At 40.5% G+C, this 229,868-nt stretch overlaps 1 protein-coding gene across 3 annotated transcripts; it reads right to left on the bottom strand.

Annotated features, from left to right (window-relative positions):
- Window positions 1–44,318: 44,318 nt before the first annotated feature.
- Window positions 44,319–178,302, bottom strand: ADGRF1 (adhesion G protein-coupled receptor F1). 3 transcript variants are annotated; one of them, XR_005367801.1, is made up of 24 exons: window positions 178,108–178,302; window positions 135,010–135,167; window positions 106,468–106,555; window positions 100,418–100,549; window positions 98,565–98,709; window positions 96,109–96,308; window positions 95,898–95,981; window positions 95,720–95,804; window positions 83,706–83,784; window positions 81,746–81,838; window positions 80,365–80,422; window positions 78,021–78,170; window positions 76,604–76,777; window positions 74,846–74,946; window positions 73,939–73,997; window positions 69,868–70,028; window positions 68,581–68,744; window positions 66,743–66,931; window positions 63,651–65,024; window positions 61,929–61,970; window positions 60,872–60,931; window positions 57,135–57,201; window positions 46,123–46,498; window positions 44,319–44,801 (listed from the first exon to the last, which is right to left on the bottom strand). XR_005367801.1 is itself a non-coding variant. In XM_038554261.1 (24 exons), the coding sequence occupies exons 9-24, from the start codon at window positions 83,733–83,735 to the stop codon at window positions 44,791–44,793; spliced, it is 2,811 nt and encodes a 936-aa protein (XP_038410189.1). In that variant the 5' UTR covers window positions 83,736–83,784; window positions 95,720–95,804; window positions 95,898–95,981; window positions 96,109–96,308; window positions 98,565–98,709; window positions 100,418–100,549; window positions 106,468–106,555; window positions 135,010–135,167; window positions 139,758–139,874; the 3' UTR covers window positions 44,321–44,790. The 3 variants fall into 3 exon arrangements, 1 of the variants encoding a protein (XP_038410189.1); XM_038554261.1 differs by lacking the exon at window positions 178,108–178,302 and adding an exon at window positions 139,758–139,874 and having other exon boundaries at window positions 44,321–44,801; window positions 46,421–46,498; XR_005367802.1 differs by lacking the exons at window positions 98,565–98,709; window positions 100,418–100,549; window positions 106,468–106,555; window positions 135,010–135,167; window positions 178,108–178,302 and having other exon boundaries at window positions 96,109–96,954.
- Between the last annotated feature and the right edge of the window lie 51,566 nt (window positions 178,303–229,868).

Below are 229,868 nucleotides of genomic sequence, written 5' to 3' on the forward strand. Positions count from 1 at the left end.
TAAAAAATAATATTAAAATTAAAGCTTACTAATACATCCATTGCAAAACAATGCAGATGTCATCCAAGTTCAGGGATTGGTTTACCAAAATGTCGGTGAAAGGGTGCTTTTGCATTTCCAATTCCTTACAAAACATTTATTGAAAACCTGCTGTGCCAGGTACCACACCAGGGGCTAGGAATAAAAATATGAATAAGATGGCATCCCTGCTGCCTGGGAAAACGTGCACATGAACAATGGCTGTGAATACAAACTTGTATGTATGTATGTCAACTCTAAGAGGCTTGGGAAATTGCTGAGAAGAGCTAGAAGAGAGGTGAGTTCTGCACATGGATGGGGGGCCCTCAAAAGGAAGTTGCTGGGGGGCATTGAAAATGGGCTCTGGGGGACACCTGGGTGGCTCAGCGATTGAGCTTTTGCCTTTGGCCCAGGGTATGATCCCGGAGTACTGGGATCGAGTTCCACATCAGGCTGCCTGCATGGAGCCTGCTTCTCTCTCTGCTTGTGTCTCTGCCTCTCTCTCTGTGTTTGAATAAATAAATAAAATCTTTTTTAAAAAGAAAGAAAATGAGCTCTGGAAGACACGATCGTTTACTTGACAGAGAAAGGAAGAAAGAGGACTCTAGACAAAGGAATGGAGTACAGTGGGGAGGTGGTGCAGATGGAGAGAAGGTGGTCCAGATCACAGCCACCGGGAAGGTGAGGGCACAGCAGATGGAAAGGACCTACAAAGAAAACTGGGAAAGCTCAGTGAGAAAAACACAAGGGAGACTGTGGGTCCCAGCAGGCGGGGACCAGACTGGGGTGGCAGTCATCAGCAACAGGTGCTGTGGGCAGTGAAATGAGATAGAGGTTCAGGGACAGTAGAGGTCAGAGATAATCTGGGCAAGAGCAATCGCCAGCGTGTATGGGGGAGGGCAGATGGGAAGACAGAGCACAGTGGTTAGCAGGGTGAGTGGTTGGTGATACCTCGAAGACAGGCACAACCAAAATGCTTCAAAAATTTATTTGGCAAGAGAAAAAGGAAGATGGAGGAACAATATGGGGTTGGGGAAGATTTGCTGTTCCTACTGTTTTGAAATGAGAAAGACCTGAGTGGAATTCAATGATAATCAGATAGAGCCAATCAGAGAGGAAAGTAGTGAGGCCTTGGGGGGGTGGGGTGGAGGGGGAGAGGGAGGAAGGGAGAGCTGAGCTCTGGATGCAGGGAAAGGTCATCTCTGGAGACAGGAAGGGAGGAGGAAGAAATGGTGTTGAAGCTGATCCTTGCATGGAGTTGGTGGTGAGAAAGCAAGGGAGTCACTTCCTCTGCGAAGGCAATGCTGTCTCCTGGGAGTGGTGTTTGTGTGTGTGTATGTGTGTGTGTGTATGTGTGTGTGTGTCTATGCACATATATATATATATATATATCTGTGTGCACTCATGCACTTGCCCATGCTAGTGCTTGGAGATTTGTGGACAGTGGAAACACTGTGAAAATGTCTCTGGGGATACTTAGAGTCCCCAGCTGGGTAAGGGTTTGCGTATCTCTTTGGATTGTCCCAGACTTAGACTACACAGTTATCCTCACTTGTATCCTCACTTATAACTCATGAGTGTGTGTGTCTGTATATATGTGTACACGTCATTACTCTTGATGTTTCTTGTAGGCAAAACTTCTGCTTTCCCCTGGGGCCTGGTAGAGTTTCGGTATGCAGCATAGGGGCAGTAAACTACTTGGTTGACTGGAAAATCTTCAACTCATGGTGTCCCATGTTAGGCAATAAGAGGGTCCTAAATGAGAACAGCAACTGTCATTCTCGGAGGGTTCCGTCCTGGGGACAGGGAACCGAAACTGGGTCAACATTTTTCATAGGAAAGCATATAAGGTAAAGAAAGTAGAGATTTTACCTGGTCTAAGTTGTGATTGGGTGCCTGGTATGATACTGAATGAAAACTTTTAAAATGAAATGTTTTACACACACACACACACACACACACGTTAACCTGTAGGTGCACACACACAACCCGAAATCTTTCTGCACCTCAGCAAGCTGGAAGCATGATTTTTCTGTGATGTGAGGACACAGGAGTGGTGGACAGGAGAAAGGGTTAAGTCAGGATCTCTAGTAATGCTTCCACTTGTTCTCCGAGGGCTAACAAAGAGAGGAAGCACAGCCTTTGTAGAAGGAAATTCCCAGGCCCTACTTCGGACATTCGCAACCTGCCCTGTGAACCCCTGAGGGTGTCTGATAATAAACACTTGCAAACAAAACAATCCATAAAGGCATTTTTTAACAACATTCTTGCATTTTCACCAAAGGGTTAGAACACCTTTTCCTGCATCTGCAGACCTGGAGGGGGCCTGGACATCCACCTACTGGCAGGGTCCCACAATCCCGGCTCAGAGCTGCCATTTGTATATGTGGTCCCCTTGCCCTTCGGGCCTTTGATCGTGCAGGGGCCCCATCCCCAGACAAGGTGCTGGAATGCAGGTCACAGACCCCACACAGAGTAGGTACTGGCTGCCATGTGCAGACCTGAGACGTACCCCTTCGTCTTCCCTAGTGACCCCTAGATACAACCCTGAGCGTTGCAACCTTATGTACTAATGCAGTGACCTTCCCCAGAGTTAGGGACAGCTTGACAAAGACCTGAAAACTCTACTAGCAAAGCGTGCCAATTAGGTAACAGATTAGGCTTCTTTTTCTGTAGTGGCAAAACAAAACAAAACAATAAAAGATCAAACAAACAAAACCAAAAGAGCAACCCCCAAAGCAGCAACAACCAAAATCCCCGGAGACTTGATGGTAAATATTTTTACAGTAATTTCTTGTCAGGAGCTCAAAGTGTACTAGGCCCAAAATGGAAACCCGTTAGCAAAAGTCTAGTTTGAGTCAGTTTATTTGTAATATTGTATCTTATTCCTCCCAAAACTAATAGGACATGAGGTTTGTTGCACCCATTTTGTGGATAGATAAATCAAAGAACAGAAAGTGGCTTGGGATAATAGCAAAGATCCGAGTGATTCAGATAAATGTGTGATATCTGCTCTCCGTATGTGCGTGTGGCTACATGTGTGTGCATGGATGCTTTTTTACTACAACATGCTTGACAAGCCCTTTATTAATTGTGGTCAAATGCAGGATCTTTGAATGACATCCCTATTTCTGGGCTAGAGGAGAATCCACTTCACGGCACGGGTGCGGATTAGATCTTTGGCTGCCAACAGAAAGCTGAGCCTTTATTTTTAAAATGCCATCACAGGTCTCTGGGATATTTTTAGATGAAATAATCATACATGTCTACTCATTTGCATCTGCCCAGAGCTGGCGGGCGACCTCCATATTGACCCCAGCACTCAGGACCATGTAGACTGAGGGAATGACAGGTTCCAGATCTCTCTTTGGGCGGGGTTACCATGAACCTTCCACTCGGGCCTCCTGCCCTTTGTACTGTAACAATGCACGGAAACACAGCCTCGTTAGAGGAAATTCCCAGGGCCATAGTTTGGACATTAGACAGTTGCTTTGCTATGTTGGCCAGGCTGATGTGCATCTAAAAATAAACACACCGGTCTGCATGGGTTTCTATGATTTTGCCATGCACAGTTGATTATATTTCAAAGGGATTTTTTTTTTTTAACTTTGTTTTTGAGAGAGCAAGCCTAGGTAACCCAGGAGATTAAAATATATCATGGTTTCGGTTTGCTTTGACAAAATGTAGCGTTTGCCGATACCCATTTCTGTGGAAAGGACCTCTGCTCTCTCGCTCTAGGATTCCAGAACAAGACTAAAGAGAGAGCACAGCATACTGAGTTGCTGTCCAACTGACTGCAGAGGATGTGAGGGTTCAAAAACATGATCAGCCAGTTCTTCTGAGTTTAGGAAGAATAAAGCATTAGCAGGGAAGCCTGCGGCAGCCAGCAAGATGACCCACGTAGGACCCTCCTGAGCTAAATTCTCCCCTACTCTAAGTCTCCAGGTCCTTAGCAGGCAGAGAGGCTGCTACAAACACGGCCTATTTAGCAGAAAAGGAGATGGGTGGGAGCCATGGCTCAAGATCTCAACTCCGAGTGGGCAGACAGCCCCAGGCAGCTGTCCTCTCTCCATGAGAGTCCTCTATCCCGCTCATGGTCCCTGCAATTCACAGGAGAGTAGACTTCTGAACAGCTAAGAATACGTATCCATAGAGTAGCGTTTCTGTTTTATGGATAAAGCAGGGATTAGAGACAAAGCTCCAAGTCCTGCTGTTCCTTGCCTCAACCTAGTTTGGGAGAAAATGTACCAAAACATGGCAATTTTCCATCAAATAAGAATGTGTTTGCAGCACCAGAAGTAACCCACAATCTAGTTAAAAAGTAACCCAAGAAGAGTGGTTTGGGGTGAACTTTTCCCACCTCATTGTTCTCATTTCTTTTTCGCTTTTCCTGGAAGTCCATTGTAGCTCTATTGTTGTGGCAAAGACCCTTTATAGAAATGACCGCTGCAGATAGGTCGGGCTAGCTAGTCAGAATGCAGCTGCTATCACTCTACAGCCTGTTGGTTTTTTTTTTTTTTTATTTTTTTTGCAACGCTCCTTTGGTGGTTTGGGTTGGGAACCTGACATCACAAGACTCCTGGTAGCTTTGAGCGGGAAGGACCTAGAGGTCATCACCCGGACTCCACCCAGTGCGGGCATCCCTTCGGGAACACCCCAGCCATGGGCTTCCAGGGTGCTGGCACACTGCCTGGGACAGGGCGTTCACCACACCACAAAGCAGCTCACCCGGTTTTAGGCAGTCCTGACGGTGGGTAAATCCTTCCACCTTTGAACTAAAACCTGTTACCCTATAATTTCTTCTCATCAATCTTCTGTTGACTTCTTTTCCCACATAGAGTGATCTTTAAATATTTGAAGGCAACCTTCACATGTTACAAGACCAATCTTTTACTTTGAATATCTTCTGGTTCCTTCTACTAATCTGCAAATGACAATTTTCTCATTTTCTTTTTCAAGATTTTATTTATTCATGAGAGACACGGAGACAGAGGCAGAGACACAGGCAGAGGGAGAAGCAGGCTCCATGCAGGGAGCCCGATGTGGGACTCGATCCCCAGACCCGAGATCATTCCCTGAGCTTAAGGCAGATGCTCAACCGCTGAGCCACGCAGGTGTCCCCAGTTTTCTCATTTTCACCATCTTGGCCAGCCTCCTCTTTTAAGATCTGATGTAGGGGGCACCTGGGTGGCTCAGATCTGATGTAGGGGGCACCTGCCCTTGGCTCAGGTCGTGATCCCAGGGTCCTGGGATTGAGTCCTACATCAGACTTCTTGCTGGGAACCTCTGCCTATGTCTCTGCCTCTCTCTGTGTCTCTCATAAACAAATAAATAAGATCTGATGTATTGGGGATCCCTGGGTGGCTCAGCAGTTTGGCACCTGCCTTCAGCCCAGGGCGTGATCCTGGAGTCCCGGGATCGAGTCCCACATCGGGCTCCCTGCATGGAGCCTGCTTCTCCCTCTGCCTGTGTCTCTGCCTCTGTGTGTGTGTGTGTCTCTCATGAGTAGATAAATAAAATCTTTTTTAAAAAATCTGATGTATTTCTTGAGGCAACACATTAGGTACTGAAGCTAATTAATCTCTACAACCTTTTGTACTGAAAATTATCTGTATTTCTAGAAATGAAACCAAGACTTAGCAAGATATAGCTACCTATGAAAGGAAATGGCAGAAGGGAGATTCAAAACCACGTCTGCCTCTTTCTAATCCACCACATGACTCTGATTTAAAAAGAAATGTTGCCAGGTACAGCCAAGGTTGATCCCAGGTACATTGTGAGATTGATGGGAGGTCATTAGAAATTTCATATGCAGGCTGACCTTTCTTTTGTTGCTACAACTTGAGCTTCCTAATAGGGATTAATGTTAACTTGAAAGGTTAGGAACCGACCAGCAGAAAACACTTTGGCTGCTGAAAGGCGACTGTAGACAAGGCAGGTGTGTAGGAAGTACAGAGGCAAAAAGATGCAGGAGTAATAGGAAGCAAGAAGGAATCCAGGAGGTCCAGGAGGCATTTCCTTTGGAAGCTCCAGATGATGCAGGAGGGCTTGAAGATGGAAAGAGTCATTCTTTGAGATTGCCCAAGCAACTTGCTTCAGACTGAGCTGGTGGTTGTTTCTAGAGAACAAAAAAGAAGGTATTTGTTCCCCCCCAGCTGTCCAAGCGCCCCATGGGAGTGCCAAGCATGGAGACAAAGAATACTATGCCCTGCCCAACATTGGATTCTAGGCAACATCTGGTTAGGACACAAATCTTTGGGTGGAAAAATAAGAAGGAAATCCTTGTAGCTGTGCCACAGTGAGGGTCAGGGATGGGCTATACGTCTTGAAGCTTTTAGATGTGTCCTTGTACTACTTGGTAGAGCTACATTCTTCCCTTCTTCTGGCTGCTTTCCAAAACAGAGATTGCCTGAGGATGACACGGTTTTTTTCCTTAGCTGCCCTGCTTCAACCAGTTTTATACCCAACAATTAATGTCAAGTGGATTTCCTCAAGCTGCAGGTCACCGCTCCCTTTGAACCACTGCTACACCATGCTTGCCGGCTGAGCGTATGGCTGAGTAATACAATGACTCCCTTAAGATCTCTTCTTGCCAGCTTGACTCAGAGTACAGAGCATCGCCTTTCAAATAATCATCCAGCATGAGAGGAGGTGAGTGCAAAGCACTCTGGACATCATCCAGAGACATCATCTTCTCTATGTGCTCATGAAGGCAAGAGCATCCCTTCCTTATATAGCTCTGTATCTTGCTCACCATTAAAGAAAAATCAAAGTTCAGAGAATGAAGGTGGCCCCACCCTAATTCACATGGCAAGTGAGTTTCAGGGGCAGGACTAAATCAGGGCCCTAAAGCACGGCCCAGCTTGCTTTCTGCTAAATTACACTGCCTTCTAGTGCCCAATGCCTTTACCTGGATATGCCAATATTTATTAGAGATCAGACTTTCAGTTTTCATGTTTTTTAAAAGATTTTATTTATTTGCTCATGAGAGACACACAGAGAGAGAGGCAGAGATACAGGCAGAGGAAGGAGGCTCCATTCAGGGAACCTGATGTGGGACTCGATCCCAGGACCTCCAGGATCATGCCCTAAGCCAAAGGCAGACGCTCAACTGCTGAGCCACCCAGGCATCCCTAGACTTTCAGTTTTCCTTAACGCCTTTTAGGGAGAAGCAGGATAGAGGATGATAAAGGATGTGTCCTCTGTAAGGAATGGAGGCAATGCTCACATCTGTGTCATTTGCTATCATATCCCAAGGACACAGTGCAGTGCCTGGTATGTAGTGGGTACTCGGTACATAGTTGCTGAAAAATGAGTAAGTCTCTGACTTAGAGTGGTAGACAGGAGGGGCACTGGTAGAGAAACACCTAATGGAAGAGGCTATCCATAGAGACATAAAGAAATAGATTCTGTGCCTAGTGGCTCAGTCAGTTAAACATCCAACTCTTGATTTTAGCTCAGGTTATGATCTCAGGATTGTGAGATCAAGCACTACATTGGGCTCCATGCTGAGTATGAGCCTACATAAGATTCTCTCTCTCCCCCTCTCCCTCTGCCCCCTCCACCCCAGTTTATGGGCTCTCTCTTTCTCTATCCCTCAAAAAAAAAAATAAATAAAAGATTCTGAAAGGTATGGCACATAGTGGATATTCAAAATACTCGGTGAAAAAATGAATCCAGTGAAGTCTCATAAAAGACAGCATGGGAAATATTATGGAGATTGGCAATCTCCTTGGAAAACTTCAAATTATAGCTCTCAATCTGGTAATAAATTTGGGCTCTTCAGTCAATATATCCATTCATTTATTCACTCATTTCTTCATGGATTCAATAAACATTGATTGAGCATATGCTATGCACCTAGCATTGCGCCAAGAGTTATAGATTCCAAAGTAAAAGCCTAATAACTCCCACAGATGAAAATAAGTAAAGCAGTCATGATATAATGTGCTAAAGACTATGAAAAAAGCATTTCACCGAGTGCCATAGAGACTTGATAGATATTTGGTCTGAGGTGGACTAGACTAGGTGGACTAGATGAGGAGAAGGAGGGTTTACTAATCAGGCTGCAATGGTGGTTGGGTAGAGAAGATGAGTGGTGGCTTCCTGGACAGGGAAAACGGCACAGAGAGATGTAGGTAGGCATTAGAATTGTCATGTCTTGGGGAAACAGAAAGTGCTCAGTACAGCTGGAAAGATAGGTGGTGAGAGGTGGGATGAAAAGGACCAAATTTAGAAGATCTTGTCTGCCTTCCTTAAGTTGGGGCTTCTCAAACTTCAATGTGCATATGAATCACCCATGGACCTGGTTAAAATACAGATTCACGGAGTCTAGGAAGAGAATTTGCATCTCTAACAAGCTCCCGAGCGATGTGTGATGCAACTGACCCAGAACAGACTACCCTGTAGGTAGCAAGGAGGTAAGCAATGGGGTGCAGAGGAAATATCTCACTGAGGGGAGTGACATTATCACAACTGCATGTTCCCAAGAACCTGTAGCAGGATATGGAGGATGGAACGGAAAGAGACTGTGCTAAGGTAGAATGTTTAAGTGGCAAGAAATCACAAGCATCTGAACTAAATAGGCTTGGAAAGAATAGTCAGTGTTCAATACATGGATGTAAATTGGCTGATATTCTGTAAAGTCACCATAAAATATTTCCTCCAGAGGAAGGGTTAGTCGTGAAGACAAAAACAAAATAATGAAAACACAAAAGGCAAAAAAAAAAAAAAAATTCTAGAGATATATGTAGTGTTATTTGAATAAAACTTGACCCCTCTCCAAGTCTCAGATGACACATCACCTTGATTCTCAATAGCAACCAAAAGAAGTCACCAGCGAAGGGGTGAGCACCATCCTGGCAGCCAATTATCACAGCAGGATAAATAAAATCAGCCTCTTGGCCATTACTTCATAGACATTGTCACTACTTGCATCTAATATCAGGAATCTGCAGAGAGAGCAATTGTTTCATATTTTCAAATGTGGAATATAACATGGAAGTCCACCAGAACCTAAACAGAATCTCTGTTCGTTTACTTATAACTTATAGGTACTCTAAATTAGGAACATTAGGAACACTTATTTCTATTTCTGTGACAAAATCCTCTGTGATCTCTGGTACATTTTTAACTCAAAAAAAAAAAAATACAACCCTACCTCAGAAAGAAATTTTAAAAAATCATGGTAGGTGTCTATGTTTTGAAAAGAAAAGTCAGGCAGTAAGCTTTTCCCTCTTTTGCAGAAGTCAAAAAAAATGCAACTTCTAATATGATATGCCCTCCAAGGAAAATAAGAATCAGCTCCATGTTTTATGTACCATGCCAGTTGGCATTCTTTTTCCAAAGAGGTTCAAAATCAAAAAAGCCCAAATGTCATCTCTCTGGTCACAAGTTTTTCTCACAGTCCAGTAATCAGTAAATCTCAACAAGACACACATGTTGAAAAGACGCAGCCAGCCAGAGAAGCCATATATACACATATACTTCAGAGCAGCTTGATTTCCACCAAGACAGAACAAAGTAATACAGGGACCTACCTTGCTCTTCTGGGATTTGCAGCCTCCTAAAATTTGACCCTGTACTGGAGATCTTCCCCTGAACCTCCTAGGTGAGGTGAAATTCAAAGGCCTCCCATTCAATCACACGACCACAGGAGGGAGGCGTTTTTACCAGACCAGTTTCAGATCCTCAGGGCTCAAACAGACCTCAGGGAGCAGAGGTGAACTGCCTTCTGTTCTCTGCCGCAGGAAAAAGCTGGAAGACACAGTGTGGCTGGAGGTGGAGGCGGAGGCTGGGGGAGGGGAAGTAATATGGGAACCCGTAATAAATAAAAGATCCTCTCCACATGATTTCCTGTATTTGGTGCCTGTTGCCTCTCTCCAGGCTCCCTAGAGGAAATAAGAAATTTAAACTTGTCTTTTGGCCACTGGAAAGAGGAGAATAAACATGCTAAGGCCCATGAAAATATGAATGAGCTGAGCAGCGGGCAGGGGCTGGTGGGTCAGCTAGCTTTACCTTTTACCAAGTGCTTTCTTCCTGAAATTTCTCCAAGTGTTTAACTCCGCACAAGTCAAGAATGCCCTCATCCTCTCCCACTGAGCCAAAGCATTCTCTGGCCATGGTCCAGATGTGTTACAGAGCCCCCGAAGAGAGGCAGGTCAGAGCAGGCCTGGAAGAGTCTGCTGGCCATCTAGGGAAAGACTCCCTCCTTCCTGCCTCTGGAAATGCTGGCAATGTTCTGCGCCTGATCTTGGGACAACTGTGGAAGTCCTCAGCTGTTTGGCCTGAGGGTTTCAAGAATTATCTGAAGGCTACCGTCGGTTCGTTGCCGGAAGCAGAACCCCCTACATAATTTGCAGGGCTCCGTGCAAAAAAATGAAAATGCAAAGCCACTCCTCCAAAAATTAAGGATTTCAAGATGGTGACGTAGAACATTAAACCAAGTATGAAGACCCTTTCGATACAGGCTGCACGCAACTGTACGGCTTGCACACCCATGAAGCCGGTACTGGCTATAGGAAGGGGCTTGGAATTATGGGTGTGTGTGGTTTCAACCAGCTGAGTTAGCAGGAGGCTGGGGCTGTCGGTATTTTGTCCGGAAGAGTGACAGTCAACCCTCGAATGCGGTGCACCCAGAAGCTGGTGCAAGGCGGGGAGGGGTGCGGGGGGGCGGGCAACAGAACGTGCTGGATTGGGGTGTGAACAAGCATGGACCACAAACGTATCACGCCCGTGGTCTTCTTGCAGATCTTTGGCTCCCCTCTAATCTGTCCTCCCCTCTGCCATCAGAACAATTTCTCTCAAATACAGTCCCCGTGATACGATTCACACGCTGAAAATCTCTGTAGCCTAGGATCAAAGGCCAAACACCTGCGCAGGGCTTCCAGCCCCTTCAGCACCGGGCACTGGCCGACGTCTCCCACCTCACCTCAAGGCCCACCACCACCCTCGCCCCCTTCTCATTTCCTCCGGCCCCACTGCTGGGAATCATTCTATGAAGAGTGCCCTCCCTTGACCCCCAATCCTTCAAATCTCACATCCTCCAGCTAACATTTTTTTCTAATTCCCAGGCCCCCTTGCTTTCCTCCCTCTGCAAACCAGGCTTCTCTCAGAGGGCCGAAGCCCTGGCCCTGATCTGTAAACTCTGCGAAGTCACGGGCTGTGTGTCTTTCAGCCTGGAGCTCCGGCCCAGGAGGATGGGATTTGCGTAAGTTCAGTCTTGGCAGGAGACAGCTGTCCCCCTTTAGGCAAAGGGAAAACTCAGAGGAAAACATAAGATCGTCGTTGAGGTTTTGTAGTTGAAACTCAGGCAGAGGGATCAATTCCGCAGGTGATATTGCAGTGCTCTTGTTCAATATCCATTACCATACCAGTTTGTCGTGTGCTGTCCCTCCCTGTTCTCACAGGGCAATCTCGTGGGTAGGAAATGACCTCTAGTCCGAAAAATGAAACGTTAGACAGGCCGGCCAGGGGAGCAAAGCTAGTAAGGGCGATGGAAAATGGGAAGGTGCTGGAGGTGAGGAGAGAGAGGGAGAGGGGATGACGTGGGTGGGAGGAGGGAAAGAGGGGACAGGAGGGGAGCGTGGGAGCAAGAAAGGGAGGCGGGTAAAGAAGAGGGTGACAAGAAACATGGGGATCCAGCAGAGGCTGGAAAACAGTGGGGTGGAGAGGACAACAGGAAGATGACAGGCTGGGCCAGCATTTAATCCAGAAGGGGAGAACCCAAGGCAAGCACCCTCCTCCCACACAGTGTTGCTACTAGAGTGGCTGAGCATATATTCTGGTTGCTTCTCATGGTTCCCCTGAGCTACCAAGTCACTTCGTGCAGGTGTAAGGGCTGCATTTGTCTAAGAACCCCCGGTTGAGGTTGTCTGATTAGACTACAAGCTACAGTAACAGATCCATAATCTAATGTCTATAAAAGTAATCTAAATATTCGAGATTCTGAATATCTAATTTGAGGCAATTAATAGTAATTTAATATACACATATATCTATAATAAAGCAAAGATTTATTAAACCAAGAGTTTGAATTTTCTTCATAGTGCCTCAATTTTGTTTCTAATTAGGGGGTATTACGTGCATTAAAAAAAGAATTGTCAGGGTACCTGGTGAGTCAGTCAGGCTCAACCCTTGGTTTGGCTCTGGTCATGATCTCAGGATTGTGAGATCCATGTTGGGCTCCATGTTTGGTGGGGAGTCTGCTTGGGATTCGCTCTCTCCCTCTTCCTCTGTCCCACCGTAGCCCCACCTGTGCACACACTTTCTCACATAAACAAACAAACAAACAAACAAACAAACAAATAAAATCTTTGAAAAAAACAGAAGCATCAAGAAAAATAGTGAGAGACTTCATTTAAAGTGGGAAAAGATGGGGCGCCTGGGTGGCCCAGTGGTTGAGCCTCTACCTTTGGCTCAGGTCCTGATCCCAGGGTCCTGGGATCAAATCCTGCATCAAGCTCCCCACGGGGAGCCTGCTTCTCCCTCTGTCTATGCCTCTGCCTCTCTCTCTGTGTGTCTCTCATGAATAAACTAAATAAAAATCTTTAAAAATAAATCAATAAAAATAAAGTGGGAAAAGGTGACTGAGTGTCTGTCACAGAATATCAAGTACTGTCTAGCAGACCCTTTGTGAGGAACTGAATCTATAAGAGTCTATACCTTTGATTATCTTTGTCCAGCTATTTTATAATTCTGAAGGATACAGAAACATAGTAATGCAAATGATTCTTGTTCGCAGAAATACACATTAATTTTCTCTAATAAAGACTGTTGATTTCCACCTGATAGAAATGATTATCCCAAGCATTACATTTAGAGCTCTATAGGGTATTAGTTTTGTATTTATTAGCAAATTCAGTTTAATATTCCTGACGGCCTGTGTAGTAATATATCTACTTTTGAGATTTTTCTTTGACCCGCTTTTAACATCTTACCATCCCTTCATTAATTGAGTTAAATAAAATCTTTGTCACACGTTCATTTTATATTTGTAGGAGAGTGAAGATTTCACCTTTTGGGAAATGATCTTTTAATAGGAATCAGGTGACAATTGATGAATACAGTTAAGTAGTATTGGGTATTTGCAATGTCAGAGTTCTGTTTTCTTCAATATTTTGCTTAGTTGTGTACATTCCCTGAGTATATAAAATATAAACAGGGAACAAATGAAGCATGTTGACTGTTGAAATAACAGAACTGCCTCAGCTGAAGAATTAGGAGAATACAGCATCTCAGTGAGGGCAGATGTATAGGAAAAGCCCCAAATGTACGAAGCCATAACTGAACACGAGTTCACCAGGTGGAGTAAAAGTGCCAAGGTTTGGACTCATTGGAAATTAGTATCTTGGAGGCAAGAAGATCTTAATAAGCAAAAAGCACATATTTCAGGTATTTGATAGTTCTTTAAAACAGTATTTTTAGGGTGTGCCTGGGTGGCTCAGTCAGTTTCGCACCTGCCTTCAGCTCAGCTCATGATCCCAGAGTCCTGGGATCGAGCCCCACATCAGGCTCCCTGCTCAGTGGGGAGTCTGCTTCTCCCTCTCCCTTTACCTCTCCCCCTGCTCATGCTCTCTCTCTGTCTCTCTCAAAAAAATAAATAAAATCTTTTCAAAAACGGCGTTGCTATCCTTGGTTCAAGGTGAGATTTGCTCACTTCTCCGTGTGAAATGAAACCTTATCTCCTTAGGGCCCCCTTCAGGGTATATTCCAGGGTCCTGCATGAGGAACTGACAGGTCAGCATCCTCTTCCATATAAGAGCTATGCATGCTCTTCCATAAAGGAGAACCTGTGGCGCCACAACGAATATATCTAAAAACTTTCCCTAGCTTTAAAAATGTGTGTATCTTAGGAAGTTTGAAAAAGAAATTACTTTTTGGGATGATGTCAAGTAGACTTTGTTTTAAAAAATTAAACGTAGGCATTCTGCATCTGACTATAAATCCTGTTGGGTTTGGTTGGTTGGTTTGGTTGGTGGGATTTTAGCAACAAACCATCTGAGTTGAGAATATGCGGAGGACTTTTTTTTTCTAGTTATAGAGGGGAAAGCTATGGCTTTGTGGAAGTGTCCTAAGTTTCTCTAACTTCTGTCCTGTTAGTTAAGGGATGGTCCTTGTTTCAGAATCACTCCCAGCCTTGCATTCAACATCTCAGATGGAAAAAGTGAATAAACAAACAAAGATCATGTCTCTTTCAAGATGTGACTGAGGAAAATCACCTGGTAGCTGGGAGACTTTACTGTGATGATGTCACAGCCCCTGGTGCTGGGGGCCTTCCTGGATCTCCACACCAAGGCTAGCTTCCCCTGAGGCATTCTGTGACCCAGCAGGCACAGCTCGGGCTTGTATTAAAGGCCTGCTCCTTCTTAAGAGCCTTTGCCTCCAGATCCCTTTCTTATCTCTCTGGATGCCATCCTGATCACCATGCCTGCCCCCCAGGCACAGATCCTCGCTTCTCCCTGTTATCCCTTCATTCTTGCCACACTCATCCATCACTCCTTGCTCTTCCACTATTCTTTGAAGGCTGGCACTTGGTTCATACTCTTCTCTCTGCAATCCTTCTCTGTGATTTCTGCAGGCTCCCTTTATTTTTTTTAAGATTTTATTTATTTATTTATTTATGAGAGAGAGAGAGAGAGGCAGAGACACAGGCAGAGGGAGAAGCAGGCTCCATGCAGGGAGCCCGATGTGGGACTCGGGATTCCAGGATCATGCCCCCAAGCGGAAGGCAGACATTCAACCGCTGAGCCACCCAGGCGTCCCTGCAGGCCCACTTTCAAGACCTCAGCCTCTCATTTCCTTGAGTTCCTCCAGGCCAACAACTCTCATGCCCCTTTAGCAAACTACCCTGTGTTTCCACGAAGGCCACCACCCTGTGTTGTTTACATCTGGAACTACTCTAATTACAAAACAGATGATTCTAAGTTTGAATTGTGGGGGGAACAGACACATCCTTCTAACTCCTCTTCCTCACTTCCACTGGGTGTCTACCTTGGATCTTCTATACCACCTTTCTTAGCCTCTACCCATTTCAAGTTACTCTTACTTTCCTATCAAACTTAGATGCTGTGGATCACTATTTATTTTGTTATGAGGGGGTCAGGCAGAGGGAGAAGGAGAATCTTAAGCAGGCTCCATGCCGAGCTTGGAGCCCAATGCAGGGCTTGATCTCATGACCCTGAGATCATCATCTTGAGCCTAAAGCAAGAGTCTGACGCTGACTGAGCCACCCAAGCATCCCTTTTTTCTTAGATTTTATTTTACTCTTCTTCTTTTGAAGGAGAGAGAGGGAGAGAAAGAGAGAGGCCAAGGATAGCAATTTAAATACTTTCTTTGCCAATTTTCCATCATATTTTTCTTTCATGACATTTCAGTGCCACTTGCAACTTCTGCTCCTGGGGGACTTACCAATCCATCTTCTCTGCCCTCTCAGTGACTGATGCGGAAGGCCATAGGACGTTACTGAAGAGGTATTCCCACTGCGGGCCACAGCTGGATCCTCAGAGCTGCTTGACAAGGATTTGCAGGGCTCACCCTACTTATGTTCTTGAGATCTGGCCCCTCATGTCCTCTTCCAATGTGTGTGGTCCTTCACTTTGTAGTCACTCCTTAATCCTTTGGCCTGAAAGCATGTCCATTTTCTTATTCCACAAACACTTCAGTAACAAACTTTACCTTAGCTCTGCCTACCCTTGAATTACCATCCTATCTTTCCTCTTCCACTTTCACCCAAGCTTATCAAAAAACCAATTGATAATCACCCAGCCTCTTCCTCTCTGCAAAGCTCTACAAAACTCTCTCTGTCTCTCTAAATCACCCTCTTTAAAGTCATCAGTGTCTTAAGGCTAATGAGGGCTTTTCTCAGGTCTCATCTTTTTCATCTTGAAACTTTCCACGTGTCGATCAATACTTTCTTGAAACTTCTCTCCCTTCTCCCCTTGCCTCTGTACCACCCAGGGGCTCTACCCTCAGACTTTCCAGCCCCCCCACCCCCACCCCACCTCACCTCCTGGTCTGGCTTTTCCTGATTCCTCTTTGAGTAAGAATCTTTCCCAAAGGACTTCACACCCTTTGTCCTGTCCATGCCACCATTCTTCCAGACGTTTAGATTCAAATCTGGGGTGTGACTTCTACCTTCTTCTTAGCTTCCATCCTTTCCCTGAACCCACATCAGCTTTCAGAACCTGCTGATTATTATTTTGACACATCTTTCCCATATGCTGTTTTCTTTGCATGCCCACTGTTATCTCTGTATGCTTGTATTTATCTTTTCCAGCCTGAACTACTGAAAAATTATCCTGTTTCTCCTTCCCTGGACTCCTTCCTCCCAGCCATTGGCACTCTGCTGTCAGGTTCATTCCCTTAAAGCTATGATTTTGATACTTGGTTCTTCCCAGGATACCTGTGCTGCATGCAGCGTACACACACTGCCTACCAAGAGGCTTTGCTCTTTAGATTGCCATTTCAAACCCTCCCAGTCTATGCCCATTGTGCCTTCCCAGTGTAACTTCTGCTTTTCTGTACTTAGTATTGATTCCAGACCCAAATGAACCTCCCTCCCTCCCATGAACCTTTTCCTTTCTGCAGAGAGCTGGGCTTCTAGCTGAAGCCAGCTGAAATCATCCATTAGTCTCAAACAAGCCCACATGCCCAGCATGATGTCCAACTCCTTCACAAACCTTTCTCTGAGAAGTGTGGCCAGAAGTAATCACTCCTGTCCCTGAAATCCTGGAACACATATTTCCTGTCATTTAGTAGCCTTTCCTTGTCTTATATATTATCCATTTACGATTTCATAATGCAGCTGTTCAAATAATAGAAATAATAATATCAATACCTAATTGAGTGCTTACTATATGCCAAGTGAACATACTAACATACTGACAGATTAACCCATTGCATTCTCCCAAGAAACAAGTCTGTGGAGTGATTTCAGCCTTTTCCATATGATACCTAAAGAATGGCTGGAGTTTCCTTCCCATGTTCTGTGGGAAATCCCTAAAGCCAGCCCTCACACCTCCCATTCCTTTGGGATCTTCAAGGAAGATGTGTGGGAGGGAGAGTTGAGTTATTCTGCTCCATCTTTGCTGGAGGCTGTACTGGAACCAACACCAAATGATTTGCTGCCAAGACATAGCTCTGGGTTCCTGCTTTTGAACCCCACATCTTTCATTTCCCAAAAGTCCTATTAGCATAAGGCTTTTGGGTCACTCAGATTTTCTGAAGGTCTGAGAAAAGGCAGAGGGTAATTACACCAAAGCCTAGAAAACAGCTTACATCGATTACTGGAGGCATGGTCCGTAAGTCCCTCTGTCACCACTCCACAGGGAATTTTTCTAGTCAATGTTTTCCTGAAGCCTCCATCTACATCATGTGTTCAGACTCTTCTTCCTTTTCAGAGCCTCCTGGCAGCTCCCTCTTCTCTTTCCCCTGGGTCCCCTCCTCTCACTGCTGTGTAAATTTCTAATTCTTCACACTCCATGTTGCAGAGCAGTCATCTCTCTTAGTTTTGTACCCACTCATCCAAATGCCCAGGGGGATTCAGCCTTCATCTCCAAACTGAGGTATCTTCTAAAATAGCATCCATCTTGGGGGCACCTGGATGGCAGAGTGGGTTAAGCATCAGACTCTCGGTTTCTACTCAGATCCTGATCTCGGGGTCTTGAGATTGAGCCCCACATCAGGCTCCTCCCTCAGTCCCTCTACCTCTCACCCCAACCAAATAAATAAATAAATCTTAAAATAAATAAATAAATCTTTAAAAAAGTAAAATAGCATCCATCTTTATGCTATTCCCTTAGAAGGCTACAGTGCTTTAGTTAATTTAAATAGCCACATTTTCTTGCTTTCCTCACCTGTGTCTAGCTTATCTTCCTGGCATATGCATGGCTTATCTTTCGTATTATATTTTGAGCATCTTGACTGTATCTTTTACCAGCTTTGTATCCCTCTTGGTGCCACAGACTTGTTAAATAAATAAATAATACAGAATGATAGAAGGCATGAGGACAGAGGACCTTTGAGGATGGATAAAGAGAAGGAAGGATTGACTTCCATCAATGATTACAAAAACTTAAAGGCCTCTTTTTCATGGTTGCAGATAGCCCAAAGCTGGAAAATAGAATAGTGCACAAAAGTGAAATTCACCAAGGTCTTGAAAGTTCTATGTGATTTACAGAATGTACTGCCTCTTTACTTGGCCTAGATTACAAAATGTGTTAAGTACTGAATGACTTAGGAAATGACATGAGATATTCTCCTTCAGACTCGCCCTCCTTTTTTCTGGAATGAGAAATGTAGGAAAAATAAGCTGCCATCAAGGTCCCCCTGGACTGAACCCTCACTTCAGGGTGTGGGTAGCAGTTGGTTGAAACCACTTCCTTTGGTTTATCATTGTTGACATGGCGCTAAAGCTAATGTTTCAGTTCATTCCCAGGGGATGACTCCCATTCTCTCTGCCTCAATAAGCTGTCATTTCTTCTCACAGAAACAATAATTCCCCAGCTATTAATTCTTCAAATCAACTGAAATTTATAAAAAATGTGTTCTTTATTCATCTCTGAGAATCACAAAGAATATTCATTAACATGCATTGTTCCTAATCATCCCCAGCCACTGTCGGGAGAAAAAAGTCTGTCAACACCATCAAGATTTGACAATCCTATTCCAGTCTCCTTGTCAAATTTTGTTCCCAACACTAGCAACTCAAGCAGCTCACAGTAAAAGCAATTATATAATTTCATAACTATTTAAGTTTAGAAACACCTAAGCTTCAGAACATTGACTTCATTGAGAGTTTGAATACAACTTTAAGGTACTCTAGAAAGAATTGCTATCTACTATTATCTCAATTGTCCTTCCCAGATTTCCATATCTGATGAAAATAGGATAAAAATGTGCATAAGACAGTTTAGAAATCACAAAAATGTTCTATTCCAAAACACATTCATTTATTTGAATATGTAGAATGTATTTTTTAACAAAAAAAATTTCTAGAATAATGACAATAGTAATTGCCATCAATTATTGAGTATTTATCACATACCAAAGGCTATGTTAAGTTGAATGTTTCACTTAATTCCAGTAACAACTCTGAAAGGTGGATACAACGACTTCCATCTTTGTTAGGAAACTAAAGCTCATGGAGGTTGTGTAACTGACTCATAGTCACTCAGCTGCACTTTAAAAATGTACGTATTTTTTGACTTTCATGATAAATATCGAATAAATAAAGGAAAGAATGACTCAGTATATGAACCAGTGGCTTCCTGAAATGACCTATACTGCCTATGTAATTGTTCTTATGCAAAGAAAAATAAGCACAAAAATAATTACAATATTAATAATAATAATATGCAGAAAATCAGTAATTTGGGATAAAACAGATTTTTACATTGAATCTGATGTTTGAGTGGAGCTGGTCCAAATAGAGTGGGGAGATGAACCCTTTTGGGAGATAATTCTAGTCACTTTAAATTTTACTTGCAAAAAAAAAAATTTTTACTTGCAAAATTTGGCTCCACTTTGCTCTGTGAGAGAGGTACTACTAGAATTATTCGTTTTAAAGTGTCTTAAAGAAATATTTAGATTGGGAAATGACCATGAACATTACAAGTATTTGCAAATATTATAATATAATAACATGTAATAAGTTAGCATTGTCATAGAAAATACTGTAAGATAGTGTTATTATATAAATTTTACTATATCATATATTGCAAAAATTTTAACCATATCACCAACCCAAATTTAGATCCATATATTTTTATACTTCGTTTTCTTTCAAGTTTTTCAAAGCTGACATAGTGCAAAGAAAATTACAAATAGCACTACATTTCTACATTTGTTTAAATCTCTCTTCAGTAGGGAGCATACTTTGATCCATAAAAAAAATCATCCTGGCGCACCTGTGTGGCTCAGTGGTTGAGCGTCTGCCTTTGGCTCAGGTCATGATCTCGGGGTCCCGGGATTAAGTTCCACATTAGGCTCCCCACAGGGAGGCTGCTTCTCCTTCTGCCTATCTCTCTCTCTCTTTCTGTGTCTTTATTAAAATAATAAAATCTTTAAAAAAAAAGAAAATCATCCTTATAGGACTTTCTTTTTGAATTATTTGTACATAAATCTTTATATTCACATACATATTTTTGTTTTCTTGCTTAATTATATTTCATTGGAATGTCACTTTGCTATACAGGTTTCATGCATTTTCTTTTGATTCACAAAAATACTTTTTCTTTAAAATCTTTAAAAAACATTTGTGATTCTTTTGTAAGTGAAATGGCCAAACTCTGATGTTTACATGAGTAAGCAGAGTTCATTCCAAATAACAAAATAACGAGTTCAGCTCATGTTCAAAACTACCTGAATTTCTGATGAAGCCCACAGTTTGCTGTTTATTTGAAGCTCTTTTGTTATTTCACTGAATTCCCCTATCCATTTGATTTTTTTGTCTAAATTAAATCTTACTGCTTAAAAGCATTCTGTAAGCATTGCCATGACATGTCTAAGGATGGTTGCATGGCCAAATTTGACATTAGTTTTTTCCATTTTCCATCTTTTGGAAATAGATACAAACAATAATGCATATAAATTTTCTGTTGTTCCGTAGAACTCCATTGTTGTCCACAAGCTAATGCTTTGTCTCCTGGCAACAAACCCAAGCTACGTTGAATACTAGATGATGTGTTTTTTCTTCACCTGAATATAATTCTCAACAAACTTTTTTTTAGAGAGAGATAAAAGAAGGGCAGAGGAAGAGGAAGAGAGAGAATCTCAAGCAGGTTCCAGGCCCAGCATGGAGCCAGACCGAGGGCCGGATCCGATAACCATGAGATTATGATCTGAGCCAAAATCAAGAGTCGGGGGCTCAACCTACTGAACCACCCAGACACCCACGAACAAACTTTTAAATCAATGCCTAAAATTGAAATTTGTTTTTTCAGCTTTTCGTCAAAGCCAGAACTCTCACTTATTACAAAAGATCTAAAAACCAGCAAAACACTTATAAATTTTGACTTCTTTATTTCTTCATCCAGTGGTCTTTCATAATTTGTATGATAAATGTAGGTGTACGAGAAGATTTTTATCATTATATAATCTAGTTGATCTAAGGTATGCATACTTTAAAATCTTATGAATTAAATATTTCTATCTTATTACTCATAATTAGTAATCCCTTTAAAATTTTTCCATTCTAGATAGAGATCATTTGTTTAATTATTTTTATCTGTGTTTTTTATCTGTTTGTCCCATTTAGCATCAAATTTCAAAATAATTTCTGCTTAACCTAAAAATTTTCCAGTGTTTTCTGTAAATATTGTTCTATTATTACCACAAAAAATCATCAGTATGCTTGGATGAATATTGGACACAACATTATTCTTTTAATAATAACATCCAATGCCCAATGGCCTATTTCAGTGATTAGATGTTAGCAATTGTTTTCCATTTATTCAGTCTTTTTTTTTTTTTTTTAATTCTGATAATTGCTGCTTGCTTCAGGGGAGGTTGCATTATTTATGTTCTTTATTTGTTTTTGAGAGTTTAAGAATTTCAAGTCACAAATATCTTCATTGGCCAAAGCTGACCTTGAAAATGGATTGTACAACATGTACCAGTAGTATCAAAATACCCTGTTTTTGAACTTACGTTATAAAAGCCAATTAGAGGGGCACCAGGCTTAGTCAGTTAAGCATCTGACTCTTGATGTCAACTCAGGTCATGACCTCAGGGTCGTGAGATCAAGCCCTGAGTTGGGCTCCATGCTCAGTTCAACTTTTGTCCCTTTTGTCCCTCTCTCAACTCCCCTCATGTCCCTCCCCACCCCGTGTGTTCTCTCTCAAATAAATAAATAAGTAAAATCTTTAAAGAAAAAAAAAAACAAATAAAATCCAATTAGATAGGTAGAAGGCAGAAGTCTTACTGGTTTTGTTAAAATAGTCAAACTTTCATGCAGATACCTATAAATTAAAATTTATTTATTTTATTCATTTTATTTTATTTATTATTTTTATAAATTAAAATTTAAAGGACATCTCTCATTGAGTGCATTAGCATCCATTCCAATATTTATATCCATATACAAATATGTTTAGAGGACAGAAGCCATTTTATCATACCACTTAAATTATCAAGAAGGACTAAGGCAAAAGTTATAAGCTTTTGCAGAGGTAGTCTTATTTATTTGCAGAGACCAAACGTCCTCCTTTAAAATTATTTTGCCTGCAAAGTTAACATTTCAGCCTATTCCAAATGTGCTAATGAAGCTACTTCCTCTGAGGTTAGCCCTTCTGCTAATAGCATGACTGTTCCTCCAGTCCTTGGGCTGGACACGTGGGACTGTCTTTAACTCACTCTTCTCCTTCACCTCATGATGGATGTTAGTTACCAAGTCCTGGGAGACTTATCTCAGCAGTGTCCTTCCTATCTGTCCTCTGCCTTTTGATCTTTACCAACACTTCCCTAGTTTGGGCCATCATTACTTCATGCCTGGACATCTAAATAGGTTCTCAAATTGGGTATCCTTTACCCAGGCTCTCTCCTGTTCAAGTCAAACCATGCAGTGGTACCACATTCATTCTTCAAAATAATCTGATTTTCACTTGTGGATATCCTATATAGTCTTAAAATTAAGTTCAATTGTTTCTTCTTCCATGAAGCTTTAGCTAATCCTTTCAGCTAGAGGATACCTCCCTCTTGAATCTCCTGGTCTCCTCTGGGAAGGACATTCTTCTTATTTTGTTGTGTCTGATTACTTCTCTTACTCCCTTTACTAAACTATGAGATTCTTGTGGTCAAAGTCTTGGTCTTTCCATTCTTTATCCTTCCTGTATTCTTAACATGATACTATATATACAAACAGCATCATTAAAAATTTGCCAAATTAAATGAAATAGAGATTTATAAAAGCTTTCTCTTCTAAATAAGCCAATTTTAATATCTATTCAGATCAAATATTTTTATGAAAAAAATTATTTGTCTTGAATATCCAGAAATTTATGGCTCTAATAGAACTTCTTCTGGAAATTAAAGGCAATATTTCTTTAGAGCTCCCCATTGTATGAGTAATACTTCAAATTCCAAATCTGTGAATAAACTCTTTTTAGCCTAATGTATTAGGGTAGTTGTAAGGGTTTGTTTTTTAAAGATTTTATTTATTTATTCATGAGAGACACAGAGAGACAGAGATATGGGCAGAGGGAGAAGCAAACTTCCCGTGGGGAGCCTGATGAAGGATTCAATCCCAGGATCCCAGGGTCATGACCAGAGCCAAAGGCAGACTCTCAACCACTGAGCCACCCAGGCATCCCGGGTAGTTGTAAGTTGTAAGCAGAAATGACCTGGAGCTGTCTTTTCTTCAGCATTACAAAAAGGGAAGAGAAGAAATATTACTGATTTACCTTAACAGAATTCCTCAGTCCTCCAAATCTGAGGGCAAGATAACAGTAATACCTTATAATTCTACCTCAGTTTAGAGATCCCAATATTTGCAAATAACATATTGGATAAAGGTTAGGATCCAAAATATATAAAGAACTTGTAAATCTCAACACCCAAAAACCAAATAATCCATTTTTAAAATAGGCAGAAGACATGAACAGGCATTTCTCCAAAGAAGACATCCAGATGGCCGACAGACACATGAAAAGATGCTCATAATCACTCATCATCAGGGAAATGCAAATCAAAACTACAATGAGTTATCACCTCACACCTGTCAGAATGGCTAAAATCAACAACATGAGAAACAACAGGTGTTGGTGAAGATGTGGAGAAAAAGGAACCCTCATGCACTGTTGGTGAGAATGCCAACTGTTGCAGCCACTGTGGAAAACAACATAGAGTTTCCTCAAAAAATTAAAAATAGAACAACCCTACAATCCAGCAATCACACTACTGGATATTTACCCAAAGAATACAAAAACACTAATTCAAAGGGATACATGCATCCCCATGTTTATAGCAGCATTATTTACAATAGCCAAGATATGGAAGCAGCCCAAGTGTCCACTGATAGACGAATGGATAAGAAAAATATATATATATATATATATAATATTATTCAGCACTAAAAAAGAATGAAGTCTTGTCATTTCCAAAGACATGGATAGAACTAGGAAGTATAATGCTAAGTGAAATAAATCAGAGAAAGACAGATACCATTTGACTTCATTCATATGTAGAAGTTAAGAAACAAATGAACAACGGAAATCGAGAGAAACCAAGAAACAGACTTTTAACTCAGAGAACAAACTGAGGGTTATTGGATTTGGGGGAAACTGGGCGATGGATAAAATAGGTAATGGGGATTAAGGAGTGCACTTGTGATGAGCCAAGGGTGATGAATGGAAGTGTTGAATCACTATATCGTATACTTGAAACTAATACAATACAGTATGTTACTAACTAGAATTAAAATAAAAACATTAAAAAAGAGATCCCAAAATATTTCCATATAGAGATAATGCTCAGAGCATTTGTAAGTTATTCAAGTCAGATATTACTAAGCTAATTTCCAGAGAGCAAAATAGAGTCATAAAAGGAAAGTGAGAATTCCATCCATCCACCCACTACTAGCATGTTTTAATTTCCTGCACTCTATAGAATATTCCTTAAATTTAAACAATACACTTAAATTTCCATAGAATATGCTAAAATTTTTCCAAAGACTTATTTTGCTAACAGAAGAAAATAGGATCCTGGATTGAAAAAGCCATTAGATAATATTCAGGCTTGAAATAATAAATGGGTCACATCTTGAGCATACCAAATCTACCTAATTACTCAATTGGTAGCAGTTGCCTATAGCATTTAATTGAGAAGAATTATACTACAAAGTCAAGGCTAAGTAGTTTGTAAAGAGATCAGTGATGGATTAGCTGTGTCTGCCAAGGATATAGGAGGAGGCATGTGTGCCGTATATTTGATGGGCTTAATCTAGTTCAACTCTCCTGTTGTATAGGGGGGAAGACGGGACCTCAGAAAGTTGGAACGACTGGTTTTAAGAGACATTGTCCTATAAGGAAAGAAACTGGACGAGAATCCAGAATTTTGAATGTAGAGGAAAGTTTCATGTGTACTCCCACTCCATGTCTATATTTGCATACACTGCTATGCCTGTTACCACTGATTACTAGCATCTTCTGTTTAGGGAAACCAGTGACTCCTAAAGAACACACACAAGGGTAATAATCTAATTTCTAATCGAGGAAAAGGTCTCAGTTTTCATGGGCATGAAAACACCTTCAGAAAAAGGAATGACTATTGCTTTTCAGAGGTAGGAGATTGCAGAGTATATTTGTTTTCAAAACTTCTGCTTGAAAAATCTCAACCGGAACTCCAACATCACCAGAGAAAACCTCCCTAAGGATGTTTGTTCCTGTTTGTTTAAATGAGAATATTCTAAGATATTTTGACTACCTGGTCTGCTTGTTCCATGCTGAGGGACATTCTGTCCTCTAGAAAGAGAAAAGAAAGAACAAATCATAAGCCTGGGAAAAGTGGAAGTAATCTTTTTCCCTAAAGCTAATTGTCTTGCAAAGCCATAAATATGACATGTTGTTAATGGAGGATAATTAATTCATTCCTCATAAATATCATTCTTGTTCCACCAATGTGGCTATTTTCTCCAATGTTCTTATTTGTTCCAAAAGTGCAGACACCTCCTGATAAGATGTGAATCACCTGACAAAACTGAGAAGTCCCTGCCTCAAGAAAGCAAACATTTTGAGATTTACTAGGGCAATTCACATAGAAGGCAAGTGATACATTTATTTCAACACTTTGCTCCTACCCCTCTGAAACATTAAGGCAAATATTTACCTAGGCCATCAGGAAATATGGCTGTGACCGACACAAAATTGATTTTCCACGTACAGATCAGTCTCAGGAAAGTAAGTTATGAAAGAGTAAAATCACAGATACATTGAGGACTTTGTAAAAATTTGGAAAGCAAGGCTATTTTTTTCTTACACAACATCTTTAGTTTGCGCGAGGGGGCTCTGAGACAGCATGACCTGTAATTTTAAATATAAAACAAAAAATCTTAAATGTCTACAGTCAATTATTACCTTGTGTGACTTACACATGACTCCATCACACAGTTCTGACATAATACAAAATATTTGCAGAAACAACAGTATAACACACCTGTAAAGGACAATGGAATAAAGTGAAAACATTACAACCTTGAACTGTCCTTCAATCCTTGACCATTTTGGGGACTGCCAGTAAGCCCCAGAACTCACTTTAAGAGTTTGGAGCTAAAACCATGCCAGGCTTTGTATATTCATCTCCAGGGCCCTTCTCTGAACTGGTGGTTGCAGCAGATAAAGAAGAATGGGAAGATGTGAGAAATATTTAGGAGGTAAGAAGGATTTGCTAGTAGATTGGTGGGAAGAGAGCTTGGTAAAGAAGAGGAAGGATCTGAAAACCAGGCCCAAGATGGCTAGAGGGATTGAGGATACCTGTGAGGGAAACATTTCCTGAAAGAGGGAATACAAAAGAAGGATCCTGTTTGGTGTCTGAGATCAGAAAAGAATCATGGATTACTCCATAGGATATGATGGTAGAAGTCATTCACTTAGAGTCTGGATATAATGAGAGACCTCCGTGGGTTCACCAGATGGGCAGCCCTCTTCCTACTGTCTACACAATTCAGTCCACGGTCTTGGTTTTACATTGCTCCCAAGAACCTGAGATTCCCTATACTTGAGACTCTACCTGTACCACTTCTTGTGTCCTCAGCCCAGTCTGATGGGGGTCCGTAGCACATCTAAGTGTTAAAGTTACTCTGATTCAATCACACACCATCAGCAGAGATGGAGCCCCCAGGATCCCGCAGATTTGAGCAGGAGTGGCCTCCTCCAATTCATGTTCCTGGCCCCTCTTGCTCCACAAGGGATCTCACACATACAGGTATGAAAATCCAGGTTAGCACATCTAGACTCTAACCACACACTCTTGGTCACACAATTGGGGTTAGGAATCTGCTCACCAGTGGTACAATCCATTTGGGGGGCCAAAGCTTACATAGACCCAGAAAACCAGACTGAGGTCTTCAGCAGGGAGCTCCAGGGTCCTGGATCACTGTAGTGAAGACTAGAGAGTATGGCTCATGGGCTTTGGATGGGTTTGTCCCTTTGGCCCTATGAGGAGAGGTGTGGCTAGAGGATGACCTCTCTCTTCACTGCCGTACTCTGGCACAAAACTTCAAGGAATCTGAAAAATTCCTGGTGTGAACCTATCCATGCAGGTCTTCTTTATTTATTTATTTATTTATTTATTTATTTATTTATTTATTTATTTTTATTTACAGAGAAAGAGAGACAGACAGAGAGTGTGTGAGCAGAGTGGGGGAGAGTCAGAGGGAGATGAAGAGAAATAATTCCAAGCAGGCTCCATGCCCAGCTTGGAGCCCAATGTGGGGCTTGATCTCAAGACCCTGAGATCATGACCTGAATTAAAATCAAGAGTCAAGAGTCAGATGCTTAACTGACTGAACCACCCATGTATGCACCCTCCGAGGTCATTATTATGAATGTCTCTTGGTCAAGGAAGAAAGATGAAATACATTTTATTTAACAGTTTGTTTGCTTGATTTATAACTTCAAAATATAAAAATATATGTTCTGTGGGCCTTTATTTATATTCTCATCCCAGTTTTCACAAATAGCAAGGATAGGGTCTGGAGAAGGAAGATTTGAGTCACTTACTTGCTCTTGTTCACTGTCCACATTCTCTCACACTGAGTGTGACTCTTGCCATACCACATGTGTTTTTAGGATTAAGAGATACATATTTACTCATGTCACATAGCCCCTAAAATGCAAGTCAGCTACTGCACCTTATACCAGCTAAGACACAGCCATCATTTCTAACCCTGAGAAATCACTGGCAGTGTTGGACTCACTGTGACAGTGTGTCATGTTTGTCCCAGTCTGACCTGGCAATATGGGCATTTACATAGTGTCTATGTCTCATGAAGGTTTTTTCAAGGTTAATTTTGATTGTCTTTAAATTTTACTCTATTCACATGTATATGCTGATTGGATGACTATCAGGCATCCTAGTGAAGGTAGTAGCCCTTATGCTAGTCATTAGAGTCTGAAGGGACAAAAATGTAAGCAAGATGAATTGGGGATGGTTCCAACTGGAAGAAAAATAAAAAGTGTGGGATAATTTAGATGTTTTATTCTTTTGCCAGCCCAAAGACAAATGAGAATGACCAAGGCAACCAACATCAACCCTCTCACTTACCTGCTTCAAAACTGATGAATTGATGGAGCAGACAAGCAAGTGCTTTGTAAGTAGGAGGAATAATTCTATTTATAAAGAGGGGGAAGAAAATATAATAAAAGGTCGAGTTCTAAAATCCCAGTCTGAGGATTGGATCCTCTGCTATTCAATAAAAAGTCACAAGAGAACCTTCACACTCAGCCTTAAACCCTGTACTACAGCCCCTGTGCCTTGAATTCATCCAGAGAAGGCCATGCCACCTTCTGATGAAATTGGTTCATCCTGATACTATGAAGCAAGTCTCCTGGGAACAAGCTGTTGGAGAAAAAGATAGTGTTACTGAATCTGCAGGGGCTAATTTTCAAGGACTTGAAAAAGCAACATTGCATTAAGAAGGGCAACACTGCCAATAACTGAGTTCTTCTAAAGGAGATTTGAAAAGATAGGATAGTAAACACTCAAAGAGAACTAGGCTTTCAAAGAATTGGCGCCCATGGGTGAAAACATAAGGGCTGGTTTTTTTTTTTTTTTTTTTTTGGTTTTTTTTTTTTTTTTTCTGTTTTAAAGATGGTTCAGATAATTTTATTTCAGAAGAAATGTCAGCTATTATTTGGGAGATGTTGATTATCTGGTTCAATGGGTATAGAGAATCTAAAGTTAGCAGGAAGTGAAACCACAAAAATATTTAAAAGAGAGGAATGTGTGACACATTGGTGAGCAAAATTCAGAGATAGCATAGAGTGGGGCTGTGAGAAATATATGGACAAGGTATGAGGGAAAAGTTTAAAGATTCCCAGGTTTAGGTTTGATAATTGCTTATTAAGGCTACTAAACATATTTCCTTGAAAATCAGATTTTTTTTTCCTAAATTAAAGTCTGAATATAACATCAGGATAGAGTCAATTTACTCAAGAACAGATATTATGTATGGAACCTTCAATTTTGCAAGAGGTAAGAGACCTATAAGGCATGGGTCTTGACCTCAGAGAGTTTGTTGTTGTTGTTGTTGTTTTTTACCTAGGAGTGCAAAACCAAGACCATGGACTGAATTGTGTAAATAGTAGCAAGAGAGCTGCCCATTGAGGGAACCCACCTCTGCCATTTACTGCACACATGACATCTAAGCCACTCTGTGCCTCAGCTTCCTCATCCATAAAGTGGGAATAAGGACTGTAAATCTCTCTATGGAATTGTGAAGATTAAATGAGTTATCATATGTAAAAGGGCTTACACCAGTTTCTAGCACATAGTAGGTGCTCAATACTTTTGACTGTAATTATCATTATAGTTATTACTTACTTTTTAAATAGACTTAGACACATAATACTTGATTTTTGTGAAACATACCAAGGACAGGTTTCCTGCCATGCAAAATAGCATGTTTTTGGATATAAAACAAAGAACCATGCTTTTTGTATTCTTTTAATATAAATTATTACAATTATAATGGTTATAATATATTATGAACCATACACTGATAAGCACTTCATGTATAACGTATTTTCTTACATAATGCTCATTACTACTTTTCAAGTTGGGTGTAGATATGTACATTTTATTTTATTATTTAAATGAATGAATTTATTTATCTTTAAATTCAATTTGCCTACATTTAGTATAACACCCAGTGCTCATCACATCACGTGCCCCCCTTAGTGCCTGTCACTCAGTTACTCCATCCACCCTCCCACCTCCCTTTCTGCAACCTTTTGTTTGTTTCCCAGTGTTAGGAGTCTCTTATGGTTTGTCTACCTCTTTAATTTTTCCCACTCAGTTCCCCTCCTTTCCCTTATAGTCTGTGTCTCTATTTCTTATATTCCACATATGAGTGAAACCATATGATGATCTTCCTTCTCCGATTGACTTATTTTACTCAGCATTATACCCTCCAGTTCCATCCACATTGAAGCATCGTGGATATTTGTCTCTTCTTATGGCTAAGTACTATTGTATATATAGACCACATCTTCTTTATCCATTCATCTGTTGAAGGACATCATGGCTCCTTCTACAGTTTAGTTATTGTGAACATTGTGACTGTGAACATAGGGGTGCAGGAGCCCTGCTGTTTCACTACATCAGTATTTTTGGGCTAAATACCCAGTAGTGCAATTGCTGGGTCATAGGGTAGCTGTACTAGTTTGCATTCCCACCAACAGTGCTAGAGGGTTACTTTCTCCACATCCTCTCCAACATTTGTTGTTTCCTATCTTGTTAATTTTAGCCATTCTCACTGGTGTGAGGTGGTATCTATTGTGGTTTTGATTTGTATTTCCCTGATGGCAAGTGATGCGGAGCATTTTCTCATGTGCTTGTTGGCCATGTATAGGTCTTCTTTGGAGAAATGTCTGTTCATGTCTTCTGTCCATTTCATGACTGGATTTTTTGTTTCTTGGGTCCATTGAGTTTGATAAGTTATTTATAGATCTTGGATACTAGCCCTTTATCTGATATGTCATTTGCAAGTATCTTCTCCCATTCTGTAGGTTGTTGACTTTTTCTTTTGCTGTGCAGAAGCTTTTTATCTTGATGAAGTCCCAATAGTTCTTTTTTTTTTTTTTTTTTTTTTTGCTTTTTTTTTTGCTTTTGCTTTTGTTTCCCTTGCCTTCCGAGATGTATCTTGAAGAAGTTGGCTGTGGCCAAGTTAAGAAATGTTGTTGCCTGTGTTCTCCTCTAGTATTTTTATGGATTCTTGTCTCACATTAGATCTTTCAACCATTTTGAGTTTATTTCTGTGTACAGTGTAAGAGAATGGTCCAGTTTCATTCTTCTATGTATGGCTGTCTAATTTTCCCAACACCATTTATTGAAGAGGCTATCCTTTTTAGGGATATTCTTTCCTGATTTGTCAAATAGTAGTTGACTATAAAATTGAGGGTCCATTTCTGGGTTCTCTATTCTGTTCATTGATCTATGTGTCTGCTTCTGCGCCAGTACCACACTGTCTTGATGATCACAGCTTTGTAATACAGCTTGAAATCAGGCATTGTGATGCCCCCAGCTTTGGTTTTCTTTTTCAATATTCCTTTGACTATTCAGGGTCTTTTCTGATTCCATATATATCTTAAGATTATTTGTTCCAACTCTGTGAAGAAAGTCCATAGTATTTTTAATAAGGATTGCATTTAACATGTAAATTGCCCTGGGTAGCATAGACATTTTCACAATATTTATTCTTCCAATCCCTGAGCATGGAATGTTTTTGCGTCTCTTTATGTCTTCAATTTCTTTCATAAGTGTCTGTGGTTTTTAGGGTATAGACCTCTTTGGTTAGGTTTATTCCTAGGTATCTTATGCTTTTGGGTGCAATTGTAAATGGGATTGACTCCTTAATTTCTCTTTTTCAGACTCATTGTTAGTGTATGATTAGTGTATGTTAGTGCCACTGATTTCTGTGCATTGATTTTGTATCCTGACACATTGCTGAATTGCTGTATGAGTTCTAGCAATCTTGGGGTGGAGTTTTACATAATGGATCACACCAGTAAGAGAAAAAAAAAAGAACTATATGATCCTCTCAATAGATGCAGAAAAAGCATTTGACAAAATATAGCATCCATTCCTGATCAAAACTCTTCAAAGTATAGGGATAGAGGGAACATTCCTCAATACCATAAAAACCATTTATGAAAAAACCCACAGCAAATATCATTATCAATGGGGAAACACTGGGAGCCTTTCCCCTAAGATCAGGAACACGACAAGGATGTCCACTCTCACCGCTGCTATTCAACATAGTACCAGAAGTCCTAGTCTCAGCAATCAGACAACAAAAAGAAATAAAGGCATTCAAATTGGCAAAGAAGAAGTCAAGCTCTTCCTCTTCACAGATGACATGATGTTGTATAGAAAAACTCCACCCTTAGATTTGACATTTTAATTGAGTCTCTAAAAAGTTAAACACTTGCCCAAAGTCAGGCTCACAGTTAGTGACACAGCTGGCATTTGAACCATGCCATCACTCCTATGCAAATTGGGAAACTCAAGGCTGTATCACTTTCTTATACAAAGCAGTTGTATTCTGCACTCAGCCCTCATAGCCATCACTTCTCAAACCCTTTGAAATATATTCAAAAAGCAAGAGAGGGTTGAGCTTGAAAACAAGAGGAGACACAGTTTTCCCTTGAGACCAAGGTCTAGGGCTACGGAACTCACATGCCTGAGAAGAGAATTTTCTCCCTGGCTACTTAGGAGCACAAAGTAGGAGCACTTTAACTTGACCTGGGTTCCAAATATGGTGCTGGCTATCTCTTCCTGGATCTCAGGGTTGCACCTCCCAGGGAGAGTAGAGTCTGCTGATGACATTTTTATTCTCTAACCCATCAAGTGAGGAAGTATTTAATAAGTTACTCATCTGGAAAGCTCAATTGAATGAGTCCCCCCCACACACAATAATGGTAACAGTGAAAAAAAAAAAAAAAAAAGGTCTATCAGTCCAAATGAATCATTGTGATAAAATACATTTTCTCCTAGTAAGTTTTGCTAGAAGTATTTCTTTTGTTGAAATATCTTTTGCTTTCCACACTTGTCTCAGGAACCCTTAACATTAAAACATTTATGATCTCATATTCTTAATGTTTATCAATATTAGCCATATTAGGAATTAAATCAGAAATGTAAAAAATATATTTGTTAATTTATTTTGTTTTATTTTATTTCATTTTATTTTATATTTTATTTTTTTAATTCCAGTATAATTAATGTGCAGTATTTTATTAGTTTCAAGTGTAGTGTATAATATAGTGATTCAACAATTCTATACATTACTCAGTGCTCATCATGATACGTATGTTCTTATTCCCCTTCACCTATTTCACTCATCCCTCTACCCACCTCCCCTCTGGTAACCACCAGTTTGTTCTCTGTATTTAAGAGTCCAGTTTTTTGGTCCCTTTTTTTGGTTCATTTGTTTTGTTTGTTAAATTCCACATTTGAGTGAAATTTTATGGTATTTGTCTTTCTCTGACTGACTTACTTCACTTAACATTATACCCTCTAGATCCATCCACATTGCAAATGGCAAGATTTCATTCTCTTTTATGATTGAGTAATATTCCATTGTATATACATGCCACATCTTTACCCATTCATCTACTGATAGACACTTGGGCTGCTTCCATAATTTGGTTGTAGTAAATAATGCTACAATAAACATAGGGGTGAATGTATCTTTTTGAATGAACGAATATCCAGTAGTAGAATTACTGAATCATATGGTAATTTCTATTTTTAATTTCTTGAGGAACCTCCATACTGTTCTCCACAGTAGCTTCCCTGGTGTGCATGAGGATTCCTTTTCTCCTCATCCTTGCCAACACCGGTTTCACAGGTGTGAGGTGTTATCTCACTGTGGTTTTGATTTGTACTTCCCTGAAGAAGAGTGATGTTGAGCATCTTTTCATGTGTCTGTCTGTAGGTCATCTGTACGTCTCCTTTGGAAAAATACTTGTTCATGTCTTCTGCCCATTTTTTTTTAAATTTTATTTATTTATTTATTTATTATAGTCACAGAGAGAGAGAGAGGCAGAGACATAGGCAGAGGGAGAAGCAGGCTCCATGCACCGGGAGCCTGACATGGGATTCGATCCCGGGTCTCCAGGATCGCGCCCTGGGCCAGAGGCAGGCGCTAAACCGCTGCACCACCCAGGGATCCCTTTCTGCCCATTTTTAATTAGATTATTTTTTGGTATTGAGTTATGTAAGTTCTTTATATATTTTGGATACTAATCCCTTATTGGATGTGTCATTTGCAAATATCTCTTCCCATTCAATGGGTTGTTTTCTGGTTTTGTTTATTGTTTTCTTTGCTGTGAAGAAGCTTTCTATTTTGATATAGTCCCAAGGGTTTATTTTTGCTTTTACTTCCCTTGCCTGGGGAGATATAACTAGAAAAATTTTGCTACATCCAAGGTCAAAGAAATTACTGCCTGTGCTCTCTTCTAGGATTTTTATGGCTTCAGGTAGTACATTTAGGTATTTAATCTATTTTGAGTTTACTTTTCTGTATGGTGGTCCAGTTTCATTCTTTTGCATGTAGCTATCCAGTTTTTCCCAACATCATTTGTTGAAGAGCCTGCCTTTTCCACTGTGTATTCTTGCCTCATTTGTTGTACATTAGTTGACCATATAATCATGGGTTTATTTCTGGACTTTCCATTCTATTCCAATGATCTATGTGTCTATTTTTGTATCAGTACCATACTGTTTTGATTACTACAGCTTTGTAGTATACTTAAAATCTGGGATTGTGATACCTCTAGTTTTGTCTTTCAATTGTTTTAAAGATTTCGTCCATTTATCTGAGATAGAGAGAACACGTGAGAGAGAGCATGTAAAAGCAGGAGAGAAGAGCAGAAGGAGAGGGAGAAGCAGACTCCCGCTGAGTAGGGAGTCTGACATGGGACTGGATCCCTAGACCCCAGGATCATGACCTGAGCCGAAGGCAGACGCTTAACTGACTGAGCCACCTAGGCACCCTTGTTCTTCATTTTTGGTAAATCATTTAAAGTGGCAATAATCAACCCCTCACATGTCTTTTTGAATATTTTATTTATTTATTCATAGGAGACACAGAGAGAGGCAGAGACATAGGCAGAGGGAGAAGAAGGCTCCCCACAAGGAGCCCGATGTGGGACTCGATTCCAGATCCCGGGATCAGGACCTGAGCCAAAGGTAGACGCTCAACCACTGAGCCACCCAGGCATCCCAACCCCTCATATGTTATCAAAAATAACACTTTTATGAAAAATAATTATGCTTTCCAAAACAAAAACAAATTGAGTGATAAGGTGGTATTTGTTTACATTTGTGCAAACGTCTTTTAGTTTAATAGAAGATGGCTGGACTCTCATATTTACTTGTGTATTCAACCCATGCTATTATATCATATGTCATGCAGCCTTTGGAAAGACTCATTGTACAAATAAGACAAAATGAGAGGGGGAAAAAAGGCAAATTATATTTTAACACTATGCTGAAAATAAGTTGGATCTCATGGACTTTTCAGAGACTCTAATCACTAGACCATGCTTTAAAAACCTCTGCCTTAAGGATTAAAAAGACAGGAGAATGCAAACTAGAGAAACACAAAATGAAAAATCATTCAGAGATTAAGAGATAAGACAGGGAGAACACTGAAAATCTTTAGTAAGTTTTGAAATGTTAGTGTGAGTAAAGAAAACTCCTTGGTTAAAACCCTATTTCTTTCTTTAGGTGGTTACACCAACTTTGAAATGCTTATTAGCAATTAGCCACTGTTGACAGTTTTTCAGTTGCTCTTTGGGAAATCACCTCTCAACAGAAGCCAGGACCTGGTGCATCATTTGCATAGCCCAGTGCAAAATGCAAACATGGGCTCCTTGTTCAAAGAACTTCAAGACAATTATAGCAGAACATTAATCCATTCATGGGCCCTTCAAAATGTAGGACCCTGTGCAACTCACAGTTCACACACCAGGGAAGCTGGTCCTGATGGGAGTACTTGGAAAGAATTGTTTCCTGGGCTACACTGGTAGTGAATAGGGAATTATCATCCTTGGACATGAATGAAATCACAGGAAAGCCACACATCTTTTTCCATCCCTTTTTCCATACCTTTCTAGGCCCACTGAGCACTTTCTCTCAAATATAATAATTTCCATCAATCTTCTCAAGTTATCTAGAAAAGAATCTTTGGAAATCTCACAGAATTTGAATGCTATGTTTTTGGAAGGTGGATATGTCTTCCCTGATACTAGGCTTAGAGTTTGGGTAATAGCTTCCATCCATTCAACCATCCATCCATTTATCCATCCGTCTGTCCATCCATTTATTTTTTGACATAACACTTATTAGTTACCTGCTATGTGCAAGAGTTTATCCTAAGATCTGGGGAGCTCATTGAAAGCTTCAATTACGAGTGTTAATACAGGGTGCGTGGGTAATTCAGTTGATTAAGCACCTGACTCTTGATTTTGGCTCAGATCATGATCCTAGGGTTGTGAGATTGAGCCCTGTGCCGAGCTCCATGCTCAGTGGAGTCTGTTTGAAGTTATCTTAATAAGGCTCTGGGACACCTGGGTGGCTCAGTCAGTTGAGCATCCAATTCTTGATTTTGGCTCAGATCATGATGTCAGTGTTATGGGATCAAGTCCTGTGTCAAGTTGATGCTCAGTGAGGAGTCTGCTTGAGATTCTCTCCCTCTCCCTCTGCTCTCCCACACCCCAATTTGCTCTCATGTGTGCTCTCTCTCTCTAAAGTAAACAAATAAATAAAATGTTTTTTTAAAAAAGAAGGCGGCTCTGAGCCTAGCTTCTGCCCATGTGACATATAGTCTGCTTGTTATCAATTTCCTCTGGATGCTCTGTAATAATCAACCTTTAAACTTAAACTTTTATAGGGGTTTCACCTTCTTCAAAACCTTTGTGCAGTGAGGTTCCTTAGCAGCTAGCATCTTGGAGGGCCCATCATAATGGGAGTAACCTCCTTAATCTTTTTCCTCAAATACTCAACAGTACAAGCTTTCATTTGTGCAGCCCGGATCATTCCTTTACTGACCTCCAAAAGAATCTTATGCCTCACTGCCTCCACACATTTGCCTTTTCTCCTTGGTCCACATGGAAGGCCTTCCCCCCTCCTCCATCTCCTGCCACACATCCAAATGCTTCTACTTTTTCAAATTTGATGCCCAGGCATTTTACCTCATTAATCCTACTTTTATGAATCTAAGGAAAGGAAATGATGAAAGATACAGACATGCGTACTATATATTAGTATATTATTTACATTACAAAAATTGAAACGAATTGCCTCATTTTCCTAATTCTAAGAGCTGTACTTTAACACATTTCACCTCTCTAATGCATATTACAAATGATGTATTCCTAATGTAATTTTTCCTTTATCTTACAAAATGCTATTTTAAAACCATGTTTCATTTAAAAATCATTGACAACTTAAAATAAAGGAAAGTATTAATGTTCCTGTGAAATTAGGGAGTAGAGTCCACAAAATCACCCTCACTTCTGATGCCAAGTTGGAGTTTGGGGATTCTTAAGGCCACCTTCAGTTTTAATAATCCACAAAGGTTCACAGAATTCACCAAAAACTATTATACTTGGGGTAATGGTTTATTGTAGTGAAAGAATACAGGTGAAAATCAGCCAAAGTAAGACATGCATAAGGCAGAGTTCCAGAAAATTCCAAATGTGGAGCTTCTATTTGTGTTCTTCCAGTAGAATCATGGTCAGCATGAAATCCCCTGGCAACAATGTGTGACAATATGACAAAGTATTGCCAACCAGAGAAGGCCTCCTGATTCTTGGATGTCTGGAGTTTTTATTGGAGCTCAATCACATATATACAGTTGACTGCCTGTGTGACTGTCAATCCCTGTGTTACCAACCCCTCTGGAGGTAAAGCAGAGGCCACATGACTTTAAAGCCTCCGTCATAAATCACATTGTTTTGTGCACAGTGTGGCACAAAAACCCTAAAGTAAACAAAGACACTCTTATCAGGCAGGACATTCCAAAGGCCAAGAGAATATCTCCCAGTAGCCAAAGTAAAGGCCAAACCTCTCTTTGGGTAAGATTAATTCTTTACTACAGAGCTCTGCAAATGAAGGATTGGTTGAATTATTAAATACAGTACAACATCATGATGAAAGAGCATGCACCTCATTAAAATCATGTTTTGAAACTTATTTATGACATGGGAAAATTTTCTGAGCAAATTTGTCTTGCATACACCTTCTAAATTGTGTATGTGTGTGTGTATGTATGATGTCTTTTAGCTAACCTGTGATACATTTACATTCTTCTGCATTAATGATTTTTTCAGTTGCCCACATTCAGTTCCCGTGAAATATATTTTTTATTCTCCCATTCAAGTTTTGCATTTCCTTACAGGATAACAGAGACTTCTCCTTCCTTCCTATTTCTTTATCCCCATACCAGGCCTTGTGTCAATGTTTAAAACCAAAGAATGGAAAATTACCTTGGAAAGCCAATTGTACAGAGAAAGTTTCTTGGTAAGAATTCTCTGTTTCTCTATTAAATTTAATCTTTCATTCCTTCATTCACTGAGCAAACCTTATACAATTTGTGTTAGGACCAGGAGCTATACAGGTGAGTGAGCCATACATACAATCTTATATCCAAAGGGATGAGAATCTCGTGATAGAAAGAGACATATAAAGGATAAGCTACCACGTAATGACAAAGCTATCTTCTCACCTAATGAAAACCCAAGTGCTTCAGCATATTCTAATCTAGAAACTTAGAAAATCAATGAGAAATTACTGTAGCTGAGCCATAGAGATAGAGCATATATAGTAGAACTGTCATTCTTCCATGGATCCTATATTATACCTTCCAGACCACAACCAGATCCAGGATATAATATTAGGACAGGGACTCAAGCCTCTGTCATCTTATGGACACAGAATCTGAATTCTATTTTTATTCTATTTACTTTGGAATTTGACCATCTCCTCCCCTTTCAATTCTCATGTTCAAAAGGCACATTACATTATCCAAGACATTAGACTGGCAGGACAGACATCTACAGGAGACACCTTAAGTGATTCCAGGGTTTCCACATTTAATCTTTGGTAATTTTGCAGTACTTTACCTGGCACCATTTCTGGCTTTGGCATTTGTTTTGGAGCAAAACAAGCAAAACAAAATGATAAAATAGAACAACAACAAAAAAAACCCACATATTTCTTTTTCATCAACATAAGTGATTGATTGAATGGAGGAATAAATTATAAATATCCTTTAATATATATAAGTATAACACACAGGACATTAAGTGGAAAATACCATAATGTCAGGAAAAAAGCTTGTAGAAAATCAGCATATCCTAGTTGAAGAAATAAAATATCACTCCCTACACCCTCATACACAGAATCGGCCTTAAGCCCCAATATTATTTGGTTCTAGGACCCATAAAAATTGTCTTTTGGCACTGTTTCTAATGACCGTCAAGCTGCTATGAATGACATCTAAGTTATCTGTTTTCATGCAGTGTTAGGTGTTTTCTTAAGCACTCCCTAAGTCAGCATTGTTATTGCTAAGTTAAAAAATAAGCTCCTCCTTCCTGCTCCATTCAAAGCCCAGGTGTGTGGGGGAAATCTCTACCTACCAGCCAGGCAGCGCACACACGAGCACATGCAGATACGGGTCCACAGACCAAACAGCCACCAAGAAGGAAATACTTTTCATTTTGGTTTGTCCAGAAGGGCTTGGCAAACAATGGAGAGAATTGAGATGGGAAAATACCAAAGAGCTGCTTGAAACATTCATCTATGTTTAAAAAAAAAAAAAAAAAAAAAAACGGGGAGGTGGGGGCGGGGCGTAACTAGGTGACCGGCACTAAGGAGGGCAAATGATGAGATGAGCACTGGGTGTTATACTATATGCTGGCAGATTGAATTTAAATTAAACACACACACACACACACACACAGGGAGGTGTGAGTGGCTTTGGATCACGGTGTTGAGGCGGATATATAGTCACATTAAATGAAAAGGGCCTCAGGGCAGCCCAGGTGGCTCAGTGGTTTAGCACTGCCTTCAACCCAGGGTGTGATGCTGGAGACCTCGGATCGAGTCCCACGTCGGGTTTCCTGCATGGAGCCTGCTTCTCCCTCTGCCTTTTTTTCTCTCTCCCTCTCTGTGCCTCTCATGAATAAAATCTTAAAAATAAAAAAATGAAAAGGACCTCACTTTCCTCACCTCCTTGGCCATGTTTTTTTTTCTGCCACTCCCAGAGCTACTTTTTTCCTACAGCAGATTTATAAATAAATAATAGAAAAAGCAAAATTGCTTTGATCAGAATGGTGCCCATTTTTCAAGTTGCATGAAGAGTGAAATATCTGTGAACAACCAATTACTTAGTCCACAGATTAATTGGTTAGGGTTGAGAAAATACAGGTCAATCTTCTAGTGGATTCTTTTTTACATTTTCAACATCTAATGATCAACTGAATCATTTTTAGCCTTTATCCAATCACTAGTTTTCCTGTAGACAATTTTGACATAATATAAAAGTTGTATAAAATGAGGTAAAGCCAGCCTTTCCTCTTGTCAATCAAGGGTAATACACACCCCACACACTCATGAAGGCACACTTACACACACACACACACACACACACACACAACTTCTCGTAAGTAAAACCAAGAATTACGACATGGAGTTATTTTTAATTTCAAAATTGTTGAATCGTTCCTTGGCCTTTCTTGACTCATTTTGGAAAATATGAATTCCTCAAGGGCATACATTGTGTTGTCAATTTCCTTTCTATCCCCCACAGTACCACATCATTTTGGACATAATAGGAACTCACAATATGTTAAATGGATATATACGTGAATGATTCAGAACATAACTCAATTATTAAAAGATTTTAATTAGCAAATGAAAAGGTATGTTTCAAGTATACACAATTCATATTCGAATCTAACACAATGAGCTAGCTATACCATCAAAGAATAAAACACAGTAGTTGCTGCGAAGGAGTGAGTAATCTAGCAGCTGAAAAAAGATAAAGGAGACAAAGACCAGCAAATGATAGGAAAGGTATGCAATAAGTACTTACCTGTAAAATCTTGGTGGCCACATGAATATTACAAGATTAAGAGGAGAGAGGAGCTGACCAGAGGCAGGAGCAGCAGAAATGTCTTTTTTTTTTTTTTTTTTCAGAAATGTCTTCACATAAGATATGGGTGCCTCCTACACCATGAAGAGCCAGGAAGATTTATGAAGGTGGAAGAGAGTAGGTGGGCTTTATAGATGAGTGAAACTACATGGTGAGTGGTTATGACATTTACTAGTGGGGCCTACATATTCCAAATCCATAAAAATAACACCTTGCAAGATGGCAGAGGTTAGGCAAGAACAAGAAACTGACCAGGCAAGCTGAGAAGCTGTAGGCCTGCGATGGGCTGGTATTCATGTGGAAATGCAGGTTAGGTGAGCAACACAAAGGTTCCATAGGGACGGAAACCTCACCTGCCTTGTTCATCTTGCTCACTACTATATCCCTAACTCTCTAATACTGACAACAGTGTTTAGCGCATGATAGGAGCCCCCCAGATTTTTGTTGAGTAGATGAATGAATCTTGGAAAAGGCTCAAAGTGAGTCTCAGGTTTGTATACTTCCAAGCAGAAACATTTTAGAGACCTGCAGAGTGAGTGCTATGTTTGTTTTCCTGAATGGACTGGTCTCCAGTGGTGTTTACTAAAAACACAGCCCATTTCTCCATTAGAGTAAAAGTTAAGGGGAAAAAAAACCCTCAAAGAATGTTCTTTCTCTTTCCTTCAGAAGTGCATGCAGGTAAATGTCCTTTTCTAAGCTGACCTACTCTATGCCCAGGCCCAGAAGAATGAAGTTTGATTGCTCATTCCAAAGTTTTCATGACTACCAATGTTAATACAGGTCACAAAAGTGTTCATCCCTTTACATAAAGCCAGTTATTTATTTTGCCTATGTCATCTGTGCACTCCAAGGATTGAGTACGTATGGTAGAGTTTATTGTGCATAATGGCTTCAAGTCTAGTCAAATCCCCAGATTTAGCTTTAACTAAATATAAAGAAAGGATCTGTCCCAAGATTTATGGGATGTATTTAGGAAGAAGAAATTCCCCAACTAAGAAAACATGGAGTGAGTTGTTATATCAATTCATAAGAGGAGTATAAAAGGGAGACCATGTTTTTTTATTCCTTATCCTAAAACTAAGGGTAACTGATATTTCGGTATTTTCTGAAAATGACACTGTCCTCTCGTGCTCTCCACTTCTTCCACCCAGACCTTCTACTTCTGACAAATAGAAGGAAGTAAAGATATTCTCCTCAGTACATAAATATAAGTATTTATATAAATCATTGTTCTCTCCCTCTTTTTACTTTTTTATCCCTCTTATGCCTTCATGCTTTCCAACTCCCAATAAAGGATCCCTACTTATGTGTTTGTTTTTCCTTTGTTTGCTGGCAGGTCTTACTTGTGCCCATGATCCACACATATGTAGAAATCCTTTATTGGGGAAGTAAGATTGGAGCCTGCGATGTCTGGAGGATGGCTGTGAAGGATGTATGTAGACTCAGCAAAAGACTGCCAACTATGAACTCCATGGCCAGTGTTTTAGTGACCAGTGTTTTATATGATGGCATTTCTTGCTAGGGCTAAGTCAACAGTTGATAGAAAAAGATTAACCAGAGTAGAATAATGTGATAGATACCAGAAAGTATCTCAGTAACCTCTCTCTTACCAGCGTTTCAGCGATTCTTGGATCTTAAGTAGTTTTAGAGCAGAAAGAACATGGGTTTTGGAGTGAGAGAGTTTCTGAGTTTAAATCTCACTTTTATTACTTTTTGCTACTTGTTTCTACAGAAACTTGGTCTCTTGTTTCCTCCTCTATAGAACTGAGAGGATAATTATAAGGAGTATTAAGTGGCATTCTCTGTGTAAAGAATCTGATGTCATATAAATGGGACACAAGATTTTTAAGAGAAGGCTTATTGAGTCTAACTGGTGCTGATGTTTAGTAAGTCGACTTGACTGGACTCTTTCTGGACAAGGTGAAGATGATAACCATGAGCATTCAGCTGGCATTGGCACAAGGAAAATATACCTATACCTAGGCACATGTCCAACCAGGAGGCAGAACCAGGTCTTAAAGCGAGGTGTGTGTGTGTGGGGGCTGAGTGTGTGTGAGCATACCTTATCCTAGACTCCCTGCCACCACTCCTCCTGGAAACATTGTAAGATAACTGAACACACATATACTGTACTGTAGTTTATCCAGAAGAAATATTTGCAAAGAAAAAGCTGGAATTCGGTAATGAAGTCTCACCTCTTGGAAGTAGAAGTTGCGTCCCTACCAAGGTGCCGATGATCTCAGATCTTGAACAAAGTTGCTTATTGCCACATCTATGTCTGCTCTGTAATTTTGCACATGAAACTGTTTTATCAGCTGTGCTGGAGGAGGAATCCCAGAGTTAACACGTTGATTGGAACTTCATAACACTACCAGGCCTGGCATGGAGGTGGGAGGAGGAAGGGTGTGTGTGTGTGTGTGTGGAGTTAACGCTTCTCTTGGAGTTATCTTCAGGGTCAGCATCACGATTTTCTGCATATCTACTATGATGACCAAATCAGCAGATTTGAGAGGGGTGTGAAATTTTTGTGAAAATGAAATTCATCCAGACCATTTTTATGCATATAAGTAACCATATAAAACAGTGATTTTTATTTTGAAAATTAGATATAATTCTAAGGCGCTAAAGTTATAAGATCTATACCCTCTGTATTTCATACCTAGTTCAGTCTCATAGAACATTTCCAAATTTCCTTTACGTGAATTTTTGAAATAAACACCAAATATAAGCTTGCAATGTATACAGTGGGCCCCATTTGTGGGCAGAGATAGTCATAACAGATGTATTTCAAATGTTTGACAATGATTATTTCTTGGAGAGCTGGGGGGGGGGCAAAAGTATAATAAGGAAAGGATTTTTACTTTCTATCTTATATACATTTTATATTTGTAATAAAATCAAAGCTGAAAGTAAGAATAGCTAACATATACTAAACACATATTATGTTCCAGAAATTTTGCTACACATGCACTATTTTATTCAATTCTCTTAACAACCCTGTGGGCAGGTCCCATCACTGCCTCAATTTTACCACTGAGGAAACTGAGGCCTTGGGAGAGCTAAATCACTTCCCAGGGACACATGGCTGAGTAGGAGAGCTATAAAGCAAATGTGGTATTCAGATTCTGTACTTCTGGTCACCATACTAAACTTCCTCAACTGAATAAATAAATAAAACATAAAATTCCATTTTGGGAAACAAAGAGTCAATCTCATTACCCCATAGTCACACCTCCAATACATCTTATGCTTATAACTTGGAATGAAAAGTTTGGTTCATGTAAACACTCAATCAAATGTATATAACTGGGCTGCATAACCCTTCCCAGCTCCTGCCATGCCAGGGTGAGGACAATGCACACATGTTGGTGGCAGGGTGAGAGGGGTGGGGCAGGGTGGGGGTGGGTAGAAAACAAGAAAGCCCAGAGAACGATATCTGAGGCTGCAGGCTGGCCTTCCTTAAAGAAAAACACAAAAGCAGAGGGAGAGACAAGCTAGAAAAATCTTGTAATTTGGAAAACTGAGAGCATCGCACATTAGAAGTCCTAACTAGAAGTTACAGTAATGCTTTTTGATAACTTTGAAGTCTGTTTTACATTAACAAAGTAGAATAATTAGTACTTTCTTCTGGTTTGAACTCTTCAGTATTCTTCTTTTCAAAAGCTCTTTTTGGTTTTTTTTTCTTCTGACAAATCAAGGGTCATTAAATTTTTCTATAGGATAATGAGCAAGAAAAAAATATGCATAATGGGTTCCTCTCTTTCATGGTCTTCCTGGTTTCCGCCTCTTTTAAACAAGTGTTTTCTAAGCCATCCACATAGAATGTCCCAGTATGAATATTTTGTTTGATTAAATCCCTATGCACTGACCTTCATACTCTTAAAAGTTGGAGTTTATTTTCCCACTGAAAAAGAGAAAGGAAAAAGAAAATTTAATACCTGTAGTGTACAGACACTAAACAAACTGTTCTATGGACTTTATTTAAGCCTTCCAGTGACCCTGCAAGAAAATTGTGATCTTTCCTATTTTACAAATAAAGAGATAAGAAGATAGCCTGTCCTAGGTGGCCAGTAGCAGAACTGAGATTTGAAGCTTTGTCTATGGTGTATCTTTTCTCTCAGTGCACTGCTTTGATGCAGTAACAATGTTATATGGAATCCATGCTTCATTATGAACATTAGCATTATTAATGTCACTAATAGCCACCATTTGTTGGTTGCTTAGCAAATACCAGGCAATATGCTAAAAGCTTTCAGTTTCTCTGGGCACCTGAGTGGCTCAATCCGTTGAGCATCTGATTTTTGTTTTCAGCTCAGGTCATGAGCTCATGTGTTGTGGGATCAGGTCCCTCCTCTGACTCTGTGCTCAGGGAGGAGTCTGCTTGAAAGTCTCTCCCTCTGCCCTTCCCCCTACTTGTGTGTGCATGTGCAATCTCTCAGATAAATAAATCTTTAAAAAAAAACAATAAAACAAAAAACTTTCAGCTTCTCTCACGTGCTCCCAGCTTTACATAGAGTTATTACTTTTGCTTATGGATTAAATAACGAAGGCTTGGGAATGTAACAAGTTAACACATTTAGTAAGTGTTAAAGCCAGGCCTCAAACTCTTTCTTAACAGTTATTTCACATTACCCAGAATCCCGCCATCCAGCATTAAACACTTCTCTGCTCAGAAGTGTTGGCAATAGAAAATAAAATTGAAAAAAAATCCTCACTCTCATGACCTATACACGAGGGGAGGTTCCAGAGACTGGTAATGCTTATCTTCAGCCTCAGTCTGGATCATTCCCTCCCTGAGTTCTCTAAGTCAGTGGTTCCCAAATCTGAGTGTGCGTCAGAGTCACCTGGGTGTCTTGTTAAAATATAAATCCTTAGGCCCCACTCCAGTGCTTCTGCTTTAGGTGGTCTGGGGTGGGTTCAACAATTGGCATTTCTAACAAGTTTCTGGTCGTGCTGATGCCACTGGTTGGGGATAGGCTTGAGGAATCATGGTTTTGGTCTGAGAGAAAGTAGGGCATGGGCAATTCATGTCATGGCAGACTTTAACAAGTAAGCAATTGTCAACCTAAATTCTGGAAACGATTCCGTAAATGTCACTTTGTTTTTATTCCTTTTTTTTAAATTGATGGGGAGGGAGGCTGTATAACATTCCCCACAATCTGGTGAAGCACAGGACAGGTAGGACTGGCTCCCTGGCCCAGCCAACTTCAGTAAAACAAACTCACATTATCACCAGGGCCCGGCAAAGCTTTCATGCCTCAAAGAGTTGTCCTTGGCAGTGCCCAGCAGAACATTGTCATGGAATTCACAACTGCCTTGCTCATGCCCTGTTTGGGGACATGGCTGACATCTAAGAACCAGGAAACCTTATCCATAAAAGCAATGTATCCCTTGGCAGCACATCACACTGGGGTACTCCTCTGCTCTGGTTTCAAGCATCAGGTCAGAATTCCAAAGGGGTGTTGCCTCCCATCTGGTTGGCATAAATGTAGCTGTTGGCAATGCTTTATCTCTGATTCCTACCCAGCAAGATAAGGTCCTGCCAAACCCACTTGGGCTGGTCCTCTTTGGTGATAAATTTCTCTTCTCTCAGCATGTTACCTATGAAGAGACACAAAATCAGAGAAGGGCAGGACTGGCAGGATTCTCTAAGCTTATCTCATGAATGCAGATCTGTGGTTTTACTGATGGGAAACTGCAACTCCGAGAGATGCCTGAGGCGACTGGCAGTGAGGCGTCCCAAGGACTCCTTCCCAGAGACAACCCTCCATGTCCGCGCCAGGAGGCCATTAAGGAAATATAACTAGCACACTTGGTTGGGATCGAACCAGGTGAAAGGTAGACCCATTCTGGGAAAAATTCGTTGTCATCTGTGAACAGGGGACTCTTCTCCCATCACTTATGGTTTACTTGTTCCTTAAGTCCCAACTCTTCCTCCAACCTCACTCGAGTGACTGAGAGAGTCTGAAGTAAAAGTATTTGGTAAAATTATGTCATGGTATCTTGGTACCATGGTATCCTTTTTTTTTTTTTTTTGGTTTATTTATTTTTAAACATTTTATTTATTTATTTATTCATGAGAGACACAGAGAGAAAGAGAGGCAGAGACATAGGCAGGGGGAGAAGTAGGCTCCCTGCGGGGAGCCTGATGCAAGACTATCCCAGGACCCCAGGATCACTACCTGAGCTGAAGGCAGATGCTCAACCACTGAGCCTAGGTATCCCCCATGGTAATCTTTTAAAAGACAGCCTTGGGAACCCAATATTTATCCCAGAGGGGTACATCTCTGTTCATAAAATATCAGGCACTGTGCTACTTGTGTAGGCGGAGCCCGGGGGGCTTTCTGAACAAGGGAAGTGAGGCCAGGTGGGGTAGAGCAGATTCTCCTCCCTCCGTATTTGTTCTCACCACAGGCAGGTTACCCAAACCCTGAGCCACCACTTCCTTCTCTAGAGGGGGAAAGGATATAGACCTTAGAGTGTTGTTTCGAGGATCAAAGATAATCTAGGCTGAGTCTAGCACAGAAACTGGAGTATCAAAGGCTCCATAGTCTCTATTCCTTCTCCCACCTTTTCTTCATATCACGCTAAGTGCTAAAGCAAGGCTGGCGGTGAGGTGAGGGCTGAGGAGCACCCTGCAAGCTTTCTGGTCCTTCCTGAGGAAGCTTTGAGTGCCTAGTAAGTCCCTGCTCAACATCCAGCCAGTTTTTGTTTATGTTATTTTGCCCCCTCTACCCCTAGGATGTTGGGTACAATATGTAATTTGTAAAGAGTTTGAATTAGCTCAGTCATGGAGTGTGTGGCTCTTTTCTGAAAAAAAAAAAAAAAAAAACTATAAGATTTGCTATACTACTTCCTCCGAAAAGAAGAGAAGAATACAAAAAGCTCAGAATATTCCCAACCTATTTTGTACCACGTGCTTGAATTAACTCTGAATTTGCCCAAAGCACCCAAGGATATCCCATTGATGCAGCCCAAATTCAAATAAAACACTGCCTTTCTGGCAGGTGGAAATCTCGAGCCAATCGTGGCTAATTCCTGCTTTGGCTTAGAAGCAGGCAGCCTCCCCCCTTCACCAGCACCCTTGAGCATAAACCCAGGAAATAGAGGCATTGTTTGCCATCTTGAAACAGAGCTATTATGTTCTTAGCTCCCTAAGCGCTTTTACTGTACAAAACACACTAGGTACACTGTAAACTGTTCCTAATTAGAGTAGTTGGATTAAAATGCCTTTTATTTCCCCCTGATTCCTGAGTGCATCTCAGGTGTACTTAAGCTTTGAATAATCTGTCCAGGATTTATTTCTTGGTCAGAGTCTGCCCCCTCAAGTTTGATAAAGGCAAGTACAGCACAGCCCCGCTGGCCGTCTTAACAAAAGACAAATGCTTTCCACTAAGAATCATTTGTAGGGACACAGATTTGGGACTCTTGCCAAAATCTGCATCAGTCTGAGAAACCTGCTAGGTGCTACAGAATAACTCTTCACAGCTCTTTCCTAAAATTGCTAGTTCCAGATCTAGAAGAGCTTATCCAATATAAGGCCAGGCAAAGTCTAAATTTGATTCCATTCTGTATGTTCAGTGTGAAACTTTCCCACAGTGGAATTTCTTATTCTGCATATCTATTATATTATTTTATCTTGGTAGAAGATGGGAATGAGCAAGTCAGGGTCTTTATCTACCTTGGCTCTTGTATCCTTGAAATCTCTCTTGAAATGCTTTTCTTAGCTTCCGAGGTGCTACGTTCTCCTGGTCTCCCTCCTACTTCACGGGTTGCTCCTTCTCATTCCCCTCTCTGGATCTTCCTCCTCTCCCTGTATATAGATGATGGGGTTCTCAGGTTCAGTCCTTGGACCTCCTCACTTTTGCCCTGTACTCACTGAATGATTTCATAGGGTCCCATAGGTTTAAGTACCATCTTTAGCTCAGTAGACTAGCATATCCAGTGGCCTACTTGACATCTCCAGTTGGAGGGCTCATAGGCATCTCAAAGACCCAAAGGAGCTGGCCAAAGCCACATAAGCTTGGAGAGTCCTGGGGCCTTTGAGTTCAAGGAAATGAATCAAGGGGACTTCCAACTTTTAAGATATCCCTTGCCCTCTCCAATATGCAAGAGTGCATACACACACACCCCACATTTATTTATATTTAACCACAGTTACATGGATATGATTTCAAGACTCAAAAAACTACAATTTGCTGCTTCTCGGGGAAAATCTCTGTTAACTGTTTTAGCTTCTTCTTTTGATAGTTACTTCCATTTTTTTAAATATCATGATTATAGTGTTGCATCTTGGTGTCTCAGTTTTATTGATTTCCAAACACAAAGAAAGAAGATGTAGGTCTCTTCTGGCATCCCTCAATATAGACCTCCTATCCTGTATCTTCCCAAACACTTTTATTGTTAGTATCTTGGTTATATCAAAATCACTTTTGCATTATTGGTACCCTGTCTACTATATTCACAGGTGAGCTAGGTAGTATGTTTAATTACTTTTTCTTTTCCACATATTTTGTTTCTGTTCGATGTAACATTTGCTTTTTTTTTTTTTTCACTTGCTTGGATTTCTGTGTTCTCATCAAAAATTCATCCCAACCCATCCCCAGCTATGTAAATTTCTTCTAAATAACTCTCAGATCTATTAGGTATCCTATTATTTTCATCTTCTCAAGCAATCTCTCTGCAGATCCAGCCTGTATCTGCCCCGGGCTCCACTTATTCCCACCCTGGAGGCTCCCTTGGCTCTCTCTTCCAATGCATCTTTCATTTTTGGGGACCCAAGTCTTTTTCTCTCTGGGTTTATTGCCACATTTGGGATAGTCTATTTCCCAATAGCTTTTGGGAAAAGAAGAATTGCAGGAAAATTTATGGAGAATTTCTGGTCTGAAGAGATCTTTATTTTTCCTCACACTTAATTGCTTTTGGGTTGCAATACTCTTTTCTCAATATTTTGAAACCATCCTCCGTTGTTATCTAGATGATGATGTAGCTGTGAAAAGTTTGATAATATTCTGATTTTGACCTTTTACATAAAACCTTTTTTTTCCTCCTCTGAAAATGTTTGGATCTTCTTTTTTTTCTTCTATGACCTGAAATTTCACACTGATGTTGTCTTAGTTGGTTCAGGCTGCTATAACCAAATACTGTAGACTGAGTGCCTTATAAACAACATTTATTTCTCATAGTTATGAAGGCTGTAAGTCCAAGATCAGGATGTCAGTATTGTCAGGTTCTGGCAATGGCCCTCTTCTGAAATGTAGACTGCCAACTTTGGGCTTTGTCCACACTTAATGGAAGGGGTTAGAGAGCTCTGTGGAGTCTTTTATAAGAGCATTAATCCTGGGGCACCTGAGTGGCTCAGTTGGTTAAGCATTGCCTTTGGCTTGTTCAGCTCATGATCTCAGGGTACTGGAGTCGAGCCCTGTGTCCAGCTCCCTATTCAGTGGGGAGTCTGCTTCTCTGCTCCTCCCCTCACTCATGCTCTCTCTCAAATAAATAAAATTTAAAAAAAAAAAGAACACTAATCCAATTTCAAAGATCCCACCCTCATGACCCAAACACTTCCCAAAGGCCCCACTTCATACTATTATCACTTGGAAGGTTAGGTATTAACATATGAATTTGGAGGGACACAAACCTAACTGCGGATCTCTTTTTGCCTATCATCTCCTTGAGTGTGGCCAGGACTTGTGACTTACTTCCAGCAATAAAATATGGTAAAAGTTATATGATGTCACTCCCTTGATTACGGTATGTTATATATCTCCTATCTTAAGAGCAGACTGGAGTAAGAGACTCTTCCTGAAGGCTTAAGGGCATAAGTGACCATGTTGGAGAAGCCCATGTGGCAGGAAGTATAGATGGCTTCTAGGATCTCAGGGTAGCCTCTAGCTAATAGTCAGCAAAAATTCAAGATTCTCATTCCCACAACTACAAGGAAATGAATTCTATCAACAACTTGAAAGGGTTGGAATTCCCTAGTCAAGCCTCCAGTTGAAAATGCAGCCCTTGTTTACAGTCTTTCAAGAACCTGAGCAGAGGACCCAGTTAGCTGCACCCGGACTTCTGGTCTGTAGAAGCTGTGAGATTATGAACGTGACTTTTTTTTGGTTGCTGTTGTTTTTAAAGATTTTATTTATTTATTTATTTATTTATTTATTTATTTATTTATGAGAGACATACAGAGAGAGGCAGAGACATAGGCAGGGGGAGAAGCAGGCTCCCTGCAGGGAACCCAATGTGACTCAATCCCGAATCCCAGGATCATGACCTGAGCCAAAGGCAGATGCTCAACCACTGAGCCATCCAGGTGTCCCTGGCTTGTTTTAAGCTCCTAAAAAAATTGTGGCAATTTAAAAAAATATTTTATTTATTTATTCATGGAAGTCACAGAGAGAGAGGCAAAGACACAGGCAGAGGGAGAAGCAGGCTCCATGCAGGGAGCCCGATGTGGGACTCGATCCCAGGTCTCCAGGATCTCGCCCTGGGCTGAAGGCAGTGCTAAACCACTGAGCCACGAGGGCTCCCCCTGTGGCAATTTTTAAATTCAGCAATAGCAGCTATTGCAATGTCTTACTCTTTTTCCTATTCTTTTATTGTTTTTAGTAACGTTTTGGGAAGGAGCAGAGGTGACTGTTGTATGTAATCAGTGGGTTAGACAAACATGGCATAGGATATGGGATCAAACATGCTTTCTTTTGTCTCTCATCATCATTGTAAAATTTATTCAGTGGGAAAAGCTTTTCCCTCCCACTGCATATGTTCCAGATATTACTCCAACATCTCCAGCATTGTGGTCACTTTCAATAGCAAACACACTCATTTTGGTGATTAGGATGTCCTGTCTCATGTAATAGTAATAAACACAAATAATTTGGCATTAAATTTCTCTTTTCCCCCAGTGGAGTCCTGCTTTGAGTTGGCTGCTTGCCCTGCCATATCTCTCTTGATGGACTTTTTTGTCTACCTTTTCTTATTCTCCTTCTACCCCACCTCGGGCTTTGAGGTTTCTGACCTCCTTTCCCTCAACTCCAGGGAAGAGAGTTTTGTAGCATAAGATGGGGTTGCCTTCATATAGTGCCAGGTCTCTCTCGATAATAAGGGAAGGTGCATGCAGGAACTCTTCAGAAATCCCATATCCCTGACTTCTCTCACATGTAACTCCTTTAACTCACACAAATTCCTCTGTATTCCAGGCGCTCACCTGTGACACCTTTCTCATCCTCTAATCTGGCTTCATCACCAGCTTCTTGCTGTTCTGCTTCCACCACTTTGGGGGGCCTGATAACACAGTATCCAAGACAAACCCATATTGTCTCTCTTTTCTTGCTTATCTCACCATGCACCATGTGTGGAAAGCACATAGACTTGCTTCACCCTGACAAATCCTAGGTATGTAGGCTGGTCTCAATTCAGAAACCATTCAGGGCCCCACTAGCGGAGCTGTGGCCACAGTTTCATGCGAGAATCAGAACTCCCATTCCCCCCTCCCAGTCAGCCCTGTGATCTAATAGAAGACTGAGAAATCTTTCATTAGGTTTGAGGTCAGAGGAAAAGCATCTCTTCTTCTCTCACCTTTTAGAGTAGATGAGGAGGTTTATGGAGTAGCTTTCACCAAGGAAATTCTCAAAAACTTCTCTTTTGATTTGTATATATCTCTGTGGAGTATGAAACCATCTACTGATCCTGCATCATTTCCTTTGAGCATCTCACTATAGCTCTTCACCTGTGCTATGTCTTGGTGCCATGTGGAACCTTGCGTTTTCATTTATTGTATGTATGCCTATTTAATCCACCACCACTAACTAGAAGCGCCCCTTGCTCTCTTTATGTGAATATTATGAAGCTTATTCATGTCGGGAGGCTAACACATATCTTAAGATTGTGCAATTCTCAAAATAGCCCATTCAGAAATCTGTTCTATGTCCTACTTGCACCTGCCTATTGAGTGCTCAATGTGTCCATGGGACTGAATTCAGATGCACTGCCCTGAAGAGGACATGTTGTGGTAGAGAGCCTGGCCTGAGTACCAAATGGTTGACATAAATTTACATGCTCTGATGCCTTCCTCCATCAATAACTCCAAACTGGCATCATGAAAAGGCATCCACGTCTCCTCTCCTGTCAGTAGGAGAACAGTGAAAGAATGTAGGGTAGGGACTGTCCAGCCTAGAGTTTGACCTTTCTGGGCTTGCTTTTCACTAAGCGCTGGCACTCACATCTGACCTCTCTAGCCTGAAAGATAGAACTGATATATTCTGGGTATATCCAGGCAAAGTGAGTCAGAGAATAAGAGGAGGTTACTCTGAACCATTTTGACACCATGAGTAACAGGAACCTTAGAGACATCTAGGATTGGATCTTGGTATGGGCATTGACAATGTCTATGAAAGAGAGGTGTAGGAGTGAGGCTTCACCAAAGAGACTCTGTAAACAGCAACTGTGAATGTGTGAGAGGCCAAAAAAGAAAGGGAGGCCAAGGTGGGTGGACCTAGTCAGGGTGACCACAAATGTCTGCAGATTATGGCCCAGACCACTTTAGGTAGCACCATTAATAGCACAGGGATAAGAATGGCACCCTCTTTAGTACACAGCCTATGAAGCCATATGCAGTGACCTTGTGAGACTGGCCTTCATTATCCCCATGGGGACTTCAAGAAATAACTGGGAGGACATGTTGGAAGACCCTAACTTCAATTAAACAGCCAATAATAATTATAGCTACTTGTTATGGACAGAGTTGTGTCTCTACAAAGTTCATATGTTGAAGCCCTAACCTCCAATGTGACTGTATTTGGAGATGGGGCCACTTAGGAGGAAATTAGGGTTCAATGAAGTGATCAGGGTGGGACCCCTATCTGATAGGATTGATGTTCTTAAAAGAGACACCAGACACCTCTATTTACATACACACAGAGAAGATGCCATGGGGGGCCAAACAAGAAGGTGGTGGTCTATGAGACAAGAAGAGTGGTTCCATCAGAAAATAACCCTAAAGACAGTTTGATCTTGGATATCCTAGCCACTAGAACTATTAAACTATTAAAAAGTGAATTTCTGTTGTTTAAACTACCCACTTGGTAGTATTTTCTTAAGACAGTCTGAATTAATATACTACTATAAAAAGCCATGATAAATGAACTTGACTTTATCTCATAATCACAGGGTGCTGAGATTCAGGACATCATGGTTATGCGTAAAATAATAACTAGATCATGCAAGACTACTAGAGGATTCTACAGACCAAAAGGTGTAAGATTATAATTACAATTACATAAACAATGCCATTTTCTTATAGTCTAATTTATTTTATTTTTTTAAGATTTTATTTATTTATTCATAGAGACACAGAGGGAGAGAGAGGCAGAGAGAGAAGCAGTCTCCATGCAGGGACCCTGACGCAGGACTCGATCCCGGGTCTCCAGGATCACACCCCAGGCTGCAGGTGGCACTAAACTGCTGCGCCATGGGGGCTGCCCTTATAGTCTAATTTATATAACCCCTTACCTATTATAATTCAACATCCACAACTACGATCTTGGCACTGCCATTCACCATCCATGTTGCCCTCCTCACATTATTTAGCCTCTTTGTGCCTTTCTTTCTGCAGCTGTAAAACGGGACAGTAATATTCCCTATTCACAAGCTTATTATAAATATTAAATGAGTTAATATAGGCAAGGCATCAAGAATAGTGGACACTTGCTTTAAACACTACCTGTACAGATTTCAAGGATTTCTAAGATTTCTGGAAGCAAGGATAAATCAGAGGGCTAAGTCCTGAGCCCAGTAGTCAAAGTTGAAATTCAGGTGAGCCCAAAAGGTCAAAGTATGGGAAGGAAATACTGCTTTATGTGGTGTCTATCCACCTGCTGTTCTGTATATCATCTAAAAGTGGCCCTGGCTATACATGCAAAGAATTCCAAAAGTACTTACAGTGATTATCAAGGAAAACCAGGATGTGTTAGGGTATCTTCTTGAAAGGTGACAACCAAAATCTCTTTCAATTTGCCTCCTACATAGAGAGAATTCTGGGAGTAATGAATCTCATATCTGACCTTATAAATGTTGTTAGGGTCACAGATGATTTCCAAAGGCTGTTATAGGCTGTAGAACTGGACTAGGAATCCAAAGTCCTAAAAGTCCTTAGTACCCCTTTCCTGGCTTCCCAATCTCCACAAGTCACTCCACCTCTCTGAACATCTGTTACCTCATCTCTGCTCTAGATCAGCCTGGACACCTCACTTCACTGGCCTGGGGACCAGATGAAAGCATCCCGTAGACTGAAAAAGACTGCATTACCTACGAAATCATTTATTATACTTCCCAACTAATGGCTACAAAACTGTCTGTAATGGAATATTTCATTTTATTTCTGATTAAATTTCAAAATTAAGTGACTGAACCTAAAAAGAAAAAATAAACATATAATTCAAGTGAAAAAATTCAGGGAAAAAAAAAGAAAAAATTTGGGAAGCAAATACCTTTTCCCTAGGAAATTTGCACCGATGATTTTTTTATAGAAAGCATGCATGGTCCATCAATTTATCTAAGGTGATTTCATGAAGTTTTCTTACTCCAATTCAGATAACTGGAAATGCCATGGGAATAATGTTATTTGATGAGAAAGGAAATCATAGTTCACGGCAATGAAAAGCTGGTACCACTGACGCAATTTCCAATAAAACCCACTTTTCTACATTTATGAAGCAACTTCTTTGAATCAAACCACATGGAAATAAATGGTTCCATTTAACTGAAGATACAATGAGCCGTGATGAAGCTGCTGAAACCTTTTTATTTTATTCCAAGACTTCTAAATCAGAAAATTCCATTTAAGATTAAGCTAATTTTTTCACTGACATTTAGCTCTAAATGTCAAGTTGCACCAAAAAAATTTTCCTTGATTTTATGGTTCGCAGCCTTATTCAGTTGATAAAAACTGAGTTAGCATGATGTCATTTGAGGATTCACCAGTATGAGAAAGTACATAAATGCCTAAGAGAGGAAAGAGAGGATAAGAGTTATTGTTGCTATGTCAGAATCAAGCATGAGACCAAAATGAAAAGAAGCCTATGTAATCCCTTACACTCTGGCCAGGTCCGGGAAGATGGTAGGGAAAGATGCAGAATGCAATTGTTTGACTGACAGCATTTCATTAATGCCAGAGACTTGTATTTGTCAGACCTCTCTCATTCGAGAAAAGAAGCACCACATCTCTCAGATAGGGCTGGGAAATGACGTAAAGTAGGTTTGAGATCATAAAATGTTGTTGCTAGAAGAAAACTTTGTGATCTCTTCATTTTTCATTTTACTGATGAGGGACAAATGTCCAAAAAGGTTAAGAGATTTGTCAAAAGCACTCAGGCTGGCCGGTGACAGTGACATGGGGACCCAAGGCTTCTGGGTGAGCATGTTGAAAATTTTGGGAGGGAAGTACCTTTGTGAGTTCAGACACTTGAATTTATTTTGGAAGTCAAATAATGTTGCTTGGAACCTAAAATGAGCAGCCTATTTCCCTGCTTTCATAAAGATAGTAACATAATTTAACATGAAATGGAACTCAGGCACCTAAAGATGACTTCAGGTTAACTTGCAATGCAATGTCTCTTCCTCAGCCCCCCCAGTTCCACTCTTCTCCTCCAGGCATACGGCGATTATTTGCAATGCTTACATAGCAGTCCTCTAGGCACTGAATATCACTGATTTTAGCAACAGCTAATAATGAGCATAAAAACAATGCATGTCACAGGTGGAGGGGACAGTGCTTCCTCACCCACAGCAAATGGTGGCTTCTCCCTCTGTGGGAATATTTTAGGTATTTTAGGAAGGAGGGTATGTCTAATGGGGCACAAATACGTGGCCCACGCCTACTGCTCAGTAGCTGGAACAAAGTTGATTCGAACTTCAGGAAGGATACAACTGGTGTTTGTCTAATCACATTTTGTACCCCGTGACCACAATGATCAATATCACCATTTATAGAATGTCTAAGTGAGGAAATGGCTGTGATTTGTGATGAAATTAAAAGGGACACTAGTGGTCTCCATGAGCATCAACTCCCTGACAATGTTCTATCAGCCATGTGTACCATCCTGATGAACCCCAGACACAGGACCAGCAGATACTCCCCTATTTCTCATGAGGTTTTTAAAAGTAGCCCTTCAATTTTCCTCATATGATATATTCACATTCTTTCATCTACCTTTTGTTAACCTTTGACTTACTGTTAACTCACCTTTGTTCTGCAATGGGTTGAAAGGCTTTGGGAATTTGGGTTTGGCAGATACATCTGATGAGTCTTGCTGCACAGAGAAAAACAAGTCATTCTGACATCAATAGTATTATTTTAGTCATGCTCTGTATTTCTTGACATCTTAATGTCATTAGCAATCCTTTTATTAGTACTCCACTGATGTGGGGCACCATTCTTTTTTCAAGAAATTAGAGTACTCCTTTCTTTCTCTTTCTCCTTTAGGACACTTTTCTCCTTTAAAATGCTTAAGAATGTATTTCTAACTGAATCTTGTGTTCCTGCTTATTCTCACAACTTTTAACAGCAAACTAGAAAGCAATTTTAAGGAAGATGTTATCTTTTTGATGTCCATGCTTATATTTCTTTGGTTCACACACTTACCTCTAAAAGGGGAAACCATGGAGATAAAACAATAGTTTTATAAAAATGGTCTCAAATAAATACTTTGCCTTATTCTCACTCATCTTAGTATTCAAATCTCTTTGTGAATAATCTTTTAGTAACTGGAACAGAGGCTAAACAGTTCAAAATTTTGAAAACTGAATTATCTAAAGGAAATAAAATATTTAAATAAGAAGCATGTACTTATGGGGAAAGGTAAAAGTATTAAGATACATTGTGTCTTTGTCCACCCATGAATTTATTCACTAATTTAATACCTCCTGTTGAGTACTACTGTGTGCTAGACACCAGGAATATTGCAAAAACAAACAAACAAACAAACAAACAAACAAACAAAAAGCTTCCATTTCCTGCCACAGTCCACGTCATGAGGAAGCTAAATCAAGATGTGAGAAACAGGTTCTTGTTATATGCAGTGGACAGCTCAATGATAGCTCCTGATTTTCACTGAAATATGTAAATGGCTATCCCACATTGAGCTCTGGAAAAAAATTATCATAGAGAGAGAAATGAGATATGTAAAAAAAAAATCCAAAGCAAAATTGATTTTCTAGAATTCAGGACTGAGTAAACATATAATACTGTAACCCTTAAAGAAAAATTCTATAGTCGTTATCACTGCATTTAAAATTGCATCCTACCCCATTTGGAGAAATGATTCTTAGATTATATAACACATTCAGGACTCTACACAATCTGGGGGAAAGCAGCCTCTTCAGACATGAAGCTAAGTTGTTGATCAAATAACAGGGCCTGGGTCACTGGAACCATTAATAAATAAATCTCTTCTCCCTGGAGGGAGAATCTGTAGGGGTCCCCAGTATCTGTCTCTCAGTGAAGGGTGACAATGGAAGAGCCAAGAAGGAGCCTTGAGACCCCAGCAGGGAGAGGATTTTGAGAAAAACCACACTGTGGGGCCGTCCACACAGTGTGATGGTGTCTTGAGGGATGGTCCTTGCTGAGAACATTGTTGGCTTCTTTCATTCCATTCAGCTAACAACCCAAATTTTCATTGCTCTTTTAAGACTCCTATGTTACCATCCATTTCCCGAACATCTCTTAGTGGATAGCCTTTTCTCCTACTTTAAAAATAAAACAACACAAAAAGGTATCCAGGTCTGAATTCTTTCACACGGTGACCCCATCTGTACCCATCGTCCATCTGCATCAAACTGATGCTTCCTGTGTCCAGGGAAGAGGCTGATCCCTGCGTATTCAGACTAGACACTCCATCCGCCTTCCCCCAGGAATCCTCTTCCCTCAGTCATTCCCCTCCACTCCCCATCTGTCTTCAGCCTCGCTTTGCTGGCTCATCCCTCCCAGCATATGGACTTGCTTATACCCTCGTGACTCAGCTCTACCACCACGGCTGGTCCTGAGTCTGCATCTGGTCTCCACCCTCACTCTCTTTTCTCTCACAACGAGTTTCTTGACAGGAACATTCCCACTGAGGTAACTTGTCCTCGCCTTCTCTGTTCTCAATTGCTGTAATCTGGGTTCCTGTTTTACATCTAAACTCCCTCAGAAAATTACAAACACCCATCTTCTCCTCTGCCAACTATGCATTTATTTTCAAGCAAATGAGCCACCTAACCTGAAAACAAAATCCCATTTTTTTTTGTCATCTGATTTAAAAATGACGTTGGAAAGGGAGTACAAAGACTGAATGCTCCTTAAGACCTCGATGACCACTGCTGCGTTCTGCAAAGCGTCAACACTTTACATTAGAAACAGGGAGAGAAAACACTGTCAGGCATCCTTACTTTTGTTCTTGTTTTAATTTACTTTGGGGTGTGTTTCTCTCTTTGGTTTTCAAATGAGAAAAATTCTGACTTTTTACTTGGCGGTATGGGGCTGTCCTCTCTCACTCTATTGACAGGTTTTTCTATACTGCAGCCACATGGGCTGTATCTCCTTTTCTTAAGCATAGTTAGTGATTTATTCATTTCACATTCTCTGGTTCAAGAGATTTTAATTCTTCAAGACATAAACTCAAAATCACGGAAAGTCAGAACTTTTGCTTTGAGTAACTAGTCCAACAGTTAATGTCAACAGTTGAAAAAAGTTAAAACCGAACAGTACCATGTGATTTTCCTAAAATCACTCAGCCAATTGATTACGGAGTCAGAAATACAAGGCAGATCTGCTGGCTATTGGACCACTGCTCCCTAATTCACAGCAGTGCCGGAGGAAATGCAGACCCAGAGAAAACGTTTAAGGTTAGAGGTTAATTTCCTCACTTTTTAAAAATTATTATTTCAAAAGATTATATTGCCCCTTGTAAAAATCTCTAACACCTGTGTAGGTTTTCAGGCACTTAAGTTAGCTGACTTCTATCAGACACAGAAATCCCTACCTTAGACCTCTTTCCGAAAGGCCTTCAGTGTTTTGCTGAAGAGCAAAAGTCTAAATTAACTTCAAAAATACAAAACATGAACATGAGTGCTTTTGTTGTTAACTATACTCTTCTCCTAGGGACTGCACTTTCCTGGCAAAGAAACAGGAATCCTTTGTTTCCATACAAATGTCTCAGTTTGTAGATTTAAGAGCTCAAGTTGCAAGGGTCAGAGTCAGTTATACCAACTTAAGTGAGAAAACTCAAAGAACAGTTCACATAAAGAAGATAATCAAGATTTCACCCTTTACATTATGCTGAGTGAAATAAGTCAATTGGAAAAAGACAATTATCATATGGTTTCACTCATACGTGGCATATAAGAAATAGTGAAAGGGACCGTAGGGAAAGGAGGGAAACTGAGTGGGGAAAAATTAGAGAGAAACACAAACTATGAGAGACTCCTAATTTTGGGAAACAAGCAAAGGGTTGCAGAAGGGGAGGTGGGTGGAGGGATGGGGTAACTGGGTGGCAGGCACTAAGGAGGGTGCTTGATGGAATGAGCACTGGGTATTATACTAAATGTTGGCAAATTGAAGTATATATATAAAAAAAAAGATTTTGCCCTTCCTTTCATGAAGCCAAAATGATCTACAGGAGGTGCAGAAAGTCAGGTAGAGAAAAGGGTCTCATGGACTCTAGATATTGGAAGGCAAGTCAGATTAAGCAAATGGCACCATTCAAAAGTATTTGCCCATTTTGTAACTTTCCATGACTTCTCATTCAGCCGTTCCCTTGTTCATTTTCTCACTCAACTTTGTGAGTAGCGACTCTATGTTGAGCACCAGGCCAAATAGCAGAAATAAAATGGTGACAGAAACTCCAGAGCTTTTGCAAAAGTGGGTTTGCTGTGGGACTGCACACAGAGAGAAGTAAAACAGGAATTGCACACATTGGACCTACAGCAGCAGGAGATAATTACCTTTGATGCTTGCTTCCAAGAGCTGAAAGGAGATAATTTGTTGAACAGCAATTGTCGCAGCTATAGGGCAACAGAGAAATATTGAACAGAGACACATATACAATCATAATACATAAATCCAGAAGAAAACTATAGATTAGAATTGCTATTTGACAGAGGTATTTCCTGGAAGCGCTTAATAGACCATAAGTATGGCTCCTGATGAAAAGATTTCTTTTATTTGTTTGCTTTACTTATAAATAAATCTAGGATTAAACAAAGAACAACAGTACCAAAAGCCAGAATAATTCAGATCCTAGACAATAGTAATTGGCAATAATTGCTGAATTGAAATTTATCTTTGAAGTAAAGGGTTTCCTAACCTGTGAATGGTGCCATCAAGAGAATTACTGAGTCCAATCAAGGACAGAAAATTGCTTCTTTATAAACAGGGATTTTGTGCATGTTCTACAATTGTACTAATTATAAAATATTCTTATCTTCTTAAAAACAGTCTATATCACTTAAGTTACTGTCTTGCCTCTCTCAACAGAATTGCTCAATGGGTGGGAAAAATGATAACACAAGTTTACATATATCTTTTCTATTATCTTTTACTTATACTGATCATCCTTCATTAGAGATTTTATTTAATGTTAAAGGTTATTTAATATTTACCATATAAAACTCTAGAAATGTAGAAGTAGATGCATCTTTCAGCATATCCTATGTAAATGCATACATTTAATAAAGGAGCAAAAGGGAATTCACCCCTCTAGAAAGTACTTCTGCTCTTTAATGATTGCCAAACCATTGATTAAAGTAACAAAATGAAAAGTAAAAATAGTTTCCCTTTTTTTCCTATAATGTTTATATTATATTCTGTGATTCGTTCTATATGGTTTTCTTATCAGCAGTGTTTTCACTGAGTTTGCCTTTTATAAAATTATAGAATTTGATTACAAGAGTATGCATGGTCTCATCTCTTATAAGTGAATAAGAGCCCAGAATTGAAGGAGAAGAGTTAGATCCCTGGATTAGAAGAAGAAAGAGATGAAGAGAGAAATGAGCACAATACCTTACTGTCCAAGAGCATTCCAAAACATAAGATGAAAAAACCCTTTAAAAAAGAAAAAGAAATAAATCACATGCATGGGCTTTTCTCCAGAAAAGAAAGCATTGCTGTGTAATACTATTCCATCACCCAACATTGTTTTCTTACCTGCCTCCCTACTAGACTGTGCGCTCCTTGAAAGCAAGAACACAGGCTGCCTCCACAAAACCTGGCACAACACAAAGCACTCAGAAAAATGTTTCAGTTGAATGTATAAGTAAATAAATGAGTGCATAAGATTTTAAATGCATGGGGAGCTTTCTTTTCCCTTTGAGTCATCCTAAACCCCAAATAATTTCCATATGCTTCTATATCTTAGTCTTTCTTTAGAACAGCATTAAATAAACATTTACTGAGTGCACATAAATCTATGACAGCAGTGGACACTGAGGTCCAACCCTAAGCATAGGGTTGTTCTATCTGCATCAAATCCAGCCCTCAGGGAACCCTTGGCAGAGGCTGTATTGAAGCTTGAGGTCCTCTTCATAGTCAGACCACCCTCAGTTGGTGTCTGTTCACACAGCATATCACCATGGGCTTGCCCTCCACAAAGGCTCCCTAAATCTGCCTCCATTAGGTCCATGCTCCCTGGGTTTGCCTTCTGGTACCACTGAAACGTTCACTGGTGCACTGATATAGGTGGAGAACTGGTTGCTTTTAGAAAACATATTAGCATTTCCTACATTCCCGGCAATGTACTAAGAGCTAAATGATGTCATTTAATCCTCACATTTACTTTATGATCTAGGTAATTATATTATCCCTCTCTAACCGATGACAGAATTGAGAGATTAAGTAATTTTTTTAGAGGTCACAGTTGATAACATGACATATTTGAGCCCAGACCTATTTAACTCCAGAGCTCAAATGTTTAATCACCACTTCCCTGATTCATTGTGCAAAGGTGACCAGAAAACTTTCATCCAACCAGGGTTAAAGGCTCCCTTCCACACTCAATGAAACCTAAAGATTATTTCGTCCACAAGTCTCTGAACATTCTTTGATTGTGGAATATAAAACCCATGCTTTGCAGGAGATGTAAGCAAACTTTCTCTGTAAAGAGCCAGATAGGACATGTTTTAGGCTTTGCAAGTCATACAGTTGCAACTACTCAATGTTGCCAGTGTAAAGAAAGCAGCCGCAGACTATATCTATAAAAATGGGCATGGCTGTGTTCCAGTAAAACTTTATTTACAAAAACAGAGCTGGCTACAGTTTGCCAGCTCCTCTTCTGTCATGCTCTAGAGACTGGGCACCATTCAGAGTCAACAAGCACTCATGATTTCTTTCCCTTCCCCTGTGTGCTTTTGCAGATGTCTGCCCAAGAGAAAGAGGACTGAGTTGGCAGCAAGAGGGATTAATATTAGCTCTATGAACTCAAATGTTTAAAATCCTGGGATGGATTCCTGAAGAAGTCTAATATTCTGCTTTAGTGTGAGAATAACTATTAGAAAATATGGATCCTGTTGCTTATGTGTTTATTTTCTATTCACTGTTGCCAGGCAGTGTTGGTTACACACTGGAGGCAGAGAGATGAGATAGCCTCCAGAGTGGTATTACAAACCTCAGTTCTCTATAATTATTCCAGTCACCTGATGATATAAGAAGTTACGAAAGAAAAAGAAAGAAAGAAAGAAAGAAAGAAAGAAAGAAAGAAAGAAAGAAAGAAAGAGTTATTGTTCTCACCTGGAATGCATTGAGTAATGCAAAAATAACATGCCAAGCCAGATTCTGGTTGTCCACTATTGTTCCTATGCCAAAGCCCCAGGTGAGCCCCAGCAGAGGGGTCAGGATGAGGAGGCTCTTCCCCATGCGGACAATAGTGGCCTTGTTTTCCTGACCCGGTCTTTCTCCAACAGTGGGCCTCCAGAGCTTCGTGAGAACTACTAGCACCACAGCCAAATTCACAGCCACAATAGTCAGTGCGGGAACAGCAAAGGCCAGTAAGGGTTTGCTCCTATCAGACCAGTTAAGCCAACACGCATCTTTCCTTTTGTAGGCATTGCTAGGCTGGGTGACTGCAATCGTGATGACAGATATAATGAGAGGGCACCCATACCCCAGGCAGAACCCGACAGCCATCATCAAAGGCATGGCCATGTGATGGAACACAAGGAGGATCCGATAAGCCAGGAGGATGCCAAGCATGAGCATCCAAAAGAACAAAGAGAGGTAGAAAAAGTGCATAAAGAACACTGCAGCTATGCAGACTCCAGAAAGGTTTACGGTGGAACCTTCAGTGGCAGCAACAATAAACCAAACATCAGCAATCAGGAGGCACAGGGCTACATTCACCATGCAAACGTGACGTGTGTAGGAGGTTTGGTTTTTCTTGACCTGCTTCCAAAATAGAGCTTCAATGATTAGGCATAAGGTGAGACTTCCAATGGAGATGCCCAGTCCCACAAAGGTGATCCATTTCACCACGGGGATGATGGCAGGAGGGACAAAGGGTGACATCAGTATGGAGAAGGAGGTCAGGTGAGTACATCGGCACATCACCGTGTCTGCTGTTTCGTTCACTAGGTGGCAGCCCGCATTGTTCCACTGCAAACGACTGAAATCCCAAAACACACAATGAGGTTGGCTCAGATTTGACTCTATCTTGGAAAAAGTCAGGAAAATCTCATTTATGGAATAATTTTGGATAACCGTGGATATCATGGGCCCATTGACCTGAGCATTTCCATTTTGAGTAGTAGATAGAATATTCCCCAGGGTCAACGAGGCCATGCTGATAATTGTTTCTGGAAGAGACCACCGGAATTGGTCTGACCCAATCAACACATGGCCTTTGACAGGAATGGAGGCATTTGTGGGGAACAGTTCCGTCTGATAGTTGTAACCCATCTTAAGTTGGCTTGCAGACACCGGAATCCCTTTCCAGTCAATAAATTCCCGAGAAAAATTCAGAGGCAGAGCTGTTGGAGGTACGAGGCTACTGATGTTTTCTAGTGTCTTCAGAAACCTCGAGCTGGCTTGCTGTTCTTCCTGCAGTAACACGGTCCAGTTGGTTACTGATGCTGAACTGAGGATGTGGTCAGCTATACTGATGACATCCTGAAATACAAGGATGAAAGTCAGTTTGTATTTTGAATAAGCAGGTCAGAGGACTAGGAGGGGATAGTCGTCAGGATTAAGTATCACTATTGCCCAGAGAGTTAGCCCAGTTGACCACATCCAAACTCAGCGAAAATGAGTTTAGTGGCTCTGCACAGTGGAAACTTTGGGTAAAGAAACTTGGGTCAGTGGAATTGTGAAAGCTCCAGAGTGATCTCCCCAGAGCGTTTGTATGCACACTGGGATGCCAGCATGGCTGAGAAAGAATCCTGTGATGTGGGCTGCATCAGGGCCCATTTCCTTCCTCAGAGGTGACAAATACGGCCGCCTTCCTGCTCAGGCTGAGGCTGAAAGAGCAACACATTGGACATTGTTTTAAACTGCTTTCCAATGTTACATTTGTTTTGCTGACATCAGAAGTTCTAAATTCATGTCGTCCACATTCAAGTTTTAATTTGTGTGCATATGATAATTAATAGGAGAGACTATAAAGCAAAAGAAGAGAATATAAAGCAAAAATCCTTAAACACTGGACAAGTGACCTGGAAGCATGAAACCCTTGTGGGTTTTAAGGGTCCGTCTTAGTTTAAAAGCTTCCTTTACCAAACAAGTCCTTGAAAGGTGCTGCTTTCTCCAACAGGACCCTGTCTCTGGCCGATGGCTCTGGTTTGCAGGCATTCTGTCCCAGTCATCGTCACTCTGAGTCTGACTCTAAATGAGCCCTCTGTGGCTTCTGGCCCCAAGTCCCATAGCATGCTTCTTTTACTGCCCCTTGGAACCTCTGCCTTCTTATGGTTTCTGTTTGCCTGCCCTGTTTGTGCCCTTCATATTTTTTTTTTTTTAGACTTTCTGTGTCATTTTGTTTTAGTTGGTTTCTTGTAAACAACACATAGTCAGGCTTTAAAAAAAATTGAGTATTTTTTCTTTGATTCACGGAGTTTTAACTTACTTATATTTAATGTCTTCTCTGATATAATGTCACCTTATGTAGTTAAAGTATCATGGTGTGATCATGAATGCTATAATTCTACAATCCAATTTTGTAAAATATTATATACTTTACCATATAAAATGCATACATCCAAAATGTTTGGAAGGACATTTATTTAACAAATCTTTATTGAGTTCCTGTTTGTGCTACTTTTCATTTTCTAGGCACTGAGATGATACCTAAAATGCAAGCAGTGGCTATTCTAGGGTGACCAGATTACATATCATTTTTTTTTTTTGCCTATTTGCAATTCTTAGTAAGCAAGTTTTATATGAATAAAATTTAAGCTAATTTTTAAATATCCCGACTAAATCATGAATTTCCCCATTTAAAAGAGGGATTTCTTAAAATATGCACTACTGAAGTCCGAGCTCTCAGCCACAGGAACGACAGGTGGAAAGACATTAAACAGCGGGCACCTGTCTCACGCAGTGTTATACTGTGTCATACAGCATGACATAGTGTCATACAGTGTCATACTGTGTCATACAGTGCAGATGCTCACCCCTTCCTCTAAGCATGCCTAGACATAGGCCCCTCTTGCTTTGAATTCATATAATTGATCCCATGAGTTTTTTTGTACATTGTGGAGAATGCAATAAGGCTCACACAATGACTGTTCCGTGATTCTGTTCTTTTTCATTAGTGCACCTTCAACTCAGGTTTTTGTCATTCCTCCTGAGACTGAGCCTCTAAAGTGAGTCCTATAAGCACAGGTAGACTTTACCTCCATTGTTGAATTGGACACCTTGAAATGGCTTGCCAGTGATAGGGACAAGACGCTGTCCAGAATTGACACTACTGAAGCCAAATTGCCAGCTGTGGTTGATGGGTTTTGCCGAATGACGACGGAAAGATTTCGCACCAAGGATGACACAGCTGTCTCGGTGGCATGGCCTGCCATCACACTGAGATTCTAGGAATAAAAATGGTTAAGTTTTATAGAACAATGAAAGGCTTGTGTTTCATATAAACTATGACCCTAATTATACAGAAACTGATATTCAGTGAGATTCAGTGACTTTTCAAACAGTACCCAGCTAGGAAGCGGAAAGGTAGGGTCTACTGGTACTAAATTCTGTTATGCTCTCTATACTATGCTGAGAAATCCTTGAAGATAGAGGGACATATGTGAAGATCTGACTACACTTTGTCTTGGGTTTGGAGTTTTGCTTCTTTCTTGAGGTTCCTCTCTACTTCCACTATACTGAGCTATCCTGGAAGGCAGCCACAAAAGGATATTCCTTTCCCTTAAAAACAAGTCAACCCAGGAACAAGATCCCATCTGTTTTCCTTTTTGAGAGACAGAAAGAATGTGAGCATGAGTTGAGGGGGGGGGGGCACTGGGCAGAGAGAGAGGGAGAAAGAGAATTTTAAGCAGGCTCCACGCTCAGTGCAGAGCATGCTGGGGGCTTGATCTCAAGACCTTGAGATCATGGCCTGAGCTGAAATCAAGAGTTGGACACTTAACCAACTGTGCCATTCAGGCATCCCCTCACCATCTGTTTTCCTTTTTGCTTTTCTCAGCTGATAGTAGTATTATCTGCTCAAAGCAGAGAATTTGTACTCAAATACAAAGTAGTATTCTGTGCTCAAAGCACCTGGGATCTGCCTGCCCTCACACCCTGGATTGGACTAGTCCCAGCTATGGTCCATGTCCAGACTGAGGCAAAGAAAGCAAGAGCAAGGATAGACTCCAGAAGCCATCGAGTCTGACCTCTCCCCACCCAGTTTACAGATGAAAAACCTCAGAAAGGAAGCAGTAACCTTCTATAGTCCCTTGAGAAATACCATTCTGACTTCATCTGCAATAGTAGGGTCTCTAGCTGGAAGAGAAGTTCTGCTTAATATGGACATCTATTTGCAAAACAATATCTGTGAACTGGTCTTGGAGTACTTCTTTTCCATGACTTGAGTTCTAATTCCTCATCATTTGCTTCCATCTTTCTATTTACCTTTCCTTAAGAACTTGAACCCTCCTAAAAAAACATCATGTGGAGGTCACAGTCCTGGACTGGAAATCAAGTGACCATGTTTTTAATTTAACACTTTTGCTACCAGAGGGATCATTAACTGGTTAGTCTTTCACTTCTATAATAATAGGTTGATAAGCCAGATGACCCTTAAGATCCACTGTCATTCTATCATTGCATATGGTTCATCTCTGGATGCCCAGATTTCTAACATGTGTATATTTTTACTTGTACTGAGTTTGCAGCTTCTGACTCACACCTTTAGTTGCATCTTTGTTTCCCAGGCTTTCTGAACTTCTAAGACCAGCTTAGTTGCTGTTTTACCATCTATCATAGACCATTTTAACATTGATTCATTACTCTGTAGCACCCTCCCAACTAGGACTATCACCTCTGACTTTTTCTAACTCTCTTGGCTTCCACCTAGACCCTGCCAATCATGCCAACACTGCCTATATTTACCAGGGTCTGATAACACCCCGACTTCTGTGCACTGACCAATGGAACAAATTAACATATTAACCTTCACCTAGCCATGCTCACTGAGGGATACCCACTGTGAAACTCAGCATGCAAGACAGAGATGCTTTACCTTCTTCAATTCTTCCAGCTGAGAGTGCACACACATCTCCCTGAGGACCTGCCACCCAGAGGGCTGGCATCTGACCGTAATGTTTCCAGTATAGCCACTGCTACAGGGAAGAGTAAACTCATCATTCCTGGACCCAAATCCAAAGACAATGCTGTTACACTGGGCTGGGAAAAAAATGGAAACCAAAAGGAAAGAGGTGTAAATAGCCTGGCACTCTATACAAAGCATATATCAGTGCATTCGAAGTCATACATTCAGAGACAAAACCCAGACAAAATTCAGGAGTAGAAATTTGTCCTTGATGCCCAGCTTCATCCTTATCAGTACTCTTTCTACTTTCTGATGCCCTCCCCATGGCCAGCCTCTTTCCCTCTAGGTGTTTGACCTGTGCCAAAAATCTTGCTTTTAATGGGCTATAAACTAGTAAACATCAGGTGAAAATAAGACAGGGATGATCACTCTCAGAAAAGAGTTTCATTCCATAAGGATGTGTTGGAAAATCAGAAAATCTTCAAGAAGCTATGGAACAAAGCAGTAATGATATGGTTATAAGATGGGTGGTTGCCATTTTAGGATGACACATTCTGCTTTTTACCCTTTTTAAAAGCTTTTCACATTGTGGCGAGCCACTAGTTATTCTTGCAGCTGGCCCTTAATAGTATATTCTTACCGTGATTGGGACCAGGAGAAGGAAACCCTGAATGGACGATCCTCCAGGGCTCTGATGTGTACTTGTTTTTCCCAGTACTGTGTCTTAAGTGCCTAGACACTTTGGCACTTAGTAAATATTGTTGAATAAATGTTGAAAGTGGCACATATGCAGGTATAAGAGGTTTAAGACTGAATGTAAAAAAGGAAAAGGAAAAAAATCTGAAGAAAAGTAGTGGGGTGTCATGTGTGAGTATGTATGTGTGCATGTTAAAGATCTAGATACATGCATTTTTTCTTTGGTTCTTTGAATTATGGTTTAGGAATATGTCACCCCCAGGGCTCTTTCAACATGTGTACTGGTGAACTATTGCTGAGTCATGTCCATTAGAGCCTAAAGAGAGGTAGTCTTCCCTTGGTGAGCTGGAGATCAGATCTCTGGTCAGCAAGGATCTGAAATAGGTGGCTGGATTTGAGTTTCATCATGGTGGGGGGAAGACAGCTGCCTGTGTCTACTAAAAGTCAGTCCTAGAACAATTCTGTATCAGAAACCTTTCCAGTCTACTTCCTGAAGAGACAAATGAGTTGCTACTTAGAGGACTCTCATAACCTAAGCCAGGGATGGGAATTCAGTATTACCTTTTGCAAATACTCTGAAGGAGCTGTCTTCTAGTGGGAACAGCTTGTGAAGGCCTTCCTTCACCTTCTTAGCCACCTGTTTAATGGCTGACAGCAGCTCAGATGTGCTGCTGGAACTCACAACTTCAAACCCAGCAAAGATTCTTCCATCTCTGTAAGGACTATGTGGAAAGAAAAATGAGATTCATTTAGTCAGTCACTCAGGGCCTGCTGCATGTATGCACATCACTGGATCCATAGGAACACATCAAATAGATTTGGTCCCTGCCTTCATAGAGCTTACATTCTAGTAGAGAAGATAATACAAACAAGAAGCAAGTAACCACCATATATAAGTAATTATGCAATTGTATATAATATATATATAAATTTAGTTAAATGTTATGAGAGATAAATGCAGTGATAAGAATAGTAGGTGGAGATGAGTCCCACTTTATTTCTTTAAAATTTTTTAAAATATTTATTTATTTCTTTGAGAGAGAGCATGTCTGCATGACTGAGAGGAAGGGCAGAGGGAGAGAATCTCCAGCAGACTCCTTTCTGACACAGAGCCCAATGCGTGGCTCAATCTCACCACCATGAGATCATGACACATGAGATCAAAACCTGAGCTGAAACCAAGGTCTGTTTAACCTACTGTGCCACACGGGTGCCTCAATGAGGCTCACATTAAAATAAAGCTGGCCAAAAAAGGCTTTTCTATGCAGAGGGTCTCTGAAGTTGAGGCCCAAACAATGAGAAGAAAAGTCCAGTGTTACAAAAAACATTGATGTAGGGTGCCAGCTTGTGTGAAGGTCCTGAGGCAGGAAAATGCTATGAGTTAGACAATTAGACAAATAGAAAGACTATCTGCCAGCTCAAGAACTGGAGTTGTTTCTCAATGCAGAAAGGCTTCAGTGTGGGTTTCAATTATCCTAGGGGGAATAAACTGAGTTCAATAAAACAAGTTATAAGACAAAATTGATTGATTAATTAATTTTAGCATAGCTAAGTTTCAATGAGCAAGAGAGAAATGGTAGGAGATGACTTTAGGTAAGTAGCCAGAAGCCAGATTGGGTAGGGCCTTAGAGTTTGAATCTTATTTTTATTAAAAGGTTTCATTCTTTAGTAAAAGTCAGTGCCATGCTCAGAATGAGCCGCTGCATAGAATGAGCTGAAGGGAGGCAAGCAGGGAAACAGGAGGATCTATCAGGGGGCCAGTGTGTGTGGGGAGAAGTGGTCAGGTTGCACATGAAAACTGAGCCATGGGAATCACGAAGGATACTAGGAATGGAGAAAGGATCCTGTCAAGAATGACTGTAAGGGATGGAAAAACAAATTGCAGTGTATTCATACAATGGAATAGCACTGGGAAATAAAAAGGAAGAAACCCTCCTCAAGGGCACTTGGGTGGCTCAGTCAGTAAGGTGTCAACTCTTGGTTTCAGCTCAGGTCAAAATCTCAGAGTTGTGAGATTGAGCCCCAAGACATACTCCATGCTCAGCATGCAGTCTGCTTAAGACTCTCTCTCCCTCTCTCTCTAAAATAAATAAATAGATCTTAAAAAAAAAAAAAAAGGAAGGACCCCTTGGCACTCAGAAAAACAAGGATGACTCTCAAAGACATTATGCTGACGGAAAGAAGCCAGACACACACAAAAACTACACATTGGGTGATTCCTTTTATATGAAGATCTGGAATAGACAAAACTAACCTACAATGATAGAAATAAGAGCAGTGGTGATTTCTGGTGGGAGGTAGGGGTGGGCATGGAATTGTCTGGAGGTACAAGGTAAATTCAGGGGGTGATGAAAATGTTCTGTCTCCTTAAAAGGTGGCTGGTACAAGCATTTGTCAATGCTTACGAAACTGTATACATAAGGCTTGAGCTCTCACTATGTAAATTATACCTCAATAAAAAATGATTACAACTTGAAGGATGACTTCAAGTTTGGGTGTGTACAACTGGAAGACTTGCGTCACTGTAACTGGGATGAACACAGCAGTGGGAGAAGTAGCTTAAAGGTTTTGAGGAGAAAAGTTGGAGGATCCCTGTTTTGGACACATTATGTTTGACATGACTACTAGAAAGTCCAATGGAGATGTTAATTGGCAGTTGGATATTTGGGTTTGGACTTCATGGGAAAGGCTAAGCTCAAGTAATACATTTAGAAACCATCAGCATAATGCATTGTGTTTTGAGGTCATGAAAACAAGTGAGATCATATATATTAAATCCTGCAATAATGCCATAAAGTAAACATTATATTGTCCCCCATTTTGTAGGTAAGGGAGCTAGAGTCCCAAAGAGAAGTTGGGTCAGGTAATGATTAATTATTAACTGATGGATTAGAATCTCTCATGCTCCAAATATCAAATTCTTAATCACTACATTGAACTACACTCACAATGTTTGAATAAATCCAAACACTCTTTTATGTAGTGAGAGTCACAGTGTCTTTGCGTTGATACGGCTCTCCTATCAACAAAACATTGTTTACAAAATATTTTCCTGCCTATGATTTCATTTGATTTAATCAAGTTAAATCATATTCCACAAGCTTTAACAGTCCCATTCACCAGAGAAGTAAACTGAGACATTAAGAGATTAAGATTTACTTTAAATCATATACATAGACAATAAGACCTAAATAATTGTATTTTATTGACTTATGCCTACTTTATGATTTTATCTACAAATTACAGGAGATAGCTTATAAAATATATGGAATGGAATATGTGTTAGAAATATAAATGGAAGGGCACCTGGGTGGCCCAGTGGTTGAGTGTCTGCCTTTGGCTCAGGTCATCATCCTGGGGTCCTGGGATCAAGTCCTGCATCACACTCCCCAGAGGTAGCCTGCTTCTCCCTCTGCCTATGTCTCTGCCTTTCTCTGTGTCTCTCATTAATAAATAAATTTTATAAAAAAGAAATAAATATAAATGGGAAACTAGGACCAAGGTAAAGAAAAATATGAATATTGAATACAAAAATTACTGTGATTGTTTCAAGTTTTTCTATGCATTCAGTAACTGCAGTCAGAAAAGAAAATATAATTTATTATATAGAACTTGGTATTAGAAAAAAGAAGCAGTATCTTTCCTAACATTGAATTTTAAAGAAAATTATACATATAGGCCTTTAGGTAACAACATAAGAGAATTGGAAGGATAATATCTAGGACAGTATATTTAAAGCAATGCTGTTGAAAATTTCCTATAGCTATTCTTTAACTGTGAAAAATATATATTTTCAGAGTCAAGCTCTCTGACCTCTAAGCCCCTTCCTCTATCAAGTAGACTATTAGTAGTAATCAATGTACACATGGCTAACTAACCAGTTGATTTTTGGAATGAAAGCATAAACAAAAGGACAATTTACTAAATATCTCTTTATTTGCTGTAGACAATACCTAGTCAGTTTTGAGCTATGCATAGGTGATATCTACACAAAAATGGTTTACCCAAGTCTCCTCGCATGGCTCCCAATTATATAACTGTATCATACCCCTCTGTGCTTGTGAACAGAGAGAAATCATCCTTCTGCAACCTAAACCCTCATCTTTACCCCTCATCCTTCCCATACTTGCATACCATGATTTCCTGTTTCATCCCAAGTTCTGCAACAATGGGTTTGCAGTTCCAGTTCCTGAGCTACAGCTTGGAGAATGCCATTCAGTATTTAAGTTTCCTCTTCTGACTTTTAGAAGCATCACAGACTTTTGTCCGGTTTTAGTGAGAATCCTACTAGAAAGGCCGGCTCTTCCCTGTTTTCTGTCTAGATCATTTGGGAATGGCACTAGGCATTCTGCAGGATGGGTGCACAATTCTGGGGATGTCCGTTTTTAAAGATTTATCTATTTATTTTAGAGAGAGAGAAATATAGAGAGAGCATGTGAAAGGAGAAGGGCAGAGGGAGAGAGAGAGAATCTCAAGCAGGCTCCCTGCTGAGCTCAGATTCCCAACACAGGGCTCCATCTTATGACCCTGAGATCATGACCTGAACTGAAAACAAGAGGTGGGAGTTCAGCGAACTGAGCTACCCAGGCACCCCTCTGGGGATGTCCTTCTAAGGCCATTGTGAGTACTTACCGAAATTGGGTGACACGAACTGACTCAAAATCTTGAATTCTTTTGAATGCCTCCTTAAGCTTACAAAGAGAAAAAAGGGCAATATGTTGATCTTTGACCCCATACAAGAAAGATATTTAAGAAAAAAAACTCACGCAGATAATAAGTAAACCAATAGAACCATTGAGCAAAGGAAAGAGATACTACAGGAGGCAGTTGCATATTATACAAATAGAGTTCAAATGACAGTTGAGAATTGTACACACACACACACATCCACACACACTCACACATCATTTATTTTTGAGTTTGCTAGTAAAGATTGGAGAACCAATTGCTTAGAAAATAGGGGATTGGGTGCTAGATGATACAAATTTACCCACAATCTGTTTTCTCCTTCACAAAAATAAGCCATAAATCTCCATATGCATTTAAACTGACTCTATCTGGCAAGTAATTGTGTATGTCTTCAGTGAAAATGACATCTGAACCATCATCCTAAGCAGACAGACACTGATTCACTTTTTGGTGACTTCATTACATAGTCCAGAATTTTGCTCAGTAATTCTGTTTAGAAGCGAGGCTTCTTTATGGAATGAATCCCAAATGCTGACAATTGAGCCTGGAGCATGAAATTTTCTTTTGACAAATATAAAACAGAAAATAATCAAGAAGACTTGGTAGACTATGACTCACATAAATGAGCAAAAATGAACACAAGAGAAATGGAAAGAAGTCAATTGTTAAAAATCTCCCAGAAAGAAAACGTTCAACATACGTCAGTTGTGGGCAAAGCGATTAACTGCTCTGTAATAACTCATTGAACATGAATAATTAAGAATATGTATTAAATAAACACGCTGAATTGAAAACATCTGAACTTATGTTTAGCCAACAATTTCTTATGTAGTAAGTAGAAAGCGCTTACTTGAATTTCAATTCCAGTCGCATATTTGGAGTATGAAGGAGAAGATGAATTCAAAAGGTCTTTGGTAAATCTTTCATTAATTTTGAAAGTGCCCCAAACCTCTATGGGAAATAAAAAGAGGTTTATAGATATAAAAATCACTCAGTGGAATTTATTGCAGCATAAAATTACAGAAGTACATTTGAAGCCCATCTACTCAACAGCAGCATTTCAATTTCTTCTTGTAATGTAATGAATGTTCACCTAAAATAATATGGGAAGCAGACACAAAACTAGACTTTTCAGTTGTGGATTTGAAATATAATGAGAAGGTGCTGGTGATCAAGATAACCTTACAAATACGTAAATGTGTGGCCACTCATGTGTGGTTACAAAAGGCAGTCAGTTAACACTAAAATGTGTGTCCATCTAGGCATTGAGCTGAAACATTCTGCCTATGAAAAATTTTTTAAGAAGAAAAAACTATAAGACACTACTTGCTGACTCTCCCATTGCTTTTCTGTGCTGGGGCAGGTTGTTGTTCATTTTCATATGGACAAACTCTGTTTATCCTTCACTTAGGACCTAGTCAAATGTACCTCCTCTGCAAGGCCTCCCCAGATCCCCCAAACGCAAATTCTTTCGCTCCTCTAAACTCCTACAGTACTTTGTTCATACTCCCTTTACAACCTCTTGTACCAACATATCTGTGAGCATTTCTCACGTTTATATAAACACACTCCACTTTGGAAAGAGCCTTGTGAGTATAATCCCTGTCTGATCCATCTCTGTATCTCTTCAAGATGCATCAGACATAGACCACCTTTCAAAAAGTAGGCTTTCATTCAAATTTATTGAAGAAATTACATTGTCTTCTTTCTTGGATTACAGCCTCACCTCCCCAACTGGGCTGCTAATTCATAGAGAGAGAGAAATGTTTCATTGTATCCTCCCAGAATTCACCTCAGATCTGGGTATAAATATGGCGTTTCATAAATATGTGTGGCCATCATGAATTGGCATGGTCCTGGGAAGGGGAGCCAAGAATGCCCAGGAATGCTAGGTTTTTTTGGGTTCTCCCTCTCTTTGCACAGCTCTACCAAAATCCAGAGCTTCAGGAGAACTGGAGTAGTCTCTGAGGAGACTTTCCAAAGTCCTTCAAGCCCTGGAGGCCACATCATTTGGCTCACTTCATCATCTACTGAACATAACCCTTAGGCAACAAAGGTCCCCCAGCTTCCACTGGTTTCCTAGGCTAGACTTTTAACTTCTGTTTTGTTTTGGTAATGCATTCAATACATATATTTGTTGGCCACCTAGAACATATATTTCAGTATAACCACTATGTGTTCTTCCCTACTCTCACACCTCTAGACTTCCCTTTTCTGGAAATTGATGTTGGCAAAAGAAATGAAAAGAAGGCAGGAAAAAAATTTTGTGTACTCAAGCAGTTCTCCTACTTGGGATTCCTGTGAATTCCCCTCAATCTCAATAAAATCATTGAAATGCAGAGCTGAGCTGGATGACCATGAGGTTAAAGTGATGCCCAAACATCAACTCTCATTTCCCTTTTTTCTACACTTATAAAGCTCTCTCTCTGTCCAGCTAAGCCTAGTGGGTTATGTTGTCATGGCCCTTTGACAATCCTGCAAACCATAGCTCTGCTCATGGAGACTAAGAGTTAACACATGGGCAAGAAACTAGAGTTCCCTCTCTGTGCAGGTTGGGTGGGAGGGGCCCCAGCCCAGAACTCTCCTCCTGGCACCCTTATGTGCTTACTTGTTCTCTCACAGAAATTGGTGCTCTGACTGAGGTTGTTGACATGACAGTGACAGCTCTGGAGTGCTCCAGCTGTGTGAAGGTAGCATTTCTGGGGATCAAGGCATGAGGGAGGAAACCAGGTGTAGCCGTCCTCACAGGCACACTGCAAACTCCCATTCTGGTTGCCACAGTCTGCACAAAAAACAGAGCTTGGTTGCATGAGATCTGGTTTATAAACTGACCAGTCCTGAGCTCTCACCCTTAGACTTAGAATCTGAACCAAGTGTTTCCCACCAAGAGCTAGAAGGGTGAAAGTAGGATGGTAATATGTTTAAGGTAAATATATGTCCAATTCAATAGATTCTCAGCCTGATAACAGACACCTAACAAAAACACAAAATCAAGTGGCTGGGCCTGACATCCAAAAGAAGGATGGATGCCCACGGATGCCCTGAAGATAGCCCTTAGAATGGGAAAGAGAAGCAGAAGAGAGGGTGTCAACCTGACAGCTATTTAAGAATTCTAAAAAGTTCTTTACCACCATTTTGCTGGAGGTTCCTCCTACCCACCCAGCACCATTCTCAGGTGATGCTAAACATCAAGAGAGTTTTTTCTTCTTGAGAGTCATGGTGAAAAATTCCATCAGCCAATTCTGTGTGCTCATTCCCTACTGACTGACCTAAAACACCTATCAACAGGTATTCCTTTATAATTGGCCAAAAAATTGGGACAAAGTCACCAGACATTTTTGGGGAAATATGCATTATGATATTTGATATGGAATGATTCTCAAACTTTGTGATATTATGATAGGGAATGATTCCCAGACTTTGTCATGTGTCAGAATCACCTAGAGAGTCTCATTCCAAAGTTTCTGATTCAGTAAGTCTGGGACAGGGCCAAGGATTTACATTTTCATTAAGCTCTCTGATACTGGTTCCGCTGCTAATCTGGGCACCACACTTTGAGAACTACTGCTTTAGGCAAATCATTTAATGTCTCTGAGACCCAGCATTGTGATCATTAGTGCTATCAATTACTTCTTGCTCTTTTCCAGGCACATAGTAGGATTACATATCCTGGCCCCCTGAGGTTGAATGGGGCCACAAGACCAGTATTTGCCAATAAGTTGTAAGCAGAATTAATATGTGTCACTTCTGAGTTAGAGGATTCAACTGCCAATGAGTGTTCTTTTTGGCTCCAACTGAGTACATCTGAGATAGTGTCTGATTCATTAGCCTGAATTCCCAAGTGACCACACAAACACAACCCTGCTGCCAGCCTGCAATAAAGAGGTAGCATGAAGAGGAAATAAAATGTCTTCTTTCAAACCACAGATAATGTGGGGTTGATTGTCTCCATAGCATAACCTAACCTGACCCGACTGCTACCCACCTTCCCCCTTCCATTCCCAGTCCCAAGAGGGCAGATTTACGTGTAGTGGCTTTTGCTCTAATAATCTTCACTGGAGCATGTAACCATAATGATGGAGGCTTCAAAAGCTTCAGAAAATTCTTCAGGTCTCTTTTCTCCTTGGAATCTCTATAGGACACCTGAAGCAGTAGCTCATACTCCCGGACTGGGCCTAAAGAGAGGAAGATAGTCAGGAGCTTTCTTTTTCAATCTGAGAGAGAAATATTGCCAAGGAAGCCACCAGAAAGCAATTGTCACATGTAGCCTGGAGGTCATAGGCTATGTCACGCTGCTTGTTACTGACTTCTACTCATCCAGACACTAAATAAAAATGAGCATCCAGAGGAAACACTTGCAGACAGCTCCACATGTGCTTGATCTATGTTTATCCCCATTTCTGCCAAGCCAGCTCTCCACTCTCCCTGACCCATCCTGGTATCACCCTCCTGACTTTACATGGTTCATCAGGATGCATTCAAGGTCAAGTTTCAGGCACCAAGACCCAAGAAAGAAGAGGTGAGAAAAATCCTAGTTATTCTTCCCTCTTGCTCTCCCGGCTCCAGTCTCCTTGGAGCATGTCCAGTATAAAACCCCCAGTCTTGGGCAGCCCAGGTGGCTCAGCGGTTTAGCCACTTTCAGCCCGGGGCCTGATCCTGGAGTCCCAGGATCGAGTCCCCTGTCAGGCTTCTGCATTGAGTCTGCTTCTCCCTCTGCCTGTGTCTCTGCCTCTCTCTTATGAATAAATAAATAAAATCTTTAAAAAAAGAAAAAAACCCCAGTCTCACACTTCCCTCTCCAAAGAGCCCTTTTTGATCCTCTGAGAAGGTTTCAGTAATTAGCCAACTTTGAGTACCTTATATGAAATGCAAAAGCAAAACCAAACCAAACCAGACCTTACTTGAGCCTTTATGTACCCTCATCTCTGTCTTATCACTCCTGAGCAGCACCTTTTGTTTTCCTAAGGAGAGGCTGTTACATGTTCTGGACTCAGGAGACTATGAATCCTAGGAGGATCCTCCTACCCGGAACTCATTTAGGCACATTCACATGAAGCATAGTGTGGGATTTCATGAGGTTTCAAGATTGTCCTAAGCTCATTTACACACCTAGATTAGGAATATAAGGACCCTAAAGAGAGAGAAGGAAAGGGTGAACATCCTTCTGTTGTGGGTCTCCTCTGACTGCCACGGGCACTGAAATTTCCTAGAATTCTCAGATTTCTCGTGACAGCCATGCTTTCTGCGGGGATGGAGGAGATGGGGAGCTTCTCTGAAACTGGCCCATTTGTTAGGAGCCTGGGGCACCAGGCAGGAGGGAAATTTATAGAGAAGGAAATCAGCAGATCAACCTCTAGACTTTTCAGAAGGCATTCAAGAGGGTAGCAGGAAGCCAGCTGAGGCTGACATGCCCCAGAACATGTACAAGAATTTCCTGCTACCATTGCTTCCACCATCTCCCTGCATAGAGCTTCAGCCCAGCCTCTTACTCTCTCCTCTCCTCTTCCTTGTAGGCTGGAACCTCTGTCCCAGGTCTTGGGAGCTACACCAAGTAGGCGAAGGTAAGTGGACTTCTGCTCCCACTGCCCAAGCAGGTAAGAAGTGGGAGGAGGCTCATGGCACTGGTTCTAGAGCCAGAGTGTTTAGATTTGAATCATTCCTCCTCCCCCTAGCTCTGTATCTTAATTTTATTGTCTATAAAATAAAGATGACCATTCCGCCTAAATCAGAGGGCCAGTGTAAGGATTTAATTCATCTGATGCACTTAACATAGCGTCTGGCACCTAGTAACACCTCACTAAATATTGTCTTTTCACCGTCAGAGAAAATGTTTTCATAGCATTCCAAGTTGAATTTTTATTTCATTCTCTGAAGAAGTGTAGCCTTGCAGAGTGGTTAGTACAATGACACTATTTGCATACTTTTTATGACAGATCACTTCCCTGGACCAAAGCTTTTGTGGACTGACCCAGGAACATAACAACCATCTGTGTGCACCGTGGTTTCCACCAAGAAATATATTCAATGTCTGGAACATCAGAACAACAGATTAAATTTCAGAATGCAACCTATTCCTAGGCTGAGGGTTGGGCCCACTAATTACATTGTTAGGACTGAGATAAGGAAGGAAAGGAAGAATATGAAACAGCTACTTGCCCAATATGATGCAGGTTACTGCGCCTTTATGTATTATTTAATTCTCACAAATGTGTTGCATTTGTCCAGTAAGGATGGCTATTATTCTGGTTTTCCAGATTTGAGGTGTTTAATTGTATGTCAAAGACCTCCAGTCAGTCAGAAGACCTACTGAGGTAGGAACCCTAGTTCCTTGTCTACTGCACCACACTCCCTAAGGTAGGCTCAGCTCACCTGGATGCTTTTTCTTATTCAAAATGAGTCCTCTTTTTGTTTTGATGCCTTCAGTTCTCTGTTTAAAAGAAAATGAGAATTATTAAGGCAGAGCTTTGTAATGATTGTACTTCATAAGGCCTTATTGGATCTCCCAGATGAATTGAAATTATGGATCTAAAATCCAAGTCAGAGATAGTGGAGAGGTGGCCAGAGAAGGCTTCTCTGAGACAACTTTTGAGCACAAACCTGAAGGAGGTAGTGGAGTAAGGATCCCTGGAGAAAGAACTTTCCTGGCAAAGGGAACTGCACATGCAATGGCCTTGGGGTAAGAATATGTCTGGCATGTGAGGAGAGAGTGAGGAGGCCAGAGTAGCACAATGGAGTGGGGAAGGGGAGATGGTAGCACTTGAACTCAGAAAGTATCTCCAAGGAGGTGAGCTGTTGGATCTTTATAGGGCAACAGCTTAATTTTTACTTGAGTGGGATGGGAACCCACTGGAGAGTTCTCAAAAGAGGTGAGAGTGCTCTACTTTACTTTTTAGAAGGCTTAATCCTGCAGCCATGTTGGGAACAGACAGGCAGAGAAGCAATGAGAGCGTCTCAGGAGTTATTGAAATAACACAGGCAAGAGATACTAAAGGTGTGGATCAAGGTGGAAGCCACAGAGGTAGTGAGAAATGTTTGAATTCTGGGTGTATTTCAAAGATAAAGCAAAACAAAACAAAACAGGAGCCAATGGTTTAAATATGGATTATGGGAAGAGTCAAACGTGAAAATAAGTTTTTTTGCCCAAGCATCTGGAGAGACAATGATGCCACTTGTTGAGATGGGAAAGGAGAAGCAGGTTTGGTGAGAAAAAAAATCAGGAATTTAATTTTGGACATATTAAGTTAAGGGGTCTATTGGACACCCAGCTGGAGACACCCACGTAGGTAGTAGACAGACATATAGCTGTAGAGTTCAGGGGAGAAGGTCGAGATGCAGATGTATATTTGGGAGTCATCAGGGTGTAAAGAATACTAAAACCATGATCCTAGATGAAAGCATTGAGAGAGCGAGTGTAGTTGGGGGTGAGAGTCCAATGATTGCCTATGCCAATCTTTACGCCTTTCCTCAGTCAAAGAAATCATAAGAAGGAATGTGCTGAGCTAAACATGATCTCCAAAATGGTTTAGTCTGAGTTCCTTATTTTGCAGTTAGCTCATCTAAATTCCAAGAGATAAAACTGTCTAAGGCTATGCAGCTAATGTTGGTAACGTGGAGACAAGAACCCAAGATTTTTCATTCCAAGTCTATTAAATTATGCAGTTCCAGTTGCCAAGAGAATGATGGGTTTTCAAAGGGCAGAGGGAGAGAAGAGAGGTGGTAGAGAGGGAAAATAGGGCATATGCCAACTCACCCCCGGGAAGCCTTCCCAACCCTCAATGAGTGTGAAGAAAGAGATGAGCCAGAGCACGCGGACTTGCATCTTCAGTTGGCCTCCCTCCTTATCCTGGATTCAACGTAAACAACCAGAGTCACAGTCTGTGGCTAGACAATGGATATATCATGCAAGGCTGAGGCACAAAAACAAGTCATTCAAGCCAGAATTTAAAAATGCACACAGCGGTGGAGACTAACGAGCGGGTCAGAATCCCTGAGTGGTTGATTATTTTTCCACCTCACATGTGTAGCCTGAGATGCCATTATTTCCACTCTGGTAGCAGGAGTAGTAAGCTTCTATCTTTACAAACTGCCTAGAAAATTGCTCGAGAGCTCTCCTCTCAGTGATGAAATTTGACCAAACATAGGCTATTTTAAAATCATGCCTCGCTTAACTTTGCAAACAAATGCATTTAACATCCAGTTTTTTTTATTTTTCATGGTTTCCTTTTCATCTCCATAAAAACAAACATTAAAATAACCGAAGATCTGGGGCACCTAGGTGGCTCAGTGGTTGAGACTTTGGCTCAGGTCATCATCCTGCGGTTCTGAGATTGAGTCTCAAAACAGGCTCTTCTCCCTCTGCTTGTGTCTCTGCCTCTGTGTGTGTCTTTCATGAATAAATAAATAACATCTTTTAAAAACAAACAAACATATAAATAAATAAATAACTGAAGATCCTTAGAACCATGAATATAAGGACAGAATCAGAGTATGTAAGCATAGAAATAATAATGAACAAATCAAAAAAATTTATTTCCTTATAGTTGATGTAATTATCAACAAATTATCCTTGACTTTATGCTTATGTCAGAATAATTTAGACAAAAATCAACACATAGTCATGGTCACAAAAATCAACACAAAGTCATGGTCACATTAGCCATGTGTACCCAGGATTTTCATGTCAACAACAACAACAACAAAATCATGGTAAGTTAGAACTGTTCTGTCCAATATGGTAGCCACTGGAGCTATGTGGAAATCTAAATTTTAGTTTTAATTACAATAGAATGAAATGAAAATTTCAATTTCTCTGTCACACTAGCCACATTTCAAGTGCTCAACAACCACATGTAGCTAGTGGCTACCAATGTTAGGCAGTGTAGATGCAGAACACTTTGATTATTTTTTTGAAGATTTATTTATTACTTAGAAAGAGAGAAAGAGTGCACAGGGGGAAGGCACAGAGAAAGGAAGAGAGGAGAGGTAATCTCAAGCTGAGTGGGAATTCAGACTTGGGGCTCAATCCCACAACCCTGAGATCATGACCTGGGCCGAAATCAAGAGCCAGACACTCAACTGACTGAGCCACCCAGTTGCCCCAGAACACTCCCATTATTGCCAAAAGTTATATTAGGCACGAAATAGTATTCAGCCTTAAAATAGAAGGAAATCCTGTCACATGATAAGACATGGATAAACCTCAAGGGCATTATATTTTTTAAAAAGAAGCCAATGGGGAAAAGATCTTGTATGATTCCACTTCTATGAAGTATCTAAAGAAGTCAAGCTCACAGAAATAGAAAATAGAATGATGGTCACCAAGGGCTTGGAGAAGGGAAAACAGACACTTGTTATTTAGTAATAACAATAATAATAATAAAAAGTTTCAGTTTTGCTAGAACAGAAAGTTCCAGAGAACTGATGTACAACAATGTGAATATACTTTACATTATTGAAACTGCACACTTAAAAATGGTTAAGGCAGTACATTTTATGTTATGTGGGTTTTTTTTTTACCACAATTTCTGAAAAGTTGTATTGAATATATTGATAGAAATGAAGGTATACTTCCCTCTGGCCTCTCAACATTATTCCACATGGGAAAAGATGAAAAACTCTAATTCCCAAACTCAGTAACCCACCACTAGAATAAGTGTCCTTGGTTAGCTGCACAGAAAACACAGAGTTGGGCCCTTCCTTCCACCCCTTACCTTGTTTCCCAGATGCACTTTAACCCTCATACAAACCCTGCCATGGCTGACAGCGCTGCCTCACACTTTGCTCTAGGATCTACAAAAAAAGAAAAAAGGTGCTAGAGACAAGATAAAAATTACTACAGCCATGACCTACATGTCAGCAGAGACCCTTTCCAGGGCTTTCTAAGGAAGCATGAAAAATAAGCAAGGAAACATATACAACTTGTGTGTTTACCTTTTCCCCTCCTGGTCCTCTCCTGTCCCTACATTCCCACTTGCCAAAACTCCTTCAAAATCTACTGATTTAGCTTTGAGCAGAAGCCTGTGCTCCAGATTGTTCTTCTAGATCTTGCTTTTCAAAACTCATCTCCTCTGGGTCCTATTTCCTCTGGCCAGCTCTGTGCTGGACATTTATCCATAGAGCAGTGTTTTTCAAACATTCTGATAAGGACCCATAAAAAAGATATATATTTTATAATGTGCATATATACATACACATATAATAAAATGTATGAGTGTGTACATCTAAATAACGGAATAGTTAAATAACAGAACAATTCTATGAAACAGAGCTTAATTATTTCTGAGATGTGCCCTTGGATATTTCCATTTTTTATTAACTTTTTATTGAAATTCCACTTAGTTAATATTAGTTTCAGGTGTACAATATAGTGATTCAGCACTTGTATGCAACACCCTGTGCTCATCACAGCAAGTGCCCTCCTTAATCCCTGTCAACTATTTCCCTCATCCCCCCCACATCCCCTCTGGTAACCATCAGTTTCTTCTCTATAGTAAAGAGTCTGTTTCTTGGTTTGTCTCTCTCTTTTTCCCCTCTGCTCATTTGTTTTATTTTTTAAATTCCACATAAGAGGGAAATCATAGGGTATTTGTGGTATTTGTCTTTCCCTGACTGACTTATTTCAGTTTAACATAATTCTTTTTATCTCCATCTATGCCTTGCAAATGGCAAGATTTCATTCTTTTATATGGCTGAGTAATATTCTGTTGTATATATATATTATATATATATTATATATACATATATATATATATATATCACATCTTCCTTATCCATTCATCAGTCAATGGACACTAGGGCTGGTTCCATAACTTGGCTATTGTACATAATGTTGGTATAAACACTGGGACGTATGTATCCCTTTGAATTAGTAGTTTTGTATTCTTTGGATAAACACCTAGTACTGTAATTTCTGGATTGTAGGTTATTTTTTTTTAAGATTTTATTTATTTATTTTGTTTGAGAGAGAGAGAATGAACAGGTGGAGGGGTAGAGAGAGGGGAAGAGAATCTCAAGCAGACTCTGCACTGAGTGCAAAGCCTTTTGAAGGGCTTGATCTCACAACCCTGAGAACATGACCTGAGCTGAAACCAAGAGTTGGATGTTTACATGACTGAGTCACCCAGGAGTCCCAGGGTAGCTGTAGCTTTACCTTTTTGAGGAACCTCGTACTGTTTTCCACAGTGGCTGCACCAGTTTGCATTCCCACCAACAGTGTAAGAAAATTCCCTTTCTCCACATCCTCATCAACATCTGTTATTTCCTGTGTTGTTGATTTTAGCAGGAAAACAGAGGAACACACCTCACACATTCTAACAGGTGTGAGGTGATATTATAGTTTTGATTCATTTTTCTCTGATGGTATATGATGTTGGATATTTTCTCATGTGTGTGTGTTGGCCATCTTTTGGCCATGTCTTTTTCTTTTTTTCAGATTTTATTTATTTATTCTTTTTTCTTGTATGTCTGTACGTCTTTTTCTTTTTCTTTTTTTTTTTTTTAGATTTTATTTATTTATTCATGAGAGACAGAGAGAGAGGTAGAGACAGAGGTAGGCTCCCTGCAGGGAGCCTGACTCAGGACCTGATCCCAGGACTCCCGGATTACAACCTGAGCCAAAAGCAGGTGCTCAACCACTGAGCCACCCAGGCAACCCCTATCCGTATGTTTTATTTGGAAAAATGTCTATTCGACTCTTTTATTTTTTAATTGGATTCTTCATTTTGGGGGTGTTGAGTTTTGTAAGTTCTTTATATTTTTTGGATACCAACCCTTTATCAAATATATCATTTGCAAATAACTTCTTCCATTCCATAAGTTGCCTTTGAGTTTTGTTGATTGTTTCCTTCACTGTGCAGAACTTTTTTATTTTGATGAAGTCCCAATAGTTCATTTTTGCTTTTATTTCCCTTACTGAAGAGACATATCTAGAAAGAAGTTGCCGTGGGTATCGTCAAAGAGGTTACTACACGTATTCTTCTCTAGGATTTTTATGGTTTCCTGTCTCACAATTAGGGTTTGAATCCATTTTGGATTTATTTTCATGTATGGTGTAAGAAAGTGGTCCACTTTCATCGCTTTGCATGTTTTACACTTTTCCCAACACCATTTGTTGAAGAGACTTTTTCCCATTGAATATTCTTTCCTGCTTTGTCAAAGATTAATTAACCATATGGTTGTGGGTTCATTTCTGGGTTTTCTGTTCTGTTCCATTGATCTATGTATCTATTTTTGTGCCAGTACCATACTGTTTTTACCACTATAGCTTTGAGATATAACTATTTGTTTTTATTTTATTGGGTTGTGGTTTTTTTTCTGGTTTTATTTTTTTGGTAAACTGTCACATCCTACTAAATTGATTTACCAACACCTTCTTCGAGTACAGCCACATCGTAGAGGAAGCTTGTGCTCTTTCCAACCCCATTCTCACTTTTTCTCTACTTCCAGGGAAAACTTTTTAATGTCAGTTCCTGACATTGAGCACTTTTTGCACCATAGTCTGTAGTGCTGAAGCTTTCAAAGAGGGCAATAGTCACTGTGCATGTGGGTATAATCTATCCTCTCCTTGTGCCAGAGCCTGCTTCCAAATGGGAGGCCTGGCTCTTATGTAGCTCTTTCTCTCAATCATTTCTCTCTGAAATATCTTTTTTCTCCATCATATTGCCCAAGCTTGAGCTTGCAAACCCAACTCTAAAAGTCCCTAATGACAGCGTGGGCATTATGAGGAAATTCTCTCATACTCTTGGCCTCTTTATCCCCTCTTCCTCCCATGTGGAGGGTGTATTCTGGGCTGTCTCCTTGGACTTGCTAGAAATGGTAAATTGTCACTTACAGTCAGAGTTTCAGACCAGTGATTCCTGCTCTGTAGGCCAATCATGAATAGCTGGACTATTAAAAGGAAGGAGGAGGAGAGGGTAGGGAAGGAAGAACAGAGGAAGAAAAGAAAATATTTGGAAGCTCATTAGAAAACATAGATGCCCTTATCCCCCTTAAACCCTACTCAATCCTAGGCCAAACCCAGCCATGTGCATAATTAAATCAACCAAAGGATGCTGACCTCTATGCAGGTTTAAGAGTTGTTATTCTAGCCTGGTTCTGGGATAGGGAACAGGAGTGCAGCACTGAAGCCAAGCCTGTGATTTGAGTTCTACTTTGGGGTTTGAGACCATAGCTCAAACTAACCAAAGGGTTTTCTGTGCTTCCTTGGTGTATACTTCTGGGATAAGGTTGGAAGACTGAATTTCAAATAAATAATGACTAATATTTTTAGTGTTCAGTATGAGACACACAATATTTGATACACTATTGATCATCCAGAATTATTCTGATGATCAGAACAACATCAGAATTTCAGTTGTTTTTCTGAAATTCAAATTTAACCGGGCATCCTCTATTTGACAGCTAGTCAAAGGTGGGAAAATAGAATTTCAAGGTGCACAGGACCCAAGCACTGTGGCTAGATTGCCCAGGGCTTGGGTACCAGCTTTGACTTGATAAATGTCAAACTGAGGCTTTCATACCTCAGTTTACTGATCTATCATGTGGAGGAAATCGTATTAATTCAGAGATTCTTAGGAGATTTGAATGCATTATTGCATGTAAAGCACATCAAACAGTGCTTGGCAGGTGGTAAGCCTCAATTATGGTCAGCAATTAATATTAGCATTACTAATATTTTAATTTCATCACCTGTGTTTATAGTTACTTGTTGAATTGTGTCAGAATTTGACTTCAATTGTGAGTCAGATTAACTTACCAAGTAAAAGGTGCTCCCAAGTCAATGGCCACCACTATGTAAAGAGAAGGATGGATCCCAGCCTCAAAATGATAAAAAATATTTTTTTACAGTAACTGAATTATCTGACTCAAAAGAGAGTCCTCGACAGTGTGCGTGTCAGAAATACTGTGTCTGTGTGTGTGTGTCTGTCTGTGTGTCTTGGGTAATCTGAAATCCCACTTAACTTTGCTTTTACTAAATGTGACCCCCATGGTATTTTCAGCACTTCCTTTCCAAGCTGAAAGGGTCCTGATTATTTTTTTTTAAGATTGTATTTATTTATTCATGAAGGACACAGAGAAAGAGCCAGAGACATTACAGAAGGAGAAGCAGACTCCTCAAGGGGAACCCAATGAGGGACTAGATCCCAGGACCCTGGGATCATGTCCTGAGTCAAAGGCAGATGCTCAACCACTGAGCCACCCAGGTGTCCCCAAAGTCCTGATTATTAAAAAATTCTCAGAATCTGTGTACTCCTGCCACAGACAAGGAGCTGTTGTTGACATCAAAGTACGTGTGTTTACATCACTCGCTGGGCAGCAGCTGGGGACTGCTGATGCCTGACCCACAGCTGTGTTGGCACCAGCTGCAGTGGGAAGGCTTGACCACATGGTAGAACCTCCCTCACTTCCTTGAATTCATTCAAGTGAATTCATTCCTGATAATCCTTGTCCTTCAATCTGCAGAGAACAATCATTAGGTTTCACTACTACGCCTCTGGAGAATGTTGTCCATTGTCTCTCCATTCTTCCAGTTATGTCTTTATGGGTCCCAAATATTATTTATTTATGTCAACACTTGTCACCTTATCAACAGTGGTGCTGAGTTGGAACTGCTCATACCTACACTTCCCAGCGTTTTTAGCAATATTCTAATCTTAGGCACTGTTGAACACTTGGGTTGCTCTCCTGGCACCAATATTTATGGGATTGTTTCTTCCTCTATAAATAGAAGAATTCCCAGTAGAGATGTCCCCCTCTTCTCTGTCCTGGACTCACATGGGCACACGTGCATACCACACACACACACACACACACACACACGTGCATGCACACACTAATTGAAACAGCAGATCTCCAGCTAACATCTGAAGGACATCATAACTCAAATAGAACTGATTGTTTTATAGGCAGAAGACCTGTAAAACCTTGGTTTTATTTCATCTTTCATTTTATAGCTTTTTGGTAACATTTTCATTGTGATATGTCTTTGTGGAGGAAGCCTTAGGCCTTTTGCCTTTGAGATGGGTTTCTTTGTACTCCTTTAAGTAGGCAGTTATAGTAGAAGTCAGGTAAAAAAGGTAGGTAGGGACAAAGAAGACAACCAATTCACATCTGGAAAAGTGTTGAGAAATTTGGTGAATCTTGAGCTAGACAAATTTCTTCTGGAAGCACTACAATTTAAAGTTATTGAAAATCTCAGTGAGCATCTGCATAGATATGTGTGCACAGTACAATTTTAAGCACATATTTTACATTTTAGCATATTTTTAGTATGCTTCTGTTGTATAAACATAATGGAAAAGAGCTAGATGAACAGAATCTAACCCCAGGTTTGTCTCTGATCTGTCAGAACCTGTGGAAGCTAAAGAAAAAAAAAAACAGAACATGCTGGAACTGTTTCTTCCTCTATAAAATAAGCAATAGGGGAGTATGAGCCCAGAGCCATTCACATTCAAAGTCTATTGTTATATGCCCATTTGTCAGTTTCTCTTTGGACATTATTTATTTAATTATTCTCTCCTATAGTGTCTGTCAATCATCAAGCTAAGTGGGGAAAGATTAAAATTTTTTACTGGGCTTTATACTTGTTTTCTCCTCCAACCGGTTATTAAAATTCTGGAATATGTGTTGAGATAGGCTGGGAACCTACTAAGAATGAAGTCCTTGGGTTGAGAACAAAGGTGTGATTTTTGAGAATTCTAGAATTATAAAGCTGAGAGAGACAAAAGGAACGACTTAGCTCAGTCATTCCTTCCCCAGGATGCTTTACCCATCTGCTAAACTCTAATTTGTTCAACCACTGGATATTGAGAGCCTCCAATTTTCTGGGCACTGTACCAGACACCAGCGGTTCACAGCATAGCTGGGCAAGGCATTCATACACTCTAGCTCCCGTAGTTTTGGGAAACTCCAAAAGCAGTGATCCAGCCCTACTTTTGAAAACAACTGCTGGGTGGCTGGGGTCTCTTTGTTTCTTGTTTAAATCCTGCACCGTTTCCTTGAATGGATCTCCCTTCAGAGCCCAGTTCATGACCCTACCTCCTTGTGGGATCCTTTTAGACCCCAAAATCAAGAAATCTATTTTTTACAAGTGTGGGTGTCCTCTCCCACTCGTGGGAACTTTGGCTACAGAGCATTTCTCATATTGCTGGTGCTGTCAGCCTAGCATGGCTGCGTGCTCCCCACTAACAAAGATCTGGACTTTTTAAAGCTTTTCTGTCTGTACTTTGTATCTCAACAAAGACACAGGATGATCTGTTGTTCTTAGCTCATCACCCAATACTTCTTCCGATGTCCTAGTAGAGTACATTTCCCACAGACAAGTCCAGCTCAATCCCGTTGCAAGAGCCTGATGGCCAGCCTCGGGAGTTGGCTCTCTTCCAACCCCTTGTAACTAAAGATTTTCTCCTGTCATTCATGGGTCAGTAGAGCCAATATTAGCACCAAGCCCTTAGAGGACGATTAATGGCATTCCAGAGAAGGTGCCAAGCTGTTTCTTCCAGCCAAGCCTTCAGCTCAGCGATAGGGACCCAGCCTTCCTGGAATCCCCAGGTCAGATTTATTTCCCATCTTCCTCACAATACTCTGCTTACTTAGCGGGTAAAACCCATGGAATTTAAACTTCCTCTTAGATTGTTCCATTGAAAAAGTACTTGAACAGCACTTAAGGGAGGTGATGGTTACATAATAAGAAATAAGTATAATTCTTTGTCATTTACTAAATGCTTTTGTATGTATAGATTTGGTTATTTTGGCAATCTTACAAGTAAAGTGGGGATTATTTTCATTACATACTTGCAGAAAATGAGAAGGATAGGCCTATATTCTAAATAAAAATAATTTATCAACCTTTTCTCTAAATTTCTCTCCCCAAAGAATTTAATATTTCTCTTGGACTCTGAGCCAATGCATGTTATTGTTTGGGATATGATTTTAATAAGGTCCTGATTGTTAATTTGATCTCCATCTGAGTTTCTTACAAATAAGCTTGCTTTGTTCAGAAAAAAGAAGAATATACTTTTCAAAGCTATCCTCCTAGCAATGTGAGTGTCATCAGTGTCCAAGGATGAAAACACACTTTAGTAGGCCCATTGGAAAGAACCAGAAAACAGGCTTTGTGGCATCTTCTTATGTGAATGATCAGATTAAAGATGCTACAAGCTCTTCTTGGATACCTTTGTAAAGAAATGTAAAATGAATATCCAACTTTCATTCAGAGCTTAAACTGATAAATCTTAACTATTTCAAGTATACTAAAAACATTCTTTCTTTGTTTCCCTATGCCTATTAACCGTATTTTCATAATAATCTCCTAATGAGTAAAAGCAAGTTCCAAAAACATTCCCCAAATGATTCTTCTAGAAATAGAACCAGTTTCCTGGCATTCCACCTATCCTATAAATATTATGTTAGTCCATACTCAAAAACCTCCCAGGCCCCATACTAGATTCAGATAAAAAGTACACACACTATTGTGGCAGATTCGTCATCTGGACTCCTACAATCTGCCCTCAAACATTCCTTCTATCAAGCTTTGTCTTGTGCATCCTTAATTCTGGACAAACTGAGATTTTTTTCCAGGTTCAAGTGCTGCTTCAAAAGGTCTATGCATTTTGAACTTCAATCAAAGTAACCAAATGCCCTCTCCATTTGTCCCCATCTACACACCCCAGCGAGGTGTAGGAATGCTAATTTCATCACCATGTTCCCAGCATCTTTTTTAAAATGTTTGCCAAATTGATAGGCAAAATTTTTGTCTAATTGTTTTATCTTCCATGTCTTTGGTTTTTTATCATTAAGACTAAGCCTTATTTTTGTCAGATGTTTATTAGCCATTTGTTTTGTTTGTTTTTCTGGCTTGACTTTTTAAGTCATTGTTCAAAGTTTTTCTGTTGGGTTGTTTACTTTTTCTTAAGAACTGCTTCTTTGGAACTTTTGTATAACATGAATATTAGCTCTTTGTCACTTCTGTTACAAATATTTGTTCATTTGTCTTTGGTTTTTTAACTTTTCATGTTCTGCACAAGAGCTCAAAGTGTTCATGAAATCACATCTGTCATTCTTTTTCCAGTATGTATTTTAAACTAGGAGTCATGCATAAAAAATTTTTTTATAAAAAAAATATTTTTATACAGACACCTGGGTGGTTCCCCAGTTGAACATCTGCCTTGGGCCCAGTGTATGATCATGGGGACCCAGGATCGAGTCCCATGTTGGGCTCCCTCTGCCTGTGTCTCGGCCTCTCTGTGTGTGTGTGTCTTTCATGAATAAATAAGTAAAATCTTTTTAAAATTTTTTTTAATAAAATGACTGTAAAAATATTCTTTTTTTTTTTTTTTTTTTTTATGATAGGCACACAGTGAGAGAGAGAGAGGCAGAGACACAGGCAGAGGGAGAAGCAGGCTCCATGCACCGGGAGCCCGATGTGGGATTCGATCCCGGGTCTCCAGGATCGCACTCTGGGCCAAAGGCAGGCGCCAAACCGCTGCGCCACCCAGGGATCCCTGTAAAAATATTCTTATATATTTTCTTCTAAACCTTCTTTAATTTTAATTTTACATTTAAACTTTTAATCCTTTTGGAGTTACTTTAGATTTTGGTATGAAACCAGTGTTTACTTTCATTTTCCTCCAAATGAACAGTTATCCCAACTACATATCTTGACCAAACCATTCTTTAGCAAGATAGCTCAGTAATTCTTTATCAGTTTTAAAGGCCACCTTCGTCATATAATAAAATTCTGACTTAAATATTTGCAAATTTTACTGCTGTGTCTTTTCTTCCACTGCTTAGTGGTTAATTAGTATTTTGGTCAATAACATGGTAGAGTGTTATATGCCCAAGAAATATATCATTAAGTTTCTTATGAGAAACAATTAGCCTAATTTTCTAAGGGATTAAGCATAGGGAAGTCTTCAAGCAAAATTGTGCTAAACTACAAACACAAGTGTGCAGGGTTTTCATGGAAAATATAATCTGCTTATACAAAGTCTCTTTACCCAAAACTTCGCAGGTGTGAATCTGTTCCATTGTGACAAGCTACCTAATACCACAAATTTATAGTAAATGCCTGCTTATCCCTAAACAATAAAGGAACTTTTACAATCAGTTTTTTTATGTTATCTTACAATAAAAAAGCAAATAAGGAAATTCTCTTAGACTTTATATTAAAAGACTTTATTTAAAACAAAATGAAAATCTAGAGTTTCCAAAGTCTGTGGACCTCAGAAATTAAAAATGGACATTTGCACTGAGGACCCAGAGGGGGGCCCAATAACCCCCCATCAACAAGATTTAACTACCGTTTGCACAGTTTGAGGGCTACATGCCTCACTGCTGTTCTCCTCTTTACATATTATTTATTCAACTGACTGCCTGCAGGGAATTTATGACAACTCTCTGAAATACCAGGGCACTTTCACACTTATTAATTCTTACGGATTTTCATTCTCGACATCTTAGAATTCCAGGTTTCCACCTGCCATTGAACAGGAGCCTCTGAGATTTTCAGTGGCTTTCAGAGGAGGGGTATGGTAGGAAGGCCTCCATTCTCCAAGGGTTTGTTCCTACAGTTGTGGATTTCCTCAAGGCTGGAACCAGCTGGGCATGTGAGAGGATATATGCCAGGCCATGTAGACCTTTTGCACCATCCCTCCAAATTTCTAGATTATTTTCACAGCTATGAAGACTGGGTATCTATTCCCTCTTGAACTGTGGAGACCCTGACATCCTGTGATCACTTCCTTGCCTACACACAACTCAAACTCCTCGATGTGTTTGGGAACTGTGTTTCCCCTTTTCTGTAACTATGGGTATTTCCTGCCTAAGAACTTAGAGAGAGAACAAGGTAGAATATTGTTAACGTTGCAAATACATGTTTGGATTGGGTGGAACATGGTTTTGTAAGCAAAACTGAGAATTCAGTGACACTGCCCCAGGAATACTACTTCTCCACCTTCTGCATTCTTCACCTTCATAACATCCCTACCACTGGTGACACCTTTTAATACCCAGGACCCTCTTGCTGCTTCCAGCTTGCCCTGGCTCTGAATCAAAGTGCTAACATCAGTCACTTACACCCCAGTTTAAATGAACGAGTTCATTTATTTTTTTCTAGGAGAATATTTGCATTCCTTAAATTGTGGAATGAATGACATCAAAGTGCATATGGATGCAAAGTATCTTCAGCACAACAAGAGATAAATCCTGTAATGGGAACCCTATCCCTACTTGAAAAAACAATTAAAGAAATTTACTCTCTTTTTAGAGAAGTAGGACATGCATACCTATGAGGCATGTCAGCAACAGTTTCCATCAATTTGTGGCCGTGCACAAAATAGAAGGATTTGCAAGTCAACCTGAGAAGCCTCAACATGCCTACATTTATTTTAAATCTTAATTTAAATCTTATTTTAAATCTTGACGCTGGTCCCTACCATTCTGCAAATTAAGTAACCAGAGCATGAAAAGCTAAATAATGTGCTCAAAGTTACAATAATTGCTAATAGTTGAATAAAGTAGTATGCTTGTGGCCGTTTTTGTGAGACTGTTTTGAATTTTGGTTATGGTTTGATAATTAGCAGTGGCTCTATTACAGAAAAAAAGAACATAAAAGGCTGTATTAATCTTCAAATAAATTATAGAACATATGTTTATCTATTTTTATTATTGTTTTTCTATCTGTAATTTTTCACCTATGTGTATTACTATCAGGATTAGGAAAAGCCACAGACATCATTTCTCCACACCTCTGCATTCTGACCTTCTTTCTATACTTTCTTCAGTAATTTCCCATCATCTAGTATATCAGGTTTACATAAATAAATTTATCTTAAAAAAAAAGAGGGGGGGGATCCCTGGGTGGCGCAGCGGTTTGGCGCTTGCCTTTGGCCCAGGGCGCGATCCTGGAGACCCAGGATCGAAGCCCACATCGGGCTCCCGGTGCATGGAGCCTGCTTCTCCCTCTGCCTATGTCTCTGCCTCTCTCTCTCTCTCTCTCTGTGACTATCATAAATAAATAAATAAAAATTTAAAAAAAATATTTAAAAAAAAGACCAATTTAAAAAAAAAAAAGAGGGGGGATCCCTGGGTGGCGCAGCAGTTTAGCGCCTGCCTTTGGCCCAGGGCGTGATCCTAGAGACCCGGGATGGAATCCCACGTCGGGCTCCCGGTGCATGGAGCCTGCTTCTCCCTCTGCCTATGTCTCTGCCTCTCTCTCTCTCTCTCTCTCTATCATAAATAAATTGAAATTAAAAAAAAAAAGAGGGGCACCTGGGTGGTTCAGTGGTTGAGTGTCTGCCTTTGGCTCAGGTCATGATCCTGGGGTACTGGGATCGAGTCCCTCATCAGGCTCTTTGCAGGGAGCCTGCTTCTCCCTCTGCCAATGTCTGCATTTTTCTCTGTGTCTCTCATGAATAAATAAATAAAATGTTTTTTAAACAAGAAGAAAGAAAAGAAAAAGAAAAATTGCTGATTTTCAAGGCCTGTCAGTCAGAAAATACAGTGTATGGCTTTATATTTATTAAGGGAAAGGAGCAGGAGAATGATAATATGGATGAATTTTTGGATTTTTCCTAGTTCAAGGAAGGAACTAAGTTGGGAAGTACTTTCCAGATTTATGCTGGTTCAGGCAAAGCTTATTATGAATTCATCTTAAAGTGAAAATACACTTAATCTGCTCAAGCATCTTTTTATTTTAAGAGATGGCTCAAGTTAATGTATTACTGACCAGGGGAAGTCATGAAACTGATATTTTTAACAAGTATCCATGGTGGCGCCTTCTTTATTCCAGTCCATCTACTTCCCAGGCACACCTGAAAAATAATGGATACTGTGTTCTAATCTCTTGTAGAGAGAAGTGTGTGTACAGTGTCAGAAAACCTGGAGTCTGTGAATCAGCAACTCACCTCAATTTACACAGTCACCAAGAAGATGAACTCTCTTGTCTCCGCTCATTGCTTTTTCCATCCTCTATTCATTTATTTAGCCTTCTTCAGGAAATGGGATTTTGAAATCAGAGTTTTCCCCACAGTGGAAGGGAGAATATCTCAGATGAACCAACCGTACTGGTGATACTAGACACATTCTAAGGAATCAAATGACAGCCATTGGGCTTACCTGGTGATTCCTCTCTTTCACAGCCTTTGGGAGCTTTCCTCCAGTGTATTTGTGGTTCAGTCACTTCTTAATGCTCTTCGGAAAGACATCGTTCATATCTGAACAGCAGCTCACCGGCATTCACATGGGCCCACTGATACATAAGGAACTCCAGGTGCCTGTTGCTGCCCTTGTATGCAGACAAGCCCAAGACACACCCCCTTCAAGAAGGAAAAAAGAAATACTTTTCTGCTGACTCCCTCCCACTTGGAGTGAATACCAGGCCTGGTAAGAGGAAGGAGCTCTGAGACCAAGACCTAATGATTTTGCAGCAAACACAGACAGATTTCTGAAACCACAAAAGGAAAATGGAAGAAAAATGCTCTAGGGGAATGCGGAACACTTCTGTCCTAGATCAGTCTGCTAGCAAATGCCACTCTATCAAGCTTTCATGTCCAGCCTCAGGACAACCCGGGTCATACCCCATAAAGCAAAAGGAATGCAATCCTTCATGTATCATTCCAATTGGGGCAGGTGGGTAATTCCAATGGAGTGAAGGTAGGAGTCCATGTTATTTTTCCATTGCTGACTTTCTCACTCAAAGCCGAAGAACCAACTTAGCTCTTTCCCAGACAAAGGAACCGCAGACCTGCTGGTGGGATAATATGGAATGGAGGCTGGTGAAACAGAACAACAGTGTACATGCTGAAGGTGAATGCTTTCTGTATATTCTTTGCTCTTAGAAAACCTAGAACTAAATCTGATTTTTAACTTTTTAAATAAATGTTTCTTTCCTTCCTAAGGATCCAACAGATTTGAAAACTAGCATTATCTTTATTACAAATGACTTTGAGGTGGCCTTAAGCCACTCCCTATTTTGCAAATGACTTGAAGTGGCTCATAAGGCTAGTGCATCAAAAAAAAAATGATATTAAAATAGAAATAGAAATAAGGGAGCACAAACTATGAAATTTCTATATAAACTACACAAACTATAAAAAGGGAAGTTATAAAAGTAGAGTGGCAATTAAGAAAAAGAATGCAAACAAAAACCTATGCAGCGTCCACATGATTTTATAAATCTGAAACTTCATTTTAGGAGCAGAGCTTCCTAGCATTCAAAAAAAAAGGGGGGGAAGCTAATCGGGTATATTGTTCTTATCACAAAAGAGGAAGCATTCAAGTTCTGAGGAAGGAGAAAATGGTCTTCAGAGCACTAAATTCTGATAGAAATATATTTTTTTAGAAAGAACAATATCCCTAAGACTTTTAGGGCCAAGAAGACCCAAACACAATGTGACCCTCTCATTTCCAACACCAGGTGAACCACATGGTCTGTAGCACAATTCTACATGGTCAAGTCTCAATCTGGTCCAGTAGAAAAGTTGTCCAAAGGACAAAGCCTGCTTGACAATCCCTAATTGCTCAAAGGCATCAACCATTCCTCTTTGTCTCCCATGAGCCCAGGAAGAATAGAACTGATCTCATAATTCAATCAAATCAATTTCATTCTCCTCTGTGCCCTTTTGCCTGTTTTCCTGATCCACCAACCAAATACAGAGAGTCAAGAGCTTCCAGAAGGACTTCATTCAGTTGATCTAGTCCTGAAGTACTAGGACTAGATGCTCTCTTTTCAGTTTGGTGCTGCCCTTTTCCTGTTATCTCTATTAAAATGCAAGTGCCTGTAGGAGCATAAAAGTCACTAATTCCTTAGTGGGAATATGTTCATAAAATGGAACCAATAATCTGCCAATCACTTAGGGAGAAAAGTGGCTGTGGAATTGGAACGGGAAAAAGGGAACGAGTAAGGCAGACAAAATGGCTAATCAATGTGGAGCTTAATGTGGGGGGGTCTTGAAGCTCACAAAGAAGCTCTGTTACTGACATCCAGCTCATTGTGTTGCAAAGCCTAGCAACCTCCCAGGGGCTGGCATATGGCCCTAGGACCCAAAGAGATTCCTATAGTTTCTTATTAGACCAAAAACATTTTAGCAGATAGTAGTAAATTAGGCAACCAATAGACATTAATAATTTCTTGAGCATATTGGTTTGAGGGAAAAATCTGAATCCAAACAAATGAATATATGTAAGAGTTTGTTCATTCCATATTTAATGGAAGGAGATCATAGTATGCCCAATATTTCGTTGTTTCACCAACAGGGTGTGCTTTTGAATTACTGATGACTCACTGGTAAGCCACTTACTCAGCCCTTCTATTTTCCTCCTAATGATCTACCAAGACATGAGACTCTGAACTCCTCAATACTTCCTGGTTAGGTTATGGAGCTCCTCAGTCCCTGCAGAAGATGGGAAGCAAAAGAAAACAGCATGGGTTTTGAGCCCTGTGGTGGCATTGTGACATAGCATTGTCCTGAGCCCAGGAAGAGCTATGTGTGAAGGCAGAGTTGATGAAGGCCTTGCTCCTCTGGTATACAATTGTAATTCTCCTGCTACTACAAAACCTCACAAATGCTCACCTGTGGAGCAGAAGCAAGGTGCTCACCTGAGCACACAAAGGCAGCTAAACAAATGTGTTTTGGTCCATCTCGGTCTACTTTACATCTCTTCTCTGGTAATCATAACCACAGAGCTTCCTTGACTAGGTAGGCTGGGCCCAGCATCCTAGAGAGAACAAGGAGGAAGATCAGAGGCTGAGGAAGCACTTGCAGACCTGTTGTGTCACTTGTTTGCTTGTGCTGGTTTTCTGAATGGTCTGATGGCTTTGGTTTCTCAGCAAGAGTAGAGTCACAGGAATAAACAGCAACAAACCTGAGGCCCTGGAGAAAGGCACTAGCAAACAGAATCACTCATTTGGTTGGAACTTGTTTTCTAAATCTTACCTCATCTTATCACTGGGTGGGTGGAGATATCTGAATGAGGTCAGCAGGTGAACCTGGAGAAGACTCTGGAGGACAGTGTGTATCCATCAGGGATGCTAGGCATTCTTTGCCCTTGGTCTTAGAGAAACTAATCCACAGGCTGCAAACACAATTGGTTGCCTTGAATGATATGGTGACTCTGTGAGATTGGTCCTGAGCTGTTTCAGGTGGCTTCATTCCATATTGTGAAATGACTCAATGCAGTAAGAAATATTTCATGGGTGCCTGGGTAGCTCAGTCAGTTGAGTGTCCAATTCTTGATTTCAGCTCAGGTCATGATCTTGGAGTCAAGGGACTGAGCCCCACATCAGGCTCTGTACTCAGCATAGTCTGCTTGTCTCTCTCCCTCTGCTCTTCCACCTGCCCCCACTCACACTCACTCATTCTCTCTCAAATATATAATTAAATAAATAAAATCTAAAAAAAATTATTTCAAGCGTGTGTGCCTGGGTGGCTCAGGTCATCATCCCAGGCTCCTGGGATGGAGGCCCACATCAGGCTCCCTGCTCGGCAGGGAGCTTCTCTTTCTCCCACTGCTCCCCACCCCGGGTCATGCTCTTTCTCTCTTGCTCTCGTTCTCAAATAAATAAATAAAATCTTTACAAAAAAATAATTCACATTATGGGGCACCTGGATGGCTCAGTCAATTAAGCATCCAACTCTGATTTCAGCTCAGGTCATGATCTCAGGGTCGTGAGAGCAAGCCTTGCGTTAGGCTCCACACCCAGTATGGAGACTCTTAAGCAGTCTCTCACTCTCTCCCTCTGCTCACTTGCTCTCTTTCTCTCTCTCTCCCCCCAAAAAAAGAAAAAAGAAAAAGAAATATTTCAGGTATATTTCAGGTCCCTGAAAGGAACAGTAGACAGAAAGGTTGAGTGTAAAATGTAAATTATAGGGCAGCCTATAGCTCAGTGGTTTAATGCTGCCTTGGACCCAAGGCATGATCCTGGAGACCCAGGATCGAGTCCCATGTTGGGCTTCCCTGCATGGAACCTGCTTCTCCCTCTGCCTGTGTCTCTGTCTCTCTCTCTGTCTCTCATGAGTAAATAAATAAAATCTTTTAAAAAAATGTAAATTATAGTGAGGAAGTTTTCCTAACTAATACGATAAGATTTTATCAAAACAGATATAGTCTCTTAACACACTCAGAACTAGGACTTAAAGAGAAGTGGGCAGGGAATTATTAAGCGAATTGAGGATAAAGCTTGGTTGAAGGGACTTATCAGAAACTCTTGGGGGTGGCATTTAATAATTATTGTAATGCTAATGAGCCTTAAAATAAAGTACATTCAAATAAACAGAAAGTTCACAAAACAGTAGGAAATCTTTTCCCATTGGTATCAGAGACAAGTGTAACAATCTACACACATGAACTCTGGCCCAGGGAGAAAACCAGAGAAGCTATCAGTGATCAAGCACATAGTAACAGCTCACATTTCCTAAGTACTTACTATGTTCCAAGTACTGTTCTGAGTGGTGTCCATGAGCTTTATGTTCCCAGCAGCCTGTGAGGCATTACCACTATCATCCCCACTTCACAGGTGAGGAAATGGAGGTACGCTCCGAGGTATACTCCGCTACTTCTAAAGACAGATGAGAAATGCAATTATTATAGATATATAATATATATCGCATATGTCTATAGATATCTATAAGAAGAGTATTCAATTCTTCCAAAATAACCAAAGAAAAGTGAAAGGCAACATGATGTCTCAGCTGTTAATGAGGCATAGCATTCTTACCATCCAGACCTTTCACAGTAAACTGAAGAGGCACCAAAGCCCTTCAGAATCCACATTTCCATTTCATTCAGGGAGGAAGCTTCAAGTTTTCACTAAAATCCAAGGCTCTGGGCAAGTTTAGCAGGGCCAGACAAAATTCCCCCATTGGCTTTCGGCAGTTCAGAGTGTACAGTATTTGAAGGCCAGAGCTAACACCGAGAAAGAAAGCTATGGACTATAAAAGCAGTAAACTTTGTTTTTTTTCACTCTGCATTAAGAGAATTATACAGCATCAAGCATCCTCCTCTCTAAGCTTCCAGGGGTGGCAGGGAAAGCACACATCTCCCTGCACTCACAGGATGTGGAAAAACATGCAGGTCAGGGCAGCCTCAGTGAAGCTCAATCTGATACAGTTTACAAGAATCCTGCTTTTACTCTGCAGGTTCTGGAATCCCAGACCCTTAACAGTAAGATGCATTTCCCCATTGTCCTATAACAGCAGAAAAAAGAAACACAAACAAGGCTCCAGTACACTCAAGGGTCTGCTGGATTAGAGGCTAAAACCCGAAGGACTGTCACTTAGTCCCCCAGAGAAAAATTCCTGTGGGTGAGAAGCTCTCCCAGGACAAAATAAATCTGATTCTGTGCCTGGACATTTTTGCTTTGACGTTGTGGCTGTACTCAACTTCCTCATGAGGACAAACATCTGAAGATGTGGCCTGAGATTAAGACATTCTTTTTTGCGCAAGTGTTGTTTCTGTTTAGCAAACCGCCAATTGACCCCAGGGCTTCAGAATGTCCTTTAAGCAAAGGGAGACACCTAGTGGCCAAGACTCACCCCATAGCAGAGGCCACCTGTTTACCAAATCCCTGTAGGGTACAGAGGTTTAGATGCCATGAGGGTGAACTGGGACACTTGGTGAGAAGGGAGGAAAAAGAAGAAATGATCTGAATCAGGTAACCTCCGAGATCCTGAGCTACCTGGTCCAGATGCTTGGCAGGGATTCCACTCTCTGTGAAGTTCATTCACTCATCCATTTATTCATTCAACAAACAATTGTGTTAAATATCGACTTAGCTACAAGACACTCTGAGGCCATGGGGACCTCATAATTTATATACACTGCCTTCAAGGACCTTGTAGCTTAACAGAGAGACAAGGCTAGCAACAATCAATTAAAATATACTGTGATAAGGCCAGACCACACTATGTTGTAGTAGTCCATAGAAAAGGCACTCAAACAAATCTCCAAGGGTAAGAATACATGTCTAAACCACAGGTCTCAAACTGGCACCCTGAGAGCCCCATCTGGCCTGCAGATGTGTTTTGTTTGGCCCAAGCAGTATTTTTAAAACTCCGAATTAGTCGCTAACATGTAAACATCAAGGGATTTCACATGAAAATCCAGACTTCAGCTTTTTTTGAAAACTGAGAAGATCTGACAACATTATTTCCATATTCCTGTAGAATGATATTTAACAGGAGCTGGGCAGGGGCTGCTTACTTTCCTGTTCCTTTTTTAAATAACAACAAAGAATTTACTTATTTCAATGAAATTTTGGTAGATTTCATATGAATGGGATGCAAAAGTCAAAATTACAAGAATATATTCATTGAAAATTAGTCTCCTACTATGCCTTATTCCAAGCCAACAAATCATCACCTACAAAGGCACTCAAATAGTGAGTTAGACATTGAATGTATTCCTACCTCATCCCCACACCAAAACTAGTTGCATTTGTATTATTGATTTTAAAACAAAATATGAAACTACAAATACTAGAAGAAAACAAAAAAAATTGTTTCCATTTTATTCTTTAAATAATATATTCATTTATGGAAAAGACCTTTTGTAAAGAAAGACCGTAACTCAGGCATCACACACAAGTTGATATTTGACCACTTAAAAAGGGAGGGGCGGGATTCTTCCTACCAAAAAATATAATGAACAGCAACCAAATACAAATAAGCAACTGGAAAAATATTTTTGATTTACGTCATAAATGACTCCTTTCTTGAATATGTAATTCTTGTTAATCAATAAGAGGCACAACCAAAGAGACATGTGGGCAAATAGGAATAAACAAAAAAAAAGGATACAAATACTTTTGAGATAAATGAAAATGATGAAAAATTATTTTTCACCTCGCAGATGGGAAAAAAAATCAAAAGAAATGATAATATTTTTGTAGGTAGGAGGAAAGAGGCAGTCTCATATACCACTAGTAGGTTTATAAACTAGTAATTCTGTATCAAATTATAAAATGCACATATCCTTTGGACTAGCAATTCTTTTATTGCACTTCCTCTTATTGCACACATCCTTTTATTGCACTTCACTTTGTTGTGCTCCACACATAATGCATTTTTTTACAAACTGAAGGTTTATAGCAGCTCTGAATCAAGCAAATCTATCAGCCTCATTTTTCCAGCAGCATTTGCTGGAAAACAGAGACATGAGTCTCTGTGTCACATTTTGATAATTCTCATAAAATTACAAACTTCTTCATTATTATTGAATTTGTTATGGTGCCGTGTGATCAGTGATTACAACTGGCTGAAAACTCAGATGATGCTTAGCAATTTTTAGCCTAAAAGTACTTTTTAAGTAAGGTACCACACTGTTTTTTTAGAGATAATGCTCTTGCACACTTAGTAGGCTACAGTATAGTGTAAACATAACTTTTATGTGCAGTGGGAAACCAAACTTTTCATTTGACTTGCTTTATTGCTCTATTCACTTTATTGCAGTGGTAAGGAACCAAACTCGCAGTATCTCTAAAGTATGCCTGTATTTCTAGAAATATAACCTACAAATATGCTTGCTTGTGTGCAAAATTATACAAATATATCATTCAAATGCATACCTATACAAATATATCCAGTGCAGAATTATTTTGTAATATGTGAAAATTAGAAGCAGTATAAAAGTCCATCAATAGATGTGGTGGATTGTATTTAAAACGTATTATATGTTCAGAACATATTTTTTTTTGTTTTAAGCAATTGAAATTCTGAAATTGTTACTATAGTGTAAATTAGCTTAAATTAATACAGACATTGGTACCAAGAGTGGGACACAAGCTTTCATAAGAGAAATATGAAAAGTATGTGGCATTTGCTTCCAGTCTGGCAGATGGGAAGCAAGGAAATTTATTGGAAAAGAATAGAGAGAGGTGTTATATGTAATGCAATGAAACATTTGAGTGAAGCTGGATGGCAGATAATGTGCTAACCAAACTTGTGGCTTTAGGCAAAGAAGTTAGAATCCTTTTTAGTATAACAGTGGCTTTCCTTACAGTGCAACTCTCTTAAAAACATAGTTGGTTTTTTAACTATTTTATTCCAATTAGCTCTATGGCCTGTGATATTGTGACTAATAATAAGAAACATGTGTTTGGTCTCTGTCCCTGTTTCTGGCACAGAGCTCCTAAGTTTTATTAAAACCATTGGAATTTCCTAAGTGATGGATGCAGTAAAATTGTCTTATGTTAAAGAGATGATTTTTGTTTAGCATCTAAGGATGCAGGAGCTGGTTGCCAGGAGAACTGAGTGATTGAAGGATTAGAATTTATGGCCCCACCCTCCTAGGGAAGGGACCGGTGTTGAGGGCTGAATCAAACACCAATGACCAATGATTTTATCAATCCTGTCTGTGTAATGAAACCTACATAAAAATCCAAAAGGACAGGGGTACCTGGGTGGCTCAGTGGTTGAACATCTGCCTTTGGCTCAGGTCGTGATCCTGGGGTCCTGGAATTGAGTCCCACATTGGGCTCCCCACAGGGAGTCTGCTTCTCCCTCTGCCTATATTTCTGCCTCTCTCTGTATGTCTCTCATGAATAAATTTAAAAAAAAAATAAAAAATCCAAAAGGACAGGTTTCTGAGAGCTTCCAGGTTGGTAAACATGTGGCAATTTGGGGACAGTGGCACACTGGGAGAGGGAGGGAGCTTTATGCATCTGTTCCATCTGGCAGTTCCTGAGTAATATCCTTTTATAATAAATTGGTAATCTAGTAAGTAAAATGTTTCTCTGAGTTCTATGAGCCACTCTAGCAAATTGAACAAACCAAAGGAGGGAGTCATGGGAACCTCTGATTTATAGCCAGTTATTCAGAAGTATAGGTAACAACCTGGAGTTGCAATTGACATCTGAAGTAGGGGATGTGGGAGGCAGGCTTGTGGGACTTTAACCTACGGAGTCTGATGCTATCTTGACTGACAGTGTCAAAATTGAGTTAAAAGGTAGGATGCCCCACTGGTGTCCAAGTCTTGCTTGGATATGTGGGGGAAACCCGTCCTCTCTCCCACATGCATTGGAAATGGATGCAGAAATTTCAGTGCCAATAGCTATGCTCCCCCACCCCCCATCCTTTGGGAGACCTTTAGGGAATCAGGCCACACCTTTGGTCTCTTTTCCCGGAGCAATTTTTTCCAAATGAAAGGATTTACTTAGAAGCATCTTAATCCAATTGTTTCAGCAACAGATTTGATGGTCATACCCTGACTTGTTCCTTGTCAGGAGGCTTACTTGTAATTGGTCCTACTCACTGAAGTCCACCTCAGTTTTATATTTTACTAGTTAGAGGTAGGAATTAGTTGCATCTTCTGCCTGGAAATTTTGCTTTTTTTAAATTTTCTTCTCTTTTTATTCCTGCTTGAGAACCAGTCATTGTTTTCTTGGAATAAGTAGTGTAAGTGGGCCAGGAGCAGCTAAATGATGCTAATAACTGTTTTTTCAGTTACCTCACTATTTGTTCCAACACCATTTATTGAAAAATCCACCTTTTCCTCATTGTTTTGAGATGTCACTTTCATTAAATATGAAATTCCTGTGTGTCTTGGGGTCTATTTGTGGACTTTGTTGTCCTTTTCATTCATCTGTGTTTACTCAAGGACAAACAACACTATTTGCTGTAGCCTCACTATACATCTTCATATCCAATATAATAATTCTTCCTTATCATTTTCCTTTTTCAAATTTTTCTTTCTACTGTTTAATAATTTTTTGTATAAACTTTAGGAGAATTTTTCCATATAGACTTTAAAATCAGCTTGTGGTCCCTCTCTCCAACAAACACTACCTCCTTCAAAATCTATTTTTTAAAGACTTTATTTATTTATTTAAGAGAGAGAGAGAGAGCAACTGCGCATGAGCAAGGAGAGTGGTAGAGGGAAAGGGAGAAGCAGACTCTCCACTCAGCAGAGAGCCAGATGCAATGCGGGGCTCAATCCCAGGACCCTGAGATCATGATCTGAGCTGAAGGCAGACATTTAACCCACTAAGCCACCCAGGCGCCCTCAAAATCTATTAATATATTTATTGAGATTGTGTTGAATGTAAGGCAAACATAAGGATAATTAATAGCTTTTGAATGTTGGGTTCCCATAATTAAGAATATGGCTTGATTTTCCATTTGCTCGAATAAAATACTGAGGAATGTTTCTAACAAATATACAAGATCCATAATGAAGAAACCTTCCAAATTTACTAAAGAACACAAAAGAGAATTTTTTTTTAGTTACATCCCAGGCTTGTGAGATATATGTGCATGCTCACATGTGTCATTAAAATATAAAACAAAATTAACCTGATATTGAGAAATATTCCACTCAGGATGATGTTCCATTGCAAGTTTACCATGAAATTGCAAAGAGGAGCTTCTGGGATAAATGGGGAATAAAAGATACACCTTTAAAAAGAAATACATTTATTTCCTAAAGAAAGAGTGGCAGGGGAGGGGAAAGAAGCCAGGGAGACAGAAAAAATATACTCACTTTTGCTGCTCTGGCTATTTATATTTGTTACTGCTCCTGCTTTATGGCCCTGGGATATGATGTGGGTTTGCAGACAGCTCCTATTTTCCTGCACACCGATGAAATTTAAACAAGGTCAGAGCATGCTTAATTATCCATCTATATTTGTTACCCACCCCACCTTTTTGTCCCTTTCCTTTCCTCCTCTTGCTCACCTTGGCAGTTCCTCTGCCTTGCAAGGGCATGGTGGAGGAGGGTACTGCAAATCATGAAGAATAAATCCCAAAGCTCTCTATTGCAGTATGTGTTCGGTGCTCTGGCAAGCGTTGGTACTGATTAGTAGCAACCTCTCTTAAAAGACCTCTTTTAACTTGACTTAACTCTAATTTTCAGACCTCAAAGCAGACTCTTATGTGGAGTATTCTCAAATTTAATGCTTCTTTCACAGATTCTGTAAGCCTTTATTCATAAACTTGATCAAACACATCCTCACACTTAATGACTCTGCCAGCTAGAGACCTAATTTATAATTTGTCATATAAAAAACTTTTTCACAAAAAGTTTTAAACAAAAATCCACATCAATCCACATAGAGAATTTTAGGAGCTGGTGTCAATTTATCTTTATAAACCCATATTCTTTTTTCTAGTTCCCTCTCATGACAGCAACTCACAGTTAGGCAGCAGGCCAGACTTTGGGGTGCAGTTGTTTAAAGTGGGAAGGCAAACTTAAATGGTTCATCAAATGCCTGAACAGAATAAACAAAAACACAAGCACGCTTAATTTACCAATTGTGTTATTAGTCAGGGTCCTCCACAAAAATAGGACCAATAGGCTGTACGTAGATAGAAAGAGATGGATTATAAGGGATTGGCTCATGTGAATGCAGAGGCTCAGAAGTCCAAGATTGGCCATGGGCAGACTGGAAACCCAAGTAAGATGATGTGCAGCTCCAGTTCAGAACTGAAGCCCTAAGAACCAGGAGAGCCAATGGTGTGGGTTCCAGTGTGAAAGCTGACAAATTCAAGATCCAAGATCCCAGAAGAGTCTAAATCTGAGGGCCAGGAAAGACCTGTCCCTGCTCAATCAATCAGGTGACAATATTCTCTCTATTCACAGGGAGATCAGTTTTCTTGTTCTGTTTAGGCCTTCAACTGATTGGTTGAGGGCTACTCACATTATGAAGGGCAATTTGCCCTATGCAGTCTATCAATTCAAATATGAATCTCATCCAAAAACACCCTCACCCTCGTTACAAGTTAACTGCCATAAATGGTCCAACCCATATGGTTCTGGATTTTTCATGCTGCTCTTATTGGCCTCCACATGATTTCTATCCCACTCTTCAAAAATTATAATGTTGTACTTTTTTGTTGAGACTCATCTATTTAACCAACCAAAAATAGATGAAAATCAATGAGATATTGGGTATTGCACAAAAGCCATCAGTACATCAAGAGCTACCATCTTTTGTCCATGGTATGGAAAATTTCTGGCACTTCATCTGGATCACCTTAGCCATCTGATCCCATAGATAACTCCTCTTACCTTGGTAGGTGTCAGGTAACTGGACACACAATACATGAAGAGGCCTATATTCAATCCAACTGACCCTAACAACTGACTAGCTAGAACAATCTGGACCCTTCAGGTTCACTTAACAAGCATCAAATCTGTGTTTACCATGACCCAACATTTCAAGAGGTCTCCAAGGGCAACATCTTTTCAGGGTGAATACTTGGGAATGGGGAATACACTGAGAATTACTAATATCAGTGCTTACCTACATTAAGGCACTTTAAAGTATTGGTTTGCCTACTAGATACAAGAAATAAAATCTAAGAGAAAGAAAAGAAGCTTTTTTTTTTTTTTTTTTTCCTGAGAGTAGACTATTTCAGGTCTTCAGAAAAAAAGGTGTAATGATTCACAGAATAGGTTTCTATACTAAGAAACAAGGAAAACCTCCAATCAAAGAAAATGTGAGGATCCACCTTTCTCTGTGGTGTGGATAGGGAGAGTAGTGAATTTCATCTGGGCACAATACCTATGCAATTCCCCCACTGAGTCATGGAACCTGTTGAAGTTGCTTCTCCCTGTGGTTGTCCCACAACAAATGGACCACAGTGCTTCCTCCAACCACCCACCCCCGGTGCCACTTACTCTTTCCTAGGACACAAATAGCCTTTGAATAGAAATAACCAAGACAATTCCACTTATTTCTCACCTCCTAATTTCACGTTTAGGAACACAGTAGTTCCAGAAAATGTTCTGCATGTATTTACTTAATTAAATTTCACAACAACCATCTCTGAAGTGTTCTATTTGTTTCTTCCATGTTATAATGATGAAAAAGGCTTTGAAAGGTTAGCCAGCTCATTGAAGGTCACAGAATCAGCAGAAAAGCTGACTCTGAAAATTAGGTCTGTCCACCTTGGGTTTCTGAGCTTTTCCTTATTTATCCTTAAATCATGACTTAATGCTTCTATGTCCAAATTTAGAAATCATGAGACTTTAAGTATATGGTTTTAAGGAAACTTTACCAGTCGTAGGATACTTCAAAGGATGAAATTCCCCCATCTGTGCAATGAATAAAAGTTTCTGGACCTATATTGGTTAAAAGAAATTCCACTTCAGAGATTTTTTTTTGGGGGGGGTCTCAAAACATAATTTAAATTACTGCTTTAAATTCTTAAAAGCAGTTTGACCATTTGAGGAGACAATGGGAGCCCTGACTCTAGCTGTTTCATAACTTTACTCAAAATCATATGGCTGAAAATTTTTCTTTTTTCTTTTCTCCAGCTTTATTGAGATATAATTGGCCTATATCATTGTGTAACTTTAAAGTGTACAATGTGATGATTTGATATATGTGTATATTGTGAAATGATCACAATAAAATAATTTGATTTAACTAACTCAAGCTTGAGAGGACTGAGGGAACTGAAGAGAGTTTCTTTAATTACTGAGGGACTTCTCTGAGCTAAATACTAGCAATCCCTACCCTCAGGGGACATACAATTAATAAAGGACATGGACAAACAAACAATAATAGTGTAACCACCCCACTCATCATAATGGGAATTGGAGTCTAATAGAGCTGGTGATGAGCAGACTCATCCAGGTCATTTCATCAACCTCACAATGAGCTGACACTACATCAAATGAAACTGAATTTGGGAGATCTTACTTATGTTGCTACAGCTGACTTTTCTATAACATTAATATTATAGCTAAGTGTTAGATCAGCAGATGCCCAAAGAAATACTGAGCACCTAACCCATGTCTGAGTACAGAAAATATATATAAATTACACCCATTCTGCCAATCAAATCCACTGCACATTTCTTCCCAGAACTCCCTCTTGCCTCTCCTATTGCACCATGAAAAACAGATAGTGCAAGGGTTAAGAATAGGGGCTCGAGGTACAACTGCTGGTTTTGAAGTCAATTCTACTTTCTTGGCTGATGACGCTAAATAAGGCATCTTAACTCCTAAACTTATCCATAAACCTACCTCAATTCATGCCTATCTCAGAGGGTTGCTGTGCAGATTAAATGAGACAACGTATGTAGAGTGCTTTTCTAACAACTAGCATAGAAAAATGCTTTTAAAAATGTGGCTTCCTCAAACAATAGCCATTTCCTTCTTCTCCATCTCATCAAGTCCTACAGTGAATTAAAAGCCTGCGTTGAGTTCTCTTTTCCATGGCTATTTTCTCCCTTGCTATTCTGGCTTTTAATAGGATGACTTCCCTTAAATAATCAACACCACACATGTAAGCCTTGGATAATAGGCTTATTAGATTCTGACAACTCCTACAAAGGAAGTTGGTTGGGATGGGTAAGGGGCAAACGGGCAAGCACTATTTCCATAATGTTGCTCATGCTGGTCCAGGCTGGCCAGGTTGCTGGAGTGTTCCAGAGGGGACCAGTGGAGATCAAAGACCACACTTCTATCTTCCCCTCCTTCCCCTTCAATCTACTTTCTAGCTGTATAACTCAAGGTAAGGACAGGTTTGGTTGCTTTACCTATAAAATGGGCAGGATCCCATTTCTCCTAGCTGAAGTCAGGAAGCTGAACCATATCCTAGTTGAAAGGCCTCCTTCACCTCTGATCTGAGATTCTCCTGGCACATGTGTGCTGGGTGTGAGAGGGTGCCTCACCCCAAAGCCAGGTGGCCAGTACATCTGGCCTCCCCAGAGGCATCCATACCCTCTGAGTGAACAGGACATGCTGTTCTTACTTCCCTCTACTCCCTCCAAAATCTGGAATATCTCTCCAGTCAGGCCATGAGCCAACAGCTACTAGAACCCAGGCTGCCAGCAGGGCAGTACCCAGGGCTCACTGATGTAAATACTGATGAGGAATGATTGAAGTTTGGCTCTGTCTGTCCCTTTATGTGCTATCTTCAGCCAAAGGCCTGCAGGCTTTCATCTGCTGAGCTGGGCATCATTAAACAACATTATTCTTCCTTCCTGCCTCAATGGCCACCCCTCCTTCTGGCTGCTGTCTCAAAGGAAATAACCAGCAAAAAACAGACAGCCCCTGCCATTTAGACCTCTTTTAAATGCGGGGGGATTCTGGAGTTTTCTCCAGCATCTCTAATTCTTTACTTTCTTTCCTGGTGACTAACCTCAAAGAGGAATGACAGACAGACAGAAGAGGGGACTCGAGACTTCTTTTGGCCGGAGAAAGAAATGATTTATGACTGAAGAGTTCTGATTCCGTCTGTAACCAGGCAAGGCCCATCTGCCTCCAGGTCTTCCTTAGACAATGCAGGATAAGGTCCCTGGTGAGAGTAACCCACAGCCCAATGCCAATGCTGTACCTCACACACACACTGTGGGCACACAGCTGTCTGTGAAGACCATCAGGGCATTGCATTCAACTGTGTAGGTTGTGTTTTCCCAAGGGCACCTGGCACAGTCAGGGCTGAAACTCAACTTGGTCTCCACTTGCCAAATCATGTGTCACATCTGTCCAGCCTGCTGCCTTTTCTGGTTTTTACAAAGTCCCTGTAAAGGCTAGCGTGGGCACTCAGTGGGTCTGTGTCTCTTGTCAGCCATGCTGGATAGATGTCCAAATAGAAGATCCATAGCATCCTATCAGCTGGCTGTTCTCTCACCTCCATACCTCCCTATGCTATGACTTCCTCCTCCTCCTTCCTCATCTTTCCTTCTTCCATTCCCTCCCTCTTCTCTAGTCATTCTCTTTTTCCTCTCCTCCTTTCCCATTCCTTCCCTTTCCCCCTACTCCTTGTTTCCAATATATTTTCACATACTGAATGGCTAGATCTTTTCCAAATACTCAGAAACAGTCTGGAAGGAAGGGGGGCAGGTAGGAGTGGGAATGAGTCTTTGTATTCAGATCACAACCTTTGTTTCTTTCTAAATTGTGGCCTTGGGATTAATCACAGGCTATTCTGGGAGATGGCAGAAAACACCAGGAGGGTAGATTTAAGAAACTTTGGGAAGAATTTAAGGAGGTTATTTAGCTCTGCCCTATAGAAATTGGTAGGCACAAATGGTGACAGTATACCTAAGTGCTATTTTCCTTTCTAGTTGACTGCTGTAATAGGCAGAACAATGTCCCTCTTTCATCCTGGAGATGTCCATGCCCTAGTCTCCAGAATCTGTGAATATAATACCCTACATGACCAAGGAAACTCTGCAAGATAACTAAATTTACAGTTGACCTTAAAATAAGGAAATCATCCTGGATTATGAGGGTGGGCTCAATCAAATCACAGAAACCCTTAAAGCCGAGAGCTTTCCCCAGCTAGAAGCAGAAGAGATATGTAGTAAGGAAGAAAGCAAGAGAAATGCAGCAGATGGTGGAGTGGGAGAGATATGAAGTATGAGAGGGACTGACACATCACTGCTGATTCTGAGATGCAAGGACTATAGAGGGGCCTCCAGGAAATGGTGGAAAGCAAGAGAAGTGATTAGGCAGCCATTAGGAGCAAAGACCATCCCCTGTCTGACAGCCAGGAAAGAAATGTAAACCTCAGTCCCACAACCACAAGGAATTCCATTCTGCCAACAACCTAAAAAGGTTTGGAAGTGAATTATTGCCCCAAGCTCCCATTAAGGAATACAGCCTTGTCAACCCCTTGAATTTAAGCCAGTAAGACCCACTTCAGACTTCTAACCTACAGAATAATGAAATAATAAATGAGTAAGTCACTAGACTTGTGGTAATTTGTTAGAATAGCAATAGAAAACAATTGTCAAAGACCTCTGAGAAGGTAAAATAATTTCCTTTTCTTCAATTTTTCCTTTTATAAATAATGTTCTGGTTATTATTTATGTTCATCTAATTACCCCAAAACTTAGAGGTATAAAAAATAAGCAATTGTTTTACTCCTGTGTTTATGAACAATGATTTCAGAAATGGTGCAGCTAAGTAATTCTGAGTAATTTTCTCAGCCATTTGCAATTAGATATTATCTAAGACTGCAAATATCAGAAGGCTTGCCTGGGCTGGACAGCCAAGAAAACTTACTTCCAAAGCTAGCACTGGATACTGGCTGTTGGCTGAGAGCTCAGCTGTGATGGTTGACGGGAGTGTTTACTTGTGGCTTCCAGTATGGTGGACTCAAAGTAGATGGAGCAAGCATACAAAGATCCCCAGACAGAAGATGCATAGCTTTTTCTGATCTAGCCTCAAAAGTCATGCGTCTTAGTCAGTTTGGGCTTCTATAACAAAAGTACCATAGACTTGATGGCTTAAACACAGAAGTTTATTTCTTAGAGATTGAGAATCTGGGAAGTCCAAGATCAAAGTGTTGGCCAATTTGGTTTCTGATGAGAACACTCTTCCTCAGTAGCAGATGGGCACTTTTTTTTTTAACACTATCCTCCCATGGTAGAGAGAGGAAGCAAGCTCTCTTATGAATCTTTTCATATAAGGGCACTAATCCCATCATGAAGACTTTATCCTCATGACCTAATTACCTTTAAAGACTCCATCTTCAAATACCATTGCATTTGGGGATTATGTTTTAACACATGAATGGGGAGGGATGCAAACATTCAGTCCATAGTATTATAGAGCTAAAAGTCCTGGATAATACACATAAAACAAACATAAGAAGGCCCTGAAAAGTGAAGAGAAGAAGACAAAACCACTAAGGATCTCTGAACACAAAAAATGACATGTTGGTGAGTCCCTTGTGTTTTCTTTTTTTTTTTCTTTTCTTTCTTTTTTTTTTTTTCATATCATCCAGACATGGAGCTAAAGAAGCTGGCAATCCAGGAATGTTAACAGGTATAATCACAAAAAACCCCAAGGAATACCACAGGAAAAGGGCAAATTAGCAAAGCAGAAAACCTTTAAACAATAATCATTCTATTGCAGGCAAATACAATAGAAAAACTGTGGCCCTACCTCAAACCCATGCCAGAAAAAGCAAAATGGGGAGCCTAGGATTCCACTGTCACCAGGCTGTAATGAGGCACCCAAGGTCTCCTGCAAAGGTGGTATCAGAGAAAGTGGAGTAGGGACCTGGGACACCATTCCTACCAGATATATAAGTCCTGTTCCCTGTCCCTCTGGCTTCAGTAGAGACACATGCATAGTCTAGACTTCTATTCCCACTTGGCAGTGGCAGTAATGAGGCACAGCTTACCTTCTTTTGTAGGGGGGTGTCAGAGGAAGTATAGCATAGAGTCAGGACTTTCACCAGTGCCCAGATATAATAAGATCACCTCATCTCCAGTGTCAGTAGAAACAGAAACAAGGCAATCCTACCCTTCTCAGCCAGGAAGGTATCAGTGAAAGCTTAATGGGGAGCCAGATCTCTCACCCTTACTCAGTAGTAATGAGAAGCCCCTCATTTGAGTTTCAACAAAAGCCAAGTGAGAACCTGGACTTCTCCTACAGCACAGTAATGAGGGATTCCTCTTTTCCGCTAGAACAGTGTCAGAAAAAGACAGCTAAAACCGAAGGTTTCAATAAGTTCTATTGTCTCATAATATAATGCTCAAAATGTCCAGCTTTCAGTAGTGAATCATTTGTCATATCAGGAACTGGGAAGATCATGGAGTGAATAAAAAGAAACAATCAAGAGATGCCAATACTGAGATGACAGAGATGATAAAATTGCCTGCTAAATATTTTTAAAAGATTTTATTTATTTATTAGAGAGCCAGAGCAGGCACTAGTGAGGTGGAGGGGAAAGGTAGATGGAGCAGTTGACTCCCCACTGAGCAGGGAGCCTGATGCAGGACTCCATCCTAGGACCCTGAGATCACGTTCTGAGCTAAAGGCAGCTGCCCAACTGACTCAGCTACCCAGGCACCCCTCTAACAAATATTTTAATGCAGCTATAATGATAATGTTTCAATGAGCAGTTATAAATATGCTTGAAACTAATGAAACAGTAAAAAGTCTTAGCAAAGAAACAGAGGACACAAAGAAGCAAATGGAAATCTTAGAATGGAGAAGTGAAAAAAAAAACAAAATAAAAACCCAATGTATAAGATAAATAAGTATTAGGGATGTAATGTACTACATGTGGACTAGAGCTAACACTGCTATACACTAATATACAGGAAAGTTGTTAAGAGAATAAATCCTAAGAGCTCTCATTACAAAGACATTTTTTTTTCCTTTTTCTCTTTTCTCTTTTTATTGTACCTATACGAGAGAATGGATGCTAGCTGAATTTTTTGAGGTAATTATTTCACAATACACATAAATCAAACTATCATACTGTATGCTTTACACTTATACAGTGACATATATGTCCAATAGTTTTCAATAAGACTGAGGTAGAAACTCAATGTTGAGTTCAACAATAAAATAGTGGGCACAGGGGAAAGAATTAATGAATTTGAAAAGATAACAATAGAAATTACCCAATCTGAACAACAGAGAGAAAATAGACTGGAAAAAAGTGAACAGAGCCTTGGGACCTGTGGGATTATAACAAAAGATTTACCATTCATTAAAGTCATTGGCTTTCCAGAAGGAGAGGAGAAAGCAGGCAGGGCTGAAAAGGACTAAAAATAATAGCGACAGAAATCTTTAAAAATTTGACAAATGACATAAATTTACAGATTAAAGAAGCTGAACAAAGTTTAAATAGGATAAACCCAGATAAATCCACACCAAGGCACATCAAATTCAAACATCCGAAAATTAAGACATAGAAAAAAAACTTAAAAGTAGTTAGAATTGATATTTTACTTATAGTAAGAAACAATTAAATGACAGTTTATTTCTCATCAGAGACTATGAGACAGGAGACATTTTTTGAATATTGAAAGAAAAGAATTCTATATTTAAAAAAATCTTTCAAGAATGAAGAGCAAAGTGAGACATTTTCAGACAAAAGAAAACTAAGAAAATTTATCAATAGCAGTGCTACCCTAAAAGAATGGCTAAAAGAAATTCTCTAAATAGAAAGAAAACAATCAAAGAAGGAAATTTGGCATATCAAAAAGGAAGAAAGAACTTGGTAAGTAAAAATATGCATAGATACAATAGACTTTTCTTCTTTTGAGTTTTCTAAATTATATTTTAATGTTGAAATAAGAAACCATATTGTTATTTAATATGGTTCTAAATCTGTATGGGGGAAATACTTGAAACAATTATAAATGGTAGAGGGTAAAGAGACATAAAAGGAGGCAGAGATTCCACACTGATATGCCATGACCAAGTGAAGCTTATTCCAAGAATGAAAGACCAGTTCAATATTGAAAAATCAATGTAAACTACTATATTAACAAGTGAAAGAAGAAAAATCAAATGATCATATCAATGGATGCAGAAAAACATGTTACAATTCAACATCTATTCATGATTTTTAAAAAAACTCTTAGAAAACTAGAAATAAAGAGGATTTTTCTCAATTTGATAAAGAACATCTACAAAATGCCTAGTTTACCTTTCGCTTAATAGGAAAAAAAAACAGTACTTTCATCCTAAGATCAGAAACAAGGCAAGGATATCTATTCTCATCACTCTTGCTAGTATGACACTGAAAGTTCTAGGCAATGCAAAAAGGCAATAAAGGAAATAAAAGTTGTACAGACCAGAAATTAAGAAATAAATCTGTCCTGATTTATAGATAACATGATTACCTACCAGAAAATCCCAAGGAGAACTAAAATACACACACACACACACACACACACACACACACACACACACCACAACTCTTTGAATAATATATGCATTTAGCAAATTCGCAGAATCCCCATGTAAAATCAATTGTACTTCTGTACACTAGCAGTTGCATTCCCAGGCATTTGTGCAAATGTATGTTCACACAAAAAGTTGTACATGAAGATTCAGAGCAGCTTTATTCATAAGAGCCCCAAAATGGAAATATCTCATATGCCCTTCAACAGCTGAATGCTCAAACTGTGTTGCATCCTACCATGAAATACTTCTCAGCAATGAAAAGAAACAAACTATTGATACCTGCAACATGCTCTGAGTGAATTCCCAGAGAATTACGCTGAGTGAAAAAAGCCAATCCCAAAAGATTATATGCCATATGATTCTATTTATATAACATCCTTGAAATGTCACAATTATAGAAATGGAGAAAGATTAGTGGTTTTCAGGGCTTAAGAAGAGGGTATGGATGGGAAGGAAATGGATGTGACTATAAAAGGCAACATTAGTGATCCTTGTAATAGAAATGTCCTATATCTTCCTGACTGTATCAATGTCAGTATCTGAATGAACTGCAATACTGAACTGTAGTTTTACACTATATTTAGTTGCCATTAGAGTTAATAGTATACTGGAACTCTCTGTTTTCTGCAACCCTTTGTGATTCTACAGTTATATCAAAATAAAAAGGCTAATTAAAAAAATCAAATGAGCACATCATGCAGCAATTCAAGGTAAATTCACTAAGTTTTTAAGAAAGCAAACAACAAATAAAAGACATGCAACTGACTTCCACTCAGTTCTGTGGGTTCCAAACAAGTCATAACACCATTCTACATTCAAGCAGAGGGGAATTAGACTTCACCTATTGATGAAGGCATAACAAGCTCACTTTATAGAAAGGCATGTGGAATGGGAGATGTTGTGGCCATCTTTGGAAAACACAATCCAAGAGTGTGATTTACCACTATTCTCTCTCTCTCTCTCTCTCTTTCTTTTTCCCTTCTGGAAAAGAGCTGGAGAATAAATGAGTGAATCCTTTTGCCCTATATCATATCCCTTCTCTTTCAAAACTATTCTGTAGCTTCCTTTATTTAGGTCTCTGCCTTCTTGGACTATTTTTCAAAAAGTCGTTGATGTTGAGATAGTTGCCGGGAGTTTTCTGAATGTTAATTCTGGGATGAAAGAACAGAAAAATGCTGTACTAATGGTAGGTCTAAGTCTGCTTTAAAAAAAAAAATGTGTTTCTGCAAAGGTTGATTGTGTTTTGTAAATAAAGTTATCTCTTAAAAGTCCTTTAGGAGACTATATTATTGGGGCACCTGGGTGGCTCAGTGGTTGAGCGTTTGCCTTTGGCTCAGGTCATGATCCCGGGGTCCTGGAATGAAGTCCTATATCAGGCTCTCCACAGGGAGCTTGCTTCTTTCTCTGCTTAGGTCTCTGTGTCTCTCATGAATAAATAAATAAAATCTTTTTTTTAAAAAAAAAGGAGATGGTATTATTGAAAAGATTTTATAACCAACTTTAATAAGAGCTTTCACATGTCATCCCTGAATTTATGTGTCAAATTGTCCTGAATTCATCAATTTTACAAAAAATAAGGGATATTCTTTATGTATTTGGCAAAAAATTTGTCAAGTATTTCCTTTAGGGTAAGGGACATGTGATTCCTGTCTCCAACTCTAAAAGTCCCTCCATCTTTGTGTTCACCATAATAATATGAACTGTTATTCCAGTAGCAATGAAGAATTTGGGCAAATCCATCCCAAGTTCTTGGTTGAGTTCTTTCTGCTGGACTTACCATAATCTGGGGGTAGTGACCTTTTTATAATCCATCAGCTGTTGAATAAATAGATAAGAAGCCTAGATAAAGTGAAAGAAGAAAGTTTGCTCTGCTTAAGTCATGATATTTGTTCAATCTATAAGACAAACTGAAGACCTAAAAGTGATTTTTTTTTTTTTTTGCTTAAAATAAGATATAGCTGAATCTCTATCATTGGTTTCATGGATGAGAAGTTTCCTGTCTCTTCAATACCTATAATTAGAGATAAGTTTTTAATTGCAATTATCCTTGGGAGAGAAGCTCACTAGCTTGAATTCACACTAATAAATGACTACTCATACATTATTTTCTGAGGTATTTTGGGGCTGAGCTCTAATCTGTGGATGGCGTAGGGAGTGATTAAGTGATAGACCAGTTGAAGGGCTCTTTTCTCTCCCAAAAGAGAAAGCGTATCACATGGAGGGTTAAGAACTATAGCAAGAAGAAGCTACTTAGACAGAAACATTACAATTTTTCCTTTCAATTGGTTCTAAATCCTCTAACATGTGGACAGAAATACATGACTTATCAATTTACGTGGCCTATTTCTTCCCTTGAAGTTTTTCACTTCTACTATATACACAGTCTTTAAGTTGGCAGCTAAATATTTGGAGTCATAGAACATTTGAACTGGAAAGCACTTAAGAGATAATCATGTTCTATGTCCTCTGACTCTGGAAATCCTCTACTTCATACAGAGAGCAGTTGAAAACATTAGGGAAGCCTTCTGAAAGAACAAGATCAGGGGTCACATTGGTCTTCTTAAGTTAGTTGAAAGGTTCTTCTGTGAAAGAGTATTAGGTTTGTTCTCTCTAAACTTGGGGGATCAGCATTCAAAAACTTGCTAGAGGTCAGAGCATCCCAATGTCGGGAAGCAGTTCTGTTACTAATGTGCTCACCCATGGGCAGTGCAGCCACTTAAGTCTCCATGGGTTTCATCCCTCAAAGAGATGTGGGATTTGATAACTTTGAGTTTTCTTTCTACCCTGGGATTCTAGAGCTGCATTACCCAATAGGGTAGCCTTTAGCTATAAAGCACTTAAAATGTGGCTAGTCCAGCATGTAAAATACACAGAAGATTTCAAAGTATGTTATTAAAATTAAGTTCACCTGTTTCTTTTTAATTTTTAGCTCCTAGAAAGTTTTATATTATGTATGTAACTATGGGACTAGCATATTTCTATTGAAGAACACTGTACTAGCTAATTTGAGGATTTTTCCCAACTCAAGGTCTCCTACTTTCCAAAAATTAAATTATCTTTGAGCCAGCTGTGACATGACCCTTTCCCACTTCATGCCATGAAATGTACCTAAGACTCATCTTTTGGGTAAACAACATTGGCACAGTATGACATGGTTTCAAGAACACACTTATATGAGTTTTCAAAATGAATGGGAAATTTAGAGATTCTCTAACCCTCCTCCAATTACTTATTAATATAGATTAGTTTATAAGATTGGAAGATTAGTATCTGATATTGAAAACAGTATCTGGCTCAAATTGAATTTCAGAGGTGTTGAATTTGAGAGAATGAAACAAACTGACACTTAGGTAGTCAGGGAGCATGAAAACTAGTGATGAAACAATCACAGCAGAACGATGCAACCAGGTCTTTATACTAGGTAGTTGTAGAAGGTTGAAAATTCCAGGGTAGAGCAAGACCCGAGATGATTGCAGGTACTAGAGGCCAGTGATTGACAGGGATTCACAAGCAAGCACCTATGCCTCCTTACCCTATTCTGTACAATGATGTCACCAAAACCCATTGATAAAGATCCACTGCTGGGCAGGAATCCTTCCACTGAATGGCATATGTAGAGTCTCAATTTCTTCTTTTATAAATGAACCCCTGCATCCAGAGGTTGTTGTAAAGTCAAATGATAGATAGAAGGTGCTGAGTACAGAGTAAATGCTCAGTAAATTATAGCAGGTATGACGTGTCTTTCCTCTGCTACCTGTAGGCAAATATTCTCTATAGGTAGACCTAAGGATGTGTTCCTCACAACTACCAGTGAGTGAACTTGTGCTTATAAAAAGTAAAACAGTACAGTCCGTATTCAAATTAATTGTGTTGCTAGTACAGAAAAGTAAAATACAAATCCATTTGCAAGAGTTTGAAATTCAAATTGCAAAAGTGTTCTCTAACCAAAAAACTCATTTTATTTTTAAAATATTAAAGAACCGTAAAAGCACTTACCTTGACAGAGCTGTTTTAATTTTGACTAACAGCAGGGTATGTTTTTGTGCTTCCTAACACTCTGTAAACACTTCAGAAATGCTAAATAAGAGAAAATCCACATTCTTGATTATTAAAAATATTGGGTAAGCCAAATGGCCTTATTTCCCTTCTCATAGCAGATTTGTCCTCTGGGAAAAAAACTCCTTGGTTGTTAATACTTGAGATTTGTAGGTGACACTTGTCCAATTAGAAATGGTAAGAATTTATGCAATCACTTAGAGAAACATTTATTTGGTTTTGGCACTGTAATAAGTGCTGAAGCAGAAATGAACAATGTTGGTAATAAAGGGCTAGAGATTCCATGGATGAAGAATGTAGAAAGATTCAAAGGAAGAACTGTTGTTCCTGGAATTGGAGATGGGTATTAGTCAAGAAAAGCCTCCCAGTATTCAGAGATGGAATAACCCTGGAATCAGGTCTTAAAACAGATATGTAGATAATGTGGCTTTGAAGTGGGTTGAAGGAGAGGAAATGGACAAGTAAAGAAATGAGGAAGGAGAGCAGAGAATAAAGAGCATCCTTCTGAAAAGGTGAAAAATGTGTATGTAGAGCATGTGTCTGTGTGGTGAGTGGAATACAAGAGGTACTGGTGAAAGGCAAATCTGCAGAAACATCTGGCTTTAGGGGCCCACTAAAGGTGACATGACTTTAGGGTGACATGACATCCGGCTCCATTGGGCCCACTAAGGAGTACAGCTCTCATCCTGCAAGCAATAGGGAGCTACTGAAGGAAATTCACTTCAGCTGCTTTGTGGGAGATGGGTACAGAGGGAAAAACTGAAAGCAAGAGCATTTTAATAATCCAGGGAAGCCAGGAGCTGGGGAAAAAAGAGAGCAACAGATAAATATCACAGATGCTGAGGAGGTCCAGTCTATAAGACCGGCAACTGGTTGGCTATAGGAGTGAAGGAAAGAGAAGAAGCTATAATGATCTCTCCCACACACAGGATTCTGACTTGAATGAATAGATGGATGATGGGGGAAGAGAAAGAAGAACTGGCTTTATAGGAAAGATAAGTGCAATTTTGAGTATGCTGAGTCTGAGCCCCCTACATGTGACATCTAGGGGAAAAGATCTTGAAGGAAGCAGTTGGAACTTAGGGGAAAGGTCTGAAGGTGGGGATATAAATATGGGGGTACTCAGTACACAGGCAGAAGGTGGAACCATGGACATGAAATAAACGACCAGAAAAGAGTAAGAAGGGGCAAAACCCAAGGACCATAAGGGACATCAGCATTTGAGGGTGGGAGTAGAGAAGAATAGTCAGAGAGAGAGAGACAGACAGACAGAAGAATTAGTAGGTCCTGGTATCATGGAAACCAAGAGCAGAATCTCAAGAAGAAAAAAAGGGGAAAAAAGGGATTAATGGAGACAAGTGTTATATAAATGTCAAACAAGGTGAGACTAAAAGGAGTCCTTTGCTTCTAGCAATTAGACAGTATCGAGTGCTCTATACCAGACCATTTTATTGGAATTGTGGGCTGGGCCTGGGAAAGTTGTCATAGGGGAGGTTGAGAGTCTAAAGTGGAAACCACAGTCATGAAAAATGTAGTAGCTAGGTGTAGTTAGAAGTACAAATGTCAAATAGAAAGGATTCTTTGTAGGATCTTATCTGGAAAGGGAAGGGAAGAGAAAGGAAAGCACTGGGAGAAGAAGGGGAGAAAGACAGGTTAAGAGAGGATGTTTGTAAAAGATAAGAGAGACCTGAGCATTTTCATAGAAGATGGGAATGGACCAGTTCATAGAGAAAAGGATATGACAATACAAAGCAGAAATAACTTGAAACAAGCTCCTGGACAAGACTCTTTGGATGAAGAGCACAAGAGGAGGGACCAGCAAGACACTGGGAAAAGGCTGCCTTTGTCTGAAACTGGAGGAAGAGAGGGAGGCTTGTGGTGGGAGACAGCCTCAACCTTCTCTCACAGGTCAGTGGCCAGCAGGTCTGCTGGCAAAGGCTTGAGGGGAGTAAGGAAAGTTCAGAAGGGCAGATGTAGAAGTGACAAATGACCACTGTCATGATGATTGGAATTAAACCCTCTATATGGACAAGAACATTCTGTGAGACATGAAAAAGGAATTTGTTTAGGCCCACCTGGGGGTGGTTTTCCTCTAAAGAGAAAACCAACTTATTTCAATTTCTCTGCCCTTTATTTTTCACACTTCTATGTTCATTTTAATTAAATTGGCCTTTGTTCTTGCAAATAATCAAGGAATATTCTGGGATAAAGCATGTCACAGCATGCAAAAAGTTACACTCATTTCTCCCTGTGGATTGAGTTAGCAACCACCAAGGGCTCATCATCACTCTGGCTATTCAAGTGACACAACCATTCTTATGGTGGAGAATTATAGTTAAGTCTGATCTGGCAATCCTCAGCGGTTGTTAAAGATCCTTGTGAAAAAAAGCGAGCCACCTGGTACTGAGGGGAACAGGTCTGCTCTGTGTAACGGTATTGTGGTGGAAAAGCTCTGACAAAACAGGGCATAACATCTCCTTTGGAGACCAGATCAAGGAGCCAAGCAAGATGCTATCTGGGCTTGTCAGGCTCAGAAAAAAGATTGTCTTGGAACAATTTGGGCAGGAAGACAATAGAATTCTTTATTTCTTGGCACAAGAATGAATGAATCTTTATCCCAAATGCAAAGCAGGCTTTAATCCAAGGACAATAAATGGTGAGACCAGCATTCCAGGAACAATCACGGGCTTTCTCTGTGTGCTCACAGTGAAAACAGTCCCACAGGGCTTCAAAGAGACATGTGGACTTCTTTTTCTCTTCTTAAGTAAACAAAATTAACAGAGAACAAGCACTTCCTACAGCTGTGGATGCCCAGAATTTCTCCCTACCCTATCCCAATCCTGACCCCAACCCAAAGAGCCCTCATCTTTTCTGGCTTAAAGTAATGTGTACAGATAATGACCTTGAGGTTGAACATGAACCTATCTGAGCGCCCCATTTGAAGAGCAAGGTTGAAATATTCTCCAAAGTATAATGAACCTTCCTAAACCCCCTGTACCTCGCTATCTTTTTCCTATTCTTTGAAAATAAATATATATTTCTGTGAACAAACCCCAATATTGATCATGTATGCTTATAAAATAAACTTGGGGAGGGTCAGATAGTTCTTGATGATAAAGTGTGCATTGAGATATGTTGAAATGTAAGTTCTTTGATGCATTTTAAAATTTAGTTTTTATTCATAGAAATAAGCAAATTCAGTCTTCCAGTACAAAGGGACATTCCAGTATTCCTTTAGCTCAGCTTTCAACTCCTGAAGGAGATTTTGTTTCATTTTATGCTAAAAACTAGCCTGTAAAAACCTGGTGCTGGTCCGGATAGGACCTGGAGTCAGCTGCCCCTTTGTTTTCTATTTCCTGTCAGGCTGGCAGAGTGCCATCCCCATATAAAGTCTTGTCTTTGTAGAGGCCGGCAAGGCTCTCTGTAGAGTCACCTCTTGCCACTTCTCAGAAATCACTCCTGAGTCAGGGAATTGCAAATAAAGATTATTCCACATCACATGATCCCCTACTCCCACAAACATCTCTCTTTGAATCTCATGGTTTATATATTCCCAGAAGGTTAAGTCAAGGACATTTGGTCACACGGAGAGTTATGGAAACATAGGGTTGGCCATGCAACAAATTTAGAAATTAAAAATTTCTCTAATTCCATGTAGGATGTTACATGGGACTGCTTCCCTATGACAGAGAGCTGTCCTTTTCTCAGAGTAAGACCAAAGTGTGACCAATCCTTTAGGGCAGACAATTCCAATTTAGTTTCATGGACTTTCTGCCCTGAACCTACAATTTGTTAAACATGAAGTCACAAAAGAAATTGAAAAAGCAGGTCTGGGCCTGAGAAATCTTACAATCTAGACAAAAAAACAGGAAACACACACACCCATGAAATAGTTTGTTGATTCATTTAACCAACCAACAGATTTTTATTAAGAATCTACTTTGTGCCAAGCACTGTATAAGATACTAGAGAAATAACAAATAAGTTTGATCTTGTCTTTAAGAGACTTGCAGTCTAGGGGTGCCTGGGTGGCTCAGGTGGTTAGGCATCCAACTCTTGACTTCAGCTCAGGTCCTGATCTCAGGGTCATAAGATCGAGCCACATGTTGGGTTCTCAGTCTGCTTGAGATTCTCTCCCTCTCCCTCTGCTCCTCCTCCCCTTCTCTCTCTCTAATAAATATGTCTAAAAAATGAAAAAAAGGAAAACAAGCTTGTAGTCTAGCTAATGAAAACAGGTCCATCTGTAAACATAACCTCTATTAAAAGGCAATGTATCTGGGCCAGTGGTGGCTGAAAATTGTTAGGGACCAAAATGACTTAGACATCCAGCAAATGCTGTAACAGGTCTTTAAAGAAGAGATGAGCAAATACAATAGAAATCAGGGCAAACTCATGGAAAGATGAGATTTGATGTAATTCTTAAAGGATGGTGGCCATTCCAGGAAGAAAGGCCATCTGAGATTATGAGGAGGGCAGTTCCCAGGATGGGGTGGAGATAGTCACAGGTGGAGTGAATTACTATGCACACTTGCAATTCTTTAACACAGCAAAACATCCAGTCCCACATTGAAGCAATTGGCCACAAAGAGGTTATCAGTGAAATAATGACTAAAATATAATGCAGATACGTATAACTCATCCAGCTCTGCCACTTCTTTGCTGCACATCCTTGGATCAGTTACTTAAACTCTCCAAAGCTCAGTGGCTTCTTTTGAAATCATAGTAATCACCAGATAGGATTCCTATGAGGACTACTTGAGTTATACATGAAATATGTTAGAACAGTGCCTGACACATGGTATGTGCTTAATAAATAGATATGATATTAAATACAGATACAGCACTAGAGGAATACAACAATGGCTAGCATTTATTGAGTGTTATTTGCCAAGGGAATGTACTACATACTCTTCAAGGTATTAGATAATTTCATGCACACAAAAAAATAATAATAAAGGTATCTCTGGGCAGTGGAGGCACCAAGAAATGGCTTAGAAAGATTTCTCCACAACACTTCTTAAAACTTCCATTAGTGCCTATTTCAAGTCAAGCACTTTGATGCAGAGCTTGAGACAAGGATTACAGCACATGTGATACATTGAGGAAGCTCTTAGGAGAAAGAGACAGAAGAGAACTGGGCAGGAAAAGGAGCTAGACTAGGATGTGGCCTCACTGGGGAACTAGCTTTAGCCTCATCCCCCAGGAAGCACTGGATTGGGAATTGCACCATAGAGTCAATTCTGCTTTGAGGCAAAGGGACCACTTTTTTCTTACCAATTAGTCATTGGCTGGAGGCTGGCCTTAGGGTGAGGGCGCTGGACATAACCTCCCTTGTAACTCCAGCCAGAAAAGGACAGTTCTCTGGAGAAGGGAGCATCTGTAAACTGTTAGCAGTCCACACTCACAGCAGCTGGAGGATGGATACACCGGATGGATAAAAGGGATCTGGGATCTGTGTAGCAAACCACCCCAAACTCAGTAACTGAAAACAACAGCAATCATTTACTTTTTTAAAAATCTACAATTTGAGCAAGGTTTTTCTGGGACAGTTTATCTCTGTTCTCCATGCTATCAGCTGGGATAGCTTAAAGACTGGGGGTGATTTGCCTGAGGGTGGAACCCTCTGAGAAGACTCACTATGACTCATTTAAAGAAAATGTTTCAAAAATTAAAAAAATTAAAAAATTTTAAAAAGGAAATGTCACAAATGAAACTTTAACACGCCTCTTTAGTTGTCAACTTCCAACCAATTCACTGTCTTTAAGCTCTTCCAACACAAAAATTCTGAAGCTGCTACTATTCTGAGTGATGGAATTATGATGTGCTATTGGTTTTTAATAATAATAAATATGCATTCTTATGGATCAATGTTATGTTATATAAAATGCATAGATTTAAAGAAAGTTATAAAAATTATGCACTGATGGAATGTGGCCTTGGTGAAGTATAAGTAAACTTTCCAGTAGAATCAGAACTGTAGCAAATTAAAAGATTGCTCTACCCACTGTGTGTCAGGAATAAAGTTTCCTATGTTGGGAGGTGGTTGTCTTTAATTTTTTTATTTTTTTATTTGATTAGAGACTAACACATGCTATGTTGGTCAATATTGATTGCCATATAAAATTCTCCATCTTCTCTTTTTAGCATACCTTTTTTTGAAAATACTTTTAAGTTGGGGCTACATTCAAAAAAATTAAAAATCATATATATAAATATAAAAATATAAAATATTTTATAAATATAAAATATGTGTGATGAAAAGTCTTTCCACTCCTGTCATCAGCCCAGTTCCCACCACTTTTCTTAGCATATCTTTCCAGATTTTGTTGCGTATCAAGCAAATAATATAAACACAAGTTTTCCTTTTTGTCTTCCTTTACACAAAAGGTAGGTTATTTTTCACACTCTAACATACACGGCTTATTTAGTTACTTATATCTTGAAGATCTTTCCATATGAGTTCACAGGCATGGCTATGTCTGTAATACATATAAACGTACTAGATTGTTCAAAGATTGTTCAAAGACAAAGAAACGTACAAGATTCTTCAAAGATATTTGCCAACAGAACATATTTTCAAACTTGTACTTTTACAGATTGATTGGTGAAAATGATATCTTTCTGTAGCTTGAATTTATATTTTTCTTACTCAGATAAGCATTATTTTACATTTTTAAGAGTCCTTTGCATTTTCTATTTCCCGAATTCTTCATTCTTCTCCTTCACTCATAATTCTATTGGATTGTTGGTTATTATTCTTTTTGTTAATTTCTAGGAGCCCTTTACATGTTAATGAAATTAGCACTTTGTCAAGGATGCAAATCCTATTCTGCTTCTAAACCTCAGTTTTGTTTAGATACTAGACTATTTCAAGCATCCTTCACCTATAGAAAACTTGGAACATAGAAAAAGAAAAAATAATCAGCATAATCCCACACAAGAGATCTCAGAGTTGAATAAAACATAAAACTTTTCTTGACCTATTTCTTTAAGGAGATGACAGTTGCAGGGGGGAAAAAAAGGAAAGGAACATTTACTGAGCACCTGCTAAAACCTACTAATAGCATTTTATTCATGTAATCCCATTTATAGTGCTCACAACAGCCCTATTTGGCACTTTATTTCCATTGTATAGCTAAGAAATTTGAAGCTCAGACAAGTTGAAAAAAAAAAAACAGACCAAGAGCATACAACTAGTAAGAGGTAGAACTGGGGTTCCAACTTGGACCTGTCAGACCCTAGGGTTCCTTCCCTTTCTATATAGTTCCTGTTGCTTCCTTGCTACCTGTGTTTTAAGAGTAGGCTGTTATGTCCTTGAAGATCTGTAACAATGGAATAACAGCCAACGTAATTAAGAGGATAACAATCTTAAGAAAGATGACAAAGACCCTGTTGTTGTTTTGAATACCACTAGAATTCATTCACTCTCAGTTCTGGAACATTTGGAGGTCTGGAACTGTCACATTCATCAGGAAGTAAGGCCCAGCTGGCTGCTGCTGGCTCCTGGCCATGTGTAGACAACCCCTGGTCATTTGTCAATGTTCCCAGGGGTGCCTGCTTCATGTTAAAATCCTGGCAGTGTGCCTCACTCCACTGTATAATTGTCCTGGCCATAGCAAGGCTGACTAAATCCCCTTGATGCTTCTGCTAATTCCATGGGCCCAGCAGGCTAGAGGAGCCCAGAAACAGAACAGGGCACACCCAAAGTGCAATCCAAAGGCTGGAGGCTCCTCTGGTTGCTTAACATGAGTAAACATTTCACTGTCAAATTGTCACCATGCAAATACAGGCAGAGCTTTCTTCTGGGCAAGAATTGAATGTTAGAACTAGAATTGACATCAATGTTTCCCTCATACAGTGTTCCAAACTATGCTCAAAAGGCTCTGAGATGGTGGAGGAGGTTTCCATAAAGGTCCCTGTGGGGAATCAGGAAAAGCTGAACAGGTGAGGGTCTTGGTTTCACACCCCAAGTTCAACCAGATCAGGTCTACTTTTGCCTGTAGCCACCCTATAAGATTTATCTGGAAAGGGACTCCCAGCTGAAACAAGCGTGAGAAGCTCTTCATTGTACTGGTTTACAAGCTGAGGCTCAGGAAAGGTTTGATGCAGCGTATCACACAGGAAGTCAGTGGCAGGACTAGGCTTAGTGGTGGACTCCTCAGCCAGAGCTCTTCTACCGTCTGGGCTCTATTATCACACGGAATTCTGTTTCCTTTGTGCTGGGTCCTCAATCTTATGAATTTGCAGTCAACTAACTATTCCCCAGACCCTCAGTTATAAATCAACTCGTCCTGAATTCTCAAAAGCCCCTCCACGAAGCAAGCTTTCAGTAAAAATTTCTTGGTTATTCCCTGGTCTGTGGCATCCTGCACTATGGTATGCCAGGCTGAGCCGCTGGAACCGGAGGCAGAGGAGAGACATGCACACCTATGTACATTTACCGAAACACCCTCCCAGATTTTGAGCCAAAGTGGAAACATTGGTGAAAGCTCTACAATTAAAAAAGACAATCTCTATATAAGACTGTGTGATGCCCAATTTGTTTGCTCACCATTATCAACCATCAGATATCTGCTGTGGGAAAGCAACAGCATACAGCTCCAGGAACCCAGAGCTGATGAAAAACAATGTCCTTATGGCAGAGTAACTCGGGATTGTAAAATAGGCAAAGAGCAATAGCTTGTTTCTGTGTAAAATTTTGAGATTTTGTTCATTGTGGATTTTTTCATGAAATTTGATTAAGTATTGTGTTAAAATTTGTATTTTTGATTAAAATAATTCTTAGTTATTTGAGTCTCGATTCTTGAGGGTTTTTTTTTTTTTTTGGCACTCCCTCAAATTTTGTGCCTCATTCAGCTGACCTTACCCTAGGGCTCCTGCTCACTTGCACAGTCTCAACAGCATCTCTCACTTAGGGCTTCTACACACAGTCTAGTCCTTAAGAGAACCCAACAATACAATAGCCCATGTAGCCAGCCAGTATTTTATCTCTTGTGTCTCCTTGAAAATCCGAAGGCCCAAGTTTTTATTTTTTTAGTAGAAACTTCCAGAAGAGTGTTTTTATTTTTTTTTACACTGAAGTATAGTTGACATAATATTATATTAGTTTCCAGAGTACAACATAAGAATTCAATTATATACATTAAAAAATGTTTACCATGATCAATTTAGTCACCACCTGTCACTCTACGTTATTATAATATCATTGATTACAGTCCCTTACATTTTGCGTTTCATCGTTGTGACTTATTTATTTCATAACTGGAAGTTTGTACTCTTAATTCCCTTCCCCTGTTTCCCTCATCCCTCCACCACTTTGGCAACCACCACCTTGTTCCCTATCCACATTCTTATTTTACTATTTATATCAGCCCTCTCTACCTACTCCCACATGCTCCAATAAGGAGTTCTCTCTCAAATCATAACTCTTCTTTAAAGATTTGTTCATTTATTTTGGAGAGAGAGGGAAAGTACAAGCAGGTGGAGAGGGAGAGGGAGAGAATATCAAGGAGACTCTCCACTGAGCATGGAGGCTGCTGTGGGACTTGATCTCAAGACCCTAAGACCATGACCTGAGCTGAAACCAAGAGTCAGACACTCAACCGACTGAGCCACCCAGGCACCCTCAAATCATAATTCTTTTGTAAAGGGTTATGTTCTCACTCTGCCTAGCAATACTTCCTCCTATGGGTGCTGAATTAGAATCAGAGCAAGACTTAATTACCTTTAGGACTGAGTCAGAAATATACACTCTAGAAAACTATATGAAGGAGATTCCAATATGTTAATACATGGTTTGAAGTTACCAGTTTAACTTGTATCCCCCAAACTTTTTCAGGCATTAAGACAACTTGTTTAGACAAAAATAATGTGGAATTTGGGGCTGGCTTAGTATGGGCTTCTCAGGCACCTTCATTCCCTCACAGCTATTAATTTTGAAACAACCAGTGCTGACTTGGAAATTGCATACTAATTGAGTATGTGGTCTGAGAATAAACTGAGGGATTGGTGGCAAGTAGGTTGTGCAACTTCCTCTGCTTTGCAACACACCAACACAGGTGCAAAAACAACAGATTGGAGAGAGCCAAAAAATGTTGTTTTGCTCTTTTCCTTCTTTCAGCAATATCTTAGAAATGTAGTTAGCAACATGCTTAGCCATTTGTTTACCCAAATTAATCCAAAATGCTGGTTGTGGTTGGCTGTTACTGGCACTCACCTCTCAAAGCCTGACCAATCTTCTCTCAGTCCTAGGGCAACCAGCTGCAGGAATCAGGCTTAAAGCACCAGCACCCTGAGTTTCTTACACATTTCCCAACTTCCTTTCCAGTGACTCTGCCCATTTTTGTTTACATGTCTCCAGCTTTTTGTTCACATCTTTAAATCTGGGATGTGCCTTCTGATTTTTATTTCTTTCTTTCTTGTTCTCATTAAGGCCAGATGGAATCAGGTCTCTGGGAAACTGTTTTGGATGTTCACATCTGGATTTTGCTACCCTTTTGTTCTGTGACTATAATCTGAGACTGCTGTTGAATGGGTCTGAACATTTGCAGTGGGATTCATATTTGAACCAAATGAAGATAATTTGGAATTCTACTTTATTTTTTGACTTTTAAGTCATACTTATTTCACTGTTTTTAGTGTTTGCTGCAGAGATTACAATATACGTTCTTAATTTGTGAAAGCCAACTTCAAGTTCATATTGCACTACTTCATGTAAAATACAGAAATCCACATTACTTATGCTATAGTTCTAATATGTGTTACATCAACATACATTATAAGTTCCATATTAGAGAATGTTATGATTTGGGGGGTTATATATAGATGATGTTTTCTGTTTCTTCATACATCAATTAATTGTGGATCATATCCCAGACATTATGAAAATATGTTATAGAGAATCTGGATTCTGTTATGTTCCTCTGAAGAGTATTAATGTTTTTTTTTTTTTTTCTTTTCAAGTCTATTCCTTGTACATGCATGATTCAGAGTTTAGAATCTAGAATCTGGGGCTTTCCCTCTCTGATCCTTTCCTTTTCAGGATTTACTTTTCCCAGCCAGTAAGGTATCATTTTCCACTTGCTCTATTTATCCCCACAAGCCACAGACTGGGGTCTGCCCTCAGATTGGCAGCTATTAGAAAAAGGAGCAGGAGGAGACTATACCCAGTGCCCTCCACTTTGTCCATGAATCGACTCACTTCCAGTATCTGTTTGCTTATATTCACTCTCTAGTGCCTTCAGGTAATTGGATTTTTTTCAATATCTTTCATCTTGAGTTCACAGTTTTTATCTTTATGAAAGTTGGTTCAATAGGAACTACTTAACCAAATCAGAAACAGAACTCCCTCAAATGATACTGGGTTGATAATTCTAATGTGAAAATGGCATAGGGCAGATGGAGAGCTATGAAGTTTGATTAACAACCTGTGGATATTTTCAGCTTCATAAATATTTTTGGAGCACCTTCTAAGTTCCAGGCACTGTTACAGTTATGGAAAATACATAAATAAAGCCCACCGGCCCAGCCTTTGAGGCAGGTTACACTTTTATTCCAGTTAAGAGAGAAGTATAATATTTCTCACTGTAAAATGTGAGCTATTTATTGCCTTTGCTGGGAAAAGAAGGAGTTAAATTCATGACCACAACTGACAGAAGTGGTAGAAAGAAACACACTTCTATACCAGACAAGGTGAATGCTTGACTGTGCTATTTCACTTTCCCCCAAACCAACCCAATGACATCACTGATGCTTTGTTCTTTACCCTTCTGCTACAGATGAAAAAGATGCTCTGAAATGTTCGGTGTAACTTGTTTGTAGTCACATCACTATTAAAGGGAGGGATTGGCTCTAACTTCATTTCCACTCTCATTAACCAAACTTGAAGATATCTGGTCTCTACCTCACTCTATCTGACTCTGAGCATATCAGGAAACTTCATTTCCTCTCTGTAAGATAAAACTTATCTGTACCCTTGGTACCTACCCCCACCATTCCAAGATAAACTAGTTTATCTAAGAATAAAAGAACCTTTCAAATACTTTAGGTGTACACTTCAAATACCATGAGGGTGAATTGTCTCCAAGGTCCTTCACTTTAGGAATCTTTGAGTTTTAGACAATATGTGAACATTACCATGGTGGGTCTTTCTCTGAACCCTTATGGCTCTTCGTGTTCTACCCTTTACTCAACACTCCTTGCACCTCATCTTACAGGGGGTACTGTCTTTTGGTCTTCTTTCTGCAGGGATTGCAGCATCATAGATGCATAGTAGATTTTAATAATAATAGAGAACAACACCTTATACCTAAAGCATGTCTTTTATTTTTCAAGTTCCTCTTGTAGATATTCTTTCATTTGATCTGCACACCACTTTGAGGTAGCCTGTCTTATATTTTCTCCTTCTCTAAATGAAATACTAATTACATTTCTTAAATGTCTTTTTTTTTCTAGTGAGAACATTATTTCTATTTTAGGAAGGTAAGTTTTATGTGCCAAAGAACATAAGATCCTTAAGAGAGTCTCAGTCTCTCAATGCCAGGGTTTATTTCCTGTTTTCTTTGTATCCAAATCACCTAGCCTGTATTTATAACATAATCGGTGAGACCTTGACAAAAATAGTACTAATAAACCTAGTACTGATTAAGTTTTAATATGATATTTCATTTTATAAATGATGTGTAAAGGAATGTCAAAAAAATCCAGGCTCCAATTCCAACTCTGCCACTCACTAGTGTTATGGTTTTGGCTAAATTACTCAACCTTTCTGAGATCCTGGATCCTTACATGTAAACTCTGAGCAACAGCCCAGGGTTGTGAGATGAAAGGTTACATTTCAGGAAAACCAAGTACAGTGTCTGGTATAGTGCGCTCTCCAAAATACCAATTCTCTGGTTTTTAAGTGAGGAGAATGGCATTTCCCCCACTTTTAAAGATATTAAAAACAAAGGCCCAGTCAGGTTGACTTGTCCAAGGAACACGAAAGCGGTTAGGAAGATTTCCCCCAGCTTTCTCTCACTTTCCATTAGACTGTGGTTACCCTAATCCTGACCTACACAGTATGTACTTGACAATACTACTACTAATAATTAATGCTATTCACTGCAATGTGTGAAGACCCTGCCATCTTCTGGGCACTGTCAGTTTCTATATTCACATTCTTCAAACAGTAACAACAGTTCTGCAAGATAATTGTTACTTGTGCCTGATTTACAGATGAAACAAAAAAGGAGATTTTGAAAAGTTAGCCACCTCACTCAAGGATGCAAAGACTATAAATGGCAGATGTGGGATTTGAACCCACATTCCAAAACTCATGAGCTCTTTCCATTGATTCTCCTCCCTTTATACTACCTTTCTAAAGGGAAAAAAAAAACATGGAAATGTGATAAGTTATTGGGAAAATTTAAATTTAAACTCTGCAATCACTTGATGCCTCATGATCCAGGGACAAAAAAAAAAAAAATCCCTCATTTATTTTCTGCCTAATTGGTGCAATTCTCAAGTAGTTGATTAGGCAGTCTGTTTTTGTCTACTTCTAAGGTGCAGAGCAGAGGGAGAACTTAGAAAGGAAATTCATGCCACCAGTGAAGGGCAAGGTGAGTCCAGTGCAACAAATCCACCAAGTGAGTACAAAAGGCTCACGGGCTCCAGCACTATTCCAGGAGGAACATGCTGAACTGCATTGTTTGAGTATAAACATGTGTTTTTTCTCAAAAGAAAGACTTCCCCAGCAAGCTGTTTCAGAGATAGAAGCTGGACCAAGATCTGCTCATGAGGGTCGGCTCCCAGCTGATGTATTTGGTTGTTCTTGGTTCTACGAGCGAACGGCCATAAGGGAATGATTGCTACAGCTTCCACAACTTGGCAACCAAAGCTCCTGGGGGTTCACTGGGTGTTTTCAATCCTGGCAGCTACTTGCAGCTCTCGGGAGAGAGCAGGCAGAGAGGCAAAGAAGAAAGCCAGGTGTGGGCAAAGAAGAAAACCGTGGTGAAGCAGAAGATGAATAAGGAATCGTCAAATGACCCTGAAAAGACACACAGAGGACAAATGATCTATTCTCAACTTCCATAGGGCTTAATGCCTGCACTGATTCAATGTTTTGCTCCAAGGTGTAGACGGAACCTCTTCCCACAAAGAAGCCCAGATAGAGATGGTTGAGTAGCCATGTGTAACTACTTTCGAGCTCTGTGCCTACGTGCCATGTTTTTAACAGAGGTGGAATGGGCACCGGTGTGGAATGTAACAATGCTGAGTTCTACCCCAGGTGCATTTACGGACCCATGAACCAACTGAGAGGCAAATGGGCCACAGTGGGAAAAGCAAGAGGACGGTTTCGAACCTAAATGTTACCTTTGTATTAGTGGAGCAACACCCTTAGCTTGTCCATGGCAACAGAATCCAGTCTGAATAACTAAATTCCAGAAGACTTGGGTTCTAGTGGGGGCTCCTCCATTATCCAGCTTTGCAACTCTGTGGCCTCAGATTCCTAAAATCTGGGCTTTGGGCTCCTGTTACAGAAAACCAAAAGGCAGCACATGATAAAAAGTACACCAACTTGGAACACAAAAGGCCAAAAACAAAAAACAAAAAACAACAAAAAACAAAAAACAAAACAAAACAAAAAAAAACAAAAGGCCTCGCAGAATGTCATTTAACCTCTCCTAGCTGACTCAATGCAAAAGCTATTTTTCAGCAATTATTTATGGAGCATTTACTAAGCTCTGGGAATGTGGCAAAGAGCAAAACAGACCAAACCCCTGTTCTCATGGACCTTATATCTTTAGATAGGCAAAGAGATAATCAGAAAATAAACAAATACATGGACAGGGGATGACATGCCAGACGGTCATAAGCTCTATGAAAAAATAAATAAAGCAGGAGAGGAAAAGAGGGAGGGCTTGCCATTCTAGTTAGAGTGGCCAGGGGCAAATGATATCACCCTGAGAACGTTATTGTGGAAAAGCTAACAGGGAATGTATTTTACCAGATTACAGCATGAAGCAAACATACCATAGCGCTGAACGTTTCAATGGCTCACAGGACTACTTCCCATAAGATAAGGTGGGGCTTTCAGGCTGTGTCCATGATTGAGAAATAAAGCTCAGCATTGCCTGCTCCTGCCATTGCCCTTTCCCTGGGTCCTTTCAGTGTTGCCTCTTTAAGTGTGGGGGCTTTTTGTTTTTGTTTTGTTTTTCCCCATTCCTGCAGGGGGAACTTGATCTCTGGTAACAGGAAGTTAATGAATGTAAAACCTTCTTGGAGGAGAGGCATTTGATACCACTGACGATGTGTCCACAGTTTGTCTCTGTTGGTCTCCAGGGTTCAGGCCTCAGCACAGGGCTCAAGGTTCAGAGGTGTGAGGCCTGTTAGTTTTGGAGAGATCCGTCCACCAGGTGGTAGAAACTTCCCGTTCAGGAAATGAGCCCTGAAGCAATCAGGCCAGTGGATTCCATCTGCCCAGAGCACAACAAAGGGCTCAACTGTGTAGCCACATCCTGGCCCAGAACACGCCTGCAGGTAGCAATACCCAGACCATGCCTAGCCTGACTCTTGCACTCAAGGCTCTGACTTAGATCTCTGGGAACTCATGGATTTTAGGGTTTTAAAAGGAAGGCAGTCATCCGAGAACTGGCTCTTCTTCGTCAAAAGCAAAACTCTCTGTTGTGCTCAAGTGTGACTCAATACATACATGTCTAGGGTTTTCCACCTCCATGTTAAGGCAAAGCTTTCCTATGGGCCGTAGAATGGCTGACAAATAGGTCACAGATCATTATCCATTGTCATAGATAACATTATGAGAAATTATAAAATAAGTAAAACATTTTAAATGTTTCCGGCTATCCTGTCAACAGGCACTTTCCAATGTAATTTGGATCTGTTGTTCCATTTGTTTGTCACTCAAAACATTGTGTCAAATGAACTTTACCCTATAAATCCATGGTAACCAGCTTCCAAGGTGGCTCCTAGAGACCCTCATATCCTGCTGTCTATACCCCTCTATAGTCTTCCTCCCCACTGAATCCTTACTGGTTTGTGTGGTCAACAGAATAGAATAGAAATGACAGTATGTGCTTTCAGGGGCTAGATCAGAAAAGGCACTGCGGTTCCCACCTTGGCCTCTTAGATTACTCACTCTGGGGTCAGGAAGCCACCATGCCATAAGAACACTCAACTAGCTGAGCATCCCAGAGAGGCTCACATGAACAACAGCTGGAGCATCTCACCTATAGGGTGGCATGTAAATGAGCAGCCTTGGAAGTGGATCCTTAACCCCAATCAAGCCTTCCAATGGATGCGGCCCTGGCCAACATCTGACTAAAACCTAACGAGAGATCCTGATCCACCACCCAGAGGAACCACTCCTGAGTTCCTGACCCACACCAACTGTGAGAGACAATAAATGATTATTGTTTTAAGCCACTAAGTTTGGGGTAATTTGTTACACAGCAAATGATAACTAATATAAAAACTATTGAGTTACCAGGATTGAATGGAAGAAATTACAGTCTGTTAAACCCACCAAAATTAGATTCTAATTAATGCTATACTGTTCTGCCCAACACCACAGCAGCAATTTTCAGAAAACTATTATCTAGAGTTGGCATTGGATTTGCAGTACTAGTAAAGGCCCAATCTTTGCCTTTACAACACTTGTGGGCACACCAAAGGAATAAACCTTCTAAGCATTGCCTCTGAGCATGATCTTACAGAGGTACTGGGTTTCACATTATCTTTACATTCTGTAGATGAATTGGAGTTCCTACAGTTATTGGTTGAAGATTACCAGGGAGGTGGACATCAGCTCCCCAGCACTTCTGGCTTGCTAAGCACATGGCCAGAGTGGGTTCCTTCTTCTAGAGAAAGCCAGCAGGCAAGTGGACACAGGTGCTAGTGGTTGCAAATTGAACCACTGAATTCCGAAATGGCATGGGTTGGGGGGCACATGGGTGGGGAGGCCAATTGTCCACTTCAGTTACCACATAAAGGCTTTAGTCACAGGAAAAAAGCACAGATCTGAAACTGAGGGGCATAATCAAAGCCCAGCTATCCAAATGGGGGTTCAAGTCAGGGCCAGACTAGTAGCAAAAGCATCCTAGACCTGATGGTAAGTCTGACCTCCCAATTCACTCTGGCTGGGAAGAAAAAGCAGGAGGCTTAGAGACTGGGAATCCCCCTCATGCCCCTCCGCCCTAACCACTGGCATAAGATTCACCAGGCTCACCCTGTTGGGACTGTGCTACCATTTTATTTTCTCGCTGTACACTCTCACCTGAAGCAGCTCTTCCTTACTATGGGCTGTCCTATTTAAAGGACAAATTGGTCATTTGGAAATAAATTCAACCCAGGGCTTTAAAAGAGCCAAAAGATGGCACTCTTCTTCTTAAGGAAGTCAGTGAGTTAACGTAGGGCTTGGCACACAGTAGGTACTCATAAATGTTTTTTTTTTATCATAGTAAATTATTTTTTTTTAACTTTTATTTATTTATGATAGTCACACACACAGAGAGAGAGAGAGAGAGAGAGAGAGGCAGAGACACAGGCAGAGGGAGAAGCAGGCTCCATACACCGGGAGCCCGACGTGGGATTCGATCCCGGGTCTCCAGGATAGCGCCCTGGGCCAAAGGCAGGCGCCAAACCGCTGCACCACCCAGGGATCCCGGTACTCATAAATGTTAAGCTGGTTTCCCTCCAGCCTCTGCCACCACTGCCTTGGGACTGCCAGGCAGGAACAGAGTCAGAGAGCTAGCTAATCTCTATCTGATCTCCAGGCCTGTTTCTTACCAAAGAAAACACTCAACGCTAGTACTGAGTCCTCCATGTGTAGTGGTACTGCTTTTTCACTGGGAATCCACCTTGGTGGAGCGTTACTCCCGAGGCCTCATTAGCTTGACACAGGCACATAGGGTAGAGCATGTGGGAAGTTCCAGCAGCGAGAACAAACTAGCACCTGGAGCTCAGATTTGAGGAACCACCTGATTTCCTCAGTGGTTCCATGGTATTTCACACTTGGGTTCCACTAGAAAATAATGTCCCTCCAAAGTCCTCTAGCCTTTGTTCTAATTCACTTGGAGGCAGGGACTTAGATAAAGAGCAGAGGCAGAAAACTTTTGAGTATCCTTTTTTCTCTCTTGCAAATATTTGCTTCTCTGACTTCAACCTCCAGAGGGCACTGATCCTCAAAAGACTAAACCCAAATACTAAGGCTGGGCCCTACAGAATGTCAGCTGTTGGCCATCCAAGGTGAGGACATCCTCACCAGTTGTTAATTCTCTGTAAATAATTAATGCTGGTGAAATTGAACCAGAGACATCATTAGCACTTATAAATGGGATATCTTCCCCCTGATAATATAAGGAAGCCCCAAGCCCATGGTTTCTGCTGCTCTTGACATCCTTTTACAGAGCTTCCCTCACCTCCCCACTATTAGCTCCATGTATCTAGTAGGCTTTTTCTGGAAAAACTCACATTTCTTGGTCATGCTTACTGTGAGGAACATCTGAAATTGAAAGAAACCTGGTAGCCCAGGAAGCCAGTCCAGAGATTCTCAGAAGGCAGCTGTGATGCTTCAGAACTATGTGTTAACAAATGAAGATGGAGGTTTTAAAGTTTAATAGACCTGGTTTCAGACCCTAACTCTGCCTCTTGCTGGCTATATGACTTTGGATAAGCTATACAACCATGGGGCACCTGGGTGGCTCAGTGGTTGAGCAACTGCCTTTAGCTCAGGGCATGATCCTAGGGTCTCAGGATCAAGTCCCACATCAAGCTCCCCACAGAGAGCCTGCTTCTCCCTCTGCCTATGTCTCTGCCTCTCTCTTTGTCTCTAATGAATAAATAAAATCTTGTTTTTTTTTAAAAAAAAAAAAGCTATACAACCACATCTCAGCCTTACTTGTAAATAGAAATGATAATTAATCTCATAATAGTTTGGCATGGAACAAATTCATTTGGACATATGCAACACTAACACTGTACCTGGCATGAAATAAGTACTTTGTATTAGTTCCTTCTTTGCCATCCTTTTCTCTACCTTTGATAACACCACACAGGATCAGCAGATTCCTGCAAGTTTTCCTACAGAAGCTTCAGTCACTTACTTGAACCCAATCTTTGCCCCGTTTTTCATGAGCCTGGCATCCCCCAAACAAGGAAGGGTGAAGTCCATGTGAGAGTCAGAAAGCCAGCTAAATCTGGAGGCCCTGGGGCTGTCTTCATTTTTGTACCCTGATTCTTCTGGAGTTGGGTACACACGCAGTCCGGCATTGGCGGAGTCCTCAGGACATATCTTCAGTGAATGATATTGAAAATTTATTTAGCAGAAAATTCTCCTATAATGTGAGGCGCCCTACTCCTTCATCCCCACCTCAAGTGCCTTATATATTTCAAAGGTGATACCAAAGTCAAATTCTGTGATGAGTAGAGAAAGTACAGAAACAAATCTTGAGTAAATATACCTCCCTTGTGTCCTGGATATTACCCAACGAGTCACTGGGCTGCTGCCATGGAACAGGCCCAGTTTAAATCCTGAGATGGCTGGGCCCTCATCCTCAATGATCTTTGTCTACCAAGGGAGACAAGTAATAAACAAGCAATGACAACATCATGTAATAAGCTCTGCATTTGGAGCCAAGTACCACATGTCTAGGCCTGATGTGGCAAGAGATGGGGATCTGGGCTGTATCGAGGACGATCCACATCCTTCACCACTTGCCATCCCATCTTTGGTCACCAAGATGACCTGTCTGGGCTGCACTTTCTTTGAGCTCTCAGTTCCTATCCTATCATGGGACTTCTTTGCCTCAGCTTATTTGTCTTGAATAAGGACCAGGAATTAGAATACTGTAGGGATGGCTCTAACCAGGGCCTAAACAGAGGGGAAATGTGAAGAAAATTAGATTTTTAATATGTTTTTAAATGCTTTTAGAATTTATCATGAGGCTCTCAATTACGAAACTGAGCTATCCTAAAAACAAAGAGGGGTGCACCTCTGGGTAGCTCAGTCAGTTAAGCATCTGCCTTTGGCTCAGGTGATGATCCCGGGGTCCTGGGATTGAGCCCTGCATGAGACTCCCTGCTCAGTGGGGAGTCTGCTTCTCTCTCTCCCTCTGCCTCTCCTGCCTGCTCCTGTGCTCCTTCTCTCTCTCTCTCTCTTTCTTTCTCTCCCTCTCTCAAGTAAATAAATAAAATCTCCAAACAAACAAAACACTGGCATTTAATAACCATCCTGGTTTTTCTGAGACTGTCCCAGTTCTCGCACTGAAAGTTCCATGTCCTAGGAAACCCTTCAATCAGGACATGAGGGAGCAGCTGGTCACAGCTCCTGTCCAGAGTCCCTCTCTACCCAGCTCTCTCGGCCTCCAGATTTGTGCTTCCCTGCTCTTCCCACTCCTTCAAGGCTTGGAGATGTTAATGGTTACCCCCTTGACCACTCTCAGGGCTCTATGCCATCATTTGGAATTTCCCAAAAGCTTGACCACACATTTGTACATTGTACACACACTGAATATGTTTTTGTTTACTGCTAGAATGCTGACAAATATAAACATCAGGAGAACAACTAGCTCAGTGATTTCTAAACACAAGTTTGGGCACAGTTCTGTACTGGCCACATCAGCATCACTTAGGAAGCTTTAGAGAGTATAGATTCCTGGACCTCACACCTGGACTACTAATTCAGAGGACCCTGGGTGAGGCCTCACTCTGTATTTCTAGTAGCTTCCCTGCCAATCCTGCCACTGTAGCCAGATCTGGGAAGAGTTCACTTCCGAGGCCCTGATATAGCTGGACCCTTTCTCTTCATCAGTATTTTGTTGTCGTTGTTGTTGTTGTTGTTCTGGCTTCACATTTCACTCTCTTTGATTTCATTTTGGTTAGAAACAAAAGAATACAGCACATACAGAAACTATGCTTGTCCTCCAGAAAGGTGATCTCCTGTTAGGGTGGGAATTTTGGTCCACTTCTTTCAGGTCTAGAACCTGCCTGGCACATAGTTGGCACTTAATCAGTATTTGTTACATAAAGGTTAAATGAATAATTAATTGCGCACATTTGCAGAACTTCCCAGGGCTTAGATTAGTTCAAGTTGACAACCTCAAGAGGGATATGACCTAAGCTCCATATTTGAGAAAGATCCAAATGAACAAAAAGTGATCTTGAGAAAGATGAACTTGACAACAAAGCTGAGTAAGTCACTAATATAGGTATAATTTCAAACTAGCCACTTTCCTAGAACTTTACCCCATCTGTCCTTGGAAGCCTGTACATTCCACTAGATAGGATGACTTATGTTAAAAGACAGGTAGCTACTATGTATTTGGGAAGGTACTTTTGAGGTGAAACCCCAATTTTACTTTCTCCTACTCTACACTATTATACATATTTGGAGGACTCATAGCACCATGTTTAACACAGAAATTGCCATATGATCTCAATTTGAGTATTCAAAATAGTTCCTGAGCAGAATAAAAACCCAGAGCCAGGCACATCCTTTCCACTCCTTACCAGTCCTCTACCTATTTCTAATGACCCAAGGAGACTTGGCCTTCCTCTTCCCCCTTGCCCCACTTTCCCTATCTTTTTGTACTGCTAAGAGAAAAAAAAAATCTCTTGGCTTACATTTTTCTAACAGGATATATCAGCAAATTGCTAGCTAACTGACCTCTTTTCATGCCAAGACTAAATGTGCTTGAATAAACTTGGTTGGAAAGCATTCTAGAATAAGAAACACACTTCTCCAACTCTTTAAATGGATTATACTGCTCATATTCTTTTTTGAGGATCATCTTTTCTAAATGACCCATGGTCCTCATGATGAAAATCAATTATTGATTTTAAGGTATTTAAAACCCATTGGCTGCCCAGGAGCCAAAAAGTGGTATAGAGCTCCTTGATCTTTTTATAACTGGCCTCAGCCTGATGCATTGGCTCAGTCTGTTGTTTGCTTTTAACAGCTTCTCTGTCATCTCCATTGCTGATTATGGCTTGCTGTTGTCAGGATGCTTGCTCCTAAGGTGAAGCTCTAAAAAAGAGCTCTCCGGGCAGGTGAGGGGTCACTCAGGGCTTTTAGACAAACGTGTATTTCTGCTCTGAGTTATGTAGGAGCTGATCTGAGAGGCATCTTCACAATCTGAGAGATGTTGTGAAACGAGAAAAGCTCTAGGAGTTAGCAATAAACTGACAATTCATCAGACTTCTAAAAATATTTTTAAAGACTTGAAGCAAAGATTAAGAAATTTGTGCTATTTAACTTAGAAAATAAGTCTGATGAATGATTAGATCTTGCTTTTCAAATGTTTGTTACTTTTTGGAGCATATGCAATGCTAATTAGAGAAAAGGAGGCAGAATGGAGAAAAAGAAAGAAAGAAAGAAAGAAAGAAAGAAAGAAAGAAAGAAAGAAAGAAAGAAAGAAAATAATCAAGCATCGCAGATACCACTCACAGCCCCTCACCTACCTACCTCCATCACCAACCACTCCCCCCCCGAAAGCCGCAAGACTAATAAATCCCAGAAGAAGAATAGACACGCAAAGACCCACATGACTGTGAAGGGTGCTGGAAATGTCTTTCTAAAGGGAGTTACCAAACCAGTTGGCCTTGCAGTCCCTACACCAAGCATGGCTTCCCTAAATCTATGTGAACCCCCGACCAAGGAACAATGTGGGGCAGGGGGAGGGAGGCAGAAAAGGAGGGGGATGGACACTATGGGTTCTCCAATTTCCTTCTAACCTCAGAATTCAGAAAGATCATTTCTCCATGGTTCTCCTATGACATTATACATTTTTAAGGTATATTGTCTATGGGTTTAAAACTATGCCTAATCTCCTTAATAGCTTGGTTTTTGTTGGAGAATTGCAGAAAATAAGATAAAATAAATCCCTTCAACAACAACAAAGAAAAAAAAAAGAAAGAAAGAAAAGAAAAGAAAAAGAGAAGTAAACAGGAGAAATGGAACTCAGAATTTTTAAAATATGGTATTATTTCTGATCTTTGGAAGTACATGTGCCCCAAAACATCCTAATTCACCCCAGTGCCAGTCTTTAGCAGCATCTGAGACACTCCTCTGCATTACTTTCTGGAGCAGTCTGAAGTACTAGGTCAGGGACCATGTGGAAAAGCAGAGGTTAGCCTATACCCAGTATCTTAAGATACCAAATGCATATATTTGCATATGAAGAAGCATCAGTGTTGTACTTCCCCCTTTGCAACATGGGTCTGTTATTCTCCAATTTCATGTTTAGGTCTCAAGAACCAAAATTTGAGCAGTGGAGCATGGAATGCCTGTCCCTTGGCCACCTGGAATTAGTCAAGGAAGGCATTTGCTGTTCAAGAAAAAATATCCTCCCATAATTACCAGAAGGCCTTGCTTACCCTGTAAGGCCCTCCCTGAACTTAGTCACCACGCTACCAAGTTCTAGAGGAAGAGTCATCAAACAAATGATTCAAAACATTTTCATTCAAAAATAATAATAAGACTGACAATGCCTTCCTTTCATGCCACAGCAGGAAAACTTCCATGACCAGGGAAAAAGCCTGCCTGTTACCTGCATGAATTGGCAAATGGGGCCCACTGCCACAGAAGAAGTTTGTCTGTGGTGCCTCAGTGGCTGAGAAAGGGCAAATATATTCTTAGAGCAACTGTTTGATTTAATTGCCCAGAAGTCAATCTAGCCAAAACTGCTCACATTCAGCAATTTTTGTTGATTATAGTTCTCCGAGTAAACATCAGGTGACAGAGGAAAACGGGGAAGGAAACCAATTTTGAGGCCAAAGAGGGCAAAACAGCATGAAGAGAATCAGTTCACCTGTCCATTCTCACAAATCTACCCGTTTCAGACTGACCTGCCCATTTGGTGTGAGCTTCAGTTAGAACATATAAATCGTGGAACTTTGGCACTTCAAGGAGTTTTAGAGACCATATAATCTACCTTCTCACTCTAGAGATGAAATAGACTCATGGTCTATTTCTTCTCAGTGTCTGCAAAGTGATTTGCTGAGTGTCTTAGAAATTGAGCACAGTGGGGGAAGGGAGGCTCAATCGGTTTAACATGCGACTCTCATTTTTGGCTCAGGTCATGTTCTCAGGGTCGTGATCTCCTGATCTCAGGATCAGCCTCACATGAGGCTCTGTGCTCAGCCCAGAGTCTGCTTAAACTCTCTCTCTCCCTCTGCCCCCCTTCAAATAAAATAAATCTTTAAAAAAGAAGAAAGAAAGAAAGAAAGAAAGAAAGAAAGAAAGAAAGAAAGAAAGAAAGAAGGAAGGAAGGAAGGAAGGAAAGAAAAAGAGAAGAAAGAAGAAACAGAAAGAATCCAAGAACTCACCAAGCAACATCCGCCCCCACTCATACCTCCCGCACCTCCTACCGCCCTCCTCCCGCCTCCCACCTCACCTCCCGCCAGCCCTCCCGCCCTCCTCCTTCCGGCACGCCTTCCCCCACCACCCCCCCTCCCCCCCCCCTCCACCCCTCCCGCCCGCCCTCCCCCCTCCCTCACCTCCATCTCCTCCCTCCCTCCCAAGAAAGAAAAGAAAGAAAGAAAGAAAAAGAAAGAAACTGAGTACTCTGGTCTCCTGTTAATCCAGTACTTTTTCCATGTATCATTCAAGGAGCTTTCCTGGCCTAGTGGTCCAAATAGTGGAGCACAGGCTTTAGGTGAGATCTGCTTCTGGAAAGGAAGGGAGCACAATGGAAAGGCAGCCTTTATACAGAGCTCCCAAGGAGACTCATAGTCATTCTTTTCTCATGGAAGTCCCCAGTACCTCTAGAGACCACATTTTTCTCCTCAGCAGAATGTTGAAATATATGTTAGGGGAAACTAAATGACCATCCTTTTGATGGCAGCTCAGATTTCCAGTCCTCCAAGGACAACACACCTGCCAGCCCTTGAGATACTGGTCCCCAACACTTTGACACAGCCCATGGCAGCCTTTGAAAGAGCCAGCACCTTAGGGGTCATGGCCATCCTAGCTGGGGCAGGAGCAGAAGCCAAGACACCGTTGATCTTTGGCCTCCAGAAGCACCCCTATGTACTGGGGGAATAGGAGCAGATTAGTGTACAACGACAGTGAAACAGGAGCTGCCTGTTGCCCCTTTTGTTAGTGTTGCTGTTGTCTCTGGGCCATGAACAGCTCAGGGTTTCAACCCACTGTTCCCCATGATGGGCTTCCTCTCCAGGTCTCCAGCTACAGTTCTGTGTCTCAAGGGCTCTGCTGAAGGTCTCCACTGGAGGTCCTCTATCACCTCATTCCCACCAAACCTGACAGGGAACTCACTCTTCCCCTGCTCCCTTCCCTTTCTGAAGAAGAACCTCTCCATTTCTGTATTTTTTTTTAACATTTTATTTTTTTTATGTTTTTTTTTTTTTTTATTGGAGTTCAATTTGCCAACATATAGCATAACACCCAGTGCTCCGTTTCTGTTATAAAACACCACCTGGGGGCACCTGGGTGACTCCATCCGTTAAGCATCTACCTTTGGCTCTGGTCTAGATCCCAGGGTTCTTCGATCCAGCCCCACATTGGACTCCCTGCTCAGCGGGGAGCCTGCTTCTCCCTCTACCTCTGCCTGCTGCTCCTCCTGCTTGTGCTCTCTCTCCCTCTTTTTTTTCTCTCCCTCTTTCTGTCAAATAAATAAATAAATAAAATCTAATAAATAAATAAATAAATAAATAAATAAATAAATAAAACACCATCCTCCCAGCTACACCCCTGAGTTACTTTTTAATCCAGTCGCCCTTTCCCACTCATTCCCACCTGGCATATCAAGTAGTCCCCAAGTCTTAGCAAGACTCCTGTGTATGTGTAAAGCCTTTCTTGTATTGCCCTATCATTTGGTCCACAGCTCTTGAAGAACAAATCACTACCTCCACATGCTCCACACCGCGTGCTCATTGCACGAGAGACAATAAATCTCTGTTCATTGAAGCCACCCAGTCTGTAGTATTTGTTATGGCAGCCTGGGCAAAGTCATCCACCGCCTGTCCCTCCCCACACAGCTCCAGGGTGTACTTTGGCATTTCAGGCCTCGGGGCCTTGGCACTGACTGAGTTTTTTGCACCCCACCCTCTTCTTCGTCTGATTTGGTAAACCCTTAATCGTTCCAGATTTAGCTTAATTGTTCCTTCTTCCGTGACTCGTTCATAAAGCCATCTCATCCCAGGCCCAAACTAATCTCTTCCTCCTCGATCCTGGCCAACCAGGACTCACACGTTCCTCTCATAGCTTACAGCACGTGGAGCTGCAACCACCTGCCAGCTTCACATTTGCTTTTAGACTGTCGTTCTCAAACTTTGCTATATGGTAGAGTCATTTCGAGTGATTTTTTAAAATACTGGTCAGAGAAAGATAAATACTGTAGGATTTCACCTATATGTGGATATTAAGAAACAAAACCAATGAGCAAAGGGAAGAGAGTGACAAGCCAAGAAACAGACTCTTAACTATAGAGAATAAACTGATGGCTACCAGAGGGGAGATGGGTGGGGGGATTGGGGAAACAGGTGATGGGGCTGAAGGAGTGCACTTGCTGTGATGAGCACCAGGTGATGTATAAAGTATTGAAACTAATAAAACACTGTATGTTAACTATACTCAAATTAAGATTAAAAATTTAGTAAAAAAAAATAATACTGATGCTCAGACTCTACCCCGGAGATTCTGATCAAGTGGTCTGGGGAGTAGCTCTGGCATCAGTGTTTTTCAAAAGGCCCGGGTGATTCTAACCTGCTGCTAGGATGTTACATGCTATATTAAACCATGCATCTGATGGATTGGGTTTCCGCCTTCTTCTTTGATCTGCTGTTACCTTAAACAGTGGCTAGTTTCAAGTGAGCACTTCCTAAATGTTCCTTGAATTGGGTGAAGGAGCCCAGACCCTCTGGCAATCCTCTCCTTTTCTCATTTCTCTTCATTTAACATCTTCGCCTCATCTCAAGAAAACACACAAAAAACACAAAACAACCCATATGTGAAACAGATCCTCTATAAAATATCAATTTGAGATTTAGAGAATGAGATCATCTGAAATCAGCAGAGGCTGGGGGTGGTGGGGATGTCATACAAGTATGATAATAGTAATTTAAAATAAGCAGCTCCTGTTCAATATCCATTTCCCCGCCGTCTAATATTTAAAGCAACCTTTTTTCTCATTCTGAACACAGAACGTGGGAAACTATCTCATCACCCCAGCACTTGTACTCCCACTCCATGCCTTTTCCCTTGAGGGATTTCAGAAAGGAAATGCAATGCTATATTTATGCTTTTCTAATGCCCTTAACCAATCATCCCTTAGTGACCATGGACTATGGAAAGATCTGGAACCCCTGGTTTCCCTGTTAGATCAGTTAGATCTCAGATCTCATATATTCCCTGTCCTCACAAATCTTTCTCCCTTCCTTCTCCCTCTAAAACTCTAAGAGGAAAGTGACTGATAAAGAGCCATTTGCTTTCATTTCTTCTAAAGATAAAATCAATACATATTCCATATACAAAGTTTAGAATATACCAAAAAAAAAAAAGACCATACATAGCTATGTAAGGAAAATGTTTCCATAAATGCATATACAATGTCTCATGAGTAGGTGGGTATGAGAAAGAGAAAGAGAGATAGGACGGGGTGAGGGGAGAAGGAAGGAGGGTGAGATGGAGAGAGCAAGGGAAGAAAGAGGGAGGGAGGGAAAGAGAGAGAGAATATATATTGACTGTCTCATGGTGAAGAGATCTGTTCACACTGTACTAACTTGTTTCTTTATATACTCAGAATACTGAGACTCAATTCGACAATGCATTAGGCTGAGGATGTTCCTGAAGATTCCAAAGAGAGGATGGAAGAGAATCCTCATCTTGCTCGCCCACAGCTCTCACCATCTTTATGCGTATCTCCTCCCTCTCAACACCCTGCCCAACTTCATGTCCCTTGGCACCAGCCTCCCCACACCCAGATCTTTCTCCCAGTCTCTATGTTTCCTTCTTTAGGGAGAGCAGTTTAGCAATATAGCTTAATTTTCATTCATTCTGAGGGGATAGGCAGGCTTAGCTCAGAATCTGAGACTTTGGGCCTGTTAGGGCAGAGTCTGTAGGAGGACGGAACAGGTTCTGTAGAATCAGAGCAGGAATCAACTTCCCCCAACAACACCCCACCCTACACACCCATAACCATAGAAACACCCCTTATCGGCCTTCTAGAAGGATCAAAAGGGCTTAAATTATCCTAGTGCTAACTGAAGAACATTCAAAAGAGACAGCAAAAGGAAGTTTTGCAAATCACAAAGCTTTCCACGAGGGATTTGTTGTTGGAAAATACTGTAGTATGGTAGTCAAATGCCTTGTCTTTGGAACCAGACAGGCATGGGATTGAGTTCTACTAGCTGAGTGACCAGGGGCAAGTTACTCTGTCTCTTGAAACCTCAGCTATCATCTGAAAAATAGGAAGAATAATAGTAGCCTCCTCAGAGCATTGTGATGAGAAGTAGATTAGATAATATATGAAAAATACTTAGCACAATATCCAATGTATGAGCAGTGCTCAAGAAATGTTGTTATGAAGACTGTCCTCTGGCTGACTCATGCACTGGGAGTGTTGTTATTGTAATTTCCTGAAAAGTTTTTTTAAGCATCATTATTAACAGCCCTGGAAATTTTTAGGCATTTAATAAATGATAGCAGCAAAGATCTAGTTTGGGGATTACTTTGGCTCATAGAGCATCTTTGAAACTTGTCTGATTGAACCTATGAGAAGAAATTTTATAAGGAAATGCATCATATACACCTGTGCATGTGCATGTATGTTTACAACTAAAGAAAAAGAAAGTCCATAAAGTAATACTCAACCTTCTGATGTGACATTTGATATTTTCTACTGTGTTTTTAAAATGGTGGACATAATCAACTTAATTAAATTTTGCAACCCACTAAAAAGTTGAGACCTACAGTTTGAAACCCATGCTTCATGGGACCATCAAATGAAATGTCCTGAGGCATAGGTGTCTCTTATCTCCAATAGAATGATTCTTTACAATTTTGAGCTCTGTAATATCTTCCATTATTATTTGTTCTATGTTTCTATGTCTTGCTCCCTTAGTATATCTTTTGAAGTTAAAATAAAGTTGTAGGCTTTTTTAGAATCTTGCACAATCTTCTATTACAGTCATGGAAACAAAAGACCTCTCAGAAATTGTCTTTTAGGCGTAATTGAATTTATATTTGCAGAAAATTCAAGAAACCGATCTCTCTTTCATAGGAAATTTCTTAACACAAATTATAGAAGATAATCAGGTGCCAAAATTGTCTATCTAAAAAGGCTACACCAGGATGTAAAGGAAAGACACTGAGGAAAGTATATAAGAAAAAGCCAGCCGGTCCTCCTAGTTTCTATCTCTCCATCTACCCCCACACCATGTTAATGACAATTATTAAAGGGCTGGATCTACTTCTCATCAAGTAGGTTATGGTGTTCTCTCCTATCTTAACTCTTCTCCTTCTAACTGTACCCTTTCAGACCTTCTAAATTGTGATTCCCTCTGTCACTGACGGAAACACGACCAGTATCCACTGGTTTTGCCTCGGTGACGGGATCAGACCTGTCAGACTGAGAAGATCCCAGGCAGACACTTCAAGACCGATGCACCCTCTGGCTCCTGGACTCCACCTGCATTCCAGAACCATGCATGTGCTTTCAGCACCTTTGACTGCCCACAGTCCCAAGCCAGAGGAGACCAGCTTGCAGAATTTTGAATTCCAGGACCTCATTTTCTTTCTATTTCACACACATGTTCTAATCATAATCCCATAACCTATTGACCTTTGCCCCCATTGGAATGTCTAAACCAGCTATCCATGCTCAGCCAGGTTAGAATAGCTGTTTGAATCTCAAGTAAAGTTTTAAGTTTTTACATTTTTACTTGAGTCTTTATGCTTCAAACATTATACCTTAGGTAAATACTACAGAAAAAAAAAATCACTAAAAAGTAGTATGGTGTTGACTCCCTGCATCTCTTTCTTTCTTTTTACATTTTTCTTTCTTTCTTTCTTCCTTTCTTTTCGTTTCTTCCTTTCTTTTTGTTTCTTTCTTTTCATTTCTTTCTTTCTTTTTCTTTCTTTCTTTTTCTTTCTTTCTTTCTTTCTTTCTTTCTTCTTTCTTCTTTCTTTCTTTCTTTCTTTCTTTCTTTCTTTCTTTTCTTTCTTCTTTCTTTCTTGTAATTTGCTGAATTTCTTCCCTTTTCTTCAATGTATTTTGAGGTGAGGGATATAAAAAAAATTACTTAAGAAAAAATTATACTATTATCCCCCTTAAAATGTCCATGATCTTGTGCAGGAGAATTCATCATAGTCGGTGTGTTCATAGCTCAGTGTCAAAGGCAAGGTCAGGAAAACAGGACAATATTATGTAAAGTAATTACTAAAGGGAAGACGATCTGGGTTCAGGTCTTCTTCCCTTTGTTAATCTGTGGCTGTGTGGCTCTAGAAAGGTGCCTTGCCCTACCTAAGCCTCAGCTTTTCTATCAGGAAAATGAAGCTAATAAAAGTATGTAACACTCACTGGATCCAGGCAAGTACACAATAAATAGTAGTAGTAGTGGTAATGTTGTTGTTATTATTGTTGCCATAAAATTTCTCCTCCACCAGAGCCCTTACAGAAAAAAAATGTTTGGAGGTGATGAAAATGCTTTTTATCTTGATTGTGGTGATGGTTTCATAGGTGTATGTGTGTGTTGAAACCCATAAAACTGTATACATTGAATATGTGTAGTTTTTAAAGTGTCAATTATATTTCAATAAAACTGCTAAAAAAAAAAGTTGGACTGGCATGCATGGGAATATGGAGGAGGCACCAATAGTATCTGCCTCCATTAGAAACTAAACAATCCTATTAATAAATGTTTAAAAAGAATTTCTAACTAAACAGTAGAAACAGAAAAAAAAAACCCACACAAACAAACAAACAAACAAACAAAAAAAACAAGCAAACAAAAAACTTATAAAAGCCAAAGGCCATAATCTTGGATAAAAATAGGATTTCAGCAGCATAACAGAGGCAAAATTTCATTTCTAGTCCTATCAAGAATTTCCCACCAATGAGCAAATAGCCGTGCGGCCAGAAGCTATGGGAAAGACCTCCAAGACGATATGACCAAGTGAATGTTCCCTAATGGATCTTCCAAACCTTCAGATGTGACTGGCCTCCTACTCCATAGAGACTCCTCAGGGCCAAAGGGTCCTAGGAGTTCACCGGCTCTTCCTGACAGTCTCTGAAAAGCACATTGTCAGTGATGGAGTGAGGCTGAGCGGGAGAGCTTTCCTGAAGATTCTGCACGTCAATTTGGGAGAAGTTCCCACAACATGGTTATCAGAAGCAGATAATCTGAGGCAAGATGAGGACAGGCTACAGCTTGTATTTCATAACATTACCCAGATTTCCCCAGACTCCACAACTTTGACCTATGTCCTAGAACCACAAGCTGAGAGAACAAGGGGTCACATGTGTCCCCAGCTTCCAGAGTTTCCTGCCAAGCTTCCTAGTGGCTGGGAACTCTTTGCAGACCCTTAAGGAGGTGTGAAAGCTGACCCCAAGTTCACGGGGTCTATTAAAAAAACAACTTTCTGGCTGGGATGTTCAAAATAGAGCACCTATAATGGGGAGGAAGAGACCTCTGGATGTCCCTGAGGCCAGTTCCCTACTCTTCTAAATGCTCTGCACTGTAGCTCAGCCTTTAAAGGGAGCAATGAAGTAAAAGTTGACCTCTAGCTACTCCCTCAACCCACATGATTAGTCCAGGAAAATTTTTCACAATATAGATGTTAGAAACTGATTGTCTAAGCCTTGATCTGAAGAAATGAACCTGCAGACTCATGTCATAAATTCTTCTGCATTTCTTAATCTCCAACATTTAACCCTGAGCCCTGGAGACCCAGGAAGCTAAGAACAGCAAAACAAGACATTTTGCCTCTTGCTGAATTCCCATCTCCTACAATTTCCTGTCAGATCTGTAACTTTCTCTATGTCATGGCTTCACAAGGCACACAGCCACATCTCTTAGGCTCAGAAGGACTCTAGGGATGATCTGCTGCCTCTTAGGAGCTATACTCAAGTCATGAGATACACTTATGGCTTTATGATTTTGACTTCCCTTAAACACCTTCCATATATAACAGGGTTGGACATACTGATGCAGTCAGAAAGTGGGAGCTGCTTCCCAATTTTTCCCCAGCCTCAGTCCCAATGTGCAGAAGCTCTGATTCATACTTAACGAAGCCTTTGATAACACATATACCATTGCCTCGGGTTTCTGGTCAATGTCCCTGGGCTCGGCCAGGCCATTGTGTGATGGACAAAATCTGGCTGCATCTCAGGACTCGGGAGCTTCATGAGATCTAAGAGATGAAGAAGAAGATGAGTTAAAGGTGACTCTGTGGTTTGAAGCCTGGTCTCTGATAGAATAAGCAAGTTAACAAGTCCAAGAACATTGAGGTTGTGGGGACAACAAAAGAGCAGATTTATGGGTTCCTCTGGCATGGAGTCATTTTAGAGGGCATTTTGACTTCCACTCTGAATCCAGAAAGGATGAATCTCATTATATAAAAAAAACTATTTCTGAAGGCTTAAGGTGGCAGGGATTACTCTGCCATGGAAGCGACTGTTTGTCACAGGAAGTAGCTAGAATCAGAAGGAGATATTATAAGACAACTTTCAAACTTACTTGACATTTATACATAAAATAATAACCTTTCATTTCCAGTACAATATCCCAAGAAAAGGAAGATTGTAGGAGAGATTATAGGGGAGCTAATGATGCCCCCATCCCAAAGTCAACCCTGAATTCTCAGCTAATCTTAGTATTCAATGGTTCTTATCTCCCAAAAAAAGCCTGTTTTATTTTTTTAGAAGAACAGCCCCAGCTCCATCAAATATTCTCCATACATGATTGTTTCTAGAACACTCAACACTCATTCACCTCTGAATACATTTTAGTTTGTCAATGTGCCTCTGAAAATTACAGCATCTAGAATTTTAATAAGACCTCTAAATGCAATATGATCTAGAAAAATTAAGAGATCTACCCGTTGTGTACTCATCAGTTTCCCTTAACACAACCTAATGTCACACTGGAGTTTTAGCAGTCATGTGGTTTGTTTTGTTTTGTTTTTGTCTAACTAAAGGTAAAAATCTACTCCTGTTAAATTATATAGATTTTAGATACTTGCCAATTTAACTCTGGATTCGGAGTTCTCATTAACTATCTTCCCCTACTTTATGTCATTCTCAAACTAATAATCAGGCCACTTAAGATTTCTCTCAAATATTTGATAAAAATGTTGAATTGGGAGAGAGGGAAACCAAAATCACTGTGGCTTTTGATACCATTTTCCTCCTTTTCAACTGTTTTCTTTGGGATCATATTATGTTTTTTAAATATTTTATTTATTTATTTGAGAAAGAGAGAGAGCAGAGGAAGAGGGAGAAGCCCAATGAAGGGCTTGATCCCAAGGCCCCAGGATCATGACCCTAGCTGAAGGCAGTTGCTCAACCAACTGAGCTACCCAGGTGCCCCTTCAGGATCATATTACTAATGTATTCTTCACTTACTTACAAAATAAACCATTACATTATATAAGTAATTGAAAATTTTATAAGCTATTTTTATACTGCCTGTTTGAGGAACTTCATTGGCTTAAGGGAATAAATAGCTGTTTCATTATAAGAAAAAAATATGTTGTTAAATTGGAATACAGAAAATATTCAACTTGAGGCTCTCATCTGAGTTCATGATATAATAACGTTCTAGCTCTAGATCAAAGATTGAGGCTAAAGAGCATTGATAATCCATAACATGGATGTTGACAATGGCTGGAAGAGGTCACTACTCAAACCTCAGCAGAGTGGTGAAAATCACTCTGGATAATCACTAAATGACATTCCTGGATGTTTTATGGTTTTATAGGCACATTAATCACCCTAGGGATTGACATAAATAGAGTAATAAAAAGAAGCCATTTGAAATATCATTTCCCTCTCAAAATGATGTTCCTCATTGAGCTCAAGTCAAAGAATTTGAGTAGCTATGGGACATATTTTGGTATGATTATAAAGGGGGCAGAGGGAAATTTTTGTAAGTTGAGATTAACCTAATAAAGGTTTCTGAGTGAATTAAGTTGAGTTTCTTTCCAACTATGGATTCCTGAAGGATCATCACAGCTCCTCAGTGCAACAATCTCCAGTCTAACCCATACTCTTACCTCCTCTAGTCTTCCTAGACAAAAACATGCTTGTCTGCAATCACAAGATTTGAGTTGCTAAGTGTATTACAGCCCTGCTATGGCTTTTCCAGGCCAGTGGCCTTACAAGAAGGTCCTCTCACTGCCAGGGCATCAGAAGCCATCTGCCCTGAAAATATCAGCAAGAAGGCTGGAAACAGGCACAGAAAGATGGCAGAGGGCTGGATGGGGAGCCCATTGCAAGGCATTGACTCTCTCCTCCCTTCTGGCTCCTCTGGCCTGAGTGTGGCAGGAATGCTTCAGATCCATGCACAGAAGCCTCTCACTAGGGGAACCAAACTACCCAATTTGCCAGGGACTAAGAAGTCGCCCAGGACATGAAACTAAAACTGGGGACATCCAGGCAAACAGGATGAGTTGGTCACTCTACCTCATATGTACAACTGACAGTAAGACTATAAAAGCTCATTAAAGTCACAAAATCCCTTCTCTTAATTCCCCCTGAAATCCCAACTATTATGGAAAATAAAAAAAAGAAAGATCTGTGCTTAATGTTGTCAAAGCCCACCGCTGTGAATTTCACGCCTCCTGGTGGAGTCCTGAGGGTGTGCAGGCTGGGTGGTTTATTGTGGGCTCTTATCTACTGTGTTATTCATATAACACAGTGGGTGGGAACATAGACTCTTGCCTCAGGCTGCATGAGTCCAAATACCATGGAGAATTTTTCCTCTCCTGTCCATTTTTTTTTTTTAGTCTTTTTATTTATAAAAGGTAACAGTGACCAAATCCTAATCTATCCAATCAAGTGTCTCCATGGTCTACTTGTTTCATGACTGTATCACATTTCATAGTAGGTTGAGGTCTTAAGGGGAGCCCCTGAAGAATACTGCAAATTACGTGTACGTTTCAAAAGAAAATGCAAGTTGAACCCAAGTGGGGTCAATTCTCAGCCACCTTAGAAGTAACACAGAAGTACACTCTGCATCAGGTGACCCAGTCCACCACTCTTAGCTGATGGGCTCAGAGGAGCACTGGGCTCAAGGGCAACGGATGCATACTGTCTCCAGTGAATATGCCATGAACAGCACAAAAATATGAACAAGTAGGGCTCTTATATATGTGAGCTTGAAAACATCAAGAGAATGTACAGTTACCCATAGGAGCTTAAGCTAAAATGCCTTGATATTGAGAGGGAGGCAAGAGAAGGCATGAGTAAATGAAATTGAGGGAGCAGGAGCATGAGAAAGGAGAGAAAAGAATAACGAAGGGCAGGTGCTATGGGAAAGAGAATATGTAGTTCGTGAAAGTGAGCCAGGGAGAATTACACAGGTCAAGTTCAGGGCACTGTAGGTACAAAATAAAGCTGCCTTTTCTGAGATAACCTGAGGAATCTTTATTCTCTGCAACCACAGAGCCGAAAGGGGCAAAGAGAGAGTGGGGGGAGGGAGGTGGGAGGAGATGGGGTAACTGGGGGATGGGCATTAAGGAGGGCACTTGATGGAATGAGCACTGGGTGTTATATGCAACTGATGAATCACTAAATTCTATTCCTGAAACTAATATATACCATGTGTTAACTAACTTGCATATAAATTTTTAAAAAGAGAGAAAGTGGGAGGTGGAATTACTTACCTTGATCAATGGTTCTCACAGTGTGTTCTGGAAATCCCTAGAGTCTGAAGACCTTTTTGGAATGTCTTTGGGGTCGAAACTACTTTAAGGAGAGAGGGTAAAGATGAGGAAGAAGAAGAGGAAGAAAAGGAACATGAAGGGGAAAAAGAGGAGGAAGAGGAGGAGAAAGCATCCTTTTCTCTTTCCACTTGCATTCTCACACATGTGTACAGAGTATGAAAAGCTTACTGATACCGTTTAAAATTTCACATTGCAGCTCATCTTTAAGAATCAGACACCTGTCAAATTTTGCTATATTATTAAAAAAGAATATCCATAATTGCCTGAAAGGCTGTTAAAATACTCCCCTTCTCTAACCAATATATGTGTAACAAGCTAGATTCTCAACAAAACGATCCATGACAACAGACTGAGTAAGAAATCCAGCCATTTACTAAAACACCAAACATTTGCAAAAATGTTAAACAATAGCTTTCTTCTTAATATTTTTTTGTTTTGGAAAATGTAAGTATTATTCATTAGAAAGGATGTTATGCTATCAAGACAGATTTTTATTAATTTGAAATGAATTAATACACACATAATGAATACATACATACATTTAAGTGTTTCTAGCTTCAGCCCATGTAAACAAAAGCTTCATGAGGTCCCCAATCATTTTTTCAGAGTGTATAAGGGTCCTGAAACTTAAAAGTTTAAAAATCACTGTTCTAGTGATTTTAATGCCCCTTTATCATTTTGCTTTTCATCCAATCTGCTGCACACACTGGCCACAAACCCCCAGGATACTGCTATAAGCCACCACTGTAAGCCACTGCACTCTCAAGTCACACTAAGAAGATGGGAAGCAAAAGCTAGTATGCCTGGCACACTGTGAGGCCTCTCTGCACCACCTAACCTGCAGGCACTGTTTTTAATTCACCCTTTAATTATAGCCTTAAGTTATCACTCCCCAGCTGTTTTCATTTAGCAGGAGCTTGTTGACAAATTCAAATGAACTCACTTCATAAGTATTATTCACGGAGATTGCTTCATATTGAAATATCCTCCCTCCTGTTAAATTATTTATTTGGCTTCAAAGTTATGCTGACTTCAATTTTCGCCCTCTGTGGGGACACAAAAATGCTAGGTAGCCTTGATTGACTCCTGCCATGGCCAGGCACAGTTTTAAGGGCTCTATATGCATGGCTTAATTGACTTATATGAGTAAGCCTCTTGGGGTCGTTATGGAAATGAAGTACGCCAAAAGTGTTCAATAAGCAGGACCTGCTTAAGAAATGCTGCTTGTTGTTAAAGCCTCTGAACTGCCTTAACTCTGTTTTTTTCACACCCAATCTACAAATGACAAAACCGACATGAAGCAACTCCTCCAAGGCCATCCAACGGCATAACCAGACTTCAGAGCCCATGCACTTAACCTCTATACTTATGACTTTTATTTGCTAGAAATTTATTGAAGTTTCAGGTTAAGACAGGCTGTTTTCAAAATTTTATTTCAGATTTTTCATGGTGTCGAAAATGGGAAAAATAATCTTCTGCCATTTAAATTGCTTTGTACAGTTTTTCAGAAACGATTATAGATAAATTTATAATTACTTAATGCTGTCCTTATCAATATTGTAAACAAAGGAGTAATGAGTTGACCATAACCCATCCAATGTTGGGGGGTGATAAATGGGTAATTTGCCCATACCTCTTCTTTCAAATGGTGAAATTTCTCTACGGGTAAAATTTTCTGTCTCTCCCTTTCTCTCTCTCCTTCTCTCTTTATTTTTTTGGCCCTAGCTCTCCAGATCATGAATAACTCCCTTATTTTGGGTTCTGGACGAGAATCCTACAGGTTGTAAAAGAAGATCGATTGATATGGCTGAATTCACACATGTTAATGGCAAGACCAGGATTCCAGTTAGATTCTACAGGGCTCTCTCCGCCTGAGTGTGCATTTCGTTGATGCTCAGAAAAACTACAGCACCAGTTATTACAAGCAAAAGTTTGAAGACTGGCTAGGGAAAAGCTATGTATAGTCCTGTTGGCAATATACATTTCCATTATTATTCATCATAGTAACCATAGTGATACTTTCACTTTTTCCGGCCCTCTGTTCGGAGGATCATAATTCATGTCACAATTCACATCTATATTCTGCAGACTCACTGAATAAGGGACATTTCCCCTCTTCCTCCCTGGGGTACAGAAAAGATTACCTCTGGAGGTAAGGTCAAAAACAGTAAGTTGAGGGATGCCTGGGTGGTTCAGTCAGTTAAGCATCCAATTCTTGATTTGGGCTCAGGTCCTCATTTCACGGTCATGGGATTGAGCCCCAGGTCAGGCTCATGCTCAGCAGAGAGTCGTCTTCTCATCGTCTCCATCTGCCTCTGCCCTTCCCCCCACTTGCACGTATGCTCTTGCTCTCTTTCTCTCTATTTCTTTTCTCCAATCAATAAAGAAATAAATCTTTAAAACAACAACAACAACAGTAAATTGGAGGAAGCAGGGGGATGCATGGCCTAAGAGCTGTTTCAGTAACAGCTGGATGACTTAATGAGTAGACACCGGAGTCAAAGACATAATGCACAGTCTATGTGTGGATAAACCAAGGCAGTGTGAAAGGGTAGCTGCATTCTCACACCAATGCCCTCTTTAGGAACAAGAGTCGAATTTTATCTTAGCACAGGGAAAATATGCGTGAATTACAACGGATGGGAGAAGGAACCAGCCCTTTGGTTTCTCTTATTGTTTCCAATTAACCAGAGAAATAAATAAAGACAGAAGTAATGTATCAGAAGAGAGCTGAGGGAAGAAATCAGGAGTCTTGTCACAGTTCAGAGAATTTAGGGAAATGTTGCTTTTAGGGATTCAGCAGCAATTGATTTTGTGCACGATGAAAGGGGGAAAAAAAGACAAAAGGGAAACCTGCTGGTGGCTAGAAGGTTCCTAGACAATGAAGGGTGAGCAAAGCCAATGTGCTCTGTAAATTCAAGTCTGGGGACACGCAGCTTGGAGGACCACCAAAATGGCATTCTCAGACCCAGAGACTGGAGCATCTATTGAAAAGGCACACCGACATTAACAGAAGTCGTTTACAATCCTAGATGGAAGTGTCTTAACTCCACACACACAGCTTCTACTACGTGAGAAAAGGATAGGATGGCACATACCTATGTGCCAAAGGGGATGTCACGCGCAAGTCCTCAGCAGAGACAGAACAATGACATCGACAGGGTGGTGCCTGGGAGGTTTTGGCAAATTTGATGGAGACCAGGCAACACCTAACCGGGGAGGTAGGGACTGTCCCCTGGCTGTGATGTGCCTCTCATGCCCTAAAGAATCTCAGGATCGTGGGGAAATGGGTCGAACGCTTCCTTCACATTTACCTCCAGCAGAGTAAACAGGACAGAATAAAATCTGATACAAAAAATGCAGAACACCAAGCTCCAGATCTAGAAGACAACGACCTTCACACTCTAGAAGTGCTGTCGGGAGACACAGGTGAAGGCAAGTCCTCAGCAAAAATGTCCATGTTCTCCTCTCCAAGGCCACATGGTGAGGAGAGGCAGGTTTCTCTGTATGGATGGCAGATATTTTGAAGCACATTGGAAATACTTTTATGCAGGATGTGGACAACACCCTGCTCTCCCCCACACTCACACACACCATGGAATAGGATAAACAGAGGTTCCACAACTCCTTGCACTGTAGAAAGCATTCCTTCCTTTCACTGCAATGATAATTCCGTGAACCAGGCAGGAATGTTTCTGGAAGACAGTCACAGGACAAAGCTAGGGCTGTCTCCTCTGATTGTCATCTTGGTTTCATCAGACTTGCAATAAAGGAGACAGAGAAAAGGAAAAATAAGGAAGAAGTTTCAAGGGGAAACACTGGTAACCATCTTCCTTCCCAACCCCCCACCGCCAACCCAATCTCTTGACTGAGAGGCTGAGTGCATCACACGTCATTTTTCCCCTGTGTTAATGACACCAGATATTAAGAAGAAACTGTGCAACCACAGGCACAAAGCACTCAAATTACTTGAGGGGTTCCTTCAGAGACCCCCGTGCCACCATAGACAGCAAAAGCATTCAAGATGATGTCTTCTCTTTGTGTTTAATATACGTCAGGCCAAAGGGTACGCATCTATCCCTGCTGTACCAAGCAACTTTGGCAGGTGGTGAATAAAATGACTCGGACAGCCTGCTCTGTGGGCACCACCAGTATGTAAACACAGGTAAAGGCACGTCAAAGGAGCATCAGAGATGAATCTTTTTACAAAGAAGTCACTGATTTTTTGTTTCATGCCACAGAAAGCAATGGTGTGATTTCCAGTAGGCCAATCAAATGTACAACTATAAGGCCAAAACTCTCCTCCCCAACCATCCTTGCCAGCCCTCCAGCTACTATTATTAACAGTTTGGCATATATTCTATCTACCATGTGCCAGTATAACCAAGCAAGTATACATGTGCCTATTGTACGGAGATTTTTAAGTCCACATGCAACCCATCAGAAAAATCTTTTAGCAGTACATCCAGAATCTGACCATTCACTCCCTCCACCATGACCACCCAGGTCTGAGAAGCCTCATCCTTGGCCTGGACTCTTTAGTACCCTCTAAATGGTCTTTTTATTCTCTTTAAGATATTAAAAAAAAATGCAGGTTCCTTCTCTGCCTGAGTCCTCTAAACAGTCCCATTTCCCTCATAGTCAAAGTACTTATCCCACTCCACAAGCCTTGCCCCATTGCCTCATCTGAGCCCCCACCTGCTACCCTTTTTCCAGTGCATTCTGTGAGCTACCCTGAGCCCCAACCCCCTGCTCCAAACCCACCAGCCACACAGTCCAAACCAAGGGCCTTTGCCAAAGCAGACCTGCTCTGTTTGGAATGCCCTTCCCCAGATTTCAAAATGACTATGTCCCTCATTTTCTTCAACCTTTTGGTAAATGTCACCTTCTCAGTGTGGCACACCCTACAAACCAATTTTAAAATTAAGACCACCATGCCTCACTTTCCCTCGCCCTCACCTCCATGTTATTTTGTTCACAGCACTTGTGACCATCTCACATAGTATGTTACTTTCTTTCTTTTTAATAATTGTACATTTATTTATTTATTTTTTACTTTTTTTTAATTTAAATTCAATTTGCCAACATTTAGTATAACTCCCAGTGCTCATCCCATCAAGTGCCCTCCTTAGTGCCCAGCACCCAGTTACCCCATCCCACCACCCACCTCCCCTTCTGCAACCCTTTGTTTGTTTCCCAGTTAGGAGTCTCTCATAATTTGTCTCCCTTTCTAATTCTTCCCACTCAGTTCCCCTCCTTTTCCTTTATAATATCTTTCACAATTTATTATATTCCATGTAAGAGTGAAACCATATGATGATTGTCCTTCCCCGATTGACCTATTTCACTCAGCATAATACCCCCCAGTTCCATCCACGGTGAAGCAAATGGTGGGTATTTGTCTCTTCTGATGGCTGAGTAATATTCCATTGTGTATATAGACCACATCTGCTTTATCTATTCATCTGTCAAAGGACATCATGGCTCCTTCCACTGTTTGGCTATTGCAGACATTGCTGCTATGAACATTGGGGTACAAGTGTCCCGGCATTTCACTACATCAGTATCTTTGGGGTAAATACCCAGTAGAGCAATTGCTGGGTCATAGGGTAGCTCTATTTTTAACTTCTTGAGGAACCTCCACACTATTTTCCAGAGTAGCTGTACCAGTTTGCATTCCCACCAACAATGCAAATGAGAATGTTGAAAATTGACAAGACAGGAAACAATAAATGTTGGAGACGATATGGAGAAAAGGAATCCCTCTTGCATTGTTGGTGGGAAATTATGTCACTTTCTTAATCTATAGTGTTCAATGGTGACTGTTTCTCCCCCCAACAAGAATATATGCAAAGGTTTTCATCTGTTTGTTCTGTATTTCAGAGGCTTAAATCAGTGCCTAGAACACAAACCATGCACAGTAAATGTTGAACAATGAAAACAAATTATTTTTGCACCACTTGAAAATTACTGCACGACATCACAGGGGTGTGTGTTCCATAATTTACTCACTCCTTTTTTTTTTCTTTTTAATTTACTCACTCCTGATTGGGTACTAAACAACAACAACAAAAGAAGGATCTTGACCAGGAAATAAAGTATGCCACATGGAGTGGAAGGAGGAAATTGTAGAAAGCAGGACCAGATGCCTCAACACCATCATATGTTAAGACAGACCATTTAAAACACCTATACAGCACTTCCATGTGTGATATCACAGCACACCAGTGGTATCACTGGTATCAGTGGAATATGGGAAACAGATAAAAATAACAACAAAAATGCTAAGTATCTAAAAATAATCATGGTCAAACTTGATGATTTAGGAAAAATGACTCCTCACACTTTGCTTTTCTTTGAGTTATCCTTTTTTTGTTGTTGTTTTAAGACGTTCTTTTATTTCTTTGGGGCGACAGTAGAGAGGCAAATGGAAAGGGAGAGAGAATCTCAAACAGACTCCCTGCTGAGCACAGAGCCATTTCATGGCCCTAAGATCACGATCTGAGACAAAATCAAGAGTCCCAGGCTTAACCTCCTAAGCCACTCAGGTGACCCTGAGCTATTTCTTCCTAAAAATTGAAACTTACCAATGCTCAAATGTCTACCTGGTGCAGATATGAGAACTAACATAGCCAAGAGTATTAGGAGAGAAAGAGATGAGAAATAAACACGAGAGAGAGAGAGAGAAAAGAAAGAAAAGAAACCTTGTAAGATCAAAATGGATGCTTTATAATTTAAGTTTTACTTTCAATCTACTTAAAACAAGGCTCAATTATTGTTGCCTTATGTTTAGGGTAGCTAAAGGGAAGTAAACTATAACCTAAAGCCCATTTTTTAAAAAAGATTTTATTTATTTACAAGAGACACAGAGAGAGGCAGAGACACAGGCAGAGGGAGAAACAGACCCCCTGCGGGAAGCCTGATGCGGGACTCGATCCCAGGACCCCAGGATCACAACCTGAACCGAAGGCAGATGCCCAGCCACAGAGCCACCCAGGTTCCCCAGGGGCCCATTTTTTTTTAAACAATAAACTTTCTAACTGCCTGCTTCCAAACGTAGGCAGCCCATGTAACACAATGTAAAGATAGATAACTGCTTCTCCATATGAAAGCTCTCTGATGTACAAGTCACATGATACTTGCCTAAGTTGTTTTCCAGGAGCTAAGAGGCCACTGCCATCCAGTTCAGATGGGTCAAGACCTTCTTACTTGGGCCTCCACAAATGCCCACAGGTGACTTTTGACATGGAGGAGCCTCAAATCTCCACACCCTGATCATGTCAATACCCCATCTTTGAACAGGCAACCTATGAGGAACCATGATGATGGACTGCACCATCACAGAACAACAATTCCCTGATCTTTAGTCACCTTTTCTAGCTTCCAATCCCATTCACTCATGCTTTCTCTAAAATCCTATAAATTCTCGAGACCACTTTTTATGAGAAGGGGAATTTGAGATCTTGGCCTAGAGATCTTTCTCCCTCTCCTCATTCACTTGGCTGCCTGGTGATTTAAACTTCCTTCCTTACTGCAAACTCACAGTGCTGGGCTTTGTAGTGTTTCGGGCATAGGAGCTCTCCTTGGCTTGAAACATCAAGTCCCTCCACCTTCTACTGTGCCCTTTCTGCCAGCCATACACCTCTGCTGTAATTCATTTTGTTTGCTGTGGCCTCCCCATCCTGCTTCCCCAAGCTGTCAGGTTGCTAGGGAAACAATAAAGTGCTGGGTGAAGAAGGGTTTAGAATATCCACGCTGCTGGGTGAAGTTGATTTGGACTATGAGAGGGTGAGATTTACCTCCAGGAATTATTGTGATTGTCTCATGTCTCTAATGGTCTGTAAATATACATGCCAAAGGTTCAACCCTCTCTACTTGTTGTTCAAGGGCCTCAAAAGTCTGGCTGGGGGGAGAAAAATAACCTCGCAGGCATTTCAACTGACACCTATGAAATTCAACTCAGTTGTTGAATACATAGCTGGTCATTGAAATCTCCTGCCATCCAAATATATTTCTCTTTCTCCTGATTCTCCCTTTCCCTCCAAAAAATGGAAGATCCCTTTGATCTACACAAGATTATGGAGCAAATGCCACAGTACTGACCCCACTGAGCCAGTCAGATTGGCGGCTAGATCTTCTCTTTCATCATGTGGCTCAATACCAGCCCCCTGGCTCAAATACTTTCAGACCTAGACTTTGCCTCTTTCTCAGGGTTGTGGCCCAGAGGCAAGTATGGGATTGCAGAATCACAATGGCAGGGGATCCAATCTGGCCATTGCCATGGCAACTTGCTGTTGAGTAAAACCCCTGTGTGAATGACTGGGTGATACTCATAATGTAGCATATTTTACATTCATTTCAAGCCATGAGTACTTGTCAAACACCTAATACGTACAGAGACTGCCATCACAAGGACACTATTTTTATGTCCATTGAAAGTTGTCATTGAACCATATTGGATCCATAGACATAAATTTTGTCCTTAATGATCATCTATCTTTATAAGAGAAGTGGAGTACTTATGTGTATAACTACAACACAATCGTAAAAGTTAATCATTATAGGAGAAACGTCATCTGATAAAGTGGTGTCAGGAAATCCAAAGAACCAAGGCTTAAGGCATCAATAATAGTTATGCTGCACCTGAAAAAAATGAAAAAAATTTTTTAACACTAGAAGGGAAGCATTGGGGGAGGGACAAAGAAGAGAAAGTGATATGGGTTTTCAGATCTATGGGAAAGCTGCTGGAACTAAGATCAGTTCATGGAAACTTCAAAAAGGACACGACGTTCGATCCCAATGGCATGCTCACTGCACTTCAGTGTTTCCTGCACACCCAGGCCCAATCGGACTCCACCTTCATGTCCTTTGCTTTTCTAAAACTGGCAAGGCTGTGATCCCCATCTCTTAGTATGCCTTCACTGACTCCCCCTCATCCTTTCAAGGTCAGATCATCTACTTTCAGGAAATGACTCATACAAGGTATACATTACCAGCACTGACACAGCACTGACCCCTAAGGGGATCATGCACTTTAACAAGAGATAAGCAGCCTCTAGACTGATAAATGATGTTGGACCTCAGATTGCAGGGTACTTGAAGGAGCTGGGAATGGCTGTTGCTAGGAGTGGCTTCCCCAGAAATACACACCTCACTTGGAAGTGGGGTCACCCCACCTTCTTTATGTGTTTATTTTGGATCTTCCCTCCACTGAAATGCAAGCAGCTCTTTAAGAACAGCTTTGTCCCTCTCATTTACCTCTACATCCAGTGCCTAGAACACAGCCTAGCCTACAGTGGATACTAAGAAAACTCTTGTTAACTGAGGACTTAGTGAATGACGTCTACGGCATAGACCTGAAGAACTAAGGAAGATATGGGGCAGCAACAAAGCCTGGATCTTGTAAAAACATGTTCAATATTGAGGAAAGAATTTAAAACAGATAAGCAAAAACAAGAAAATTAAAAGCACTCATAATTTTCTATTGTTACCATAGTAAGGTAAACCAATCCAGATTTACACATGCACACACACTTTAGCCAAAAAACATCACATCGTCCTTAATATTTTGTAGCTTGCCTTTTAAAATACAATAAATTGCAAACATCTCACCATGTAGTAACATATTTTATAGTCTTTTAAATGACTGTCTAATAGTACAGCACCTAGATGTACCTACCAGCAGGCTCTCTTCAACCAATTCCCTATTTCTGGACCTTAGGTTGTTCCCAATTTCTCACTATTATTTATAAAAACACAGCTGAGAATGTCCTTATTGCCAAAACTTTGTGCCTATTATTTCCTCATACAAGTGAAATATTACCATCATTAAACATTGGTAATGTTTATTGAATGCCTGCTATGTGCCAGGGTACTTACTTCTATTACTTTGGGTGATCCTGCCCCAAACCCTATTATTCACAGATGAAGAAACTGACTTTGAAGATACTGAGTAATATGCCTGAAGTTACTATTAGTCATGTCTTTTAGTGTTTGGGATATATACTGTCTTCTGGAAACAAGCTTTGGAATGTTTCATGGAGTAAGTGGGAACTGTTGCTTCAGGTAAACTCTCTATTAAGGGAGAGATTACACAATCTCCCTTAGTGAACAGTTCCCATGTTTTATTGACCTGTCAACATTTATTTTCCCCTTATGTTTATCTAAAATCTTTGTGGTGGTTTAATCACCCTGTACTAGCTGGCAGGTAGATATCTTTTGACGTACCCTCTGATCAGACCGTTTTCCAGGGAAGCAGTATGGTCCTGGACTCAGAGTCCTAAAACATAGGCTTGAACCCTGATTTCATCTCCTTTCCTGGATTGAGTCCTTAGGTACATCAGTTAACTTACCCAAGACTTAATTTCCATACAAGATGGCAAAAATTGTATTCATCTCCCAGGGTTGGAGTGATGGGATAAGAAAATGAAATCAAAAGAGATGTGCGTGCCGGAAAAAACAACAGCAAGGCAAGGTATTGTTGCCATTATCAACACCATCATCTTCATTATGACCATTAAGTCAGTTACCTTGCTGTTGATGCGGCCTTTGCCTGAATAACATATTGGTACTTTTAATAAGTAATCAGAGAGAAAGAAAATTGAAGACAGGAGAAAAAGGAAGATCGAAGAAAACAGAGGACAGGAAAGAATGAACTGTGCTATTGGGAGGCACTTGAGAGAACTCCCTATAAGAAGGAGCAACTGATCAAAATTCAGAACAGGGATCCCTGGGTGGCTCAGCTGTTAAGCATCTGCCTTCCAGCTCAGGGAGTGATCCGAGTCCTGGAATCCAGTCCCACATCGGGCTCCCTGCATGGAGCCTGCTTCTCCCTCTGCCTATGTCTCTGCCTCTCTCTGTGTGTGTCTCTCGTGAATAAATAAATAAAAAATTTTTTTGAAAATTCAGAATAGGCTGAATGTAGACCAGATCTACACCAGTGCAAGGATTCAGAAGACGTTGTCTTAGAGAAAGTATCTCTCACAGGGAAACCTAAGCAGACCTGTAGATACATCCAGGCTTCACCAATAATTACCTTTGCATCTCATTTTCCTAATCTTTAAAATAAAGGAGTTAAATTCTATATGTGGTCACTTCCAGTCTTGAAGTTGACAACTATCTGAAGTATTTCTTATCAAATTCCTTTGCCCTCGGGACTTTACAAATTTCTCTTCCTCCTTCCAAGACCCTATCCTGTGAGAACTTGGAAATCTCACCCCACAGGGTCAGAAGACTAGGTTTATAGCACCTGGTATCTGTGATTCAAGATGTGGTCCCAAATGCATTTTGTCTTTCTCTCAGCCACAGTACAGAATGAAGTAAAGGTTTTCCAGAAGATCCCATTCGTATTGCCGGCAAAGTCTAGTGGGCTGGAAAAAATCCACTGTACAGAGAAATCTCATTTTTAAATTTAATTTCTGCTTGCTAATCAGTCATCCCCAAATGAAAGGAAAAATAAGGTTAATCAAATACAGGCCTTGAAATAAAGCAGATTACTGTTAGCTTCTCAGGAAAAATTCTGGGGATGGCACAAAGAGAAAGGAAAGTGGATAACTGATATTAAGCACATCATCTCAGAAAGTTGAATGATTTCTAAAGGGAGCTACTCTTGCCCATAATTTCTTAAAGAAATACCTCTCCTCCCTAAGGATGGATGTAAGAGGAATGGTTTTCCTTCTCCCTTATTTAAATCAGAGGACTGAATGACATATTTCTACCAAATGATTCTAACATTGTTACTTGGCTTTTAAAAGGCAAAACGGGATTTTTCTATGAATGGTTTGAGAGTGTAAAAATGCAAATGACTCTAATTTACGAAGCCATTGGGGAGGGGAGCTGAGGTTCAATCACTAATTTTCCAGTTCTGTGGGAGCCAAAAAAAAAAAAGCTTTGCGATGCAGGTATCTCAAATTCCTTGTAGAGAAACCTGGAAGCTGTTCGCCTAAAGCCCATCATGTTAGATGGGAGAGTTTTGTCTTAAATCGTGTCTACACGAAGTTGGGCAATGACTCCTATGAGGAAATTCAATTCCTGGAACCAAATGGATGGAAAATTTTTTTTTACACTGATAGGCAGCTGCGTGTCTTATAAGTGGTATTTTGGAAAGAATTTTATTGGAAATGATGGGAACATAATGAAAGCTAATGAAGTGGCTTATCTCAGTAACAGAAGCTGCCCTGGGTTTTACGGGGTTACCCTGAAGATTTCTGTTGTGGGAAAATACCCAGGAAGTGACTGAGCCAAGCCAGTCATTATTGGAGGCACGTAGAGGACAAGGCAGGATTGGTTACAAATGTCCTCTTCTGGGAACACCCTGGAAAGGGGTAAGGAGGTCGCTGGGATCAGGGCAGCCCCATATGGACTCCATTTGCAGAGATAGAGAGAGACAAGGGTTGGAGGTAAGAGGAGCAGAGTGGTACTGAGGGGAGTGGTACAAAGGGGAGGAGAAGAGTACGAAGTGTGGTGGCATCAGTTGTTGACAACCCTGCTGTGTCCAGGATTGTGCAGGGTGGTCCTTGCCAGCCTCCCCAACAAGGACAGTGGACACAACTCTGGATAAGATAATTAGTTCTCCCTTCAGTCTGCTCTGAAATCCCCACATATTTCCATAACACCAAACATGCAGACCCCTGTGGAAAAGCTAATCAGCTGTTCTTAGGAATATTGGAATAAATGAAGCCCAGATTACTCATTCATGTCTTAGAAAAATTTAATTTACCAGAAGTTACCCTTTTGCAGGAATTCTGATGAAATAGGTATAGTTACTTTCATATTAACAGGGAAAGAAGAATATAGGGAAATGCTTGCATCAGCTTTCATTCATGAAGTGTTTAACAACTGCTTATTGGGCATCTACTCTGCAAAGTCCTATAATTGAAGGAAAGACTTTCAGAAAGGCCTAAGACAACATCCCTGCCCTCGGGTTTTTATGCTCTAGTTTGGGATCTAAGGCATGAACTGTAGGAAAGGTGACATTTAACATAAAGTGTACATAAATGCCCAATGAAAAGTCAAGTGCCACAAGAGGTGGAAGGGGAGAGAAGACCTTTGAGGACATTCAGAGCTACCCCGAGAGAGGGGCCTGAGTAGCATGTTGCAAATTCACAGACAATGCTAAAGGGGGAAGGTGGGAGTGGAGCCAAGAAAGATCTCAGAAGGTAGTTAGCTAGAGAATGAAGATGTATGACACTGGAAAACAAAACTTGGTACAGCGAGGAGAGCTCCAGAAGAGGATCACAGCTGGGCACAAGACTCACACAAGACCAACCACCCCACCTCTGGCAAGACAGTTTGATATGGCAGGAAGAGAATTTGTAATCAGGACAACCCTGAAGATGACTGGCTGTTTTGTGTTGGGCACAGTGCCTTGGTGTTCTCATTTATAAAATCAGGATAAAAATCCCTATATCACAGGATAAGATACATGCCAATGAGCCTCATGCATGGTGAGACCTTCACACAACTTCAATCCCTTCCCCGACCTCCAAATTCTTACACACACACACACACACACACACACACACACACACCAATAAGCTAGTGGGGAGAAAAGGACATTCAACATATGCCTTTGTTTAACTTGATCCATAAATCATTTCCATAAACTGTCTTTAGGAGAGGGAAGAGTGGAGCTATAACAGGACTCTGAATCCATAGAACAGAACATCTTCTAGGTTGGGTCCTTTAAGAGAAACCGTTATTGGCAGTAATAGAGAAAACAAGCATTTTATATGTGCCTGGAAAGGAGGACATTCTCCATTGTCAAAGACAGCAATCTACCAATAAGACTGTTGTTACCAGTTAAGTTTTGCAGAGCTGTGGTCACTCTCCTTCCTTACCCCCGTATTTTACTTATTGGTTCTGGTCATTTCTTAGATGTGAGTCACAACAACTCCTCCTCTAAGTCTTACAACAACTTTCCCCATTCTTGATCATTACTACTCAAAAATAGTGATGTATTTAGAAGGCCATCCTCTTCCTGAGAGTTAGGATTCTCCACCAACTCTGCATTCATATTTGTCTCCATAGACAGAAACTAGAGGCCAGCTGAAAGGAAGACTGTGGTAAAAGAAGAAAATTCCAAGGTCAAAGTCAAATACTTGGCTACATACCCATCCTAAATATACTAAGTATAGTACTGAGATTTTGTGCCTCACACCAGATTTGTGGACTAAGAACTTTGCACCCTGAACTCTCTCTGGCACTTGTCTTCTCTCTCTCTCTTTTTTAAGATTTTATTTATTTATTCATGAGACACACCGAGAGAAGCAGAGACACAGGCAGAGGGAGAAACAGGCATCCTGTGGGGAGTCCGATGAGGAACTCGATCCCAGGACCGTGGGATCACGACCTGAGCCAAAGGCTCAACCACTGAGCCACCTAGGTGCCCGTCTTCTCCCTTCTGTTATTATCCTAACTATTGCCACTTAGATACCCTGGAAAACATGGGTGTCAATATGAACTAAAATGTTTGACCTTAAGGTTCTAGAAGATGCCTTTAGAATATGCAATATGGATTTCGGCTCATAAACTGTGGAAGGAGCCTCGGTGTCCATTGAAAGATGAATGGATAAAGAAGATGTGGTTTATGTATACAATGGAATATTACTCAGCCATTAGAAGTGACAAATACGGGCAGCCCCGGTGCCGCAGCGGTTTAGCGCCGCCTGCAGCCCAGGGCGTGATCCAGGAGAACCCTGAATCGAGTCCCACGTCAGGCTGTCTGCATGGAGCCTGCTTCTCCCTCTGCCTGTGTCTCTGCCCCTCTCTCTCTCTACATCTCTATGAATAAATAAATAAAATATTAAAAAAAAAACACCATTTGCTTCAACGTGGATGGAACTGGAGGGTATTATGCTGAGTGAAATGAGTCAATCGGAGAAGGACAAACATCATATGGTTTCATTCATTTGGGAAATATAAATAATAGTGAAAGGGAATAGAAGGGAAGGGAGAAGAAACGGGTAGGAAATACCAGAAAGGGAGACAGAACATGAAGACTCCTAACTCTGGGAAATGAACTGGGGGTGGTGGAAGGGGAGGAGGGCGGGGGTGGGGGTGAATGGGTGACCGGCACTGAGGGGGCCACTTGACGGGATGAACACTGGGTGTTATTCTGTATGTTGGCAAATTGAACACCAATAAAAAATAAATTTATTATTAAAAAAAAAAGGATTTCGGCTCAGGGTCATGAGATCGAGTCCCACGTCAGGCTCTGCACCCAACACAGAGTCTACATGAGATTCTCTCTCTCCCTCTGACCTTCCCCCAGCTCACACTCTCTCTTTAAAGAAATAAATAAAATCTGGCAAAAAAGCAATATGCAATAAGGATTAACTACAACAGGCTTCCTGTCATAAGGGCATAGGAATGTTAAAGTGTATCTCAAAAATTTGTCCCTTGTGGAGCTCTGCCTGCAGTTTAGATAAAATGCTCTAAAATTTACTAGCACAACTCTGGTCAATTATGCAAATACTATATATCCCTTTAATTTTGCTAATACCACAAATACTTTCCTTCACTATACTTTTTTTCCCACTATACTTTAAATAAAAACAGAATTTAAAATTTACATATTGTGCCAGAAGGAATGTAAAAAACTTTGAAACAGGCAAAAAAAAATTAGTGGAATATTAGACATTATCCAGTGGACCTTCCAGAATTGTCTGATTCTATTGTATCTATGCCTTTCACATAGAATAGCCTTTGAGCTATTCTATAACTTTAGAAATTGTAGAAAACTGATAGTATTGCCAATGAACATTGTCCGCAAAGATGGAAATGAATTGTGTCCGGTGGAAATTCAGCTGACTTCTCCCTAGCAGAAGACAGTTTTTGTGTTTATTAGGAAATCTACTCCAGTGTTACTTATTGTCTCCTCATAGGTCTGTCCTGTGGATTGTCCTTTGAACTGATTGTAACATCTTACTGGTTTCCTCTGTAATTCATGGCTTCAATGAAATCTTGGACATGTGTTTACTTCATATTTGTGTGAGAGTCATAATGTAACCATTTTGAAAAATTTCCTTCCACATTGGAAAAGCACAGTTGATTCTTGAATGACACAGATATAAGCTGTGCAGGAGCACTTATGCGTGAATAACTGTAAGCTGGTTTTCACAACACCGCACTGTAAATGTATTTTCTCTTCCTTAATGATTTCCCTAATAACACTTTCTTTTTTCCAGCTTACATGATCGAGATAATACAGTATATAACACATATAGCATATAAAATAGTATGTTAAAAAAATAATAATAAAATAAAATAAAATAGTATGTTAATTGACTGTTTCATGCTATTGGTAAGACTTCCAGTCAACTGTAGGCAATTCATAGTGAAGTTTTAGTGGAGTCAAAAAATATGCACAGATCTTCAACTTTGCAAGGTACCTCTAGCCCCTGCACTGTTCAAGAGTCAGCTGAATAATAATTATTGATAATTAATTCTGTGTTCACAAGAAAGAAAAGAAATAGAGCAAGACTTACATAACACATTTAAGTGGATAAATTTACTGATGATAATTCCTATCAAGCCCTCCAAAAGAATTATAAAATGCCTCTGAGCTCTTTCCACGTGGTCACTTCCCTCAGAGAATCTATCAATTCAATTCTTTTTTCCCCAAAGAAATCCCACCTGAGCCATCCTTCCTTTTCCTCCACTGAGAATAGCTTGCTCCATTGCCAGTATGGGACTCCCTTCCATCTCTATTCTGATCCCATGCTTCCTTCTGGTCATTTAATTCCTCATTCTTGAAATGAGCATTCTACAGTAGCATTTGAAAAAGAGTTTACAAGAAAGAAATTTTTTGAGACACTGCCAGTGTTAACATGTATTTTTATTCTACTCTTGCCCTTGTTTTGCTGGTTTGGCTGGTATATAATTCAGCTCCTCCTCCACACAAAATAATAGTAATGATGATGATAATTTCCTTGGAATTACAAATATGTTTCTTCATTGTCTTTTTTCCTTCCCATTTACATTGAGAAGACAATGTCATTCTTTTTCTTGTGCTATGAATGGTCTATTTTTCCCTCCTGGAAACTTTGAGGATTTTTCTCTTTATTCTCAGTTTATGGTTACTTCATGATGAAGCTCATTGGTATGAGTCTTTTTCCGTTCATTGTACAAGGTCCTGGGTGGATTCTTTCTATCAGAAAACTCAATTTCTGGTGTTGTAAGATGTTTACTTGTGTTATTTTTTCCCTCTCTCCCCTTCAAACTTGTATCATTTTAGTACTTTTCTCCTTCCTTTCAGTTTTTGTTTGTTTGTTTCTATTTCTGGAACCTTATTATCTACTAGATCGATTCTCTAAGTTTCTTTTTTTTTTCCTCTATTTTTCAGGGTTGTTGGGGGATTTTTTTGGTCTTTTTCCCCCCCATATCCAAGAAGATTTCTCCAACTTTATCCTCCAATCTCCCTTCATTTTCCTTCTCTCATATTTTAAACTTCCAAGAATTCTTTCCTGTCTTTGAATGGAAATGTTGGCCTTATTCCCCTAGAATGTTGACCTCATTCTATGGATACAGAAACTTCTGTTAACTCTTTGAAGATTTTAATTACACATTTGTAAAGTTTTCTTCTATTCCTTGAATTATTTCTGTTTGCAGAAACAATCTCAACTCAGGCAGTCAGCTAAGCTCTCCCTGGTTCCCTTTCCTCCATCATAACCTGGAACTCTCTAATGGCAGAAACTGGAGCAATCATAGGACTCATAATATTTGTTTTCTGTCTCTCTCAGGAATCAATGTCCTTTGTTACCTGATGTCCACTGTTTCAAAGCTGTTGTTTCCTATATTGCATGCATCAGTGTTTGGTTATATCAGTTGGGATGGTAAATTCAGTCCCTCCTATTGCACTTTAGGAAGAAACAGAAGTTCTGTGTGTGTGTGTGTGTGTGTGTGTGTGTGTGTGACCTTATTACTTCTATAAAAGCATTAATTTTTGAGATCTCTTGTTTTAATAGTCTTTTAATTTATTCTCTTTGTTTTATTAATGTAATATTTATATCTCTTATTCATATTCTTATCTAACAATAATAGACTGTGCACAACAAACAGTGCCTCACAACGGTGTGAGAGTGCAAAGCCAAGGCTTTTAAAGTTTCTAGTGTTTTCACTCTAAACCTGATGCTGACTAGAGTTTGAAATATCTTTTTTATCATTTGGTAAAGAAAGTATCCATCTATTGTAGTTTTCTTATGTGTTTTGAGTTGTTCATCTATGTTCTAAAATCAGAACTAATTATTGGGGCGCCTGGGTGACTCAGTCGGTTAAATGTCTGACTCTTGATTTGGGCTTAGGTCATGATCTCAGGGTCCTGTGATCAAACTCTGTGTTGGGCTCCGACCTAAGTGGGGAGTCTGCTTGAGAGTCTCTCTCTCTCCCTCTTCCGTTGCCCCTCCTCCCATACCCCTCCTCTAAAATAAATAAATAGATCTTGAAAAAAACTAATTATTGAAATTCATTAAAGGCCTTTTTTTGGCCATTAACTGAGATGAACATCATTTTCCCTTTGATCTACATTAGGATAGTGTATGATCATAATATACATCAAGTACTAAGCTATCTTTACTCTTCAAAAATGAATTCTGCTTGCTGTATTTTATTCTTTTGCTGAATTATGTATTTTTAATAATTAATTTAAGGATTTGTCATCCTTATTCTTAAGTAAGATTGAATGCTACATTTCTTTTTTAGTGCTATTTTGTAAGGTCTTGGTACAATGTTACTTTGGCTTTCTAAAAAAAAAAAAAAACGTGAAAGCTTTGTATGAAAGCTCTGGAATGGTTTAAATAGCAGGGAATTATCAGTTACTTAAGAAATTGAAACAATTCACCCATGAAGCAATCTAGGCCTAAAAAATATTTTAAGCAGTGGCCAGCAGGTGTAGGAGTCAGGGAAGTGGGTGGGAACAATCATCTTTTCAGTTTCTTTTGTGGTGGTTGTTGTTTTGTGTCTTTATGACTTCTAAGGTTAATTTTGTTACTTAGAAAAATATCCATTCACCCAAGTCTCCAGTTACACTTCCAAATCATCTTGCAAGATGCTGCTTAATAATGTTTTAAATATGTTCAGAGTGTGTAGTTGTTTCTAATTTCTCATTTATGATTATATACATAATTGGTGATTATTTTTTTTTCTTTTGTCTTCTTGATTAAGCCAGGCAGGATTAGCATATGGTTAAGATGTAATGGGATCTGAGGTAAAAATACCCAGATTCAAATCCTGTCTCGATATCTTTTGATCTTAGTGTCTTCATCTGTAAATGAGTGTATCCGTTAGAGGACAGACTAGGTTACGCCATGGAAACAAACACCACCAACATCTCCATGGCTTGCAGTTCCAATATGTTGTACGTTTACTGCAGGTCAGATTCATCTGGCTCTATGTCAGATTCTTTCCAGGACCCCAGCTAACAAAGCAGCCTCTTTTTGGAGTATTGCCTGACTCTTAGCAGAGAGGGAGAGGAAAAGGAGACAGAGGATCACATGCTGGCTCTTAAAGCTTCTGTTCAGAAGCAATACACATCACTTCTGCTCAGATTTCACTGGCCAAAGCAAGACATGGCTAAGCCTATATCAATGAAGCAGATAAATTTAATCCTCCCAAGGAGTGACAGCAAATATCTTAAGAGATTATGCATTATACATAAGTAGTGATATTAATAAGTTTGTGAGGATAAACCCACATAACTTCCTATGGGCATAATGCTTAATCATAGTAAAGACTTACTAAATTATCCCACTCAACAAATATCACAGAATACCTGCCATATGCTGTGTACTATGCTAAGCACCAGAGAGGTATAGTGTAATTGATTGCATAGATTCTTAGTTACAAACCCATTCTATCCAGTTTAGTCAGAAGTGTTGAACTATTAATGTGTTTTAGCTATCTCCCAGAATGTGGAGGGCCAGAGAATTTGGTTTGGAGGCTACTGCCCTGTGAACAATTCCTGGTCCAACCACAGGCCAACTCCAGGCAGACCCCACTGCCCCACAATGGGCATAAGCACAACAGGTTGTCCCAGTATTGCTGGCCATCTGGTGCCAGAAGCTTCATCACTGCTATCCTCTGAAAGCCTAATACCCTGAGAGCATCCTGGCCAATGATGGATGCCTCCTCTACTTGGCTCTTCACCTAGTGCTTCATGATCAATCTCACATAGGTTAGTGTGACTGGGAGAACCTGGGTAACCTGCCTGGACTCTAGTTGTAAGGGAAGACATAAGTTCTGGATTCTTTCTTAAAGAAACTCATAATGAAGAAAACTGGCCAAATTTAAGAAGGTGGTCCAAAAATACTGGATGGCCATAATGCATGATAAATCTCTACCATACAGATATTAGGAAAAAATAGGCATGAACTTTACCCTCACATAGCAGTATAGTGCAATAGAGACACTGCTATTACTCAAAATTTAATAAAAAAGCTGTACACAGTTCTAAGAGAGCTTTTGCTATTCAGGCATAGTCTAAAAGTCAGACATCCCTGAGGAAACAGCAACAGAGTTGAAATCTGAGGATAGTGCAAAGTAGGAGCTTGTTGGACGGAAGGTAAGGAAAGAGCCTAAGAGGCAGAGGGAATGATGTGTGCAAAGACCCATCATGAAAGTGCTAGAAACCCCTTGAGAGGCTAAAAGAAAAGTCACTAAGTCCAGTGGGTGGAAATCCTGTGGTAAGACAGGGGAAAGCAGGCAAGGCTGTGCCTTGCCTCCCCTTCCCCCACAGAGCTCTGAGAATGCCCAGTGGCACGGGCGCATGCCCACAGGTTGGTGAATACTGAGACTAGATCATGTATCAAGTTCAACTTCCCCAGGGCACTAGCTTGTCACTCCCTACCCCTTGAAAGCCGAGCAGGCCCCAGTCTGAGGTGTACGGGGGTAGGGCAGGTAGAGGCCAACTTCCTGCCTCCTGCCTACTGTTTCCAGCTCTATGGTTGGCCTGGTTGGGGTGAGTGCCCTCCAGTCCAGCATCAGTCTTGCCCTTAGCATGACTTCTCAACTGTATTAGTAAGGCAGTAAGAGAAAAGGAGGGTTTGGTGAGGAAGAACAGTATTTTGTAAACACCTACCGATTGCCAAGCCCTGTGCAGAGGGGCTTTGTATAAATGACCTCATAGGTTGGTGTATTCACATGAATGAGGAAACTAATTCCCAACAAGTTTCAAAAACTTGCTCAAGGTCATACAGGCAAGAAGGAATAGGAACAAGCTTTGAATAATGCCTCTATGGTTCCAAACCCCACAGTGGTTCCATAACACTTTGTAGCCACCAGCAGGTTGAGGGAACAATGTACCAGGCCAGTGGTTCTAAGTGTGGTCCTCAAACCAGAAAACATCAGCTGGTTTAACAGGAGTTTGTTAGAAATGCAAATTCTTAGACCCCACCCAAGACCTAGTGAATCAGAAATTTGGCCTAATGAGGCCCAGGGCACAATCTATGTCAGAACAAGCCATCCATCCAGCTGAGTGTGGTACTCTCCAAAGTTTGAGAAGCAGCACTCGATGCCAGAGGTTCTCAAGGGGACTGATGAAAGGCCTCTATACCTACCTTTACCATTGCCTCGGCCTCTCTTCTCCTTCAACCATGAACGTAGTCCTAGAAGCCGCTTCTTGGACAGGAACCCATGTCACTACCATGGATCTGCGGTCAACAGCAGCTACTGCTCTGTTCACGGATGTTATTGTCCTAACTTAAAAATAGTCCAACAGAACCTTGCCCCAAGGGCCCATGAGTAACAGCATGTGCTTTCTCTGCTCCCCTGGAGAATAGAAGACAGAAGGAGTATAAAGAGAGACTTCCTGTCTCTTTGTACTTATAAGAATGTCAAAGAACTGGGGGAGGCTCTCACCATCCTCAATAAAGGAAATCCCACAAGAGGGGCCCTACCAAGGCAGAGTTTTACCCCAGGGGAGCATGAATCAATCACTTTTTATGTGTTTTTTAACAATTAGCAGCCAAAACTGTGTTTCAAAGAGTGTGGTAGGAGCATGGTAGTCAGGGAAGAGATAATCAGGAAAATCAGGGAAGAAAGATGCACTCTATGGGGTACCTGGGAGAAATAGGAGGTGGTGCTGCCAGCCAGCATGTTTGGGTCTGTCTGACTGAGGGGTGTGGATGTTTGTCACAGGCCTGTAACATGCTGCTTTTTTTCACATACCCGATAGAGCTTCCTCCTCTCTATCCCTTTCCCCAATTTCAGCCATTACCCTCACCTGCCAGGGCCCCAAACAAATTCAAGGTGCCCTCAAAGCATCAAACTCAGGAAGAGTGACCCAGTTCTCTGTACCCTGAGAGCCCAGCATCTGGGAATTGCAGTGTTGGGTCACACTGCTTCTTTGTCACTTGCTCTAGACATGTGTCAAATGCCAGCTTCGTGCCAAGACAGAGTCCAGATCTGAAGGTATGGTGGCAACACCGACCACACAAACTGTACTTTGGATCTAAATCCTAAAGCAAAATTATGCTGACCCATGAATTTTCGAACAAGGCACTGGGACTGAATCTGAATTGAAATTTCAGAGAGTTGGTAGAGGAAAAGTAGAGGTTAAGTAGGAACCAAAGCCATTGATTGTCTCAGTCAACAGTGATGAGAAAAAAAAATAAACAAACAAAAAAAACCTCATTCAGATATGCCCATGGGAGTTGGGCTTGTCTCTCTGCTTGCTTCAAAGCCAGGCCAACTTGTGAAATCTTAGTAGCCTCTTTATTTATATGGTAATGAAAGAAAGAGGGAGAAGAAAACTATCTATATTTGCTTTCACCGAGAAGGTGCCACAAGTTGGTGTTGGGCCTTTCATTCTCTATTTCTTTTCTTTCTTTCTTCTGGAAACCAGGTGCTGGTGACAAGGGAAGGATCTGGATTCCAAATGAGCATTTTTCTATAACCAGGCTTGTATGCCATAGCACCACTTAGGGATTATACTGCAGTATTCTCAGAAAGAAGAAAAAGTGGGAACTAGGCTGATTCTAAAAGACAAGCTGAATTATTTAGCAGACTTAATCACAGGGCTGCCTCTGCTTACCCTTGAGAGCTCATTCACTAGCCTCTCACTGGAGAAGAAAAGTAACACTGAGGTTAAACACATCCCACCAACATGAATCAAACTCAACACTCCTAATTAGTGGGTCCCACGTTTAGTGAGTTAGTGGAAATCATGATTGAGGCCCCTTCATCCTCTTCTACTTTCCCCACTGTCAAGGTGAAGATCTTCCTCTCAAGTAAGTATAAGCTGCAGATTTACACATATGTAGTAGCTGTGTTGTTGTTCAATCTCTCAGCATTTTCAACATGCTTTCTTGTGATTGGGAAATTCCTCACTGTAGACACCAGAGCTTCTTTCAAAGACTAGGGACTGGCATGTGATCAAGCTGTTGCCATGAGAACCACCTGTGTCAGACTTTTGCTAGAAGCCAGTGATCTAAGGGCACCTGGGTGGCTTAGTTAGTTAAGTGTCTGCCTTTGGCTCAGGTCATAATCCTGGGATCCTGGGATGGAGTCCCATGTCAGGCTTCCTGCTCTGTGGAGAACCTGCTTCTCCCTCTCCCTCTGCTGCTCCCCCTGTTTGTGCATGCTTGTTTTCATTGTCAAATAAATAAATAAAAATCTCTTTTAAAAAGAAAGGAAAGAAAGAAACTAAAACCAAGAATTTAAAAAAGAAGAAGAAGCCAGTGGTCTAAAGGAACAGACACCATCAGATTTCATCTTGGTGAGAATGGTGGTGGCCAGGTCCAGTCTCCCAAGGCAGCAGCAATGGGAGATTTCAGCAGTAGCTTCCAGGGCCCCTGCCCTTAGAGAGGGGCCATTCCAGTAGCCTCTAGCCCAGATCTTCTATCCAATATTAGGCATCTCTGACTGTGCAGCCTCTAAGCCCAATTTTATAGCCCTAATGGAGATTCTGTAGGTTACCCATTCTCCAGTAGGTTCTTTTTCAGCCTAAATTGGTCCCAAGTAGATTCTGTTGCCTGCACCCAAGAATCCTAACTTGTACATGTTTTCTCTCATTGGGTCCGCAGAACAACCAGGTCGAGGACAGTTAACTTCATTTCACAGATGGAAAAATAGAGAATTCTAGTAGTTTACTAAGCCTAATAAATGGGAAAGCTGAGTTAGCATATCTCTTTTCCCTTCCATGGCCTTTCAAACATATCATACTATTTATCTCAAGGTGAACTTAGAATTGGAATTTCTTTGATTTTTCTGCCTCCAGCCTTCTATCCTTAACTTGTACATCATTATTTTCCATTGAACTAGCTACTTCCATCTTATTGCTTAGCATGACCTTCCAGATGCTAGGACCCTATTGAATGCCTACATTACATCATTGCTAGTTTCCTCCCCCCCCAATTCTTATCATGTTTATACAACTAAAGTCTGATAGATATGAAAACAATATCATGCTTCAGTATGTACATCTCAAAATCACTGTGTAGCCTGTGAAAATCTGTAAGAGGAAGGAGATTATTGTTGTCAGGTACCCCAACTCCATCTTGCCTGCTGGGAAGGCGCTTAAAAGCATTGGATCTCCTCAAGTGCTTGTGGCTTGCAGCCGTCTCCTCCACTCCTTTCTGCACACATGCGGGCAGCTTCCCTGAGTCATTCAAGTCTTCTCGCTTCCAAAGCCCAAAACCTTGTCATCTCAAAAACTCTTCCTCAGTCTGTTTCCTTTAAGCCTCTCTTCCTGTGAGCCATGGGGTAATCAACCTCATGACAGATGAGGACCAAGGCCGCCACCACAAGTCCCATGAAGCCCTGGTGTGGAGGTGCAGACAAGACCCACTTATCCAAGTATTCCAAGAGGAGTTGGCAACAGTTGCCAATTCCCTGACATGAGGACTGTGTTCTAGTTGTAGAGGCACCAGCCACAGGCACTGGGACGCCCACCTTTGCAGGAAATGAGGCTGTTTATCATGTGGTGGGTGCACTAGACTTTTTCTCTCCCATCTCCACCCCTTGTCTAGAGAAACTTGGGGATTCGTGCTCCTCAGAGTCTGACAATCTCTCAGGGTCTTTGAGGTTTAGTATTCTGTCTCTGGAATCTTTCCTACCAGTGAGCACAAGGCAGGCAGCTGGGAATGGCAGAAAGATGTAGTATTCTAAATCACTATCACTTAGATGTTATGGACTGAATGTATCCCTCAAAATTTATATCTTGAAGCCCTAACCCCTAGTATGATGGTATTTAGAGGTGAGGTCTTTGCGAGATAATAAGGTTTAGGTGAGGGTCAAGAGAGTGGGACCCCATAATGAGATTAATGTCCTGTAGAAGAGGTAGCGAGACCAGAACACCCCTTCTCTCTCTCTCTCTCTCTCTCTCTCTCTCTCTCTCTCAATTTCTCTCTGCCACATAAGGATGCAGCAAGAAACCAGGAAGGGGGTTCTTGCCATGAACTGAATCTGCTGGCACTTTGACCTTGGACTTCCCAGCCTCCAGAACTGTGAAAAATAAAGATCTGTTGTTTAAGCCACTCAGTCTATGCTATTTGTCATAGCAGGTGAAGCTGACTAAGATAGCTGTCATCCCATCACCACTATTGCTGATTCATTCTTCATAGCATCCATAAAAAGAGGGGTAGAAAATAAGCAGCTCACATTTCCCAACCGCCCATTCTGTGCCATGCTCTGCGCTGGACAATTTCAGTTCTTTGCTTAATTTTTACAACAGCCTTACAATATCATCTCTTTTGTTTTGGTTTCATAAATTAGAACACTGAGCCAATAGGAGAACATACCACCAGAGTTATATAGGTAGTATCTAGCAGAAGTTTGACTTGAGGCCATAATAATTTTTTATCTCAAAGTTTCTACCACAGCAAAATGAGATTTAAGAACAATGCCTGCCTTCTCAGGGGTACATAGCAAAAGAAAATGTAGATAAAGACCTTATCTTTTAAAATCCAGGGTCCAGGTTTGTTCCTGCCCTGGGAATTTAGAGAAATGTAGATGCTAATTGTTTCTTCCTTAAACTAATTTATTTCATTTAATCATTCATATATATTATTTCCTTAGCTGATAAGCCTAGAGATTTAGGCACAGCCATATCTCATTCATTTTCATATATCTTACAGTGGCACCTACCAGTAAAACGTAACAGGAAAATGACATTTGGCCCAGGATGGCCTTAAAATATGAAACAAAATGAAGAAAGCATAATCCTCACATTGTCAGACCATTGTCTTTGATGCAAGTTTTAAATGGACTATAAATGAAAAACCTGCCTCAGAAAACACAGGGAATTCCAGAGTTTTCCCCTAAAATTTCCTGTTATCCCTATTTGCCTATACCTGGGATATTTACCACCACCACCAAATATTATGCATTGGATCAATTTCAAAAACCTGGGTAGCAAATAGAGGAGGCAGTCTTTCTTACTTTTTTTTTTCTTTCATTTGCACATGTTCTTCCAAGATCTACTGATTCCAGGAATATGGAAGACAGTTCAGCTAACTAAACAAACAAACAAACAAAAACATGAATGTTAATTCACTCCAGGTCTAGAACAGAAACAAAGAAATCTACTACTCCTTGTGGTGAAACTCAGAGGCATCTGGAAACTAAGAAAAGCATGCCCACCTGAGAATCATAGTGTTGTGTTTTCCCCCCTTCATCTGTGGCACCTTCCTCCCCCAGTGCTCCCTATGTGACAGATACTCAGCAAATTAAAGTGAAACCCACTTTGCTGCGACACCTGGAAATTAGGGAATAAAATCTCTGCTCACTATCTGGATTAGAGGTCAGCTGATTGGTAAATACACAACTTCTGTGTTCTCCGTGCCATGTCAGACACCGTCAGATATAGAAAGGTTTCAAAATTTGGCCTTATACTGAAAGAGGTGATATGCTTGTATGGACAAAGATGATCACAAATGAAATAAGAGTGAGCAAAATAAAATATTAAATTATTACACTTTATGATATGTACTGCAAGAGCTGTAAGGTTTCGAAGGGGTGGGCAATTGATCTGAAGGCTGTTGGCGGGCAGAATCAGGCTCATAACCTCCTTAGCCTCAACCTATCCTTCCCCAAGGGCAGCTCAAGCCCATTTGGCACTTTACTTTGCTATTAACCTTAAAGCCTTCAGAAACTCATGCCTTACTTGCTTCCAGTTCAAATAAACAGAAATGTATTAATAAACTACCATGTGCAAAGTACTTCTCATGTTTTGAGGATGCAGCAATCACTGAGAAACCAGTATTCTTCAACGACACTACCCTTCAGTCTTTGGATGTGGACAGCTGCAGAAAGGAGGCATGTGGCCTTGGGAAAGGCAACTACCTGGAGCCAAGGCAAATATTATAAAGGCCTGACAGTGGAGGGTATCTACCCACAGCACTCTTAGCAGGTGGAGGAATGAAGCCCTTCAGTGCTGAAAGTGGATCTAGGCAACACACCACAGTCTACACTAGTCTTTCCTTCATCCCGCTTGGGTTCACTACTTTAAGTTCCGGAAGCATCTCTCCTAGTGTTCGGGGGGTCAGTTTGGTGGGAGGAAAGATTCTCTCAAGGGAAACTTAGAAAGGAAGGTTAGCCCTGGGCACTGTGGCTGGTTTCAAGGTAAGTGCTAACACCCATTATCTCCTTCCTCTTCAGCCATTGTAGATGCTCCCCACTCTAGCCTAGCATTTGGAGTCTTGCTGGCTCACCTCATGTATTACCCATATCATCATTCCCCAAGGAATCTCTCCTGGTCATCCTGCCTTTATGTGGTTGCTTCATTCATTTCCCATTGGACAAGAGATTATCAAGAGGAACCCAAGTGAGTTACTTGGGTAAAAATGTGGTTCTCCTTGCATCTGTTGTGTAACAGAAGCCATACTTCCTCTTGATAATCAAGGTTACTTACCCCTGCTAGAATTGTGACTTAAACTTGAATATATAGCCACCCCATCCTAGAATCTAACTCAGGGTTTTTCCCCATACACCAGCTGGTTGTTAGGGATCTATGGTCATATGTGTGAACTGGGAGAGAGATTCTATTGCAACAGTGATGGATGACATGAGAGTCTGGGCTACTTGCTTACATAAGTTGTTTGTGCCCTCTGGCCCTGCTCATGCTTAGTTCTTCATGTACTACTTCCATTTTGCAATAGATGCTTGCTGGATCTGTCCAACCACATGACTTGGTAGGTCTGATAGAACCCTGCTCATGATGGACAGTTGTGACTCCATGGTCATCAGCTTCCACTGATCCCAATCACTCCAGCTCTCCCATGGCTCAGAATTTCATAGCATGCCAGAAGCAATTTTTCAAAAGGTATATAATTGTTAGAGTTGATGTGGTCTTACTCCAGAATCCTATAGTCTGTGTTGTGATTCATCTTTGGGGCTTAGTATTATCCCTACAGTAAGTCTTTTCCCACTACTGGGGATATTTCTAATATCATAGGTCTGCTAGGTCATTAAGCCAAATTCCACAGTCAAATAATGCACACAAGCCTTGATCCACTGCAGAGCCCTTTCCTGCACCAGGCCCTAATCAATACTGGGAACATTCTGTGTCCCTAGGTATTTGGGCTGCAACAATATTCCTAAATGTGGAATGTGCAGCCTCCAGAACTTCAAGAGGTCCACCGGGTGTTGAATTTCCTTTGTGCTGAGAAGCACAAGATGAAATAATTTGCCCTTTTCTGCAGAGATGATCTGACCTACCCCAGACTACTAAACACCCAAAATTTTTACTAATATGGGGCCCTCAAATTTTTTTCTAGTTTTTTTTCTATATCCTGAAGTATATGGGGCTCCAATGAACTAGCCACTAGTTTTTCATCTAGTCCAATTTGCATGATTCCATTGATAGAGTAAACTAGTGGATGTTCTATAGAATGTCCAGGTCTCTGAGAATTAACACAGCCTTATACCAAGATTGTAAATGTTTTCTGTCTCAAAGGAATTTGAAGTCTTCCAGATACCTTTTTCTGATAGAGATAACAGAAGATTGGATTGCCCGGGTCAGGGACTACATGTTATGAATCTGAGGCTATGGTAATCTGCTGTAAAAGGAATATTGAAAAGCCAGCAGCCGCAATTGACACCAGTTTGAGCTTGAAATATCTATAGTCATCCTACAGGATCCATCTGGCTTTTTTAGGGCTCATACTGAACAATGAAAAGGAGATAGGATGGGAAAGAATTTCAAGGATGGTACTAATTTCTTTCATTCCTCCAGGATGTAATATTCTTTTTGACTTACTACATTGACAAGAGAGCAGAGGTGCAATTTCGGTGGCTTCCATCCAGTCTTCTCCACTCCAATAACACATACCTCACCAGCCAAGAAGCCAATGTCAAGATTGTGCCCATTACCAAATATATCTTCTCCACTCTGTAATCCAGACAGAGGCCTGAGCTCCATTTATCACCAGATGTAATATGCCCAACTCTCTAATAGAGGGCCCATGTAGATGCTTCAAATCTCTGTACATCAGTTATCAATTCAGACCCAGTGTCCAATATCCTCAAATGTTGAGTATTCACTTTTCCCTAACATATGGTTCCCTGAGTAAATGTTTATAGATTCATTTGGAGAAGTACTGGAGGAATCATTATCTGTTGACTTATTGTGGTGTCATAGAATCTTTCCTCCTGGGTATACCATCTCATTCAGTCAGTGGGCTCTGGGTTTGAAAATTGGCTCATATCTGGAGCTGGGTGAGAAGCCATGACTTTATATTGCGGCAACTGCCCTTCAGCACCCTAATCATACATCTTTGATAGCTTTTTTTTAAAAGATTTTATTTATTTATTCATGAGAGACACAGAGAGAGGCAGAGACACCGGCAGAAGCAGGTTCCATGCAGGGAGCCTGATGTGGGACTCGATTCCGGGTCTCTAGGATCATGCCCTGGGCTGAAGGAAGGTGCTAAGCCATTGAGCCACCCACGCTGTCCTGATAGCTTTTGATCATATAAATTGACTAGACTCCTTGTTGTCTGCCCATTTACTTCACTCCCAGTGATACAAAATTGTGTTAACTAATTCTATCATTCTCTGTGGTTCAGTATCCTGGCTTCTCCTCTGTCCTTGCTTTTCATTATGATAAATTCTATCCAGCTGGCTTCTGAGGGTTAAATAAAATCACCTGCATCTATTGTTCTGGGATCCTATTATCCCCATTGCTGTCAAGGAGCCCAGCTCTAATGGTATGTCTTATAATCAGCCCTACCCTACACACCATAGCCACTAGTAAACTTCTTAATAATGCTGGGGCGCCTCTTATCGGCACCTCTCTTAATGCTACCAAGAAATCCCTTTGACTGGCAAACGTAGCCTTTAATTGCCAATTAATCCCTCACAGTCTTTCATTATCTAGTTCACAAATGTCCATTATGCTTAACAACAGCTACTCTGTTCTACTATTCTTAGAGTTACTTTCCCCCTATTTCTTATATCCACTAAAAAATTATCTTCCATAAGAATACCTTTCCAGTTTACCTCTGGTGTAAGTGTCAATAAGTGCATGGCTATCTCATGCCAGGTGCTATCAAGTGGTTGGTGGAAGTCCTCATTGCCAGCTGAGCAGCAAGTGATCCAGCTCCAAAGTCTCATCTCAGCACCTGGTTTCTCAAACCATTCCTGGCACCAACTGTCATGGACTGAGTTCCCAGTAAGCAGGCTCTGAGACAGAAAAAATCATGCAGGAACTGCATTACAGATAGTGCTTGAGATTAATACCCATGTGAGAAGAGGGAAAGCTTTAAGGCAGTCTTGACAACTTGACAACAGTCAACAACTTGGGCAGCTCTGAATCTGAGATAACCTATAGAATTGTGCAGTTTGGGGGTGAGGGGCCAGGTACTGTATCTCCACATTAACTAGGTATTGGATGCAGGCTGACTCAGGAAAGAAGTCTTCAATTTGATTAAGATGACCCTTTTTAAATAATTCAGAAGAGGATGGACAGCTGAAGGCTCTGGGGAAAGAGAATTCTTTGTTATCGTGGGACCAAGGTAACACACTGCAGCACTCACCACAACTGCTATCTTTTTAGTCTAAGAAGATGGGATGACTGGGGCACCTGGGTGGCTCAGTTGGTTAAGCAGCTGATTCATAGTTTCAGCTCAGATCATGATCTCAGGGTCTTGGTATTGAGCCCCATCTTAGGCTCCTCACTCAGCAGAGTCTCCTGGAGATTCCCTCTCCCTCTGCCCCTCCTCCTACTCAGGCATGCTCTCTCTCTTTCTCTCTCTCTCTCTCTCTCTCTCTCAAATAAGTAAGTAAAATCTTTAGGAGAAGAAGAAGATGAAGACGAAGAAGAAGAAGAGGGTGGAGGAGGTGGAGGAGGTGGAGGAGGAGAAATGGTTCTCATTTGAGAACCATTTGTGAACTAGATAATGAGGGGGAGGAGGGGGAAGAGGGAGGAGAGGAGGAGGGGAGAAGGAGAAGGAAGAGGAAGCTAAGAAGCATTGCAGGAAAAAAAAAAAAGCAGCATTGCAGGACCAACTTTGGCTGGCTCACACTAGAAGGACATGTGCCCAGAAAAGGACTGTTCAGTTCAGAAAAATTATGTGGACTAAATCAAGGATAGGCAGCTGGGTCAGGAAGACATGGAGGTAAGCTGTGGGAAAGGTACTACATGGAGATTCAGGACACAAGCATTTTGGCCTTTCCTTCCTCAGCTACTAAATGACTGGGAAAGTCATTTAACTCTCTGCCCCTCAGTTTCATCATCTGAAAATGGAAGAGGTAGCTAGAAGATAACATAGGGGAAAAACTGGATGACCCAGCACTTGGGGATGACTTTTTAGAACAACAGAAGGCATGATTCATGAAAGAAATCATTGATGAGAGGGACCTCATTAAAATTAAAAGCTTTTCCTCTGTGAAAGACAATATCAAGGGAATGATAAGACAAGCCACAGACTGGGAAAAAATGTTTGCAAAAATTACATCTGATAAAGGACTGCTATCCCAAATATACAAAGACTTCTTAAAACTCACCAGTAAGAAAACAATCTAATTAAAAAGTAGGCCAAAGATCCTAACAGACATCTCACCAAAGAAGATATACAGATACTATATATATATATATAATGAAAGAGTTCTCCCAGGGCACCTGGGTGGCTCAGTGGTTGAGTGTCTGCCTTTGGCTCAGGTTATTGTCCCAGGGTCCTGGGATCAAGTCTTGTATTGGGCTCCCCATAGGGAGCCTGCTTCTCCCTCTGCCTACGTCTCTGCCTCTCTGTGTCTATCATGAATAAATAAATAAAATCTTAAAAAAAAAAAGAAGAAGGGTGCTCCCCATCATAGTCACCAGGGAAAAATGCAGATTAAAAACTACAATAAGATACCATTACACACCTACTAGAATGGTACAAGTTCAGAACACTGACAACACCAAGTGCTGGTTTGGAGGATGTGGAGCAATAGGAATTTTCATTCATTGCTGGCAGAAATGCACAGTGGTATAGCCGTTTTTGTTTTTGTTTTTTAAGATTTTATTATTCATGAGAGATGCAGAGAGAGAGGGGCAGAGACACAGGCAGAGGGAGAAGCAGGCTCCATGCAGGGAGCCTGATGTGGGACTCGATCCCCAGACTCCAGGGCTGAAGGCGGCACCAAACCACTGGGTCACGGGGGCTGCCCCTATTGCCACTTTGGAAAACAGTTAGGCAGTTTCTAATAAATCTAAACATACTCCTGCCATAAGATCCAGCAATTGTGCTTCTTGTTGATTTACCAAGATGAAACCAAATAAGAACAGGAATTGCCTATGGGGCAGAGAAGGACATAGTTGCAAGAGGAGGAAATAAATTGGAGCCTTAAGAATGAAGGGCTGAGCAGGCGTAATGTGCAAGGGGCCTCAAATAAGGCCAGAGAGGTAGACAGAAGCTAGATCATGCCAGGCTTCCAAGGCTATCATAAGGACTTTAGGCTTTAGTTCAAGAGCAGTGGGAAGACATAAAAGGGTCTTAAGAAGAGTGAAAGGTGATTGCAGCTGCATGAGAAATATAAGGTATTTTTAAAACTTTGTGATTACAGTAGCAATTCAGCACTGGAATAGATTACCAACAGGGTTTGGGTGAGCATTCTCCCTAAATAGATTGAGTTGACTATTAAGGAAGATAAATAACTTCACATGGGAAAGTTGCAGAAGAGTACTCCAGGGGTTTGCAAATTAGGTCAGGGTAGGGGAGCTGGACAGACCAAAGATGTCAGGCTCTTGTCCCTGAGATGGGAGCCTGTGAAATGGGAAAGGAATGGTAGATATTTTGCTCCTCTCGTCACAAGCTGAAAGTCTTGTTTAGGAGCATTTTTCCTTTTGCATCTTAGACCCACTAATTTGCAGGATGATAGAATGATATTTCAAAAGAGAAGGAAGGATTATGACAGCCAGGAAAACCACTCTCTCAAACCTTCTGTGAAAACTTTTATAGAGACTTTTCTATCCACATCAGTGGATGATTATTTTTTCTGGAACACCACCTGCCCATAATAGGTAGAAACTTGCGAGGAAGAGGGATTGGAAAGGCAATGATCTTAATTTTCAACAAATTCTCATAGGACTTTTTCCTTTTCCTACCCATTCTCCTCAACTCCAGACTGAACTCTGTGTGACTCTTTTTGTTTTATTACACAATTTCTGCCACTTAGGATAAGTGGTTACAATACTGGAGTGGGCAAGCTTATAAGATCCATTGTAACAATGGTTAATGGTGATAATTTCTAAATACAATCCCAATTGTACTTAGTAACAACATTAATATCTATTAAGCACATTCTAAGTGCCTTGCTGCTATAAATTTTATGTTTTATCAATGTAATTTCTAGAAAAGTATTAGCGAAAAGGCTTATTGAATGAGTGATTGAATAATAATTAGTAGTCATTGTTGGGTAACCAGAATGAGAATGTGACAATGGATTGAATGGATCAATGAAGGGGATGAGTGAAAGGGAGTCCTGCTAAGTTTTTAAAAAAATAAAATCCTGCTCAGGTGGCTCAGTTGGTTAAGCATCAGACTCTTGATTTCAGCTCAGGTCATGCTCTCAGGGTCATGAGATCCAGCCCCACATCAGGCTCTGCATTGAGCATGGAGCTTGCTTAGGATTCTCTCTCTCTCTCCTTCTCCTTCTGCCCCTCCCCTACTTCTCCTCCTCTCCAAAAAGAAGAAGAAGAAGAAGAAGAAGAAGAAGAAGAAGAAGAAGAAGAAGAAGAAGAAGAAGAAGAAGATCCTAATCATACACATTTATCAGAGAATAAATCTCGCTCAAGAAAAAGCAATAATCCTCTGATTACCTGTATCAAAGGTCTCTAAATTAGCTTGAAATAAAAAAAAAAAAAATTAGCTTGAAATACTGAAAAATTCAAGTGCATCCTGGCTTCAGCCACTTATTAATTGATTTTATGGATTGTCAAGAAAAAGTTAGTAGAATTATTCAAGTAAGTTCAAATTTTGTGTATAAGAATTGCAGATCATTTTGATTGCATTTGATGGGAAACCTCTGTTAAGAATCTATTTATTGGGGTACCTGGGTGGCTCAGCAGATTAAACGCCTGCCTTTGGCTAAGGTCATTATCCCCTGGTCCTGGGATGGAGCCCCACATTGGGCTCCCTGCTCAGCAGGGAGTCTGCTTGTCCCTTTCCCTCTGCCCCTCCCCCCACTTATGCTCACCCTCTGTCTCTCTCATTCTCTCAAGCAAATAAAATGTTTCTTTTTATTTTTTTATAGAAAAGAATCCATTTATTGAATATGACCAGAGCTAGAAATACTGAATGAACTTTGGTAACTAAAACTCCAATATAAATGGGGAGGATATGTATATATACATGTAAATAAAATATTGTTGGAAATTGAAAATCTCACATCTAGTAGCATTTCAATCTCTTTAACTCTAACGTCTCATTTGGTATTGTGTTTGGTATTCCTCACAACCGCCCCACTCAACTTCTTTCTTTCCATTCACTGAAGTCAAGAATAGAAATCAGGGGAAAGCTGAGAATTGATTGAATGGTAAAGAGATCAAAACATATGGCAAACACCAGTATTCAGGGGGTTATTCTATCAATGTAGGTCCCTGAGCAAAGACCCTCTATTGGCCCAAATATAAGCAAGAAACAACTTTTGTAACTATAACTCACCAAGAGTTTAGAGATGCTTGTTTTTACAGAATAAATGTTGAGCATAGTTTCAGTTCCCACTAGGAGCTCAATAAATATTTTATTTCATTGTCTTGAATCAGACGCAAAAAATTAAAACATTTGTAATCTTCAGTTCATGAAACAGTGTCAGTAATCCTCCACACACGTCACTCTCATTTTGTCTATTCTCTTGAGGTTGATTATTTGGAATATTTTTCTAATGAACATCCATGAACATCTCACCCATGTCAGAAATTGGAATATTGTCAATAACTTCATCTTTATATGCTCTTTCCTTACCCCATCCTCCTACTTCCCTGCTCTGAGATAACCTGCATCCTGAATTTTATGTTTGTCATTTTCTTGCTTAAAAAATAACAGTTTTATCATATATCATTTCCATTTCATTTTGACTTGGGGCCCAGATATTTGTTTTCCTAACATACTTATCCAGATTATTTCCCTAGGTAGTTCCTCATAGTGAACAATGAAACTTAATGAGTCTTGGGTCTGCCCAAATCACCCATTATTCAAAGAAGTCACATCTCCTCTTCCTTTCCTTTGAAAGGATAGCTCTACTCTGATGTTGCCTGCTCATGATCGTTAAACACCTAATAAAGATATGGACTGCAACCCTTGGAGCTGTGCCTGTGTCTTTAGTGAGCCTCATCTCCCCTTAGAATTCTGACTTCATAAATTGTCCAGGTGGATTAGTCATTTCTCTTTCCTTCTCTTCAATCACACTGCACCTTGAAACTTACTGACCAATGCTCAGAATGACCCTTGCTGATCTCTTTCTTTACCTCCTCAAACAATTCAGAATTGCTTTAGCACTTTGTATAGCTATCCCAGTCATCAATGAGAGGTTCCTGGGACACCTGGGTGGCTCAGTGGTTGAGTGTCCAGCTTCAGCTCAGGACATGATCCGGGGATATTGGGATCAAGTCCCGCATCAGGCTCCCCACAAGGAGCCTACTTCTCTCTCTGCCTCTGCTTCTCTCTCTCTCTCTGTCTCTCCTGAATAAATAAAATCTTTAAAAATACATGCAGTTTCCTCTATTGAATTTATTATCAATTCCCTTTCTATAACTTTCAGAGAGCTGTTAGAAACTGCTCTCCTGCATCAGGATCAAACATGCCTAGGAATTGCTATTTTGGGATTTAACACATGTGCAATTGGCCCTGGCATTTACCAAGTAGAATTCCCAGTAATCCAGGAAGGATCTGGAAGGCATATCTGAGATTTAGATGAAGTTGTTACCAAACTAATCATGTGAGCCGTCAAGCACAATCTTTCATTTTTATCTCCACCAGGCAGAGGTTATCAAAAGAAGTCAATGTCCAGGGTCTGTGAGAAGACTGTATCCTGGGAAGGTCAGATATATTGTTTACAGGCTTCTGGGGAAGGGCTTGGCATGGGATATTGCTGTCTCATAACAGTCCCAGGAGACAGCTTATCACTCAGGAACTATAGCATGGACTGGTCTCGGTCAAGAAGAAAACAGAAAAGAGAGGTGGGTGTGTAAAAAGAGTGCAGAATCAAATAATGAGGGTTGAAGAGGGGTCACACACTAGGCCATGCATGCCTAAGAATTATTGAATTTAAAAATTGAAAGTGACCTTATAGCCTGTCTAATTTAACCAGTTCATTTTAGTTAGGAGAACTTACATCATAGAGGTGAATGGACTTGTCCAAGGTCACAGGGCTGTTGCTTGGATGGAAAATCCTTTATACACAAAGATAGTTTTTATGTACTTTATTTTAAAGAGAGGCTATGGGTAAAGACCTAAATAACTAAACATAGGAAGGGGGAAAAAAACTTTTCAATTATATCAACTGTTTATCATAACATGCAAAAATACTTGCTATATTGAGGGTTTAAAATAATACGAAAAATGTACTATAATAAAATCTTAATAAAATTAAATTAATCAAGGGTCAATGTTCCTTTAGTCAAAATTCCTTCATTACCATACCCTGGCTTTTAACCATTAGTGGCAGTTTTTTCTGGTGCAAGGAATTATGAATATTTTTTCCTTCTACTCTTCTGTATTTCCACTATAATTACATATTTCTTTTACAATGCTTAAAAAATATGTTTTACCCATTTGCTTTAGAGCTATTTGTCCCCATTGAATTGTCCAGAAGGAAACAGTAAATTGGATAGTCTAACATTTCCTTTTATGATATGAGGAACAATTTGGCAAATTTCTTTTGGTGGCTCCTCTTAGCAGAGTACCATCTTAACATTCTAGTTTCACAAAAATTCTGATACCTTCTTCACATTCCAGTTTTCAAAACACTAATACACAGTAATCTAGAAAAAAGCACAAATTTCTATGGGAAAAAAGATACTTCATATGTGGATCATGTTAAAAATACAGACCTGGGAGGGTTCTGGGAAAATGGTGGAATAGGAAGCACCTGGAATCTAACTCCTCACCTAGACAACAATTGCACTAGCTGAATCTGTCTAACTATTTTGGAACTCTGGAGTCTATTGAAGGCTTGCAACTTCCAGAGGAGGGCTTAAACTGTGGTTAATTTCAGTCAATTTCAGCTCTAAGCCCAGTAGGAGCCAACCATCCCACATCCCCAGTTATACCCATGTTCCTGGAGCAGCTGGTACACGCCTTGTAGAAGCTAGGGTAGACAAAAAGGACTCCGTCCTCCAAATATCAGGGATCTGTGTCCTCATCACAGAGGTTCAAGGAGGTAGGCAACAATTGATGCTATACCCTCTCCCATTGTTGCAAGTTCTTACCCTGCAGCAGAAGTGACTTCCAGGGGACCTGGGTGCCCTTCCCCCCTTCTTAATTTTTTAATTTTTCCCCTTTTGGAAGTAAAGACTAGTTCAAAAGTAACTACATAGAGAGGGGGAATTTCAAAGTGACCACACATGCCCAAGGAAAGGCACAGGCTCAGAAAAGACCTAAGTTTACATCTCAGGCTAATCTTTGAGATAGAGATGGTTTACAACTATCAAAAAACACAATAAATAAAAGCAATTTAAAAAATCAAAATCTGAGGAGGAGGGAGAATCTAATTTCCAGAATTACTACATTATTAGTTTCAAATGTCCAGTTTCCAACAAAAAAATTATAAGACACACAAAGAAACAGGAAAGGATAGTTCATTCAAAGAAAAAATAAATAACAGAAACTGTCTCTGAATAATACCTGACAACAAAACAAATCTACAGGACAAATACTTCAAAACAATTATTTAAAAGATGCTCAAAAAACTAAAGATGTGGAGAAGGTCAATAAAGTGATAGATGAACACAATGGAAATATCAATAAAGAGATTTAAAAAGAAACCAAAAAGAAATTCTGGAGCTGAAAAGTATAATTACTGAAGTGAAAAATTTATTAGAGGGATCCAAAGGCATATTTGAAAAGACAAAAGAAAGAATTAGTGAATTTGAAGATAGGACAATGGAAATTATTGAGTTTGGGGAACAGAAAGAAACGGGATTGAAGAAAAGTAAGCATGGGCTCAAGGCCCTGGGGACACCATCAGACAGATCAACATATGCATTGTGGGAATTCCACAAGGAGAAGAGTGACAGAAGAGAGAAGAAGGACTGTTTGAAGAAATATGGGCTGAAAACTTCCCAAGTTTGATGAAAGATGAATATAAACATCAAAGAAACTGAAATATCTCCTAGTAAAATGAACTCAGAGACCCATACTGAGCCACATTATAATCAAATTTTCAAAGACCAAAGACAAAGTGAGAATCCTGAAAGCAGCAAGAGAGAGGCAATTTGTCATTTACAAGTATTCCTCCGTATGAATGTCAGCAAATTTCTCATCAGAAACTTTGGAGGCCAGAAAGTATTGGGCCTATAAATTCAGGGTGCTGAAAGAAAATACTGCCCACCAAGACTTCTAATTGGCAAAATTGTACTTCAAAAGTGAGGGAGAAATTAAGATATCCCCAAATAAACAAAAGTTGGGAGGAAGCTTGCTACTACTAGACCTGCCTTGCAAGAAATGTTCCAGAAACACTTGCAGGATGAAATGAACACTAGACAATGACTCAAAGCTGCATGAAGAAAGAAGGACCTAAATTAGGGTAACTACATCAGCAGTTATAAAAGCTAGCATTATGGAAACAATGGTTTGTAGCTCTACTTTTTGTTTTCTACATGATTTAAGATTAATATTTTCTGAAAATAACAATCGCTAATATAAAAGCTAGTATTATTGTAACTTTAGTTTGTGACTCCACATTTTGTTTTCTACATAATTTGAGAGACTAAATGCCCTTAAAAGAATTACTAATTTATATTTTTGGTTATATAATGTATAAAAGTGTAATTTAGTGACACCAACAACCAAAAAAAGATGGGAACAGAGCTCTTTTATTCTTTTAAGATTTTATTTATTTATTTATTTATGAGAGCCACCTAGGCACCCAGGAACAGAGCTCTTATAAAGGAGCAGAATTTCTGTTTTGTATGTTATTCAAGTTAAGTCAGTATAAGTTCAAATGAGTATTTTCACATTGTAGCCTTGAGTCTCCATGGCAACCACAAAGAAAATAGGTATAGAATATACACAAAAGGAAGTGAGAAAAAATTTAAACATTTCACTACAAAAAATCAATTAAACACAGTCAATTAAATCAACTAACAAAGAAATGCAGTATATAAGGGATAAAATGCTATAAGGCATATAGAAAACAGATGGCAAAATGACAGAAGTAAGGGGACTGTAACTCTGAGGTAAAGCATTTGACTGCAAAATGACAGAAGGAAGTCCCTCCTTATCAGTAATTACCTTATCAGTATTAACTTAAAATAATAAATGGATTAAACTCTTCAATTTGCAAAACGGATTTAAAAAAAACAAAAACATGATCCAATCATATGCTGTCGACAAGAGACTCACCTTAGATCTATAAAAACAACTGATATATCAGATTAAGGGATATATTAGTATCCAAGATCTATAAAAAACTTATCAAACTCAATGCCCCAAAAACAAACAATCCAGTCAAGAAATGGACAGAAAATTTGAACAGACATTTCTCCAAAGAAGACCTACAAATGGCCAACAAGCACATGAAAAAAAAATGCTCCACATCATTTGTCATCAGGGAAATACAAATCAAAACCACAATGAGATACCACTTTACACTGATGAGAATGGCTAAAATTAACAAGATAGGAAACAACAAATGTTGGCGAGGATGTGGAAAAAGGGAAACCCTCTTACACAGTTGGTAGGAATGCAAGATAGTGTAATCACTCTGGAAAACAGTATGAAGATTCCTCAAGAAGTTAAAAATAGAGCTACCCTATGACTTAGCAATTTCACTACTGGGTATTTACCCCAAAGATACAGATGTAGTGAAATGAAGGGGTGTTTGCACCCCAATGTTCATAGCAGCAATGTCCACAATAGCCACACTATGGAAGGATCCAAGATATCCTTTAACAGAAGAATGGATAAAGAAGATATGGTATATATAATATATATATTATACATATATGATATATATATAATGGCATACTACTCAGCCATCAGAAAGAATGATACCTACCATTTACATTGACATGACATGGATGGAACTGGTGGGTATTATGCTGAGGGAAATAAGTCAATTGGAGAAAGACAATATCATATGGTTTCACTCATATGTGGAATATAATAGCACAAGGGCTCATAAGAGAAGGAGGGGAAAATGAATGGGGAAAAAATCAGAGAGAAAGACAAACCATGAGAGACTCCTAACTGGGAAATAAACTGAGGGTTGCTGAAGGAGAGGCAGGTGGGAGGATAGGGTGACTGGGTGACAGGCATTAGGGAGGGCAAGTGATGTAATGAGCACTGAATGTTACACTATATGCTGACAAATTGAATTTAAATTTTAAAAAGACAAATTGAAATTAAAATGATGAAAAGTATTCCATGAAAATAGTAACCAAAAAAGAGCAGAAGTAGCTATACTAAATCTATTTAGACAAAATAGATTTTAAATGAAAAAAAATCACAGAACACAAAGAAGGAGATGATGAGTTAATCAAAGGTTAAATATAGCAATACATAAGTTGTAAACATCTATGCCCCTAATAATAGACCATCAAAATACATGAAGCAAAAACTTGTAAGGAGAAGTAGACAATTCTACAAAAGTAGTTAGAGATTTCAATACCCCATTCTCAATAATGAATAGAACAACCAGACAGGAGATAGGTAAGACTAGAGATGGGAGATAAGTAAGGCAATAAACCAACCAGATCTAACAGACGTACACAGAACACACCAGCCAACAACTATAGTATATGCATTTTGCTTAAATGCATGCAGGTCATTTTCCAGGATAGACCATAAGTCAGATGACAAATCATCTAATTGAATTTTAAAAGGTAGATATCACACATAGCATCTTCTCTAATCACAGCAAGTTGAAGTTAGGAATCAATAACAGAAGTAAAACCAGATAAGTTACAAACTCAAGGAAATTAAACAGCATATCCTTAAACAACCAAATGATCAAAGAAGAAATCACAAGGGAAATCAGAAAATAGTTAGCAATGAATGCAAATGAAAACACAACACACCAAAGCCTATGGGACTGGAGAAAACAGTGCTAAGGAGAAATCTTATAGCTATAAATGTGTGCATTAAAAAAAAACAAGAAAGATTTCAAATTACAACCTAACGTTACAACTCAAGGAAGTAGAAACAGATGACCAAACTAAACCCACAGCGAGCAGAAGGAAGGAACCAATGATGATCAAATCAGAGATCAATGATAAACTATAAAGCCCAGAAATAAGCCCTCTCATGTATGGTTATTGAAGTATTGAATATACATTGGGACCAAATATCTTACTGGAACCAGACTTCTTGTTAGGAGAGATAACAAAATGTTTATTTATGGTTAAAGCAACCGCTAGTTGAGGTTTCTGTTACTTATAGCCTACCGCCCTCCTAACCTAGAATAAGCCTCCTAACTCCTATGATGCCATTGGCCAGGATCATAGTAGTAACAGTAGTACAACTGGGCTCGAATGCAGTTCTGTTGGGCTCCAAAGTCTTACCCTTTCCATTATAATGTGATATCTTCCTTCTTCCCTAAATAATGAATGATTCATTTTCCTGAAATACTTTTAGGTTTTGGAAAGAAAGAAATTTGTTTTCAAAGGAATACCACCTTGGTAAGACCATTCGATTAGTCCAGACAATTTAAATTCTACTTTGGTCCTCCTAAACATTGATCACAGTATCTCATTTTGGGCTATTTACAAAATTAACTAATGCCACTTTCATTTTTCCCTGCTTACAAATAATGATAGAGAATAAAATTGTCTCCAAGTCAATGCCAAAGAGATACCATTTGTTTGTGAATATCTATTTTCCCCATCCTTCCCTCCTAGCACTGAGTCACCAACGATCCTCCCTCTCAGCTGGCCATGCCCCTGGCTCACCATAATAGTGATTCCTACCACTCACCTTGCCACCGCTGGCAGTGACCCAAGGGCCTGGGTGCTCTCTTTTTGCTTCACCAAGTCTCAAAAGCTACTCAGACTGCACACTGCTTCATCTATTCTACTGGTCAGTTCCATCTATTGTACTATACCAACCAGCTGAGTGAAAGCTAAGAAGCGAGTAAAGAAGTTTTGCTGCTTCTGTGACCTGAATTCCCCAAGAGAAGTGATTACCAGCAACAGTAGGCTTTTAATATCCTGCATAATATATTTTCCCTGCTGAAGAAAGTGATCATGACGTTAGCACTTTTAAGAGAATTGGGTAGAGAAGGGCTGGGCCCTCCAAAATGATATTCCCTCCCACACCATGGGTCTTTGATCACAAACACCATAGATTGATCCCAAAAGCCATCAGCAAAAAAGAAGTTTGGTGTCATGTCCTGGAGAACTCACAGGCTAAAACCAATATCGTGGAACACTCAGAAGCATGGGGCAGAAAGCAGTCCTGGGCATCTCAGTAACTGGAACTCATGGATGGGGCCTTTGCGGAATGACCACTGGAATCATATCTGTTGCAAGCATCACTGATTCCACGCAGAACACAGGAAATGGGAAAGAAAAGTTGTCCCAAAGAAAAGCCACCTGGGCGGCTCAGTGGTTGAGTGTCTCAGGTCGTGATCCTGGGGTCCTGGGACCGAGTCCATGTTCCCCACAGGAAGCCTGCTTCTCCCTCTGCCTATGTCTCTGCCTCTGTGTGTGTGTGTCGCTCAGGAATAAATAAATAAATAAATAAATAAATAAATAAATAAATAAATAAATATTTTAAAAAAAGAAAAGTGGCAGTCTTTTTAAAAGAAAGAACAAAGAATACTGAGCATGCTGGTGTGCAGGTGTCTGTGTACATGCCTGCCTTGCAAGTGGGAAGAAGAAAAATCTGTTCCCTAAAACCAAGGAATCACAGGAGCAGTATTGACAGCCAAATAAAGGCAGCCCAGTGACTGCTGAAAGCTGGACTTTTCTAGCTACTGGCTTCCACCAATCACCTAAAAGACCGAACTGCAGTTTGGAAAGTTTTGTCCCTGGTAAGGTTGGGTTTTCTGGAGTAAGGGGGACAGGGTGACCTAAAGTTGGACAATGTTTGGAATACTGGCTACCATGTGCTGGAGGTTGTCTCCCAAGACAGTCCATGCGCTGTTGTAAGCTTAGGTCCAGTGCTGACCTGCACAGTTTGGCCAAGCCCAGCCCTAGAGCCGTGAAAGCAGCCTGAGAACCTGCTTCCCAGCTCGGCTCTGATGATCCTTCCAACAAGATGTGCTTGCCTCACCATCTTCTGCCTTGGGAAAGTCATCCAGTGTAGGCACATATTCTCTCGGTGCGAGAGGAAGGCCTTGCCAGACTGTTCGGATTTCTTAACTTCTTGGAGAAAAAGGTGTACGTGACAAAGGGTCACTGAGCCTGAGGGCTCAGAATGAGTCCGTGCTGTTTTTCACGGAGTCCATGCTGTTTTCTTCAGCTTTGTGATATCAGCATTTTTCTTTGTTCCTTTATGTAACCCTTGAAAGCAGAAATCTGAGTCCTGGGCCCCCTGAGGTCAGTCACGGATGGGGGAACCATGCGGGACTCTGAGGAACGCTGTCTTCGTTTTTAGGTAGCAAGAGCGGATTCTATCACTCCCCACCTGAGTCACTGACATTTCTCCAAGGGACACAAGCACACCTGTGCATTCAGGACTAGTTACCGCATTTGTACAGCGTGAAAATGTGGAGCCCCATTCTACTTAGTAAGAATTTCAAGCCTGCACCAGCAGGCTGAGTACAGGGTCTGCGGCCCAGGTTGTGTGCCCATTTGGGGTTCTAAAGGATTGATTGAGGCCCACCCACAACGGGGGAGAACAGTCTCTTTTACTCCATATTTCAGCTCAAATGTTCATCTCATCTGGAAACATCCTCCCAGACCTACCCAGGATAACATTTAACCACATAGCCGGGCAACTCTGGCCCAGCCAACCTGATGCATCAAATTGACCATCACAGTGCTCTTTCTCTCCTTTCTCTCAAACCTTTGCTAGAAGACCTATTCTAGTTTTGGCCCCTCCAATAAAGGGTAAGAGCCAGGCCCAGCTTTCCAGAGAGTCACAAAGCCCATGAATGAAGTCTCTCTACACACCAGCCTCAGACCTGCTCTCCTCACTCGGGAGACGGGTTGATCCACTCTCTGTATCCATCGAACTCTTGCTCCTCTGTGTTGGCCATCAATCCTCCAGCATCAGGGTTAGGCTCTCTGGCTTTTTCTGAGCCTAATTACTTAGTATATCCCTCCCAACAGAATATCTCAGTGGGCCATCTGCATTCTGCACTCCCAACAGGTGAGTGTTTTCATAGCAACTTCCTGATAACAAAACTTTTTCTTCTTTTGATTATTTCATCTATTTTTACTCTGGAGGTTGAACTAACATGTCAGACAAAAAGAGCCATGATAGGTCACTAGAGACATTTGGGAGCACATTATTCTGTTTAGCAGAGTAACCCTGGACGTCAGACAAGGACATTTATGGGAGTCAGGGTAGCTGAGCTTAATTTTCTGATTTTTTTTTTCCTGTTCTTGCCAGAGGACTAGGGTTACTCTCTTCATGTGTCTCTTATATCTCCACCATAGGGAAGAAAGAGTTGAGTTTTAGAGTGAGACCTTCCAATTGGAGGGAGACCTGAATTCACTGCTAACTTGCTTTGTGGCCCCAGACACAGCTCTTAATGCTTCTATCTGTGTCTTAGCTTCCTCATCTGCAAAATGGGAGGCTAATATTTACTCTGTGAGAATGAGGAGTAAAGCACCTGGCATATAACCGAGGCTCAGAAGACAGCTGCTCTCAGCCAGGTTCCTTGTTCTACAACTCTGTCCTTGCTCATTCATTCTGAAAACCAGGGAAAGATGGGCACTCATGCTAAGGGAAACTTGGACAGGCTGGGTGTGTTGTCCATCTTCAAAGGAGAGGCCTGGGGTGTGGTGAGCCTCTTGCTTTCCTTTCCCCAAATCACTTCCCCTACTGGCTTCCTGCAGCTCATGCCACCCTGGGGTCATCTCAAGCTTCCTGCCAGCATCCTGTCCCTCCCTCACTCCTCCCAGGGCAAACATGTCAGCACTTGGTGTTTAGAAACAGTTTTGAGGCCCATCCCAGTGTACCCAATGGCCATAAAAGAACCACTTGGCCTTGATCCACATTTGGCAACCAGAGAGCACCTAAGGATATGCAGCTTGAGATGCGTGACTCAAGCAAAGAAATCCCCTTTCTCCTTTTCCTTCTTAATGAGCTCTAATTGCAGAATGCGATCCGCAGTTGCTTAATAATTACATACATGGACCAGTATCTCTCTGTCCCAGACTTTCCCACACAAATGCATTAAGCTCTTGAGGCTCCTGGGCAACTAAGATCTTTCCCCCACCCCATACATAAAAGTTTAAAAGGCAAGGCTTCTAGATTCCCACATTCCTCAAGGGTCATTCAAGGTATACACCCAGCTGCTTTTAATGGACACATAAAACTAGCCTCCCTTCTGTTTTGAGACCCAAGCCTGTGTCCACTGATGCTTTCCTGGCCTCCCTCATTCAAACCCTTCATCCTCCCCACCTCACTCCACCCCCAGTGGTCAGCCCTGACTGTGTGGCTACACCTTGTGTTGTCTACCTCAGAATGACCCTCGGGCTGACTGGGGGGTCTCCTACCCACGTGCTTGCACAGCAGGGATTGGCACAGTTTTTCTGTAAAGAGGTAGTTTGTAAATATTTTAGGCTCTATGAGCCAAGAGGCAAAAATCAAGGATACCGTGTGGTACTTTATATAACCCTTTAAAATGCAATGATATTTTACTTTATTAAAGTTAATTTTCACTTCTGGACACTCTATTTGGTTGTCAAATAGGACTAGTCACTATAATAGCCTCTTATTTTTTTAACTCCTCTATTTGATGATGTCTTTTCTTTGTTAAACATATTAAATATACTTAAATTTATTCCATAATCAATGGCCAAATATCTGAAGTGTTTGTCAGCCTAATCTGTCTGTGATTTTTGCTGGTTCTCTCTAACGATGCCTCAATTCCTCGAGTATACCATGATATTTTTTGTTTTAATCATGAACCCCAGTTCAACGGAATGTTGTATCTGGGAATCCTTGAGGCTTCTTCTTCTTCTTCTTTTTTTTTTTTTTTGTATTTTTTTAATTGAAGTTCAATTTGCCAACATAGAGTATAACACCCAGTGCTCATCCTGTCAAGTGTCCCACTCAGTGCCTGTCACACCAACCCCCCACCCACCTCCCTTTCCACCACCCCTTGTTCGCATCCCAGAGTTAGGAGTCTCTCATGTTCTCTCACCCTCTCCAATTTTTCCCACTCATTTTCTCTCCTTTCTCCTATAATCCCTTTCACTATTTTTTATATTCCTGGTATGAGCGAAACACTATCATTGTCCTCCAATTGACTTACTTCACTCAGCAAAATACCCTCCAGTTCCATCCACGTTGAAGCAAATGGTGGGTATTCATCTTTTCTAATGGCTGAGTAATATTCCATTGTATACATAGACCACATCCTCTTTATCCATTCACCTTTCGATGAACACCAAGGCTCCTTCCACGGTTTGGCTATTGTGGACATTGCTGCTATAAACATTGGGATGCAGGTGTCTCCGTCTTTCACTGCATCTGTATTATTGGGGTAAATCCCCAGTAGTGCAATTGCTGGGTTGTAGGGAAGCTCTATTTTTAACTCTTGGAGGAACCTCCACAGAGTTTTCCAGAGTGGCTGCACCAGTTCACATTCCCACCAACAGTGTAAGAGGGTTCCCCTTTCTCCACATCCTCTCCAACATTTGTGGTTTCCTGCCTTGTTAATTTTCCCCATTCTCACTGGTGTGAGGTGGTATCTCATTGTGGTTTTGATTTGTATTTCCCTGATGGCCAGTGATGCGGAGCATTTTCTCATGTGCTTGTTGGCCATGCCTCTGTGTGTGTGTGTGTGTGTGTGTGTGTGTGTGTGTGTGTGTGTTTCTCATGAAGTTTCTGATAAAGATGATGCCTTTAGTGAGGATTTATTTCTACACTGAGGGTTCTGCCAACTGTGGGCCACATGAAAACAAATTATCAACCAGAGTTTTTCAAACCATACTGAGAGTGTCAACTTGGCTATAAGCTTGCATAAAGGTTAGTCTGTGGTTACAAATTCTCAGGTTTTTCCTCCTGCTATCTAGAGCAGGGTTAAGACAGGCAAATACCTTTTCTATCCTCTTCAGAGGGGAAATGGTGTCCCAGAAACTCCAGATTTAAACTGTCAGTAAGGAGGGGCAGCTGGGTGGCTCAATTGGTTAAGGGTTCAACTCTTGATCTCACTCCGGTCTTAATCTCAGGGCTATGAGTTTGAGCCCCACATTGGGCTCTATGCTGAGCATGGAGCTTACTTAAAAAAAAAAAATTATAAACTGTCACTGAGGAGACATCTTTTGGGGTCCAAAGTAATTTATAAGATGGTCTTTGATCTGATTTCTCATGTTCCCCTAGACTTTGTCTCACACTTGCCAAGTAGACATTAAACCAGCTCTCTGGATTACTTGAGGGTAGACAGATGTCCCCAGGGCAGCCTTCAGCTTAAACACTCATTTATCTCTCTGGATTCATGCTTCCTCATTTGTATGTTTATTTTGCCTGTTCCTTCCCAGTGAACATAGCAGTTCATTCTTAAAGATTTTTAAACATTTTTTATTAAGAATATTTAGGTGTTTGGGGTGCTGGGGTGGCTTAGTCATTGGGTGTCTGTCTTTGGTTCAGTTTGTGATCCCGGGGTCTTGGGATCGAGCCGCATGGCAGACTTTCTGCTCGGTGAGGAGTCTGCTTCTCCCTCTGCCCTTCCTCCCTGCTCATGCTCTCATGTTCTCTTTCTCTCTCTCTCTCAAATAAATAAATAAATAAATAAATAAATAAATAAATAAATAAAATCTTTTAAAAATATGATTAGGTGTTGTAATGAGAAAGCTTTAAGGATATCCAGAGCATTATATTACCTATGGTATATGTTTTTGAAAGCTCTACTGTCCCCAAAATATGATTCAGTAGTACTGGCATATTTGAGATGGTCCTCAGTGGTCCCCACCTTTATTTATCCCCTTATATAATTTCCTCCGGCGTTGCAACCTTGTGGGAGTCTGAGTGACCAGTAAAATATAGCAGCAGTGATGCTTTATCAGAGGCTAGGTCATAAAAGCCATTAAGTTTCTGTTTGTTTTTTAATATGATCACTCATTCTGGGGAAGATCAGTTGTGAGAACACTCTTTTATGGAAATATCCATGAAACTGAAGCCACCTGTCAACTGTCAGATAAATGAACTAACAGGCAGATACTGCAGTCCCAGTCAAACCTTCAGATGACACAGCACTGGCCAGTACCTTGATTAAAATTTCATGAGAGACCCCAAACCAGACCTACACAGCAGATTGTTCCTGAACTTCTGATCCTAAGAAACTGCATGAGATAAATGTTTGTTGTTGCCAAGTTTGGAGGATAATTTATTGAATTACAGTAGATATAAAGTATAAACTCTCCCTACCTATAATCCTCAAAGTTTTAGAAATGTTTTATGGCAATATATCCGGAAATTCCTCATTACAATGTTTCTTTATTATGTGGGTGGGTTAACGTATTAATACTTAACACCAGATTCTCTTCTATAACTAGCTACCACCCCTCAGAAAGCAGACCTGGGGTGCATGAGACACAGGATGGGTAAGTTCTATTTCAAAAAGTGCTCTGGGATGAGCACTGGGTGTTATTCTGTATGTTGGCAAATTGAACACCAATAAAAAATCAATTTATTATAAAAAAAATAAATAAATAAAAATTAAAAATAAAATAAATAAAAAATAAAATAAAAAGTGCTCTGGTTGGGGATCCCTGGGTGGCTCAATGGTTTGGCCCCTGCCTTCGGCCCAGAGCATGATCCTGGAATACCGGGATCGAGTCCCACATCAGGCTCCCTGCATGGAGCCTGCTTCTCCCTCTGCCTGTGTCTCAGCCTCTGTGTGTGTGTGTGTGTGTGTCTCTCATGAATAAATAAATAAAAGCTTTAAAAAAAAAAAAGTGCTCTAGACTGGAGTCAAGATTGCACTTAAGATTAAGGAGTGGGGGGATCCCTGGGTGGCTCAGCGGTTTGGCGCCTGCCTTTGGCCCAGGGCGCGATCCTGGAGACCGGGGATCAAATCCCACGTCGGGCTCCCGGTGCATGGAGCCTGCTTCTCCCTCTGCCTATGTCTCTGCCTCTCTCTCTCTCTCTCTCTCTCTGTGACTATCATAAATAAATAAAAATTAAAAAAAAAAAAGATTAAGGAGTGGGGGGATCCTTGGGTGGCACAGCGGTTTAGCGCCTGTCTTTGGCCCAGGGCGCGTTCCTGGAGACCCGGGATCGAATCCCACGTCGGGCTCCCGGTGCATGGAGCCTGCTTCTCCCTCTGCCTGTGTCTCTGCCTCTCTCTCTCTCTGTGTGACTATCATAAATAAATAAAAATTAAAAAAATACTTAAAAAAAAAAAAGATTGAGGAGTGGGGAACAAGAGTGAGTGACATGATGCCATGGAGTGACTGGGATCACCAACGGGGAGCCTCTCTCCACACCATTGTGCACACTGCTTTCTTCTCTTACAATCCTGCCAGGTCTTCTCTGGTTTTCTGGGCCCTACCACTTCTTCACTCAACTCAAGTCTCATCTTTGCAGTGCAACCTTCTCCAATTGCAAGGAAAAAGAGTGATTGTTATGCTTTCTTGTGAGCTCCCATAGCTATCATGGTCTACGGTGCTCGGGGAGCACACAGCATGCACTGCCCTCCTTCACAGTTAGGTTTGAAACATCTAGGCATTGATGCAGCCCGCCACACCCTAGAAATTGACAGAACACTTTCTGTGCAACAAGTGCTTTATACAATAACATTGACCAAGGTCCACATTGGGAATGGCTTTTCTCCCAAGAAAAGTCTATTGCTATTTGTGTTATATCCTAAAATAAGATATTCTAGTCTTCTAGGACTTAGCTTCCTCATTGGTGAAACGGGATACATCTAGAGTAGCATAGTTAAGAAGTTTTCCAGGGCCACCACGTACAGTTACAGAGTATCTGTACTTCAGAGAGGACCCAGCTGAGGTGTATAGAGGGGCTGAAATCCAACAACCACTCCCCTCCCCAAATCTTGTGCCAGCTCAGAGGAAAAGTCAGATTTTGCCATTCATCCTCCCAGAGGGCACCTTTGGTTTTTGTTTTAAGATTTTATTTATTTATTCATGAGAGACACAGAGAGAAATGCGGTGATACAGGCAGAGGGATAAGCAGGCTTCCTGTGGGGAGCCTGATGTGGGTCCTGATCCCAGGACCTCAGGATCATGACCTGAACCAAAGACAGGCACTCAACCCTGAGCCACCCAGCATGCACACAGAGGTGGTCACTGTGCTAGCAGGGCCCCAAGCACTTCATATTACAGAGTGACAATGGTCTTGCCACCTACAACCTTCCCTAAAGGATAAGCCCATGGGTTCTGCTGTTAAGAGTCCTGGAATCATCACAGAGACATCAGAGACAGGCAGGAAGTTGGTTCTGTTTCTTGAGTAAATGGTAAAGAAGTGTTATTTGCTCTCTTCCCAGTGTGACTGATTATAACTGTCTATGACCTTGATTTGGGTATTTTGCCTAGGATTCCTGTGGGTTGCCACGTTGTTCTCTCCTGACTCTTGTTCATTCTCTCCTTTTCGTGTGTTTTAATGCTCATTGTTTCCTGGTTAAACCAGTTTTTAGTGTTGATATTTAATACATCTGCTTTTAGTAAACCTTGCAGGGTGTTTCCATTTGTGTAAACAGAAGAAAAAGTCAAATAAATAGGCCTCACAACTGCCATTTGAATGAGCTAATGATAAAACCATGGCCCTTTGTTCAGATGTACAATAGCATGGGCACTCCTTCCCATCTTCTTTTTAAAGGCTTCCTGTATTCCATCAGGTATCTCCTATGGTCAAGAGAAGATACTTATATTTCCTTTGACTACAAGGGTATGTTCCTAATTATTTACATGTATATAAACCTAAAACTTATCTTAACCAAATTTCCAAAACATTCTAACTTATAGGTAATTGACACATATTCTCAAATTTGTCTAATTCTTTCTTGCTATGTCTTTCCACAACAAGACAAAGGCTACTGTTACAAAAACCCAAGTTAAGATCATAGATACCTTTCCAAAGAAATGGTCTATGTGTACCTTTGTACCTCTATGAAGTGGTCAATTATTTCTAACATTTTTCACCTACACAGTAAACAATAGGTATGATAGGTGATCTAAAAGCCAGAGATCAGAGTCTCATAATTCTCTCAGCCATTCTGGATTCCTGGGATTCTAATAAATTAGCTGTTCCTCAAAATGCCAATGGATAGCTTGCTTCTGTCTTCCATTCTTCATGTGTTCTTTCCATTGCTATTGTTTTCATCTCAGACCTTGTTTTCCTTCATATGGGTCCGCATTATGCAGAGGTAGTGTTGGAGGTTTTCTACGTGCTGTGATTAAGAGAGAATCAAAGAAGTCTTCCTAAAATATAGATACTGAAAAGTACCACATGCCTGAAATCCAGCACAAATGAGTCTCCCTCAGATTTAAAAGTTGCCTTTCCTTAGGTTCCCCCAACTCTTTCCTCCCAATATTTTATTATGAAAAATGTCAAACATGAAAATATTGATAAAAGTGTTCAGTGAACACCACTAATCCTTAGATTCTATGATGAGCATTTTGCTATGCAGTTGACCCTTGAACAACACAGGTTTGAACTGCATGAGTTCACTCATATGTGGTTTTTTTATGGTAGAGTACACTAAATGTGTTTTCCTTGTGAGTTTCTTAGTAACATTTTCTTCTCTCTAGTTTATTATTACCATTATCATTATTTTACAAATGTAGAAACAAAGGTACATAGAATTAAACAACTTGCTCAGGGTCACACTGCCTCTACATCATGCGTCAGAAGCTCAGAATTCAGCATGTCTGACTCCCAAGCCCACTAGACAGTCAATATTCCACCAATATTTACTGAGCATCTCCTAAATACTACCACAATTCTAGGCACCAGACATACAATGAAAATCCAAACAGACTTGGTGCCTAGAAGAGCTTAGAGTAGTGGAGATTCATTAAACAAGTAATCACACAAATTTGTTTGGTCAATGAATTTTCATGGAAATCATGGGTGGCAGATTTTATTAACCCTGAGTTAACAGTGAACAAAACTGAGATCCCCAAAATGAAAACTAGTCCAGGATTCCAGTCCTAATAAGTAGGCCAATGGTATTGAAACAAAGAGCAACGTCAAATGTAGATCATTAATAGCACATGACAGCTTTCTTGATGGGGAAGACTTTCAAAGGTACATTGAAGGCAAAAGAAAAAGGGAAAAGTGAATATAGTCAGAAAACTCCTTAGACTAAAATAAAAACAGAAAAGAAGACAAATTCTACTTAGCACAGAAAACAAATGGTTTGGCCTTAGCTTGCTTCATCCTGGCCTAAAGAAAAATGAGGTAGTCTGCTAAGTAAAGATTAACCAAAGTGAAACAGATCTTTGGAAACTGGGTAAATTGAGCAAAGTTTCCAAAAAAAAAAAAAAAAAAGCAATGTAAAATAAACTTGGGAAGGATCATCAAAATACTTTTTTAAGGATTTTTTTCATATAATAGATAAACAACATAGGCTGTCACATCTACTTTGGCAATCTGTCATATTCACATTTCTACAGTTACATGGAACATGTATATACCTGGGATCATTCTACAGTGATTGAGACAAGTAATCTTTGAATACAAATCATAAGAAAGTTTTAGGACCCAAGCTCTATAAATGGGGACTATGGAGGATCAAATTAGATTGTGTTGGAGCCTTTTAATTCATGTCCTAACGTATAGGATGATGGTGGACCCATCTCACTGCAATGATTCTTAAAAATAACCAAATCAAAATTTCTGGGTCTCAAGAGGATCCAGACATCAGTACATTGGAAAGACTCCCTGGGTTAATTATAATGACCAACTGGGTAAAGAATCATTGGCATTGGAAAAAGAGCCTGAGAGTTAAGACAGGGAACTGAGTTTGAACTTCAGCTAGAAGTTACCTACCTTGTGGCCTTCAAGGAAGTTTACCAATCTTTCTCATTCTGATTCTTCATTCACAAAGTTGAGATAAGAACATCTACCCCATAGAACTGTTGTGATTATTCAGTGGACAATGTAAGCAAAGTATGTAACATAATGCCTGCTGGAGCATACAGGCTCCATTAAAGTCACTGAGGGTGTTCTGTGCACATAGCCTAGTAATAACAAATATATCTTAGATTTAAGTGATTTTGTTAATGGCCACCCACCCAACTGTGCCTGGATAATTAGGAGATACCAAAATGATCTTTTCCTTCCCCCATTACACACATATATGTGCACATATATGCACATTTACACACACACACAAACACACACACAGAGAAATGCTATCCAAAGAAAGCTGCAAATAATTTCTGATTGGGGAACGATGCACCCAGGACCAGAGGAAAGAAAGAATAGGAAAGTAAAACAAAGTCATGAAGGCTGGATAAGGAGCTACAACATCTCAGCATGCTGGGGAAGGCAGGCTTAGAACAAGAGATGAACTGCCATCTTAGAAGAGCAGACAAGAGCTTCAGCCTGAGGAAAGAACATAACCTAGGAAGCTGAAAAGAAAAACCAAATGAGTGAAGAACTCTCTCCAAAGGAAGACTGGGATCCATCCTGCATTTTATGTTTCCAAACTACATACAGTTAGTTCCTTTATATAGCTTTGACTCCCTGTAGCAAAGAAGTTGCTGCTAAGGCCAACCTAGCTGATTTGAATGTGTTTCATCATTTCCAATGGCAATAGCTAACAATGAGCCTTTTCTGTGGACCAGACACTGTGTTAAGGCCTTTACATGCATACTGCGAACTGAATGTAGGGAATGCCTACGGAATAGGCATACTCTTCCTCCCATTTTACAGATGAGCATACATGAGAATGGGATAACTTAACAGTCTAGTGATGAGAATATGATACATTCTGGTTCATCTGATTCCAAAGCTGAGGCTCTTAGAAACCATGTTCCAGAGATCCCTGGGTGGCTCAGCGGTTTAGCCCCTGCCTTCAGCCCAGGGCATGATCCTGGAGTCCAGGATCGAGTCCTGCCTCGGGCTCCCTGCATGGAGCCTGCTTCTATCTCTGCCTGTGTCTCTGCCTCTCTCTCTGTGTCTCTTATGAATAAATAAATAAAATCTTAAAAAAAAGAAAAAGAAAAAGAAAAAGAAAGAAAGAAAGAAAGAAAGAAAGAAAGAAAAGAAAAGAAAAGAAAGAAAAGAAAAAAAAGAAAAGAAAGAAAAGAAAAAAGAAAAGAAAAGAAAAGAAAAAGAAACCATGTTCTGTGCTCAGACCTGCTGGTGTGACAACCCCTACACTAATCAATGAAGACTTACCAAGCAACTGCTTGGAAGAAGAAACACTGGAGAATGCAAAGATAAATGAGACAGGATTGCTACTGTCACATAATGTGCAACCCAGTGAAGGATCCAGAGAAGCATACAACTATCCATTAGAAAATCAAGTGTGAGGGGCGGCCAGATTTAGCATGTGTGCAACTCAGGATGTTCAGGTAAATTTTAATGTCAGCTAAATGACAGAAATTTTTCAATATAAGCATTTCCCATGCAATACTTGGGCCATACCTATATTAAATCAATTCTCATTGTTTATTGGAAGTTCATACTTCACTGGGTGTCCTGCATTTTATCTGGCAACCCTACTATGTAAAAAGTTTTATGACAGCGAATCAAGGTAGAAATGCAGAAGAGAGAAAGCTCTAGGAACAATTAAACTCAAGATATGAAAAATGACAAACAGATGGGGTTGAGATAATTCAGAAGACAAGATCTCACCTAGATGTTACAAGGAGCAAAAAGTGGTATTTGTACTTGGCCTCAGACAGTGAATAGGGTTTGCCTATATATGCAAAGGAGTAGAGAGCCATTTCATCTCAGGCCAAGATAATGACATCAGCAAGGGAGTGGGGGTGGGGAAAAGTAGTTATAGCTCAATATAGCTAAGAATAGTGAATAGAGCTGGATTAGAACCCAGGTTTTTCTGTCTCTGGAGTCCATGCCTATCACAATTTACTAGTTAGAGAAGAATGAGTTCTGTTCAGGGTAGAAGCCAGTGACAACCGTTGGTTGGGAACAGATTGTCCAGGGACTAGAATACCAGGCTCAGTCCTGTGGGCTTAATTAAGAATAACTAAGTATAAGGAAAAAATACAATCTTCCAAGTACACTGCATGCCCAAACCACAACTAACACAGAGATTCCAGAAACTCTGGTGGCTATGGGTGAGGTGAGGAGCCTCACAGGGGTCATAAAGCCAGTCAATTAGCCAAATGCTGTCTCCACCACCCCTAAACCCATACCCTGTGTAGAAATCTGCAGCACATATAACTCAGTGTGGCTGGGAACCAAGCAGGCCCATGGCATTTTATCAGCCAAAGATGCATTTGACTTCAGCTAGGTATCAGTGTGCCATTGCATCCAATTTGTCCTGGCTTTTACCAAAAAACTGATCAAAGTGTGTATCTCCAGTGTTAAGTCAGAGAAAAAGAGAAATGCAGTTTAACAAGCTCACCCTTGATTATGCTGACTCTGAAAAATGCTTTCCTGATGAATTGCTGGGTCACTGCAACAGTCATTCCAACCTTATCTTGGTTGCAAAAATGTGTCTTCCCACTCAGTTGTCCTACCTACAGAGGGTGAAGTTGGGGGAGACATTGGAGTCATGGACAAACCATGCATTGTGTCTTGTCTGCTCGTTACCAATGACTCATTGAGGGTACCTAAGCTCTCGGGGCTACATGTTCACAGAGTTTCTCATCCTGAAGAGCAAACCTGCCTGCTACACAGACATTTGCCTGGTTACTCATCTACATGAGGCCATTGAGGGAGTTAGGAAATCGTCCCATTAATAATAATGCCTGTGATCCCAGTATTAAAGAGCTCTGTGTGTGATGTTCCCCAGGGAGAGGAGAGCCCTTTAGGAAATTAGATCCTTTTAGATAGGGTGTTGAATGAAACCTTTCCTGGCCAGAAAAAGGACAGCATCGGTTAGCAACACAACCAAAGCAAATGTCGCTTGCCAGTATCTGCTATATGCCATGTACTTTGTTACTTTGAAAAGTGGGTGAGTTTCTTCTTTAATTCTGATGACAAACTCCCTTAAAATGTTTTTACCCTGGGAACGCCTAGGGTGGCTCAGTTGGTTAAGTGTCCAACTCTTGGTTTTGGCTCAATTCATGATCTCAGGGTCATGAGATAGAGCCCTGCATGGGGCTCTGCTCTGAGCACTGAGTCTGCTTAAAGACTCTCTCTCTCCCTCTGCCCCTCCCCCTGCTCTCACTCTCTCTCTAAAAAAAGAAAAAAAAAGTTTTTACCCTGACCATTCTGAATGTGACTCAAAGACACATGTTTAGCATAACCAATTTATGGGGATATAAATCAGAATATTATTATACTAGGTGGAGGAAACATTGACTAGAAAGGGCATGAGGTAATTTTCTGGAGTGACAAAAATAGGTCTTAATTGGGGTATTGGTTTCGGAGGGTATACATTTGTTAAAACTCATCAAAGGGTACATTTAAGATCTATGCAATTTAGTGTATATAATTATACTTCTATTTTTAACACTACTTTTTAATTCCTGCTTTCTGATCCTACATCTCAGAGTCAGTTCCTGCCACATGCCCTTGGAAATCATCTCTCATCTGAAGCCTGGACTAGGCTTGTGGCCCTGGAAGGGAACTCAGCAAATTCTACCTCTCCACAAAGCAATCCAGAAAAACCTCTGGTAGTGAAAGTCCAGTTCCTAAGTCTGCTATTTAAATTCTTTGTATCTATGCACTTAATGTTTTAATTTCTGTTTGGTATTTTAACATGTGTTAGCCCAGCGGCCCACTAACTCCAAGTGGCCCAGAGGTAAATGATTATACAGATATTTCTTAAATGAGACTGACTAGGTGATGGACTTTTCTTCTTGCCTATACTATCTCATCTTCTTCTTCCATTCACAGAACCCAAGTATTGTTCAGGTAGCAACATTCCCAGTTTAAAAATATTCATCTCTCCAGACTCCCTTGCAGCTATGTGTGGTGTGTCATCCAGTTCTGGCCAATGAGATGTAAACAAAAGTCTACTGAATGAGAATTTAAGGGAAACTATTGTTTTCCTGATGAAAAGGGTCAAGCAGTAGGCTTATGTCTTTTCTGTTCACTTCTCTCTGTTCCCCCCATCTCTGACCTGGAAGCCAGATGAAATGGTTAGATGAGGTATAGATAGATACCTTGGACCAAGAAGTTGCTAAGCATGGAAGAGGAGAAAAGAAAGAGGCTGTTTCATTGAGCAGCTATCTTTGTCTTCAACTTTCTAACTGTAGTCTCTTTATTACATGAAAAATAACTCCCTTGTTGGGTTAAGCCACTGTGGTTAGGTTTCTCTTAGATACAGCCAAACCCAATTCTGTCCTTTATATTTAAAATTTTCAACTTGAAAATGTAAGTATCAGTGATTCATGATTGTGCAAAAAATATGACACTCAAGTGGTGACATCTAAGTGTAGTGATGTCATAAATATGAGACTCAAGTGATGACGCCATAAGTATGAGACCCAAGTGATGACATCTATGTGTGATGATGGCATACGGATGATATCTGAGTGATGATTGTACTAGACCTGTGAGCTCCCTGAAGACAGGGCCTATGTCTAATTTTTGTTACACCTTTTCATGAGCCCAGGGCTGGAACACAGTGTATGTCCTACCGTCTATTTGCTGGATGGAACCTCCCTACAGCCCTAAGCAAGGAGCCACACATAAAGAGTACCTATCTCCAGGTCCCCAATTTGTTTTCTCTGTAGGAGCCTGACCTGGTAGAGACTATCCTTGTATTTAAGACTTTTCCTTCAACCAAACTTGAATGCTCCCTGAATCTATGTAAGAATTCTATTCACTTTCCCCCCCCAGATTTACTGAGATATAATTGACCTATAATATTGTATTAGTCCAAGGTATACAATATAATGATTTGATAAATATATATAATGCAAAATGATTACCACCAGAAGTTTGGTTAACAGTCATCACCTCACATAGTTACAGTATTTTTCTTATGATGAGAACCCTTAAGATCTTTCTTAGCAAGTTTCAGTATACAATATAGTATTGTTAACTATAGTCACCATGATTTACATGATATCCTCAGAACTTATTTATCTCATAACTAGAAGTTTTTACCTTTAGACCACATTCCCTCTTGATCTTTCCTTATTCAAGACAGAGATACTCCCATTCAGAGAATTACAAACTCTATCCTAGTGCAGATTCTGAAAGCAGGTTATGTCTATAATGGTATCACTGAGCTCACTGTAACGTTCTGGCCTTCCTGTGTGAGAATTACCTTGAGACCCTACCAGAAAAAGCACTTTCCATGCTTTTTTTTTTTTTTTTTTTTTTTTTTTTTGGTGGGGGCAGAATTTGAGCTTCCTGTAGTGGAGTATTGGAGCTGCCTTGCTGCGGTAGGAGTTGATGTGTACATCTTCCCCCAACTCTTGGTGCAGTGATTTCATGTTCAAATCAGTCATCATAGGGGATATTTATAACATAGAAATAGGCAAATGCTACAAATCAGTGCTCCCCTCACCCAACCTTAGTCCCAAGAGCTGGTTATTAGATATTTACCAGCACACCATTCTGCTTATCTATCCATGGTTCCCATCTCAAGCAATTCTTCTAATGCTGAGAATGACAGGACCTTATATATGGATCCCCACATTCTTCAAAAGTTTGCAGTAGGTCATTTTGCTTTTACATAATATCTACATTAGTAATTGTTTTTGTTAACTGAAAGAAATCTGAAGAAGATTCACTTAAAAAGGAGAAATGCAAAAATAGCATTCAGCATTTGTTTTTGCAGCAAGCTGTTATGAAGACAGCACACCCCAAGCAGGAAGAGGGGCCCTACCAAGCTGCTTTCCCAGGAACTCCACTCAACATCCCAAAATCAAGCTGACATAACTTTGAACTGGTCTGGGAGCATCTGTGCTTTACCTCAATTTATCCTGCCCATGCATTAACAAAATGTGTCCTAAAGTATCAGAAAAGCCTAAGAGACATTATTTTGAGGGTCTGGGAAGCCTCAAAAAGTTTTGCATATAAATTAATGGTGATTGCTTCTTTCCTTTATTCCATTTCATATAATGAACAGTTTCATGAGAACATTCCAGTTACAGGTAGCTGGCAAACCTGTATTTGGATGTTGAGTTACAATACTTAAGTGGCATGATATAAATAATTTTATTTGAATCTCACAGCAACCCTAAGAGGTAGACAAGAAAAGCATCATTTGCTCCTTATATTAGTTTCCCACTGCTATTACCACAGACTTAGTGTCTTAAAACACAAATATATATTATCTTACAGTATCTGTAGGTCAGAAGTCTGGAATGAGTCCCAAGGGACTAAAATCAAGCTGTCAGCAGAGCTGGGTGTCTTCTGGAGGCTCAGAAAGAGAACCAGTTCCTTGCCTTTTCCAGTTTACATCCCTAGGCTGCTTGCATTCCCAGGCTAGTGGTCCCCTTCCAGCTTCAAAGCCAGCAGCCCTATCACTCCAACCTCATCTCTTCTAGCTCTGACTTCTCTGCCTCTCTTTTACTTCTAAGGACCCATGTGATCATGTTGGGTTCACCTAGCCAATATAGGATAATCTATTCATCTCAAAACCCTTAATCACACCTGAAAATCTCCTTTTTCCATTTAGGTAGCATATTCACAGGCTCCAGGGATTATGATGTAGACATTTGGGGAAGGTCATTACTCTATTTACTATTCATCCTTTTATAAAAAAGGAAGACAGCTCTGAAAGATAACAGTCCTGCTTGAGTTCATGAAGGTGTCAGTGGCAAGAAGGGACTTGGGCCAAGGCCAGTGCTCTGGCCAGTGCAGTGTGCTCCTTCTCTTTGTAAATATTTGTCCAACAGCTGGCCCAGGAGAGGGCACACTCTGGGGCAATGGGTACAGCACAGCTAAGGATAGAGTCTCAGGGGGATGATTTTAGGATTTATGAGCCCTCCCGGGCCCAATCTTCCACTAACCAAACATTCTTAATTTTGCTTCCCAGCGTCCCTGGGAGACTTGGAGGTCGAAGTACAGTGACCTAAAGTCCCTAAGAGCTGGATTGTCAAAGTGTTGGTTGAGATACAACTGAGGACTTGCCAAGACCCATGAAGATGTTTCCTTCCACCCACTCTAGCCGTTCACCAATGTAATTAATCCCTTTCCTTTCTGGAGCTTTGCCTCCAGCCTTGGGACTCATCCATCACCTCTTCTCTCTCCTCCACTCAGTCAGATGAAATAGTGACAAGTGGGGGAAACCATTAGAATATCAGAACACTGTAAGGGATCTGTGCCACTCACATCAGTTAGAAGGTGACCTCCTTGGGAATCCAAACTGGAAGAGAGAGTAGAGTCCTTGCCTGCTCTTAGTGCTCTATGTCAAAAGAAAGCATCCTACAAGATGCTGAACTGGGAAGCCTGTATCCTCATTCATGCTTGTCTCCCAATTCATTGCATGGCTTTGGGCAAGTCATTTCTTGTGAGGCTTCATTTCCTTATGTGGACTGACGCAGGGAGCAGTTCACTCTGAGAGGTCCTATGCCATAATGCGATCACTAGTGCCAGATCTAGCATCAACCCCCCCGCCCCGCCCCGAGTTTTTAGCCTCGCTTCCACTACTTGTTGGAAGAGTGAAGTTGGGCAAAAGACAACCTCTCTGGGTCTCATTTTTCTTATAAATAAAATGGAGATCCTAATAACATCACCATCCATAGACACAATGTAAGGATTACATGACATAATGTAATTAATGCACTTAGCACAGTGCCTGGCACATAATAAGCCCTTGATAAATGTTATTGTTGTAGCAGATTAGGGATGGTCAAATTGTGGTTCCTGAGCCAGCAACATTACCCTCATCTGGGAACTTGTTACAAATGCACATTTTCAGTCCCACCCCAAACCTTGGGAACCAAAAATTCTGAGGGGTTGGGCACAGCAATCTGTGTTTTAACAAACCCTCCAGAGGATTCTAAAGCTACATGTTAAAGCTTGAGAACCACTGATGCAGATGGTTCTAAGATCCCTTCCAATTCTGGAATTCTATTTTTTCTTGCAAATGTATATATACATTGACCCAAGGCCCAAGGAAATCATTATTATTTATCCACACCATTCCATAAACATTTATTAAAATTTCTCTTCATACTGGAATCTAGGAATAAAAAGCAAAACAAGAAATAGCCTATGGGCTCAAGAAAGGGACAGTTCATCTCACTGCCCTTACTTTATAGCTTCGAAAATATGATTTCTTGGGGTGCCTGGGTGGGTCAGTCAGTTAAGCATCTGCCTTCGATTCAAGTCATGATCCCAGAGTCCTGGGATTGAGCATCACATCAGGCTCCCCACTCAGCAAGGAGTCTGCTTCTCCCTCTCCATCTGCTCCTCTCTCCACTAGGTCTCTCTCTCTCTCTCTCTAATAAGTAAATAAAATCTTTTTTAAAAAGAAAAAATACGATTTGGTAAATGTTTCTGCATTTGTTCAGGATACCTGAGTTCCACTCTATGAAAATAATATCTTTTAAAAAAAAAAAACTATTGTCTTCAGGTTACAGTTAGAGCAAGATACTAGCTAAGTGTCCTTGAGTCTCAGTGTCTTTATTTCTAGAACAGGATTAATAATACTTATCTCACTAGTTTGTTGTGTAGATTAATATGATTAAATGTGATGACATGAATGAAATGACAGTTCATTATTGATGTCCAGTAATGCTTAGTTAGATTTCAGTTTAAATCCAGTTCATAATTAAGTATTGTTGATTAATATTGATTTGGCTTGATGGCATACAATTCTGATACACAGAATTTAAAAAGAATAAATAAATCCATTATATGTTGAAATCCAAGTCCTGAGAGCTAGAAGATGTGTTCATCACTTTCACTTTCTCTTTTCTAGAATTCAGGCAATGAAGACCCTATAGTACAAACAGGCTCTTTATACTTCAGAGATAAGTTAGAGAAGTGGCTGGTGTTTATCTAAAGGCAACCCCGAAGGCCAAGAAGTCAAAGCGAAGTTCAGACTCAGTTATGGGCTTCTCAGCTGCTTATAGTAAAAACTTTGAAATCCCCTTGGAAACTTCCTTTTTACTTCTATCTCAGAAGATTTTATCTGATTAACCAGGCAGTCCACAGATTCCAAAAGGGTTTCATTCCTCTTTGTGTAAAAGCCAGTACCCACCTTGAACTTGAACTGGAAATGGGGCTCTTTGTGGTTCCCCAGATTTAATCCAACAAATATTGAATTGCTGGAAGACCACGGGGGACTGCTTTCGAAGTCTGTGGCTTCTTCAAGCAAAAAAGCTTGCTCAAGGCTCAAAAACATTCTATGCATGCGGAGAATGTACCCCCAGTGACTGGCACATAGTAGGTGCTCAGCAATTTTCTTGGAATAAAAAAGTGAAGGTAGCATAGGACAAGGCTGTTAAAAAGAAAGTCCCAGACCAAAATTGGCTTCTCTTAGGCCAAGTAACCAGACTACCAGACTGGGGCTTAACATCTAACCTAATAGCAGTTTCAACTTCCCCCAGGAATGTAATCTTAACTGGTCAGTCAGGAATTCTCTGATCAGCACTCATAGTTTACCTGTTATATGGGCCCTCTCCATCTCCCAAAGAGAAAGATGAGGTAATCTACCTAATAAGACCTCCTGCCTTTGCCCCTACAAAGGAAAGTGACCTTGCCTGAATCATCCTTTTATATTATTTATTTTATTTTATTTTATTTTATTTTATTTTATTTTATTTTATTTTGCTAATAGCTTCTTTGCCCCACCCTTCTACCTATAAAAACCTTCCATCTTGTACAAGAGCTCCTTCTACTTGCTACCCAACTCCTGAGTCACTTAATAAAGCCAACTCCATTGAATTTTTGTTATTTAATAAGTGACAAATGAGTTGTATAGAAAACAAGTAGAAAGAGCTATCAATGGGCACTTGGGTGACATAGTGGTTGAGCATCTGCCTTCAGCTCAGGTTGTGATCCCTGGGGCCCTGGGATTGATTGAGTTCCACATCAGGCTCCCCACAAGGAGCCTGCTTCTCCCTCTGCCTATGGTTGTGCCTCTCTCTGTGTGTGTCTCTCATGAATAAATAAATTTTATAAAAAGAAGAAAAAGAAAGAGCTACCAAAAAGTTTGAGAGACAGAGAAAATCATACTGGGCTGGAGCACCCAGAATTCTCACTTTATATAAGAGAAAACTGAAGCATAGAAAGGTGAAGCGAGGTACCCAAGGTTACACAGCTAGTAAGTGGTGCAGACAACTTGACTCAAGTTGTCAGGTGCCAGATCCCATGCTCTACCTGTATAAACATTTTGTATCTTAAATTATATATTTAATTTATAGTGTATAAGGATACAAGTAAGAAACAGTGATTTCATGGATATTAATGTTTAGAATGAGGATAAGAAAGCAGTGAGTCCATTTTAAGAAAACAGTAGGGGGTAGTTCTCCTGAAGAACAAAAATCAGGAAGGTGGAATGCTAATGACTATATATTATCTCATGAAAAATGTAATATATGATAAATGTTAACAGACCCATTATTTACATACCTGGGCAGATAGCTGATGAGATAGATGCACTATGATGTCAGGTTGACTTGACCCAGTGGAAATTTATTGACTAGTTAAACCTTGCCTACTATCACCTTAGGAACTCTCATTCCATTGTCAATAAATTTCTTTACACTTTGGACCTTTGCCCTGAACAATTTCATCTTTTGCTCCTTCTTCCACTTCCTTCCATTACTGAAAACCTAAGTCTCTCTTTAACCTGGTTTTTCCCCCTCTGGAGTAGAGTTTACTTTCTTCCTCATTTCTGCTTTACTGCAGTCAAGAAGAGGGCACGTTCTCATTGCCTTCTCCCCGCCCTATTGGCTTTAGATCATCTTTGCATTACTTTCTACATTCTAAACCCAACTATCTCTCCTCTTTTGAAATCCATATCAGATTATCATCTTCACTCCATCGTTGCTCTACCATCTATCAACTTTCAAGTTATTTTTCTATATTCTGAAGATTCTTATCTCAACAATATTTGAGATACCTTCTCCTTTTTGAAAAACTCTTCCTTTGTTTTTTGCTGTCTTGTGTCTGCTCACCAAAAAGGTGGGATTTCCTCAGGGTTCCACATGCAGCCCTTAACTCTTTTCCTTTTATCTTCTCTCTCTGGTAAACTTCACAGCTTCCACCATTACCTCTTTCAACATCTCTCCAATCTACATCTCTTGCTCAAACCTTCTCTAATCTACAGGCTGGAATTTCCACATGTCTCTGCACTATCCCCATAATATCTTATCAAGTCCAACAAACCATATCAAAAATGAACTCACTCATTCTTCTTCTGGCTCTCTCTCTGCACCCCTTCTCTCAGTGAAGGGTAGTGATATAGAAGAGAATGCTCAGAGTTATTTCCAATGCCTTTCTCTCTTTCACCATTCCAATAAACCTTTGGTCACCATGCCTTGTCAATAAATCACTATCCTTCTGTTCTTATGGTTGCTCAACCAGATTCTTCTCTATGCTTCATCTCGTGGGTCACACTACACCAGCTAATAAAACAGACTACCAGGTTAATGCTACAACATGTCGTTTTTAGGCTCAGGGTTCTTCCAAGTATCAATATTGCCTATAGAATGGAATTAAAACATTTTAGTTTGAAGTCCAAAATTCTCTCCCAACCTATTTTGCCCCTCACCTCTTCCTATATACAACCTATTTTAACCAGCCTGAATTTCTTGATGGCCTCTGAATAAACCATTTATTCATTCAATAAATACTTATTAAGCACTTGGCATTAGCCCAACACTGTCCTAGGTGTTGGAAATATAATGGGGACATGATTTCTGTGTTTAGATTTAGATGATACAATCAGTGAAAAGAAAACATGGTAAGTACTAATCTAGGAGGAGAGCTGGGCACTATGAGCCATCATCTGGGGGCTCCTAACTGCACAGGGGCAAGATCTGGGGCATAGGGAAATAGGAAAGGTTTGCCAAGGGAACTGAGCTGAGAACTGAAGCTGAATAAGAATTATTCAGATATAATATGGGGGGAGGGTTGTCATTAATCCAGAAGGAAATGTATGTATACAGACTTGGGACAAGAAAGGATGGCCAGAGAAAAGGGAAATTAGAATAGAAATCAGAAGAAAGGATGAAAAACAAGGTGTTGCAGAAGCCAAAGGATGAGTGAGAAGGCAAGAGCAGACCACAGTTGCAAAGACTAGAGACAAAGACTAGAGTTGTCCATTGGACTCAGAGTGGAAAAATCACTAGTGACTTGGCCAAGAACTATTTGAGCAAGTGATGTAGGCAAGGCTAGATCACAGTGGAGAGAGAAATGTATGGAAGGTAAGGCACTGGAGATTGAAATTCTAGACAAATCTTTATGGAAATTCAAAACGCACTACATCTTTATGCCATTTGCTCATTCTGTACCAATTCCCTCCTGTCCTGCTTCTTTCCCTATTTTGCCTATACTGTTATTCCCAATTCTCTTCCCACTGAAATGCTGGCTCTTTTTCAAGGCCTGGGCTGGAGCCCCAAGTCAGGCTTCCTGCTCAGTGGGGAGTCTGCTTCTCCCTTTCCCTCTGCCCCCTCCAACTCATGCTCTCTCTCTCTCTCAAATAAATAAAATCTTTTAAAAAATAAATTAAAAGACCAAATAAAATACTATCATATCTTGAACTTCCCTGTACTCCTGGCAGTTTGATTACTCAGTACTTGCCACACTGCATTAGCAAAGTGTGTTCACGGATCACATGGAATTTCCCTCATACATCTGTTATAGCACTTGCTTCTTACTAACTTGTGGCCCATTTAGTTGCACACACCTGTTTCCCTGACTACATAACTTGATGACGAACTAGTTGTGTATTAGTCATCTTTGAACTTTCATAGTTCCCAAGTAAGTGCACTGGGCACTGCTATCACCTCAATTGAACTCAATGGACTCTTCTCTCTTGCATTGAGGTAAGCACAAGCTATATATGTCATGATCTTTGTTCGGAGAGACAATGATTTTTAATGGTATCTATAATGAGAATGGAAACTCTTAGGATTTGCTAGGGTTATCTTTAATCTCTCAAAATATGTCCACTATTATTCACGTTTTGCGCATATTCCAAATGCCATAAATCATTATCAGCTTGGTTCTCTGTAGGAATGGATACCCTACAAACCAACTGTCTGATTCAAGTGAAGCAACCCACTCGACTTCTCAGCTCAGAGTACCAAGTCCCCTTTCCTTAATGAGGTTGACTTAGTATTCACACGTATCTCTCTTTTCAAAGAACAACCCAGAAAATTGTTAAACAAAGCCAAAATAGAAAATTAACATTGTTTATATGTTGGCAAATTGAACACCAATAAAAAATAAATTAAAAAAAAGTAACATTGAACTTTTGGGTTTCTAAGGACTGAAACCAAAAGAATAAGTCACATTCTTAAATTCAAAGTGCCTGATGATCAATAGGTAGCTAATTTGTGGAAGGCAAGGACAATCGTTAGAATGATAGATTTTTTTGTTATCTTATAGAAGAAATACTTTCAAAATCTTTCAAAACTTTTAGTGGCTAGGGAAATTAAGGTCCAACTAAACTCTGTTTGATGAATACAATTGGTAAATGCCATTAAAAATACTTTAGAATTTCTACTAAGCATATTTTATAATTCTTCTGCAACAGAATCTGGAACCTTACTTAATCACCTTCCCTTTCTCAAAGCCCAACTTTTCACTGCACTTCCCAGCACAGAGATAACCAACTCATTCCTTTTTTTTTTTTTTAATTTTTTTTTCATTTATTTATGATAGTCACACAGAGAGAGAGAGAGAGAGAGAGGCAGAGACATAGGCAGAGGGAGAAGCAGGCTCCATGCACCGGGAGCCTGACGTGGGATTCGATCCCGGGTCTCCAGGATCGCGCCCTGGGCCAAAGGCAGGCGCCAAACCGCTGCGCCACCCAGGGATCCCCTCATTCCTAAGTCACATCATAGAATTGGGATTAAGTACAAGATCCATTTCTTCAAAAACCAAAGTTCTGAAGCAACTATGGCAGAATATTAATATCTAACGAAAGTTAGATATTAGTAATATCTAACTGAATGGATATCCAGGTTATTGCAATGTCACTCTCTATTCTTTTCTCTTGGTGTGAAATGTTTCATACCTGTAGAATGAGAGAAAAAATATCCATGCAGTCCAAAATTACTGGAGAACCCAATAAATGAAAGAATTTCTTATACTGATTCATAACTATCCCATTTCTCTACTGCTCCATGAATCCTTAGGTCAGAGTCATAGTTTTCAATTTCCAGAAGAAGAAACAAATTTAGTTAAGAGAAACTAAGTGACTCTGGAGAAAGAGAAGGACCAAGCTCAAGTCAAAGTTAAAAGTCCTGAGGTATCAAAGGACAGGAGGCTGCCTCCAGATACCGAACAGCACAATAGACATTCAATTAGTACTAATTTGATTAATGGGTTGCTTGTTTAACAGGAGCAAGAGCACAGCTCCTTGGAAAAGATGGCATATGTCACCTTCCATTCATCTCTGACCATTGCTGTGTTGGCCCAAACTCAGGAGAATCTTGTGTGTGTGACTTCAGTAGTGGTGACAGTTTAATGTGGAGCCAATCATACTCTCAGGGGTCCCTGCATTTATCAAGTGGCTGGCCCAGGGTTATGGGACCGGTAATAGCCTTGGTGCAAAGCAAACATTAATTCTCGTATTAATGAATACAAGACCGCAGAACCCTAAGGACAAGAAAGAGCAAAATGATCTCCAAAGACATTGGCTTCCAAGCTCCTCCCTCCTTTTGTCAACATTTGTGTGCTGATGAGCATGACTGCATAGTGCTAACTTAGTTGGTAGAAGAGTCCACCAAATAAGAAAGAGAATATGGTGGTCCCAGCACAGCTCTATGATTCTACTGTGTTCTTGAGTTCAATACAGCAGCATTTATTAAGCATTAACATTTATGGACCATCAACAGTAAGACACTACACTATCTTTTCCTTCTTCTCTTCTCAATCTCAATGTGTTATCTCTCTATTAGTCTCTCTCTCTCTCTCTCTTACACACACACACACACACACACACACACACACCTGATATTGCTAGCAATTTGTCCTGTCCACAGGAAACCCATGTTCAAAGCCTGTGAGGCATCACTTTGAGCAATTATAGTTACTGGAATGGACAAAGGAAGGCCAATCTCACTCTAAGGCAAAATATTGGCTGAAAAAACATACCGACCTCTTATAACCGACCTCATTTCCTCAAAGTTGTCTTAGGATTTCCTAGCAGTGCTAACTTCATAACCAAGTCTCTACAATCAACTGACTGTCCCATGAGAACCTTAGTAGCAACACACACACACACATACACACACACACACACACACACACACACACACACACACCTTTCCAGAGACAGACTGTTCAGCTTGTCCCAGCATCCTTGACAGATGCCTCTTCTCTCTCCACTATTATCTCTTATTACCCATGAAACTGCCTCAAACTGACAAATCCAGGTTTGTCACAGACCTCCTCTTTCTAACATGCACACTGGCTCATGTTCTTCTGGGAAATCTCCCTGTGAATACTCCACTTATCAAATCCTCCCAATCCTGCAGGTGCATCCACTGGGAACCTTCCCTGTGCCTATCTGCTCCTCAGCTGAAAGGAGGACTCTTGTGGCCTCTCTCCTCCTGGGGATTTACCACATAAACTTTTCTGTAGGGTTGAGGATTGGTACCTGTCTCCCTTAAACAGACTGAACTCTCCTTTCCCCATGAAACCCTGGCTTACACACATCTGAGACAGCACTGAGAATATGCACCTTCTGTTGACTGTTGTTGCTGTGGGCTAAGAACAGCAGAGAAGAGTTTGGCAACTCAAGGGAATGAAGCAGAGCAGAGGGACTAGGCAATGGCGTGACTTAGGGATCACACAGGCAAACTCAACATAGAATTTCCCTGATCTTTGTCTCAACCAAGGGCCTTAACACATGCAGGAGGATTAGTGACAAGGGATCACATAATTTGTTCACAGAAGCTTCTTGGGGAAAGTGTAATTGCATTCATCCTTCCTGGAGAGATTGGAGTCAGAGTCACAGGAGGCAAAGCTTGTGTGTAGGTTGGTCAGTGTGGCACACATGTGACTATAGGAGCAGTTTCTACATGGTGGTCATTTTATGTACCCACACTGGGCAGCCACAGCCCCAGTAAGAGCTGTGATTCTACCCAGCCCACACACTGAGAATGAGAAGATGCTCAGGGAATCCTGAAGGCTGGGGATCCTGAAGCACCCCCCAATTGCACCAGTGGAGAAGCAGGACCTGGGGATGCTGTGGAGCCTGGGCCAGGCTCTGGTTGAGCAAGAGTTGCAACTCAGACCCACTCCCAACGTGCCTTGGGGTGGGGCACAAATGCCTGCCGGGAGCCTTCTTTGTCACCCATAAACCACTGCCAGTGAGGGAGAGCAGGAGTGATGAGGCTCACCTCTCATTAAGTCCCCAACCCAGACTTGGCAGTACATAGTGTCTTTCCACACCTTGCCGCTGGAGCTGGCAGCACAATTTCTTCTCAGAGCTTCCAGAGGGTTAGAGAAGGCTTAAATAAGTGCAATGAATGAACAGGTGGGAGAAAGGGCCACACAAGAGGAGACGGGGTTATGAGGTGAGCCAAAGAGAAGGCCGGGTCAGCTGTGGCCACATGACCACAAAGGCCCCTGGTTGAGCGACGCATTTTCTCCTCTCTGCAGGAGAGGAAAGCCAGACCAGGCAAGTTCAGGTAGTTGCCTCTGAAAACCTCAGCCTGCCAACCTCTGGTCTGCATCAGCTAGAAATGTCAGGTGAGAGGATAGCAGAGAAGCAAACCTGGTGATACGACGAGTCCCAGAGACGTACATGGAGGTCCCTTAGATAATTCAGCCTTCTTACGAAGACTGCTGTCACCAAACTGGGAGGCAAAACTGGGCTAAACCTCAGAATATGGCAGTTCCTTCAGGACTTCATGTCAACCCTTGGTCTGAACCTGCCTAAGACCAAGTCATCTTGTGCCTCAGCCAGCCTAATCCTCCTGAAAATACTTACATCTCACCCCTCCCCGGATCAGAGCACTCCCCTGGCTCCATACCACCTCTTGCTTCAAGTCTAAACTGCTCTGCCCCTGGTCCAGCCCTGCCTCCCTCCCCATCCTTGGCACCCCCCTCCACCTGCACGCCCACTTGAGTCAGAACCGACTTCTACTCCTCCCCGTGCTCTCTATGCGCTTTTTTCTCTTGCCTCTTTCCCTCTTCTCTTACCTAGAGAAATTGTGTTCTCCCCCTGTCTAAAAATGATCCGTCTGTCCATCAAAGTGTGGCTTAGGCTTACTTCTTCCGTGAGTGCTTCTTCTTTACCAATCCACATTGATCTCTCCCTTCTCAAAATGTCATTGTAAAATCCAGTGTACCCCAGGGAGTGTCAAAGCTCTGCAGAAAGTTCAGGCTTACCACTGGGGGGATCAAGACTCAAAGCTCCAAATGCCAAGTTGGCTGGGCCTGGGTTCACACAGGGTGTCCACTATTCTGCATAGCACCTGGGTGCCCATCAGAAAGACCTGCACAGAGGTACCCAGCAACTCTTGTTGCAAATCCCTCCTTTGCTGCCCACTAGCTGCGTGACCTTAGACAAGTCCTTAAATTCTATCAGCCTCCGTCCCTCACTTGTAAAATGGAGAGCATTGTGCCTTCCCCACTGGGTTGTTGTAAGAGCTAAGTATAAATGCTATAAAGTACTGGGCATTGTACAAAGTCCATTGAGTAATCACTAAATGTTTGTTGTTACTGTCATTAGCTTTCTCTACCTCTTCAATGAGCTGTCTTTAGAAAGAAGAAGGGGCATCAGTAATTTCTTAAGATAGCAGTTGACATCTTCCTTTCCTTCTTTGCCCTTTGCCATCATAGTACCACATCTTATAACTGGCAATGTCAAGGACCCCAGACCAAAAATAATTTAGCTATGGGGGAAAAATTACATCTGAGGACCAGAATAGTCATATTTAGCCTAAGGCAATCCAGGTTAAATGAAAGATAGAGAGAGAATTATCCTCTAAAATGGGGGTGGGGGGGCGGAGTTTTCCCTAAAGCCAGTATTTGAGAGTGGGACGGTTTGAGACCAAATGAGGTAGATATGGGAGCCAGCACATGTAAGGCTGACTTGGACATTTCATAGTCATTAGATGAATTGGCTTTGGAGTCTGACACCCTAAGTTCAATTCCTCTATCTGCCCCTTACTGCTGTGTGACATTGGACAAGTTATTTAACCTCTCTGTGCCTTGACTTCCTTATCTAAGGATAGTAGATGAATGAAACCACATAAGAGATATAGCACAGTAGTAGTAAATGTCCCCATATTTTGTGGACGTTTACTATGTAAGAAGTCCGGTGGAGCTGTCATTAGGTGTCAGTGGCACCCAATGACAGAAGAAAACGATGTCCATTTCTCAACTAGGAGGCCATTGATAATCCTTACAATCTCTCCCAAAATCATCCCTGAACTTAAGGCCTAGGAAAACCAGGATTCAGGTTAAGGAGGAAACATAGGGGCATTCACATTTATCACAGTAAATACCTTAGACCTCATTAAGTGTCTGGCACATTCCACATGTACATTAAGATTTGTTGGCTGAGTGAAGTAAGTCAGTCGGAGAAGGACAAACATTATATGTTCTCATTCATTTGGGGAATATAAATAATAGTGAAAGGGACTATAAGGGAAGGGAGAAGAAATGTGTGGGAAATATCAGAAAGGGAGACAGAACGTAAAGACTGCTAACTCTGGGAAACGAACTAGGGGTGGTAGAAGGGGAGGAGGGCGGGGGGTGGGGGTGATTGGGTGACGGGCACTGGGGGTTATTCTGTATGTTGGTAAATTGAACACCAATAAAAAAAAAAAGATTTGTTGAAGGCATGTATAAATCTCCAATTAGGATTTAAGTTAGCCTGCTGAATTATTTAACTAGAGCAGAATTCATACTTCCTGATGAGCACTTATTTTGTATTTTTTATTATTAATAATTTACACAAAAGTAGAAACGTTTAATAAGCCCCAGTGTACCATCACCCTGGCTTTGAGAATAATCAACTTATAGCCAGGCATGTTTCACATACATCCCACTCTCTCCCTGCCCAAACCCAAATTATTTTGAAAGAAATCCCAAACACCATATCACTTCATGATGAGAATATTTTTATGATGAGAAAGGAAAGAGAGAAAGCACACACGGTTTTTACATAAATTTTACTTTTCCTGAAACAAGAGACAGGGCATGGCAAAGAGGAAAACAAGGCACCCAGTTGCCAGGATGGGCAGAAAGTGACTAATTCTACGCCATTTTAATTGCTTCTCCACCATGCATTTATTCCATTTATTCTTTGTCATTGTTGTTATATATGCTGCCCTGTAATTTGTAGCTTTAATAGTCTCACTTGGGTTTGTCTCACCAACTACAATTGAACTGGAAACACCTGCTAGCAAGAG

This window comes from Canis lupus, chromosome 12, assembly GCF_011100685.1.
Source record: "Canis lupus familiaris isolate Mischka breed German Shepherd chromosome 12, alternate assembly UU_Cfam_GSD_1.0, whole genome shotgun sequence".
Lineage (NCBI taxonomy): Eukaryota > Metazoa > Chordata > Mammalia > Carnivora > Canidae > Canis > Canis lupus.

What these genes read in the sequence shown, in the direction of transcription:
- ADGRF1 (XM_038554261.1), bottom strand. Translation starts at nt 83,735, where the DNA reads ATGAGGGTTAAAGTGCATCTGGGAAACAAG. An exon ending in AGCTGGAAGAATTGAAGAAG is followed by an intron (nt 66,932 to 68,580) that starts GTAAAGCATCTC and finishes TTTTATTCCTAG; the next exon opens with AATCTCAGTGTGATGGCAGG. An exon ending in CATTACTCAATGCATTCCAG is followed by an intron (nt 61,971 to 63,650) that starts GTGAGAACAATA and finishes TCTTTTTTAAAG; the next exon opens with GGTTTTTTCATCTTATGTTT.